This window comes from Mesoplodon mirus (genome assembly GCF_964341445.2).
Source record: "Mesoplodon mirus genome assembly, chromosome: 7".
NCBI lineage: Eukaryota > Metazoa > Chordata > Mammalia > Artiodactyla > Ziphiidae > Mesoplodon > Mesoplodon mirus.
This window is the reverse complement of record NC_138983.1, coordinates 90992910-91238201: the sequence shown is the minus strand read 5'-3', so window position 1 is coordinate 91238201 and position 245292 is coordinate 90992910. Positions and strand designations below refer to the sequence as shown.

The following is a 245292-nucleotide window of genomic DNA, read 5'->3' as shown; positions in this document are numbered from 1 at the left end:
CACTGCCCAGGTGGACACACCCCTTTCCCGTGGTGTTTGAAGAGACCCTCATTTTTGCCTTCTCTCCAGCCATCTGTTCTCTCCCTGCCTTTCTTGTATGGCCAGAGACCACCAAACAAAACAGGAGGAAGAGCCAGAAGCCATGAATATCATTTATTTTTTATTTTTAAAAAGGCACAATAAAAGTATGTTGATATTTTAAAACCAAATGCATTCTTTATACTGATTAAAACTAGAAGGAAATGGGAAAAATGATTTGCATGATCTTCCACTGAAGGTACTTCTTACACAGTGAGAAGGGTGAGCATCACCTGACCTTAAAAATAATCTTGAAAATCCCAGCAGTTTTCCATAAAGAACATATTACTTATACTGTACCATATCCCCAAAATCCAAAACAGCAATCTCCAGCACCAGAAAAGATCACTTGGTCAGGCAGTAGTTAAGTAGCTGGCTCATGTTTGGAAGCCAAATTGTGTGGGAAAAAAAAATACTTTGGTTGAATACAAATATTTGAATTTGCATAAGTTAAATGTAATGCCTATGTGACTCCACTGTATTTGAGGTCTTTCAAAGGACGTGTTAATCTTTATCATATCAACATTGCAACCCACAATGGCAATGTCCTTTCTTCACTCCTTGAACTAGATGGTTCTTTAGGTGTCTCCTCAGCCACACACCCCTTTCTCTGAGAATGCACATTCCCCAACCAGGTTTACCCTACCTACTGCTGCTCTCTTGGCCACACCTGACTGGCTGATCAGTAGATAGTCTACCCAAGCCAGACCAATCAGGTTTCTCTTCTAACCCAAGCTGGGCCAATCAGCACCTGTGCCCTTGATATTTGGAAGTGGGACACGGAGTTACCACATGGGTCATTAATGGTCCGGAGCTGAAAGTCTTGATGCAGTTCCCAGCTGGGGTGGCCATTTCTCCCACTGTGTTTGGAGAAACAAAGCCAGTCTTAGAAAGAGATGGCCAGGATAGATAAGCAACAGGTAGAGACAAGAAACCAAGCCCCAGGGAATTCCCTGGCCGTCCACCCTGTGCTTTCACTGCCAAGGGCCCGGACTCAATCCCTGATCAGGGAGCTAGGATCCCATAAGCCACACCGTGTGGCAAAAAAAAAAAAAAAAAAAAAAAGAAGAAACCAAGATGACCCCCAGTGAGACAGTGCAGCAGACACTACAAGCCCCTTAGTCATTGCCTCCCTCTACTGTATAAGCAGCACGCGAAATGCCCTCATTTCCCAGCCTCCCTTGCAGCTAGACCTGGCTGTGTTGTTCAGTTCTGGCCAGTGACATGCAGGTGAAGGCCCTGGGCAGGGCTTCCCTTCTGGAATTAAAGGCAAGGCTTTGCTAGGAGAAAGTTTTTCTCTTTGTCCCTTTGCCTTGTCTCCTTTTCCTCTCCTGGAGCTCAGACTTGGAGCTGGAGCAGCCATGTTGGGGATCACCAGGTAACAAGCAAGAGACCAAAGCCCACCTCAAAGGACAGTGGAGTGGAGAGACATGAAAAGCCTGGGTGGGAGCCTAGTGGCATCACTGTGCTCTGCACTGTACCTGAACTGCCTACCTCTGTACATCCTGTTGTAAAAATAAATAAATCCTATCAGTTTAAGCCACTGTGGTCAGATGTACCTCTTTGTGCTGTGGAGCCAACCACTCAAAAGTTAGTGACTTAAAATGGCGACTATTAGTTCTCATGATTCCAGGCACCAATCTGGCCACTTGTACTGGTCTGGCTGGTTTGGCTGGGGCTAGTTTAGGGTGGCTTCATACATGCCTGCCTGGTCATTGCCAGGCAAGCTGGGTTAGGACAGTGGTTCTCAACTGGGGGCATTTTGCCACCCAGGGGGCATTTGGCAATGTCTGGACACACTTTGGTTGTTAAACTGGGGTGGGGGTGATACTATCATCTCGGGGTAGAGGCCAGGGATGCTGCTAAACATCCTGCAGTGCACAGAACAGCTGCCCACAACCAAGACTTATTTGATCCAATATGTCAATAGTACCGAGAATGAGAAACCCTGGTCTAGAAAGGCCTCATCTGGGACGTCTGATTCTGCCTGGTGTGGTCCCTCATCACCCAGCAGGCCAGACCAGGCCACGTGTGGTGGGTACAGGTTTCCAAGAGCAACAGGAGAGAGAAAGCCCCAAAGCACACTTTTCAAGTCTCCACCTGCCATGTGTTTGCCAACATCTCATCAGACAAAGCAAGCCACATGGCTAGAGTTCATTTGGGAGGGGCTCCAAATTTTTACCATCTACCCACATCCAGGTTTCTGTTATTTAAAGCTGAAGGCAGCGCGCACCCAGAGCGTTAACGGGCGGGGGCGGGGGTGTGGAGTTGGGAGGTCAACTGGGCCTCCTGGTAGCCTCCCTGAGTTCAACCAATCCAGTGAGGAGAAGCCGTGGGCGGGGCGAGCTCCGCTGCCAGAGAGGCGTGAAAAATTTCCCAAGGCAGAGCGAAAACCTTTCCTGAGCGACTGAGCATGCCCGCTGGTGAAAGGTCCAGCCCAGCTTTCACCACATCCCAGACTCCAGAGGGACTTTTCTGAAACCCAGAGAATTGACCATGTCCTCAAACAGCTTAAAAATCTTCCATGGCTCCCCCATGCCTCCTCAGGATAAAAAGATCACACTTCAGTGGGTTTTTTATGCTTCATCCTCAACCAATTTCTTCAGCCACGTCTCCCACTACTTTTGCAAGAACTCTTTTGCTCCACGGATGTTGAAAACTTGCAGCTTCTCATACATACCATGTTCTCTGTGCACACAGGTTCACCTACCTGCGATTCTCTGCCCAGGCCCTCTCTACCAGGATATTGCATCTGTGCTTTCTAGGTCTCTGAAGACAGTCATGCTTCATCCCTCTGGCATAGCTCTTGTTTTGTTTTTTTTTTTTTTTGCATCTTTGTTGGAGTGTAGTTGCTTTACAAAGGTGTGTCGGTTTCTGCATTGTGGCAGGGTGAATCAGTTATGCATGTGCATGTGTTCCCATGTCTCTTCCCTCTTGCGTCTCCCTCCCTCCCGCCCTCCCGGTCCCACCCCTCTAGGTGGTCGCGGGGCGCCGAGCTGATCTCCCTGTGCTGTGCGGCTGCTTCCCACTAGCTAGCTATTTTATGTTTGCTGGTGTATATGTGTCCATGGCATAGCTCTTCTTATTCTGTGTTGTGAATATACTCTATGTGCTCCATGTCTTATCTTCACTAGAATGTGAGCTACTTGAGGGCAGGGGTCTTGGCATATTTTATACCTGTATGGAACTCTAAGACCTACCAGGTTGCCTGGCACAGGATAGATACTCAATAATTGCTTATTGAATAAATGAATGGATTATGAGCTCCATGAAGGAAAAAAAAAAAAAAGCTGAAGGCATTCCAACTGATGCAGAAAGTTGCCCTGATTCCTGATGACTCTGGTTCCTGGTTTCTTTCCTTGGAAAGGCCCATTCCAGTGCCTGCCCTTGGGTTCCACTAGGACTTTTTGTATCACTCAAGATTCTCTGGTTGCAACCAACAGAAATCTCCTGTGGCTAACTTAAACAGAAAAGGAGTTTACTGAAAGGAAATGCGGAAGGTTAGAGAATCAAAGGGCAAGCAAAGCTGAGGAGTCTGGACAGGCAGGAGCCATCTTTTCTTCCCCGTAGATGTCCCCTTTTTTGCTTCAGCCGGTTTGAGTTTCTGTTATTTGCAACCAAAATGGCATTTACTAAGACGCTCTGCACAGCCCCAACTGGTAGCTCTGAGAAGCTACCAGCGACCTTTCTTTCCCCTGACGTTGTAACCAAGGGACAGCAAGGTACCTGCAGTTCCCCCCCAGAACTCCCAATCTTCTGATCCCCCAAGAAGCTAAGCCAAACAACTTCCTTCCACCCTTGCCAGTGGGGGCCCATTTGGATTCGTGACTTTGCAGATAAGGTGCCCTTCTCCAGCAACTTGGCAGAGCCAGCAGTGCCTGCTGTTGTGGAAACCGGGGTCATGAAGTGTCTACGGAAGAAAACAGCTTCCCCTGGATCCGTGTTGCAAAGTGTGTTCCTGGTAAGTGGAGTGGTTTCCAATTTTTTAGGGTCTTAGGAATGAAAGCAATACACTAACGATGAGAGGAAACCCAAAATCTGCTAATGCATTTATTTTTTTTTATTATTATTTTTTTTAAAGTTATGGCTGCATTGGGTCTTCGTTGCTGCGCCCAGGCTTTCTCTAGTTGTGGCGAGCAGGGGTTACTCTTTGTTGTGTTGTGCGGGCTTCTCATTCCATGGCCTTCTCTTGTTGCGGAGCACAGGCTCTAGGCATGGAGGCTTCAGTAGTTGTGGCTCGCAGGCTCAAGAACGCAGGCTCAGTAGTTGTGGGGCACGGGCTTAGTTGCTCCGCGGCATGTGGGATCTTCCTGGACCAGGGCTCGAGCCTGTGTCCCCTGCATTGGCAGGCGGATTCTTAACCACTGCACCACCAGGGAAGCCCCTCATTTACTCTTAATGCTTCCCCCTGTTGAGGACAAACAGGAGGAAAAAAGAAAGGGCAGGGCTTCCTTGGTGGCGCAGTGGTTGAGAGTCTGCCTGCCAGTGCAGGGGACACGGGTTCGTGCTCCGGTCCGGGAGGATCCCACATGCCACCGAGCGGCTGGGCCCGTGAGCCATGGCTGCTGAGCCTGTGCGTCCAGAGCCTGTGCTCCGCAGCGGTAGAGGCCGCAACAGTGAGAGACCCACGTACCGAAAAGAAAAGAAAAAAAAAAAAGGGCAATAGCAAGGTTCCAAATGAGCTGAGAATTGACCTTCTAAAAGGGCTCTCAATCTGGCCTCTGGTAGATGTCTGTCGGGGTTTCTGCCCAGCCTAGACCCTCCTCAGGAGAGAAGACGTTTAGGGCTTACAGTGGGCTGACTGGTGGCCCCAAAGATCTCAGGCTCTAATCCCTGGGACCTGAGAATGTTACCTAACAAGGTAAAGTTTTGCAGATATAAGGATTTTGAGTTGAGACTATCCTCGCCCTAAGTGCCATCTGTAAGTGTACTTATAAGTGAGAGACAGGAGGAGATTATATACAAAGAAGAGGCGGAGGCAGTGACCACAGAGGCAGGACTAGAGTGCTGCACCTACAAGTCAAGGGATGCCAGCAGCTTCTGTGGTTAGAGTCTTCTGAACTCCTTGGCTTTTCAGCTCCTAGGCTGTAAGATTTGAATCCGCAAATGCCCCAAGGAGAAAAGCTGCACCAAATGTCAAGCTTGCATCTGTGTTTCCCTTCTCTCCAGAACTTGGCCCACATGTCTTGGTGTCTCTCTAACATTCAGATGCCAGCGAACAGATGTTTTCTTACTTTATCCAGGTTTTCTAAAATTTCTTTAGACTTCGCCTGATCTTATGTTATTATTGAACTACCATCTCAATTACCCCTAGGAAGAAAATTTACAATTTTTAGAGAAAATGGAACCCTGGTACAGTGTTGGTAGGAATGTAAACTGGCACAGCCACTGTGGAAAACAGTATGGAGGGTTCTCAGAAAACTAAAAATAGAACTACCATATGACCTCAAAACTCAACTCCTGGGTATAAATCTGAAAAAAACAAAAACACGTGTTTTCAAAAACATGTATTTGAAAAGATACATGCACCCCAATGTTCAGAGCATCATTATTTACAATTACCCAGATATGGAAGCAACCTAAGTGTCATCAAGAGATGAATGGATAGGGGCTTCCCTGGTGGCGCAGTGGTTGACAGTCCACCTGCCGATGCAGGGGACACGGGTTTGTGCCCCGGTCCAGGAAGATCCCACATGCTGCGGTGAGGCTGGGCCCGTGAGCCATGGCCGTTGAGCCTGTGCATCTGGAGCCTGTGCTCTGCAACGGGGGAGGCCACAACAGTGAGAGGCCCGTGTACCGCAAAAAAAAAAAAAAAAATTTAAAAGAGATGAATGGATCAAGAAGATGTGGTACATATAACCAATGGAATACTACTCAGCCTTAAAAAAGAACGAAATTTTGCCATTTGCAGCAACATGGGTGGACTTGGAGGGCATTGTGGTAAGTGAAATAAGTGAAACAAAAACAAATACTGTAGGATATCACCTATATATGGAATGTAAAAAATACAACAAACTACCGAATATACCAAAAAAGAAGGAGAGTCACAGATATAGAGAACAAACTAATGGTTGCCAGCGCGGAGGGGGAGGAGGGTACAATACAGGGTGGGGAGGTGAGAGATGTAAACTTCTGGGTGTACGATAGGCTCAAGGATGTATTGTACCACACAGGGAATATAGCCAATATTTTGTAATAACTGTAAATGTAAAGTAACCTTGAAAAAGTATATAAAAATTTTTTTAAAAGAAATCATATTGAAAATTGGAAACAATTTAAATGTCCATCAACAGGAAAATGCACATATAAATTATTGTATTTCCCTAGATAGGAATCCTACATAGCGAGAAAAAAAAGAAAAAGAAAAAAGGGATGCCAGCAGCCACCAGAGCTGGAAGAGGCAAGGGATGGACTCCTCCCTAGAGCATCCAAGGGAGTTTGGTCCTTCTGAAAAACCTTGATTGCAGCCCAGCTGATGCTGATTTGGGGCTTCCAGCCCCCAGACCCATGAGAGAATACGTTTGTTGTTTTAGGCCACTAAGCTTGTGGGAATTCATCACTGTGTTTAGCAAACCAACACGGGGCTCAATCTTCAACTCATTAGAGACCAGCCCCCCACTTTGATCTGAACACTTCTGGACTCTTCCTATACGGTAGGAGTGCTGTGGGAATTGCACAAAGGACCTTAGTTGTTTTGTATGTGTGGAAACAATCAAGTAGAAAATTATTCACGTTGTTCAGAGAATAGCTCATGGATGTTTAGTACGTAAAATATGGAGCATGGATGCACCTCCGTCTAAAAGGAAGGCAGGGAGAATGTTAGCTGGGAATGGTAGCAATAGGCTGGAGCCCTGAAGACAAGGAAGCCCTAGGAAGACAAGGAAGTTATCTGTAAGAGTAAATTAAAACCAAAGCAGGAGGTCACTTTCACCTCAAAATTCCCGAAGGCACACTCGTCCTGCTTGTTCACTGGTTCAGACTTCTCAGAGCTCTCTATCTTTTCACTACAGAAAAAGCTAAAAAGGTAAAAACCAGAAGACCCTGGCCCTTCCTTTCCTCTCCGCCGTGTTTTTGTTCTTAGACTAAATATAAGAAAGGCAGAGACGGGAGAAAAATCAAAAGCCACCCACCTCACCTGTTCTTGGGCCCTAACTGGCCCCAGGGCTATGAAAGAGCAAAGAAAATTCCCCCCAGCACTCTCACCCCACCCAAAAGGAGGAATCTCAGCAGCCATATTGGTGCCATGTGACCTCCACCCTCTCAAGTCACAGCTGATAGGTATGTGTTCACCTGACCAGGAGAACCAATCAGAAGCTGGGCTGTGCTAGGCTCATCTCTCCCAGGTCCTGGGTTGGGCAATGTGGTATCAGGGATTAAGGGGCCACAGGTGAGTGAAGCAGGGGACGTACCTCAGCACAGAGAGAAGCTGATTGCTGAAAGAGGCCGACATGAGGATGAGACCTCAGACATAGCTGTGTCCTGATGACTTTCTGGTCTTTGGTCCTGATGCCTTGGAAAGCCCAGCTGTACTTCTGCCCCTGGGTTCCACAAGAAATGCTGTGTCCTCCCAATAAATTCCCCTTTTAAGGTCGGATCCTAAATGTAGTCCATGTCCTTGAAGGCGCGCCCTGCCTTTGCATCATATCAGGCAGTGCTGGGCCCACAGTGGATACTCCACCTGGCCTCAATTTTGATTTTCACTTTTCTCAGACCAGTTACAGTTCTGAAAAGGGGAGCCACAAGCAGATGATTGAGATAAAGATCGTGTTGGAGCACAACTGTGACTGCAGTGCAGAGCGCTGCCTGGTGTGTGTGTGCAGCTAAGTCAGCTGCTTCCACCCACAGGTAAGTATGGAGCTCCACAGATATGTGCCAGGGTACTGTTCTGGGTTCTGGGGACAAAGCATGAAGCCCCGCTCTCCATGGGAAGGGTCCTTGCTTGAACAGTGTTTCCCAAAGTGGGTCCCGTGGCCTTGGGTGACCATGACCATGGTCATTGTGGACTGGCTACTTGCACTGGATCTAATCAACTTGAAAGCCACCAGGGAGCCACGTGCACAGAGAAAGCTGCTCTGCAAGAGGAGACTCGTGAAGCAGAGGTTCACGGAGAAAACAGTCCTTCAGAGAAAGAGGCAGTTCTGGGCTCTCCTTAGCCTGGCCTCACTCACTGTCCTATAGGATGCCCCAGGCTACTTTCAATAAAGTCCTATCTTATGCTTAAACGAGTTGCAGTGGGTTTCCGTTGCTTGATGCCCAATGTTCTGAGACGCCTTGGCTCTGGATGAACACGTGTGAGATGGGAAATCTAAACTAAACCCACAACTGTGGAGCAAAACTGAAAATGGGACACAGCTTTATCCCTGGAAATGGATGGATCAATCAAACCACAGGCCATAAATGGGCAGTACACGGAGAGCCCTTCTGAGGATTACTGGTCTCATTTGTTGCCTTAAGGGCCCTGGCCAGGCCCATTTAGCTCCTAGGACAAATTTATTTAAGTGTGGAGGTACAAAAGGACAGCCCCTGTTCTGTATGCAAGCGCAGAGGGCGAGAGATGGGCTTTCAACTGGGGAGGACTTTGTTTTAATCCAAGCACTGCTGCTTCCTAGAAGGATGATCGTGAGCAAATAATTGGATCCCTCTGAGCCTTCCTCTCTACACCAGCAAAATGGAGTTTCCTAATTTTTTTTTTTTTTTTTTTTTTTGTGGTACGCAGGCCTCTCACTGTTGTGGTCTCTCCCGTTGTGGAGCACAGGCTCCAGATGCACAGGTCCAGCAGCCATGGCTCATGGGCCCAGCCGCTCCGTGGCATGTGGGAACCTCCTGGACCGGGGCACGAACCCGCGTCCCCTGCATCGGCAGGCGGACTCCCAACCACTGCGCCACCAGGGAAGCCTTGGAGTTTCCTACTTTTGAGCACCTGAGGAAACCACAGGCAAAGTGCCAAAGCTACACCTGACACAGAGTGGAGGCGGGGGTGTGGGAGGGAGTTGCCACGTGGTGGCTGTGACTAGACCACAGTCTCCTGATGGAGAACTTGAAGATTCAAGCACTTCTCCAAGTGTGAGCCTCACACTCATTTCTGAAAACGTGTTTTGGGAAAATTCACCAGGCGCCACCAATAGTTTGCAAGGGATCTTCATATAAAGCCATCTCAGGAAAACGGCAGCAGGGCCACGTAGGTAAGACCAGTTGAGGCAGCCCTGGGGTCAGCCTTGCACAAGGCTTGGTTCCTCAAGGCACGTGATGGCAACTCTCATGACGTCCGTTTTGTTTGTTTTCAGTCTAACGCCGAGTTGTCTGTGTACTCAGAACTAAGTGGCTGGTACTAGGAAGCACGGCCCTCAGGATTTTAGCCACCCTCTTCCTGGTGAGTCCCCAAGCACATTTCCCAGGATTTTAATGGGAAAACGTCCCTGATGAGCTCCATTTGGGAATCTCCAAGTTAAACAGTCTATTCATTCAACACATTTTTATTGAGCACCTACTATGGGTCACATGCTAGGGATAATCTGCAAACAAATGGATCAAGTCCCTGCTGACACAGAGGGCACATCTTGGGTGGAGGGGGGACATAAAATAAACCAATAAATAAAAATATGATGCAATGTCAGAAAATGAGAAGTGCTGTGAAGACAAATGGGGCAGGGTAAAGGACAGATGAGAAGGGACCACAGATCTGGGTGATCAGGAAAAGTCTCGAGGGAAATCACATTGCAGAAAAGTGACGAGTGAGCCACATGGACACCTGGGTGCAGAGAATTCCGGAAAATCTCTCAAATGTTTGTGCACATTATGAATCTCCAAACAGATGCTGTATGACGTCACATTTCCCAAACCCATTTGGCCACAAAACTCTTTTTCCCCACAGAGCATCTTCCAGGGTCAGCTTTCACAGAACACCCTGCAGGGAATGGTGATGGAGCCAAATCTAATATTCTGCAGGGGGAGAAACGGGCCCAGAGCAGACAAGGATTGCCCATAGTCCTACAGCTCATTGATGAAGTCGTCCATCAGCTTTCTCGCTAGGTGGCGTTCAGATCGCAGATCACCAGTAAGGGCAAGCCACTAAGATGGCCCAGCAGCGCCTGGCAGTGGTGGTGGTGGGCAGCGGGGTAGAACCAAGTTCATGGGTGCAGGATGAGCCAGGCACAGGCGCCTGGAACCTCCAGCTCAGACCCCCCTGTGTCCACTCCCCGACAGGGAAGCGTGTGCCTCTGATGGGAAGCCTGCACCCCCTCATGACAGCCTCATGGCAGAGGGGTGGATGCTTTCCAAAGTTCCTGCCACCTGTGTGGGTGGTGGTTCGCAAGGCACCGTCAGACCATTCAGAAGCACCTTTCATGCTGAGCCGACAGGAGAAAGCCATTCCCCGGTTTCTTTGTAGCAATGCAGCTGGCCTAGGAAGCGATGTCCCAGAGTGCCTGAAGATGGGATGGTACGTGGCAGCGAGCCACAGCACATCAGGCTCAGATCCTCCAATAACTGAAGGAGAGTAGTGGTCAGGAAACCTGCTCTCCTTGGACATTGCGAAGCAAGCTGACCCAGAGAGGGAGGGAAAGATAGGGAAATACGAGCACACAATACACAGATGCAAATTTCTCCAGAAAAGCCACTAGAGAGAACATGTATACACGTGCACCAGACACCTTTAAAACGTAGCCCTGGCAACAGGAGTTTCCTTGGGACCAACCCGCCTGACTGCCATGTGTCTCATCAGACCCCTGGAACTCTGCACTTTCCAGGAAGGCAGTTAGGTGGATGAAATGCTGATACAAGCCAACCAGCTCCCAGATGCAACATGTGACAAAACGTTCTCAGCTTGCAGTGACACTGTTAAGGATTCAAGCCAACGCCAGAACTGAATGTTCTCACCTCAGATCAGTGGTTCTCAACCAGGATTGGGTTTGCCCCCCAGTGGACATTTGGCAAAGTCACAGTGGCTGGAGGGGGAGCTGCTGCTGGCATCTAGGAGAGCAGGGATTCTGCTAAACACCCACCAATGCATAGGACAGTCCCCACAACAAAGAACTGTTCTACCCCACAGTCAATGGGGCCGAGTTTGAAAAACGCTGCCCTGAACAAAGGAAAATCCATTCTCTTGGGCAGTGAGGATTCCCAGCAGAGAGCCTGGCCACCCGGTGTCAGTTCCATAAGAAAGAAGCAGGAAACAATCATCCTTGGAGACCAGTCTGAGTGTGGTACTTACCATTTTCCTTTAAAGAAACAGTCTTTTACAAAGACTGTTTTCCTATCCCTCCCCAGTCCAGAACTATAAATCAAATTCTCCATGGCATGATATAAACAGACTTCTCTTCCCTTTCTCCTTTTCTCTATCTCCAGTCCCAACTCTGTGCATTAAAACCTGGAATTTAATTGTAATATAAAAACTGTGGGAAAGAAAAGAGTCAGTAGTAGTTAGAAACTCAAATTGATTTGGAGAAATTTTAGATTATTTAAAAGCATACTTGGAACTAATGGAGGGTGAATAACCACAACAAAACCAACTAGAATACAATTTGGGAAGCAAAAGTTATGGCAAAAAGCCTTCTGGGCTATAGGTCTTCCTTATCAGAAAAAAGAACCAATGTCAAACAATACAGCATGCATCTCAGAGATCACCTAGGCTCAATACTGTATAAAATTGGAGAGGTGCATGGGAACTTTAAATGCAAGAAAATGTCCTTAGTGTTTATCATCAAGATGACTTATTTCAGAAAGCATCTTTGATGATATGTCCAGTCAAGAAAAATCATCAGCATCTACTTTAACAAAACACAAAAGAGAGAAAAATCATATAATAATGGGATAGCAAGCTTTTTCCTTCACTTTTTGGGTAAAACTTGACAAGCTGTGAATATATGTGTTGGAAAGAGAAATTGTGTGAATACTTGATATAAACAAGTGAATAAATATACCTGCCTGGGCTTCCCTGGTGGCACAGTAATTAAGAATTCGCCTGCCAATGCAGGGGGCATGGGTTCGAGCCCTGGTCTGGGAAGATCTCACATGCCGCGGAGCAACTAAGCCCATGTGCGACAACTACCGAGCCTGTGCTCTAGAGTCCGTGAGCCACAACTACTGAGCCCGCGTGCCACAACTACTGAAGCCCATGTGCCTAGAGCCCGTGCTTCGCAACAAGAGAAGCCACTGCAATGAGAAGCCCGCGCACCGCAACGCATAGTAGCCCCCGCTCGCAGCAACTAGAGAAAGCCAGTGTGCAGCAAAAAAGACCCAACGCAGCCAAAAATAAAAATAAATGTACCTGCCTTATCTAAATGCTGCCTCTTTCAAAGCTGAACAACAACCACAAAAAAGATAAAAGCTGCATTTTTTTTTGTTTCTGACAAATTAGTTGTCTGTTTTGAAAATCAGATTCAAAGTATGAGCCCACGAATTGACTTTTTGATTAGGAAAGGAAACACCATTCTAGCAGTTGCCAATGATAAATTCATTTTAGCACCAAGTGGATTCTTTCAAATCAGCACAAAAGCATGAGAGAGAAAGATTCAGGAATACACATCTCACAGGAGATGCTGTGAGCAGAAGAGAGCAATAATTTGAAAGGTAATGCTAAGTTTATTGAAAATATCCACTCAATGAATTAAAATGGCAAAGAGGAATTGGGACCAAAAATATCTAACTGCTATTTACGATAAAAGTTGATTTTGATGTTTATTTCCCGAGTCTAAAAAAAAAAATTTAAGACCTAAGATTTTTCCATTGACCTGAAAGCAGTAAAAATTGTCCATTAACCTTCCCTCAGGCCAATAATAGAAAGGTCTCAAGGGGTAGAATAGGAGCCAGAAATAAGATTGAAGGGGAAACAGTAAGGAGATGCACATCAAATGACTAAATTCTAAGGGTAGGTTAAAAACAGACGATCTCATTGTCCTACGTCATGGAAAGCCGAATTCTCAGATGTGTACATTTTTATATGTACTTCCTTTCACTGAAACATATAAGTAAGAGGAATATGCTTTTATCTCTATGGATTTCTTCAAGTCAGGGTTTCTCAGCTTTGGCACTAATGATATTTGGTGCCGGAGAGCATTTATGTGAGGGGGGCCGTCCTGTGCACTGTAGGATGTTTAGCAGCATCCCTGGCCTCTACCTACTGGATACCAGTAGCTCCTCCCTGGTGTGACAATCAAGCATGTCTGTAGACATTGTCAAAAGTCCCCTGGGAGGCAAAATATCCCTAACTGAGAGGTACAGCTTTAAGTCTACTGGGGGAAAATGCAGTATGGAGAAGTAGACTAAAAACAGTATCAGCAGGGTGGCAATTTTCATGTTTCTGAAAGGAAGGTGTTGGTAACTGCATTCAGTCACAGGACTGGAAGAATCCAATGACTAAACCATACTGTTCTATGTAATGAAAATGCTACAAAAGGGAGAGTTTTGAACAGGAATGGTGCTCGAGCTCATTTTGTCCAACTTCCTTGTACAGCGAAGGAAAACTGACAGGCAGAGTTGTTTGTCTAAAGACCACACCAATGCAATACAAACATAGGTGGTTACCACTAAATCCTGCGTAGTTTCCACCTGGAAAAACAAAAACACGGGAGCCAACCTGCATGAACCCCTGAGGTGGCATAGTACGAGCCTCAAACCACATAATGAGTTCAGTGGATTAAAACACATCTACACTGTTTAAATCAAAGACTCCTAATGATATTTTTTAAAACTCACTGGTCACTTTGGCAGTTGCTTCTTTGAATAATGACACATAGGAGGAAAGAACCAATCTCTTATTCTGCCTTCCCTGAACCAACTGTATTTTATGATAAACAAATAAACAAATGGTTGATGAAGGATTCTAGCTAATAATTACCAAAGGAATAACAATCAGAAAAAAATCACAACTCTGTGACCCCACAAGAAATACGGATCCAGGGAATGATCCTCAAAGGATGCTAAACCTATTAGGTAAAAAGTTGATGGATGAGCTCCAGTGCCCATTTACAAATGAATGGATAAAACAAGGTATATACACACAAGGAAATATTATTCAGCCTTAAAAAGGAAGGAAATTCTGACACATGCTACAACATGGATGAACCTTGAGGATATTATGCTAAGTGAAAGAAACCAGTCACTAAAAAGACAAATACCGTATGACTCCACTTATATGAGGTCCCTAGCGTAGCCAGATTCATAGAAGTAGAAAATAGATGGGTGGTTGCCAGGGGCTGCAGTAAGGGGAAAATGGAGAGTAGTTGTTTAAGGGGTACACAGTTTCGGTTTTACATGATGAAAAGTTTTTGGAGGTTGGTTAAGCAACAATGTGAATATCCTTAACATCAGTGAACTGTATATTTTTAAATGGTTAAGATGGTAACTGTTATGTTATGTATATTTTACCATAATGAATAATTAAAAATGTTAATTATTGGGGGAAAAAAAGCCATTGGGGACTTTGTAGTGGATGGCTCAGTCTGTTAGCATTGGACCTACCATTCAATCTCAATATCGTTAAAAACAGGATGACCAGACATTATGTGCTCACTGTGTGATGCAGGATGGATCACACAGTACCGCCTATGAAGGCGCCTGGACAACAAAAAGACTTTGATCTCCTCAGTCCTCTAGATCTAACTATTAGTTTACAGGAAACATGGGGAAAAGAAGAACAAGTTAACTGAAACCAAGAGGAAGTGATCAGCCAAATCCAGGATGTGAATATTCTACAGGACACAAGACCCAGTTTCTCCAACAAATCAGTGGCTGGGGGATAAAAAATGTCAGGGGCGGGGAGTTGCTGTTACAGAATTAAAGACATTTCAGAGACATAACAACCAAGTGTAATGTGTGGACATTGTCTGGATCCTGATTCTAACAAACCAACAGTAAAAAAGATATTTCTGAGAGAATCAAGGAAATGTGAGCATGGACTGAATATTAGATGATATTCAGGAATGATTATAAGTATTTTTAGCTGTGATAATGTCAAGGCGGGGATAATGTAAAGGAAAAAAAAGTCCTTTCAGTTAGGATGTCTTTATGGGTGAAATGACACAACTTGCTTTAAATTAACCTAGAAAAAAACTCAAAAAGGAAGAAAAAAGAATGAAAGAACACTGGGAAAATGTTGAAGCTGGATGATGAATACATGGAGTTAATCGCAGGCTTCTCTAGTTTTGTGTGTGTTTCCAAAATCCCATAATAAAAAACAATTTTTATGTAGGCAATCTCAAAGGAACATACAGACACACAACACAAACAGAGTGAGCTACAACCAAAGCGTAAGCAAATGAGGAAGCCATTTGCGTTTAATAAGTGCAGGAAACGGGAGATTAAGCCTTGGGCCTTGCAAAGTGAGCTAACCAAGTCTAAGATGCCTGTATTAAGCTGGCACCCTCAAAGATGCTCCACACCCTGGCAAGAGGAGGGCTTAAAATTTTTTTTTTCTGGTCTTTCAGAAAGCGGAGCCTATGAAAACCTGAAGTTTTCAATGTGGCTCTGGAGGGGAAAACTAATAATGGCCACAATACTGATGATGATGATGATCACCCTGAAGGTTTGTAACCACGTGGGTCTGGGGCTCAAGTTTACACTCCATGTATTCAGTGGGAAAACTCCAAGTTGAGGAAATAAATGTCAGTGTTCAGAGGTTATTAGCATCCCTGGCATCCAGCTGAAACAAACAAAAAAGACTTCCGAGAGAAAAGCAGCCAGGAATCAGACCCCTCAGGATTCCCACAGATTAAGTTCAATCAAGAATGAGATCACAGTCAAATTACTAAACATCCAAGCAATAAGTCAGTATGAGCCAGAGTAAACAGACACAACAAACAAGACATTGAGACCCCCCCCGCCACTCCCACCCAAAGACTTCAGATGTTGGAATTATCAGATAACAGATTCTAAAATCACTATGTATTCAATATTTTTTTTAAAGAAGGCTTTTAAAATGAGCAAGGAATGAGACTATCAAAATGGCCAGGCATTTGTCCTCAGGAGTTTGTGGGAGCACAGGAGAGCTATTTGACCCCTGTACATTTGGCTCTTCCATTCTGGTGGGGAAAACAGATTTCTTTACAGAATCAAATTATGCTGGCAATAAAAATTCAAGTGCTTCCAGGAGCCAGAGAGGAAATATGAGCAGTGCATTGGGCAGGCAGAACATAGGCTGTATCTAAAGAGGGAGCCTCTTCTCAACCCCAGCAGATTGTTGATCTATATACAAGAAGAGAGTCCAGGTATTGCCAGATATTCCCATTTTCCCAAAAAAAGGCATAAATCCAGATGTCAATGAGCTGTACATGTTGGCTACTGTGGTAGACAACTGGTTTTTGTCACCTAATAACAATTCACCTCTCTTCTAAAATATTATGGTGTTATCATCCCCCTTTGAGGACAACACCTTTCTCCTAGTCTCAGTCCAGTTTCTCAGAGATGGTGTTGATTCCACTTCTGGCTTCAGGGATGGGCACGTTGGCTCAAGCTCAGCCAATCAGAGCAGTCTCCTGGGCCACAATAATTGGCTCAGCAATGGGCTTGTGACCCACCCAGAGAAAATGAGAAGCAGTGAGGCCATTGGGGGAAGCTTAGGAAAAAGACTCTTATCCTTCCCTATGGAATTCAAAGCTGAGAAGATGTAAGGGCTGGAGCTTCGGCCGCCTTTTTGTGACCATTATACAGAGATTCTGTCTAAGGTTGGATCCACGTGGTTCAAAGATACCCTGAGAGCTGGAGAGAGGCCAAGGCCTCATGAAATCATCTGAGCCTGAACCCAGAGGTTCCCTCTAGAATTTTCATTTTTGGTAACCAGTGAATTTGCATTCATGCTAAAGACAATTTGAATAGGTTTCTCTGTCACTCCACAGAAAGAGACCTCTCCATTCAGCAACTAATTAAAAGTCTTTTAACACGCTGGGAAAGCTAGACAAACATATCTGAGGGCTGACCATGGACCTTCAGTCTGCGGTCTCAGCACCTGGCCACCCCTCTCCTTCTGTACTCCTGTCCCTAGCTTCTCTGATGACTAGTCTTCTAGCCTCCATTCCCACTGCTCCTGCCCTGGACCATCCTCTTCTCTCCCTGCTCTGCCTCCGGAAATCCTACTCATCCTTCAGAACTCAAGTCAAATGGGTCCTTTTTTCTTAGAGCTTTCCTGACAACCCCACCCTAAGCCCTACCCGAGGCAGAAGAAGATACCTCTCCCTCCATCCCCAGGCCCCTCTGACCCCCCCGATGAACACTCAGCCCTTCTGCTGAGGATCCTAATTACGCAGCCACGTTCCTGTCTCGCCTGCTTCTTGACCGTGATCCAAATTCAGACGCAGATTAGAAGGGATGATATTTGAGGCTTAAGTTTCAAAAAACAATCAGTTCTTAGGAGAAGTCAGAAAACATGGTGAAAGATGAGGATTTGGGTCAGGGACTTGAAAGAAAAGAACAGTTGTTCCGGGGAAAAGAGAGGGTCTATGTGGAGTGCAGTGAGGAAGGAGGAAACACTGGACATATTTAGAACAAACGAAATGATTCAGAGGAAACCCGAGAAGAAATGTCTAGAGGGCATGAGATTGATCTGACTGGGAAGGAATACAAAAAATGTGTGACGGGAATGACCCAAAACAACAACGACAAAATGCCCAAAATAGGTGCACTGTTCACATGAGAAAAGAATGCAGAGAGCAGCAAGACGCTGAGCAACCTCCAGAAAACAAGAGAGAAGGTGACAAAGGATGAGGTTATTTCAAACCAGATAAACTGGGAGGCTTTCTATGGATTGAAAGGGGTTTTTCAAAAGCTAGGGCTCATGTTGGCTTGCCCCTGATGGAAACTCAGGGCACCGAGGCCTTCTGGAATTTTCTGTTCAACAGACAGACACAGGGAGGGTCCCAGGAGGCCAGGCAGTGGCTAGATGTACCAAAAGAGCTACCATGGGTCAAAGGTCAAAACAAGCAAGGTCTCAGTTTATGAGCCACCCCAGGCAAGCACTGTCTCACTTTTTACTTCTAAGGACCATGGGACCTTGTCCACAGTTCCCATGCCTCCTACCGTGGGACCAGTTTTTTCTTCATGTGATAAAATACCTAAGCCGGACAGTATCCAATCACAGCGGCCTTTAACCTTTGTTGGGGACATACCTGGTTGAGGTTCTGAGCCCTCTTCCCAGAAAAATGCACACAGCCTCAGACACAACAAAGTTTCCTTCCCATTTAAGCAGCTTATACCCGCCCTGGGGCCCATCTCTTGAACAATATTTCCTAAACTCATTCACTTAATCAAAAAAACATTTATTGAGTGCCAGCTCCCTGGTACCTGCCAGGCACTTCTGCCAGGTACTGCTCCGGGCACCAAGGATACAGGGATCCTCGCCTCATGGAGTGGACCTTCCAGTTTGTATCTGAGCCCTCAAATGATCAGAATGTCTGGCGAAGCGGCCCGGGAATTCAGTGATTCTGACATGGGGCTAGAATTAGGACCTGTCGTCCCAAAGAGCCCCAGCTCAAACACCCCTTCTGTAAGGAGAGAGGGGAGGAGTGTATTGAAAGCATGTGCTGTAACTGGGAAGCTCATAGCCTGCTGAGGGAGTGTAGAGGGTACCTGCACTTTGGAAAAATGTTTGGCAGAATCTCATAAAGCGGGACGTATGTGGGACCCAGAAATTCTACTCCTAGATATATACCCAAGAGATATGTGCACATGTGCAGACCAAAAGGCATACACAACGGCCCCCAATTATCCCTGGTGTTCACACCTCTGTGTCCCCTCCCCTTGAGAGTAGGCAGAACTGTACCTTATTTCTAATCAGTAGATGCTGCAAAGGTGATGGGCATGTCATTTCTGTGATTATGTTACAGAAGATTGTAACTTCCATCTTGCCTGGAGACTCTCTCTATGGACTCTCACTGGCTTTGATGAAGCAAGCCACCTTATGGAGAGGCCCACATGGCAAGAAACAGTGCAGGATCTCTGGCTAACAGCCAGCAAGGAGGTGAGGCCCTCAGACTAACTAACAACCCTCAGGAAACTGTATCCTGCCAACCACCACATGAACTGGAAAGAGGATCCTTCCCCAGCTGAGCCTCAGATGAGACCCCAGCCCTGGCCACCTCCCTCATTGCAGCCTGGGAGAGGCCCTGAGCAGAGAACCCAGCTAAGCAGTGCCCGGATTCCTGACCCACACAAACTGTGACATAAGTGTGTGTTTTTTGGATCCGTTAAGTTTGCCATAATTTGTTCTGCAGGAATAGATAACGGAGTGTAAAGCAATGCAGCAGTGAGAATGAATGAACCACAGCTACATCAGACAACGTGGTCGAACCTCACATAGTTGAGTGAAAGAAACCAGGCAGCAAATGGAATCTGTAAGATTCCATTTCCATGAAGTTCAAAAACAAGCAGAACTAATCTATGATTGGAAGTGAGACAAGCGGGAGGGGCTAACCAGAAGTGAGCACAGGGAGTCTTCTCGGAGGGGCGGGGGCGGGTGGTAATGTTCTGCTTCTTGTTCTGGGTTCTGGTTAGGGTGGGTGCATACACTTTGTGAAAATTCTTCAAGCGTACACTTATCAGTTGTGCTCTTTTCGAGATGTAGATTATGTTTTGAAAACAAAAGTTTACAAAAATGACAATATGCTGGAGTCAAACAGCCAGGGTTCGAATCTTGGACCTATCACTTACAAGATTTGTAACTGGGCAAGTTACTTGACTTTTCTGAGCCCGCCTCTGTAAAATGGGTTGGGCTAAGAATTAAATAAAACAGTGCATGGCATAGCAGCTGGTACCTAACAAGCCTCAATAAATATTAGCTAGTTTGGTTCACCTCATTCATAATGGTTCATTGTTAATCTCAAAAAAAGAAGTAGTGGAGGTTGATTTGCCTGGATGCCTGCAAGTCGAATTTATGGAGTTGTCCTGCAGGTGCCACCCCACAGAGACCAGCTGGATTCTCAGAATCCCTCTAGCAGCGATCAGGGGAGCTCAGCCTGCCTCTGACACCCACACCCAGAAAGGTCCCTGGGCAACAAGCAAGATGATATGCGAGTGTTCTGAGGTCAAGTTTGCTCTGGGTTGGGACTGAGACGATGCAAATCAAAGCTCTCCCCAGGATGGCTGTGATCGGGTTGAGATGGTGCTGTCCTCCCACATCATCAAGAAAGCAACAAAAACAAGCAAAGAGACAGACAGCAACGCGGACATTCACAGAAGGAGTCTGTGGTACCGGGCACAGTTTACTACTTCACACATATTAACCCATGTGGTCTTTACAGTCAATGCTGTTATTACCTCCATTTTACAGGTGAGAGAAGTGAGGTACAGACAGAATAAAACAAACAAACAAACGAAACCAGGCCGATCAGAGGTGGGATCAGCACCCTTCATCTGCAGCTTTCAAACAGAACATACAGACTGACCTCCCTGGCAAAGCTTTTTTTTCTGTGTTGTTGTTTTTTTTTAGAGAGTAGTTTTTTGGTTTTGTTTTAATTTTTTAAAATTAATTAATTTATTTATTTTTGGCTGTGTTGGGTCTTCGTTTCTGTGCGAGGGCTTTCTCCAGTTGTGGCAAGCGGGGGTCACTCTTCATCACGGTGCAGAGGCCTCTCACTATCGCGGCCTCTCTTGTTGCAGAGCACAAGCTCCAGACGCGCAGGCTCAGTAGTTGTGGCTCACGGGCCTAGTTGCTCCGCGGAATGTGGGATCCTCCCAGACAAGGGCTCGAACCCACGTCCCCTGCATTGGCAGGCAAATTCTCAACCACTGCGCCACCAGGGAAGCTCCCTGGCAAAGCTCTGATTTGCAAGAGATGAATGTCCCAACCAGCCTTGTCTCTATCTGAGAAAACACCTGGGTGATTTCTCATTTTCTGACAGGGGAAGGGGGTGAGCACGGCTGCAGAAGGTCTCAGTGACCAGCTGTGATTTTGTGGTTTGAATTTATTTTTGTGAACCTGTGTGTGTGTGTGTGTATAAAAACCTGCATTTCCTTAGCCCATAGCGTCAGGTTATGAATGGACTGTGGAGCCTCCAATGGCCCTTTGCTCTCCCATCTGACACCTACTCAACAGCTTAGCTACTTCCTGATCTTCGAGCGCTCTCTCTCTTTTACACTCCCTTTCTCCTGTTCCAGCTCTTTCCCTGGCTCTCTCTTACCCCTTAAAGGCTGGGCAAGCTCCCTACCTCTTCCAGGCAGGAGGCCAGCATTCATTGCTTGTTGGAATGCAGGGGACAACAAGCAGATCTGGGAAGGGGGCACAGTGGATGGGCTCTCCCAGTCAAGGACAGCCCAGGGAAGGTAACTGCGGCCCAATGAGATTTTATGGGGCAGAGGTCCTGCAGGAAAGAAGCCCAGTGGGTGGCAGGAGAGGTCCCTGGCAAGCCCCAGCTACCCCCTCTTGGCCTCAGCTCCCTCCCCCTCTTGCTGCAGGCACTGCCAAAACTTCAGGACAGCCAGAAGCCCAGATTGTTCAGGGCGGAGGAAAAGCAGGTGGTGAGCATGGGTGTCTCGTGGCTGTGACACTTGTCATCTGTGGTCCCCGGGGAAAATACCTTCCCATCACAGTCATCTAGATTCAAATCCTTTTCTGGCTGTGTCACCTTGGTCACATACCTCCATGTCTCTTGAGCCCTATTTTCCTGTTCAAGTGGGAGTGATGTGATAGAAATAATACCCGTCACGACATTTTTGAGCATTTCTCTGCAGAGCTCCCTGTTCCAGGTGTTTCACACACACCTACTGCCCCAGGTTATGGTGAGGATTAAATGAGATGATCCACAGGAAGGACTGGGACAGTGCCCTGCGGGTGGAAAGCCCGGAGTTAACATCACTCGCTCCAGTATTAGGAGGACAGCTGGGAATGACAAAGCTGGGACATGGACCCAGGCCTTTCAGACACCAGCATCCTGATGTTGATTGAGATACAGTACAGCCTTGGTAGCCACCCAGAGCTCAATAAGATTGATTGATTACAGGCATCACCAAGGAGCCCATATAAGCTAGAAACCTCTTTTTTTTTTTTTGGCCATGCCGTGTGGCTTGCGGGATCTTAATTTCCCCACCAGGGATTGAACCCGGGCCATGGCAGTGAAAGCACCAAGTCCTAACCAGTGGACCGCCAGGGAATTCCCCAGGTGCAGTATTTTGATCACCCTATCATTGCAAAGTACAACTCTCACTCAGCCCAGGACATGCTATGATAAAGCCATGAGTTATTGGGGTATTTTAGTTTCTGTTTTTGAAATTTAAGTGGATGACATGGAACTGGGTTTTTAGACTTTCACACACCCTTTGAGATGACTGTGGCATCCTGTGGGGAGCGGCAGGATCCAATCAAGATTTGGCAATTTCTGCTCCAGTGAGCCTGAATGTCAGCTTTGTTCTGCGTTTAGTATTTCCTCATCGAGAGATGGACTAATGGCAACATATGCTCTCCCAAGCCTATCAGGGGGCCATGAGCGGCTCCGGCTCCAGGCTGGCCTGAATGGGCTCCATAGGGTCTGGCTGGCAGTGAGCAGGGTTGCTGTTCTGTGCTCATGTTGATGACATTGAAGACAAGCATGGAGATGGGGGTGGGGCTGGCGAGGGCCAAGGCTACAGAAGCCTAGGTCCTGGGGTAAGGACAGTTCAACTCAGCAGCTCAAGAGCAGGAGGCAAGGCTGTGGGCAGGTGGCAAGGGCTGCCCCTGTTCATTCACTCATTCGTTCATTCAGGCACTGTTCTAGGTACTGGTGATACAGCAGTGAACAAAAGAGAAAAAAATCCCTGCCCTCATGGAGCTTAAGTTGGGGGCAGGGGGGAGTTGGGAGTGGGGAGACTGACAACAAATAAGAGAAGAAAACTAAATAAATAGCATGTTAGAGGAGTGGTAAGATGAAGGGAAGAGCAATAGAGGGAGGTGTTTGTTTTGTTATTCATGTTTTTGGGTGTGTGTGTTTTGTTTTGTTTTGTTTTTTTGGGTGGCATCATGGGGCTTGCAGGATCGACCAGGGATCGAACCGGGCAGTGAAAGCACTGAGTCCTAAACACTGGATCGCCAGGGAATTCCAAGACCCTTTTAAATAGGGTGATACTTGAGTAAAAATCTAAAGGAGCTGAAGGAGATCCCTGGGGGAAGTGCCTGGTAGGGAGAAGAAACAGTAACTGCAAAGGCCCTGAGGCAGAAATGTGCCTGGAGAGTTGAGCCTGACCCTCTCTGTTCCTCTGAAGTTACCACTCAGGGCCCCGGCCTCTGTGGTCACTCCTCATACATTCCTAAGGTCTTTCTGGTCGAATGGCAGAACCTTCCAGGCTGACTGAGGGTCTGGAAGAGATTTCTAGGGAAAAGTTCTGGGAGGGCTCTGCCATTCAACTGCAGGGTTGAATAAGTCCTGAGGTTTTGCCAAGCTTTTAACAAATGCACAAGGAATTTGCAAGAATGCAACAAATTCATTCCTGGACCATGCTCCAGAGCTGCTTAATCAGAATCTCTGAGGTCTGTGCCAGGGAATGTGCATTTCCAAGAGCCTCTAGGCATGTGGGAGCATCTTTACCATATATTCCATCCCATATCGATTTCCATGATTTTTCTCTCTTATATCTTCTTCTAATTGACTAGAGTGGAGTCTGCCATCTTTCATCTTTCTCAGATGAATATTTTGAGTTTGTCTTGGGGCACCTTGTCAGTCATTTCCTGCCAGGGAAATGAGGCATTCTGTAGGTAGTCAGCGGGGCTGTTCTGCTCCCAGACAGAAGGGGCTGATCTGAAAAGAGGTGACATGGGGTGAGGGGAGATAGTTGGCATTTGCATGTCTTCTCCACACGCTCCATCCCCCCAGCCCCGTGCCCATGGGGGGTGCGGGGGGATTTCTTAAGGATCTGATCCAGGTCAACACTGGGGCCACCGTCTGACCTTGTAGGGACTCAGGTGATGTTTGTAGAAGTAAAGAACACATGAATGAATAAACGCGAGTTTTGACAGGGAAGGACAGGAACAGTAAGGCTGTGGGCTTGTAAATACCCCTTCCCTAGCACGTGGGAGAATCTTCCATTCTTTCAGAAGCGTTCCCTCCACCGCACCCATCTCCCATCTCCACCCCCATCCCCAGAAGTGATGGTCCCCCAGCTTACTCTGTTTTCTCCTCCACAACAGAGAGAACTAGAGATTCGGGTGGGACGGGGGGGACCAACCTCCAGGCTTCTCGTGGTTCAGCTCCATTACCCTCCCACGCCTGACCACCCCCTCCTCAACGCACCGAGCCTAGAGCTAAGGTCAGTAGGAAGGATTCTCGAGTCTGCTCCTTCCCCGCTGTAAGACTTGGAGCTACTTCTGTGAACACTGAGCCTGTTTCCCCATCCTGGAAACGGGGCTGGGGACCTCTAGGGGGCAGGTCGGGGAGGGCTCGCAGCGCTGCAGCGGGCTGTAATTGGCCGGGTGCTGCCAGCGCACCTCCCCCTCATCCTCGGGCGCCGCGCACGCCACGCCCCTCCCCAGCTCGGCCGTCAGAATGGCGTTGCCGTGGCGACGTTCGTACAAAGGACGGGCGTGCGCACGGGCTGCGGGCTGTCCCCTGGAGACTCCGCGGGAGGGCGGCAGGGCGGAGGTCAGGGCTTCTTGGCAGAGGACGAGGCGTGGGCTTCTTCCTCAGGCCAGGTGAGAGCGGCGCGCGAGGAGGCGGCGGGAGGAAACCTGGGCCGGAGGAGGCCAGCCCTGCGAGGTCAAGGGTGTTGGGATAGGCAGGGGACCCGGCGCCAGCCGAGTCCGAACTCTCTGATCCAGGCTCGGGTCTCCAGGAGCACCCCAGAAAAGGTGCCCCAACACCAGCCGTTCCTTCCTAAGTGCAGCCCCTACCTCGCCCCCCAAGGGAGGCGGCACGGGAGCTTTAAGCCTCTCCTGGGCACCAGCTCTTGGATGTCCTGTGGGTATAGCTGGGATTAAGAGAGGAACCCCTGTTTCCCCTGATTTATGGACAACACCCACCCAATGGTCAGACACACACACACACACACACCCGCCCCTTACCTGAACTCCCCTTCTTTAAGGAACTTTGAGGCCACTGTAAACCTCAAAAGAAAGTTTGCTCCTATAGCCCAATTCTGAGCCATCCAAAGTGGTCGGGGGAACGCAGATGACTGAAGCCCTTTTGCTCTTTCCTGTGGCTGGTGCTCCATGGCACTGAGTAAGAACGAATTCACAGAGCTCCACACATTCAAATTACTTTGACAGTGTTTTCACGCAAGGAAGTGATGCACAGGGCAAAATGAAGGTGGAGAAATATTGTCCAATCCAAAAGCTAAAGAGATAGAATTTAGGTTTTCCAAGGAGTCATCTAAGCTAGATACTGACAGGAAAAATGAAAGGTAGTTACTATCAAAGCTTCCTAGCCAGCTGGCTGTACTGACTTGCTTTGAGGTGCCCTTTGTATTTTCATTCACTCAGCAAGTGTTTCCCAAGCACCTACTATGTGTCAGGTTCTGCCCCCCCGCCGCCCCCTACCCTGGAGAAGGGGTAATGCACAGAACTGGCAGGAACTGCAAAGGGTCTGACATTTGACCCTGTTTGAAAGTTAGTAAGTTAGCCTGCCCAGCTTATAGTTCCTGGCAGAAGACAAGAGACTCCTGGGCCAGAAACAAAGAACTTGATGACTCACAGCACAGCCGACATAACAGGCAGCAGAGCTGCATATGCACATTGGTTCCTGTTGCCCTGAAAGTCCCTCGGGGTGGTGCAGAGCAGCCAGTGTGGATGCTGTGCGCACAGTGGGTCTGTGTCCCAGGTAAGGAACTCCAAACTCAGGAAACTGCAATCTTTGAAAGGGGCTGCTAGCAAACCTGCCCAACTTTTGCCCCAGAAGGAGCCGTTATCTTTATTAGAAACATTACCTCTATCCTCCCAGGCTGTTTGCCATACAAGCAGCCTCGGAAAGTGAGTGCAGGACAAAATCTTTCAATGCCTTTGCTCTGAAGATGGGTACAAACACAACATACCCATGAAGAATTGCTTCTGAACAAAATGAACACAGTTCTGGTTTTCCAGGAACATATATGTTAGTGAAAGAGAAACCAACAGCAAGCATAACTAAAGAAAGGAACAAGAACATGTCAGAGAATGATAAGTACAAGGAAGGAAACACAGCAGGGGAAAACTAGCAGGGGAATAACATGACTGAGGGTGCCTTTAGCCAGAGTGGTCAGGTGGTTGCCCCGAGGGGGGACGTCTGAGCAGAGAGAAGACCCCAGCCTTGGGGACGTCTGGGTGAGAGCTAAAAAACAAATATGTGCATAATCCAAGTTTAAGTTTTAGATTAGTGGCTTTTCCTGTGGTTTTCCTGCAGAAGAGACATTTCTTGGACGTTTCCATTTTAGCTTAATTAGACTTGAATGTGTTGCGTGCTAACATGGTCCTCTGCAATTGAAGATTAATAACTGAAGGCAGCAGAGCATGGTTCTTTGGGAAGAGGAAATGTCTTTTCCCCTGTATACATGACAGCGAACTTAATCAAATGTATTTCTCATTATCTGAAAGCATCAATATTTGTGGGACATCCACAGGCCTCAAAGTTTACAAATATAAACTATGCTGCTTATTTTTATTTCTCTTACCCCCAGGTAGGGTCTCGTCTTCCTTTCAGAGCATAGAATGCTGGTTTCAAGGACTTTCTTTTATTACATGTGCCAAGTGTCAGCAGACAGTGCAATTCCCCCACCCCTACTCTGCCCCACCAGCAGCAATGGAGGTTTGTACACTGGTTACATGCAAAGGCTCAGAGTTGTCACACACTTACTACTGTGTGACCTTAACTTCTCTGAGTCTCAGTTTCCTCATTTGTAAAGCGGGACAGTACTGACACCTGCCTCGCAGGGTGGTTCTGAGGGTGAAAAGAGGCCATGTGTGTAAAAGGATAGCCCAGTGCCTGGCACTTAGTAGGGATTCAGTGATGTAATGATGATGGAGATGTTGATGGAAAGCAGAGCCAGACCGGAGACCCTCTACGGTCAGACCTAGAGATTTTTGTTTTTATCCACAGTTTAACAACTTCACACTTCAGTGACCTTTCAGTTGAAAAGAGACTTTGGGGACTTTCCTGGTGGCTCAGCAGTTAAGAATCTGCCTGCCAATGCAGGGGACACGGGTTCGAGCCCTGGTCCAGGAAGATCCCACATGCCTCGGAGCAACTAAGCCAGTGCACCACAACTACTGAGCCTGCACTCTAGAGCCTGCGAGCCACAACTAGGGCCCGTGTGCCGCAACTACTGAGCCCACGTGCTTCAACTACTGAAGCCTGCACACCTAGAGCCCATGGTCCACAGCAGGAGAAGCCACCGCAGTGAGAAGCCTGCGCACCGTGAGGAAGAGTAGCCTCCGCTCGCCGCAACTAGAGAAAGCCCGCATGCAGCAACGAAGACCCAACAGAGCCAAAAAAAAAAAAGGAAATAAAGAAAAGAGGCTATCTTTGACATGGCACTGAGATGGATCAGAATTCCAATATCATGTGAATTATCATCAACATCTTGGAACCAGCTGAAGTCACTGAAATTTTTATGTTTTAAAAAACATGTATATATGGGCTTCCCTGGTGGCACAGTGGTTGAGAGTCTGCCTGCCGATGCAGGGGACACGGGTTCGTGCCCCGGTCTTGGAGGATCCCACATGCTGCGGAGCGGCTGGGCCCGTGAGCCATGGCCTCTGAGCCTGTGCGTCCGGAGCCTGTGCTCCGCAACGGGAGAGGCCACAACAGTGAGAGGCCCGCGTAACGCAAAAAAAAAAAAAAAATTTAAAATAAATAAATAAATAAATAAATAAATAAATAAATAAATAATAAAAACCATGTATAGGGCTTCCCTGGTGGCGCAGTGGTTGAGAATCTGCCTGCTAATACAGGGCACATGGGTTCGAGCCCTGGTCTGGGAAGATCCCACGTGCCGCGGAGCAACTAGGCCCGCGAGCCACAATTACTGAGCTTGTGCTCCACAACAAGAGAGGCCGCGATAGTGAGAGGCCCGCGCACCGCGATGAAGAGTGGCCCCCGCTTGCCACAACTAGGGAAAGCCCTCGCGCAGAAACGAAGACCCAACACAGCCAAAAATTAATAAATAAATTTTAAAACCATGTATAGGATTTACTTTGAAATGCATTAAAATATAAAATGTATAGATGGGTAGATATGTGATAAAGCAAATAGAGCAAAATGTTGATTGTAGAATCTGGGTGGTGGTTCTATAGAAGTTCACCATCCACTTCTTTCAACTTTTCTGTGTGTTTGACATTTTCCTAATAAAATGCCAGGAAAAGATACGTACAGAGTCTTGACCGTACAGCCAAGCTATAATCTTGATATTTTGTCTTTGGAAATCATTTTTTTTCAACCTAAATATATGAAGGAATGCGGTGACTTAGAAAGTATCTTCTAATGCCCATTTCCTTGATGACTGACTCTTCCACACTTTAAGAAGCTCTGTAGAAGTTGGGGTTTCTTGAGTCAAAGTTCAGAAGCCCAAGATTAATAACAGTCACAATCACAGTAGGACAATTGGGTGTTTAGTGTAGCAATCACCATTCTAGATGCTTCACATTTAATCCTCACAAAACTTTTTGGGATACAGAGTATTATTAGCCCCATTTTACAGATGAGGAAACAGAGGCATAGAGAGAGAATAAGTAAATCACCCAGAGTCACAGAGCTAGTAAGTGGTGGGTTAGTAACACTGAGTATTTGATTCTGTCAGATAACTAACCCCAAACTAAGCTTAATGGGAGGTGGAGAGCGGTTATCAGTGGAATTCAGATTTGGTTTTTTTTTGCTATTGCTTGTTTGTGCTCTGAATTACATAAAGGATGTCCTCTTGTGATCAGAAGCAAGCTCATCTATGCCGGCTATCACTGTTAAAAGGACAGTCTTAAAAATGTGTGGAATTATCATTGTGATCATTGTTAAATCCAGCTATCCACTCCTACATCTGCTGACTTCTCCTGTGGACATTATGGTGTATTCCATTCATTCTAAATATGACATTGAATAATTAGAGGACTGTATTTTTCTAACAAAATTGTTTTCTGAAAACGTTTTATAGGGAAAGCAGAGAATATGAAAGCCTATCTAAAGAGTGCAGAAGGCTATTTTGTCCTGAATAAAAGCACTACGATTGGAAGGCATGAAAATTCAGACCTTGTTTTAGAGGTAAGACCTCTTCCTAGCCAGTCCCCGACCCTCCCTACCCCTCACACCACCAAAAGTCCTTACTGTTCTGTGGACTCCAGTCTCTTGTAAAGCACAGCCTCTGGCTAACAGTCCCAGCCTTCCTCGGTGTGCCACCAATAACCAATCCCGGCATGTGCTGGGTCTCCCTGGCACATGTGGTAAGAATGAGCACAGTGCAAAGTGCGATGGGCCCTGTGTCCTTTGCTGACTGTGTGTGCAGTGTCCCACCCTGATGGCGCGGTTTGGAAGGTGGGCGTAGAGCTGATGCTTGACCTTCACCTGCTCCGCGTCTGGCAGCCACGGCCACCTGAAGGGCCCAGCTTGAGCAATGGCCTCTCGCCCTTTCCAGAGCTTCTGGAGACTCTGGGCCCCTCAGAGGCCTCCCCCGCCCCCGTACCTCCAAGTAGTAAATCAGGGTAAGCCCTGGGCGTGGCCTCAGCGCTCTCTCACTTCATTTCATTCCATTCTCTGAATTAGCTGTGGCTTGGTCCACAGTCCCAGCTCATTGACAGCCAAGGAAGTTGGAAGAAATTGTAAGTAAGGAATTATAAAAACAGTGGCTTTGAGCCTTTTAACATTTTGAAAGGGATTAAAATATTGAAGCAGAAAGAGAAATGCAATGGAATCCCTTTAGGACTGTGAAAGGCAGACCACTGTCAGACTTCACTCAACAGAGTTTTTTAAACTTTATTTTGAAATAATTATAGATGCACAAATGGTAGAGAGAATGGCACGAAGCATGTGTGGAGTCCTGTGCCATTTTACCACGTGTGGATTTGGGTGTGGCCCTCAGGATATAGGAGTATTCCATCATCAGAGATGTCCCTTGTGATGCTCCTTTTATAGTCACAATTCCTCCTCCCACCATCGTCCCCACGCTCCGAAAAGCACTAATCTGTTCTCCGTCTCTATAATTTTCATCATTTATCTATGACCTTTGCAATTGATTTTTTTTTTTTTTTAGTCATTGTAATGCCCTTGACATCCATTTAGGTTATTAGCTTGTTGTTTTTTTTGTTTTGTTTTTTTTTTATAAAGGACTGTTATTATTTCCAGTTTTTATTTTTTTAAACCCACATTTGTTTATTTATTTATTTTTGGCTATGTTGGTTCTTCACTTCTGTGCGAGGGCTTTCTCTAGTTGTGGCAAGCGGGGGGTCACTCTTCATCGCGGTGCGCGGGCCTCTCACTATCGCGGCCTCTTTTGTTGCTGGAGCACAGGCTCCAGATGCGCAGGCTCAGTAGCTGTGGCTCACAGGCCCAGTTGTTCCGCGGCATGTGGGATCTTCCCAGACCAGGGCTCGAACCCGTGTCCCCTGCATTAGCAGGCAGATTCTCAACCACTGCGCCACCAGGGAAGCCCTTAGCTTGTTCTTTTATTGCTGAGTAATAGTCCACGGTATGGACGTATCACCTATGTTTAACCATTCACTTTTTGAAGGACATTTTGTTTCCATTTGGGGCTATTAGAAATAAATGTACTATAAACATTTGTGTACAGGTTTTTGTGTGAACATAAGTTTTTATTTCTCTGTGATAAATGCTCAGGAGTATGATTGCATGGATTAACATATGTGTCTATATAGATTCGGTTTGTAAAGAAACTGCCAGACTTATCCAGCATGGCTGTACCATTTTTCATTTCCACCAGCAATGTATGAGACACATCCTCACCAGCAATTAGCATAAACACTGTTTTTCATTTTAGCTGTTTTAGTAAGTGTGTAGTGGTATCTCATCATAGTCTTAACTTGCATTTCCCAAATCGATAGTGATGTTAAATGTCTTTTCATGTACGTGTTTGCCTTCTGCATATCCTCTTCAGTGAAATATCTCTTCATATCTTTTAAGTGTCTCTAATCGAATTGTTAATTTTTTTACCATTGAGTTTTGAGAATTCTTTATGTATTTTAGATATGAGTCCCTTGTCAGATAGATGGTTTGCAAATATTTTCTCCCATCCGTAGCTTGTCTTTTCATTCTCTTAGCAGAGTATTTCACAGAGCAAAAGCTTTAACTTTTGATGAAGTCCAGGTAGTTATTTTTTCTTTTATACATCATGCTTTTAGTGTCATGTCTAAGAACATGCCACAAGGTCCCTGACCCTGAGGATTTTCTCTTATGTTTTCTTCTAAGTGTTTTATAGTTTTATGTTTAAATCTATGAACCATTTTGGGTTCACTGTCGTTAATGATGTGAGATTTAGGTCAAAGTTCATTTTTCTTCCATGTGGATATTTAGTTGTTCCAGAACCATTTGTTGAAAAGACTATCCTTTCTCCATTGAATTGCTTTTGCAAGTTTGTCAAAAATAATCTGGCCATACTTTCTATGGGGGCTACTTCTTAGTTCCCTATTATGTTTCATGGATCTATTTGTCATAATGGATCTACCATTATGAGATAGCCTTGATTACTGTCGCTATGTAAGTCTTAAATCAGGTAGAGTGATTCCTCCCACTTTTCTTTAAAAAAAATTTTTAACCTATTCTAGTTCCTTTGCCTTTCCATTTACATTTTAGTGTAAGCCTGTCTGTATATACAAAATATCATGCTGTAATTTTGATTGGAATTGTGTTTAATCCTATATAACAATGTGAGAATAATTGATATACTCCTACATTGTCTTCCAATTCATGATCATGGTATATTTCTCCATTTATTCAGTGTCTCTCATGAGTGTTTTGTAGTTTTCAGCATACGAGTCCTGAACATGTTTTGTTAGATTTACACTTAAGTATATCTCTCTTTTTATTTTTTGAGTGATTGTAAATGGTATTATATTTTTAATTTTGGTGTCCACATGTTCATTGACAGTATATAGAAATACAGTTGATTTTTGTATGCTTCTTGGTATCTTGGAACCTTAACTGCACTTTCTTATATAAGGGCTTTTGTAGATTTCTTGGGATTTTATACATAAACAATCATGTCATCTGCAAATAAGAACAATTTTATTTCTCCTTTCAGAAAAGGAGATGTGAATGCCTTGAATCTTCTTTTCCTTGCTTTATTTCCCTGGTTAAGACTTCCAGGACTCTGCTGAACAAGAGCAGTGTATAAATCCTTATATTCACTTGTTCCTGACCTTAGGGGAAAAAAGTCAGTCTTTAACCGTTAAGTACGAGGTTAGCTGTAGGGTATTTATACATGTTCTTACCAAGTGAGAAATTTCCCCCTTTATTCCTAGTTTTCTGAGAATGTTTATTGTAAACGCAACAGATTTAAAGATAACTCCATGAACGTCCCCGTGAGATTCTCCTCCATGATATGGTCTCCCTTCAAGGACACAGAACATCTGTGCAGTGTGCAAAGTGGGAGGAAAAAGAAGAAGAAGAAGAACTGTAGTTTCTTCTTTATGCTAACAAGGCATAGATTTGGGGTAGTTTTATTTCCTGTCTGGCTAAAGTAGAGACAGAGATCTCTGTTTTGAACCGGCCTATGATATTAGAAAACTGTAGTAATTTTTAAAAGCACAGGCTTTGGAGATAGACAGAGCTGGGTTTGAATCTCATTAGGCTACTTTGTGGCTGAGTGACTTCAACCAAATTACTTAATCACTCTGAGCTCCTTTTCCCTGTCTGTAAACCTCTTACCTCACAGGTTTATTCTGAGGATTAAGTGAGAAATGCATATAAAGAGCCTGGCATGTGGTGCTCACTGAATGTCACAATGATCATTATTATGGTCTCCTAAAACAGAGACTGAGAAGAATCCTCAGAGGTGCAGAGGGTTGAGATGAGGATCCACTGACATTAATAAGCCATTTGGAAAAGGGAACTAATGAGGACAGTTATTAACTAGACAGAAATTGAGTTGCATTCATTGTATATAAATAATTGACTGCTTACTGCTCCTCGGACTTAGCTTAAGAAATACGTCACTAGGCTTCCCTGGTGGCGAAGTGGTTGAGAGTCTGCCTGCCGATGCAAGGGACACGGGTTCGTGCCCGGTCCGGGAATATCCCACATGCCGCGGAGCGGCTGGGCCCGTGAGCCATGGCCGCTGAGCCAGCGTGTCCGGAGCCTGAGCTCTGCAATTGGAGAGGCCACAACAGTGAGAGGCCCGCGTACCGAAAAAAAAAAAAAAAAAAAAAAATTCAGGGATTTATATTACTAAAAAGTCATCATTGCATTTACCCAGAGGTTACATCTAGCAAATAAAAAAGGTTGTTTATTTGCTTGGATCAATCCTAAAGAATAGGCAGTCATGCTTCTAAAGATTTCTACTCATCAGCAAGGCTGACATGTTGTTTTGACTATTGGTATCATAGTATTTCGACATCATTTACTATTTCCGATAATGGAAGGTAGTTACATGCTTCTTGTTTTTAAAAATTGGGAGAAAGGAAAATATAAGGAAGAAAATAAAAGTCACTTGTAATCATTTGGCTCAGGGAAAAATCAATATTGATATTTGCAGGGTTTTACCTTCCAGACTTTTTTCTATATCCTGTAAGGAGTTTGGTTCCCTAAGGCAATAGGAAGCCTGTTTATAGCCAGGCTAGTGAGAAGTGTTTATAGTCAACAGTGATAACTGTTGCTATCACTCATTCATTGCACAGTATTTACCCAGAGCCTCAGCACCGAGCCAAGTCTAGGGGTACAGTGATGGCAGAACTGGACATGGTCCCTGCCATCAGGAAGCTGCCAGGAGAGAGAGAAATAAGTCAAATGATCCCACAAAGGTGTGACTAATTCCATTCCAACATTGGGGCTGTAAAGGAAAGGAATATGGAAGACAAGGAGGACTTAACTAGACAAAAGGAGAAGGGAATGGCATGTGCAAGGGCCCTGGGGTGGAAGAGCATATTGTGAACCCAAGGGACTGAGAGAAAACCAGGGCGTCCAGAAGTCAGAGTGGGAAGGAGGAGGGCTAAGGGACAAGTCGGCCTCCTTCATGTCACCGTAAGGGTTTTGATCTTTATCTGAAAAGCAGTGGGAAGAAGGCTTGAAGGATTGTAAACAAGGGGGAGACCTGCCAGTGAACATCCCAGCTGCTGTGTGCAGGCGAGCCATCAGGAGCTCTATTCACAATCTCCCCTCTCCCATTTTACATGGCTCAAAAGCCTCAGCCTTGCTCATTTCACAGCTAAACCTTGCAAGTTATAATTTATATGATTTGATGTGCCTTGTAAACTGTAATCTTTAGAGTTGGATGTGGCTGTTATTTAAACTCTGCTGAGAAAGGGACTCAGTTCTTCCAGAATGAAGAAACACCAAAGCCAGTGGTTGTTGGATTTTCCGTATGTTTAAGAGTGGTTGTTCAACATGAACTCCTAGGCATTCTGACCCAGTGGGTTTGGGGTAAGGCCCAGGAATCTTCACATTTATATGCTCCCCAGGTTCAGGTGGGGGGAATGGAGTCCCCTGGAGTTGGCTCCAGGACCACACTTTGAGAACCCCACCATCAGTGCTCCCTCCCTCTCCGTTCTTGATCAGCAGAACTCCTGCTTGTGTGTGTGTGTGTGCGTGTGTATTCTTTCAATAAACTTTGTTTTGAGGAAAAGAGAAGCGAAGGGTAAACAATGAAGGGCTGACTGACCCTCCCCCTCCCCAGGGACTCCCTCAGTCCCACCCTGGGGAAGTCCCAGGATCCCTAGAAGACTGAGCTCTAGGACAGCCCAAGTCAGCACAGGGCTGCAGCTACGAGGGTGGAGATGGAAGAGAAAAAGAAAGAACAGACATGACAGGGGGATGAAATGCTGGTGTCCACACCTCACCCTCGGTGGTCAGTGTCCTGCCAGGCATCTCCTTTCTCATGGGTTTAGCCATCTCTCCAGCCTGTGTCAGCCCTTCTCGCGTGGGATCTGAGGGTCGTGAAGCCAGACTGATCTCATACACACACCCCAGATCCCATCCAGCTGGATGACTCTCGTCCCTTTTCCTGGCCCCTTCCAGTTCTGGGCTGCCTCTCAGAAAAGAACCAGAGCCTACACCATAGTCTTGTTTATTATTATTAAACAAGGCTGCTGGGATTCTCCTATTATTTGCATCAACATCCCGGAAGCAGCCAGGCAGTTTGGGGCCTGGAGATGAACCAGGGGTTGGAAATACACACCTGCGAATCGAGGGGGTGGCACAGTGGCCCCAGCCCATGGACAGAGTGCGGAGGAAACGGACATCTGAGGGGAGAGGAGCCCGGCGTGGAGACCTGGAAGCAGTCAGAGAGGTGAGGGAGCCAGAGAGCTGTTGCCAGGCTGAGGGTATTCATCACAGAGACAGCTTGCTTTGTGCCAGGTACTGTTCTGGGCACTTTCGAGTGTATTAACTCATTTCATCCTTAGGAGGTTAGTGTTGTTTGCCCCACTTTACAGATGAGGGCGTTGAGGCACAGATAGGCTGAGTATCCTGCCTGAGGTCACAGAGGGAGGCTGGGGCACTGGGCACCACGCTCGGGCAGTCTGATTTCAGGACCAGCCTCTCCTGAGGCCTTGCCGGTCCACAGGGCTCTCCTGTGGAGACTGGGGAGGAAGGATCCAGCTGACGGGGAAGCAGAGAAGCTTCTTCTTTCCTTCCAATCCCAGACCCGTCGTCTCACCAGCGCCTGGCCGTTTCCTCATATCCTTATTCTTTTGAAAACCCCATTTTTTTTTTTTACTATTTCTGCACTACATCCCTTTCTGGGGGCAGTGGGGGGATGGGGCTGGGGGATGGGATAGCCTAGAACCAAAAAGTTAAAAGAAATAGATAAAACACACACACACACACACACACAAACACACACACACAAGTTAATTTCAAAAATGTTATCCCACTCCTTTGAACATGTCACCAAGCAGTACCTTTTGTCAATCCTACGAAGCCCAGCTTATCAAACTCATTTTTGCTGCTCAGGGAGCAACCAAAGAGAAGCAAAGAACCGTGCCCCAGGCTGCACAGCTGGAAGGTAGCAGAGGTGGGACTTGAACTCAAGGCTTTCTAACTCCAGAGCCCATCCTCTTGCTCATAATAGAGAACATTTCCCATTTGCCCTATGTTCTCTTGTAAGTGCTTTAGTATGTATTATATCATTTATACGTCACCAGTAGCTTATAAGAGTGTCCTTTTGTTACCTTACAGATGAGGAAGCTGAGGTATCACTTGCCCAAGGTCACCCTGCTAGGAAGTAGGAGAGCTGGACTCGAGCCCAGTCTAATAACCACCACGTTGCCCTGCTCCCCCAACCCCTGAACCACCAGGCCACGTGCCTCTCTCTGACAACTGTGTCACATGTCACAGAGAGGCCGAGAGCCCGAGGAGGCCCCCGAGGGCAATGGCAGTGGGTTGAGGACCCAGCGGGAGAGGAACCTCTTGAAGCCATTTGACAATAAAGGAAAGGAAGGGGGAAGAGGCGGTGTTTCCAGGCCGAGGGGGTGGTGAGCATGTTCACAGGTTAGACGGAAGTTACACTGTCAAGGTGAGGATGCAGAAGAGGAGATGGTTGAGGAGAGGGACCAGACCAGGGTGGGATGAAGGCAGGACCACCCAGAGGCCCTTGGCAGCTAGGAGAAGCCTTGAAGGTCCCATCTAGGAGCTTCTCCATGCCTGGGAAGTCCAGGTCCTGGCAGGGAGCTGAAGGCACATTCACAGGGGTGTGGAGTGATGGAGGGGAGTTTCCTGAAGGGACTCCATAGGGAGTGGGCAGGGCTCAGAGAAACCACAAAGGATAGTGCAGGGCCCAGAGCTAGTATGAGTGAGGACTGTTCCCACCCCCAGAGCTGTGGGGTGAGGGGCAGGGGCATTTCCTGGGACCCGGAGACCCCGAGGGCTGGGTAGAGTCCTCTGAGGGAAGCTGTGTGGCCCCAGAGAATGGAAGCCAGGGGAGTAAGTACCCCAAGCTCTCTCCTCCCTGCTCTGATCTCTAACCCCCCATTGGCCAAACCCAACAAGAAACCAGAGACAAGGAGCCCATCAGCCCATGGATGTAGCTGCACAGGTGGGCCTGCTGGGCAGAGGGCGCCGTGTAAAGGGATGGAGGAGGGTCGGGAGAAGCAGACGGAGAATGCCGGCAGGTGCAGGAGGTGAAGACCTAGGAGGCTGTTGTCAAAGTAGAATGAAAAGCCTGAGAGCAGGGACCTGCTGGCTGGGGGGCCCAAAGGGCACTGGGCCAGCCTCAGGACAGAAGTGTGAGGGTGGCAGGAGGGTTTGGGGGCCGGGATGGACTTGAAGGAGCTGGTGAGCTTGAGCAGGGCCCAGGCTGGGTGAGCATAGGGCATTACCCATAGGGAGCAAACAGGGAGCAAAGGCTACGTGACTCAAGGAGAGGACGAGACAGAGGATAAGGAAGGCCGGGAGTGGGAGGTTATGGTCTGAGATGGGGCTTCCCAGTGCCAGGTGATGCAAGGTTGAAACCTAGCTCCAAAGGACGGTTCCAGGTACACGTCGAACCTCAGCGACAGTGTCAGTGAACCTCAGGGCAATGTCATAACTAAGTCAGCTTCCCGAGGAGGCTTCCTTAAAGCACAGGGGTCATCAGAGCAGATGGTCATTGTTAATAGAAGTTTAAACGTCTCAATATTTTATGGACTCACTATATACTTTTTAAAGACATTTTCAATGCAGGAGCCTTAAAAAATGCACTTGTTTTGTATATTAGGTCCTGCCTGTCTCCTCTCTCATTATTAAATCACTCTCTACTCTGAAAATCACAGGGTACAAATCAAAGGTACAAGTTTTGGAATTAGACTTGGGTTCAAACCCTGACATTGCCCTGGGCCAGCATCCTCATGTTCAGTGAGTCCCTTCATCTTAGCCATTTTTTAAATCGTGGTAAAATACCTATAAAGTTTACCGTCTTAACCACTTTTAAGTGTACAGATCAGTAGTTGTAAGTTATTCACATTGTTGTGCAACCAGCCTCAGAATTTTTCATCTTGCAAAACTGAAACTGTACCCATTAAAGAACAATTCCCCGTTTCCCCTTCCCCAGCTCCTGGCAACCCCCGTTCTATTTTGTTTCTATGAGCTTGACTACTTTATGTACCTCACACAGTGGAATCATACTAAATTTGCTTTTTTGTGACACTTATTTCACATCATGTCCTCACGGTTCATCCATGTTGTCGCATGTGTCAGAATTTCCTTCCTCCTACACTGAATAATATTCCACTGTATGGATGGACCACATTTTGCTTATCCAATCATCAGTCAGTGGGCACTTGGGTGGCTTCCACCTTTTGGCAATTGTGAATAATGCTACTATAAACATGAGTGTACAAATAACTCTTTAAGTTCCTGCTTTCAATTCTTTGGGGTATATACCCAGAAGTGGACTTGCTGGATCATATGATAATTTTATTCTAAATTGTTTGAGAAGCCGCTCTACTGTTTTCCATATCAGCTGCACCATTTTACATTCTCAGCAGTGCATAAGTGTTCCCCTACTCTACATCCTTGCCAACACTTGTTATTTTCTGTTGCTGTTTGTTTGTTTTTGATAGTAGCCATCCTAATGGGTATGAGGTGGTATCTCACTGTGGTTTTGATTTGCATTTCCCTAATGACTAGTAATGTTGAGCATCTTTTTATATGCTTGTTGGACATTTATATATCTTCTTTGGAGAAATGTCTATTCCAGCTCTTTGCCCATATTTGATCAGGTTATTTGGGGGTTCTTTTTTGTTGTTGTTGTTGAGTTATAGTTCTCTATATATTCTTCATATTAACCCTTTTTCAGATTTGTGTTTTGCAACTATTTTCTCCCATTCTCTAGATGGCCTTTCACCCTGTTTATTGTGTCCTTTGATTCACTGAAGTTTTAATTTTTGATATAGTTGAATTTATCTATTTTTACTTTTGCTGCCTATGCTTTTGGTATCATATCCAATAATGCATTGCCAAATCCAATGTCATAAAGCTTTCCTCCTGTGCTTTCCTCTAAAAGTTTTATAGTTTTAGACTCTGTTTAAGTCTTTGATCCACTTTGAGTTAATTTTTATACATGGTGTAAGGTAAGAGTTCAACTTAATTCTTTTGCAGTCTTTCCCAGCATCATTTGTTGAAAATACTGTTCTTTCCCCATTGAATAATCTTGGCACCCTTGTCAAAAATCATTGGACCATATATGCAAAGTTTTATTTCTGTGCTCTCTATTCTATTCTATTGGCCTATGTGCCTGACCTTATGTCAGTATCACACTGTTTTGATTACTGTACCTTTGTATGCAGTAAGTTTTGAAATCAGGAAGTGTGAGACCTCCAACTTTGCTTTTCTTTCTCAAGAGTATTTTGGCTATTTGGGGTCCACTGAGATTCCATATGAATTTTAGGATGAATTTTTCTATTTCTGCAAAAACTGCTGTTGGGATTTTGAATCTGTAGATCCTGCTGTGTAGTAATGACATCTTAACAATATTAAGTCTTCCAACCCACGAATACAGGGTGTCTTTCCATTTATTTGTGTCTTTAATTTCTTTCAGCAGCACTTGGTAGTTTTCAGTGTACACATCTTTTACCACCTTGGTTAAATTTATCCCAAAATATGTTATTCATTTTGATGCTATTGTAAATGAAATTATTTTCTTAACTTCCTTTTCAGGTTGTTCATTGTGAGCATATAGAAACACAACTGATGTTTGTGTGTTGATTTTGTGTCCTACGATTTTGCTAGTGAATGTAATTTTTTAGTTCTAAGAGGGTTGTGGTTTTTCATGGACTCTAGGATTTTGTACATGTATGATCATGTTGCCTGTGAACAGAGATAATTTTACTTCTTCCTTTCGAATTTGGATGCCTTTATTTCTTTTTCTTGCCTAATTTCTCTGGCTAGGACTTCCAGTACTTTGTTGAATAGAAGTGGCAAAAGCAGGTATCCTTATCTTATTCTTGAAATTAGAGGAAAAGCTTTCCGTCTTTCACCTTTGAGTATGATGCTACCTGTGGGCCTTTCATATTTGACCTTTATTATGTTGAGGTAATTTCCCTCTATTCCCTGTTTGTTGAGTGCTTTTATCATGAAAGAGTGTTGCATTTTGTCAAATGCTTTTTGTACATCAATCGAGATGATCATTTTTTTCCTTCTTTCTGTTAATGTGATGTATTACGTGGATTAATTTTCATATGTTGAACCATCAAGTCTGCATTCCAAGAATAAATCCCACTTGGTCATAGTGTATGATCCTTTTAATGTACTGTTGAATTCGGTTTCCTCCTATTTTGTTGAGGATTGTGGTATCAGTGTTCATAAGAGATACTGGTCTGTAGTTTTCTTGTAGTGTCTTTGTCTGGGTTTGGTATCAAGGTAATGCTGTCCTCTCACTTCACCTTTTGAGTCTCAGCTTCTTCATCTCTAAGATGGAGATAATAATAGAGTCCCTGTTTAGGGCTGTCATGCAGATTAAATGATAAAAATGCACACAAAATGCTTCAGCAGGGCCCAGTTCACAGGAAGCCCTCAAAATATGTTAGAGGATGATAAGGATAATAATAAAAATAATAATAAATAAATAACAGTTCATCTCATAGTTGGACAGCTCAGTAGGCTGGGGCTTAGAGAGTCAGTCTGTATTAGCAGCAGGGCGTCTGTCCAGTAGCAGCATTTAGCAATTTTCCAAGTAAAGGGAGCGAGTGATATTATAGGGCCAAACTAGGAAGCTGTCTCCTGGCCTAACATGTGGTAGAGGCTCACCCAAATTTGTGGAGTCATTTAAAACTTCCTGCTTGCTTTGATTTCTTAATAATGGCTTGACAGTTTTTGAGGAACTGAAAGCAGTGAAGCCTGGCAAGAGACAAACAAAATGTAACACACAGAATTTCTCTCATTCATGGGTTATCAAAGGTTCAAAGGACACAAAGATCAATGGCAATGGTGATGAAGATGATGTGGGTGACATTTTCCAAAGAACTAATGTGTTTTCATTTTTTTAAATACTTTATTTTTTGAACAGTTTTAGGTTTACAGGAAATTGAGCAGAGAATACAGAGAGTTCCCATATATCCACCCCTCCAATACACACAGTTTCCCCTATTATTAACATCATGCATTAGTGCGGTACATTTGTTACAACTGATGAACCAATATTGATATGCTATTATTAACTAAGTCCATAGTTTACATTAGGGTTCACTCTTTGCGTTGTACGTTCTTTCCTTTTGACAAATGTATAGTGACAAGTATCCACCATTACAGTATCATAAAAAATATTTTCACTGCCCTGAAATCCCCTGTGCCCCTCCTCTTCATTCTGAGCTCCAGAGCCCCTGTGCCCCTGGCAAGCACTGATCTTTTACTCTCCTTATAGTTTTACTTTTTCCAGAATTTAATACAGTTGGAATCATACGGTATGTAACCTTTTCAGACTAGGTTCTTTCACTAAGCAATATGTATTTAAGATTCCTCCATGTCTTTTTTGTTATTTGATAACTCAGTTATTTTTATCACTAGTATTTCATTGTATGGATGTACCACAATTTGTCCATCCATTTACCTTTTAAAGGACATCTTGGTTGCTTCCAGTTTTTGGCAGTTATGAATAAAGATGCTGTAAGCATGTATCCAAAATAAATGAGTCTTCATGGATATAGAGAACAGACTGTGGTTGCCAAGTGGGAGGGGGTTGAGGGAGAGATGGAGTGGGGGGTTAAGGTTAGCAGATGTGAGCTGTTACATCCAGGATGGAGAAACAACAAGGTCCTACTGTAGAGCACAGGGAACTATATTCAATATCCTGTGATAAACCATAATGGAAAAGAATATTTTAAAAAGAATGTATATATATGTATAACTGAATCACTTTGCTGTACAGCAGAAATTAATACAACATTGTAAATCGACTACATTTCAATAAAATAAATAAATAAACAATATAAATGAGTCTTAAAAATCAACAATAAGAAACCAAACAACCCAACTTAAAAATGGGCAAAAGAGCTCAACAGACACCTCACCAAAGAAAATCTACAGATGTCAAATAAGCATATGAAAAGATGTTAAACATCATATATCATTAAGGAATTTCAAATAAACATGAAATATCTCTTCATTTATTTAGACTACTTTGATTTCTTTCATCAACATTTTGTAGTTTTCTTCATATACCTCTTCATATAGCTAAGTATTTTGTTAGATTTATTCCTAAGTACTTCATTTTTTTTTTTTTGGTGCTAATGTAAATGGTGTTGTGTTTTTAATTTCATATTCCACTTGTTCATTGTTGGTATATAGGAAAGCAATTGACTTTTGTATATTAATCATGGATTCTGCAACCTGGGTACAATTGCTCATTAGTTCCAGGAGGGCTTTCTGTCGGTTCTTTGGGATTTTCTGCATAGACAATCATGCCATCTGCAAAATGGGCAAAAGATCTGAACAAACACCTCACCAAAGAAGATTTCTTTTTCCTTCCCAATCTATCTTTTATTCTCTTTTCTTGCCTTGTTGCATTAGCTAGGAGATACAGTACAATGTTGAAAATGCGTGGTGAAAGGGGACATCTTCACCTTATTCCTGATCTTAATTGGAAAGTTTCTAGTTTCTCACCATTAAATATGACGTTAGCTTTAGGGTTTTTATAGATGTACTTTATCAGGTTGAGGAAGTTCCCCTCCATCCTTAATTTGCCAAGAGTTGTTGTGGTGGTTTGGTGGTTTGTTAGTTTATCATGGATGGTGTTTAATTTTGTCAAATGCTCTTTTTGCATCTACTGTTATGATAATGCGATTTCTCTTCTCTACGCTGTTGATGTGATGGATTACATTAATTGATTTCCAAATGTTGAACCAGCCTTGCATACCTGGAATAAATCCCACTTGACTGTGGTGTAGAACTCTTTTTATACATCACTGGATTCAATTTGCTAATATTTTGTTGAGGATTTTGCATCTATGTTCATGAGCAGTATTGGTCTGAAATTTTCCTGTTTTGCAATATCTTTATCTGGTTTTGCTATTAGAATAAGCTTGGCCTCACAGAATGAGCTGGGAAGTGTTCTCTCTTCTTCTATTTTCTGGAAGAGATTATTGAGAACTGGTATCATTCTTTCCTTAATGTTTGATAGAATTGACCAGTGAACCCATCCAGGCCTGGTGCTTTCCATTTTGGAAGGTTATTCATTATTGATTCAAATTCTTTACTAGATATGAGTCTATTCAGAGTATTTATTTCTCCTTGTGTGAGTTTCAGTAGATTGTGTCTTTCAAGGAAATGGTCCACTTCATTAAGTTATAAAATCTGTGGGCATAGAATTATTCATAATAGTCCTTTATTATCCCTTCAGTGTCCATGAGATCAGTAGTGATGCCATCGCTTTCATTTCTGATTTGAGTAATTTGTATCTTCTCTCTTTTTTTCTTGGTTATCCTGCTAGAGGTTTGTCAATTTTATTGATCTTTACAAAAAAAAAAAAACCAAACAGCTCTTTATTTTGCTGACTTTTCTCTATTGTTTTCCTGCTTTTTATTTCATTCATTGCTTCTTGTCTTGTGCTTGTGGTAGGCTTATATTGCTCTTCTTTCTCTAGTTTCATAAGGTGGAAGCTTAGATCTTTTCAAATGTATGCCTTCAATGCCATAAACTTCCCTCCAAGCACTGCTTTCACTGCATCTTGCAAATTTTCATAGGTTGTATTTTCATTTTCATTTAGCTCAAGATGAATTTTTATTTCCCATGAGACTCCCTCCTTTACCCATCTGTTATTTAGAGGTGTGTTGTTTAATCTGAAAATATTTGGGTATTTTCCAGCTGTCTTTCTGGTATTGGTTTCTAGCCTAATTCCATTGTGTTCTGAAAACGTACTTTGCATAATTTCTATTCTTTTACATTTGTTGAGGTATATTTCGTGGCCTGGAATGTGGTCTGCTTGGTGAATGTTCAATGGGAGCTTGAGAAGGATGTGTGTTTTGTTGCTGTGGGATGAAGCTGTGTGGTTGCCAGTTAGATCCAGATGATGGTAGTTCTATTCAGTTCAACTTCATTCTCACTAATTTTCTGGCTGGTGGGTCTGCCCGTCACTGACAGAGGGCTGTTGAGGTCTCCAGCTACCATGATGGATTCATCTGCTTCTCCTTGCAGTCCTATCAGTTTTTGCCTTCCATACTTTTATGCTCTATTGTTGGGTACATACAATGAAGGACTGTTATGTCTGCTTGGAGAATCGACCCCTTTATCACTATGTATCGCCTCTCTTTATCCCTGATAACTTTCCTTCCTCTGAAGTTGGCTCTGCTTGAAATTAATAGAGCTACTCCTGCTTTCTTCTTGTGTTTCAGTATTTTAAGTGCCAAAGTGTTTGGTAGGAATTTGAAAAGTGGGTAAAGGCACAGTCATTTGAATCAGGCAAACCTGGGAACAAGCCAAGCGAGTCAAAGTGGCTGACTGTGGGCACACTTAATCGTTCTATGCCTCAGTTTCCTCATCTAAGAAATGAGTAACTATCGGACCTACTGTACAGCACAGGGAACTATATTCAATATCTTGCAGTAACCTGTGATAGAAAAGAACCTGAAAAAGAATAGATATTATATATATGTATAACTGAATCGCTTTGCTGTACACCTGAAACTAACACAACATTGTAAATCAACTAGACTTCAATAAAAAATTAAATTTTTTTTTAAATGAGGAAGTATCCCTTTGAATTATTGTGAAGATGAAACGGGATAATGCAGTAAAGCACTTAGCAAATTTCCTGGCATTTGTGTAATTACACATAATGTGTCATTAATATATTCTACTAATATATGCAGTTATATTATTATCTATTCATATACTATAAGCTATTATTACTATAAGCTATTGGTTATAATTATATTGTGGGACATTAGTATAGATTTCTAAGTCCAAGTACTCTCTATGAAAGTTGGATGAGGCACTCTGAGAAGAGTGACTTAGAAAATATTTGCAAAGTCTCAGGCTGGAGTGGATGGCTCATAGGCAGTGTCCTGAGAAGACAGAGGACTTCGCACGTGCCCTGCAGCCCATAGTCCAGGGCGCCGGGGCCAGGGGGGATGTGATATTTCTTCCTTGGTGCCGAGTTTTGCTCATTCTTCTTATTAAAGTGGTTACACAGGAGGTTTCTGACGCCACTGACAAATCACTGTCTGGGGTCTCTCTCTTTTGAGGGAAATGTGGTCACACCAGGGCCCCTATTGAAAAATAGATCATCTTTGGTTAGATAAATTCTGATTAGCTTTTAAGAAGCAACAGTAATAATTAAGCACATGGGAAAAACCTTCATTGTACACCAAGGCTTTTAAAAGGTAGTTATAAAACTATGTTTTGTGGTGTGAGCTCAATTGTGTTTAAACTTTTTAAAAAGATTGTAAGCATAGAGAAAAGACTGGAAGGATGTGAACCACCGTGTTCTCGGTGCCTGCCTCTGGGGGACGGGAGTCTAAGTGATTTTAATGTCTTCTTTGTGTTTTTCTCTAGTTCTCATTTTCTGCATTATTACAAAAAACATGTTATTTTAAAAATGAATAGAACAAACAACAATTATTACAAAACCTCCCCTGAACTTTAACACTTGCAGTAAATGGACAGTTGTCACTTGCCAACTGACCTTTCTGGTTTGTGTTGGGCCATTTCTGCTGTCTTGCCACTCGGGACAACCAAAAGGATACTTGCATGGGATCAGAGAACTATCAAGTGGCCAATTCCTGGCCAATTCCCCCCGAGTTCCCTCTTGCCTCTGTGTTGCCTGACGCCCTACCCCAAAACTGGGCATCTAGTCTCGGTCTACTGTCAGGCTCTGGTGACCCTCCACTCACTAGCTGTGTGGCCTTAGGCAAGTCACTTAACCTCTCTGACCCTCAGCATCCTCCTCTTAAAATGAGGATTGCAGTGACCGTCCAGCCAGATGAAGTGGTTAGCACATTGGGGCCCCCAGTGTCAGTGGCACTAGTTATTCCTTGTTATTCCTGATATTCCTGGCTCTGACTGTCCCCCTTCTGCATTTCAGTCTGCAGACGTCGACAACCATCACGCACTCATTGAATATAATGAGGCCGAAAGCAGCTTTGTTCTCCACGACTTCAATTCCTGCAACGGCACGTTCGTCAATGAGTGCCACATTCAGAACGTGGCTGTGAAGCTCCTACCCGGAGACATCCTGAGGTTTGGGTCCAGAGGGCTGACCTACGAACTGGTCATCGAAAACCCAGCCTCGGTGAGTCCAGGCCCCTGCGGGGGTGGGGTGGGGTGGGGTGGGGTGCAGAGGTGCCGTGTTGTGTCACCTTCCGTGCAGCCTAGGGCTCGGGTACGGCCACAGGTGGAGTTCGTCTGGAGCGCGTCACTCTTCCTTTCGCGATTCTGCGAAGTTCAGCCCCATCGCGTGGGTGCCCGGGGAGAGCGAGTCCTCGCGCCCTCTTCTGGGCATTTCGTGGAATTACATGCAAGAGTTGCCTAGGGACCAGCCCAGAGCGAGAGCATTTTCCTGAAAAGTGAAGCTTGGCGAGGGGAGGTGGAAAGCAGGTGTGTGCTTTTGAAGATGCAGAGATGGATGCTTCCTTTTTAGGCAGATCAGTGCTCTGCAACTTCCTAGCTTTGCGACCTCGGCCAGGCTTCTCTGCGTGCCTGGGTCTGGGTCTTCTCAGCGGTGCAGGGCGTTGAGAGAGTATCTATGTATAAAAAGTCAAAGTCTCTGGCCGGAGTAGACACTCAAGGCCTGCCAGCTGTTATCACACCGGATCAGAAATGTTCCCGGGATCAGGACCTAAAGTATGGCCCCAGGTTAAGCGGAACGTAACCCAAAATTCGCTCAGTCACCAGAAGTATCTGGTTCAGTAGGGAGGCAGGATGGGGGCTGGTTAGCAACACAGTCCTGGGTCAGAACCCCAGCTCTGCCACTGGCCTACTCGGTGCGCTCTTGCACAAACCATTGGACCCCTCGGAACCTCGGTTTCCTCATCTACAAAATGGGGCCAACGACAGCAATGACCTTGCAGGCTTATCTCGAGGGCTAAATGAGATGGTTCTAATTGTAAAACTCCCAGAATAATGCCCATTCGTGGTGAGCACACAATTAATACCTGTCGTGTGTGTCCCAGAGAGACGGCGTGTTAACCTCACTCCCCAGCACCAAGAACCCTGCATGGACTGAGACCTCCGAGGCTTAAAGTCCTTTCTGGGACGAGGCTGGGTATAAATAAATAAAGTTTAGAGAATCTAGACAGAATCCTGGGGTGTGGGTCCACTAGGCAGCCTTAAATACTCACTCAGAGAAGATGAGCACCGTCCCTCAGGCTGCAGGGCTCGTGACACCGCATCCACCACGTTTGGCTTTGAAAACCTGGGACAGTTTTCTCCTGCTGCTTCTCAGCCCCCTTTTCCTCCTTGGACCAACATTAAAGTGTGCTCACTTGTGGGATGCACTGGGATCCACTGGCCGCCCTGAGGAGGGGCTCCTGACATAGAAGGTGTTGACCTGATCAGGGGTTCTCAACATGGGTTCTAAGGATCCCCCTCGTCAGAAGCACGTGGGGAGCAGACCCACAGTGCAGATCTGGGCTTCACCCCAGGCCTGAGGACTCATACTTAGGATTCCCAGATGAAATACAGGACACGCAGTTAAATCTGAATTTCAGAGAAGCAACAAATCATTGTTATGTACAGGTGTGGCCCAACTATTGCAAGGAACCACTTATGCTAAAATAATTATTTGGTGTTTATCTGAACTTCAGATTTAACGGACACCCTACAGTTTATTATATATTGATTTATTCATTTCTTTATTTATGCGAAATCTGGCAACCATACACATCCTCCCTGGGAGTAGGGCCTGGGAATATGCATTCTCACAAGCTCCCTGATGATTCTGATGCACCGCCAATAGGAGGGAAACCGAAATTTAGAATCCTTTGTATGGAACACTTACAGAATTTTTTAGGGATCAAAGAAAAGGGGATTTCACACTCCCAAGCCTGAAAATCCAAGTTCATGAAGTTTGATTCAATGTGCCCCAACATGTCTGATTCCAAGAATTTTTCAGGAATGTTCAGTAAAATTACAGGTTCTCAGGCCCCCTCCCTGGGAAATTCTGACTCTGTGGCTTGCCCGTGGGGAGAAGAAGAGGGGGAGCAGCAAACAATATCTGCATTTTTTTCTTCTTTTTTCCTACAAAGATATTTATTGAAATATTATTTATAGGGGCATAAAATTTGAAACCTAAATTTCCATCCAAAGGGGGCATTGTTTAATATATTATATTGTTTAATATATTATAAGGAGTTTAATATACTATAAGGAGTTCGTTTATATATGGAATACTCTTCTGCCTTTGTAAAATACAGCTTTCTTGAGATATAATTGACATGCCATAAACGTCACATGTTTAAAGTCTGTAAGTGGATGGGCTTTGACATATGGGTACACCTGTGAAACCATAGCCACAATCAAGACAGTGAACAGCTCCTTCATCCTCCAAAGTTTCCTCCGGATCACAGCATGTGTTTGTTTGCTTGCTTGCTCTTAACAGCTTCACTGAAGTACAATTTACATAACAGAAACTTCACCCATTTGAAGTGTCCAATTCAATCAATTTGAATATATTGATGGAGTTGTGCAGCCATCACCACAACCTGCTCTCAGAACATTTTCCTCCATTTCTATCACCCCAAACCTCGGAGAAACCTTGGAGGTATTTCATTTTGGGGTTTGTTTTTAACTTTTAATTTTCAAAATTATGGTAAAATACACATAAAATTTACCATCTTAACCATGTTTAAGTGCACAGTTCACAGTGGCATTAAATCTATTCACACTGTTGTGCAGCCATCACCCCCATCCATCTTCAGAACTTTGTTCATCTTCCCAAACTGAAACTCTATGCCCATCACATCAAACCCCCTGCTTCCTTCCTCCCCTCCCACCATGCTTTCTGTGTCTGTGAATTGGACTATTCTAGGTTCCTCATATAAATGGAATCTTACATTGTTTGTCCTTTTGTGACCATCTTATTTCACTTAGTATGATATCCTCATGGTTCATTCCAGTTGAATATTTCATTGTATGGATTCACCACATTTTGTTTACCTGTTCATCCATCCATGGCCACTTGGGTTGCTTCCACCTTTTGGCCATTTTGAGTAAGTTTGTTATGAACACGGGTGTACAGCTATGGAATGGGGACTTTATTTTACAAGGTGCTTCTTATATAATTGTGGGGAAAAGTGATGACGACCTCTAACCTTGAGTAGATAAGACGGAAGAAGATGCTTTGTAAGAAGAGAAACGAGGAGAGCAGCAGGAGGAATCACTGACGTGAACAGCACTGTGCTAAGCAATGCACCTGCTCTCCCTTATTTCACGCTCACAGCAACCTATGAGATGGGTTCTCCCATGATCCCCATTTGACAGACAAGGAATCCGAAACTCAGAGAGGTTAAGTAATTTCCCCAGGACCACACAGCTTGTCAGTGCAAATTAAACACTATCCCCACTTGTGGAAAAAGGAGGGGAGAAAACCATTTAGTCTGATGCTAGCTGGAGCAGTAGCCTTGACTGGTTTTCACACCGAGGAAAGCATACTCTCACGGTCACTGGAATATGCACGGATTTTTTCAATTCTTATTCCTACACGCACTTGCACCTTGCTTCATTCCTCGGTTGACTACAGGCAGCTGCACAAGTGTTCCCCCGGCCTGTGCCCAGGGCACTTTGCAGGACTCTCCACAGCCCCATCTTCTCAAAAGTGCTCTCTGCCGGGGCGTCCCCAGCTTGAGAAGCTTCCATCCATGATGCTCATATTCATGGAGGGGTCCTTTGCAGCGTCCGTGTGAGGGCAGCCTGTGGACTGCCTGACACCTTCCTACAACTTCCACTTCCTGATGACCCCAACCTGCTGGCTATTTAAAAGAAGAGAAAGGAAGAGGGGAAAAGGGAGAGGTATTGAAAAGCATCTCTCATCAAATATTTTGAAGCACAGTTTTTCTAAAAAATTCGTGGCCCTCTTGCTTCCGGCCTATTCTTGTTTCCAATTGATTTTGGGGTCCCTGGTGAGGGCGCTGTGTTTCCTCCTTGGATGGAGTTTCCACGGAGGACTGCCCTGATATCATACAGATTAAGTATGATGAGAACTGTTCTTCTCCCGACAAAGAGTTCCCAAATGAAAGCATTTAGTTCAGGTGTTGTGGTGACCCTAACCAATAGAGGAGGGTGTGACAGCATTTTACTGGGGGAGGGGGGTGAGGTGCGGGGCGCTTAGGAATCCAGATGTGTGTGCAGATGTCACAGTGGTTAGAGCACATGCCCTGAGGTCAGGCTGACTCCAGCGCCGTCCCAGCCCTGCTCTTGACCGGCTTTTATACTGGACGTGCACAAATCATCTACCTCTCAGGGCCTCGGTCCCCACTCCTGTAACAATAGTTCCTACCACCTTGAGTGACTGTGGTATTAAGTGGGCAAAGTGCGTAAATTGCTTAGTCCAGCGTCTGGCACCTAATAAGCACATGATAACCCTCAGCTTTAGAGTCAAGCAAACCAGCATGGAGCAGCCAAGATGCCTCCTTTGTAAATGTCCTTTTGGACAGGGAAGCCTGCCAAGACCTGCCCCCGCTTGCAGATAACTATATTTGCAGATAAATTACCCATAGAATAACATACAAGATGGAAAACTATAAAGAAAAACTCTTGTTTGACAAAGTGCATTGGCAGCCAGGTTGTGTCCAGGACCATCCTTTTTTTTTTTTTTTTTTTTTTTTTGCGGTCGCGTGCCTCTCACTGTTGTGGCCTCTCCCGTTGCAGAGCACAGGCTCCGGACGTGCAGGCTCAGCGGCCATGGCTCACTGGCCCAGCCGCTCCGCGGCATGTGGGCTCTTCCCGGACCGGGGCACAAACCCGTGTCCCCTGCATCGGCAGGTGGACTCTCAACCACTGCGCCACCAGGGAAGCCCCCAGGACCATACTTTGTAAATTATAGCTCTCTCATCAAAGTATTACCTAGGGCTGCCATATTGCACAACTCCAGGTTCACCATTCACAACGTAGTCCATGTGGATGGCGCCCACTGAAGCTGTGCAGGACATAACCCGCAGGGCCATCTGCAATGCCCTGAAGAAACCGTTGATTAATCCCATAGAGTCTTGGCACCAGGCGTGGGAAATTGAAGTCCCAGAGTCAGGTGTGCCGCCGTGTTGTGGGTTTTGTTTGTTGTTGCCTTTACTCATGCTTTCTGAACTCTGGGAAAGGAGGTGTGGAAACAAGCTGTGCTAGTCACAGTGGCGCCGTTCTTACAAGGCAGCTGAGTAAGGAAACCCACGTCACCCGTATGTATCCATCATGTCTTTCTCTATTCTGAAATACGGCAAAACGGATGGAAATGGCCAGAATGAAAAAGGAAGCCAGGCGCCACAAATGACGTGCCGAGTTGTTCCATGAGGGGGTTGACAACTCCTTGTCGGCAGCCCCCATCCCCATGACTGCCTGTGTCTGGCCTTCCCTGTAGCCTGCTCTGCCCTGTTCCCAGTCCAGCCAGACTCTCCCCCGTGGCTCCTGGATACTGTCTTCTGTCCCTGCAATGTCATGACGTCCTGTCTTGCGAGAAGAGCGCCCTCTGTCGGCCAATATTCCTTGCTGCTTTAATGGGGAAGCTCTGCAGAACACAATCGAGAAAGCAAGGCCTTTGGAGTTGGATGGACCCAAGTTGAAATGCCAGCTGCAACTGACTTTACCTTTCTGAGCTTCAATTTCCAATTTCTGCCAAGGAGCTACTCATTAATCCCAGGTCCCCTTTCCCCCTTCAGTTGTTTTTTATAGAGGTCCCTGGGACCACCCCTATCATGGCATAAACTGAGGCTCAGAGAGTTTCAGTGACTTCCCCAAGGTTAGGCATCAGTCATATAGATCCAGAGACAGGATTAAAAGCCAGCTCTCCTGAGTCCCTTGGAGGCTTTTCCTAATAGCACGAAGCATCGTGGGGCCGTGAGAGCCCAGGCAGGTCCTTCACTGCCCAGCGGTTAAGGAAGGTCTTGCAATTCCCAGTCCAACCTGCAGTTTCACACGCTGACAGGGGATGATTCATTATGTGGGTAAAAACGAAAGCCACTGATAATAGAAGAAAATGCATTTTCAGTTATCTGGCTTCCTTGCTTGTTTGGCTCCACTAACTTATTTTTTGGCTTCACCAATGCAGGATCTTAGTTCCTTAACCGGGGATCAAACCTGCACCCCCTGCTTTGGAAGCGTGGAGTCTTAACCACTGGAGGGCCAGGGAAGTCCCTGGCCCCACTAACTTTTTTTCTTTAATTATTTTATTTATTTAATTTATTTATTTTTGGCTGCGTTGGGTCTTCGTTGATGCGCGCGGGCTTTCTTTAGTTGCGGCGAGCGGGGGCTAACCTTCGTTGCAGTGCGCGGGTTTCTCATTGCGGAGGCCTCTCTTGTTGCGGAGCATGGGCTCTAGGTGCATGCGCTTCAGTAGTTGTGGCATGCGGGCTCAGTTGTTGTGGCTCGCGGGCTCTAGAGCACAGGCTCAGTAGTTGTGGCCCATGGGCTTAGTTGCTCCGCGGCATGTGGGATCTTCCTGGACCAGGGCTCGAATCCCTGTCCCCTGCATTGGCAGGTGGATTCTTAACCACTGTGCGCCCAGGGAAGTCCACCCACTAACTGTTTACCAGGGATATTGCTGCCGTTCCTGGACAAATTCAGTTGCCCCCTTTCTTCTTCTTTTTTGACGATGGTGATCACACCTGATGGCTAATGTTTTATGCTCATTTATTATGGACCAGGAAGTGTTCCCAGCATTTCACGTGCACTATCTCACGCACTTCTCACAGACTAAGAAATGGCTGTTAGTATCCCTGTGTCTTACAGACAAGGCACAGAAATGACACACTCGTCAGGGTCCCAGAGAAGGAGCAGAGCCGGGAGCCGGACCAGAGTCTGTGTGACGCCGGATCCCAAGATCTTAACCCGAGGTCGGCACGTTATGGCCCAGGGCCAATTGCGGGCCATCCCCTGTCTTTGTAAAGTTTCCTGGGAACACAGCCATCCCATTCATTTCAGTATTGCCTGTGTTGTCGGCTACAAGGGCAGAGTAAGCTGGGCAGATCCTATGGCCCACAGGGCTGGAAATGCTTACTGTCTGGCTCTACAGAAAACGTTGACCAGCCTCTGCTTGGAACACTATGCAGTACTGCCTCTTTCATTTGACTTGGTTTCTAAAAGAAGAACTTAAAATAGAGGGGGGAGCTGGGGAGAAAGAACTCACTCAGATTGAGCCTTACTGTGTGCCAGGAAATGTGCTGGTTAATTGCTTAAGTTTACTGAGGAATAAGAAGAAACAGACAAGCTGGAAAACTAAACTTTGAACAGTCTTTTCAATACCTCTTTAAAAAAGAGCTGGAAATATGTGGTTCTAAATATACATACACATATATATGCATTTGCAAATATAGTAATAATATAATTACATTGACATGGATCTGATAAATATACTAGACATTAACATATTATATATACAACGGATGCATATTACAAATTTTGCCTGTTTCTTCAACTGGAAAGTTTTCTTTTAAAACTGTGGACTGTTGGGAATTCCCTGGTGGTCCAGTGGTTAGGACTCAGTGCTCTCACTGCTGAGGGCGTGGGTTCAATTCCTGGTCAGGTAACTAAGATCCCACAAGTGCACGGCGAGGCCAAAAAACGAAATAAATGAAACTATGGAATGTCTTCCCTGAGTCACTTTTGAAGCAGAAATTTGGGGTTTGTAGTCTGAAGCCTGCTGTAGCTAGAGAACTATTTATCTATCAGAGTTTCTCTAAGCAGCGTTTTACTACTTGTCTTATGATTGGTTCCTTGGTCTTAAATCATTCTTCTCTGGAGATGCTGCTTTACTTTTATAAGTTGAAAGGTAAATTTGGTGCATGATGACAGTCTGGTGGGTTTTATTTGAGCATGTCATAACCTTTAAAACAACTTTCACTCTGAGTACATAGTGATGCTTATGCTAAAGTCTCAATAAGCATACTGTCCAGGAAATTTGATTGTTTGCAAGTGTCAGAAAACCAACTAAAACTAGCCTAGGCAAAAAAAAAAAAAAAAAGCTCATGGAACTGAAAAGGCCAAAAGCTGCAGCTTAGGCCCAGCTGGATCCAGGCGCCCAAATCATGGTCAGGAATCTGACTCTTTCTTCCCTGTTAGCTTCCCAATCTCAGACAGACTCTTGCCTCACCTGTAGGAAAGTGGCCAGCAGCAGCCCCAGCACCCTACAAAGTAGCAGTTCCAGGGAAAGAGCCAGCATCTTCATTGGCAGTGGCTTGGATCACGTGGCTTCCTCTGAACCAATCCCTGAGGCCAGGGGCAAGGAATGCTCTGATTGGCCAGACCTGGGTTATGGTCTCACCCCTGGGGTGGAAGGGTCAGAGTTCTATGGACTCAGGATTGTCAGGGAAAGGGTGTCTTCCCTGCAAAAAAATTAAAGTGCCCATCCAGAAGATGGAAGAAATGGATGCGGCGGAGACAAAAACAAAGAAGATGTCCATGACATTAGGAAGCATTCCTATTGCCTAAGTGGAGCCTTCCGAACGGGATTTGCCACTAGGGATGTGGGGGGAGGGAAATGACGAATAATCCACTTTTCCATTGGAAAATTCCCAGGCCAGTCTCCAAGGAAGCAGAGTTGCTCATTTCTCTCCTGTGGTGAACAGGTGTGATGAGAAGCTCAGAGTCGGGGCCTTAGTTGTCCATCCCCAAGAAGGGTGGCGTTTCCACGTTCCTGGGACCTCTGAATAGGGCCCGTTGTTGAGGAGGATGTGGCTTTACTGTACCGGGAGTTGAGAAGCCGGCAACTGAGTGAATGACCTGAGAGCATGGGGCCCTTCAGAACAAAGCCTCTTTCTGGTCAAGCTTTGTCATCTACCTGACCTCGTAGGATTTCCTCTACCTTGTGCTTTTACAGGTCCCGTGGGGACCTACTGATGTGATGAGAAATCCTGAGGCTGGGTGTTTTATATCAAAGGCGATTTCCCAAGATCAGTGAAGTGGAGGGCACGGGGCAGCAGACAGCCTCAGACTAGGCCTCCGCAGCAAAAACTCACACACAAGGACCCCTGACGCTGTGTTGTCACCAGATGTCTACAGGCAATGCAGATGACATCGGGGGAGGTGGAGACGGGAGCGTGGGCTGAACCCTTAGCATCCTGCTGAGACAGAACCCGGACCCGGCCAGGAACCTGGCCGCTTCCTGCTTCCTCTGGCAGACCACACCCTTTGTTACCAAACCAGAACCACGTTGCTCCTTCTCTGAACTTAGTTGATGATCATTCATTCATTCATTCATTCATTCCATCTCTCAATCTGGCAAGACCGAATTGAAGCAGGCCAAGTCTAGGGGTAGCAAAAGCTATTTGCAAAAATCCGGCTGTTTTCTCATTAGATTCTATTTCACATTTTATGGACTGACCAGGAAGCTGATTAGAACTTGAAAGGAAAGGAAAAACCGTAAGGTTGAAGATTTACAAGAAAATGGGAAAATTAGATGGGCCAGATCTCCTTTAACACAGCTGGGAAAAACCCAAACGAATGGCTTTTCTGAACAGCTCAAAGGGACTTAATTCTTTTAAGTTCCAAAACCTAAAAATAATGTATAACTTGGCGGTTCTGTGTTCTAAATGTATAATCCTGATTTGTCACACTGAAACCCCGTACATAATTTACCCTTTTCTTGGGGACATAGAATTATTACCCGTCTCTGAGTTACGGTGACACCCCGGGAGCTGTTGAGATAAAGGCCATTTGTCCTGGCACCAAGAAGCCCCCTCTCCTGGCTTCTGAGATCTACTGGCCATGTTTTCTAGTCTCCATTCTGTCTTTCCAGGTCCATGGCTCCTCCATGCTGGGGTCAGTGTGCTTCCTCGCCACCATCACCCCTACCCCCCAGGCCCTTCCAGACTGTGGGAATTAAGCTCCACATCTATGTATGTTAAATTCTTCTGTAAGGAAGACGATCCCTTCTCCCTCCTTTATGTATTTACTCACTAATGTATCTAGGTCAGTATGGACTCATGCATACTGATTTTACAGTTTGAGTTTATAATCCAATACTCATTAAGTATTTCTTCGCTCAAATTCTTCCAGCCTTGGCCACTGGGAGCTCTTTCAGATTGCTTACTGTGTCCTTGAGCATCTCCCCACCTTTTAATTTTGGGCACTTCCTTACTCTCTGCTGTTACAAGATGCGCCAGGCTTAGCATGTATTTTCCCCATCCCAGCCCCAGAATCAAAGTGCTTTTTATTTACACTCCGTTTGCCAACCGTTCAGCTCAGTCAGCGAACACCTACCATAGCAGGCACTCTGCTGGGTGCCAGCACAGCCAGCAATTGGCTGGTAAATATTTAATGACCTGCTCTCTGGAAAAAGTAAAGTACATGGATGCATAGCATAAGGTTTACTGATATAAAGAATGTGTAGCACAGTCTATCCATGTAACAAGAAATACAGTACCCTTTCTTGTAAATTCTATATAGCCAGCTAAGTCTCACAGAATGCTTTCATTGACTTTAGCCGAACTCTTGTATCCATAGCCAATTTCTCATTGCAGTTGACGAATGAGAGAGTTCCCAACCTGAGCACTCGTGGGTATTTTTGGATATTTTGGATTTACGAATAATACAAGTGAAAAAAGAAAGACGTTAGAACTCCACATGTTCATCAGTGACATGAGTGAGTTTGTTGCTGCATCAGATAATAATTTTCAAATACTGGAAGAACGTTTCCCCAATTTTTTGCTCTATTCATAACATAATGGCTAAGACACAACATGCTTTTGTATAAGCTGCATTGTTAACATTTTCTCCATTACTGTCTTAAGTCTAGGCAATCAACAAAACAAACAAACAAACAAAATCAAGCTCTACATGAACCACCATTATTAAACCTATTTATAAAAGTTTTTAAAAATCAAGCCCTCATTTATAACATTTCCTGATTTCTATGTTGTAATACGCCCTCCACGGTCAATTTCAAACTCCCAATCACACATCCCTGAATACAGAGAAGGAAAGAGAGGTGTGGTAACACATTACTATGTAGCATTTCCAACAGAAACATATAGTAGAGTGAAATAAACTCAAGAGCATAGGTAATAATAAAATAGAGTAAAATAATTAAGAAGAGGTGAGTTTTAAGTTTGTATCACCTTTTTTTCTGATATAATTTAATGGTAAATTTATGAAGTTAATTCTTATTAATGGCTGTGTTCATCAAGCAGTTGGCAAAATTCCTGGACATTTAACAATCAGTTCTCGTGGGCGGGTACCAGCTGGCCCCAGCACTCCTCTGGTACAGCAGTGAACATACCACAGGTCTTCCCGGATGGAGGCTGGGGTCCTCTGAGCTGCTTCCAGGGCGTGGCATGTACCAGATGAATAACACTTCCATAAGACAGTTGTCAGTGTTCCTAGAAAATCCCATTTCTAAGTAGCCCATGTGATGTCTTGTGGTTTTTCACACCATCTAATGTTCATTTCCTTTTTTTAACTCGGAAAATATCCTATCATTCACTAACCAATCGTCTAAGATCCGTTTGTGAGTATGGAAGGCAGGTAATAAATCATGACTTCGAGTAACCTAGAAGTCCTAAGAGCACAGGTATTGGAGTCCAATAGTGTCACCACTTCCTGGGTGTGAGACGTTGGGCAAGTCATTTAACCTCTCTGAGCTTCAGTTTCTTAATCCACACAATGAGGGGTAAAATGCCTCCTGCAAGATTATTCTGGAGATCAGATGAGATGACATGCATTAAGTGCCCAGCACAGTCTGTGGCACATCTGTGGCTTCTCTACACAGTGGCTCATAGTCGCTGTATTGTCCACAATTACTTACAAATGGCAGAGCACATAACAAGCTCTCCAAGGGCAAGGTCTAAGTTTCCACCTTCTCTGCAGGCTCCAGGGCTTCCTGGCAGAATTCATGTGTACTGTAGGCACTCGATGTGCAAACTACTTCGAATTTTTTTTAGGGTCTCCCGTTCAACTTATACTCTTTTCAAGGTTAGAAGCAGATATTGGGGAGATAACACAAAGAACAAGTAGATAATTTGAAAAAAAATAGATAGTGATTTCTTGAGTAAATCATTGACCTGTGTTTATTAAAGCTAATATAAATTCAGCCGTGGATGTGGTCATGGTTAATCCAGGTGGTTGACAACCTGCTTTTTTTTTTTTTTTTGGTACACGGGCCACTCACTGTTGTGGCCTCTCCCGTTGCGGAGCACAGGCTCCAGACGCGCAAGTTCAGTGGCCATGTCTCACGGGCCTAGCCGCTCTGTGGCATGTGGGATCTTCCTGGACCGGGGCACGAACCCGTGTTCCCTACATCGGCAGGCGGACTCTCAACCACTGCACCACCAGGGAAGCCCCAACCTGCTATTTTAAAGGTAGTATGGAAAAGAAATCAGGACTATCACATATGCTACCTCAAAAACAAAACAAAAAACCCAACCATGGCAACATACCATATGGTCAGAGAACAGACACAAAGAAAGAGAAAAGGCATTAGTGTGTATTTTTAAACTAAAGTTTCTAAAAACCGACTTGAAGACTTCCCTGGTGACACAGTGGATAAGAATCCACCTGCCAGTGCAGGGGACACAGGTTCGAGCCCTGGTCCGGGAAGATCCCACATGTTGCAGAGTAACAGCCCGTGCACCACAACTACTGAGCCTGCGCTCTAGAGCCCACGAGCCACAACTACTGAGCCCATGTGCCCCAGCTACTGCAGCCCATGTGCCTAGAGCCCACACTCAGAAACAAGAGAAGCCACCGCAAGGAGAAGCCCATGCACCACAACGAGGAGTAGCCCCTGCTCGCCGCAACTAAAGAAAGCCTGCACATAGCAACGAAAACCCAACACCGCCAAAAATAAATAAAATTAAATCTAAAATAAAAAAATAATAAAAACAGACTTGTTGATAACTGACATTGACCCCATGCTTCCTGTACAGCCCAGAGCTGGCTTTTAAATGTGAGTCTTTTTCTTATGTTTGCTTTTCTCCCTGCCTGTTTCATTGTAGTTACCATCAGCAATTTCTGAGAAAACCTTGACCTTCCCTGTGATAGAGCAAGCCGGCAAACTAGAGAAAACCCACTTTAACCATCCAACTAAAGCTACCCTCAACCAGCACGCTTCAGAGAAAAAAAAACCACTTTATTTTTTAATTTTTAAACCCGAAGAGCTTGGAGTCTGCTGCATTTACACATCTTTGGCTCCTTCCCCATAGGGGCCCTATCGTTCGGGCTCTGTGTGCTGCAAGCGACAGAAACCAGCTCTAGCCGGCCTCAGGGATGGAGCACTTCAGGGTAGCACCCCAGCCAAGGCTCAAAACCAGCTTCCTTATTTTCCCCACCATGTTCACAGCAGCATAGTTACAATAGCCAAGAGGTAGAAACCATCCAAATGTCCGTGACGCTTAATGGATAAACAAAATACACTCTAAACTGTATGATGGAATATTGTTTAGCCTTAAAAATGAAGGAAATTCTGACATGGATGATCCTTGAGGACATTATGCTAAGTGAAATACGCCAGTCACAAAAAGACAGGTACCATGTGATTTCACTTATTTGAGGTACTTGGTACTTAGAGTAGTCCAATTCATAGAGACAGAATGTTGATCACCACGGGCTGGGTGGCGGAGGGAATGGGGAGTTGTTGTCTAATGGTTAATACAGTTTACGTTTTGCAAGACGAAAAAGTTCTGGAGATCCATCTCACAGAAATGTGAAAATACTTAACACCACTGAACTATTTACTTTAAAATGGCTAAGATGATAAATTTTATGTTGCAGGTTATTTACCACAATCTGAAAAATAAATAAACAGCTTCCCTCTCTCCATGTCTGGGCTCCACTCCCTCATGCTGGCTGCATTCTGAAGTCCCACCAGGTCACTCCAGATCCTGGTGTCCAGCCAAGTCTTCTTGGGTCTCCTTGGCTCTGATTGGATCACTTGCCCCACCACTGAACCAATCAGTATGTCCAGGGAGTGTGATTGGTTGATTGCTTAGCCGCACCCACAGCAATGGGCCGACAGATTGGGAGGGAGATTCCTGGAATGTCCAGAAGAGCCAGGTGGGTTGCGGCCTGTCCACTACGGCAGTGAACCACTTGAGGCATGAGATATGACCACTCCTTTTAGCACCCTGGCAGTTAGTGGGCAGTGAGGCACATCTACCTGAGCATCCCAGCACAAAAGGGAATTCCTCCACACTACCCGTGGTCTCTCGATTTGTTTTCTCTCAGGCGGGGGTAAAACATATTCAAATTTCCCCCTTCCCACCTTCAGCCCTTTCATTCGATAAATCTTTATTAAATCGATGAGGAAAGGTTGTAGGAATGATTGAGGCAAGACAGCCCCAGAGGAGAGGACGGGAAGGGATCGGATGGATGGAGAAGTGAGTGCAAGGCAGGAGCAGGACACCTCAGCTTCTGAAAGGAGAGAAAGGAAGAAAGCTTAGGTGGAGACCGAGGTGCCCACAGTGGAGAGAAATTCGGATCTTCATATAAGGTAACAGAGTTCTGGAACACTGCCAAGTCCGTTCCTGAAACAGGTTTCAACGGGGCCAGTGTCATCATAAATGCTGGGCCAGGTGTCACCAGGCAATTGGAGTTTGATTTTCCCGAACAGTGTTCTCCCTGACTCCAAAAAAGTCTTCAGGGGAATTCACCGGATTCTTGACTTGGCTGGGAAAGACTGTAGCTAAAAGACTGGTTTGGGAACCTGAGTGAGTGGAGAACCTTCCTCTTGAATACAATCCAGGTGAAGCTATAGGAAGTTCTGTCTGCCAGTGCTCCTATTTCGGAAGCATTCTGTCCTGTTTCTCATTACGTGTCTGCAGTCTGCAGAAAGAGAAACGTGACCGCCACAGGCGGCAAACCTTTGAACTTAGCTTCTTCCTTGAAAAGTGTGTTTTTTTCTGCCAAGAGACTGGGGGCGGGGCAGAGAAGGGAGAGAGAGACAGAGAGGGAAAGAGCTTTCCAGAACTCCAGTCCCACCACCCTCTCCACCACCACCTGAGCTTGGGGAAGTCCTTAACCTCTCCAAGCCTCATTTGTAAGCTAGGAATAAGGAGAGCTCCTCCCCTTCAGGGCTATCGCGAGAAATCGGTGAGTAATTACAGTAAATGGTAGCATTCACGATGTCACGGTTTAACCACTAGGCTCGGGGAGGGATGGCCACAACAGCATTAACCAAGACAAAGCCAGGTGTCAGCACCTCTCAGCATTTGCTTCTCCCGGTATAGATGGATTTTGATGTGCTCTCTAATGAAAGTAGCTACAGACATCTTCCGCTGGATCAGATGAAAAGAGGTTCCCTTGATAGATATTTATGGAGCGTCTGGCAAGAATCAGATGTGGCAGATGTTGAGGATCACAGGTTAATGAGCCAGTTGGGGTGCGAGCCAGTTGGGGTGCCTGCCACCCCAGAGCTCTCGGCTTCGGGGAACAGGTGGAATGGGAGTGCCAGGGAGACACACAGTGTGGACGTGTGTGTCCTGGAGAGCTGGGCTTGAATCTCGGAGATGTGTTCATTCATTCTTTCAACCAGTATTTAAGGACCTACTGTGTATGTGCCAAGGGTTTATTCTAGGAGCTGAGGATACGGTGCTGAGCAAGGTAGACAAAAAGCTGTCAGCCTCTCAGAGCTCAGAGGTGGCGTTGTACCAGCTCAGACGCTCACTGCCAAATCTGTGATCCTGGGAAAGTCACTAGGTCTTGCTCAGCCTCGGGCTCGTCACAGAGCATCGGGGTATTAAATGAGGTAATGCATGTGAATCTCTTGACTGGGTGCCTGGCACGAAGGCTGCACCCAATAAATGGTGGTGCGATAGTGTGCAAGGTGACCTATGGTGGGGACCAACATCCCAAATTTGGGGAGTCTGGGAGGGCTTCCTGGGAGAAGTGACTTATACGCCGAAATCTAGGGCAGCAATTATGTCGCCGGGACAGAAAGGTGAAGACCACCCCAGCTGCTCATAACCTCCCCTGACCCTCTTGTCTGCCCCTGCAGGTCTCCTTCCCATGGGTGAGGGGCCCAGCACCTTGGCCAAGGCCACAGCCACCTTGGGCCACCCAGCAACTGAACCAGTCACCCTCACCAACACAGACCCCCTTCTACCCGGGCATCTGGACAGCGCCAGTGCAGAGGAGCTGGTCGCAGGGGTCCCCCGAGCCCCCCATGGTCCCACCAGCCTCCCACAGGCAGCCCATGAGTGCCAGCAAGAAGATGTTCTCCTTCGAGGTGGACAGAGCCGCCCACAGCGTTCCCATCATCAGGCAAGGTACTCATGGGCGCTTCTTTGGTGGCTTAGGGGAGGGGCTTTTGCTAGGAGGATGGGTCTCAGTTTCTGCTTTCCCCTTTTTTTAAAAATTTTTATTGAGGTGCAGTTGATTTACAGTGTTGTGTTAGTTTCAGGTATGCAGCACACTGAATCTGTTCAACATATACATGTATCCACTCTTTTTTAGATTCTTTTCCCATATAGACCATTACAGAGTATTGAGGAGAGTTCCCTGTGCTATCCAGTAGGTCGTCCTTAGTTATCTCCTTTATGTATAGTATTGTGTATGTCAATCCCTCTCTTCCAATTTATCCCTCCCCCCTCTTATTCCCGGTAACCATAAGTTTATTTTCTACATCTGTAACTCTATCTCTGTTTTGTAGATAAGTTCATTTGTACCTTTTTTTAGATTCCACATATAAGCAATATGGTATGATATTTGTCTTTCTCTGGCTTTTGCTTATGTTCTCTGGTTCTGAAGTAGAACATAATCAAATGTGAAAAAATTGGGATAAGCAGAAAGTTAGAAAACAGTAAAAGATAAGCTGTCACCCTTATCACCAGAATTCTCCCTGTTGACTTTTTGGTACAAACTCCTCCAAGACTGTGCTCTGCCCATCTGCACACATCAGTACCTCTGTGGTGAGTGTGTGTGTGTGTGTGTGTGTGTGTTTGTACATATATATGAATATATATGAATGTGTATCAGAATCTAAATTTATATACTTCGACTCAGATGTACAGACATATTGGTAACTGAAATCCCTCTTGCCTTAAGAGGTTTTTAAATATCTTATTACCATTTTACAGGTAAGAGGAGACTGAGGCTTATGGAGAAAATTACTTCTCCGGAGGTTATGTATTCAATCTAATCTAATCTAACGCTTTTCAGTCAAATTTAAGGCTGGTTATCTCAGTGACTGTCACTCACAGCCTGGTCACTTTGGGAACACACAGCCATCAGGGTTTCCTTCTCCCCCCTCCCCCCGAGAAGGCCTCATGGCATTTGGGGAGGAGACTTCCTGTCTGTCACCATCCTCTCGACTTGCCAGCCTTACTGGCAGAGTAGCTGGCTCGACTTAGTCCCTGGCATGATTCGCAGGTTTCTTCTGTGGCCACTGGTGTGAAGGTCCCATTCTCTGTTTTCTGCGTCCCAGCCCCAGACCCCTCTGAGTCCCCAGGTCTCTCGATGCCTCCACACCCTTCCCTGGTCTCACTCAGGACCACTCACCTAGTCACTTCCCTCAGCCATTCAAATAGTAGTTATTATTCTGAAATATACAGACTAAGGGGCAAATGAAAGGTATCTCTGCAGTTTACATAATCATCATCATCATCTAAGGAATGCTCATGTACCTACGACCCAAGTTAAGAAATTACTCAGCCATTTCCCCCCAGCATTTTAATGTGAAAACTTTCAAACATACAGCAAAGCAAAAAGAATTTTACAGAGACAGCTCTCCTCCTAATTCTACCGCTAACACTTTGCTGTACTCTTTATTACATTTCTGTCTACCCATCCTTCTTGTCCTGCATTAATCCATCTTATTTTTTGGATGCATTTCAAAATAAATAGCACACATCTGTAGTCCTCCCCCTAAATGCTTTAGCACATATACCATTAACTAGAATTCAACATTTTTGTCTCCTTCATGTAAAATGAACACACAATGTGTATTAGTTATCATGATTGCATAACAAATTCTCCCCAAACGTAGCAGCCTAAAGCAAAAATCAAACATGTGTTATCATCTATACGGTTTCTGTGGGTCAGGAATTTGGCAGCAGCTTAGCAGGACAGCTGTGGCTCAGGGTCCCTCGTAAGGCTGCAGTCATCTGAAGGCTTGACCTGGGCCGCAGGATCCACTTCCAAGATGGCGTGCTCACATGGCTGTCAGCAGGAGGCCCCGGCTCCTCACCACATGGGCCTCCCCAGAGAGTGGCTCGAGCATTCCCATGACACGGCAGCTGCTCCTCCTGAGCAAGTGATCCTGGAGGACAAGATGGAAGTGGCAACATCTCTTGTGACTAAGCCTCAGAAGTCATGCTCTGTCATTGCTGCAATATCCTGCTGGTTACACAGGGCGTCACCATCCAGTGTGGGAGAAGACTACACATGGGCCTGAAGACCAGGAGGTGGGGATTATCAGCAGTCATCTTGGAGGCCGGCTACCACAGCCTGCCCTCGGGTCCTCAATGATTCACACTCCTCCTCCTCTCTCCCGAGGCCCCCCAGAATCTCACCCCAGTAACAGCATCGGCTCAAATTCCAGAATCTCGTCTAAATCAAGTCCAGGTACAGATGGGGCTCATGGGTGTAGTACCTTACATTCAGCTCATCAAGTACTACTTCCAGAAATCTGAAGACCTCTGAACAAAGGGTCTGTCCCTCATACACCCAGCATATATTGGTGGGACAGACATAGCATAACTGCTACATACACTCCTCTTGTTCCAAAAGAAGAAAAACAGGAAACACACAGGAGTCCCTGGCCCAAAGCAGTTCTGAAGTCCAGCTGGGAAAATATCGGCAGTTCCTTGATTGGGCTTCAGTCCAACTCTTGTCCAGAAATGACTTTCCAGGGCTCTTGGGTCTGCCCGCTGGTCCCTGAGTTCCGCCTTCTGAGTCGTCCTCCCTTTCCTATGAAAGGTGTCCCATGGATGTGGCTGCATAGTTTTATAGCCTGCTTCCTGCCTGTAGAAGCTTGGTTGTCCAGACGCTTCTTTGACTTTTGTGGGTCTCTGTCAGTCTGAGTTGGCAGTGCTTCTTATTGGGGTTCATCCTATTAGGCAAAAACCACGCCCACAGACTTTTTTGGACCCAAGCCCTTCCACCATGGACTTCTGCAAAGACTGACAAAGGACAGAAGCTTCTTAGAAGCCCAGTTTTTTGACCGAAGGGTTCTTCTGGACGCTGCCCTGGATCTGTATTCTTAACAAAGGATTTTACAACCACACCCTCAGCTTCTTCTCTAGACTGTGTTTTCTTGAGAGTGCCCTTGATTTGATCTTTGCCCAGAACCTGTTTCTTACATTTCATTTGCCACCTGGAGAGGCAGGGAATTTTCAAGCCCAGAGCATTGCCCTGGTTTAACAGCCCTTCCTTTAACTGTCTCTCCCCCTCACATTTCACTATAAGTAGCAAGAAGTAACCAGGCAGCACCTTCCAAGACTCTGTCTGGGACTCTCTCTAGCTAGACCATTCAGCCTCATCACAAACATTTTCTACCTTCCTCATGACCACAGGCAAAGTGTTAGGAACCCTTCTGCCACCACCTGACAAGGATCCCTTAACCCCAGTAACATTTTCCTCACTTTCCTGGAACCTTCCCTCACTGCCTCCTCAAAGGCCATCGGGCTTCTACTAAGACTATTCAGGCTTTCTCAAAGACTCTTGGCCAAAGTCCTCCAGCTTCTGGCCACTGTTCCATCCCAAACCACTCCACATTGTAGGGTTTTTGTTAAATTTTCCACCACTCCTGGTGCCCAAACCTGTATTTGCTACTTATTGTTGCATAACAAATTACTGCAGGATGTAATGGCCTAAAACAACAGTAAACATTTATTATCTCCTAGTTTCTCTGAGTCAGGAAGTTGGGAATGGCTTAGCTGGGGGATTCTTGCTCAGGATTTTTCATGAAGTTGCAGTAATGGTGTTGGCTGGGGCTGTGGTCCTCTGGAGGCTTGTCTGGGGCTGGAGGACCCACCTCTAGAATGGTTCACTCACATGGCTTTTGGTAAGAGGCCTCAGTTCTTCACTAAGTGCACCTCTCCATACGTTGCTTGAGCATCCTCAAGCTGCCAGCTCCTCCAGACAAGTGGTCCTAGAGAGTGAGGAAGAAGCTGCAATGCCTTTTATGATCTAACCTCAGGAATCAAACTGTGTCATTTCTGCAATATCCTTGGTTACATAGAGAAGCTTTGTTACGGACTGAATTGCATTCCCCCAAAATGCATATGCTGAGGCCTCAATCCCAATATCGCAGAATGTGACCATATTTGGAGATAGTGTATTGAAATAGATGAGTAAGTTAAAATGAGATGATTGGGTGGGCCCTAATCCAAGGGCTGGTGTCCTTGTAAGAAGAGAGAGAGAGACGCCAGGGATGCACGTGCACAGAGAAAAGGGCATGTGAGGACACAGCAGGAAGGTGGCCGTCTGCAAGCCAAGGAGAGAGGCCTAACCCTGCCCACACCTTGATCTTGGACTTCCAGCCTCCAGAACTGTGAGAAAATGAATTTCTTTTGTTAAGACCTCCTGTGGTGTTTTGTTATGGCAGCCCAAGCTAACTAACATAAAGTCCATCCAGTATTGCAGAGGATGATGCAGGGGTCTGAATACCAAGAGACAAGAAGCAGTGGGGCCATCTTGGAGACTGCCTACCACACCCTGAAAGGTGTAGATCTTGAATGTGCTCACTGAGTTTTGCCAGTCGTGCACACCTATGTAACCCAAATTCCTATCAAGATATAGAACATTACCATCACCCCAGAAAGTTCCCTCATGTCCCTCCCCAGTCAATTCCCAGCCCCAGGCCCCAGAGGCACCCACTCTTCTGAATTCTTTTCCCGCCATGGATTAGATATTCCTGTTCTAGAATCTCAAGTACACAGAACCATGTAGTACATGTTCCTTTGTGGAAGGCTTTTTTCACTCAGCATAGTATTTCTGAGATTCATTCATTTTGTTGTATGCATCATGTTCTGTCTTATGAACATATATACAGGGTTTTTGGGGTTTTTTTTTTAATGCGTCCTTTGGACACATGGCACATGGGCTGTTTCTTTTCTTTTTTTCACTCCGCCATTTAAATTTTTCCACTGTAATCACCGGTTTCTCCAGTGCCATGTTGAACTTGGGGCTTCTCTAAAGGACTTGCATTCCCCCTGGAGAAATGAAGGATGAGTCGTATGGCTTAGAGTCCCTCACATCTACCTGGGCTCTATCTCCTCAGCCTCTCAGCCAGGTCTCATGTTTCCAAACGTTTGCCCTCGTTCCCCTGACACTCTCGCCATCCTCAGAAAAGGACTTTCATCTTCCCGTGTCATGGGGAGTTCCTTTGTGTCTGGGCCTCTCTACTCCACGCTTTAGAGAAAACTCTGTGCTCCAGTCCTCCATGCTGTCTCTTGACAGAAAACACCTCTTTTTAAGGGTTCCGAGAAAGCTCTTTCCTCTCTTAGCAAAGCTGGGCTCTTCCAATTAAATTGGTTTACTCTTAGACTGTCACCTTGCTTTAGACTTGAAAAATTCAATTTGAAAACCCAAAGCCAAGGATTTATTTACTGCAGATCAGGTCAGGGTTTCTCAATCTTGGCACAGTGACATGTGGGTCGCATAACTCCTTGTTGAAGGATCTGTCCTGTCCACTGTAGAGTGTTTAGCAGCATCCCTGACCCCTACCCACCAGAGATACCAGTAGCAACACCACCACCACCCCCCTAACTGTGGTTCTCAAAAATGTGTCCAGACGTTGTCAAAAATGAAAACGTCATTTTGCCTGGGGGAAAACTCACCCTGTTCTAGTTAATACTCATCCTTCCTGTACCACAAGGCAATAAAACGTCAGCTCCAAGGCCAAATCTTAATGGCAAGAGCTCATGGGAGGTGGGGAAGAATTACTGAGAAAAGAAAATATGTGGAGTGACTTATTAAAATAGCATCTTGATTCATATATATATATATATTTTTTTCCCAATAATGGGATCATATGAACCTAACATAGGTAACCTTTTTTTTTCTTTTTTTGGCCGTGCCGCTCAGCTTGCAGGATCTTTGTTCCCCAGCCAGGGATGGAACCTGTGCCCCCTGCAGTGGAAGCACAGAATCCTAACCACTGGACTGCCAAGGAATTCCCTACCTGATTTTTAAAATTCAGTAATATATCATAAACATCTTCCCACTTCAATACATTGACTGCATAGTGGTTAAAAGCATAGGCTCTGAATCCAACAAACTTAGGTTCATCCCTTGACTCTACCACTTACCAGCTGTGTGTCCTTGAGCAGGTGACTTGACGTCTCTGTGCCTCATATCTCTCACGTATAAAATGGAGATGGGAATAATAATGCCTATCTCACTGGGTTGTTATGAAGACGAAATCGTATCCTGCGTGTAAGTGCTGAGCACAGCGCCAGGTGCATAGCGAACATTCAGTTAATATTAAAATATTTAATATTTTAATATTTAAATTTTAATATTTTAATAATTTTAATATTTAAATTTTAAATATTAAAATTTAAAAATTAAGTTATTACCTAACCATGATTGTTATTTAACTTTTATTTACAACTTACAATGTCTGAAAGACACAGTTAAGGTGCACACATACTGACCCTGCTGCAGAATGGTGATTATTGGAGCGCACCAGGACAGCTGGGGGTTGTTAAAATCTTAAAGTAACTTCCCTGCCCTTTGGCCAACAGCTCATGCCCGAAAATTCTTAAAGTGCCTGCGTCCCCATATCCGCCTTCCCACCGCCCCAGCCCTCCCGACCCTCCCTGGGGCTTCTCCCCACTGGGACCTCCGAAGGATCCGGCAGCTAGAGTTAAGCCGGTTTGGTCATACATGGCCCTTAGGTTCTTTCTGATAAATAACAGTAGCCGGTAAAGAAGTTTGGGGCAGGTGAGGGGTAACTGCTCCAGCACCTCCCTGCCTGGGTGTAAGGAAAGCGAGTCTCAGAGCAAATTCTAGCCCCACAAAGACTTTCGGTAAACACACCTTCCCTAATAAAGGGACCCCATCGATCAGCCTGTTCTGTAAGTTTTATGAAGTCCCCCCTCCGGCCATCATCTTGCGGGGAAGCGTCCCTCAAGACAGCCACGACAGGGTTGCAGAGGCAGCCGGAGTCACCCCTAGAGATGGCATCAGATGCCAGAACTCTAAGCTGAGCCTGGACAGGGGCCCAGTTAGGGTCAGACCCCGAGGCCCTCCCTGGGGACACAGGCCAGGCAGTACCTTCCTCCAGTGGGAGCCGATTTCTTGAGGAATCTGAAAACAGATCAAGTCTTCCTCCTGAAAATTCAGTTTCCAAATTGAGATACACAATCAGTGTAAAATAAACCCCAGATTTCAAAGGCTTCATGCCTCGCAGAAAAAGAATATAAAATATCTCCATATTTTTTGTCGATCACGTGTTGAAATGATGCTTTTTAATGTATTGGGTTAAATAAAATTGATCATTAAAAGTTCCTCTCTTCTTTTTACCTTTTTAACGTGACTACTAGAAAATTGAAAATTGCATTCTGTAGCTCCCTTAGTTCTCTATCAGGCACTGCTGCTATAGTCAGTTAGGACTTAGCTGCTCAGGATCCAAGAGAGTCAGATGGGGGCAGTGAGCTTCAAATAAAAGTTTTCTAATCATGGACCTAGTTGGGGAGGTGGAGGGAGAGAAAATGGGCAGCTGCTGAAGTTCCAGGCCCTTCTGTTCCTCGTGCCCCAGGAAACACTGTGGCCAGGGCTGCTCATTCAACACGCAAGGCTGTGCATTCTCTGGGCACCACAGGCCATCAGCTATGTCCACTAGAGGTTCTGGGGTCCACAAAGAGGTTTGAGACCTGGCTGGGGGGCAGGAATCTTTGACTCTAAAATGCATAAATAAAAAATACAGAAGCAAAATGAATAAATGATGAATGTCCACAAACATGACAGTGTGTGCTTCATTCATCATTAATGTTAATACTCATTAAAGTTTCATCACCACTGAAAACAATTTGTTCAGTTTCTCACTTCACAAGAAGATAAGAATGTGCAGTGACTGTCCAGAAACCATAGTCACTTGGAAATTTAAAATATGCTGCTTGGGCCCAAGTGATCTCACACGTAGAATTATAGAAATCTTTACAAACGTTTCTACACCAATAAAAAGAAATGTATTCAGTGTTGATGTGAGTGAATTGCGAGATGTCTGATGTGATACAGAGTGGGGTCCCCAAACACAATGCCATAATCCCTGAAAGTCATATAAAAAGGCCTTGTAATACTGGGGTAAATAAGAAAAAATATAGGAAAGCTTAAATGTCTATCAAGTGGATCCTAGTTAAACACGTTTGGCACACTTGGACAATGGACCACAATGCTACCCTGGAAAAGAACCAAGTACAGCTACAAATACTGACATGGGGAGATGTTTTTGATATTGTTAGCTGAAAAGTAAGCTGGATAAGAATCTCTGTCATGTAAATGCATTTTTGTTTTTTGACAAGATATGACTGCAATAAAAAATATAGCTAATGTTTAGCGCTAAATGCGCTACATGAGGGGTCAGCAAACTTTTCCTGTAAAGAGCCAGATAGTAAATACTTTAGGACTTGTGGGTCACATGGTCTCTGCTGCAACTACTCAGCTCTGCCTTTGTAGCTGGAAAGCAGCCATAAATAATATGTAAATGAATCACTGTGGCTGTGTTGCAATAAAACTTTATTTACAAACATAGGCAGAAGGCCAGATTTGGCCGCAGGGCCATAGTTTGCCAACCTCTGCTCTATATCATTATTCTATTTAATCTCCAGATAGCCCTTTATAACAGAGACTATCAGGGATCCTGAATTATGTATGTGGAAACGAAGGCTTAGAAAGAGCAAATGACTTGCCCAAGGTCATCAGCTCTTATGCAGCATAGAAAAAAGTCTGGAAAGAGGCACACCACAGTGCATCAGTGCAGTTAACGCTGGGGAAGAGAAATGAGGCAGCTCTTACCCTTTCCAGTCCTCCTGTAATGCTTTCAGTGCATAAGTCTCATGAATGTGAAGGTTAATCTGAAAATATTCTTTAAGACTTTGGGGAAACTCACAGTCTCCTCTGCATTCTCTGTTGATCTTGTGTGTTAGTGTGGACCAACGCGGCGGAACTGTCGGAACAATCAGTGGCCGAGGAAATTCCTGGGGCAGAGCCCTACAGAGAAATTTTTGTGGACCAGGACCTGGCCCAGCACGATAAGGTGAGGGGTCTTGGGGAAGCACAGAGCTACAGCAGCAAGAGGGACCATGGAGAGATTGCCACTGCCTCTTGTTCTCTGTGTCTCAAGGACTGTCCCTTTTTCCTACTTCCAAGAAACCACCTCTTCCTCCCAAGACATTCAGCCAGGTTTGGCCACTGCTCATTTTATCCCAAATAACATCTACAACTACAAGGTACTGAGCACCTACTGTGTGCTGGGCCATGTCCTGTGCACTTGACATTTATTAGCTCGTTAATCTTCACCAACTTCAAAATAGATTTTATCAGCCTCACTTTGCAGATGAGGAAACTGAAGCTCAGAGAGGTTCAGTGATGTGTTCACGGCTGCCCAGTGCAAGGAGCAGTGTTAGGATTCAAAGCGAGGTCTGGTTAGCTTCTCAGCGGGTACTTCTAACTCCCACACAGTAATCACTTGGTCAACCTTCAGTGATGGAACAGTGATGCAAAAACACGTTCCTAGCAGGAGGAATTGAGCCCTGAAGTCAGGGAGGCCTGGGCCAAGAGACTCGTTAAAGAACCAGAGAGGTTTAAAGCAGGGATGCAAGCAGAACAGGTGGATTCAAGCCATCCTGGGAAGGGCCCAGGTCAATTTCTCCCCACTTAGACACGACTCGAAAGTTACTCTAAAAGAAGCAGTCTATAATATCTCGCTTTCCTTCAGGGCCAGGGCCTGCTCCTGCAGCAATTCTCAGAGTTTGTGAGGAGGAGACCTACCTGGGGTTCTTGTCAGACACGGAAATCCAAACCTTCAGGAGGCAGGGGGTTCCAACCCAGGCATCCTGGGACCAGACTCTGAAAAATGTTGCAGAAAGGCGAGAAGCCACGCTCAGATTCTGTATTTATCGCTGTGTAACAAGCCATCCCAAAACTTAGCGGCTTCAAACAGCAATTCATTATTCCCCAGAATCTATGGGTTGACCTGGAAGGTTCCTTTGCTCGCGTCCCCTGGCCTCACTCATGCGGCCTCAGTCAGCCGCTGGCTTGGCCAGTTTGGTGGTCGGTCTCCATTGGCCTCCTTCCCACATCTAGGGCCTCAGCCAGGATGCCTGGACTGGTGCGCCCCTTTGTGCATGTGGTTTTTCATCACAGCACGGTGGTCTCGGGGTTCCCAGGGGGCCAGAGCAGAAGCTGCACAGCCTGTAAGAACTTGCCTGGAGATCATGCAGCATCACTTCCACTCCATTCCGTTGGTTAAAGCAAGTCATGGGGCCAGCCCAGACTAGAGGGTGGGGAAATAGACTGGATGGCAAAACTGCAAAGTATTTGTTGCCATTTTTCAACCTGCCTCAATTTTAACTTGGAAATATAGTGCAACCACTATAATTTTTTCTATTTTTAGAAAATTTTTATAAGCCATTTATCATTTTTTCTATTTATAATAGAAAGAATTCTTTCTCTTTATAAGCCATTTCTACCCTAACTTGCCAGGACTCCTTCAAGTGACAATAAACAAATTAGCTTGAGGGGGAGCATCGATTAGCTCAACTTATTGGAAAATTTAAAGGACCACTAGCTTCAGGTATGGCTAGATCCAGGAGCTTGAATAATGTCATCAGAACACCTCCTCACTACCAACCTCTCCCCTCTGTTTCCCTCAGAGTCTGGCTTTCTACATGACGCTGGCTTTGTGTGTCAGAAAAGACAAACTCAGGCAAACAAGCCTACATATTTAAAGTTTATGATCCAAAAGAAGGCAAGATGCTCTCCCTCTGTAATCGATGTGTGAAATCTCTGATTGACCAGCTTGGGCCACATGCACATGGGGAGGTGGGACAGGAAGGAGCAGGGCACATGACTGACAATCCTACCCAGACCCCATGGAAGGAGGAACGCTCCCTCCAGAAGGGCAAGGGGACCCTCACCAGGAAAGCAGAACCCACAGCTGTCCACTGCCCTCTGCAAACTTCTTATATTCCAGCACTGGCACGGGGCCTGGCACTTAGTTGCTGCCCGATGAATGTTTGTTGCATGAGAAATGAATAAGCACCTGGCTGATCATAACAGGGTGAAACAGGGGAAACTGCCCAGGAGTAGGGAATATGTCTGATGCTCTCTCTTGAAGTTTTGCCACCAACTTTCACAAGGACCCAAAGGAAGGCCCCTGGCAGCAGCTGGCAATGTCAGACAGGCTTTCTCATGAGCGAGACCCTGTCCTTCCCCAGGTCACGGAGCTAGCAGGTCGTGAGGCTGACTGGACGGCTCTCCTGGGAATGAGCTGGCCCAGAAATTGCCCATTTACCTCCTCCCGTGACTGCTTTGGAAAAGGCCTCTGGGGAATTTTTTCTTCTTCTTCTTCTTCAGTTTTTCTGACATTTTATTGATAACGTCTGGTGAGAAGTTTGGGGGAATTTTTTTTTCCTTTTTTGGAAAACCTAACCAATTCTTTGGCTGCAGAGCTTTATCACTGGAGAGATGGAGGACAGGGTTAATTATACCTGTGGGTACAGTCTACCAGCAATTTTGTTTTTCCAGCCGAAAGTTGACATGAGCCCATGCAAATAAATCAGTATTCCTGTCTCATTTACTTTCCAGATTGAGTTACCTGGAAAAAATTCATACATGAATAGCCAAAAGAGGCAGGAAATATTAGAAGAGAGGAAAGGGAAAACAAATAGTTAAGAATGTTTTAACTTAAAACAAATAACCCTCATTATAGGCAGAATGTGGTCAAACAGAATGTTGTTTTCCTAACTACCTTTCCTAGGTCCCCAGTGTGCTAGGCTATATATTATAAATGAAAACACTCTAAGTAAACTTTCTAGCAACAAAAGTTCCCAAGTGGGATGGTTGTTCTTAATATGAAAGTCTAATTCTCGGGGAAAGGAAAGTTTCCGTACCTGTGAGGTATAGACATCCATTACAGGAGTCTATATACAGTTACCTCATTTTAACCCAATTCTTGTCTCTATGAGATTTTCGAAGTGACAGAGATAGCCTTGAAAGTCTGCTTTTTCCCTCCCTGCCTGCCCTCACCTTCCCAAAGAATGATACCATATTTTTCCTGTCTTTCTTTAAATGGGCTCAGCCTTACACCCAGACCCACACCTAGTAAATTTCCCATCTGGCCTCCACCCAGGATGAAATAATTCTGCTGCTGGGAAAAGAAGTCAGCCGTCTCTCCGATTTTGAACTTGAATCTAAATACAAAGACACCGTGATAGCAAGCCTGCAGAACCAAGTGGCCAACCTGAGCCAGAAGCTGTTGGAAACAGCTGCCTCCAGGCAGAAGGAGAGGGTGATCCCGCCCAAGTTTCAGGTTCTGCATGAAGAGGACGATGCCCAACAGAGAGAGATCCAGAGCTTGAAAAACCAGGTAGGGCTCAGAGACAAGTGGGTCGGGGCCTTGGGGTCACAACACAGGGTGACAGCTCTCAGGTAGAGCCTGGGGGGAGCCACCCGGGTAGTTAGAAATGGGCAGTGAGCACAGCATGGTGAGGAGTACAGTTCCAGGGAGTGCAGGGTTGGCAAGTTTCTAGCCTTGTAAGAACAATATTAGATTTGATTAAGTGCCTACCATGTTCAGGCCCCGGTGCAGGTGCTTTGGGTGCATTAGCTTATTTATTTATTTATTTATTTATTTATTTATTTATTTTATTTATTTATTTATGGCTGCATTGGGTCTTCGTTGCTGTGCACGGGCTTTCTCTAGTTGCAGTGAGCAGGGTCTACTCTTCACTGTGGTGCATGGGCTTCTCATTTCAGTGGCTTCTCTTGCTGCAGAGCATGGGCTCTAGGCACGTGGGCTTCAGTAGTTGCAGCATGAGGACTTCAGTAGCTGTGGCTCACGGACTCTAGAGTGTAGGCTCAGTAGTTGTGGCCCACGGGCATAGTTTCTCCACAGCATGTGGGATCTTCCTGGACCAGGGCTCGAGCTCCTGTCCCCTGCATTGGCAGGGGGATTCTTAACCACTGCACCATGAGGGAAGTCCCCTCATTAGCTATTTAAACCTCAGTCTTCTGACACATGCCATTCTACAGATGAGGAGACTGAGGCACGCTCAGCGATGCCCAGGAGCTTGTTACAGCTTGCACAGCAAGTGAGAGACAGTGATGTGATTTGGGCTCAGCTCTGCCACCTTGTACACCTCATGCTTTCACACCCACTTTGCATTTCCACCCAACTCCTGTCGCTTCAGTGACCACTTCTCACACCCACCCGGACCCAGCCAGAAAGAGCTGGAGATGGGGAGAAGGAACCCCACAGTGTTCCAAACACTGAGGCCTTTATCAAACCCTGAAGGCAGCTGCTGGTTCATTTATAGGGAATTTCACCAAAAATTCTCCACCCAGAATGTCTGGATTTACCAGTCAACTTCCTTCCTCCTGAAACTAAATCCAAAAGAAAAAAAAAAATTTTCTTAAGTTTTAAAGAACTACTTTAAAATTGGCCACTGATCTGGTACATAAATTATATCTCAACAACGTTGATAAAAAAGCAATTGGAAATTGATGAATTTTGGCCTCAGTGCATAATTCTGCTTAAAACCGTAGTCAGATTTGGTTCAACATGACGGAGTAGAAGGACATGCTGTCACTCCCTCTTTCGAGAACACTGGAATCACAACTAACTGCTGAACAATCATCGACAGGAAGACACTGGAACTCACCAAAAAAGATACCCCACGTGCAAAGACAAAGGAGAAGGCGCAAAGAGACAGTAGGAGGGGCGCAATCCCAATGAAATCAAATCCCATCACTGCTGTGTGGGTGACTCACAAACTGGAGAACACTTATACCACAGAAGTCCACCCACTGGAGTGAAGGTTCTGAGCCCCACGTCGGGCTTCCCAACCTGGGGGTCCGGCAATGGGAGGAGGAATTCCTAGAGACTTAGACTTTGAAGGCTAGTGGGATTTGATTGCAGGACTTTGGCAGGACTGGGGGAAAGAGCGATTCCACTCTTGGAGGGCACACACAAAGTAGTGTGTGCATTGGGACCCAGGGGAAGGAGCAGTGACCCCATAGGAGACTGAACCAGACCTACCTGCTAGTGTTGGTGGGTCTCCTGCAGAGGCAGGGGGCAGCTGTGGCTCACCAAGGGACAAGGACACTGGCAGCAGAAGTTCTGGGAAGTATTCCTTGGCATGAGCCCTCCCAGACTATGCCATTATCCCCACCAAAGAGCCCGGGTAGGCTCCAGTGTTGGGTCACTTCAGGCCAAACAACTAACAGGGAGGGAACCCAGACCCACCCATCAGCAGACAAGCAGATTAAAGTTTTACTGAGCTCTGCCTACCAATGCCACAGCCAGCTCTACCCACCACCAGTCCCTCCTATCAGGAAACTTCCACAAGCCTCTTAGATAGCCTCATCCACCAGAGGGCAGACAGCAGCAACAAGAAGAACTACAATCCTGCAGCTTGTGGAACAAAAACAATATTCACAGAAAGACAGAAAAGATGAAAAGGCAGAGGGCTATGTAACAGATGAAAGAACAAGGTAAAACCCCAGAAAACAACTAAATGAAATGGAGATAGGCAACCTTCCAGAAAAAGAATTCAGAATAATGATAGTGAAGATGATGCTGGACCTCAGAAAAAGAATGGAGGCAAAGATCGAGAAGATGCAAGAAATGTTTAACAAAGATCTAGAAGAATTCAAGAACAAACAAACAGAGATGAACAATACAATAACTGAAAAAAAAAAACCACACTAGAAGGAATCAATAGAATAACTGAGGCAAAAGAACGGATAAGTGACCTGGAAGACAGAATGGTGGAATTCACTGCTGCGGAACAGAATAAAGAAAAAAGAATGAAAAGAAATGAAGACAGCTTAAGAGACCTCTGGGACAACATTAAACACAACAACGTTCACATTGTACGGGTCCCAGAAGGAGAAGAGAGAGAGAAAGGACCCGAGAAGATATTGAAGAGATTATAGTCAAAAACTTCCCTAACATCGGAAAGGAAATAGCCACCCAAGTCCAGGAAGCACAGAGAGTCCCATACAGGAGAAACCCAAGGAGAAACACACCGAGACACATAGTAATCAACTTGGCAAAAATTAAAGAAAAATTATTGACAGCAGCAAGGGAAAAATGACAAATAACATACAAGGGAACTCCCAGAAGGTTAACAGCTGATTTCTCAGCAGAAACTCTACCAACCAGAAGGGAGTGGCATGATATACTTAAAGTGATGAAAGGGAAGAACGTACAACCAAGATTACTCTACCCAGCAAGGATCTCATTGAGATTCGATGGACAAATCAAAAGCTTGACAGACAAGCAAAAGCTAAGAGAATTGAGCACCACCAAACCAGCTCTATAACAAATGTTAAAGGAACTTCTCTAAGTGGGAAACACAAGAGAAGAAAAGGACCTACAAAAACAAACCCAAAACAATTAAGAAAATGGTCATAGAAACATACATATCGATAATTACCTTAAACGTGAATGGATCAAATGCTCTAACCAAAAGACACAGGGTTGCTGAAAGGATACAAAAACAAGACCCATCTATATGCTGTCTCCAGGCGACCCACTTCAGACCTAGGGACACATACAGACTGAAAGTGAGGGGATGGAAAAAGATATTCCATGCAAATGGAAATCAAAGGAAAGCTGGAGTAGCAATACTCATATCAGGTAAAATACACTTTAAAATAAAGAATGTTACAAGAGACAAGGAAGGACACTACGTAATGATCAAGGGATCAATCCAAGAGGAAGATATAACAATTATAAATATATATGCACCCAACATAGGAACACCTCAATACAAAAGGCAATCGCTAACAGCTCTAAAAGAGGAAATCAACAGTAACACAATAATAGTGGGGGACTTTAACACCTCACTTACACCAATGGACAGATCATCCAAAGAGAAAATTAATAAGGAAACACAAGCTTTAAATGACACAATAGACCAGATAGATTTAATTGATATTTGTAGGACATTCCATCCTAAAACAGCAGATTACACTTTCTTCTCAAGTGCGCATGGAACATTTTCCAGGATAGATCACGTTTTGGGTCACAAATCAAGCCTCAGGAAATTTAAGAAAATTAAAATCATATCAAGCATCTTTTCTGACCACAACGCTATGAGATTAGAAATGAATTACAGGGAAAAACCTGTAAAAAACACAAACACATAGAGGCTAAACAGTACGTTACTAAATAACCAAGAGATCACTGAAGAAATCAAAGAGGAAATCAAAAAATACCTTGAGACAAATGACAATGAAAACATGACGATCCAAAACCTATGGGATGCAGCAAAAGCATCCCATAGTTCTAAGAGGGAAGTTCATAGCTATACAAGCCTACCTCAAGAAACAAGAAAAATCTCAAATAAACAATCTAACGTTACACCTAAAGGAACTAGAGAAAGAAGAACAAACAAAACCCAAAGTTAGCAGAAGGAAAGAAATCATAAAGATCAGAGCAGAAATAAATGAAATAGAAACAAAGAAACCAATAGCAAAGATCAATAAAACTAAAAGCTGGTTCTTTGAGAAGTTAAACAAAATTGATAAACCATTAGCCAGACTCATCAAGAAAAAGAGGGAGAGGACTCAAATCAATAAAATTAGAAAGGAAAAAGAAGTTACAACAGACACCGCAGAAATACAAAGCATCCTAAGAGACAACTACAAGCAACTCTATGCCAATAAAATGGACAACCTGGAAGACATGAACAAATTCTTAGAAAGTTATAACCTTTCAAGTCTGAACCAGGAAGAAATAGAAAATATGAACAGACCAATCACAAGTAATGAAATTGAAACTGTGATTAAAAATCTTCCAATAAACAGAAGTCCAGGACCAGAAGGCTTCACAGGTGAATGCTATCAAACATTTAGAGACGAGCTAACACCCATCTTTCTCAAACTCTTCCAAAAAATTGCAGAGGAAGGAACACTCCCAAACTCATTCTCTGAGGCCACCATCACCCTGATACCAAAACCAGACAAAGATACTACAAAAAAAGAAAATTACAGACCAATATCACTGATGAATATAGATGCAAAAATCCTCAACAAAATACTAGCAAACAGAATCCAACAACACATTAAAAGGATCATACACCATGATCAAGTGGGATTTATCCCAAAGAGGCAAGGATTCTTCAATATATGCAAATCAATCAATGTGATACACCATATTAACAAATTGAAAAAGAAAAACCATATGATCATCTCAATGGATGCAGAAAAAGCTTTTGACAAAATTCAACTCTGATTTATGATATAAACTCTCCAGAAAGTGGGCATAGAGGGAACCTACTTCACCATAGTAAAGGCCATATATGACAAAGGCACAGCAAACATCATTCTCAATGGTGAAAAACTGAAAGCATTTCCTCTAAGATCAGGAACAAGACAAGGATGTCCACTCTCACTACTATTCTTCAACATAGTTTTGGAAGTCCTAGCCACAGCAATCAGTGAAGAAAAAGCAATAAAAGGTATCCAAATTGAAAAAGAAGAAGTAAAACTGTCACTGTTTGCAGATGACAGGATACTCTACAGAGAGAATCCTAAAGATGCCACCAGAAATCTACTAGAGCTAATCAATGAACTTGGTAAAGTTGCAGGACACAAAATGAATGCACAGAAATCTCTTGCATTCCTATACACTAATGATGAAAAATCTGAAAGAGAAATTAAGGAAACACTCTCATGTACCACTGCAACCAAAAAATACAATACCTAGGAATAAACCTACCTAGGGAGACAAAGACCTGTATGCAGAAAACTGTAAGACACTGATGAAAGCAATTAAAGATGATAGCAACAGATGGAGAGATATACCATGTTCTTGGATTGGAAGCATCAATATTGTGAAAATGACTCTACTACCCAAAGCAATCTACAGATTCAATGCAATCCCTATCAAATTACCAATGGCATTTTTTAGAGAACTAGAATAGAAAAGCTTAAAATTTGTGTGGAGACACAAAAGACCCCGAATAGCCAAAGCAGTCTTGAGGGAAAAAAACGGAGCTGGAGGAATCAGACTCCCTAACTTCAGCCTATACTACAAAGCCACAGTAATCAAGACAATGTGGTACTGGCACAAAAACAGAAATATAGGTCAATGGAACAGAATAGAAAGCCCAGAGATAAACCCACACACCTATGGTCAACTAATCTATGACAAAGGAGTCAAGGATATACAGTGGAGAAAAGACAGTCTCTTCAATAAGTGGTGCTGGGAAAACTGGACAGCTACATGTAAAAGAATGAAATTAGAACACTCCCTAACGCCATACACAAAAATAAACTCAAAACGGATTAGAGACCTAAATGTAAGACCAGACACTCTAAAATTCTTAGAGGAAAACATAGGAAGAACACTCTTTGACATAAATCACAGCAAGATATTTTTTGATCCACTTCCTAGAGTAATGGAGATAAATACAAAAATAAACAAATGGGACCTAATGAAACTTCAAAGCTTTTGCACAGCAAAGGAAACCATAAACAGGATGAAAAGACAACCCTCAGACTGGGGGAAAATATTTGCAAAGGAAGCAACTGACAAATGATTAATATCCAAAATATATAAAGAGCTCATGCAGCTCAATATTAAAAAAACAAACAACCCAATCCAAAAATGTGCAGAAGACCTAAATAGACGTTTCTCCAAAGAAGATATACCGCTGGCCAAGAAGCACATGAAAAGCTGCTCAACATCATTAATTATTAGAGAAATGCAAATCAAAACTGCAATGAGGTATCACCTCACACCAGTTAGAATGGGCATCATCAGAAAATCTACAAACAACAAATGCTGGAGAAGGTGTGGAGAAAAGGGGACCGTCTTGCACTGTTGGTGGGAATGTAAATTGATACAGCCACGATGGAGAACAGTATGGAGGTTCCTTACAAAACGAAAAATAGAATTACCATAGGACCCAGCAATCCCACTACTGGGCATATACCCAGAGAAAACCATAATTCAAAAAGCCACATGCACCCCAGTGTTCATTGCAGTACTATTTACAATAGCCAGATCATGGAAGCAACCTAAATGCCCATCAACAGACGAATGGTTAAAGAGGAAATGGTACATATGTACAATGGAATATTACTCAGCCATGAAAAGGAACAAAATTGGGTCATTTGTAGAGACGTGGATGCATCTAGAGACTGCCATACAGAGTGAAGTAAGTCAGAAAGAGAAGAACAAATATCCTATATTAACGCATATATGTGGAACCTAGAAAAATGGTAAAGATGAACCAGTTTGCAGAGCAGAAATGGAGACACACATGTAGAGAACAAACGTATGGACACCAAGGGGAGAAAGCGGCAGGGGGTGGTGGTGGTGGTATGATGAATTGAGAGATTGGGATTTACATGTATACACTGATGTGTATAAAATGGGTGACTAATAAGAAAAATATAAATAAATAAACATTTTAAAAAAGGAGAGAGGAAAAAAAAAACCATAGTCAATGCTTGGGGGCCTTTGTTCTCTTGTTCTCTGTTTACTGTCTTTCCCTCTGTAACCGATTCTAGGTACACAGTTTCAATCCTAGAAATGGTGCTCTAGAAAGGACACAGATTGTGTATGGTGAACCTAGGAGATTCTAGCAGGAAACTGTAAGCTCCATGAAGGCAAAGGTTGGGCCCAGTAACCTTCTAGAACTCTGTTAGGACCGTGTCTGTTTGTCTGTTCTTTATTCATCCATCCACCCATCCGTCCATTAATCCAAAGAAATATTTTGGGGGGCCTATCCCGTGCCATGCCCTCTTCCAGGCTCTGAGAATTCAGCAGAGAACAAGACAGACATGATCCTTCCCCCTGTTATGCTCTAGTGAGGGAGACAGAAAAAACAAGTCAACAAATACATGCTCTAATATTTAAATGAACTAATGACTCTCCTTCAAACCTGGTTTTGAAAAAACAATGAAAGTAACAGGTCCTGTAGGAATTATTAGTGCAAACAGCTACCTTGACAGGTAGCTGACACATTAATGAGCATCTTTTTCTTGAACTGAACCCAATTTTGCTGAAATATTCCTTTCAGTTATTCTCCCATTTCAGAGGTTTCCTGAGAAAATGACATGTCTTTTTCAGGTACATGGATGAGGCTGAATTATTCCCACATACCTTTTTTATTTTTGGCCATACCACGCGGCTTGCAGGATCTTAGTTCCCTGACCAGGGATCAAACCCAGGCCTCCAGCAGTGGAAGCACAGAGTCCTAACCACTGGACTGCCAGGGAATTCCCCACATACCATTTTTTAAATAATTGAAATATATTTGACATAGAATATTATATAATTTCCACATATCTTTGAATATCAGCCGGTCCCAATTTGAGTATTATTTAAAGTGGCTGCCGATATCTTGGGGAAAAAATGTTTTTTTACAAAGAAATTATCTAGAAATAATTACACTGATGCATCATGCTCTTGCCTCCCCTACCACTGGAGCTTCACTTATAACTGAAGAAGAATATTTTATAGCAAGGCATATATGAACCAGAGGCTCCATCGGTTTGAACTCAAATCGAGTTTCAACCACTGACATTTTAGTTTCTTAACTATTCTACTGCCTGCAGAGCATTCCACCAGAAGTGTAAGCCACATGGCAGGTTGATTTATGGTTCTGATTACTTTATGTGTTTTCCCTGGTCCCCGAAGGTGTGTGCATAATGATTTGCTCTCAGAGATCTTCGATCTGCTACAGTATCACTAGAAAATTCTTACCTCCATGTGCTCTTATACGCCTGTGCTAATTAGAAACCAAATTATCATCCTGAAAGAATCACTCCTCCTAGCACTCTTAACTTTCTTATGATTCAGTGCCCATTTTATTACACAGCTTAACAGACATTAAACATCTTGGAATTTATGCCATTACAAACAATATGGATATTTACTTTGATAGTAAAAGTATCAAAGAGGTTTGAAGACTCTTTGGAGTTTTCCAGCAATCCAAAATCCTAAAACTCTGACACTCAGATTGAAATATTTTCAATCTGTCAAAACCACTGGAGTCTTAGAGGGGAACGTATGTTTTCCCTTCTGGAAGTTTGTCTCTGTGTGTTCTATCTCTGGTATCATGCAAATAAAAGCATTAAGCTGAGAAGAGCTTACAAACACTTTCAGTGTTCCAAGGACCTTTTATGGAAAAGTTGTATTTACCCCCAACAGAGAAAAGTAAGATGTGAAAGAATTTTTTCACTCAAAGTTTCCAAAGCACAAACATGCAAAAGTATAGCCTTGGGGAGAGTGGGGGTCAGAGTGGCCTGTGTCCCCGCAACTTCTAGCATAGACCCCCCCCAATAATGTCTCAGGTGCCCCAGGGAAAAAGTAAGTGTAACTGCCCCAAATGTCCTAGACTCTGAACCATGATGGTGTATGAAACGAGTCAGAAAACTTGTGAGACCTTGACGGTTCTGTTAATTCTACCAGAGTAATAATGACAAGATTTCCAAGGATACAAACCAAGACCAAAGGCTGTGAGCGCCATCTGGTGGCCATATCAGCACGCCCGAACTCCATTACCTGGGCATGCCCACCACCTCCCCCCAATCTTTTTTTTTTTTTTTTTTTTAGCGTGATGCCCGCAACCTGGTCTGATTGTAAACAGGGAATTTCCTGTATTTCTTCTTTTGGAGGGATTATTTTTATTTAAGACACTGAGTCTCTATTTACTCTTATAACAGTTATTTTTAATTTAATGCACGTTTTTAAGTTTAAAAAGGGAGCTGCTTCTACGAAAAACGCTAAGAAATTATAGTGGGACTAGCCAAGAGACATGGGAAAAATAGTGAAAGTGGTATATGAATGACTGAAGTTTAGGAACTCTCTTCGGGTGGGGTTGCCAGATAAAGTAAGGACACCCAGTTAAATTTGAATTTTAGAATTTCGTTGTAGTGTGTGTCCCAAATATTGCATGGGACACATTTGCACTGAAATATTATTCATTATCTGAAATCCTATTTTAAGTGAACATCCTTTTTTCCTCCCCTAAATCTGGCAACCTTACCTTAGGAGAACAAAGAAATTGCACCCAGGACTTCCCTGGTGGCACAGGGGTTAGGGATCCGCCTGCCAGTGCAGGGGACACGGGATCGAGCCCTGGTCCGGGAAGATCCCACCTGCCGTGGAGCATGTAAGCCTGTGCGCCACAACTACTGAGCGCTCGTGCCACAACTACTGAAGCCCGTGTGCTTAGAGCCCAGGCTCCGCAACAAGAGAAGGTGCCGCAATAAGCCTATGCACCGCAACAAAGACCCAACGCAGCCAAAAATAAATTAATAAATAAGTAAAATTTATTTTTAAAAAAGGAAAAGAAATTGCATCCTTCTCCTTGTCACTTCCATTTTGATCTATCAAAACAAGCTAGTGGGGCTTCCCTGGTGGTGCAGTGGTTGACAGTCCGCCTGCCGATGCAGGGGACACAGGTTCGTGCCCCGGTCTGGGAAGATCCCACATGCTGCGGAGCGGCTGGGCCCGTGGGCCATGGCCACTGAGCCTGCACTTCCGGAGCCTGTGCTCCACAACGGGAGAGGCCACAACAGTGAGAAGCCCGCGTACAGCAAAAAAAAAAAAACAAAAAACAAAACAAGCTAGCTCTTGTCCTGTCTACGGATTGCTTGACATTTATGCCCCAATAAACGTGTCCCTGTGGGAGTACTGAGGCCTGACATCTGAAAAATCACAGGGCAAAGGCCCACAGTGCACCTTGAGGTGGGAATGTCCGGGCCACTCAGAACAAGCAGTCTGGCCACATCAGACCGAGAGGGAGGGGGTTCTGGGCCCAGCTCTCTTTCCCGGCCTCTCGGGTACCTGCTCTGTGGAGGCCGAGGCCTGGCAGCTACTTTCGGGCCCTTACCAACGTTGCATTTGATGGAGAGCCTTCCGCACCCCACGTGTAGACCTAGACCCCTGGAGGGGGGCCCGCCCTTGAGGGGGCTCTGAGCCATGGACTTAGAGGGTGCTCACAGCAGCCATAGATAGAGCCGGCCTGTGGTGCTCCCACCCACGATTCCTGTATTTCCTTTATTTTTTTATTATTTTTTTTTTTTGCGGTACGCGGGCCTCTCACTGTTGTGGCCTCTCCCATTGCGGAGCACAGGCTCCAGATGCGCAGGCTCGGCAGCCATGGCCCACAGACCCAGCCGCACCGCGGCATGTGGGATCTTCCCGGACTGGGTCACGAACCCGCGTCCCCTGCATCGGCAGGCGGACTGTCACCCACCTCGTCACCAGGGAAGCCCCTGTATTTCCTCTTAATAACAACCACACTGGCGTTTAAGTGAGCCTGGCAAGGCTTACAAATGCACACATAAAGATTACCAACTACCTTCCCCAGAGACGGACGAGGGAAGTTGAAGCTAAAACACACCGTGAGGGCTTCCCTGGTGGCGCAGTGGTCGAGAGTCCACCTGCCGATGCAGGGGACACGGGTTCGTGCCCCGGTCCGGAAAGATACCACATGCCGCGGAGTGGCTGGGCCCCTGAGCCATGGTCGCTGAGCCTGCGCGACCGGAGCCTGTGCTCTGCAATGGGAGAGGCCACAACTGTGAGAGGCCCGCATACAGCAAAAAAAAACCAAAATAAACCCAAAACAAAAGAAAGAAAACACCCCGTGGGTAGTCAGAGGAGAGGACCGTCATAGCTCATCCCCCTGTGCCGTGTGCCAGGCATGATCTGAGCACCTGTACACATGTTAACTTATTAAAATACTTCTAACAATCCTATCAGGTTGGGACTACCATCACCCCGCGTGCAGACTGAACAAAAGGAAACAGAATATGGTGTCCTCCTTGTGCTCACAAAGCCCGTTAACTGGCAGAGACAGGACTTGAAGGCCACAGTCCGGCTCCCGAGTCCATGCCATGCTTTACAGCCTCCAACTTCTCACGCTCATTCCTAGAGCCACCTGGGAAGGAGGAACCAGGCAACTAAAGACTGGGTTTGAATCAGACTCCACGTCTGACCAGCCACGTGATCCCGAGCAGGGGGCCTCGCCTCTCTGAGTCTCAACCTGGCTCCCTTGCAAAATGGGCACATTAATGGGAACGTCAGCCTTCAGCAACGCTGTGACGAGTATCAGTGTAGCATGTGTGAACGGGCTCTGTAAACTCTGGAGTGTTCTGTGAGGTATAAACTACCCTCTATTCTCATTAGAGGGAATTCATTTCATAACCTGCTCCCGGCTCTTGAACTTTGCTGTGCATCCAGTCAGTGCTGGATGATCTGGAACCAACAGCTGGTCTATTTATGGATGAAAACCCACAGGTCATAGGAAGACAGCAGCACCGGAGCCCCTGGGTGGCCACAAAGATAAGGTTCGTGTCTTGAGGACCGATGACATGGTGGTCACTGAAGGAACAGGCCCCTCCTGCCCCTTCCACTAGTGACAACGGAAAACCTTGGTTTCCCCAACACCCCGATCCAAGATCAGCCCGACTCTTTGCCCAATGTTGGAGAAGTACCGGCGTGTCCTGCAGGCCTGGCTGGCCCCCTCTGACTGTGTGTTGCCTCCTTCCACAGATCAGTGCCCTACAGCAAGGCTACAACCAGGTGCTGAGCCAGACCCTGGAAATCACCTCCCTGAAGCACGAGGCCGAGAACTTAAGGAGGGACGCCGCAATCACGTCAGGTGAGGCCCTTCTGCATTCAGGCCCCAGAGCTTCTGCCCTCCCGCTGCAGACATCACCAGTCAACCAGCGCACCTGTGCCCGTGACACGGGTGCAGCCTCAGGGATCACCCGTGTCGGTGCATTAGAGTTCTCCCTCAGTGGAGGTTTCTTGCCACCCAGTTCCGAGGGCAGGGCCTGGTAAATATTTGAGAGAATGGTATCTCTTGGCTACAAGGTCTCCTGAGCACTGGCCCCACCAGGGAGAACACAGGTCGCCTTGTGGCTTGGGTGGTTCCACAAAGCAGCCTGAGTGCAAACTAGAGCATGGACAAAATGGGGTCACTCCTTTAAGGCACCCATAGTCTCACCCATTTCAGCCAAGTGCACTTGGGCCCAAAGGAAACCATTTTCTAATTTGATCAGAGGTGGTTCCCTGATAAAGGGCTTGGGTTGGGAGAGGGGCAGCCAACGCACAGCTGTGACTGAGCTTTGATTCCCTGGATTCCTTCATTGCTTCCACATGTTTCTTGAGCTCCTTCTAGGTGTCAGGCCCCGTTCCAGGCTCCGGGGAGGGAGAGCCAAGCAAGACAGTCAGATTCCTGTACTCACAGATTTGGGAGGGGGTGACAGACAATAAAAGTAAACGGATGAATAAACAAGCCCACTTCAGAGAGCAGTGGTGCTGTGGAGAAAATAAACTGTGTGTCGTGGTGGCCAGCGCTTCAAGGGGGGAGGCCAAGGGGGACCAGCTTAGTGGGTGTGCAACCATGGAACTCAGGTGGGACTTGAACCCGTGGGCTGGGACTCGAACCCAGTCAGAACCCACTATCTTTTAATCGAGATCACGCATCTGGTCTCGGGACTTACTAAAGCTCAGGTTCTTTATGTCTCATCGCAGAAAGAATTCAGTGAGAGACAAAGTAAGAAGTGGATTTCTTTAGAGAGAAACACACTCCACAGACAGAGTGTGGGCCATCTCAGAAGGCTAGAGGCCCCCAAATATGGGGCGGTTAGTTTTTATGGGCTGGGTAATTTTATAGGCTAATGAGTGGGAGGATTGGGACAACTCTAATATTTTGGGGAAGAGGCGGGGATTTCCAGGAATTGGGCCAACACCCACTTTTTTTTTTTTTTTTTTTCTGTACGCGGGCCTCTCGCTGTTGTGGTCTCTCCCGTTGCGGAGCACAGGCTCTGGACACGCAGGCTCAGTGGCCATGGCTCACGGGCCCATCCGCTCCACGGCATGTGGGATCTTCCCGGACCGGGGCACGAACCCATGTCCCCTGCATCGGCAGGCGGACTCTCAACCACCGCGCCACCAGGGAAGCCCCACCACCCACTTTTTGACCTTTATGCTCAGCCTCGGAACAGTCCTGGTGCTGGTGCGTGTGTCATTTTGCTCATGTATTACAATGAGCCTGTAATGGGGCTCCAGTTCCCCTGGAAGTCGAATCTTACGCCCCGTTGGACCTAGCCGATTCTAACCAGTTTATGCTGTATCCTCCACGGCTATGTCCTTCTTTTAGAGAGGACCTGTTTCAGGTGGGCAAGGACAAGCCAAGGGCAAGCGAGGCTGCGTGGAGTGAACAGAGGATTGTGGGGCTGGGCAGGGTCGGGGGGTCTGGGTTTTTATTCCAAGGGTGTTGGGAATCCAGTGGAGTTTTTTAAGCCGAAACTGACATGCCTAGAGACCTGAAGAGGATGGGACCACTCACAGACGAGGGGAGGGAGAGAAGCAGGTGACAGGGAGGAGGCAGTGAGCCTCGGAGGGGCACATCACTCTGAAGGCAGCCAGCGCGTAGCAGGAAACATGCCCACAGCTGTAGAAGCCAGGCACAGCATTGAGTCGCACGTGAATCCCCATCTCTGTATGAATCTGTGCTTTTCTTCTGCCTCACTCTGCAACTTAATCACACCCAGCCCCACCCCCTGCTGCCCCCAGGTCTCTGCTTATTCTCCTCCCTCACTTGGGATGTCCTCAGATATTTTCTGAGCACCTCCCCCAGGCTAGGTGCTGTTCTGGGCACCAGGAATGGAAGGATGAACTCGCTGGTCCTCACCTTCCTCCCGTATGTCGGCCAGTGAAACCTCATCCAAGCATCAAGCCTGTCTCAGATCCCACCTTCTCCGATCAGGGAGTCGGACAGACCTGGGTTGGGATAATGCTTGAGATGGGCTGGACCCACTCAAAGTGTGGCAAGCCCCAGAGGGATTTCCAAGTAACTGAACTGTGTCCTGGAGGCAAAGCTCATTTTTAAAATGAAATTCTGGAGCATTTTGTGCTTTATTTCATAGACATTCTTGATTGAAACCTACCACTAAAACTGGGCCTGATGTTCTTTTAAGAAAAGAACCGTAGGAGATAACCCAATACCACTGCATTTATGCACCCTTCTTCCCACTTTTATTCAAAATGATACTACAATGCAAGAGGGAAGAGATATGGGGAGATATGTATATGCATAACTGATTCACTTGGTTATAAAGCAGAAACTAACACACCATTGTAAAGCAATTATACTCCAATAAAGATGTTTTAAAAAAATGATACTACAGTAATGGAGTAGTTATCTATTGCTGCATAACAAGTTACCCCAAAATGTAATGGATAAAACCCCAACCAATATTTATTATCTCCCCCAGTTTCTGTAGTTCAGGAATTTGAGGGGGGGGTGACTTAGTTCTCATGAGTTGCAGTCAAGATGTCGGCTGGGGCATCAGTCATGTCATCTAAAGCCTCGGGGGGAGGGCCTCCCTGGTGGCGCAGTGGTTGAGAGTCCGCCTGCCGATGCAGGGGATACGGGTTCGTGCCCCGGTCTGGGAGGATCCCATATGCCGCGGAGCGGCTGGGCCCGTGAGCCATGGCCGCTGGGCCTGCGCGTCCGGAGCCTGTGCTCCGCAACGGGAGAGGCCACAACAGTGAGAGGCCCGCATACCGCAAAAAAAAAGAAAAAAAAAAAAAAATTAAAGCCTCGGGGGGAGCCGGAGGATCCCCCTTCAAAATGGCTGCTCATGTGGCTATTGGCTGGAGGCCTTAGTCCCTCAGCACACATGCTTCTCTCTAGGGCTGTTTGAGTGTCGTCACGACACAGCAGTTGGCTTCCCCCAGAGTGAATGATTGGAGAGAGAGCAAAGAGGAGGCCACAGTGTGTTTTATGACCCAGCCTGAGAGGAAACAGTCCGTCATTTCCAGAGTATCATATTGGTTACCCATGGCAGCCCTATTCAGGGTGGGAGGGGCTACACAAGGCATGAATTCTAGGTGGTAGGGATCATTGGGCCCATTTTGGAAGCTGGCTGCCGAGAAAAATCATAGGCGCCATGGAACAAACATAATTTAGCCACTTTGTGTTCTTGGGACATACCGCATCATTTGACCCTTACAATAACTCTGTGTGGGACAGACAGTGGGAGGTGAAATAGCTTGTCCAAGACCACCAAGCTAATAAGTGGTAGAGAGGGGTCCAAACTCAGAGGACTGAGAAACCAACCACCCACCCCATCAATAGTGTCCAGCAGTTCCCTCTGCCACACGCCCGTCTCCTGGCCTCTGGAGAAGAATTCCTGGACCTTCCCTGTGCTGGGCCTTTGTTCCCCAGGCCCATGGTGTGGCCTCTCCTCCCGGCTTTGCCTGGCCTGTGCCCACAAGGGGCCCCCAAAGGCTTCTCCTCTCGCTGGTGCTGACTGCCCCTTATTCTCACTGAAGCCTCAAACCCTGTTCCGTGGACTTTGCTCTCATTCCCTTTCCTGCTCTGGGACCCTTGCAAAAAGCCCCCCAGTTCTAGGCGGGCACCGGTGGTGGCCCGGGTTTTGAACGTCTTGTCCGAACGTTGGCTGAGAGCCATGGTGTTGCCAAGAATCCTTCTTGCCTCTTTGACCTCCATGAGTCTTTTGTTTTGGTTTGGTTTGGTTCTTTTACAGAGATGGTGTCATCTTTGCAAAGAGACGTGTTAGTAAAGGATGGTCAAGTTCAACAACTACAACAGGAGGTGAATCAACTGAAAAGTGAGAACAAAGAAAAGGATCACCAGCTCGAAGCCCTCAGCTCCAGAGTGAGTGTCGGGTCATCAGCAAATTGTAGCTGCGAAAAGCAGACACAGTGGAGTCACATGACACACGGTGGTGAGATGAGGCCAGTGCCCAAGGACACAGGGAGGGTAGCTGCTGGGCAGGTGGCCAACTTCTCTGAAGCCTTTCAAAGGATAGCGTGTATGTGGCTCAGAAGAAGCATAATAGATTTTCAAATCCAGCAAACATTTTCTAACCCCTATTATAAATGAGTTTGTTTAATCCCAGCAACAAACCCACCTATGAGCATATACTGCCAGTACAAAGTTTAACATTAAACAGAATACGATCTCCCTGTGAGCAAGGATGACCACACGGCTGCATCGTGGTCCCAGCACCGCTGGTTCTCATAACTGTCTTCAAAGCAGAACGTCTGAAGATCCAGATGCAAACACGCAGACGCTCATTTCTTCCTTAGACTTTAGTGTGTGGAATGTCTCTATGGAAGATGAACGTGGTAGGCAAGCAAAGAGCTTTTTACATGTAACTTTGACTATTTGCAAATCTTGCCTTCAATGCTAACTTTAGAATCCTGACTCTATAGGATAAGATTTCTCAGTATTTGCATGATGTGCCTGTTTCTGTGAGTCAAGGTAAAACCTCAAAGCTTTCATCTCAGGTGGCAAGTCAGAGATTCCCAGAGGCTACCCGATAGCTAGGTCTGCATGGGGGTGGGGTCAGAACAGATCTTGAGGTTCCAAGGAAAAGGCACAATAAGTAACACCTGGTACGTAGTACCATATCCAGTTTGGAGCTGGTGAAAGGCACTGCACGAGCTTTGGGATCAGACAGACCAGGGTCCCATCCCAGAGCTTTCTTTTATTGTAACTTATTTGGCCTCCATTTCCCCAACTGTGAAATGGGGATGACAAAATCGTTTTCTGAGAAGTGGGAGGCTGGTTTTCGTTGTGCTCTTCTGCCTCTGCCCCGGGTCAGCTGCCTGGCCAAGCCCTCTGCATTCGTTTCTCCCAAGCAGGGTGACTTCCCAGGCATGTGCTATAGCTGTTTAATGTGGTGTGTGTGTGTGTGTGTGTGTGTGTGTGTGTGTGTGTGTGTGTGTGTGTGTTGGGGACGGGAAGGGGATGCAGAGCTGGTGCTAAGTACAAGGAATCTGCAAAGACAGCACCTGCTTGGCTCTTCTACCTCCTGAAGTGCATTTGGATGATTTATGTCCCCGTTTCCCCTTCCTCGTTGACCTTGGAATGAGGTCCCTTCTCCTCTAGACTGTGCTGGCCAATAGCACAAGGGCTCGTCATCACCAAGGGTACTGCTCTTGTGAACATTTGAGATGCCTTTTTTTTAATGACATACATCATGTGTGTTAATTTTAGAAAAATAAGTAGATGACATTGAGAAGAAAAAATAAAAAGAGAGGAGAGGAAATGCTACCTTCAGAAATAAGTGTTAATATTTTCATGTATGTTCTTCCAGTCTTATTTCTATATATTGCCTAGAAATCAATCAATCAATCATTTTATAGTTAATTTATACTATGCACATTTTTAAAATTTTTAAATGCTTACTATTTTCCCGTGCTAATAAATCAACGCTCTTATCATTCGTCTTAAAAGCTACATACTTTCTCCTGGATGTACCCAGTGTTATAAAGTGGTCTGCTGTTATAAACAACACTTGGGTTGTTTCCTCTTTTTTTTTTTTCTTCCACTGTTACTGACAATTCTGTGAAGAGCATCCTTGAAACTACAGATTTACTTATTTCTCCAGTCATTGTCCTTAAGGTACATTCCTAAAGTGGGAATTGCTGGGTCAAAAGAAGGCACATCCATCCTTATGCCCTTAATGCCTGTTGCCAAGCCGCCCTCGGGCAAGACAGCTCCGTTTACCCCTCCACACCAGTCGGGGCAGTTGTTTCTTTGAGATGCAACCTGCACAATAGCCCTAAGATGGACCTGAGCTCACTGGCTCAGCCCCCTCCGCCCTCACTGGTCACAGCGTGAAAACATCCCAATTCCTGCACCCTAAGTCCCCAGACTCTACAAAGCTGGATTTCCCCTGCAGTGAAGTTTGCTGGCTTTTGAAGAGGAACTTAGATGCTCTATTCCTCAGAACTCAGGAGAGGGGTGAACTGGGAACGACTGCAGGATCCCATGCTCCCATCACACAAATGGTCTCGCCTCTCAGAATTCAGAGGTGTGATTGGGTTATACAACAGGAAACACTCCTGGGCATGAACACAGGTACTTGGGACCCCCAGCCAAGCCCCCGTGGCCTTGTCCTTTTTCTCCACAGTGCTCAGTGCTGAAAGAAGAGTTACAGAAGGAAGATGCCCAGAAGGAGAAGTGGGAAGCCCAAGAGAAAGAGTTAAAACTCTGCAAAACCGTGCGTTGAACCTCCTGACCCCTAGGTGTCCACTGAAAGCCTAGATTGTGGCCTTGAGGGTTTTGGAGGGGTTCCTTGGCCCATTAGCTAGCACAAGCTCTGGGGCTTTCTGGGTGTTTGTCTGTTAATGTAGTCTCCTAATTCTTTGATTTGCTGGCCTCAAAGAGATGGGTGAAAAGACCATGGAAAACACACTCTCCCCAGATTTTCTGGGCAGTTGGCTCAAGGCCCCTCATCAGGTTTCCCCTGGGGAAAGGGACGGGAGGTGGCCACCGTATGCTGCTAGAAATTCACCGTGGTCCCTACCCCTGGACTTGTGATGCCCAGACTTTCATGATCCACTGTCACAAGTTTTATCACAGCCCTGAGCACTGTTATTAACACAACTCTTCTTGAAGTATTTTTACTTAAATACATTCAATTTTACAACAATTCATAAAAACAAAATAAAAAGCAAATGTATCACTGGCCTTGTATGGAAGGTGAACATAAAAATGAATACAATGAAAAGATGACCACTCAATGTAAATGTTCACCCCCTGTACCGGCCCGAACCCTCGTGCACATCACCAGGCATACGTTTTCCATCCGTTGGGAAGGACGGTGCCTGGGACGGGAGCAGGAGACATGTGTTCTTCTCTCTGTCAGGAGCACACTTCTCTGCCTCAAATGAGAAAAAAGAAAAATGTCATTGTTCTTTTCTTCCAAACTGTGCCCATTGTGTCTTCCAAACAGCCCTTATTTAGATTGAACTCAAAAATGTGCCCCAAGGAAAGAGACTCTAATGAGTGGATAGGTATCTTGTACTGTTTAATCCAGGATCCATGCTGATCTTCAAAAGAAACTCAAATTTTCCCTCACCCAGCCCTTTCATTGCATCCGTTGAAAGAAAGTCTACTTTGCCTCAAATACGTGGAATTGTCCCCCAAGGGAAGGAGTTAAGCGAATCCCAGACTAGGTTTCTGCCTTAATGAACCGGATGAAATGAGTTGTGAAGTTGACTTCCCTGTTGTTGGAACTCTTTCAGCAAATCCATGACATGGAAAAAGAAATGAGGAAGCTCAGGGTGGAGCTGAAAAGGAGCAGTACCGAGCAGAGCCTGATCTCTATGACGCTGTGGGAAAAGAGCAAGGTATGGCAGGGACAGGTCGGCCTGGGAACCACTCTGGGGCCAGCACTCCACCTGCATCATCTCTGTTCATCCTCACAATGACCCCATGCGGTCTATACTGGTATTAACCCCACTTTACAGTCGGGAAAACTGGGGCTCACAGAGGTGAAGGAAGTTATCCAAGTTCACTTGCATAAAGTAGTTGTGGCAGAACTTGAATCCAGGTCTGCCTGACTCCAAAGCTCCTGTGTGTAACCACAACCCTAGACTGCCTTCAGATCTTAATTGTGAAATTATCTAAGAAAGAATTGATCCATTAAATCAAGTTTGCCAATGATGTTGATCCAACTTAAATTCTCATATTGATTTTTTTTTGTCTTTTTGTTCCATCATTGAGAATGTTTTTAAAAATCTCAACATGTTTGTCATTTGTGTGTTTCTTCTTTTAATATGAACGATTTTTGCTTTATATATTTTGAGGCTGTGTTACTAGGTGCATATAAATTTAGAATCCTAATACTTCCTGTAGAGCAAAACTTTAGATCATCATGAAATATCCCTTTTCATCTCTAGTAGTGTTTCTCCCTTAATGTCTCCTTTGTCATTTAGCTTCACCACTGGCTTTCTGTTGGTTAGAGTTTTCATACCATATCTTTTTCATATGTTCTCTGTCAATTTTTGTCTTAAGGTTTAGACATATGCCTTCAGATAGCGTATCATTTTTACAAAATCCAGTTTGACAATCTTTGACTTTTAGTCCATTTATATTATGTAATTACTCGTGTACTGGGATTTAAATCTACCTTCTTGCTCAATACCAGATGTACCATCTGTGGTATGTTCCTTTTTCTCTCCTTTCTTGCCTCCTTCTGAGTGGATGGTTTTCTCTTATTCCACTTTCCCCCTCTATTAGCTTGGAAATATTTCACTTTTTTACTATTCTCTTAGTAATAGTAAGACAATAGCATTCATCCTTGACTCACCAAAATCACACATTAATTAAGTTTTTCACTCTTCTACTATTCTCTTAGTAGTCATCCTGAAGACTACAATATGCATTCTTTTTTTTTTTTTTTTTTTTTGCGGTACGCGGGCCTCTCACTGTTGTGGCCTCTCCCGTAGTGGAGCACAGGCTCCGGATGCACAGGCTCAGCGGCCATGGCTCACGGGCCCAGCCGCTCCGTGGCATGTGGGATCCTTCCGGACCGGAACACGAACCCATGTCCCCTGCATCGGCAGGCGGACTCTCAACCACTGCACCACCAGGGAAGCCCTGCATTCTTAACTTACCAAGAGGCAATAGTAGTTGATAATGATGCCCTTCTCCTTGACAGTGCAATGAGTTTCAAACACCTTAACTTCACTTACCCCCTCCAGATTTATAAGCCATTGCTGTAATTTTCTAAACTTCTCTTGATACTTAAAACCCCACAAGACATTATTAGTGTTTTTCTATAGTCAGTATCATATCCACACATTACCCTTACTGTTGCTTGTCTTTTCTGCATCTCTGATCACCCACCTGGGTTCATTTTTCTTGTGTCTGAAGAATACCCTTTAATGTTTTCCCTCATTGTGGCTCTGCTGATGACAAATTCTCAAATGTGCCTGTGTGTCTGTCTGGAGATGTATATTTAACCTTCACTCTTAAAACACATTTGACTGCGTATTGAATTCTACAATGGCAATTCTTTTCTTTCAGCACATTAGATACAGCATTAGATATGTCACTATTGTCTTGTGGCTCCTATTATTTCTATTTAGAAGTCATCTGTAAGCCTAACTGTTGTACCTTTGCATAATCTGTCTTTTTCTCCGGTTGCTTTTAAGATTGTCTTTTCCCTTGATTTCCAGCAGTTTTATTATGGTTTATCTAGGTGTGGATTCAGTTTTATTTACCTCGTTGAGTTCGTAGGGGCTTCTTGAATCCCTGGCTTGGTGTTTTGCCTTAGTTCAGGTGCTTGGGCTCTGTACCACACAGGCAGTGGGGAGCTACTAAGGCTTCTGAACAAGTGACTGATGCAATGACATTCGTGGACAGTAATCAGGGTGAAAATGGTAGTTACAATTTCTCACGTACTAGGAGTTACCTTGAACATTTCATCTCTTCATCTTCACAACAGCGCTGTGATCTAGAAATCATCCTCTCCATTTTACAGATGAGAAAGTCAAGGCTACTAGTTACTAGTAAAGTAACTAGCCCAATGGCACAGTCGGTTTTGTCTGACTCCAGGTTCGTCTGACTTCAGTGACCCTGGCGTAGCAAACAGCCACATGCTACTGTTTACACTGAAATTAATGAAAATTAACTAAAATTTTTAGTTCAGTTCCTCCATCACACCATCCCCATTTCGAGTGCTCGATCCCCAGATGTGCCTGGTGGCTGCCATATTAGACAACACAGCCTCGCTCAGAGTACCTGTATCATTGCAGAAAGTTCTGTTGGACAGAGCTGCCTTACAGCTGGGTAACTCTCACAGTACCGTTAAGATTGCACTGGAAGAATCTAAACTCGAGGCGAGGAGGCCACTTGTCACAGTCCAGCTTGCATGTGAGAGGGGTTGGAGGACAGGCGTGAGACCCCCGAGTGTGAGAGAGGGAGCAGGGCGGCTGTTGAAGGTGACTCTGAGGCTTGGGGACGGGAACGGGGGCTGTTCATGCAGAGCACAGATAAGGGCAGAGTCCAAGGCTGGACTTGGCTTTTGCAGCATATGAAAAAGGCTGCTGACATAAAAGTCAGAGCATGTTTAGACCTGGGAGAAAACTAAGGCCCAGAGAGCTTAGATGACTTTTCCAAGGTAACGGAGCTGGGTAGAGGCTCTTCCACTGGACCACACTACTCAGAAGAAAGCTCTTAAGGGCTTTTCTGGGTCTTTTATTACATCCCTGTGATCCCCCTCTTCAGATCCCTAAAAACACAGCCTGTGAATTTGTTTCAGCACAAAAACTTTCCATTTATTTACGAGAGTTTGCCTCATTTCCTGTTAGTGCCAGGGCCCAGGGCTCAGCAGGTGCATCCAAGAACTGAGCAGCTGCGAGGCCTACACTGGCCAGCCAAGGGTAGCGTGGAGCACGCCCAAGCTTACCGTGTGTTGACTGTTACCCAAGCAAGGGGGGAAAAGTAGGCAAGCTTCTCCACTTTAAAGGCCTTCCTTGGCAGGCTGCAATTCTTAATAGACATTGCTTTGGCAAGCCTCCAGAGCGGTTACCACCAGTGAGTGTGCTCAAAGTGGTAACGACAAACAGTTATGATAATAAACCCAATCATAACATTTCCAAGTACCCATCACGAGTTATTAGAACGAGACTGTACGGCGGACATTCCCGTCCACCTTTCATAGGTTACAACAGTACTTAACACACTCACAGAGCCCTTAAGCACTATTCCAAACATCGAATCCCCACAATAACTCTATGCAGTGATACTAGTATCATCATCCCCATTGGACGGATGAGGACACTGAGTCACGGAGCAGTGAAGTAACTTTCCGAGTGTCGTACGGCTGGTTAGGGACCGAGCTGGGATGGGAGTGTGCGGTAGAACATACTTGAGGCCCGGGTGCAGAGCTCGGCCCTTTCCCATAGGGGGCAACTCCCTGTGAGTTTGCCTCCACCCTGTGCATGCCTGTGACCCCTGCTGCTGGGCTGCAGCTGTCCCTACCCCTCAGGGACTCCCCCACTGCCATTAGCCCCCCTAGAAGAGTTTCCCCAGAGGGCATGATGATCACATTAGCAGCAAGCCCTCGGTTTCATCATCCTTTCAGGTTGAAGAGAAGCTTCGGCAGGATTCCAGAAGGAAATTGCTTCAGCTGAAAGAAATGAGGAACAGAGCAAACCTCATTAAAGCCAATTTGGAAAGGGCAGTAGGTCAGGTAGGCGTGCTGCAGAGCCCCTTCACGGGCCCGTGCTCTCCACGGAATCCCGCACCCAAGCGGCCGGCAGGGATGAATGAGGAGGAAGACGGCCTGCCTTAGTTCACCCACTTATTTTCTATACGAAGAAGTGTCTAGAAAGAACTAGAGCTGAGATTCTATCTAGATCTAGAGTCTGAGCTTTTAACCACGATGCTCTACTACTTCGCTATTAGTTACTAAGCTAAGCATCATTTTTCTGTGTTTTGAAGAAAGTTTCGTGAACCTTTGTCCCGCCCCCAAAGGTAGTGGAAATGACTCCTGCGTTAGTCCTGTCCCCCATCAGCTGCAGTTCCCCTTCCCCTCATTTCAGATGAAGATCAACAGTTCTCGGGAAACTCAGCAGTATTTGCTGCAAGAAGAGTTACAGCAGCATCTGGCAGAGAAGGAGAAGCTGACCGAGGAAAGACCGCAGCAAGAGGAGAAGCTGAAAGCCAGAGTCAAGCGGCTAATGGCAGAGGAATCGGTAAGGTGGTCCCCGTCCTTCTCTTTACTACTGGAAACTGATGAAATGGGCTTTCCTATGAGAAACAGAGGGCATGTACTTAGATGGAGGAATCTCAGCAACTCCTTGTTGGGAACTAAATTAATTAAAGAGGGTGAATGATGTAGGAGGAATTAACATGAAGCTTGAATCCTAAAACTCAGAGATCAACTTGAAGATCAACTTGAAGAGGCAAGGTTATTGAAATGTCTAGAAATGGTACTTTGTTTATATACCGCAGCTGATTTTATTGATACAAATCCCAGTCGTTACTGCGGCTCCTGGTTTGTGTCTAAGTGTGTGCAAGACCAACCAATAGTATTTCAGTCTTTCTCTTCATGCATATCAGGGGAAACACATGGCCAAAACTGCTACTTACTTTTCCAGAAACCAGCCAATTAGAGGATACTTTACAGTGGCACCTCTCAACTCAAAGGTGTCCACGGATCATATGGGGATGTTGTTGAAATGCAGATTCTGACTCAGCAGGTCTCGGGTGGGGGGAGCCTGGGATTCTGCATTTCTGAACAGCTCCCAGCTGGTACCGATAGCACAGCTCTGCAGACTACATTTTCAGCCACAAAGTCTGAGAAGAAGGTTTTCCCCAAGTTGGCCGATAAGAACCACCTGGGGCTTCCCTGGTGGCGCAGTGCGTTGAGAGTCTGCCTGCCGATGCAGGGGACACCGGTTCATGCCTCGGTCCGGGAGGATCCCACATGCCGCGGAGCAGCTGGGCCCGTGAGCCATGGCCACTGAGCCTGCGTGTCCGGAGCCTGTGCTCCGCAACCGGAGAGGCCACAAGAGTGAGAGGCCCACGTAACGCAGAAAAAAAATAAATAAATAAAAGCCCCTCCAGGGACTTCCCTGGTGTTCCAGTTATTAAGACTCTGTGCTTCCGCTGCAGGGGGCGCGGTTTCGATCCCCGGTCAGGGAACTAAGATCCCGCATGCCGCATGGTGCAGGCAAAAAAAAAAAGCCCCTCCAGGAGCAAATTTGATGTGATTGTTCAGAGATGAGACCAGAATGACAACAAGTGGAAACCCAAGCTTAGAAGAACATTAGAAGAAAAAAAGAAATAAAACATGGGGAGGGAACATAGGGGGGATCTCTTATTTATAATGATGCTAAGTAGGTAGGAAAGTTGGAAATCTTCCTAGATGTGACTTTGTATTCGAAATGAAATTTTTAAATTCCTTCGCTGCTGAAGCCCTGTAATGATATTTTCCAAGGTACTAAGTAAGTGACAGGGTTTCTGCTAATCCATGATTTGTTCATGTTTCTTCAAATACAAGAGAGTGAGATTGTGATCACTGATAAAGCTGCTGTCCTCACCATTCTGGCCACAGGAGCAGTCCTTCAGTGATCTAGGAGCCAAGTGCAAAGGGTCCCGACATGAGGAAGTCATTCAGTGTCAGAAAAAGGCCTTATCTGAGCTTCGTGCGCGAATTAAAGAACTTGAGAAGGCCAGCTTGTCAAGTAAGTTTCCTCCTGCTTAGTCATCCCTCTGTGCTGAGAACCATGGGCCCCAGACTTGAGGGTTCACTTTAGGGACTAACCAATTTGCCAGGACCACCATCTTCTATCCCCATCATTTCATAACTAAAAAAACATAGTTATAAAAAAAAGATGGGCAGGAAAAAAAATAGATGTGTAGGCATGAGCTCAGAGTCAAGAGCAGGCCTTGATATTAAATAAACAGGATTTCATGAAAAACTCAGAACCTTGTCCTTCTTTTTCTTATTTCACTGTGGCCCAGTGGAAACTTTTCATACACGCATGATGTGCAAGGACCAACCTTGGGGAACTTCCCAGGATAAATACCCTGTTTAGAGGGAATAGGGCTTTCAAGAAACCAAGCTTGCTGCTGGGTGGAGCCCTGGGCTAGGACACAGAAGCCTGGGTTCAAGTCCATCCTCACACCTGTGGCCGAAGGTTCCCCCTCAGTGCCCCCGCCCTGGGAGGCTGCAGCCTCATATGAGCTGTGTGGCCTTGGACAAGTCATTTCACCTCTCTGGGCCTCGATGCCTCACCTGCCAAGGGAGGATGGTGAGCTAATTAGTACTGGCCTGTGGTAAGTGTCCAGTAAATAGCAGCTGTGACTTTTACATGCAGTAACTTCTTCCTGAGCCTTTCTTTTGAGTGTAAATTATTTCTTTTATAGATCACAAGGACCACATGGATGAATCATTTCTAGACTTAAAGACCCTCGGGATGGAAAAAAATGTTCGGAAAATATTGGATGCAAAACCTGACTTGCCAACTTTTTCAAGAGTAGAGATCCGAACGGTAACCAAAGAAACTTTGTCTCTGCATTGACTGACACGTGGGGAGGGTGGGCATGAGGACAGACACAAGCCGTGTGCCCTGGCACCACTGTATACATCATTGGTTCGAGGCCAGGTCCTCCCTGATGGGCTAACACCTGTATGGACTGGTTGGTGCCTGGCCGTACCAGTGATCCAATGTTTGAATAGAAAGGCGGCTTCCCATCGTGTACAGCATGATATAACATTGCACTGATGCTGGCCCGGACAATCTCTGGGCCCTCCTTTTCACATCACATGTTATATTCTGCAGAAAAGATTCAACAAGCTAATGTACAACATTATGTCATGAGCTTGCCTAACATTTGCTTTTTGCTATAAACTGAAAAACATGAACACATAAAGGGCAGCAGAAGGGAGCCATGATGATTAAGAAGACACAAGTTCTAGAATCAGAGACCTGTGTCCTAATCCCAGCTCTGCAAGCTCTGTGACCTTGGGCAGCCTCCTAACCTTTCTGGGACTTCAATTTCCCAGCTGTAAAATGATGATGGAAAAATTAAAGGAGATCATTATGTAAAGTGCTTATCCCAGTGCCTAGCTCATAGCGAGCACTTTAATAGATGATAGTTATTATTGTCAAACAGTATTTAAAGAGTATTATCCAAGAAAACCTTCCTTTCTTAGGGAGCATAGTTTGTGTTTTCCAGGATTTTCAGAAGTAATTTGATTGTTAGGTTGAAGGTGCCCTGTATCCTAAATGGATGTTTGATCGGGTGTTTGATTGACACATGACAGTGGACAGCTCTGATCAGCGTGGCTTGCTGCGGCAGCTGGTCTAAACCAGCTTTGGGAAAACATAATAAAGCCATCCTCTCTGTACCAGCATTTTCTCCTACAATTTTTCTAGACATTTGCTCACACTTCTAGAGATGTGAGTCTTCAGAAATGTGTTGGTTTTCCTGATAAAATCGAACCTTCCTTCTCTGAGGCTGGGAGTGGAGGGACCGTCTCAAGGTGGGGAGCTCAGCTGGATCTCATGTCCTGATGGTCCTGCTTCCAAGATTGACCTTCCCCTTGGCAACAAGCCCTCATCCCACCACTGACACCACAGAGCAGGAAACCTCCTAACTCTCAATCCTCCAAGGTTGGCAGTAATTAAACGAAAGAGCAGGAGGAAGAATAGCTGACATCTGTGAACTGCTTACTGTGTGCCAGGCGTTGAGCTCAGCCGGCTCCATGCCTTATGTCATTGAACCATCGTAGCAGCCTTGTGTCATAGTTACTATTATTGTCCCCATTTAACAGATAAGAAAAAGTAAGGCTTCAGGAGGTCAAGTACCTCACCCAAGGTCACAGAATAATGATTGAAGACACACCAGGGGTGTGTCCCTGGTGGTGTGTCTGCTAGCCTGCAGAGACCGGGTGGGGACTGCGTGCTTGGATCCTGTAGCCCAGGCTCTTCCTTAGTGACCCTCCCCTCAGGAAAAGAGGGGGCGTCTGGAGAGGTACAGAGGATGCAGCTCAGGGTAGCTGAAGACACTGAGCAGCATCTCAGGTTCTTTTTGCAGCAGATCTGCCTGGTTTATTGTCATCTTCAGATACCCTCTTTTATTCTCATCTCCATAGATACATAGACAAATATGTCCACTCTTGTCTATCACAGTCACTTGGGGGCCTTTATATTTTTGTAGTTGTTTTTTTTAAAATCTCAGAGGTTTTCAGGGTAGTGCCAACAAATGCTAGGGCTAAGAGATGCTCATGGCAAGCATTAAAAGCCAATTTATTTTTTAAGGAGTCTTATTATGGTTATTTGTGGTCGTTCAGATCACGTCCCCTATTCAGTCTGGTGGCCTTTCCATGCAGTCAGTTGGGCTTCCAACAGCCAGCTGGCTGGTTGGGGTCTTAGGGAGATGCAGCTGCAAACACTATCTGCATTGTCTCTGGAAAGGGTCTGAAGTGATGCTCACCCACCAGGTTCCAGAACTAGGAGAAGGTTGGGCCAAATTTTGTGAGGGTATGGTTTCTGCTGCACAGAAATGAGATTCCTTTAATAAAAAGGAGGGAGGCTATTTTCCACTTAACCTTCATTCGTTCATTCAACAAACATGCCCACTATGCACCACTCGGTGCCAGGTGCCATGCTGGGCACAAGGAGGGAGATAGTGAGCAAAAGCCGCATGGTCCCCATTTTTCTGGAGCTTGTCTTCTCAACATCAGCGGTACTGATTTTTTGAGCCAGGTAACTCTTTGTTTGGGAGACTGCCCTATGCATCGTGGGGTGTTTAGCAGCATCCTTGTCCTCTACCCACTAGACGCCAGCAGCAATTATGACAACCACAAATGTGCCCAGGCATTGCTAAATGTCCTGGAGGGGGTAGGGTGGACAGAGTCACCCCCGGTTGAGAACCACTGGCCTAAAGGGAAGACAGACGAGACGGTGGCCAAAGAGCGGCACAAGTGATGCATCATTTCAAAGGCAGTCGTGCTCTGAAGGGGTAGGAACACAGTCATAAAGAAAGCAGTTCACAGAGTCAGAATGGATTTAAAACCAACTCTCTTGGCGTGGACATATATACACACACACGCTACCAAAGGTAAAATAGATAGCTCGTGGGAAGCAGCTGCATCGCACAGGGAGAGCAGGTCGGTGCTGTGTGTCTACCTAGAGGGGTGGGATAGGGAGGGTGGGAGGGAGACGCAAGAGGCAGGGGATATGGGGATATATGGATACGTATAGCTGATTCACTTTTTGATACAGCAGAAACGAACATACACCATTGTATAGCAATTATACTCCAATAAAGATGATATAAAAAATCAACTCTCTCAAATTATTTTTTCCAGTTCTTGCATTATTCTTTGGGTTATTCTTCTGGATGTAGAAAATCATAATGGAATGCCAAGAGAGTTTTTCTTCTTTTTTTTTATTTCAGCCTCAAAATGGCCTTTCCAGCCCAGGGTCCATCATGGTCTCTGAGAAGTTAAGGAAAACGGATGTGGCTGAGGCTTTAGATCTTAGTGAAAAGCTGGTAGGTATACCCAGCATCAGTCCCCTCCTGTCCAAACCTGCGTGCCCTGCAGGTAGTTTAAACATCAACGCCACATACATTTTAGTTGTTACAGTAGCTCCACGAGACCCATCTCCTATCCCAGCATGGGCTGGAAATTGCAGAGCCCAATTCCTTGCAAGACTGGGTAGTAAGAATGAATGTTTATGTCTGTTGTCATTCCCCCTCCACCCCTCCCCCCAATTCTCAAAAAGGCATAGTGTAAATGGATGCGGGGGAAAATGAAAGTCGTACTAAAAACCCCAAATGCACTCATTTGCAAAGCATGTGTTTCTTCTCTGCAACTGCAGAAAATGAATGAAACAGAATTAGACGTTTGCCTCCTCAAAGGGGCCACCAGCGGTCTTGGGCCAGGCCTCTTACCTGCGAAATGCTTTCTCGTAGTACATGGACATGAGCAAAACCCTCGGGACTATGCTGAACATCAAAGATATGTCAGGTCACGTGTCCATGAAACACCTCTCCCCAAAAGAGAGGGAGAGAGTCCACCAGCTTCGACAAAGAGACCTCTACCTGGTGTTTGATAAGATCACCCTACTCAAGAACCAGCTGCAGAGAAAAGAGGAGCTTTTGAGACGATACGAGAAGGACATTGAACAGCTCAAATATGGCCCATGTCTCCGGCAAAAGGCCCAGGCCTCCATTCTCCAGGCTAAACCTCGGTGCAGCTGCAGACCCGTAGGGACCAGAACAAGAAGACAGAGGCCTGGGTGTGGAGGGGGGCAGGCGGGATGGTGACTCAGGGCCTGATGGACCCAAGTCTCTGGGCAAGAAAGCAGCAGTTAAAGTACCCTACTGTTAAGGAATAAGGTGCACCTTTTATAAATGTGTCTGATGTTTCACCATGTGTGTGCTTTTCATAATTCCATCCTATTTTCAGTGGTATCCGTTCCCCCACCCTCTCTGGGAAATTGGGAGGGGCTGGTAGCATAACCGTTGCCCCCTTCATGCTGCACGTCCACAGCCAATGGGCTATTTATTCTGCCCTCTAGTCCCCACATCTTCCCCCCACTTGTAAGGAAACCGCGAAGCCAGGCATATATGGAAGTGTTCTGAGGATCTCCCAGGTCGGGAGCATTGGTGGTGAGTGAGAAAGCTGAGGAGAAAAGAGACTTTGTCTCTCCTGTGTGCTCAGGCAGAGCAAAGTGTCGGTTCAGATGTACCAGTCACAGGTGTCAAAGCTGAAGGACGACATCTGCAAAGAGGCCGAAGAAAAGGCGCTGCTGAAGGAGGCCCTGGCGCACATGGAAGAGCGGCTGCACCAGGAGAAGAGGGTCACCAGGGCGATCAGGCAGCAGAAGGTGAGAGGTCCCTGCTCGGAGCAGAGCCTCTGAGGCTGCCCCTCAGCTCCCTTTAGAAACAGCCAACTGAGGTCCCAGTGGGATCCAGGCAGCACAGAATGCATTCGCTCATTGCAAAGGAAGGTGGCAGAATAGCTTTAGCATTAGGCAGACTTAGGTTTAGACTCTTGTTCTGCCATTTACTGTGTGACTTCAGGGAGCTTTTTTTTTTTTAACATCTTTATTGGAGTATAATTGCTTTACAGTGTTGTGTTCATTTCTGCTGTGTAACAAAGTGAATCAGCTATATGCATATGTATATCCTCAGATCCCTCCCTCTTGCGTCTCCCTCCCACCCTCCTTATCCCACCCCTCTAGGTGGTCGCAAAGCAATGAGCTGATCTCCCTGTGCTATGCAGCTGCTTCCCACTAGCTTTCTATTTTACATTTGGTAGTGTATATATGTCCATGCCACTCTCTCACTTCATCACAGCTTACCCTTCCCCCTCCCCATTTCCTCAAGTCCATTCTCTACATCTGTGTCTTTATTCCGGGCTGCCCCTAGGTTCATCAGAACCTTCTTTTTTTTTTTTTTTTTTTAGATTCCATATATATGTGTTAGCTTAACCTCTCTGAGACTCAGTCTAGCTTGCCTCTATTTTTTTTAACTTTCTTTTTTTTTAATTTAATTTTTATTTTATATTGGAGTATAGTTGATTTACAGAGTTGTGTTAGTTTCAGGTGTATAGCAAAGTGATTCAGTTATACATACACATATATCTATTCTTTTTCAGATTCTTTTCCCATATAAGTTATTACAGAATATTGAGTAGAGTTCCCTGTGCTATACAGTAGGTCCTTGTTGATTATATATTTTATATATAATAGTGTGTATATGTTAATCCCAAACTCTTAATTTATCCCTCCCCACCACATTTCCACTTTGGTAACCATAAGTTTGTTTTCAAAGTCTGTGAGTCTCTTTCTGTTTTGTAACTAAGCTCATTTGTATCATTTTTTTTAGATTCCACATATAAGTGATATAATATGATATTTGTCTTTGTCTGACTTACTTCACATAGTATGATAGTCTCTAGGTCCATCCATGTTGCTGCAAATGGCATTACTTCATTCTTTTTTATGGCTGAGTAGTATTCCACTGTATATTTGTACCACATCTTCTTTATCCACTCCTCCATCGACATTTACGCTGCTTCCATGTCCTGGCTGTTGTGAACAGTGCTTTCTGAGACTCATAGTCTAGCTCGTCTGTATTTTTTTAACTTTTGATAATTCGTGTATTTTATCTTGTTTTTTCTATCCAGATAACTATTTTTTCTACCAGTTTTATTGAGACATAATTGACACACAGCACTGTACTGAGCTTAAGGGTGTCCAGCATCATGATCTGACTTCCCTGCCTCCTGCAATGATGACCACAATCAGTTGAGTGAACAGCCCGAGTGTTTTTAAAGGCGGCGCTTCTGATTTTCATTGTTCTGCCAGGTGCCAGGGATACACCGAGGAATAAGCTCTCTGAGAATAAAGATTTGGGTTTGCTATTCTGAGTAGCCAGAATAGTACTCCAGTCTTTCTGACTTGGGGCTGTGTATTTGTACACGCATGCTTGCGTGTATGTGTGTACATGTGAGTATGTGCTGTGTGTTTGCATGTGTGTGTATTTGCATGTGTGTGTTTGTTGCCTGCATGAGCTCTAAGGAGGCCAAGGTCATAGAAGGGTGCCCTTCTCCTCAACCAGGAGGTGATGGTCAGATAGTTCCTTGCAGAAGCCTGCCCTCCATCCTGAGAACCTTCTAGGCAATAGGTTTCCAGACAGCAGGCTCTCTGGCTTAGAGCCCCAGAAATGAAAAGTGGCTGTCCTGCTCTGAGGGAGCCTGGATGCGGTGTTTCCAGTGCTCACTGCTGTGAATTAAACATCACAGGCCTTAGTCTGCATGTGTCATCGAGCTGCCTCAGGCAGAGGACAGTTTCCTTTCACACCAAGCAATGCCAGGGAGAGCTGGGCCAGTGACAGAGTTGTGACTTTCCCTTTGATGTGCCCTCTGGAGAGCTCACCCCTCCCCGAAATGCCGCCCCCGCCCCCAGGGCTTGGCAGACTAGGTCCCAAAGCAGAGACACCAGACCACAGAATGGGACAGAGAAGGGCCCAAAAAAAGCCATTGTCATGTACTGAAAACCTGAGGATTTACATAATCAGGCTTCACATGCATTATTCATGGGCTGCCTCATTCATACACAGTGCAAGGGACAGGCCAGCCTGTTTGTCAGGAAGAAAACAATAATACATCTTAAAGTTTTGCTGGATCCTAAAGGGCACTTGTATATATCTGTCTTGGCATCCGTTCCTTCCAGGGAGTATATCTTCGTTGTCTTTAAGCAGAAATGAACAGAAAGTAGAATTCCTCTTTTCTAAGTTTTACACTTAGTATTTTCACAAGGAGCCTTAGTTTTTTAGCCTCCTGTATGAAACTTTTAAACTCTTCACCCGTTCACAGAGGTGGCAGTGTTGAAGCACTGAGATGAAATTACACATCTTTAGCCTCAGAATTGCCCACCCCCCCAAAAAAAATGGAGCTTGTAGTTTTAATTTTTGACCATCTCTTCACCAAGCAGACCTTTCAAGAATCAAAAGTCCTATTTCCACACTAATATCTCTGGCTGTGAAAATGAGACTTGGTATAAGATGCTGGGCCTTCACAGCGAACTGGGTCTGTGGCTCTGTCCATGTGGCAGAGGGACGGGAACCGCTGCCCAGGCCGTGCTCACTCGAATCCACTTCCCACATCACTCAAGAAGCCGGCAGTGTCTCTCAGAGTTCAGAGGCCAGATTTGGAGTCAAACAAATAGGGGTCAAGCCCCACCGCTGCCCCGAATGACCCTGAGTAAGTGGCTTGACCTCTGTATCCCAGGTTCCTCAACAAAAGCAACCAAAACTGTTAGCAAGGGGCCTACTCCGTGGGGGAGTGGGAGGGTTAAATGGCAAAATGCCTGCAGTGCCTGGCACATCACAAGCCCCGTTTCTAAGGGGGAAGACTAGGCAGCTCATGGATGGGTGGGGATTCCTCTGTTTCTTTCAGGGAGCTTCCTGCCAGCTGACGCCTTCCCCGGTCCTCCCAAAGCCGCCAGCTCTTATGGGACACGCTCTTCTCTTTGGTGAATACGACTAGGCCACGGCCAAGAAAGGACCCAGATACCTTTTGTGAAAGGGCTAAGGCTGGGATTTTCAAGAGGAAATTTTTAAATGCACAGAAGTTGCCACTTGGGAAGCACGCAAGCCCTTTCTTAGGGCTTGAAGTGTAAGAAAGGCTGAAGGGCACCGGCTGCTTCTGGCAGGAGAAGCCGCTCAGCTCTCCTGCCAATCAAATCTCCAGCCAATCAAGTCCTGACTAGGACGCGTGACCACCGCTTTGCCTTGTGGTCTCAGCCAGGAAAAGCCCCTAACCTTCCCTCTGCTTAATTAGCTCAGATCCCTCTTCTTTAAGATGAGAATAAAAATGGCACCTAGCTCGTAGCCTTCCCAATGGGAGCTTGTATACAAAAGCCTTAGCACATAGGACCACAAAGCATTCACCCTCTCCTACCATCCTCATTATCCTCACTATTCTCTTTAACTCACTATCTTCCAAGATTTCCTTGGGCCCAGGTATTCTCAAGATTCTGGCTTCCTCCGTGCCACTTGTGTGTTTTGTTTGTTTGTTTGTTTTTGCGGTACGCAGGCCTCTCACTGTTGTGGCCTCTCCCGTTGTGGAGCACAGGCTCCAGACGCGCAGGCTCAGCGGCCATGGCTCACGGGCCCAGCCGCTCCGCGGCATGTGGGATCCTCCTTGACCGGGACACGAACCCATGTGCCCTGCGTCGGCAGGCGGACTCTCAACCTCTGCGCCACCAGGGAAGCCCCACAATTGGTAGATGTTGTGTAGGAGGAGCGTAGGATGGGAGGGGCTTGGGGTGGTACTCTTCCGCCCACAATGATGAAGTAGAACCATGTGGCCAGGCCTATGCAGCATACGGATAGAAGAAGGCTAAAGAAAAAGACCCTCCCGCACCCCCTTCATCACATCCCAGTGTGTTCAGTAAAGTTCAGGAAAAGCAGGTGCACAGGGGCCAGGCTCTGCCCTTCAGTGCCCAGTTGCCCACTGACGGAACTTAATCCAGGAAGGAATTTTGCAGCAATGTTCAAACTGGGGTTCCCTGGAGCCTTTGGGTGCCATGGAAAGGTGTGACTCTCAAAGCACACACACCTTTCTCCCGCCAGAGAAGCTCTCCATTATCTTATACCCCAAGTTCCTCATGGGATTTTGCTTGGATATACGGTTCTGCCAAAAAAAGGCGGGGGATGGGGTGGGAGAGAAGAAGGCTGTTGGTTTAAAACTAACCCCTGCTTTATAATATCTGGGAATTTGGATAGTGATTGTCTCAACTGAGTTTGTGATAAATACTGAGTGGCTGCAAGCTCGAGGCCTTCTCCACGGAAAATGCCTGGAGGGCAACTGTCAGTTCAATACGGGCCCATCAGCCTTCACAGACAGTCCTCTGAGGGTAGAGTTAGCATCCTTCTGGGAGAATGGAAGAGTCTTGTAAGCACCTATGCCCTGTCCCAAAAGACAGCCTTATTTCCTCCCTGAGTTTTGTGACTACCCGGTAGGGTTGCCAGATTTAGGGGAAAACAAACAAACCAAAAACACGATGCCCAGTTAAATTTTAATTTCAGATAAACAACAAAAGCTATTCAGTATAAATGTCCTAACTATTACACGGGGCATATTCACACTCACAAATTTGTTGGCTTCATTTTGAAATTCAGATTTAACTGGGCATCCTGTATTTTATCTGGCAACCCCTCCAACATTTACTGAGCACCAACTAGACACCAAGCAGGGAGGTTCTGAAGCAGGTGTCGCAAGATGGCAGCCCACAGATATATTCCATTTGGCTCATGGGATTTTTTTTTAAGTTACATTTCAAAATAGGGCAGTTTCCTGGAATACTCTGGATTTCCAGCTTCTCTGGGAAACTTGGAAGATGTGGCGACCCTAGGCCCACAGACCCACAAGCCACCATCACAAGCCTCCATCTTCCAGGCCCCTTAGAAAGGCCCTGGGCTCGTGTGTTTGCTGCTGTCCACCACCACCCCAGCTCACTTCACCCACTTCTTTTACTTTCCTGGCCGCTGTAGGAATCAGGTTGGCGACCCCAGTGGATGCTCAGGGCTCTAGGAGAACGTCTCCTTCCTGACACCACTGCACATTCACCTGCGGAGTGTCAGTCTGCAAGGGAGACCCCAGTTCCCTCTCACTTTTGTGCCTCCAGTGCCTAGGGGATGCTCTTTCTTTGATGAGCTGCCCCTGAGGTGCAGGGTCTTGAGCAGATCAGGGTCAGCAATAGTAATCAAACCCCAGGGGAGCAGCAAGCTCCAGGTTTTCAGTGATGCTGGCTTCCCAACAGGCCCCTGTAGTCCCTGCCAGGGAGGTTAGCCACTGGGGCTTTCAACATTTCCACTGGGTGGAAAGCCACTGGACATCTACAGCCTCTTCCACTGATCTAGGAGGCTCTGCTTCCAGCTAAAGCAGATCTGTCCTCCAAGAAGAATACAGTATCCTTCATAGCCTTCTTGGTTGACCACCTCCTTCTCTGCTGGAATCTGGAACAGAGATTCCCTAAAAGGTGCAGCAGGACAGTGTAGCGTTACCCCAAAGCCACACCCCCTTCTGCAGACCTCTATCCTCACCTCCTCACCTAGGAAGGCTCAACATTCCATCCAAATGGGTAGCATCTGAAAGTTGAGAAAAATCCATTTTTCTCTGATGCAAAAGGCAAAGAAGAACATAAGCTAAATTTTGTCAATATTCTTTCTGTGTTAAAGAGACGAATGTTTGGAGAGCTGATGAAGAACTCAAAGATGCAGAACTCACATTTCCAGGTGAGCCAGAAGAGAGAAGAGAGAAAACCCTAGAACGTCAGCAGGAAGCCCAGTGGACAGTTATCCCACATCTATTATGTATTGAGCATTTGGCATGTGCCGGGCACAGAGCCAAACACTCGACGTGCAGTATCTCTTTTAAGCTTCACAACAACCCTATGGGGTGGGTGTTGTTATTATACCCAATTTACAGATGAGGTGTCTGAGGCTCAGAGACTTTCTTTGTCCAGAGCCTCACAGCTCAGTAGGAGAGCTGGGAATCAGTGCAGATCTGACACCCAGGTGAGTGCTAGCTTTTCCTCCTTTAGGTTAGAAACCTCCAGGTAATAAACCTGATACATTTCCAGTGGTATTTCTCTTAAATTTCAAGGAAGCATCCTCTAGAATTCTCTTCAAAGTTGAGAATTAAGACTATGAAATCTTGAACATGTTGAAACATTGACATTGACAAATCAGCCCTGGAACTGGAATTAAGCCAGTCCACGTTCCCACTTTGCAGACAGTAGAGGCGAGCTCTCAGGAAGCTAGAAAGCCAAACACATTTTGGTTGAATATGAAATAGGAGACATTCAAGTTTGATAAAAGGCCACAGTCATGCTGAGGCAACCAAATTATCATGGGAAGAAACGAAGATATTCTAGGTGAGGGATATATTTGAAAAATAGAAGCTTCTCAACCAGCATCCTTGTGCAAAGACCAGAAGGTGGTTACTCCCCAGAGCAGGATGTTAAGAGGATAGAGAGCATCCTGAGGGCCCCACTTGATCTGAGACGTTTGCCACCCTGCAAAGTAGAAACGACTGGAAGTTTGTTACTTATTCACTCACATATATGACTGAGCTGGGAGGAGGCAGAAACTGCCCTACATCTAGGTTTTGTCTGAGGACCACCTGCGGATGTGAAATGGCAGAGGAGATATTGGGATGGGCCCCGGATGTTGTGGGAACATTGTGCTTCTCTGAGATGTGAGACCCCCTGGAACTTCACGCTGCCTCTGGCTTTAACAGAAGCGGGGCAGATGGTGCTTCGGCTAAGAGCAAAGAGCCAACTTCCCATTCTCCCTGCCCTCCAGCCTGAGCTTAGAAGTTTGGTGTCTAAGATCTCCTCAGTACAGAAAGGTTTCCTCCAGGTTCCTTGCCAAGTGTAACTTGGGCGACTCCTTCCCCAAGAGTGGGCCTTGGGCTTCCCTGGTGGCGCAGTGTTTGAGAGTCCGCCTGCCGATGCAGGGGACACGGGTTCATGCCCCGGTCTGGGAAGATCCCACATGCCGCGGAGTGGCTGGGCCGGTGAGCCATGGCCGCTGAGCCTGCACGTCCGGAGCCTGTGCTCCGCAACGGGAGTGGCCACAACACTGAGAGGCCCGTGTACCGCCAAAAAAAAAAAGGGGGTGGAGGGGGCTTTTTTAAGGATATAGGGGTGAGTGCCTCATAAAAACTGGGAGCTGAAAGAGAGCCTGGCCTCGAAATAGAACTGGTAAGCCATCAGATCTCAGGCATCATCTCTTTTACACACACACAAGCATGCGCACACGCACACATAGGCCGTATCTCCTCTCTGTGTCTCTGTGTGGCTCCCCTGATCTCTGCTCTCTCCAGTCATGTGACAGGAAGGAATGACCTCATGGTCCCCCAGTTCAAAGGACCAGCCCAGGAAGCAAGTAGCATCTTAGAACCCATAACCCAAATCCTGGGAGTGACCATCTTAAAAGCCCAGCCCGTGCCAAGTGCCCGATCAGCTATGACCAGGGACAGAGTCACACACATGGCTGCCTGGATCCAGGAGTAGTGCTCAGAAAAGGGTTAGACAGACCCCCTAGAGTATGCTGCATTTTACCCTCCTAAGACATCAGAGACATAAGGCATTCAGTTCAGTAACAGCTTTTCGAGAGAAAGTCCATCCCAATGAAATTGCCTATCATCAGAAACTCCTGGTTCAAAAAAAGATGCAAATGTCAGAAGAAAACGTTATCTGTGTATCTGGAAGAGTGTACACCAAAATGTGAATAAGGTTACCTGTGGGTAGTGTGATAATGGTGGATCATTTTACCTTCGTTTTGCTCACGTCTATGTGTATATATAAATATTTTTTACAACAAAGATTTTATTTTCAGTAAAAAAAAAAATGCCATTTGAGAAATATTTGGGGATCTCCCTACAATTATAGAGTTTGGGCATTTGTTGCTCTTGCTTGTTGTAGGTTGGAGCCAGAAAAGGCACCCCAAAGATGGACCAAGGAAGGGAGATGCTGAAGAGAGAAATGTCCAGCAAATCCAGCCAGAGCCTTCTGTTTTCTAAACCTGGTGGAAGGAACTAGAAACATCGTCCCGCTGGGCCTCGCGTGATCCTCCGTGAGTCAGTGTAACTCTTCTGCGTCCAACTACTAAGATGCTTTTTTAGGACATTAAAGGTTGCTACCCTAGTGTGTTGCTTCCTAGACTGGTATTTTGCACAATACTGTATTTTGGAGTGTGTGAGGAGAGGGGTTCTTTTCACAGATATTATGAATGTAAACATACGCAGGCATATGAAGAATAAGTTTGAAATTCAGACTCCTAGGCCTGGTAGATGCAATTATGTGTTTGGGTAGTGACAAACCCAAATGTCACACCTCCAAGGAGCTCTGAGAAGCCCGCAGTGGAGAAAACCCAGGGCGTGTACTGGGGCCACAGGACAGAATGGTAACCTCAGGGCTGTTGGGGCCATGGTATAGTGCATTTATATCTGAATTGATTATAATAAATGTGAACAGCAGCCAGTTTTATCGCTTCCATAACAGTGAGTCATGTTTATATGGCGCTCTGCGGTGTTCAAAACACTTCTCGTCTAATCCTCTCTCAAGCCCTGGGAGGTAAATAGCATTATGTTCCCCATTTTACAAATGAGGAAGCTGAGGCCCAGAGAGGTTAAATGGCCCGTCTAAAGTCACACAGCTAGTAAATTGAAGAATTGGGGCTGGAACCCAGGTTTCTAACTCCATCTCACGCTGCCCATTCTGCCGCACCAAGACAGCCCAGTAGGTCAAGTCCCAGGCCATCAGGACAGACCAAGTACCCAGTCATCAAAGAACACACACTGCCCAGGTGGACACACCCCTTTCCTGTGGTGTTTGAAGAGACCCTCATTTTTGCCTTCTCTCCAGCCATCTGTTCTCTCCCTGCCTTTCTTGTACGGCCAGAGACCACCAAACAAAACAGGAGGAAGAGCCAGAAGCCATGAATATCATTTAGTTTTTATTTTTAAAAAGCCACAATAAAAGTATTTTGATATTTTAAAACCAAATGCATTCTTTATACTGATTAAAACTAGAAGGAAATGGGAAAAATGATTGGCATGATCTTCCACTAAAGGTACTTCTTACACAGTGAGAAGGGGGAGCATCACCTGACCTTAAAAATAATCTTGAAAATCCCAGCAGTTTTCCATAAAGAACATATTACTTATACTGTACCATATCCCCAAAATCCAAAACAGCAATCTCCAGCACCAGAAAAGATCACTTGGTCAGGCAGTAGTTAAGTAGCTGGCTCATGTTTGGAAGCCAAATTGTGTGGGAAAAAAATACTTTGGTTGAATACAAATATTTGAATTTGCATAAGTTAAATGTAATGCCTATGTGGCTCCACTGTATTTGAGGTCTTTCAAAGGACGTGTTAATCTTTATCATATCAACATTGCAACCCACAATGGCAATGTCCTTTCTTCACTCCTTGAACTAGATGGTTCTTTAGGTGTCTCCTCAGCCACACACCCCTTTCTCTGAGAATGCACATTCCCCAACCAGGTTTACCCTACCTACTGCTGCTCTCTTGGCCACACCTGACTGGCTGATCAGTAGATAGTCTACCCAAGCCAGACCAATCAGGTTTCTCTTCTAACCCAAGCTGGGCCAATCAGCACCTGTGCCCTTGATATTTGGAAGTGGGACATGGAGTTACCACACAGGTCATTAATGGCCCGGAGCTGAAAGTCTTGATGCAGTTCCCAGCTGGGGTGGCCATTTCTCCCACTGTGTTTGGAGAAACAAAGCCAGTCTTAGAAAGAGATGGCCAGGATAGATAAGAAACAGGTAGAGACAAGAAACCAAGACCCAGGGAATTCCCTGGCAGTCCACCCTGCGCTTTCACTGCCAAGAGCCCGGACTCAATCCCTGGTCAGGGAGCTAGGATCCCATAAGCCACACCGTGTGGCAAAAAAAAAAAAAAAAGAAGAAGAAACCAAGACGACCCCCAGTGAGACAGTGCAGCAGACACTACAAGCCCCTTAGTCATTGCCTCCCTCTACTGTATAAGCAGCACGCGAAATGCCCTCATTTCCCAGCCTCCCTTGCAGCTAGACCTGGCTGTGTTGTTCAGTTCTGGCCAGTGACATGCAGGTGAAGGCCCTGGGCAGGGCTTCCCTTCTGGAATTAAAGGCAAGGCTTTGCTAGGAGAAAGTTTTTCTCTTTGTCCCTTTGCCTTGTCTCCTTTTCCTCTCCTGGAGCTCGGACTTGGAGCTGGAGCAGCCATGTTGGGGATCACCAGGTAACAAGCAAGAGACCAAAGCCCACCTCAAAGGACAGTGGAGTGGAAAGACATGAAAAGCCTGGGTGGGAGCCTAGTGGCATCACTGTGCTCTGCACTGTACCTGAACTGCCTACCTCTGTACATCCTGTTGTAGAAATAAATCAATCCTATCAGTTTCAGCCACTGTAGTCAGATGTACCTGTTTGTGCTGTGGAGCCAAGCACTCAAAAGTTAGTGACTTAAAATGGCGACTATTAGTTCTCATGATTCCAGGCGTCAAGCTGGCCACTTGTACTGGTCTGGTTGGTTTGGCTGGGGCTAGTTTAGGGTGGCTTCGTACATGCCTGCCTGGTCATTGCCAGGCAAGCTGGGTTAGGACAGTGGTTCTCAACTGGGGGCATTTTGCCTCCCAGGGGGCATTTGGCAATGTCTGGACACACTTTGGTTGTTAAACTGGGGTGGGGGTGATACTATCATCTCGGGGTAGAGGCCAGGGATGCTGCTAAACATCCTGCAGTGCACAGAACAGCTGCCCACAACCAAGACTTATTTGATCCAATATGTCAATAGTACCGAGAATGAGAAACCCTGGTCTAGAAAGGCCTCAGCTGGGACGTCGGATTCTGCCTGGTGTGGTCCCTCATCACCCAGCAGGCCAGACCAGGCCACGTGTGGTGGGTACAGGTTTCCAAGAGCAACAGGAGAGAGAAAGCCCTAAAGCACACTTTTCAAGTCTCCACTTGCCATGTGTTTGCCAACATCTCATCAGACAAAGCAAGCCACATGGCTAGAGTTCATTTGGGAGGGGCTCCAAATTTTTACCACCTACCCACATCCAGGTTTCTGTTATTTAAAGCTGAAGGCAGCGCGCACCCAGAGCGTTAACGGGCGGGGGCGGGGGTGTGGAGTTGGGAGGTCAACTGGGCCTCCTGGTAGCCTCCCTGAGTTCAACCAATCCAGTGAGGAGAAGCCGTGGGCGGGGCGAGCTCCGCTGCCAGAGCGGCGTGAAAAATTTCCCAAGGCAGAGCAAAAACCTTTCCTGAGCGACTGAGCATGCCCGGTGGTGAAAGGTCCAGCCCAGCTTTCACCACATCCCAGACTCCAGAGGGACTTTTCTGAAACCCAGAGAATTGACCATGTCCTCAAACAGCTTAAAAGTCTTCCATGGCTCCCCCATGCCTCCTCAGGAGAAAAAGATCACACTTCAGTGGGTTTTTTATGCTTCATCCTCAACCAATTTCTTCAGCCATGTCTCCCACTACTTTTGCAAGAACTCTTTTGCTCCACGGATGTTGCAAACTTGCAGCTTCTCATACACACCATGTTCTCTGTGCACACAGGTTCACCTACCTGCGATTCTCTGCCCAGGCCCTCTCTACCAGGATAATTGCATCTGTGCTTTCTAGGTCTATGAAGACAGTCATGCTTCATCCCTCTGGCATAGCTCTTGTTTTTTTTTTTTTTTTGCATCTTTGTTGGAGTGTAGTTGCTTTACAATGGTGTGTCGGTTTCTGCTTTGTGGCAGGGTGAATCAGTTATGCATGTGCATGTGTTCCCATGTCTCTTCCCTCTTGCGTCTCCCTCCCTCCCGCCGTCCCTGTCCCACCCCTCTAGGTGGTCGCGGGGCGCCGAGCTGATCTCCCTGTGCTGTGCGGCTGCTTCCCACTAGCTATCTATTTTATGTTTGCTGGTGTATATGTGTCCATGGCATAGCTCTTCTTATTCTGTGTTGTGAATATACTCTATGTGCTCCATGTCTTATATTCACTAGAATGTGAGCTACTTGAGGGCAGGGGTCTTGGCATATTTTACACCTGTATGGAACTCTAAGACCTAGCAGGGTGCCTGGCACAGGGTAGACACTCAATAATTGCTTATTGAATAAATGAATGGATTATGAGCTCCATGAAGGAAAAAAAAAAAAAAAAAAAAAGCTGAAGGCTTTCCAACTGATGCAGAAAGTTGCCCTGATTCCTGATGACTTTCTGGTTCTTGGTTTCTTTCCTTGGAAAGGCCCATTCTAATGCCTGCCCTTGGGTTCCACTAGGACTTTTTGTATCACTCAAGATTCTCTGGTTGCAACCAACAGAAATCTCCTGTGGCTAACTTAAACAGAAAAGGAGTTTACTGAAAGGAAATGCGGAAGGTTAGAGAATCAACGGGCAAGCAAAGCTGAGGAGTCTGGACAGGCAGGAGCCATCTTTTCTTCCCCGTAGATGTCCCCTTTTTTGCTTCAGCCGGTTTGAGTTTCTGTTATTTGCAACCAAAATGGCATTTACTAAGACACTCTGCACAGCCCCAACTGGTAGCTCTGAGAAGCTACCAGCGACCTTTCTTTCCCCTGACATTGTACCAAGGGACAGCAAGGTACCTGCAGTCCCCCCACCAGAACTCCCAATCTTCTGATCCCCCAAGAAGCTAAGCCAAACAACTTCCTTCCACCCTTGCCAATGGGGGCCCATTTGGATTCGTGACTTTGCAGATAAGGTGCCCTTCTCCAGCAACTTGGCAGAGCCAGCAGTGCCTGCTGTTGTGGAAACCGGGGTCATGAAGTGTCTACGGAAGAAAACAGCTTTCCCCGGATCCGTGTTGCAAAGTGTGTTCCTGGTAAGTGGAGTGGTTTCCAATTTTTTAGCGTCTTAGGAATGAAAGCAATACACTAACGATGAGAGGAAACCCAAAATCTGCTAATGCATTTATTTTATTATTATTATTATTTTTTTTTTAATTTATGGCTGCATTGGGTCTTCGTTGCTGCGCCCGGGCTTTCTCTAGTTGTGTCGAGCAGGGGCTACTGTTTGTTGCATTGCGCGGGCTTCTCATTCCATGGCCTTCTCTTGTTGCGGAGCACAGGCTCTAGGCATGGAGGCTTCAGTAGTTGTGGCTCGCAGGCTCAAGAACGCAGGCTCAGTAGTTGTGGCGCACGGGCTTAGTTGCTCCGCGGCATGTGGGATCTTCCTGGACCAGGGCTCGAGCCTGTGTCCCCTGCATTGGCAGGCGGATTCTTAACCACTGCACCACCAGGGAAGCCCCTCATTTACTCTTAATGCTTCCCCCTGTTGAGGACAAACAGGAGGAAAAAAGAAAGGGCAGGGCTTCCTTGGTGGCGCAGTGGTTGAGAGTCCGCCTGCCAGTGCAGGGGACACGGGTTCGTGCTCCAGTCCGGGAGGATCTCACATGCCACCGAGCGGCTGGGCCCGTGAACCATGGCTGCTGAGCCTGTGCGTCCAGAGCCTGTGCTCCGCAGCGGTAGAGGCCGCAACAGTGAGAGACCCACGTACCGAAAAGAAAAGAAAAAAAAAAAAGGGCAATAGCAAGGTTCCAAATGAGCTGAGAAATGACCTTCTAAAAGGGCTCTCAATCTGGCCTCTGGTAGATGTCTGTCGGGGTTTCTGCCCAGCCTAGACCTTCCTCAGGAGAGAAGACGTTTAGGGCTTACAGTGGGCTGACTGGTGGCCCCAAAGATCTCAGGCTCTAATCCCTGGGACCTGAGAATGTTACCTTACAAGGTAAAGTTTTGCAGATATAAGGATTTTGAGTTGAGACTATCCTCGCCCTAAGTGCCATCTGTAAGTGTACTTATAAGTGAGAGACAGGAGGAGATTATATACAAAGAAGAGGCGGAGGCAGTGACCACAGAGGCAGGACTAGAGTGCTGCACCTACAAGTCAAGGGATGCCAGCAGCTTCTGTGGTTAGAGTCTTTTGAACTCCTTGACTTTTCAGCTCCTAGGCTGTAAGATTTGAATCCGCAAATGCCCCAAGGAGAAAAGCTGCACCCAATGTCAAGCTTGCGTCTGTGTTTCCCTTCTCTCCAGAACTTGGCCCACATGTCTTGGTGTCTCTCTAACATTCAGATGCCAGCGAACAGATGTTTTCTTACTTTATCCAGGTTTTCTAAAATTTCTTTAGACTTCACCTGATCTTATGTTATTATTGAACTACCATCTCAATTACACCTAGGAAGAAAATTTACAATTTTTAGAGAAAATGGAACCCTGGTACAGTGTTGGTAGGAATGTAAACTGGCACAGCCACTGTGGAAAACAGTATGGAGGGTTCTCAGAAAACTAAAAATAGAACTACCATATGACCTCGAAACTCAACTCCTGGGTATAAATCCGAAAAAAACAAAAACACGTGTTTTCAAAAACATGTATTTGAAAAGACACATGCACCCCAGTGTTCAGAGCGTCATTATTTACAATTACCCAGATATGGAAGCAACCTAAGTGTCATCAAGAGATGAATGGATAGGGGCTTCCCTGGTGGCGCAGTGGTTGACAGTCCGCCTGCCGATGCAGGGGACATGGGTTCGTGCCCCGGTCCGCGAAGATCCCACATGCCACGGAGCGGCTAGGCCCGTGAGCCATGGCCGCTAAGCCTGCACGTCCGGAGCCTGTGCTCCACAGCGGGAGAGGCCACAACACTGAGAGGCCCACGTACCACAAAAAAAAAAAACTGAGTGACAACTTAAATGATATATGAAATATTTTGCTGACTTACAAGAACATGCAGAATTAAATACGACCCAGGTGAAATGTTAATTTTATTTTAATGTGTATGTTGCGGTGGAGTCTTCAAGGTGCCAGAAAACAAGCATTCACCCATCCTGTTTGGAACTGCAGCACACAGACACCTTCAGTTACCAGTTCTGTTCATTCTACAGAATCATCTTGAGAAAACATACTGTTTTTTATGGACCTGGTATATATCTTAATTAGTTTGAAGAATTTCCCAAATACCTGTTAATATGTAGTTCTCCAATTCCAATCTTGTCACGTCCTGTACCAGTGACACAGCACATAGGAGTTTTATTTCTCTTTCTTTCTCTGGGTTGTTCACAACCTAATGAAAGAACAATGGAATGGCATCAAAGAGATCAGGGTTCTTGACTCAGATTTACCATAAAATAATAGTGTCCTCTTGGGAAAATTATAGTTATTCTAGGCCCCTTTCCTTTTCTTTCCTTTGACAGAGCTGCACTGGATGACCCCAAGGAACACTGCACTCTTTGCAGTCGTAGCTTCGATGTTACTGGTTTTTCTGAAACAAATGAGGACAATGACACGTGAAACTGTGCAGCATCTGTGTAACTATGTGTTCTTAGCGTTGCCTCCATTTTACAGATGATAAGATGGCTGAGCACAGAAGTAGATGTCTTGACCAGAGGTTCCAGAGTAGACGGAACTGAACCTCAAGTTTCCTTCTTTCCTGAAGCTCACTTAGCCAAAACATAGGCTTCTGAATATTAAGCTGTAAAGCATATTATCAGTGTGCTTTAAAAGAAGCGGTTCTTCTAGGATTTCCAATTAATAGCAGGAGGTTTTGAAATTCTTCAAAGATCATCTAATTTTGTGAGATTTACAGCTCTATTTTCCTGTCAAGCAAGTTGTATTAGTGCCAGATAATCACGTGAGCTTCCGGATGCTTCTCTGAACCTCTTGAAGTTTTCTTCTTGCTATCTGAAATTCATGCCAGATAAACCTTTTTCTAGAGCGTATGTACAGACTTGTGTGTTTTTATACAGAAAAGCGATGCAGTGAGTGAGGACGGGGGTTAAGCCCTCATTCTCAGAGTGGTGTTGAGCTCCTGGTGAAATATAATCATCATTTCCTCAGAATCGAAAAGCAGTTATCTCTAGTTTTTAATCCCATTAACTATTTATACATTTATGTATGATACATGTATTTATTGTACCTACTAGGTGTGTTCTCTTTGGGAAGTACAAAGCTCTTTGAGACATAGGTTGTTCATTTTTTTGTTTTCCCACAAATACTGTGACCTTTTGAGCAGGAAGGTCTATATTTTACTAACATCTAGAACCAGCAGTTAACACGGTGTCTAAGATGTAGTCAATAAATATGAAATACATAAATGAACAGATTTTTAAGGAAGGGCCAGGACATGAACAAATAGAACTTTTTCATTTTCAGTCACAAAGCAACCAGAGACATAAAACTGATACAGACAACAAGTGCTGTGGTCATTCAAAGAAGGCGTAGAATAGATACAACAAGGATCTCCTCTATGGCACAGGGAACTCTACTCAATATTTTGTAATAACTTATAAGGGAAAAGAATGTGAAAAAGGAATCACTGTGCTGTACACCTGAAAGTAACACAACATTGTAAATCAACTATACTTAAATTAAAAAACAAACAAACAGACAACAACAACAAAAACCCAAAGAGGTCTTAGAAGTTTTTATGAGATTCCATAAGAGAAGCCAAATGAGGACGGGAGAGACGGCTTTTGAATCAATTCGGAGGAGAAGTTACAGAGAAACTTGCCTTTGACCTGAACTTGAGTTTCCATTAAAATTGCATCGCAGAGATATTACAGATGAAGGTAATCACATAAACTTACTACACTGAGACTTGCAGAGGTTATGAGTGTTGTTCAAGATCCCAAAGCAAACGCATTGTGGAATCAGAATTTTAAGTGAGGCCTAATGAACTAAAAACAAACAAACAAAAAAACAAACCCTTTCTGTGATACCATGTTGCCTTTGAAGTCGTTCTATTGGTGGGTTGGTAGAAACTGGTTCCAGTGTTTCTTGCAGGAATGACTAGTTCTGTCCCCACCGCGGCCCCCCACCCCCGAGTTGATCCTCAAAGTTTCCTTTAGAATGGACTTGCTAAAATGCAGACCTGCAAGTATTCATGACGCCTGTGTACAATCATTTCTCCTACCATTGCCTACTTCACTTCTGGATTATATGAACAATTCACTGTCTTCATTTATGCTTTTCCCTCCTCCAAGAATTCCTTTCTCCCTATGGGGTACCTGGGCAACCCACTTCATTTTTCAAACCTCAGTTTACATATTATGTCTTTTGTGCAGTCTTCTTTTGAGTGTTGTGATCACACGCTCCTTTTTGCTACCCTTGCACTTCTTCATTCCTGGTTGTTGCACTCGCTACACTGTATTGTGATTGTATTTTTTACATATATCTGTGTTCTCCTGGGCAACATTCCTTGGGGCCAGGGACTACCTTTTTTCATCTATTGATGTTGCCTTAGCGTGTTACTTGTTGCGAAGTAGTTAGTTATAAAAATAAGATTTGATTAAATTGAAAATTGTTATGCACATATTAGTTATTATCATTTACAGATATAACAGGAAAAAATATTAATGTTGGTGCTGAAAGTTCACTTCTAGTAAATGGTGGTGGTACATGACTTCACTTATATTATTTTCCCCACTATTTTATATCTTTCTACCTAATATCTCTTCTTTATTTCCATCTCTTTCTTTATTACTAAACCAAGAAAAACAGGGATGAGGGTAGGGCTAGGCCATACTTGGCTGGAATAGTAAAGAAATTGTGTGGGGTTTTGGTGAGAAAATCCTGAAGCATACAGGTCTGCATCTTCCCTTTTTTTTTTTTTTTTTTTTTTTTTTTTTTTGCGGTACGCGGGCCTCTCACTGTTGTGGCCTCTTCCGTTGTGGAGCACAAGCTCCGGACGTGCAGGCTCAGCGGCCATGGCTCACGGGCCTAGCCGCTACCCGGCATGTGGGACCTTCCTGGACCAGGGCACGAACCCGTGTCCCCTGCATCGGCAGGTGGACTTTCAACCACTGCGCCACCAGGGAAGCCCCTGTTTGAAGTTTTTTGATAAATAAGATTTGATAACACCGTTTTATAGAAACTTAGTTTGGACATTTCTGAACCTCTTTTCTTGTTTCCTTATGGAAGAAAGCTGCTTGTTTAGGGTTAATACTAATTCAATGGGGGTAAGATTTACACAGGACCAACCCTAGCATTCATAGTGTGTGGCACAGGAAACAACTTTGAATGGCCATTTCAAGGAACAATATACTTAAGTGTGTACAATGAATAAAATGGATGAACTACACAAATTTATGAGTTGAAAACCATAGAATCATAGAATTTTCTCACTGTAAAGGCTCTTCCTTTTCCAACTGCTTAACTTCAACCTCTGTTAAAGCACTTCAGTAACAGGGAGTTCTTGAGTTTAAAATGCAGTCGGTCCATTTTAGAGTTGAAAGGTTCTACTTGTCAAAATATTCATCCTTTTATCAACCTAAACCTGTCTACTTGGTCTAAAATCTTCAGTGTGGGACAGTCTAAACCCTTTTTCATAGGACAACTCCTAAAATAGTTTAGAGCGACCACCTACTTCTCTCCTGGTCTTGCTTCATGTCATCTATTCCCAGTTCCTTCAATTACTTCTTCTATAACAATATTTTAGATTGCAGACACTTTACTGAATTCATCACTTTCTTCAGTATAATAGCTCATTTGCTGAATGTGATATTTTGATCCTAAAGGGATTTGTTTACTGTTTTCTGAAAAGAATTAAAACATAAAATGTCCAATCAACCAATAATTCTTCACCTAACATGATTCATATACACCAATTGATAAGGAAAAGTTAAAAATTCAAATTACTTCATTCTTAAAGAGTGATCATAGTATGTCCTTATTTATAATGTGCAGGAAATATGAATTTTCTTTCTGTGCATCTGTAACAGTGCCCTCTTGCAGGGTACAGAGGATACTCCATTGATGCTGCCTAATGATGTGTATGTGATATCCTGATATTTACTAAGAAGTTAGACATTCAAGAGGATTTTTTGTTCCCAACAGACATACATATATGAATTTTTATTCTCTATGTTTTGTGTGTTTCTAACTTTTATTATTCATCTATTGGCACTTAAGTGCATTCACCAAACTGCATCATAAACATCAAAGCAGATTACTTCACTTTACCTTTTATGAGATTATTATACTTATCAACCAATATCTGAGCCCTTAATATGGGCAAATCATCCTAGCCTGTTAAGCACAGAGGTACAGAGCATGGAGTTGAAAGGGCACACACCAAGATTTGAACAAATTACTTAATCTCTCTGAGTCTTCATTTTTGTATGTGAAAAATGAGAATAATTACAATGATTGAACTCATAAGGTGGATCGTAGAAAACATCTAGGTGCTACATGTAAAGAGCTTGTTTGACTACCTGACAAAAATATCCATTCTTTATTAACATGATGGTGATGATGATGATGATGAAGCTACCAGCAGGTGTCCTTCTTAGGTCGGTAAGAATGGTGAATAAGCCACAAGATCATGTCTGTGAACATTTGCACTCTAAGGCTACACTGCCTTTGCCTTCCCAACTCCGGCTCCACGCCTCATCTGTTTAAACATCTCCCAAGATAGCTCAGGTCTTCTCCTCTATGAAGCTATTCTGAACTACTCCTCTAGAATGAACTTAAAATACATTGCTTGCACTTCTATTAATTTATATCAAGTACAAACTTCTGCAGTGGAATTGATTACACTTGATTGCAATTTTTGGCTCTATATCAACTTGCAACTCTTTTGAGGAAAGAAACTGGGTCTTATTCCTAGAAACGGAAACAGTGACAAGCAAATAAGTCATAAATGTCTAAATCGGCACATTGAAGTTATTTTTTCTAGAATGTTAGGGAAAACACTTAAGGGAAAGTCAGATTCATTGTTGTTCCCACAGTCCTAAGAATGGACTTTCTCATAACTTGTATAATTCTATATGTAGCAAGTGAAGATTAATCAATGGCAGGTTTTCCTTCATTTATATTTATATAATCTTAAACTAATTGAAGAAAAGCCATCTCATCCTTCTGAGTTAAGTTACAAACATTAAGCATTTTAATATTTAAATAAGAGTGAGACTAGCTTTCTTCACAATTCTGTGTTCTCATATTTTAAAAGGATGTCAAAATTTAAACTTTTTTGTCTATCATCTTCTTCCAGATTCACTTAAAGTGTGGTTCTTAACATAATCCCAAGTTCTGAAACTAATTGAAGGTTAAACATCTAGTGATTTCAACCTCTTTTGGTCAGCCTCAACATTTCCTTCAAAAATAATTCCCATTGACCACAATATCTATACTTTCAGTCTATTTTTCCCTATAAAAACAAGAAAAAGTTCACGGTGACAGTTCCAGATTCATCCATGAGGGGGCAAACATGTCTCATACACACAATGAAGGGAAAACTAGTTACACTGGGGAAAAAATGGACATGGTGTCAATAGCAAGATTTGGCCCATATTAGAAAGAAAACAGTGATCCATATCTGTTTGAAGATAAGATGTTTGTTTAATTGTTACATTTTACTCCTATTTTCAATGCCAGAGGAAGAACACCTGAAGGATGGTATTCGGTGTAATAGTCAAACAAATGTCTCTTTAGAGAAAAGAAAAGCACTTGAAAACATTGCAAGTTCTGTTAAACTTATTTCTAGTCTAACAACTTTAAAATTAAAAGTAGTCTTGTAAAATGCATTTCTGAAAGACTTTATCAAAAATGCATACCACCCCTCAGATAATGTCACTGAATTAAGGATCAAGAAATGAGAGACAGGAATTCAGCTGAAAGAAACATGGAGAATTCCTGTGTAACAGAGTGAAATGTGGAGGTTCTATCTGTGTTTGCCCTTACCATACCATTATCAGTCAAGATTTTCAGTTTTGTGTTCCAACCTGCAGTTAAAATCAAGTGTAGCGCTCAAGGCGTAATTCCTCAGTTCTCTGCTTACCCTGATTAGAGCCCATGGTCTGTCATTAGAAGCACTCTTTTGCAGAGACACTGTGAAGTCCCTTGGCCCTCACTCTTAGTCATATTGGCAGTGCAAAATGCCAGCCCTAGTGAAATAGAACTTATGCCAATTCAGCGTCTGGGCCAAACAACTAAACATGGCTGGAGAAAAAAATGAGCAGCCTTTCTAATTTGCCTCATTTAAATTCATAATCATTTTACCCCATGTGAACTCTTAGTACTTACTAGAAAACTGATTGCTGAATCAATTCTCTTCTGTCCTAGAGAACAATTTCATAACTCCTCTTTCTTTACGTCTATAACATGTCTTCCTCTAAATTCTCAGCTGCTTCCTAATTCACTGAGAATACAGGAGGGATCAAAATAGAATATCCGTGAATTCCAAACACCAAGTCTACCATCCTACCTGGATCTATCTGAAACCACGTGTGCTGCCTTCCTTCTTCCTTTGGCAGAAGAAATGTTTGTCCTCTGTTCTAAGGCCGAACCCTCTACTCTGCACTGGATACCTCCCTTCTGGCCGAATCAGGGATTTCTCTTCTACTGTGTCTCCTCTTCCCTGTATCTTCCATTATTTGCTCTCTACCAGATGCTTTCATTAGCATGCAAAGGTCTAATACCTCTCCTCTTAAAGGGAAAAAGTCTTTCTCTCTTCCCATGTCCAATTCTAACCATTGCCCCATTGCTCTGCTCCTCTTTAGAGCAAAACGACTCAAACAACACAGCTCTACTTAACGTTTCATTTCCTTATCTCCCACTTACCTAGTTTTGTCCTCTCCACTACACAGAAACTACTCTTCTTAAGGTTATTAGTGTTATCTATTATATGTTGCCAAGTCCTAGATTAAGTGATCAGTTCTCATCTTAATCTACCAGTAGGATTAATAATAACTCCCTCTTCCTTCTAACACCTACCACTTGGCTCATGAGACAGTTCGTCTTATCTCCCTGCTCACTTCTTATATCCTTTGCCGAATCCTCTAGAGGATGGAGTGTCTCCTGGCTCAGTCCTTCAACATCATGTATTCTCTGCCTATGCCTACTTATAAAGTGATTTCATCTGTAAATCTAGAGACTTTAAATACCATGATGATTTACCAATTTTCATCTACAGCCATGATAATCTCTTGCTGCTGAAATTCAGACTAGTATATCCAGTTGTCTACTTCACATGTCCACACATGCCATCACAAACTTAGTATGTCCAAAAACAAATTCTTAATCCTCTAAAGTTCTCTCTTGACCATCGCCTAAAAGACCCTAAGTGATTTTTCGCTAACCTAGCTTTCTAACCTTATCTTCTAACAATTTCCCCTTTGATCATTTCACTACAAACCAACTAACCTCCTAGTCTTTGGAACACATAAAGTATAAGCCCACCCACCTGCATACACCAAGCCTCTCTTTCAGTGTATTCATACGGTTTGCTCCCATACTTTTTTCAAATCTCTACTCAAATGTTCCCTGACCACCCTATATACTTGCCCTAAACCTTGCATCATTACGCTGCTCCTTCATGGTCCTTCCACTAACTAACATGCTATATTTATGTATTTATGGTGGTCTCCTTCCACTGGAACATAAGATCCATAAAGACGAGATTTATTTGTTCACTCCTAGAGCCTACTGCTCTAGTGCCTAGAACAGCGGCACATATTAGACACTCCATCAATATCTGCTGAATGGATGAACATCCACTTGCCTGATGACCAAACACAGTTCATTGAAACTTACTTTTTAATCAAATTTCAATTTCCTCTTCTTATAAGCTTAAATTTGACTTGAAAAGTTGAATATTCATTTTTATTAAAAAATGAATAATTATAGAGACATAATTCTTTATAAATACTATTTAATAATCTATTCATTACAATGCAAAAGTTTTATTCAAAGTATACCTTTCTCCAGAAAGGATTTTTTGGTTTTCTTAGATTCTTTAAAAACTTAAGGTTAAAAAATTTAAAGAGCAATGCCTAAGTACATTGTTTTATTTCATGACTTCTACATGATTTATTTATTTATTTATTTATTTATTTATTATTTTTTTTTTTTTGCGGTACGCGGGCCTCTCACTGTTGTGGCCTCTCCCGTTGCGGAGCACAGGCTCCGGACGCACAGGCCCAGCGGCCATGGCTCACGGGCCTTGCCGCTCTGCGGCATGTGGGATCCTCCCAGACTGGGGCACGAACCCGTGTCCCCTGCATTGGCAGGCGGACTCCCAACCACTGCGCCACCAGGGAAGCCCGATGATTTATTTTTAAAAGGGTTTATTTGAGAATTACTTACACCACACTATTGAATGTATCATATGCCATTTACCAAGCATCTCACTTAAGTACACATACATTTCTCAATTAAATCTAGCCTTCCAATTATAGAATACTACCTGTATTATATAGGTCTGGTATTATATGTGAACTCCTTGCCAGTAAAAACAAGGTGAATTCTTAGCGATGTCTAAAGAAACAGTTACTGTTCTGTTTGTAGTCATTTCCCTTCTTCCATTTTCCTATTTCTGTTACAGATATTCAATATGAAATATCAATCTTCATATGAATGATCATTTTCTTGTACTCTTGTATCCGTGCTTTCATATTAATGCAGGAAATTTTTAGTCCAGCTATAATTACTTGAACGCAATTCTATTTCTATTACTATAGCTTTGCCATCCCTAGACTACATTTGTGCATATTTTACATGATATAATTTCTGGCCTCATTGAAAGGGTAGATGATTATCATAAAATTTTAAGATTTCTGTAGAGTATGATTAATCAACCTAAGCTGAGCAGCTACCACACACACACACACACACACACACACACAAAGGTACTATTATTATAGAAATTCTCCTCCTACCCTTTCTCATAAGTCAAAATTATGTAAAACAATATTGATTGTCATGCGGTGAGTGCCCAATTCTTTCCTAGTAAACTAAATTCCCAGCTTTAGGCAGATCCCTATGTAGTGAAGAGGGCAGGAGACCTGGCAGTCAGTGGATGACAGATGCCTGGGCCAAATCACCCTGACAACTCCTCTCCATAATAAATCTGAGAAGCTAATCTCTGCTAAATTGTTAATGGCTGCTAATCAGATACTGGATACATGGTTACCCCTCTTGATAGTATATTTGCATTTAAATGAGTCCTTTCTGGAAGGACTCCTTAAACCAAAGGAGTGGTCCTAATGCTGACAGCTTCAGGCACCCAGGGCCTCTGGCTCAGGTTTTCATATTGTCCTTTGCGGAGACGCATGATATCATGAGGCCATTTGATCTGTAATTCCAGAATATCAGAAAGGAATTACTGCAGACCTCAAAGTCATGATCCGAAGATTGTTTTTTAAAAAAGGGTTCTTCAATGAAAAGTCATAGATTAAAAAACTGATCTATTTCACCTCACCCTAGCCACTATTCATTAAATTAAATTATCTGGCATACTGGTGTATGTCAAGTTCCAAGCAGATAGATTCAAACCATACATGTTGACGTAAGACATTTCTCATTTCATTTCTTTTCTTTCTCTTTCCCCTATGTCTCTCGCCATGGTATAGCATCTGAAGCAGTTAATTCCTGCCATTTAATATCTTTAATTTTTGTTTTATCCCAAGCACCATCAACATTGATTGTCTTCTATGAGTAAAAAGCACCTGGCAAGAGTACTTTCATGGATGAAGGAGCCTGAATTATCATGAGAAACTATCTATACCTCCAGTGAGTCTGGCTTCACAGAGTGAAAACTATACAAGGAAGGACAATCCAATATGTTATGTAACTGTCCCAAATCGCCACACTTAATCCCCACTGTCTCAAACAAATTGAAAGAAAAGATTAAACATCTACTTTCACTCTTAAGGACAAGCCTATGTAATAGCCATTGTTCTCCTTATTTCAAAAATGAGACAAAGTCAGGCTGTGAATGGAAGGATCCAATCCCCAGTCTGTTCAACTACAAAACCCCTGACCTTCAGGGTCATCCTTGTCTTCTTCTCATCCTCTGTCAACCTTATATGGACCTTTACCTCCAACACTGATACCTAGCAAATCCTTCCACTACATTATAAATTATTAACCATAAGGTTTAGCATGTTCTCTCTTCCAAGGTATTTAGAACTTTAAAGGAGAAAGAAGCCTGCCCAAGTGGACAAAGCTAACACCTATCAAGCATGAGCTCCCAACATTTGCACCAGACAATTTCATATCATCTCCTTATAAACTGACAATAATCTTTGTGAGGTTGAGATCCTAACCTTCTTTTTACTGTGGATCCCTTTGACAATATGGAGTAGCCCATTTAAATAGTCTTAAAATAACACTTTTAAATTCATAAAATATAATACATAGAATCTCAAAAGAAACTAGTTACTATGTTTTAAATGCAGTCATTAGAATATTTTAAAAAGCAAATTTGTGATATAGAAACGAATGGGTATTTAAACTCATTAAATAGCAAGCTATAACAGAGACTCTACTAACTACTATACTTAAAAATAGTGATGTTGGGGTGATGGGTTAACAATTCTGATACATGTGTACTGAAATTGAACAATTAAATAAATAGATGGTGGATGGTGGTAGCCACATTTCTTAATATTTAAGTATGAATTTACAGATAAACGAGGAGAAAGCTAAACTAATCTCAGCATTAATGTATTATAGTTGCAGACATCAGTATACACTCAGCTCAATACAGATATAGATAGTTATATATAGAAATGTTTACTGATATGTGTATATACATGGGTTACTATACATATCTATTTCTTTGTTCTCTCCGTTAAGAGAGCCTAATCAAATAATACCCCATTAGCAACAGCACATCTAGAGCCCAGCTCTTGGTTTCTGTTACTACTCTCCAATAGAAGGAATCAGGGCTCCTCAGAGAAATGACTGATTCTAGGACTGGGGCAGGAAATACACAAAATGAGCCTGGAGCACCTTGTGGTACCAGAAACTCAGGAAGTGTTAAACACACACACACACATGCATGCTAAACACATATACACACAGATACACAGACACACACAAACTCACACACCCCAAAGGGAGTATGTCAAAGGAGCACAGGCGCCAAAAGCAAAAGCCCCCAATGGCCAAAGCTGGAACAGTTCAAACAACAAAATAAAGTAGTATTGGATTATAACCCAAAGGATAAAATAGATATCCACGAGTCTATACTGATATAAATAAATATCAATAATTGAATAAATTAATATTTGGGGGGAAATAGACAACTCTGTGTGGAAGAATTCCAAATACTTTATGTACGTACTCTGTCCTCAAGGAGGTGGATCATAACTCTCCACTCTTTGGGTTTGTGCTTCACATAGTGACTTCCTTCCAACAAGTGTAGTGTGGAAGGGGTGGAGGAGTGACTTTCCAGTGGAGAAATCTGAGACACGACCTCAGCCAGGTTATCAAGGTCAACATCAACAGTCAAATCACGTGGATAGCATGGACCCTTGATAAGATGTTATAAAAAAGGCACTTTATCTGGTTGTCCTCCCAATAAACCATAATCCCAGCCTTACCATGAGAAAAGCATTGGACAGTTTACATTAGTGAGGTATGCTACAAAACACTTGATCACTGCTCCTCAAAACCGTCAAGGTTGGGGCTTCCCTGGTGGCGCAGTGGTTGAGAGCCCACCTGCCAATGCAGGGGACACGGGTTCGAGCACTGGCCTGGGAAGATCCCACATGCCAGGGAGCAACTAAACCCGTGAGCCACAACTACTGAGCCCATGTGCTGCAACTACGGAGGCCCAGGCGCCTACAGCCCGTGCTCCACAACGAGAGAGGCCACTTCAATCAGAGGCCGGCGCACTGCAACAAAGAGTAACCCCCGCTCTCTGCAACTAGAGAAAGCCCGCGTGCAGCAACGAACACCCAACACAGCCATAAATAAATAAATAAATAAATAAATAAATAAAAAGTGTCAAGGTTATCAAAAACAAGAAAAGCCTGAGAAACTACCACAGCCCAGAGGAGCCTAAGAGGGCTTGATAACTAAATGTAATGTGGTGTCCTGGATGGAAGCCTGAAATGGAATTAAGGACACTAGGCAAAAGCCAAGGAAATCTGAATAAAGTACAGACTCTGGTTAATATTATTTTATTAATATTGGCTCATTAATTGTAAAAAAGGTACCACACTAGTGTACGGTGTCAATAATAGAGCAAATTGGGAATGAGATATATAAGAACTCTGTATTATCCCCTTAATTTTTCTGTATATCTAAAACCATTCTAAAATAGATATAGTCTATTAGATAAAACAAAAAAGGTAATGATTTGATTGTGACATCAGAGTAGTGATACTTTGAGATATCTATAAAACTGCCTTAGGAAATTGTCTGTGATATCTGCTGGGGATATAGGCACAGGTACTCCTAATATTATTGTGGTTTGTTGTCTGCATTTAGATTTAAAGGACATGCTAAATACTAAATTGCAGTTAGAGGTTAGTGAAATTAAAGATGTAATATTCCCATCCAGATTCCACATACACTTTGATACATATTAAGAATCTCCTGCTCTTTGGTGAGGTCTAATTTTATGAAAGTGAAACACAGAGAGATGAATTAGGTTGTTCCAGCTTTTAAAAAGCCCGCATTCTAGGGTCAAGAATTCTTACTGAGCCTTGTTGAAACTATTTGCTACACTACCTCCTAATTTTGGAACTGCTAAACAGAGAGTTGGGAAGGCTTCCTAGAGTAAAAGTACTGCCTTGGCCTTGTGCAATTATACTGTTTAGGTTGCTGGACAAATCCAAGGATAAAACTGGCCTGGACCTAGTGATGGGCAATTCCAAAAGCAAGCTGAATGTGAGAAGTTCACTCACAGAGAACCCTAGTGTCAAAGAGCCTCTCTACTTGGGAATGGCTCAACACTGGGAAAATAAACCCTGGTTCAGCTGTAAAGAGAGCACATCCTTGGCCTTTTTTCCCCCTTAAATCCGGAAACTGATGATCTGGTCAGCTTAGGAGAGGGAGGGAGGGAAGGAGGGAGGGAGGAAGATGAGAGAGAGAGAGAAACCTGTTAATAGCTGGTGCCAATTTAAAGAGAGAAGGAAAGGGCTTATTATATACGTATATGCTAATATGATTCTTAAAGCCAATTCTGATCAATCCTTCGGGAAAGAAAGAGATGCAGCCATCTGTTAATGTGGCTTCAGCTTCTTTGTTTTCAAATGTTACAGCTGTCACCAGACCAGCCATTCCACTTGGGGCGAGGCCAGGGGGTTAGAGGGGGAACATCTGTCCACTAAGGACACCACTAAACAGCAACAAAATCTTGGGGCGACCCCTCTCTCTTTCCTCGAGTGCTTTCGCTAGCCGGTCCTACTTCCCCACTCCTTTGGGAGTTTCCTGTTCCATTACGTAAGCAAGAGGGCGAGAGGTCCCAGCTTTCCTAATTGTGAGTGGTTTGGCTGGGTGTGTACGTGCGAGTAACTGTGTGTGTGGGGGGGGGGAGTGGAGCTCGGCTACAAGGGGCTTAGAAAAACTAGTCGCCAATTTAAAATATTTTCGGAGTGTTTGAATGATATCTTAAGAGCTAATCCCACTCTGAAATTCAGCGAAATGAACAATACAGATAAGGAAGATGAAGAGGGTGGAAAACCCACACAGCGGAATGGAGCCGTCCATGCCGTGGGAGTGACAGGGGAGCGCTCAGAGGAAAGACGCTCTGCAGGGAAAGTCACTCTGGCTCTTCTCTCTCGGTCCACCAGCCGGCGACGCTTCTTCTGTAAAAGCATTCCTAGAAAATAACCCTACAACCGGGAAGGGTAGCGATCGTTGAGCGCAGTTTCCAGGAGCCGGTGCCGGGAGAGGCCCCTCTCCCCCCGCGGCTGGCGCGGAATGTGGCGATCCGGCCAGGGGCGGGGGATGACTTCCGGCGGCCGGAGCTCAGCGCCGGGAGCAGGTGCTGCAGCTGGCAGGTGGGGTGGGGGCCGGCCGAGGTGACCACACACAGACCCGGCGCGGCGGCACTGCGGCCCCGGGGCAGCCGGCGCCGGGGACATGCGCTGATTCGATCCCTCCGGAGAAGGTAAGCAGCCCGGCTATTATTAGCCTCGGCCACACTGCGCGGTGCTTTCTGCTTGGTTAGTAATGGGGTTTGTAATACAGAGGGAAGAAGGGGAATATCCCTGCCGCCTTCTGCAATGGGAAAAGGAGCAACAACTGAAATTGAAATGTTAATCAGCCAAGTGCTTGAGATTATTGGAGGAGCGGTGTTACTGGGCAAACAAAGAAGGCGGTCAGCCTCTGTAATCTTAAGATAATCAACCATTGCTGTGCTACACTCGCTTAGATATTGAAGAGGATTCCGAATGTAAAATAATTTGAGTTGCACTTTTACGTTGCTACCTTCAACCTTCGCTTGGTTAATTTGTGGTTTGCGAGCAGCAGGTTCTTGTCAGCAGCCTGGAGAAGTAATCGGAAATCTTCCTTCTCCTTTTGCGTTCCTCAGCCTCCTCCCTTTCCAGTTATCAGAATGGGTCTGCACATTTCAACGTCAAACATCCACTTCAATACTGAACCTTTAGAAAGAATCTCAAATTAGAGGAGAAATTTACCTCCTGGAGTTCAGCTTGGGTTGAGCAGCACTTGTCCCCACTTCTCCCTTCATTTACCATCTTCTCTTGTCAATCATTTCATTGATTTCCCCCCACCCCCACCCCCGCCGGGGATGCTGTGCTCATTAACAAACCAGCTCTTGTCAGCTCCTGTCCACCACCTGTGTTCCGTGACTGATTTTTCAAGGACCCAGAAAGGGCATTGCCTTATACCACGTTTGGACTGTTATCTGTGTCCTTCCCCAAAATGCATGGCATGAAAAATCCTTTAAGCCCAGTACCAATATGGTTTCCGATAACTCCCTTCATTGTAGTCACTGCAGCTACCAGATGGGTTTCAAGGACAGCAGAATCTATTGGGGTGTGAGAAAGAGGGCTCTACTTACATATTTTGTGCATAAGAATAGGTGGAAGTAGAAATGCAAATGTCAGTCTATCCCGTTTTTCTTGAAGGTTTTTTAGTCCAGCTAGGTTGTGAGACAGCTAGCTGGGTAGGGTATGGGGCAAGTCCTCCTGCAAAAGCAAGCAGTGTGTTTGTCCTAGGATTCCCCCAATAACCTCAAAAGAGTTTCCAGAGAGACTTTTCCCCCAGGCAGTCAGAAAGCCAGGGGAGGTGGCCAAGGTAAACCTCAGGTTATTTGGGCATCCTCAAGTTAGTCTCCCCTTTTAGGGGTTCTGACCTAGGATTTCCCCACAAACGCTTTGCTCCTGAGCTCAAGTGCCCATTCTTGTTGCTCACCTAGGGATGTACAATTGAATGATACTCTGTGAAATGGTGAAGATTGCTATGGTGGGGATTGCAAATGTGCCACTTCACCAACCGAGAACAGTTGTAATAAGCCAGACTGTGTGGTGTCTGTGTGCCAATATTCCATTTAAAAAGAGGCTTGTTATCTTTAAATCTGAAATTAAAGAGACGGTTTGACTCAAAAGGCCATGGATTTTATTTTAACAAATTAAAATAGGAGATCAATAAAAAAGAGGGCCAGGGTTTATAGCTAACCTTCTTAGGTTTTTTGTTTTTGTTTTTTTTTTTTTTTTCGGTATGCGGGCCTCTCCCTGTTGTGTCCTCTCCCGTTGCGGAGCACAGGCTCCGGACGCGCAGGCTCAGCGGCCATGGCTCACGGGCCCAGTCGCTCCGCGGCATGTGGGATTTCCCCGGACTGGGGCACGAACCCGTGTCCCCTGCATCGGCAGACGGACTCTCAACCACTACGCCACCAGGGAAGCCCCTTACCTTCTTTTTTAAATATTGCTTTAGAACAAGATACTGGTTCTGAAGAATCATGTTACTTCTATTATATATCGTTATTGTTTTTCTGATTACAAATTCTCTATTTATAAATAAACTTTGGAAAGACTTGAGTTGGTTTCTTTGTCTCTATCTTCAGTATATGAGGCAGAAGGAGTGGAGGCAGGTGGGCAAATCCCACTCCAAATGGCCCACTCAGAGAACTGTTCCCCGGACCATGCAAAGCTCTGGATCGAAATTGTTTTGGCTGGTTGTTATTATTACCTTTAAATTTGGTTTGGGTTTGAAAGATTAAATTTTCAATATTCTAAAATTTTGACTCAGGCACACCAAGTAGAAGAGAGAACAAAGAACAAGAATAGCAAAACTATTTTCCACCTTTCTTACCTAATTGTAAAATATTTAATTATATGAATAATTATTCTGAATAATAAGTGAAAAACATATTAAAATAATAATTCATTTTTAAGAAAGTAGCCCAAGGTTTATGAAATACAGGTTAGTGCAATTGATCTTAAGTACAGTAAAAATTTCTGTAATTTTAAAAGGTGTTTTTTTGTTGAGTATTAGTACATGAAAATACGCTAATGATGGTTAGAAATTGAAATGTCTGTTACTTGGTTTCTGAAGAAACTGAATTCTTTGGCAAGAAATGGGTCAGGATTAGGGGACTGGAGCCGCCAAAGCCGGCATCATACCTGCCAGTGATTTTATAGGTGAGATGAATGCATTAAGTTATGGATTAGGGTTGGAGAAGCCTTCTGGGGAAAAAAGAAAACAAGACAGAAAATAGAATTTGTTATTTTAGTGCAACTAAGATAATTAAATTTAAGTTATTTCTGAGTTTGGACTTTGTTATATTTCAACAATTTCTGAGGAAAGTTTCTAAATTCAAAGCCCTAGGTAGAAATAGTTGTATGATTTCCTATCCGAAACTGATTTATGACTCTATTTCCTTTGTTAAAAACGTTTCCCAGAGAAAGGCAAAATTAATTGCCCGGTGTTAAGGAGGAGGAGTAATACCAAATAGAAGGATGTACGCTATTAGTTGCTAAATGAACTGTGGGAACTTTTTTGTAGATTTGACAAGATAGAATTGAAATCAATCTGTTGCTTTCCAATCACGTAAAAAAAAAACATTTAGTCTGGTGGGTGGTCAGTGTTATCAGTAATTTAAGACTTGAGTACCGATTTAGGATTCAAAGTTGCTTCTCCTTACAAAAGGCATTTTCTGGTGCTGCATTACTGCCATTAGCTACAATTGAAATAGACTTATCCTGAGATTTTGAAAAACAGAAAAAGAAATAGTAGGATTAATAAGGCTTTGCCTCCACTGAGAATGGGTAGAAAAAGTGCTATTTTGAAAGTTATCAATGGCCTCTTAATTGCCAGATTTCTGTGCTGTTTCAACCTGCTCTTTATGTCTTTATTTTTAAGTTCTCTTCTAAGTTCTTCTTTAAAAATTTTACTGCTTAGTGTTTTATTCACTAAAATAGCATTTTTAATTGAAGTAGAGTTGATGTGTAATATTATATAAGTTACAGGTGTAAAATATAGTGACTCACAATGTTTAAAGGTTATACTCCATTTATAGTTATTCTAAAATATTGGCTATATTTTCTGTGCTATGCAATCTATCCTTATAGCTCATTTTATAATAATAGTTTGTACCTCCTAATCTCCTATCCCTATATTGTTCTTTTTTTTAAATTAAATACTTGTGTTCAAAAGTATTGTTAATAAGTAATATATAAAGAGATATCTCTTTATCTAGTTTCTCACTAATCCCCTTAAATTACCTCATGACCAGCCTAAAACAAGTGCTGTTTTTTTTTTTTGTTTTTTTTTGTTTTTTTTTTTTTTGCGGTACGCGGGCCTCTCACCGCTGTGGCCTCTCCCGCCGCGCAGCACAGGCTCCGGACGCGCAGGCTCAGTGGCCATGGCCCACGGGCCCAGCCGCTCCGAGAGGCACGTGGGATTTTCCCAGACCGGGGCACGAACCCGCGTCCCCTGCATCGGCAGGCGGACTCCCAACCACTGCGCCACCAGGGAAGCCCCGACAAGTGCTGTTTATTTCTAGTTTGTGCCTCATGATATCACGACTATATGTCTTCATTTGTTCCTTTCACTCACCCTGCTACACGTTGAAACCTTGCTCACAGCATACACTGCCTCTTCCATGAACCCTTCCCCATACCCACCTTCCTTCTCATTTCAGATGTGTTTCTCCCTTGTCTAAATTCCTATGGCACTTCCTATTTTGGTCTATCCTTTAGTTTGAACATGATTTGCTGTTGTAAAATAACCCTAGAGAGCAGAGTCTTTGACTAACGACTTTTTATTACCTGCAACTCATAATACAGTGCCTAGCTATGTATATGCAAAGTAGATGTTCAGCAGTTTGATGTTAGTGAAGAAATTAGCTATTATTTTCCAGGGGTGTATATCCACCTACTCTGATATCCAAGTTAGGCTCTAAATAATGTGTGCAAGTACATTTTAGTTTAAAATCCCTATATAATAATATAGTGAAAGTACATTCAAACAGTTATATTCAACAAAAGTTATTGTGAGCTTACATGCCCTTAAGTGGATATTGGCTCATCCGTATCAAAAAGCATAGTAAGCATTACAAAAGAAAACTTCAAAGAAGACATTGTACCAGCTTTCAGTATGCTTTCATTCTACTGAAAACAAGTAAGCAGGGGAAGATATCTTGCATAAGTAAGTACTAGTCTTAAAGCGCTCTGCTAGGTACTTTCATCTATGGTGTATAATTTCATCCTGCTACTATATGCTAATTTTACGCTGAGACTCAGATCTTACCTAAATGGCAGAGATTCTTTCCACATTCACATGCTGTTCTTTGAAGTGTTAACGAGTGAAGGAAAACTATAAAACATAATCAGAGTAGTTTAAAATGGTTTTGTGATCAGGCTTTCCAGTGCTTTTTAAACTTTTGGGTCTTAACATCCCCTTTAATAATTCAATAAAGGCTATGCATCCACTCCCCAAGTACATACACAACACACACACACAGAATTTTGCCTGTAATTGCAGGTGTTTGCGGACCTAATAAAGCCCTCCTTTGCAAATGCTTTAAGGACATCTACGCTGGGCTCAGTTTTTCTTTTTGCTTGTTCTATGCTTAACATTTATTTTTGTACCTATTAAAATTAAACAAATTATTATCTGTTATAATTGAGGTATAAACCTAAGCAGCTTCGTACTTTACAACTTTTCTTTTTGCATTTTTGTATTCTGTCCTCTCTCACACAAACACACACATTTATATAAATGAGATCAAATAATACTTTTCTGTGAAGAGAATGCTTAGAATTTATTCTTAACGATTTTTCTATATATCACACGTCAGTGTTAGCTATAGTCATCATGTTGTACATTATGTCCATAGTATGTATTTATCTTACAATTGGAAGCTTGTACCTTTGACCGTCTTCCTCCAACTTCCCCTCCCCTGACCCTCTGTCTCCTGTAACCACAGGTCTGATCTCTTTTTCTATGATTGTTTTCTTTTTTTTTAGGTTCCACACATAAGTGAGATCATATAGTGTTTGCCTTTCTTTCTCTGACTTATTTAACTTAGCATAAAGCCTTCAAGGTCCATTTCTGTTGTCTCAAATGGTAGCATTTCTTTGTTTTCTTACAGATGAATAATATTTCAGTGTGTGTGTGTGTGTGTGTGTATACCTATAATATGTATATACCTATAAATATATAAAACAACCTCTTTACCCATTTGTCCATCAATGGGCACTTAGATTGTTTCCATGTCTTGGCTATTATAAATAATGCTGCTATGAACATGGGGGTGCAGATATCTTTTTTGAGTTAGTGTTTTCATTTTCTTTGGATATATTCCTAGAAGTGGAGTTGCTAGATATATGTAGTTCTAGTGTTAATTTTTGAGGCTCCTCCATACTGTTTTCCATACTGGCTTTACCAATCTACAATCCCACCAACAGCACAAGGGTTCCCTTTTCTCCACATCCTCACGAGCATTTGTTATCTCTTGACATTTTTGAGGATGACCGTTCTAACAGGTGTGAAGTAATATCTCAATGTGGTTTTAATGTGCATTTCCCTAATGACTAGTGGTATTGAGCATCTTTTCATGTACCTGTTGGCTTTTCGTGTGTCTTCTTTGGAGGAATGTCTATTCGGGTCCTTTGCTCATTTTTTTAATTGGGTAATTTTTTTTTTTTTGCTATTGATTTGTATGAATTTTTAATTTATTTTGGATATTAACCATTATCAGATATATGGTTTACAAATACGTTTTTCCCATTCTATAGGTTGTCTTTTCAATCAGTTTGTTGATTTGTTTTTGTTTTTGCTTGCTGTGCAGAAGCTTTTTAGTTTGATGTAGTTCCATTTGTTTATTTTTTATTTTGTCGTTTGTGTTTTCAGTGTCATATCCAAAAAGTCATTACCAAACCCATGTAATGAGCTTTATTCCTATGTTTTCTTCTGGCAGTTGCATAGTTTCAGGTCTTACATTTGAGTCTTTAATCCAATTCAAGTTAGTTTTGTGAGTGGTATAAGATATTGGTCCAATTTCATTCTTTTACATGTGAATATCCAATTATCCCAGGGTTCCCTCGTATGTAACTTCTCTCTTTTCTCTTGCTGGTCTTAAAATTCTTTCTTTGTTTTTGACTTTTGGTGATTTAATTGCAATGTGTCTCAGAGTAGCCCTATTTGAGTTCAACCTGTTTGGGCTTGTTTGGGCTTCATGGATATGGATGTCCATTTCTCATCCTAGGTTTGGGAAGGTTTCATCCATTATTGCTTTAAATATACTTTTTTTCCCTTTCTCTCTCTCTTTTCTTTTTCTGGAATTCCCATAACATGAACATTGTTTACTTTGTTGTGTCCCATAATTTCCATAGGCTTTCTTCACTCTTTTTATTCTTTTCCTTTTTGTTCCTTTCACTGGGTAATTTCTAAAGTTCTATCCTCCAGTTTGCTGATTCTTTCTTCTGCATGGTCGAATCTACCTTTGAAACTTTCTATTGAATTCTTCAGTTCAGTTATTGTATTTTTAAAATCTAGTGCTCCTGTTTTTTTGATGTTGCTATTTCCTTGTCAAACTTCTTGTCTTGTTCATGCATTGTTTTCCTAATTTCACTTAGCTGTCTGTGCTTTCTTGTAGTTCACTAAACTTCCTTAGGAGGATTATTCTGAATTCTTTGCCAGTTCATAGATATTCTTTTTTTTTTTTTTTTTTTTTTTTGCGGTGTGTGGGCCTCTCACTGTTGTGGCCTCTCCCGTTGCGGAGCACAGGCTCCGGACGTGCAGGCTCAGCGGCCATGGCTCACGGGTCCAGCCCGCTCTGTGGCATGTGGGATCCTCCCGTACCGGGGCACGAACCCACGTCCCCTGCGTCGGCAAGCAGACTCTCAACCACTGCGCCACCAGGGAAGCCCAGATCTTTATTTTTTTAAGGTCAGTTATTGGAGTTTTATTAGTTTCCTTTGGTGGTGTCATATTTGCCTAATTTTTGTGATCCTTGATTCCTTACTTTGGTATCTGCATATCTGAGTAATTGGGCTCTTCCTCCAGACTTTACTGGGTATTATATTCAGTAGTAGTAGTAGATGGGGCTATGAAGTAGTTTCCTGGCAGAGAATCAGAGCTTGTATAGGACCTGGCTCTGGACAGGACCCAGAGCCTGTATAGTTCATTGTTTGGGAACCCAAATCAGGCCAGAGTGTGCACTTAATTCCCTGGTCAGGTGAGGGCACTGGTTTTGCCCTGCAGATGGGGGAGGCCACAGGCTGTGCTGTCTGTTCAAGTGCCACTGTATCTAGGGCTGTTTAATGGGCTGTACAGCTTCCCATGTTCTCTGGCTAGGTTCCCCAGTTGGACATGCTGAAGGCTGTATTCAGTGATGTGTAGGGCTATGAATTAGATTTCCTGCCTGGGTGCAGCAGGAGAAGCAGCTGTAAAGCCAGTAAAGCTCTTTGTTGTCTTAACTCAAGCTGATCCACACTCCACGTTCTGTGGCTGAACAAGGCCACTGGCTTTGCTTTGCAGACTATCAGCTCTGCCTACCCTTCTCTAGGCTTGAGCACTGCTGGGCCGCACAGTTTCTAGGAGTTGTCACCAATCCTTCTAGTCAGATGGGCCAGGAAGACACTCTCCACAGCAGATGGGATGGGGCTAGTCCCAGTTCCTTTGCCTGGGTGGGATGAGGAGGGGCCGCTCCAGGCTACTCTTAATTTCTCAAACAGGCTCCCCAGTTGGGAGGAGCTGGGAGCTCCTCTCAGCCTTGGATATGAATTAATCTCCGTGCCTGTGCATGGTACCGGATCCCTCCACACCTGATACTGGCTCTGCTTTGTACCAGAGCCAGTGATGAGCTCTGGCTGCCTGCCTCTTGGCTGGAGCACGACTGGGCCAAATAGCTTCCAGGATTTATTGCCAGCCCTTTTGGTCAGATGGCCAGAAGACACTGTCCACAGTGGGTGGGCTGTGACTCTGCTCTTTCCCTGGCTATGGGCAAACCAGGTTCAAGGGCCAGATGCGTATCAGGTGGATCTGTACCCTGAGTTCCCTGGTTGTAGTGCCCCGCCAACCTGGCTCTGTAGATAAGCAAAGATGCCCGTTGTGATCCCCACTTGGGCACTGCAGGTATGAATTCCATCGGTCACAATCCACGTGCTGGCTGCTGCATGCCCCTTCCCCCTTCATCACAGCCCGACTTGTAGTGGTCAAGCCCTGCAGACTCCCCTGCAGCCCCAGTGGAGCAGGTTAGAGCAGCGGCTCCCACAAAGCAGCCCCGATGCTAGTGGTGGAGCTTGCCGTCCCCCAGTTCTCTTCTCCTACTGGAGGAACCAGAGGTTCACGGGAGGCCTCACCCATGGTGCTCCACTGGCCTGGGGGAGGGGCAGCGTGGTCCACGTGTAGCTCCTTCTCTCACCCTTCGAATGCAGTCTGTCTTGGTCTCTGTGGTGCACGGGGGTGCTTCAGCCTCACCTCCACGTTCTAGGATTCTCTCAACTAGTGTCCTGTTTCCAAATAATTGTTAGTTGTTCCTCCTGGGTGGGGGACGCGGAGCCAGGAATGACCTTGGTGATGTCACCCCACTCTGGGCTTACCTTGACAATATGTGTGTTCTTTATAGCCCAGACATTTCTGGTACTTGAAATGAGGTTCTCCTTTTATTGTTCTCCCTGCTTTAGGACCTAAAATGGGAGCTCTTCCTTAGCACTGGCACAAAGGCTGCTGAGATGACTAGGAAGCAAGTGCCAAGGAGGATAGTGAATCAAAGAACCTTGATTCATGGAAAAGGAATCCCAGAAGGAGCTCTAAACGTTACACATTCCAAAGGATTTATTCAGGGTTTTCCAATCAAAATCATTTTTACAAAAAAGAAACAGTTCTCAGACTTAGAGTAGTATACTGCCAAGTACGTGGAAGAACATTGCCAGCAGTTGAGTGGTGTGGTCTGCTTTGAAATATATTCAGTTTTCTTAGGATGGACATATGTCTACTTCAAAGTTACTATTTCTTTCTAGTAATGCTGTCTACAGTAATATATTTGCTTTTGCCAAGTTCAGAAAACAATGACATCCCTCCCAGGTTCTAAAACAATTACCAGCATAAAAATACATTAAAATTTTTCGCTGATACTTAAGGAAACCAGTACTAGCTAGCATTCCTACTGATGCTAGCATTCAAAGAGAGGCGTGACAAAACCATTAATCTGGAAGAAACTGGGTTGGAAAGATGGAGAGAAAGAACTCAAGAGGACTACTTAAGCTGTTGCTTTCTTTACATGTCCCCAGATATGATAATAACCATATAAGCTCCTAAAATAAGTGCAATTTTATGCAAACTTCATAGTATGCCTAGTAGGAGGTAAATTTTTACTTTATTTTATAGTATATTTTTATTTTTTATTTTGGTAAAATGTCCCATAATGTAAAATTTACCATTTTAACCATTTTTAAGTGTATCATTTATTGGTATTAAGTACATTCACAATGTTGAGCAACCATTATCATTATCCATTTTAAGACCTTTCTTATTATCCCCAACAGAAACTGTACTCACTAAACAATAACCCCTTATTTCTCCCCTCCCCTTAGCCTCTGGTTAACTCTGTTCTGTTTTCTGGGTTTATAATTTGCCTATTCTAACTACCTCATATAAGTGGAATCATACAATAGTTGTCCTTTTGTGTCTGGCTTCTTTCACTTAACATAGTGTTTTCAAAGTGTATCCATGTTATAGCATGTAGCAGCATTTCATTCCTTTTTAAAGCCATACAATGTATAATGATTTTTAGTTGCAAAACACTTTTAGTACATTGTGTTTCTATTATATTAATGATATCTAGCATATATCACTACCATATTACCTTTAGTAGATGCCCAGTAATGTGTACTATGAGTGAGCCATAATTTCATTCAGTCAAAACCCATTGATAAACATTTATTAAGTTCCAAACAGTTTTATGATTTCAAGAAATGTGGTAATGGACATAGAGGTTCATGTCTTTATGTGCTGGAGCTTTTACTTTTGACGGAAGAATTCTTGGAGTGGCATGGAATGGTATTGTTAGGTCAGAGATTATGCAGAAACATTTATCATTTGAATACATACATTTACTATAAAAACCATCAACTTCTTCAACAGATAATATTCCTGTAATTTATGTAACCATTTATGACCATCTTAAAAATGAATGCAAGTAATATAAGGGAATCCACTTCATGTGATTTGAGCAAGGAAACATTCTCACTTTTTTCATTTCTAGTTCATGGAAGAAAATTCCTATACACAAGTATTGAAATATTTCAAGTCTCTGGATCACACATTTCATCATTTCAAAAATATTGCGGAGTACATCACGGATGTCAGTCAAGTCTTGTAACAACAGTGTAGAAAACTAGTAACATTTATAGCTAGTTTTTTTTTAAGCTTCAGCAATGGATCATTTCTATCCAGCCTAATCTGAAATTTTAATTAGATTAATTTTTAAAATAAAAAAGATTAATTTTTAATCTAAAACTATTTTTAGTTCATATTTATGTACCTGCATTATGGTAAATCTTTTATCTTGTTGTTTTTTTTTCTTAGTTTCTCTTTAGAGTATCTTTTAAAATTTATTTTTAAACAGAATAATTAAAGCCCAAAGATGAGAATGTCTCATTTAAGCTAAACTAAAGAATGTTGGAATAGCTGAAGTAGGAACACAATTGGCACAACTTTTCACTACCCTCCATAGAAGAAGACTGTTTTGATTTGCATGGTCCAAGAAAGGAGACACAGATAACTTGCTGGGGATTGCATCCTGCTTTACTTAAATTAGACATTAACAGGCTAAAAGGGCAAGGATGAAGCAACATGTTTATAACATAGTTTTGCAAAGCTACTTAAAGGTGAAGGGTTGCAAGAACACAGACAGACACACCCTCGACATTTCACAACAATATTTTAAGGTAGGCCTTTTCTTTGGTTGATAGGGATGGAGGGGCCTATTAATAAACATTTCTCCTATTTACTTTTGTCTTTATTGCTGTCTCATCAAACCCTCATTAAAAAACAGACATAAAACAAATAAGCATTCTGACTTTTGCCGAATAAGCACCAACAAGCTCACATCTTAAACAATGGACTGCAATGGCTGTGAGACTGAGGATGCTTGGTCATTGCAACAGTGGCAGCAACACGACCTGCTTTGTTCCCTCTGTTGTGCACTGCGGAGTCTGAGCATAGAGAGAAGCCAGTGATACCTTTAGGCCATTCCTTACACTCCTCTCCATGCTCTTTCACACTCAGGTTCTCTGGTCATCTCAGTGTAGTGAAGAACCACCAGGATGCTAATACCCTCTATCCATTCACACAACTTAATGCTTCTGACACTTGCAGAAATAATGTCGAATCTGAATTGGTGGTACCCAATAGAGTCACTAAGAATAATCCGTCAGACTCACCAAATCCAAATTCAGATTTAAAGGCCATCAAATTTTAAAGATAACGAAGATTTTAAGATTTCAATATTTATTATATATGGTCATATGTAAACATTTAGAAATGTAAAATTATATGTTTAGCTTTTTAATTATAAGCTATGTTCACTGGAGAATTAATGCATTTTTAAAAGAATTCATTCTGAAAAGATTACATTAGCACTTTTTTTAAACCACTACCCTCAAAAATAAATTGTGACAAATCATTGTTCACCCAAGTTTATCTATCTCTCATCTCAAGGAAGTGAGTTGTTCTTGGGGAAATTGCTTTCATCTAATTTGTGCTTTTCTGCAGTGGATCAAGCTGAAATGAAATGGGGCTGACATTCTTAACTATTATTACCTGCCCACATTTACCAGAATTACCTAATGATCAGTACCGAAGAGTTTTATAATAAATAAATATGTATGTACTGAGAGTCTCCACTGATAAAAGTTAGTTGAGACATGGCTGGTGATCCCGTAGAAGAGATATCTAGCTTATATTTCTTACATCATCTCCCTAGGAGAAAGCACTCCAGGATTGCAAAGCAAGGCATGAGACAGTAGCATTTGGTGTATTCTATAAACGTTTAGATTTCTCGGGAGCTCATTGGTATTATATATTGTGGTGAGCACTCAAATGTAAACTGTGACTTTAAAATAGTGAACTATCAAGACCATAAAAATTCCTGCAACTTAAATGGTCAGTTTGGTATTTGGCTTTATTATAGGCATTTGCAAGATATTTATTAAACAAGGAAATGAACCAATACCAGTTAATTTTGAAAACTGCCTTCCTAATACAAAAGAATTGCTATTCTGCACAAGTTCCTTGTGACTATTTTTGTAGGTGTGGTGGGAATGAATTATGGATGACACTACCCTTTCTCCTGTTTCTTGTCTGAGGTTTTGGTAAGGTGCAAATTAGAGGTGATGGACCTTAAAGTTTGAGCAGTTCAAGACACTCAACCAGTAAGTCAGAAAGAGAAAGACAAATACCATATGCTAACACATATATATGGAATCTAAGAAAAAAAAAATGTCATGAAGAACTTAGGGGTAAGACGGGAATAAAGACACAGACCTACCAGAGAATGGCCTTGAGGATATGGAGAGGGAGAAGGGTAAGCTGTGACAAAGTGAGAGAGTGGCATGGACATATATACCAAACGTAAAATAGAAGCTAGTGGGAAGCAGCCGCATAGCACAGGGAGATCAGCTCAGTGCTTTGTGACCACCTAGAGGTGTCGGAAAAGGAGGGTGGGAGGGAGGGAGATGCAAGAGGGAAGAGATATGGGAACATATGTATAACTGATTCATTTTGTTATAAACCAGAAACTAACACACCATTGTAAAGCAATTGTATTCCAACAAAGATGGAAAAAAAAACAAAACAGTGAGTAGAATTCAAATAAGTACTAGTAGATGTAAAAATAATAAAAAATAAATTTTGGCAATAAAATAAATAAATAAATAAACACACTCAACCAAGCACAGTCCATTTTCCCAGGACAAGAAAACATATGACATTACTCTTCTTTTTTCAACCACAGTGGATTTGAACTTTTAGAAAATTGAAAATGCAAGATACAGATTTTATTGTTTTTAAGTAATTTATTTATTTATTTATTTCTGGTGGTGTTGGTTCTTCGTTGCTGTGCATGGGCTTTGTCTAGTTGTGGGGAGCTGGGGCTACTCTTCACTGCGGCGCGGGCTTCACATTGCGGTGGCTTCTCTTGTTGCAGAGCACGGGCTCTAGGGCACACCGGCTGCAGTAGTTGCGACGCACGGTCTCAGTAGTTGTGGCTTGCGGGCTCTAGAGCACAGGGTCGGTAGTTGTGGCGCATGGGCTTAGTTGCTTTGCGGCATGTGGGATCTTCCCAGACCAGGGTTCGAACCCATGTCTCCTGCATTGGCAGGTAGATTCTTAACCACTGCGCCACCAGGGAAGCCCAAGATACAGATTTTCATAAGAAAATATTAGTCAACAGTTCTCTTATCTCTATGTCTTTTTCTATCTCATTGATTGTGAAGAATACACTCATAGAGAAAGCAAAATCTACATCAGTTGAAAATTTTTTCCACCTGCATGCATGTTATAGTGGATGTGTAACATCTTCACAGGGTTTGTGAAATCACTATTTCACCACAAAAATTAAATATGACCCTAAAATGATCTGACACTAATTAGTCCATTGAATAAGGGGAGGAGGATTGGCATCTTGGTCATTGTTTAGAAGAAAAAAAAATCATTAACCTGTTAGGCAAAATACTTGTCTTTAAAATATCCCTTAATAAATATAATAGAAAATGAAATAAAATGGCAGTACAGTGTTATGCAAGGAAAGCAATTGGGTTGATCTCAAAGTGAGTATAAAAATCAATGTTTTTTGTTTAGTTTGTTAATAATTTTATTCTTAGAGCTCTCAGGCAGCTAGCTTTTGGTCATTTTTAAGATCAATCGAAAAGTCTAAACATTATTTTTAAGGTATGCAGCTCACAAGGCCCTCCTCCCCTCCTTTCTCTCTTGCTTTTAATCTTTTAGTTTATTTTGGGGAGTTTTGGCTACCATTTATGTTCTAATCATGTTTTTCAGGAAGTGAATTTGAACTTTGAACCTCACCTAGTTTGAATCCTACCTCTATTGTTTTCTATCTCTATGACTTAGGGTAAGTTACTTAACCACTGTGAATTGTTTCTGGATATTTAAAACAGGAAAATCACAGGGTTGTTGCGAAGATTAAAGAAGATAACATAAAAGGGAACTTATTGCAGTGTTTGAGACATAGTAAGGGTTAGTAAGCATTTCCAGTTTTTATCTTTCTAATTCTCGTGAGCAGTTTACAATGAGATCTCATTACCACAGATTTTCCCTAAAATTATGAACCTTTTCCCACCCCTCTCCATTTTAAAGCAAACCTTGAAATGACTGAACCTCATAGGAAGGTGTCTCAATGCAGGTAATCCCAGTAGCAGGAGAGGTTGAAGCTACCACAATGCAAAGTTGTCAGGCTCTGATCTGGCAGTAGCTGTGGGAATTAGTCTTAGCTTCTATTTTTAACTCTGCCAGGAGTTGATTGGATGACCTGGGAGAACTCACGTGGCATCTTATTTTCTTTCTGAATTTCTTTCTGCATCTTATTTTCTTTCTGAATTGTACCATTTGTCTAATCACTCTTTTCACTGACTCATTATCAGAAATGATATCAAGGTTGTTGAATAAGGGTGTTGATTTCAGAAGTAATGTTATAGAAAATGGGAATTGTTCCCTTTCTTCAAAGCAATAGTTGACAATTTTATTTTATTTTTTTCTGATACAGTATTGAAGTTCCTGGGAGAGGGCAACTTTAATTTATAAAGAGTTGTTAACATTCACTTCCTCTAACAAAAGCCTTTAAAGGTAATACTACTAATTATCTGCCTTGTACCCCAGTCTTTTTTTTTAAATATGTAACTGTTGAAGTTTTTTAATGTTAATCAGTATCATTAAGTTGTCCAGAAAGGAAAATTAATCTGTTACTCCATTGTACGTCATATACAAAGGAATCTTCTTGGTATATGATATCTTTCTATTTGACTGAATCTCAATGAATTTAGAGAGTACATGTAAGAATTTTAATATTCAGAGTCTTATTCATAACCGTGCACTACTGAGTAGATTCAATCACTAGCGACAACTTTAAACTGAAATCAGAAATAGAGCCTCAGTTAACGTGAAAACTTTAGTACCAGGAACACCTGCCTATGGAAACTGCACTGTTAGCACACGGATGAGCTTTAGGATGAGAACAGTTTTGGGGCCTCCCTGGTGGCGCAGTGGTTGAGAGTCCGCCTGCCGATGCAGGGGACGCGGGTTCGTGCCCCAGTCCGGGAGGATCCCACATGCCGCGGAGCGGCTGGGCCCGTGAGCCATGGCCGCTGGGCCTGCGCGTCCAGAGCCTGTGCTCCGCAACGGGAGAGGCCACAACAGTGAGAGGCCCGCATAATGCAAAAAAAAAAAAAAAAACAATTTTGTTGGGCTTGAAAAGCACATAATTTTACATTTTTTTCTTATTTGGCTTTTTATCATTATGTGGACCATTTAGGTCTAAGGAAACAAGTACAAAAACTGCCTAAAGCCTTCCATTTAATATGTAAGCCATAGTTGTCCACAAGAGAGAATTTTGTGGTGATCAACAACTCTAGCCAAATCGGCAATAATTTATTTCAGTTGGTAGAGTCTAATCATGTGTACCTAACTATGTTCTTTTAAGTAAAAAGTGTAAAACATTTTTAGTAGTAAGTTTGTCCTGAATTTCCAAGTCAATATTTTTAATCCCTGTTTGAATACTGAATTCATTAGGTATTCACCAAAGGCTTGAGGCATAGATTTTGGGCATAGTCTGCTTCTAAGAAGAGATGTAGCAAACAGTCTAAATTCCTGTTTGAAATATACATGTGCATACACATATATTATACAAAAATTTATAGACAGACATTTCCCGAATTACAATGGTTCGACTTAGCGATTTTTCAACTTTACCATGGTGTGAAAGTGATACTCGTTTAGTAGAAACTATAGTTTGAATTTTTTCATTTTTTCAAAGTCTACTTTGAATTTAGAGTAGAAACTATACTTTTCCCAGACTACTGATATGCAGCATGATGTTCTCTTGTGATGCTGGGCAGCAGCAGCAAGCCACTCCTCCCACTCAGCGACTCGATCACAACTGACACACTTACAACCGTTCTGGTTTTCACCTTCAGTACAGTATTCAATAAAACAAATGAGATATTCAACAGATTATTATAAAATAGGCTTTGTGTCAGATGATTTTGCCCAACTTTAGGCTAATGTGAGTGTTCTGAGCACATTTAAGGTAGACTAGGCTAAACTATGACGGTTGGTAGATTGGGTGTACTATAAGCATTTACAATTTATGATATTTTCAATTGATGATGGGTTTATCAGGACGCAATGCCATAGTAAGTTCAGGAAGATGTGTGTTTTATGTGTATTATATAGATTAATTATATTATCCAATTATGTGTATAAATATATATATGCATATATGTGCATGTATATATGTCTGCTTTCATGAACATTTGCCTTCTATTTCACATATTTGATTATATTTTTTATTTTTTTATTTGGTTATATTTAAAATAAAGAGACAAGTTCTTGGAGAAGCATTTGAAGAATCTTTGTTTCCAGAGTCAAGTTTTGCAAAGAAAACTTATTTTTTCACTAGCTGTTTATTTTTCAATAGTTAAAAAAAGATTTTAAAATTTCAAAGTGATTCTTTAATATATGAATACGAATATGTATTTACTTCAGGTGCTATATATGTTATTTATACATATGTGTATTTATATATATTTAAATGTTTTTAAACCTGATCTTACTGGGTTATGTCTACTATCCAATTATGTGAGAATAGTGATATTGTGGCCTTTCAGCTTGGAACATGCTTCTGTTTCATTTGATTATATTTTATCCATTAAGTGCTCTGGCCTTCCATTAGCTCTTTTGCTTTGAGGAATACATTTTATAGTGCATTAGAAATATTCTTCTATTTTTCATGCCATAATTTTCCAGTGTCTCGCAAAATCGTAATTTGGAATGTTCTGACTTGAATAGTGTTTCAGAATAGAGACTTGTCCCTTTTGGAATCATCAGATCTGTTGGTTAGGTACAGTATTTCTTATTTTTTCTGTTGGGGAAAGGGAGGAAGGAAACTGCACTATGGAATGTTCCAGTTTTTTTTTTTTTTTTTTTTTTTTCTTACGCTTATACCAAAAAAATGCACTCTTCTAGTAAAACTAGAAACATGAGAGTGGCAGTTACATAGTTCCAAATTAGGACAACCTAATATACTGTAATTTTTTCAAGTAAGAGAATAACCCAGGTAGTATACTATTAACTAGATTTTTAAAAATAGCCATTTGTTGATTAATAATTCTATTCTTTTTCCATTCTTAGTTTCATAACATTTTTACACAAAGGTTTATATTAACAAATGCCATCAGTTGTATTGTTGGTTTCCTCCTGCTTTCTGATTAGTTCTATAATTTAAAAATGCTTAAAGTCCAGACTTCTCAACTAGAAAACATAAGCACAGTAAAAGCAGTGTTTTTAAAATTAATTCTGGAATATATTTCTCTTGATGGTAAAGACATATGAGATTACAGATGTGTATGTTTGGATGCTTTATAAATAAAAGTAATATGATTAATAATAATAATCATGTATTAATTTATACTACCAGAAATTCCCTCTAAATACTTTCTAGGACACAAACATTTATGACATTTCTATATTGTTCTCATTTTATTATTTTAATGAAATATTATACAGGTAGTATTTCATAAAAACATTGCATCAATTGTAATACAAGTTTAGGAATTTTAATTTGTATGTAAATATACTAACTTCCGTTGAAATTGCTATAGCTTAGGGTCAAAATTAATTTGAAGGTTATTACTGTTATTATTCTGGTTTTTATTAGCTGCTGTCTCAAATTAATTATAAAGACAAAAATATCCCTGGCTTCGAGTTTCTGCACTATTAATGATATACCGAGATGTCTCTTGGGTATCAGTAAATGATATATTTTAGAGCATAACTTACTAAACGACTTGCCAGTTGGCAGACTTTGACAATAAAATATATTTGATAGTCTACCTTTGCAAATTCATTGTACCACACAGATGTGATCTTGGTAATTGACATATGACTATTAAGCTTCAATCATTCTCCATAATATTCCTATTACCAATTATTAACAGAATAAAGGGGAGATAACAATTCTATAGTATTTATTCAGATTTTTATTTAAAGTCAAGTATAATCTATATTTCTATAGTGCTTTTTTAATCTAACACCTCACTTAAGTAGAAGGAAGTGTTCTAGAGGTTTGTTATTAGCTTTTAAATGAAGTAATCTTTAACTATCTTTTATTTAAAAATACTAAAAAAAAGTTTCATGGTCTTTAATTAAATATAAATATTGGAATTGTCTATGAAACTTTTGAAATGGTCAATCACATTAAAAACATAGGGATATCCTTTAAAGCAGGGGTCCCCAACCCCCTGGCTGTGTTAGGAACTGGGCCGCACAGCAGGAGGTGGGCGGCGGGCGAGCGAGCGAAGTTTCATCTGCTGCTCCCCATGGCTCGCCATCGCTCCCATTACAGCCTGAACCAACTATCCTCCCCCGCCCACCCTGTTGGTGGAAAAATTGTCTTCCACGAAACCGGTCCCTAGCTCCAAAACAGTTGGGGATCACTGCTTTAAAGCGTATGAATTTCTAATATATTTATTTAGGTTATATATGCTGAACTTTTTTTTACATAATAGCTCATAGGTAACCTTCACTATTAAGTATTTTATGATGCTTAGAATCGGAAACAATACAGAAACTAACAAATTAAAATTGTTTTTTGTAAAATGTCAAGTGAGAAGAGAAGAATGTTAAATAATAAATATAGCATATTCACAACTTGGTTTTGAATATCACACACATAGAGCAAAAAGACCCAAAGAAAATTTAAAAATTATTTATCAATGGTTAACTCAAGAAATAAGAGAGTCAGGGTGACCTTTACTTCCTCCCGTTCTCATTCTGTATTTCCAAATTCATTGCAATATATATGTATTACTTTTAGAACCGTTTAAGAAGAAATGTCCCAGTTTGGATAATTTTTTTTTAACATCTAAACATTGCCGAGTATTGTTAAAATGTTCAGTTTTTATGTAGCTTTCTGGAAGATCTAGCTGGCCATAAAAAACTGAATATATTAGCGGAGGGGGAGTTTTCCCTCATCTTGAAATAATAATGATAAATAATATTTTTAAAGCATTAAATAATTTTCAAAGCACTTTTATGTACATTTTCTCCTCAGACCATCCTAACTCTCTAGAGTTGGTAGCAAAAGGATTAGACTCATTTTGCCCAGGGTGGGGGTTGGAGGGTGGGAATTGAAATTCATGAAGTTTAGCAAATTGCCCATTTAAGCCGTACACAGTTATTAAGTGGCAGGGCCAGAATTCTAACCTGTTTCATGCCATGGCCAATCTAGTGCTTTCCTCTATGCTCTAGGAACTGGACATATTTAAGACGTAAGCACAAAAATGGAAATAGGTCTGAATCTTGCTCTAGTTGCAAATTTGCCTATAGACCTCACTGGAGCCTGAACCAGGAAAATCTATATGAATTTCTTTCTTCAACCCAAAGAAATGGCCATGTTAAATAATTCCTAGGTTTAATTTAAAAAAATCTATACTGTCTGTTTTTTCACCATATTCCAGTTTGTGTATCTTGTGTCTATCAACTTCTCCAAAGAACCATGCTTCCTACCTAAAGGATTGCATTGCTTAATAAACAAACATTGACAATTCTGATGCTAACCTGAATTAAATAATATACCAATCATTTATGAGATCCGCCTTAGTATTTTTACACTCCTGAAATATCATCTCTATAACCTGCTTTTTAAAATAGTCTGACACCTACCAAGTACTCTTTCACTTCCTACAAGAAATCAAGAAAAAGAAAGCATTTGTGTTTTTAATTTTAGTGAAGGGTTCTTGATTTAAGACTTAGTCATTTAGTGTCATTTGAATTTCAAGTGTGCCTCAAGTACTTGAGGTTCTCTCTGTATGACTTCTCCAGAGTTTCCACATATATATCATCATTAATTTCATCTTTCACTTGGGATTAGCACAAGAAAGTTTTATTTACTACTATTTCTTAGTTTTCTTCATTTCAAATATTCAGTGCCTTGTCAAAAATAATATTATAGTCTTATACTGTTCATTGATAACAGATAATAACAAGAAATTGTGATTCTGGTTTTCAGTTAAAAAAACAAAACGAGAAACTAAAGAAATAATTACTATAACAATGTTTTTCTCCATTTAGCTAATCAGATATTCACATCAGTGAGTGTTAGATTTTGAGACTATGAATCCCAATACTAAATGTTATATATTCAGAGAAGTGAAAAATAATAATTATTATGCTTCCTCTGTGCTAAATACTATTTTAAAACCAGTTGGAATCCCCCCTCACAACAATCCTAAGAGGTAGGTACTGTTTGCACCTATTTTACAGCCAGACAAACTGAGGCACAGAATGATTAAATTATTCATGGTCACACAGCTAGTAAGGCACAGATACAGTATTTAAAATCAAGTCTGTTTTTGTGAGAGTCCACATTCCCAAGCCCTGTAATGAAAGCGTGTGATCCCTACTATTTGCTATATACCCATTTCCTTGCTTTGTGGAAAGAAAGGGAGTGAGGGAAGAGGAGGGAAAGGGAGGGAGGGAAAGAGGAAAAGCAGGCGGAATGGAGGGAGGCAGGAGAATTGTCAAAATTCTGCCAGCGTGTTGATACTGTGTGTTATTTCTTATAATAAGGTTGAAATTAAGGACTTGTAGAGATTTACATAGAATAAATAATTTTAAATTTCCTTAAGGGAAGTCTCTGGTAATATTATCAGATGGTGACAGCAAGTGAATTTCTGTTTAATTCTATTCCTAATTAAAATGCTACAGCAGGCTCGTATTTGGAACAAACACAGTTCTGGTAATTCTCATAGTAATAATTCTACATTTTCTTAAATTTGTTATCATTTTTTTCACCCTCAACACTCTCAGCTTATTTAATTTTAGTACCTACTCTTTTTCAAAAGTCCATACATTTTAGTTAGGCTTAAATGATAGGAAAATTGAAGAAAGTTTAGAGCTTGTAACAGAAGGAAACCACCCCCTTCCCACCCCGAGCCCAGCTCTGTCCATTTCTATCAGAGCTACTCCACCAGGAATGGAGGAATTATTCTAATTGGTCAGATTTAGGACACATTCTATTACATAGGGTGACTGTATTTGTTTAGAGGTACACAGCAACAGTTGCACATTTCTTCTTGTCCGTTGCCTGGTCCTGTGATAGCAGGTAAGTGGAGTGAAGATCCTCAAAGCCTAGACCTCAGTCTCTTGTTTCTGTTCCATTCCGTTCCACCAGGGTGAGCTTAATCCAGCAGAAGAGTGAGCTCTTCTGTGTTTCGCCGGATGGTTCCATGCAGATGAGTCAAGTTCCATTTTGAGCCTGGAAAATCTTGCATGCTCTCTCATCAACTTCTTCCTTTTCTGAGTGTGTACTCAGAAAATGGTAACATGCCCCCAGTAAGCCTTTACCACAGCTCTGACTCAGGGTTATTAGGAAGTAATTCCAAATCTCAGACATGTTCTGTATTTTAATCAACAGATAATTTGTACTTATAGTTAACATTTTCTCTGGATTATTCACGTGTTCTTATGCAGTTGGAACCTATTTCTGTCTTCATGTGCTTAAACCTAGGATGAGTATGGATTTTAATCAAGATAATTTAGAAATTTTATTAAGTGTTTCTTATGTGGCAGGCACTGTTCTAGGTACTGGTGATAGAGTGTTAAACAGAGCGGTTACAATCCACACTCTAAGCAAGGGTACTTAACATGAAAATTCCAATAGGAAAGATGTACAGAAATCATACGCAAAAAACAAGAGTCAGTTTAATATGCATGGTTGGCATCTTGGGGATAGAAGAAATCTAACACAAGGAGTTTTACAAGACTGATGATATTATAGTCACTTCACTTGAACTTTGTTTTATTTAAAACAAGCAACTTTTTTTCAAACCAAGTAAAAAAATGGACAGTAATTGTGCGACTTTATAGCTCCTTATTTAGTAAAGAGAGGGTGCTTTGACTTGTGATATGAGGCAATTTCAGTATTTTGATAAACTAACCTTCAGCATTTTAGAAATTAAGCTTTTTCATTGATGGAAATTCTAATATTTGCCCATCAGTTTTTATTTCATGCCTCCGAAATTAGATTAAATTTTCCAATTTTAAGTGGAAAACTGGCATATTATCTGTTGACACTACAGTTCCAAGTTTTATCCTAAGAAAAGGTGGGTGAGAGGAATCCCCAGCTCAAAATCCTATCCAATTTTGAATTCTGAAAGTCTTTTTTTTGATTGATTAGTAGATGTTGGTATCACATTATTTGCAATGACAGAGGACATTGTCAAGTTGTTATTAGCATTCATTGCAGCACCGGCTTCTGAGAATGTAGTAGTTTTTTTGTTTTTTGTGGTTTTTTTGCGGTACGCGAGCCTCTCACTGTTGTGGCCCCTCCCGTTGCGGAGCACAGGCTCCGGACGCGCAGGCTCAGCGGCCATGGCTCACGGGCCCAGCCACTCGGCGGCACGTGGGATCCTCCTGTACCGGGGCACGAACCCGCGTCCCCTGCATCGACAGGCGGACTCTCAACCACTGTGCCACCAGGGAAGCCCTGTAGTAGTTTCTTTTAAACCACGTTTTCTCCTCTTGATCCATGACTCCAACTCTAAAAATATCTTGACTCATTCCTACATCATACATTCAAGAAATAATTACTGATCGCATATACTATTCCACATACCAGGCTGGTCACTAGGGAGTCAAAATGACTAAGGCACAGGCTTGGCTGTCAAGGAGACCCCAATGTAGTGAACCTTTGCTTCTTTCTCTTCAAGTGGCATTGATCCTGTGTAATCAGAAGTAATAGGGAATTAAGTAGCATTCATATTGTAATTCAATGTAGATTGAGCCAGATGATTTTCCCAAATCAGGGTTAATCAGAGATAGGGCAAGAGTGTTCTTAGGGATTTTTCCTTGATGAGCATTGTTAACTATCCTTGAGATGCAATAATAGAAGTCAGTGAGTAATTTATCAATGTGGTTTCCTGTGGGAACCAAGATGAAGGACGTTTTCTCCTTTAGTGATTGACTTTCTACAGAGATAGCAAAGGCGCTTCAACTTTCCCAGACAAGCAATCACCAGTAAACAGCAGTGATGGTAGATGTGGGTTATTTACTACCATGGGGTTGAGAATATTAGTGAGCTGCATTTTGACCACTTGCCAAACATTTTGACATCTTGGAACAGAAAGTGTTATTTAAATATAAAAAGCATTTTCTGATGAATTGCTGTTAGTCATCCCTATGAGGAAATGACCTAGTAAGTAATAGATCGGGAATAAGATTGATTTCTGCTAAAGAGTGCTTAAAGTAGCTACATGTTTCAATTTGTGGGGTTTTTTCAACCATTTGTGAGTTACCACAGTAAAAACCCCCTATAAAAAGCTCTCTGAATTTACTTTCCAGCATTCTTTCCTGGGCTTTCTCTCTCTTTCCCCCTCTCCCTCTCTCTCAGATCAGAAGGAGAGCAAGGGGTCTAAAGCTTTAGTGAGAATCAGAAGGCTTGTCAAAACAATGATTTCCGGAGCCTCAGCTGGGAATTTGCATTTCTAACAAGTTTCTAGGAGAAACTTCTGCTGCTGTTACATATTTGATGAACCACTGCTCAAGTAAACGGAATGGGAATTTAGGAAGTAGAAAGATGGAGAGCTATGAAAAGCTGAAGTCAGCTTCTGATCTTCTTCACCAAGCTGCCCACGCTATTGGGAAGATAATCACTACTGCCCCAGGGAAGCGTATTGAAAGTCACACCAATTAGAATGGGCATCATCAGAAAATCTACAAGCAACAAATGCTGGAGAGGGTGTGGAGAAAAGGGAATCCTCTTGCACTGTTGGTGGGAATGTAAATTGATACAACCACTATGGAGAACAGTATGGAGGTTCCTTAAAAAACTAAAAATAGAACTACCATATGACCCAGCAATCCCACTACTGCTGGCACATACCCAGAGAAAACCATAATTCAAAAAGACACACGCACCCCAATGTTCACTGCAGCACTATTTACAATAGCCAGGTCATGGAAGCAACCTAAATGCCCACTGACAGACGAATGGATAAAAAAGACATAGTACATATATAAAATGGAATGAACTTGGGTCATTTGTAGAGATGTGGATGGACCTAGAGACTGTCATACAGAGTGAAGTAAGTCAGAAAGAGAAAAACAAATATCGTAAATTAACACATATATGTAGAATCTAGAAAAATGGTACAGATGAACCGGTTTGCAAGGCAGAAATAGAGACATAGATGTAGAGAAAAAACGTATGGACACCACGGGGGGAAAGCGGGGCAAGGGTGGTGGTGGTGGGATGAATTGGGAGATTGGGATTGACATGTATACACTAATATGTAGAAAATAGATAACTAATAAGAACTTGCTGTATAAATAAATAAATTTAATTTAATTAAAAAAATAATAATTGGCCTTCCTCTGAGTAAGTGATTGGCCGAGGGCATCATGTAGAATACTCTTGACTGTCCTACTCTTAAGCCCAGGTTTGCCGTGAATGAGCCATTTAATCTCTCTTTACCCCAGTCTTTCTCAGATTCAAAATAGTAATGGTAATTTCCCTTCCCTCTTGTTAAAAAACAAGACAAAACAAAAACTATGCAAATCCTGATGGTGCTTTTCCTTTGTGGAAAATTCTTTGGATTTATCCATCTATTACTCTGATGTAGTAAAGAAGAAATTTAGCAAAATTTCTCTCTGTCCATAAAGATTTTAGACTTTTAAGCTTAACTCTTTAGCAAAAACTACCAAATGCCTATTCTCCACTGCCTCGGGCTAGACATTTCCTTGATTCTGTCTAAGAGGTGGGGAGCCACACGGGAACAAGTACTTAAAGAGACTCTAAAAAGCCCTATCTTTTCTGCACCCCCTTCGCCACCACCGGCTCTCCAGTTTATCCACTGCTCTTCTCACTCTTGCCACACCAGGAACACCAGCCTCTTAGTTTGTACTTTCAACACTCAACGTTCTCCCATCCAAAGGCCCTTGCATTTACGATTTCATCTTCTGGAAATGTTCTAGAAAAGTAATCCATACACATATAAATAGAATATGATACTAGAGGTTATGATAATAGATAGGATATGACTACCTTCAAGTCTCTGGTCAGATGTCACCACATCAGTGAGACCTTGATCATCCTATAAAAAACAGCTGTTGTGCATCCCCATGCAGGTGCACACATTAACCTACACATGCTCCATTCCATCTCTGATATAGTTTTCTCCATATGTTTGTTCCCGTCTGCCAAACAATATATCAATATTTTGGTATTGGTTTATTTTCGGTCTCTTCCCTAGGTAGAATGCAAATTCTGTGCAGGTAGAGTCATGATTTTTTTCACTGCAGAACCTACAACAATCATTGGCACATAAGAGTCACTCAGTAAATATTTCTAGAGTGAAAAAAAGAAAGGTGATATATCCTGACCTTAGATTATCCACTGCCAATTTTGGTATCTTTTGCATTACTTGCTCAAATGATCTTATACTCCAGTCATACGTACCTATTGGCAGTTGTTTAGGACCACCATTGCTCTGTATGCCCTCGTGTCTTTTTTAAAATTTTATTTTATTTTTTAACATCTTTATTGGAGTATAATTGCTTTACAATGGTGTGTTAGTTTCTGCTTTATAACAAAGTGAATCAGCCATACATATACATATATCCCCATATCTCTTCCCTCTTGCGTCTCCCTCCCACCCTCCTTATCCCACCCCTCTAGGTGGTCACAGGACATATATACACTCACTACCAAATGTGAAATAGATAGCTAGTGGGAAGCAGCCGCATAGCACAGGGAGATCAGCTCTGTGGTTTGTGCCCTCTTGCTTTTTAAATCTTGCTGTAGCCTCTGCCTAGGCTGTTCATTTCTGAAACTTTTTTGTTGTCTTTCACACTTCTACATTTCCTTCAAAACACAAATCAGGTGTCCTGTTCTTCAAAAATATTTCATGATAAACTTGTTCTTTCTCTGTGTCCTCCTTCCCACCCTGGCACCCTGTCCTGGCACTTATGTACTCATTATGTTATACTATTCTGTCCAGTTGAAACTCCTTCCAGCTTTACCAGAGACCACTTGAAAGCAGGGACTGCTTCTGACATCAAAAGCACAATGCGCCAATGCCTGGCATATGACAGCTACTCATAAATGATCAATAAATGAACAACAATCCACCTTATTCTTTTTCTTATCATAAGAAGCTACTCTTCCTTGCTTTAAACTTCTAAAATTGCCCCGAGGGATATGATAGTAATGAGTGTTCCTGAAAATCAAGAGAATGGGCACTTATGATAAGTAGCTTGAAGGTCAGCCAAGTGAAAAGTGGAATAGCTCTCAAACAAGGAAGAGGAGTGAGGCATTCAAGCTCCTTTAGGAGTAGCAAGTAGCAGTGATGCTGGTGTTCACACTGCCATGGAGAAAACCACTGCCATGTGAAGCTCCTAACACGAGTAAATATGTAGTATCTCTGAGGTGTGTGATAGTATGTGAGAGTAGATCATGACAGAACTCTTCAGCAACCTTGTTTCTGGATTTTACCTCATCCAGCATCACTTGGTGTATGCTGAGGTAATGCTCAAATTTTACTAGGTAATTAGTCTAGGAATTATTCCTCTAGGGTAGAAAGATGCGACCTTACTCCAGTCGTGTTGCTATAACAAAACACCACCAACTGGTAGATGATAACAACAGCAACTATTGCTCACAGTCCTGGAGGCTGGGAAGTCCAAGACTAGCGTGTTTGCCTTCTGGTGAGGACCTTCTTCCTGGTTCATAAGCTGACACCACCTCCCTGTGTCCTCACATGGTAGGAAGGGCAGGGGATCTCTCTGGAGCCTCTTATAAGGCATTAATTTCATTCATGATGGTTCCACTGTTACGACTCAAGCACTTCCCAAAGGTCCACCTACTAATACTATCACATTGGGCATTAGGGTTTCAACATAGGAATTTCAACATAGGAATTCAATGTACAAAACATTCAGACCATAGCAGATACTTGGGAGTCGAAGCTTGTTCTAAACTTTATAGCTGGGAAGACTCTGTGAAGCTAGTATGTGTGGCTGAGTCATGCACGTTTGAAGATGATAAAAGACCCATCCCAGCAGAAAAACCCTACACACAACTGAGAAACCACTGGGCATTGTGAATGAGTGTATGCCTTGGCAGAAAGATGTTCCAGCTGTTCCTCCTCACATCTGTGAGTGAATTATGCATGATATTGCAAGAGGACTTTTTAAATATGAGCAATTTGGAGCAAAAATGACAGAAAAGAGAAGTACAAAGAAACAAGGTGAGTGAGTATTGAAAGGCAGAAGTGGTATATCGGTAGGCCTGGAAATCAACTGTCAGTAATTTAAATTGATTAAATGTAGCATAGAAAATGTACAAGAAAAGGTTGAGGGGATCAAATTAACAGGCAAAAGAAACAATTTTCTCAACAGTAACATTTTTGCTGTATCAAAGTGAAAGCAATCCGTAAGAGATTGAGAAAATGAGTATATTTTCTCATTCCTTTGTCATGTGACAAAGGAATAAAATAATTCCTTTGTCACATGACTAGATCTAAGGTGAAAATTAGAACTTTATCTCAATATAAGGAGGCAGTCATTCTTAGGAAATAACATTTAAATTGAACAAGTAAAAGGAGATCAGAGGCATGAACCAAGAGATAAGAACTTGTCTCACTTATTCGTAAACTATGGGGCCCAACTGTCGAACAATAATCAGTATGGAGGCTGCAGAGAACAAAGTTTTATTTGGGGTCTTGATAATTGCAATCCTGGAGACACAGATTCAGGTAAAACCCAGAGATGCTCTGTGGAAGAGAAAGAGTCAGGGACTTATAAAGATAAAAGGTACAAGGTTGTTAAAGCTGTCTGTCAGGGATTATGACTGACTGTGACGCAGGAACGGAAATATTTGTCCTTAAGGGATTCTCTGTCACAAGTTATTTTAGGGTAAGAGTCCGGTAAGTATCTTGAGTTTCTGGAACGTGGACAGATGCTCTGGATGCCTGTGTCAAAGCAATAGGTAGTCAAAGTTCAGATTCCATCTCGGCTGAGATGTGCCTAAGTCACACTTCCTCAGTGGCTTCCTCAGAGGCTCCATGTGAGAGAGCTCTCCCTACCAGTAATGACTCCATTTCTATTTTCCTTTCACACAACTTACCTTCACTCCTCAGATGTGTTGGGAACTGATAAGCATATTCTCACCGTAGTACTTGTTGTCGCTCACTTGCATTAAAGTGGACCATAGCCAACATGAATAACTGATTATTGAGTTTTGTTGTATTTTTCTCAAATTCAGAGTTATTTATTTTAAAGCATCAGTAAGCAAACTATGGCCTAAAGGTGAAATCTCTTCTTGAGCTAAGAATGGTTATTACATTTTGAAAAGGTTGTAAGAAAAGAACAAGAAAAAAGGAAAAAAAGAAAGAAGATGTGTTACAGACCTATGTAGCTCATAAAGACAAAAATATTTATTACCTGGAGGGCTTAAATTTAAGGGGATATTGATGTTCACATTCATTATATATATATATATATATGAATATAATAAATATATTATGAATAACAACTGAATATAATAAATGTATATAATGAATGCGAAGGTTTATATATACACAGTTAAGTATAAGAGAACAATTTTGTCTTACACAGTGTAGGATTTCACGCCCTAAAGGGTGGATTTCTCGATAAGAGAAAGAGAAGATATATATTTACCAGTTCATAGTTTATTGAGGACAAGAAGGAAGAGGATTGAGGCAAGTTCACTTCATTTTTGCAATGACAACATTACAGAGGAAAATGAAGTAAAAAATGTGAAACAGAAGCCTGATTGTGGAAGATGCATGAAGGGAATGAACAAGGCAATGAAAGGGGATAAACTACTTTGAGAGCTCTGATGCCAGGAGGAAAGTGGCAAGTAGTCATGTATGTCCCTGCAGGTATTTGTAGGTTGTCTTCCACTCTGAGATTTCTCTGCTGCTGCCCCTCCCCTAAACAAGTGTCAGAGAGGATTGGAGCTCTGTCTTCACAGTGCTTGCAGACTTTTCAAGAGAAACATTGTACAGATAGACCCACAGACATACTGAAATAGATATCCGCAGCTCTGTTGCATGTGTAGTATTTAGCTTCTTCAGTCTGTGTGTGAAACATTTCTAACCTGTTTCCCCTACTCCAGTGCCCACAGGGCCACCAGTTTTCAACCTGTTTTCTCTGTCCTGTTAAACACACCTCTTTTTCTAGCAGCTGAATAGGAAGGAGGACCCCCGTTTCAGTTGTTGTCTTCCTCGAAACTGTTCATTCTAAACGAATTCTCACATTTCCCTTCAGAATCTATCTACCATCTCCCTCTATGTCCAAACTCCTCCTGATAGACAAATTTATTGAGCGCTTAAATGTATACCAATTACCGTTTGTCAGTGGCATTTAACCCTCACAAATATTATCCACATTACACAGTTAAATACTGAGACTTAGAGAAAGTTAGAAACTTGCCAAAAGTTGCAGACTTAACAAGTGACATGTCTAGGATTCAGGCACAAAAGATTTGAGCCCAGAGGCCATGCTCTTAACCATGAAGTTAAACCCTGTAGGAAGAAGTTAACACCTGTTCAAGGGAAATGGAGGGTCCATGCTAGCTCCCTTATTTATACCAGCCTCCAGAGGGGAAAGTTTAACAGAAAAGTGCTCCTATTTAATTTTTCTATTTCTTTAACCACTGAATTAAACAATAACACATCCTCCTTAAATGTAATCTCTCTTTGATTCAAGCTTTCTGATTATTTCAGAAACTTCAGTGAATAGTTTATATCTTCATAATTGTTTTCTTTAATTTCAGAACTTTGTGAGAAGGATAATGCTATTTTCTTTTAAGTGATTAGATAATTTTGTAATTTTCTATGCTAAAAAGTATACTTACAGTATATATAAAATTCGATGTATTTAACGTGTACTTTTGTTAAAGCATTGTAAAATAACAACTGAATTGTACTCAAATAAATACATCGTTTTCCTCAACATTGACTTAATGTGCACTATAGTTCATATTTTTTTCTGATTAGTTCAGAATTATCAAATTAGAGAATTATCATTTTGAGACTGGTTTTTACTAACTCTAACTTCCATGTTCTTAATGAATAAACTAAGCTTTATTTATCCTTAATATTTTCTGACCTCTTCACTTCAATTGAAATCTGGATTGTTTCAAATGATTCCCTTACCATCTCCACCACAAATTTACCTCTCTCTTTCTCTAGTATAAGAAGAGCCAGACTGCTTCTTACATTTATGCCACTTTCTGATTATTATTCTATGATCTCTGCATTCCCCTAATTTTAACTTACTGTTAGGAAGTAAAGTTGGCCCTCTCTCTATGCAAACCACTCCTGTATCCTCCAGAACCAGTGCCCACTTCTACTTTCCTGAACGAGGTCAACTACAGTTCACCAAGCTTACCATTTTTTAATTTTAATTAATTAATTAAAATACATTAATTTTATTGAAGTATAGTTGATTTACAGTGTGTTAGTTTTAGGTGTACAGCAAAGTGATTCAGTTATACATATACATATATCTATTCTTTTTCAGATTCTTTGCTCATATAGGCTCTCATAGACCAAGCTTACCAATTTTATAGTTTCATTGCCTGTCTGCATCTATGCCATGACCTCATTTCTCATTCACGTCTCAAAATTAAACTTTCAGAACTCTACTGCAACAACGATCAGTGGTCTAATGAACTTGTATAAGATGACCAGAAGTTGAAGTATTGTAAGCATTAGTAATATAAAAGTCCAACTACTGTCTGTTCTGCAAATGAATATATGTTTAATATAAAGTTTCACCATGGTAGTGTGAGTCTTTCCAAAATTTATTACATTCCTATTATATGCCAAGCACTGACTTACTCTTTGATTTCATTTTTCCCCCAATTTTGTTTTCCAAACACAGAATGACAACTTGGTGAAAAAAACCCTGCGGCATATACCAGATACCAAGATGTGCATCCTCTGCCCATCCTCATTTCTGTATTCCCACTCATCCTATCGTAATTAGATTCTGCCACTTTTCTCCTGAGCCCTATAATAGTCTCATGTCTACTCACTTCCCATCTCTTCCCCGTCTTTTAATCTCAAATGCAGTTCATACATACAGAACGTCACCTGAATGATGTTCATAACTGATGGCTGCTTGCTTTCTTAAGAATGCTTAAAAGATGCAGTGTTGGAAGAGAAAGCTGTCACCACCTGCTGACTTGTGCCCAAAGTCTCCGAGGCTGAAACTTCTGCTTTCATAAATGGGGAGGCCCAGCACAGAAGTGAAATGAAGAAGTGCCATAAAAGAGCTTATGAGCCTTTTAAAGACTTCCCAGGAGATATACACACACACATACATGTACACAAGATGTTCAGTGTGACTTCAGAGAAATTCTCAGAGACCTCATATGTCTCGAACACTGGGTAAGACCTCTGCTTCCAGACATTCTAAAATTTACTCTTGAATAATGCAACCCAGAGAGCGGTGTACTTGGACCAAATTACTTATATCCCTTATAGTATTATTTCTGGCAAATTACCCCATCCGCTTTTGGCTTGCATAACAGACAATGGCAAGAATTTCTTTTCTATCTATTGGTAGAGGTCCTCTTCCATGACATCCTTTATACAAAGACTATATAAATGCACATAATGTCTTACATATTATTTCATAGGTTTAAGAGATACTTGGTGTCCAATGTAGAATAACATGGACTATGGGCTAACAATGTTCTATAAAGAATAAAGTAGTTCTTTGTAAACTAGACTGTTTATATATTTCATACACCCTCTGTTTCCCAGTTATTCTCTCTTATCACTTAATAAGTTCTTTTGATGTCTTTTCTATATCATTTGTACTAAAGTGAAACAAAGCGAGATGTTTTTGATTGCTCCATACCTGGACAAAAGTGTTAGAATGGAAGCCTAGAGGCTGCTATGGTGGTAGCAGTCATAATGAAAATGAGAGAACCCCTAAATGGATGTGGTTTTCCTGCTTCAATTACCTGGAGATTGTTTTCCAGTGCTGACACCAGGATGTTCTGACTTTTGCTTTAGTGAAACGAATTAGTGTTTCCTCTACAGTTTTAATTTTAATTTTGTTTCTCTAAAATTGCTATGTAATTTCATTGACCATTGAGTTAATACAAAGTGAACTCCTTGGCCTGGCCCTCCAGGCACTCCAACTGTTCTAACCTATCCCTGCTGCTCCATCACCTCCCCTTCTCCTACACATGGGCCTGTGCTGCCATCAAACTGCACAAACCTCTCTTCTCTCAAGTGCTGGGGAGTTTTCTAATCTCTGTCACTTTTCATTCTGCTGATTATGTCAGGAATTGGATTTTCTTAGATGTGATGCATATTAAATCTACTTTACATGTATAACATGTTTATATAGTTAATAAATTTGACAAAAAATTATTAAGTGATACCTAATGATGACTACATTACAAAACCATATATATATATGCCTTTTCATATATATTCATGTCTTTCAACACTAACCTCACCCTCTACATTCTCATAATACTTAAAATATGCTTGCCTTATGTTTTCCAGGCCATTGCATATGGTGCTCTCTTTGCCTGGAGTTCTCTCCTTCCTCCGTTCTTCTACTTGCCACCACTTCCCCATGTAATGACCCGATTTGGAGAAGACTTGTTTCTGCCCCTCTTATGGGTTCCCTTAGTACCCTATTCTAAGTTCTATTAATTCAGACTGCATTGTAACTCCCTGTTCATTGTCTTCATCATTGTGTCCCCAATGCGTATACAGCACCTAAGGTTTGGAAAGTACTCAAATAAATGAAAGTTGGTGACATTGAAATACATGTATAACTGGTTTAGAAGAGTTAAATGATCATTGTTATTGAAAGTCATAAAGACACTTACGCCTTTGACCCAGTAATCCAGGAGTCAAAAATTCACATGCTTTCAGGGTCAAGCAAGTAATCTAAATGTGCCATGTTGGCCTGGGGGGGAAGGCAATAGGAATACAGGTTACTGTACTTGCCTCACCTAAACACATTCAGATTTACACTTTTATAAATACTGTCGATACAAGCCAAACAACCATCACCCCTGTCTCATTCAAAGAAACAATTCTGTAGAGGAAAAAAATATTCATAATAATGTTATTTGTGAATCTATCTGTAATAAGGAAAAAATGAAGACAAATGGCTAGTAATAGGAATCTGATTAAATTAAATATAGATTGTATCCATTAAATATCATATATTCTTTAACATTAAAATAATCCCCCAATTGTAATATATGAAAAATGCTTTCGTTATTGGAAATAGTGAAGGAATAACACAAAACCCTGTGTTTGCTGTAATTGCAACCATGTAAAAATGTACATCCTTGTTTAAAAAAAAGGATTAATCAAAATGAAGATAACTACGTTAGGGTGCTCAAAATAGAAATGATTTTTGTAAAGTGCAGCATTTAATAATGCCGTCATTTTTCCAATCCCAGTCTCTGGAGAAAACTTTGGCAATATCTCTTGGAGACTTAGAAGATGATACCTAGCAAGCAGAACCAGGTTACTTTGGGTAAAAGCTGAAGAATATGAATTGTGGGCTGAGCTACAAATAACATTGTCATAGCAACCTCCAAAGATTTCATAGAAAAGGCATGACTTGGATTTCTCTTTTTTTTTTTTTTAAGGAAAATGACTAACAAGATCCCTTTTGAAACAGTTCTGATACAGTGAGGGATAAGATACAATAAGTTTGATAAAGAGTTTTGTTGAGAACTTGGGATAAACTGGCATAACCTTGAGATCAGAAGTGAGACTCCCTAGTGTAGCCTTAGCACATTATTTTGTGTGTGTGTATTGATTAGTTTTCAGTGCCGTAACACGTATGTGATGCCAATCTGCCTTCCATGCAGATAATATTTATTTAATAATAAAATATTAAGAACAATATAATAATTCTATAATGATAATAATGGTTATTATAAGTAAAAAAGTTCAATTCTCCTTGTTAAGAGACATTTAATATATTTCTCTGATTCTTTATAATGAAGGCTTGATTATCTGTTCTCAGGGTTCTTCTGTGATACTATATATAACCTCCTGGAAACAGGACTGTGGAAATACTGATAGTATCAACGGAAATCATTGTAACTTCTTCCTTGGAAAGGGCGTATTCCATCAGTCTCATTGCCTCATTTGTTAAGCTGAATCGCCATCCTCAGTGAGAGATCATTTCAGTGTCCAAACTTCCTGCAAGGATTTATGTATTAAGCCCATTCTGTTTGAGTTGAGACCAGGAGTGTCCCTTAGGTTATTTTATGAACCCAGGTTTCCTGTAGTTTGCAAAAGCTGGCCCAGCCCACTGGCAGAAAATCTGCTTCTGATAGCATAGTCCTGTGGTAACAACTTTGGTATCTTGCACAGATAAGCAGCCTTGATATAGGTCCATGTGGTTAAGGAGGAAGACATTGTCAGTAATTACTTTTACGGGGGATATTCTAGTTAGCAATTTTTTTCCAGTTCGAGGTAAACATGTAAGTCTGGGCTTATCATAAATAGCAATATATCCAAAGTATCATTCTCAGACTACACACACATTTTTGACTCTAGCTTTCTGTGTAACGTTAGAGAAACAAACAAACAAAAAAGCATAGTCAGATCACCTGTTACCTCAAAGTAAGGAGCTGTGTGGCAGCATCAGGAGGCATAATGAGTGAAGCCAGAATTCACAAGCAGCGGGCGGAGTGGGAAACCCCTGCGGTTCAGGCCTGACCATTGAAACTGGCACCTGATTGCCCTTAAAAGTACTACCTGTTCGCTCAGTTCTTGAAACAATCAAACATGTACCGTAAATATCATGGTTCTGCTAACACCTTTTGTATGTTTTCTGAAGCCACTGGTAGAACTAACCTTTTTAACCATCTGCTGAGAACAGAAGTCACGTTATAAGTCAAGTGGAACTTTGAGTTCGATTTCCATTTCTAAACATTTGACCACAAAATTAAACCTCAGATTCTTAAAGAAGAATTCTGTCTTCTGGGTAAGTGGGATCTGTCCACTCGTTCATTCAACAGTTACTGAGCTGCTGCTTCATGTAGAATGTACAAGTGGGTTAAAAGATGTTTGAGGAGATTACTGTCTCGTTAGCCATCCAACTAATCCTCACTCATGCTGAAGTTTTGAATCAGAAAAAAAAAGAGTTGAACCAATATTTGTTAAATTTTGCACACAAATAGCCCTAGGGAGCACAGAAGGGAAGAGTTTTTCCATTGAAAAAATGTATGACTTTTCTGAATAAATTAATATGTATCTTAATCATGTATGTTTCAAATGAGGAAAAGATTAATTTAATAGAATCATTCTGTAAAACCACTACTGCTTTGAATCCTATGAAAACTTGTTGCTAATTTGAGGCTTTCAAATTTAAAGTCATAAGATAAGTTGAGCAATCAATAACCTTGAAATTTAGGAAAGTGACTGACATGGACTAGCCAGAACGTTTTTTGCAGTAATTTGATATCTAAATCTGCCCTAATCACTCTTAAAAATCAGCTAGACAGTAAAAAGTTCTCTACCTTCAAACCTCTTGATGAAGTTTTGCAGATTAATCTGAATGGGTTTAAAATTTGATGAAAGGATGGAGAGCATCTAAATTTAGTTTTTCTGGATAGCCACCGTGCAAAAGAATGAGATTAGACCACTATCTTATACCATACATAGATATCAACTCAAAATGGATTAGAGACTCCAATGTAAGATCTGAAACAATAAAACTCCTAGAAGAAAACATAGGCAGTATTCGCTTTGACTTTGGTTTTAGCAATATCTTTCTGCCTGTGCCTCGTCAGGCAAGGAGACAAAAGCATAACTAAACAAATGGGACTATTATCAAACTAAAAAGCTTCTGTACAACAAAGGAAACATCAACAAAATGAAAACCTACCAAATGGGAGAAGATATTTGCAAATCATGTATCTAATATCCAAAATAGATAAAGAATTCATGCAACTCAACAACAAAAAAGCTAACAATCCAATTAAAAAATGAGCAGAGAAACTGAATAGATATTTTTCCAAAGAAGGTATATAGATGGGCAACAAGCATGTAAAAAATGTTCAACATCACTACTTATCAGGGAAATGTAAATCAAAACCACAGGGAGATATCACTTCACACCCATTAGAATGGCTATTATCAAAAAGACAAGAAATAAGTGCTGGAGAGGAAGTGAAGACAAGGGAACCCTTGTGCACTTTTGGTGGGAATGTAAATTAGTGCAGCCACTATGGTAAATCACATGGAGATTCCTCAAAAAATTAAGAATAGAACTATCATGTGATGTAGCTATTCCGCTTGTGGGTGTTTATCCAAGGAATACAAAAACACTAATCTGAAAAGATATATGCACCCCTGTGTTCATCACAGCATTATTTAGAATAGACAAGATATGGAGACAACCTAAGTGTCCACTGATGGATGAATGGATAAAGAAGATACACACACACTTACAATGGAATAATAGCCATAAAAAGATGAAATCTTGGCACTTGGGACAACATGGATGGACCATGTGGGTATTACGTTAAGTGAAATAAACCAGATGGAGAAAGACCAATACCATATGATTTAACTCATATGTGGCATATAAAAATAAGCAAAACAAAATGAATGAAGAAACCAAACTGAAACAAGTAGATACAGAGAACAGAGTAGTGGTTAGCAGAGGAGAAGGGGGTGGAGGGAGGGCAAGATGGGTAAAGGGGGTCAACAATATGATGACAGTTGACAACCTTTTGGTGGTGAGCACACTGTAGTTTATATAAATGTCAAAATATAATATTATACACATGAACCTTATGTGTTATAAACCCATGAAAATATAAATAAATAAAAATTTAATAAATAAATTTACTTTCATTAACTTATGAAACAGCAACATACTTTGCCCAATTTACTTAGCTTCAGAATTTTCATTTGTATAGTTTGAACCAGAAGAAGTACCTTTATTGGTTTATTTTTTTTTCTAAAATTCTAAGACTAAATTGTTATTACAATGTCTTCAAAAAATTATTAATAGAATGCTTTCATAATTATCTCACGTAAATATTTAGGTAAATAGCTATGTAATAGCTGAATTTTCTCAAACTGTTAAAATATTGTTTCTAAAGGTATATTTCAGGTTAAGAAGGATTAAGCTGCAGAGATATAACGTTTAATGATATTTCTCAAGTGATAAGAACTTACTATCAGAAGCAGGTAATATATTAGTACCCTCATTATGAAGTTCAGATTCTCCAGCAGAAAATGCTCAGGGCATATGTGAGTGATGATAATTTTTTTTCTATGCCTATATTCCTATAGCATTTCTTATCATGATGTCATTGTGTAACTGCATTTAAAGTGGGCTCTTAGGGACTTCCCTGGTGGCGCAGTGGTTAAGAATCCGCCTGTCAATGCAGGGGACACAGGTTCGAGCCCTGGTCCAGGAGGATCCCACATGCCGTGGAGCAACTAAGCCCGTGCGCCACAACTACTGATGCCCACGTGCCTAGAGCCCGTGCTCTGCAACAACAGAGGCACCGCAATGAGAAGCCCGCGCACCACAACGAAGAGTAGCCCCCACTCCCCGCAACTAGAGAAAGTCCACGTGCAGCAAGCAACGAAGATCCAACACAGCCAAAAATAAATAAATTTTAAAAAAAGATGATTCTTTAATAAATCAATCAATCAATAAATAAAGTGTGCTCTTAAGCATTTGCCAATTAAAGAAACTCAACATAAAGACCCAAAGACCCCATCTGAGTTTGCTAAGTGATGCAGTGTTAATAAAACTGTGGCTCATTGGAATCTAGTGTGTTACAGGATTTTTTGCACACTTAGCTCTTCAACTGATTTGGTTTGGATTCTAGTCAAATTACTTGGTACCTTGGTTAAGTGGGCTTGTGAAAAATACTGATGTATACAACCAGTTCCTATGGAGCTAATAGCTATGTGTTTGCTAAGTATTTTGTGAGAAGAAAAGATCAGAGAGCAAAGAAAGCTGGATTTCCTTAAAAGCACTGAACTAACTGTAACATGTATGTAAAGACTGGGTAATTACTGGGCAGAAAGAGGCCTGCCAGTAAAAGCCAACTATATGCAGCTCCCTTCTTTTGCTGAAAATCTGTCCTAGTTTCATGTTAAATTATATATTAAAAGAATACTACATTTTTCTATAATGATGTTTTTATAATATAGAGGGTATGTTTCTGACCAAAGACTCTACATCCACAATATATGATAAAAGCAAAGGTATAATGATAAAATATCATACTCAACTCATTTAAGTAGTAAAGTATATTCTAAACCTCATAATGGACAAATATAGCCACTGTGAGGTGGTTCTATAAGTCTCTAATATATTTTAAAAAGGTATATATCATATTCAAACGAATTTCTACTATATCTTAAATTATAACTATATAAAATGAACACATTAACTTTAATGACCACTTATTTACACTAATACAAGTCTGTTCCCCAACAAGAAAGATGTACATATGTATATGGGTGTTTGTATGAGTTAGGTAACTGGCATCTTTTAAAAAAACTGTTCAAGAAAGTTTGAAGTAATGAATTTTCATGTAGCATGAGGAGGTAATCAAAATCATTCTCCCATATTTCCTTAATTCTAAGGTACCATATGTTGTATATGTCCTTAAGTTAGGGAAACTTTTTTTGGAAATAAAAAGCAAGTACACCAAATGTGCACATTAGAAGGAAAATTCTGGTTTTATAAATTTTATAATGAAAAAAGAAAATGGAATACATATTTTTATTTACCTTAGAATTAAATTTGAATTTAAGCTTAATTTCTACAGTAACCTTTAGAAATTTTTATTATGCAGTCTTTCTTGATGATAATTTGTAATTTGCTATGATTGATTTAGAATTTCCAAATTTCCATCCATTTTTAGAGTTCAAAATTTTGGCTAAAACCATCAATTATTTGAAATCCTCTCTCAATCTAGACTGTGCCTGAGGCCAGTACCTGAGCTGATCCTCTAGAGAGCTTCATGGAGAGTATAATAAGGGGAGCCCTTGTTGAGTAATTTATACTTGATTAACATCCTCACGAATTGCTCCCAACTTTATTCATGATTCTGAACACTTGAGATAATTGAAATACCAAAAGAATGAGTATAAAGCTATTAGGACGAGTGGATACTTGAGCCTGCTCAGAGTCTCTTTGAGGCAGAGACTCATTTTGTGCATAAGTGTAAAGAAATATATTTTTGGAAAAATAATTCTAGTTCCAGTTAGAAGATGGTGAACTCAGAGATTTCATTTATCACTGCTCAAAGTGTTTAGAGCCATTGAAAACATTTCCCCCTAGACATTGACATGATGGACTTATTTTAATCAGCAATTACAAAAGTTGACCAAGTGCCAGGCATCAGTGAGTAGATTATTGGGCAAAAATCCGTTTTTTCCCCTTGTACACAACCTGGATGCATCCTGTCCAAGGACAGACTTAAACAGGCAAGGGAAAATTGATTGAAAACTATTGCAGTTGGAGAGAGAGATTGGACTAAACTCTGCTGAAACAAAAGGTGGGACAGTTTATCAATTCTGGAGTGAGCTAGTGGACCGGTACTGGAGGACATTAGGAGGAGACTGGTTAATGTGATTAGGCCATCTGTGTTTGCTAATCAGCACTTATTGAAGTTAGACTCTTGCCCTCCCACAGAGAATGCGGTGCTATCTTTCTTGATGATTACATTTCGAAAAATGGCTCCCATGTCCGTGAGAAAGACATTCCTGGGTTGTAAATCTGGCAAGATTACTAGAAGAAGATTTACGTGTCAAAGGGGTGAAAAAAGAATTTGCATGTTTTTTAGAGTAAATGTTCTAAATAAGGGGAGGTCAAGGGCCTATAAGTCAGGAAGAAACCTGTCTAAAGTTTTATTAAGCTGAAAGGAATGTTAAGGCTGTCTTGGTCAATCTAAACCTTGAACACAGGTACAGATGTTTACCAACTCTAGAGAAAAGCCTACAAGTACGACCAGCTCCTTTACCTTTAATTTCCCATCCTCCCTAATCTGATTTAGGTATTTCACTTGTGTTGTCACAGGCTTACCAATATCACAGAATTTATCGGGTCAAATTGCAATTTTTTGTCTGTTTACTACTCTTGACACTAGACTGTAAGGTACCTGAGAACAGGGATCCTGTTTACATTTGTAACCATAGGACCTACTGTAATTCCCCTTACCTCAATTAATGCCTGCTAAAATAAACTGAATTCTATAAAATTAACAGAAAAGTAACTGAGATAGGAAATAAGAATGTGGGAATTACAAAAAAATTAAGAGCCTTTAGTTTAGTAAAATGAAGATGGTAAGGGAATGTGATCAGAAGCCATATATTCCTAGAAGGTATGAAATTTTCTAGTAAATCCTAGAAAACTAGAAGTTGGCCACACCCAGTGGAGATAGGAAAGAGGGCTCACATTTAATGTACACTATATGGTAGACACTATGTTAGCATATCAAATTGAATCGTTTATCTGTGAAGAAAGCACTGCAAACCCTATTTTATAAGTAAGAAAACTGATTCCTGGAGTGGCCATATACCACCTACAGAACAGTGAACCAAGATTGAAACACTCACCTTTATGGCCCCAAGTCATAAAGCTATTAAACGTGGCTGCCTTAAACATAAATTATAATAGTTTAAGTTTAGGAGAGAAAAATGATCAATACTTTTAACTTTGCATATGAGATGATATCCCTAAGAAGGGATCACCCTCAAAATATAAATAGAATCAATAAGTATCAGATGTAGCTTTAAATACTAGAGACAAGCAAGGGTGTAAAGAAAACGGGTGATGTTTGGGGGTACCTTCCAAAACTTTTGAAGGTGGTGTCACCACAAGGAGACTCTGTCTCTTGGTGGCACCATCAGCTCTGCTTCTGGATTGGATGGATATTGAGATGACGTTAGAAGTGCTCTTCTCTTAGAGTTAGGACATTCTCTGATTCTTTAGTAATGAAATACCTTTGATTCTTTGCTTTATCACCAAAAAAGATGGTTTAAAGGAACAACCTTTTTGTTTTTCCAGATACACACTGGGAATGCTATTTACCAACTCTCACTACATGCTAGAGATATGATGGTAGTCCCCTTATATATCCCAGTATACTGTACAGAAAATATTAAGGCTACTGGCATCAGTCCCGTATGGTTAAATAAGCTATTTAAAGGAGGATATTCCTGAACTGGAGAGGGATGTCTGGGACAAGAGCAAGCAGGATGGAGAGGATTTAATCAACAATTTAGTTTTATCTGGAAGCCTGATAAAATTCAAATACCCATGTCTCGCTTACATGGGACTTATTTTTCAACATAATATGGCTTGACAATTTTTCTTAAGAATTTGGGATGAGAAGGAAAAATAATAATTTAATCTAGTCAATAAAAGGAATATTGATGTTCCTCTTATTTCTTTGAAATCCTTTGCTAAATTTCTTGACGTCCCCTGACTGACTTTTACCCTTTTCTAGAAAAAAAGCATAACAGGAGGAAGTAAGAGCTAGTGCTTTTTAGTGTACTCTTGGCATTCTTCCACCTCTTCTGGAAAACATCATTCTATCACTTATATTCCTGTACAACTGTAAGTTGAAATGAAGAACCCTCTTACCCAGCCTCTTACACAAAAGTATCACGATATTCTTTAAAAGACCCTATCCAAACACACATTTTAAATAATTATTAGTTCACCATCATGACCCAACAAGACTGCAAGGTTGCTTAGCAACAGAATCAGGCACTCTTAACAGGAACATGCATGGGAACAATGGTGAAAAGTGATGGAGATCTTACAAAGGCAAATTCTTTGAATTAAATCTTTGTGAAACGACATCATAGGGAAAATGAGTTTTTTAACCTAAGAATTGTTTCCTGAGATTGATACATTATTTCATAGCTAAACATCAACCACTTTCCATAGGATAGATAGAACAATGGAACTTTTAGTCTTTACATAATTTAGGGCACTTACAAAACATTATTTATCAGTGTTAGCTTGAAAATGAATAATATTTCTGTGTCGTCCCATTATCTTTAAAACTGTATAGATATATAAAGAAAGGAAGTTACTTACAAAAATAAATACTGCAAATGTATTTGATTAACGATGTTCTATTTTTATGTCATACATAAGTAGACTATAAAAATTGTATTCTTTTAAATTTGAACAAGATATAAGTGTATATATATATATATATATGTATACATACATACACACAAACATGCATTATCTATCTAATTCCCATTTCCAGTGGAAAAAAAAAGAAAAGAAAAGAAAAGAAAAAGCCTGCAAAGCATTGTCTCTTTGGGACTCCTAGATTGACTAATTTTTGGCTGAATGGGCTGATTTTATACAACAATACCTGTAAAGGCACTAACTTCCTTCTATTAGTAAATGGAAGAAAATCCAGTACATTTGGGCTCTGTTGATGCAATATGTAAACACCCAGCAAGTTCAAAGAGTAAGCTCAACATCCTGGCAGAAGACCTCAACTTTGACCCTAGTCCCATCTCTGGCTTGGACAATTCACTTAACCACCATAGACCTCATATTCCTCATCTCTAAAAGGAGGCCTCCAAGATTATTTTCAGCTCTAAAATTCCTAAAGTTCATGTCCATCAACTCTAAGTAGCATCATTCTTTTTTCTCACAGAAGAATTGTTTGTTTGACTGCATTGGTTATTTGACTACTGTCTTTATGTAAATACTAGAAGTAGCGGGCTTGTTCGCCAATACATTCAAGTATCAGGCAGAAAATTTTCAGTACTGGGTTTTTGTTTGTTTCTTTCTTTCTTCATGGCTGCTTGCATGTTGCAGAGGTGATTTTTAGTTTCTGGAAGTTAAAAACATGCAGGTGTAGATATAATATGCTGCAGGCATTTATATCACCAGCCATAATGTTTTAAAACAACTGGCTTTTTTGCATAGTCTTTAGAAGAGGGTTAGATGAGCACTTCTGTTTTCCTTTCCTTGAGAAGTTTTATAACAACACCGAAAGGTCATCTTTAAAATGTCAGACGATATTAACAACAAAATCTTGGAAGACAGCCAGTCCACCAAGGAAACAAACCCAAAGGACTCTTTACAGATGCAAATCTTAAATAAGCAACAGAACCTGAGAGTGGGGTGAGGGCAGGGGAGAGAAATACTTTGTAGCAAAGAAATACATTCAAGAGATGCCTCATGGCCTTGAACTGTTGGAAAGGAGTAGCAGTAAACAAACCTGGCCCCCAGCAATTGCTAAAGGGCACATTCATTAGGAAGTTGGAAGCAAGAAGTCTAAGATCATGAGTCAGAGAAGCAGAATCATGAGCCACACCCACACTGGGTTCTATATGCTATTGTTAAAACCAAGAGAAGTTGATGTAAATATTTTAATTGCAAGGAATTTGAAAAAGTGGTTTTTAATCTCACTAGTTGATGCCAGGCCAGGTTTTTGATTATACAACTGAGGATGTAGCTCTATAGTCCTGACAGCTGAGTAGTAGAGAAGATGCAGTTTTCTTCCCACAAAAATACCACTTCTACTAACAATTCTAAAGGGAGAGAAAGCCTTTAACAGAGAACACATTAAGGGAGAGTCACAGTTATTTAAAACCAGAAACTTAAATATTGATGGAAGAAGCAAGTAGGTTTAGGAAGAGAGCAAGCTACAGAAATTGATAAAAGCTTTGCACTTTTAGTTGAAATTTTTAAAATTATAAACAAAAATGGAGAATTCTCTGCAATTTGTATTTTATCCAGTATTCAACTAAGTGGCCTATTAGTTTAGTAGGATGAAAAGTATCTTGCTGGCAAATGTGGAAACTAATACTGAAACAAAAATAGAAGGCAGAGACATATTTTTGTAGCAGAGGATTTCACCAGCTTTGTCAAGGTTGACACAAGAATCATATTATAGTTATACTTAATATAAACGTTAGATTATGTAATACATAAATGTATATTCAGTAGAAATAGTCAATAAATTGTACATAATGTACTACAGTAGTAAATGTTAGGTTCTTTTCAATGAATACTTTATAGTGTTTTTGCGATCTTTATAAAGAGCCTAGTTTTTAAATAAATACTATTTCAAATTTGGGGAATGAGAAGTTTAAAATAAGATGAACCAGATTTCTACAATCCATTTTCTGATGCTCAAAGTGGGCAGACTACAAAATGGAGCATGGCTGAGGCCATGTGGTAATCTGTGTGTTCCTTGCACTGTTTGAATTATATTATACATCCGTAATATGCAGGGGCACAAATCACTCATAGGTTCTGCTTTTTAGGCAAACTTTTACACATGAATAACAACTAATTAGAATAGACCTTAGCAAAACCGTGATGTTTGCTTGTTTCATCAAGCTCCACTTTCTGAGTTTCCCCTGTGAGTCTATTTATTGCTCTGTCTTCTCTATTCCCTGATACCCTCTGCAGAACACTTATGCCCTCAAGTTCTCTTCCCTCTTGCACATCATCAAAACTTGCTTTTGGATCATTCAGGCTGAGGTAGAAATGACTACGATCTTAAAGCACAACCAGTATTTGAATTTTAATGGGAAAAAAAGATTTAAGCTAAAGGGATGAGATTCCGAGATAAAGGGATGAGAGTTGAGTGCCAACCATCAGTTAGTAGATGAGAAGACATTTTTAGGCATCAAAACTTTTCTGCGTCTCTAGTCATAATACTAATTCTGCAAGCTATATAGTTGGAGAGATGCAATCATACGAAAGGCTCAAGATATCAGAAAATAGAAACCAAAACTACTTCCTCTTAGTTCATGAATAGGGTGTAGGTTTACTAAAGAGGACATTAAAATTACTCCCTGTTTCCTGAACCCAATCCAACCAGCAAGGGAAAGGAGTTGAATAATGTGGCATTTGAGTTGGTTAATGGCAGGGAGGATTCAGAGTGGAATGACAGATGTAAAATGGATATGAGGATGTTATTTGTGTGTATGTGTCCGTTGTGTATGTGTATAGAAGCCACCTCTGTCATCTAGGAAAAGACATTTAAATCTTCCAGAGTTATAAATTCACTGAGAAGAAACGATAAACTTCAGCATCATTTTGTTGCTCAATTGGGTCCTATTTGAGGGATGAATCAATAACAATGATTTCCTTGAATGGTCTCTCAAGGCTATTGTTTTGTTTTGTTTTGTTTTTTTTGTGGTACGTGGGCCTCTCACTGTTGTGGCCTCTCCCGTTGCAGAGCACAGGCTCCGGACGCGCAGGCTCAGCGGCCATGGCTCATGGGCCCAGCCGCTCCGCGGCATGTGGGATCTTCCCGGACCGGGGCACGAACCCGTGTCCCCTGCATCGGCAGGCGGACTGTCAACCACTGTGCCACCAGGGAAGCCCAAGGCTATTGTTTTTTTATGGCCCTGGTATGCAAGGGGGTTGTTCTGAAAGGACACAAACAGGTAATTCTCTCTTTCAAGGATTTTGGTCGTAGTAGTTGAGCAAAAACTACAGTATGATAGAAAGCAGTTCGTTTTCTTTGTCTCATATACAGAGTTAAAATTAAAAAGTGAAAAGACCCTACGTTTTATCATTTTATATTCAACACTTATCTACATAAGTGTTAAAACAAATTGATCTTACTACCCATTATGATTATTAAGGTACCAAAAAAAATTCACTTTGAGGGCCTCCCTGGTGGCGCAGTGGTTGAGAGTCCGCCTGCCGATGCAGGGGATACGGGTTCGTGCCCCGGTCTGGGAGGATCCCATATGCCGCGGAGCGGCTGGGCCCGTGAGCCATGGCCGCTGAGCCTGCGCATCCGGAGCCTGTGCTCCGCAACGGGAGAGGCCACAACAGTGAGAGGCCCGCGTACCGCACAAAAAAAAAAAAAAAAAAAAAAAATTCACTTTGAAAACGATTCCTGAATATGGATACATTTTGTATTCAGAATCACATGGAAAAAGAAGCCTCTTAATTTACATGGGCCAGTGTCCCATAGTTATTGATCATTATTCATGGGAAATAAATTAATTTTCTAACATTCCATCATTTGCTATTTTTTTTAACAAAAGAGGGATTTTTATTGTTCAGCACAGGGAAATATAGCCATCATTTTATAATAATTAAATGTAGTATAATCTATAAAAATATTGAATCACTATGTTGTACACCTGAAACTAATATAATATCGTAAATCATTTATACATCAATAAAAAGAGGTATTTTAGTTTTCTTATCAGCTGTTCTGTTCTTTGTTAAGAAGTGAGGAAAAAAACACTTACTGATTCTAAGGAAGTCAGATCCTTGATTTGCCTGATGATTATGAATATGAAAAAAGTGTTCTCTACAGAACAGTAGCTCTTAATCAAAAAAAGGCCGGCTCTAACATATTCTACAAAGAAGAGTGTGCCAAGATATAGCAATCCTTTTTCATTCTTTTGAAGTTTAAACAAATAGTGTACTCCGCATGAATTTTATCTTTCAACTAAATCATTCTACTGTGGAATTTATGATGCTATACTACTAGTTTACGAAGCAAGTGTAGTAGGCTTCACATATCTCCATATCTTATATTGATGGCATTTAAATTCTAATACCAAACTGTTATTGTTTCATAAACTAGGAGAAAATTACGCTTATAACAAGCAGGAGAAGCTGGCAGAAACAACAGATTTTCCATTCTTTGCTTTCTATTGTTTGTAAGCCTAGTTACCCTAGTTGACCAGTTAATGACAACACATAATGAAATTTTCCTGACTGCTAATTAATTAGCTCTAATTTCACTAGTTTTGTTACTGCTAAGGCTTCCACTAATTCTATGTGTGAATGTCTTCTTACCCTACTCCTCCTACTTTCCTCTTTGAACTTCCTCATATGTAGAGAACCCATCTGATTGACTTAAGCATCAGAAGATACTTATAATCAGAGAAAAAGCAAAAAAGAATGACTATAATGCCAATTAGTATAACTATTAATTAGAAATTATGTCTTGAGGATTTTCAGACAGAAGAGGAGTAGAAATGATAATAGTTTAGTTTTAGGAGAGCTGTGGTACACAAATAGAACCCCAAATCACACCACAGAGAATTTTGCAGGAATTTAATATATCTGATATACACTCAATTTGTGCCCATGAATGGTGAGCATCTAGAAGTAAAGGAGAATCACATAGTTACATTTCTGGACAAATCAGGTTATCAGAATGATGTAATAATGGCAGTTTACCTCAATCACTTCTTAGGCTTTCTTATTTACTATGCTAAATGTTAAGTGAGATTTCTGAGTAAAAGCATTACAATGACTTCAGCATTGTGGGACATGAAACACAGTGAGAACTCAGAGCAAGGAAGGAAATAAGGCAGGTAAGAAGGAAAAAGAATTGAAAGAGCTGAAAGATGTATTACTTAGCTGTCAGGTGTTAGGAGAGTTTATTTGTGCTTTTTCTTAATCTTCATAACGCTCTTGTCAGAATGGTAGTAACATACCCATTTTTTTAGATGAGCGACCTTTAACTGTAGGTTGCACTTGATTGTCTGCCAGGTTTTCAAGTCTGTGATGGGGACAGTAATGTCAGAAATTTCAATCCCAGTCAAATCAAGACCTGGTAGAAACACCATTATGGAAGTGCATAGTTTTGACCCAAATTTGACCCCATTAAAATGTTGTTCTTTCTTCTCCAGGATGATAGTCTGTATTTCAAGAAGAATTCTAATTCTTGCCCCATAACAATTTCTCTGAGTTCTTTGTGCCAACTAAAGCCTTTGATTGATTTTCACATTAGCAAAGCCCTGGAATTATATGCAAAATGCTATGAATAGTTAGCAAATAGCAAAAGGATGCAGAGCCGTTATCAGATTCTCAAAACTCAATCAGATTATCTAAGAGTTTACATTAAATGAGGTAATGAATGCCCTTTCTGGATCCAAACATTATAATATTTTTAATCCTTACCGTGGTCCCTGAAATGTCTATTATCTCTAATTATCAGTAAGGGAACTGAGGCGTCGTAAAGTCTAAGTAAGTGAGAGGTCTGGAATTCAAATCCAGGTCAGTTTCAGTCTTGAACACCACTAATTCTATAGCCTACACTGCATTCTATACTCTCACTGTAGATAATCAATAAATGTTCATTTATTTCCTTTACCCCAGTTGGGGACAAAGAACATGGGTGTGTGAAAGAAAGTACAGGTTAGTTTTAATGTAAATGATATAATAATAATGCTGGTCAGCAGTTATGGAATATTCATATTGTGCTAGGAGTTGGGCATTAAGTACTTTACAGGCATTCTTTTATTTAAAATCTCATATATATAATACCTACCTTAGGAAGTAGGTAATATAAATGTGCCAAGGTGATTGAAATAACGTGGTCACGTACAGTCAGTGAAACTGGGAAGGAGTTTTCTGGGCTGATGGTTGAATTTTGGCCGAGACATTAAGGGGAGAAGGGATGAGCACTGGTGGGGAGACTGAAAACTTATTCATCATAGGGAGAAAGCACTGGTGGAAGGATTGTGCTGCTTGCTTAAGAACTGTTACCCTCATAACCCAAAAACTGAGGTTTTGCTGAAAGCTGAAGGCAGATTTCTTGCAGTGTGAAAAAGAACTTACTGATATCTCTTCATGTTTGAACATGACTGTTTTGCAGATTTGTTGAAATGACTCAAGTTCTCTTTCAGATCTGGACTAAATGTCTGTATCATAGCATTAGGGCCCATGAAGCAGCATTTGCAAGCCCATACTCACCTCCCCCCTTTTTAGTGTTTTGCACTCTGGAAAAGCAAACAACAGCAACAACAATATCTTATTTCCTTTTATCTATAGTTATTATTAATCTTGTCAAGAAACCCATTTGATATATTTATGCTAAACTATAAATGAGATTTTTCCAGTTTTATTGAGATTGAATTGATATATAATATTGTATCTGTCCAAGGTGTACAATGTGATGATTGATATATATATATATAGTGTGAAATGACTACCACAATAAGTTTAGTTAACCTTAATTCACATAATTACAAATTTTATTTTTGTGATGAGAACTTTCAAGATCTACTCTCTTAGCAACTTTCAAACATAAAATACGGTATTGTTAACTGTAGCGACCAAGCTGTACATGACATCACGATTACTCACTTATCTTATAACTAGAAGTTTTTATCTTTTGATCATCTTCACTCATTTTCCTCACCTCCAACCCCCAGCTCTGGCAACCATCATTCCATTCTTTCTATCATGAGTTCAGTATTTTAGATTTCACATATGAGATCCTAAAGTATTTCTCTTTCTCTGTCTGACATTTCATTTAGCATAATGCCCCCCAAATCCACCCATGTGGTCACAAATAGCCAGATTTCCTTCTTTATCACGGCTGAATAATAGTAGGTTGTATGCACCCCATTTTCTTCATCCATTCATCCACAAAAATCACTGAGGTTGTTTCCATGTCTTGGCTACTGTATTGGGTTGGCCACAAAGTTCATACAATTAATGAATACACTGTTCAGTAAAACTTGGTGAAAATGAAAAATGCGTCTTTCATTTTTACTTAAAGTAAATCTTTGACAAAGCCAGCTAGGCACCCCTTTGAGTAATGACTTATATCTCATTGAAATATTTTAAACATATGAACAGTAATAGCTTAAATGACAAATGTTACTAATATTGACACAATTGATCAAGGAGAATATGTTAGAATATGTTAAAATGCAGATGGACAGTGAAAGAACAAATATAACTTTTAACTAAATATTGTCTTGATATTTAGACCATTGGTTAAGAACATGATAACAGGTTTCATCCATTTCAAGAAAGCAGAATATTTGCAGATCACTTAACATTTACTAGGTATGTTCTCAGTCTGGAAGGATATATTTCATTTACATGTGTCATTTAATTTAACCACATCCCTCTGTAATAGATAGTGTTATCCCTATTTGCAGATAGGAAACAGGTTCAGAAAGATTAAGAATGTTACCTAATTCTAGTAAGTAGCCAAGCCTAAACTGATCTAATTCCAGGGCAAAGCTCTTTCTGACACATCAGTGTGGGTCTTTATCTCTTTGAGAATTGTTGAACATTAAAAGCCTTCTTCCAGGTAAATGCATAAAGAAACAACATGAGCAATGATATAACCATATAAGTCTCACTAAATAATTGGTGTGTTTGGCCTTGCTTTTGCTGATAGATCTTTTGCAAAATTGCTTTTCTCTGAGATAGTGGACTTTAAATATTTTCTTTGAAGACTTTCCTAAATTATACCTATCAGAAAGCTACTTTGCTTTAAGGCTAAAGAAAAATGAAAGCTTACTTAACTACACTTAGGTGCCAGGGTCATACTATGAACTCTACACCTGCCAGGATTCACGCTAAGATAGGGTGGCTCCACAAACTGTCCATAGTACTGTGATTTCTTTCTGATATTTTGAAGTAGAAATAATTTAATAACTATTCACAAAAGAGAAAAACACTGTTTCTTCGTCCTCAATATCATACTGCTGTAGGCTAATTCTTTTTCTCTTCTGTTGCCCCTTAGTATAGAGAGTGTGTTTTGGGGACCCTCCTTCACGATCTTCTCCATTCCAAGAGCATCTTACATAAATCCAGGACTTCTCAAGCAGCCAGTTTTGCCAGATGGTCTTAGGGTTGGTTGTACCCATATATGTATAATCCTGAACTTCTCAAGTAAGGTCCTTATAGAGCATAATGGCTAAGAGAATTGGTGCTGATACCAGACCTGAGTTCAAATCCTGCCTATGCCCCTAACTAGCTGTGTAACCTTGGAGAAGTAACTTAATCCTTAAAGGGATTAGATTTCTCACCCGGAAAATGGTATAATAAATGCATCTACCCCATATGGTTAGTGTGTAAATTAATGTAACTTGAGATGGTGCATGTTAAGCATTAGCACAGTGCCTGTCTCTTGTTAGTAATACCTGCTTTTATTATTAATTATTCTCTTTATATTCCCAGTTTCAGCTAGGTGCCTAACATATAATAGTTGTTCAGCAAATATTTACTGGATTGAACTAGCTCTGAAATTTAAGCATTGGGTCAACAGCAAAGTAGTCACCCCATCAATATTTCTCCCACAGAAAGGGAGAATAGATGGAAGCCAGCCATCATACTTTCTTTTCTTATTCTAAACTTCCCATCCAGGCCCAGCAATAAAATAATCTTCCTGAACCCCAAGAATTTCGAGAATTTTTCAACTCACACTATTTGAAAATAGTTGGGTTTCCCTAATCTAATATGTCCCAGGGCCTCAAGGTCACCAAGCTTATATTAATGAAGTCTAGTTAAGATAAATGATTACACTTAGTAAACCAACTGCTTAGGAGCTCATTGGGCTTTTTAAAATTTACTATCTGCACTTCATAGAGACACAAGTATTTTGCTTTTGTAGGACACTCAGCAGTCAAAGTAGTCTTTTAAAAAGCACAAATCAGATGCTATTATCGCACTGCTTCTGACCTCTAAAGGCTGTCTATTGTAAAGAGATTAAATTTTCAGCTACTTAGCCAGGCTCACAGGGACCATGGGCTCTGGTCACTTACTACATCTTTCCCTGACCTTCATGGGGTTCGAGGCACAGTTGTCTTTTTCAGTCCCTCAGATGCAACAAGCTCTACTTCTTGCTCTCCCGGCTTTAGATTGGCTAATCCTTCTACCCAGACCAATTTCCCTCTGATCATTAAGGTCTCCGTTCAAACGCCACCACTACTATCTTGACCAAAGAGACCTGCCTCCTCACTGCCTCTCCGTCCCATTGTCCAGTCGTATTTCTGTCTCTGTACAAAATTTATTTACATGTTTACTCTGTCTTCCTCCACCACTGGACATTTGCTTAAGAGCAAGGACTTTGTAATTTTTTGCTCACCACTGAATCTTCCAAGGCTTGCAGCAGACACTGGCACATAGCAGGTGTGTAGGAAATGTGTGTCTAATAAATGAATAAATATGTGAATGAAAAAAAACTGAAACACTAACACGAGAATATTCTCCTTTCAAAAGAATAATGAAAAATAATTTCATTCAATAAGAGTCCTTCTTAGTTACTGATACATGACTTAGTAGTTCCCAATCAATTTAAAATGTTCCATTATTTTCTGATACTTCACAAGTCATTAATTAAATGTTGCTCACATTTAAGGCCAATCTGTGAGACATTGTTAACTTGTCTACTCTAAAGTTCCAGCATTAACTCAGGCGGGGCTTCACCAAGTACTGATCCTGTGACCTTGGCCTCTCATTGCCTCAGTTTTCTCACTTGTAACATGGGTATAATAATAGGCTTATTTCATAGGCCTGTGAGGAAACCCTCATATATGTGTGTGTGTGTGTGTGTCTATATATATGGATTTAAACGGTGTCTTAGGATAGTGTCTGGCACGTGAGAAGCATCACAGAGTGTTGACTGCTGCTACTAGAACCGTTATTATGAGAACTACCTGTTGAGAATAATCCTTCATATACTGGTTTATTCCACTGGAGGTAAAGGAAACTAATAGAATGTTAGAAAGCAGATTAAACACAGAAAGCCAATAAAATATACCAAGACAGAAGATGAGAGTGTAAAAGCATAGAAGAAAAAAATGGTTTTTGTGTTTCTAATTCTTTTTCTTTTTTAAAGAAGGAAAGAGCCTAGAAATAGGACAAAAACTATTCATTGGCTATACTGACATGGGGATCGCTGGTGACCTTCATAAGTAAAATTTCAGGACAGTGGGCAGTGAGATTACGGTGAGAGAAGTCAGATGGATGGAAATTATAGAGTAAATGGGACGTGAGGAAATAGAAACAATATATGAAGATAACAATTTTGAAAAGTTCAGACATGAATTGGCTAAAGAAGATATGCAGGGATTAGGGGAGGAGGGAGGCTTTCATGTTACACGTATAGTTTTTAACATTTTAAGGTGGAGTTACTAGTCTAGAATGAGGTTGAACTTTGGCAAGAATCCTTCCTAAGGAGTAGATGGGCTGTAGAAGATGCAGGGCTGTGAAGTACTTGAGAAGATGAGGGAGAATGAAATGCTCTCTGTAGTGCACACGGCCTTTTAACTTTCACTCCTGTAGTAAAAGGGAATACAAAGGTCAACGCAAATGCTAATGAATTAATGGATTTGGCAGTGGACTATTTACTGACTTCTGTGTTCTTAATGAGCTATGAAGCACCTCACCGGCTCAGAGTGAAGGAAGTAGAGAGGATGGAGGTTAAGTAAAGCTTCTAAGAAAATAGTCCTTAAGGAGAATTAGAAAGAGCTTACTGTAAGTCAGAGCAATATTTCCAGTCTTGAAAATCCATTTGAAGCTGGTGATTATTAATTTATTGGAATACCAATTTGCCCTGCCACATGATTCTTCTCCAGCTACCTGGATATAAGTTACACAGAGGCAGAAGAGAGTGAGAGATAACAATGGAGGGAAAATACAATTCGTATATTTTTTTTACCTTTTTCCACTTCCCCGCTCCAACTCTGGGGAGCCTTCACGGACATGGCTGCCCTCCCAGCCTCCAGCAGCACTCTGTTATCAAAGCATTCAAAGAAATGGAACATAGGTTTCCAACTTATTAATTTAGCAAAATCAAAAATTATATATAATGTCTTCCGTTGGCAAAGATTTTTGCAATATAATTTGGTTCCATCTTTTGACAAGTAATTTGGCAATGTCTAGCAAGATAAAATGTTAATAGCTTTTTACACATTAATTCTAATTCTGGAAGCTTATGCCAATAAATAATTTATAATCCAGAAAATTATTATATAAAGATGCTCATTGTCATGTCATTTGTAATAACAAAAAATTGGAAACACCTTTAATTGTTAACAATAGGAAAACAGTTTAGGAAATATCCACTTAGTAGAAAGTTACACAGTTACTCTATTATAATTACAAGATGATGGAGCAAAATAGAATAATGCTTAATAAAGAAAGAATGAAGAAAGTTGATCTACAGTTGTGTCTTCCTTATGACAGTAATTATGTAAACATATAAATATTTATTAAAACTTAAAACCAAAATAAAGTTTTAAAAGCTCTGTACCAGTAATGGGGATTTTATGTTTGTTTCAAAATATTTTTTAACATAACTCTTATAATTTTGTTTTTTCTACTCCTTTTCTTAAGAATTTCTGATTATTACCTCATTTTTCATTCCATAGTTTCAAATAAAGTCAGCAATTTTATCATCAGAGAAGAATAGACTTATTTGACAGTTCATAATTCCGAGTTATTTGGTGTAAAAAGACCATATACACTTGTAGGTGCTTTCAAAATAATATTTCGAGAATTTTTTTTTTTTGCTTAGTCTTTCCTAGTATGGAGATTCAGCAAACTACCTAAAATTGCTAGCCATTCTTTTTTCATTTTTCTCATTTTATTCATTTATCTTGCCCTTCACAGAAATGATAACAAATGAGTCTGCAGTTGTATCTGCCAATTTCTTAAATCCTCTATTATCCACATTATGAAATCATACTTATATGAATGCTTCCAGTATTTTCAGAGCTCTTTAGTTATTATACTTGAGCATTCTGTATGAAGTATCTTATGTAAGTGTAAAATTTAGACTCAACTTCTGGAAGCTTTTGATTTCTTAGTTCAAAAGTGAGAGATCCTTAGTTCAGCCATATGATTAACAATTACTTGTATAGTAAGAAGCTCCTAAATTATTGTTTTATGGATACCTGGCAGTTTTCTTGCCATTTCTCAGAGGTTCTCTATTAAACACATTCTCTCTCTCTCTCTCTCTCTCTCACACACACACACACACACATTGTGATTAAAAGCACAGACTTTGGCATTATGAAGTCTAAGGTTCAATTTCCAGTTCTGTAGTTTCTGGGCCACTTCACTTTAGGCAAGTAACCTAATGTCTCTGAACCTTGTTATTTTCATCTGTAAAATGGAGATTACAATTATATCAGACAATCATCAGAACATCCGTAATGATTTTAGAGTTTCAGAGTCAGGTACAAGCAGGCACTCAGTAAATGGCTAGTGCTTTTATTACTTTATTATTATTTAGGTCTTGGTTTTCCTTGAGTCTGTGAGTCCCCATAATGAAATGTAATTTCCAGTAGATTGAGTAATACCTATTTTCACCAAAAATTTTAACTGAGTTCATTACTTTTTGTGCAACCCAGATTAGTTTTCTGCCTTTTTTTCTGTGCCGTCTGTAGGTGTTCAATAGATTTATTTAATAAATGTATGAATGCATGAACGCGTAGATGAATTTTTAAATGCTTCTTTTTGAGAAGGTAGAACAAATGTGACACCGTAAAACAGATAAGAAAATAGTCCATGGAAAAAATGACAAAGTCACATATGTGCCCAGGGCCAGCCTAAGGAGAACTGCTTTTTTTTTTTTTTTTTTTAAGGAAAAATGTGTTGAATAGCGTATTTTAATTATTTTTAAAAGTTAAGTACAGGGGGCTTCCCTGGTTGCGCAGTGATTGAGAGTCCGCCCGCCGATGCAGGGGAAACGGGTTCGTGCCCCGGTCCGGGAAGATCCCACATGCCGCAGAGCGGCTGGGCCCGTGAGCCATGGCCGCTGAGCCTGCGCGTCCGGAGCCTGTGCTCCGCAACGGGAGAGGCCGCAGCAGTGAGAGGCCCGTGTACCGCAAAAAAAAAAAAAAAGTTAAGTACAGGCAGGGACTTCCCTGGCGGTCCAGTGGTTAAGACTTCACCTTCCAATGCAGGGGGTGTGGGTTCAATCCCTAGTCGGGGAGCTATGGTCCCACATGCCTCACAGCCAAGAAACCAAAACATAAAACAGAAGCAGTATTGTAACAAATTCAATAAAGACTTTAAAAAGTGGTCCACATCCAAAAAAAAAAAAAGTTAAGTACAAAAATTTGCTGATGATTTACATATTTAGCACCAATAAAATAATGTGAGATTAGCTGTACTAAAACAGAATGTTGAGCTACATTCACATTAAGTGACATTATATAGTCTAAATTTATGGAAAACTTCTGAAATGGCTGATAAAAAGTAAGATGGTGAGTGACCTTTGAGCAGAAAAAGACAGAAAGAGAAATGGCCTTTTCTACATTCTATTGTGCCTCTAAGTAAAATGCTTGGTAATCTAGCTACAAAGCTATATGTCATTTGGCTTTAGGCACCTACTGTGATTTACCTTGTGAGGATCAGATTTTGCCATGGAGAGGATTTGTAAAAGTATCACACATTCCAGTACCATTGGCAACCACAGCTACCAAAAACTCCAATTTAAATTGATGAACCTAATGTCAGATGATAGTGTCATTTCCTTGTGGGTGTCTTGGGAAAAGATGGGTAGGAAATGTATAAAAGTGAATACTTTATTGACTGAAATAACAATTCATCACTTTGAAAACATAAAATACATTAAAGTTGTTATAGCATCATGCATTAATATTTCACTGTACTTTAGACATCGCCTACAATCAATGTTTTCTGCCCTTTGAAACAGAATCTTGCTTGTGGTATGCATTAACCATATAAAAGATTAAACACTGAAAAGAAATTCAGCCTTTAAGGACAATTTGCTTTGATTTATTCAGTGGGTTCTTCCAAAAAGTTAATACAAGAATTATTGCTTGTTGAACTGGAGTTACAAATTCTTTCAGAGTTACTTAGTATTTTCTGTAATATCAGTATCAAGGAAGGTAAAGCAAATTTACATATTCATTAGGAAATACAGGCACATAATCATAAAACAAGAAAACACAGCGTTTTTATAGACTTTATTTTTTAGAAGTGTTTTAATTTCACAGAAAACTTGAGAAGATAGTGTAAAGTGTTTCCATATACACTAGACCCATTTCCCTCTATGATGATCCACTTACATTAGTATGTTACATTGTTACAATCAGTTAACAAATATTGATACATTATCATTTACTATAGTCCATACATTAGTCCAGTTCCTTAGTTTTTACCTAATGTCCTTTTTCTATTCCAGGATTTCATCCAAAACATCACATTACATTTAGTTGCCATGTTTCCTTAGGCTCCTCTTGGGTTTGATAGCTTCTCAGATTTTCCTTGGATGACCTTGACAATTTTGAGTAGTTAGGGTTTTGTAGGATGCCCACTACTAGAATTTGTTTGATGCATTTTTCATGATAATATTGGGATTATGTGTTTTGGGGAGGAAGACCACAGAGTAGAAGGGTTATTTTGTCAGATCACATCAAGTGTACAAAGTATGAATATGCATTATGAATGCTGAGGTCGACTTGGATCACCAGGCTGAGGTAGTGTTTTTCAGGTTTCTCCATCGTAAGATGACTGTCTTCCCTTTTTCATACTGTACTTTTTTGGAAGGAAGTCAATATGCTCAGCCCACAACTAAGGAATAGGGAGTTATGCTTAAGATGGAGTACTACATAAACTATTTGGAATTCCTTTGCACGGGAGATTTATCCATTCTCCTGCATTTATGTATCCACTTATTTATTTATATCAGAAGAACTCATGGATTTTTATTTTATACTTTGGGTTATAATCTAATTCTACTTTAGTTACTTTATTCCTCAAATTGCTCTAGTCCTGACCCTTGTGAACTCTTTTCAGTTGGCTCTTGTGCCACTCTGAGGTATCCCCATCCTGTATTTTTTTTTGGAACTTCCTTACTTTCTGACACTATAAGATGGTCTTGTATATAAATCTTGTATATTTACTGCCCTAGTCCTAGAATCAGCTATTTCTTCAAAGATAACTAGGTCTTTTTAGTGGAGAACGGTATTAGACAGCAGGATCTGGGTGTGGGGTGTGCTAATTGCTGCTCGGATGTCATTGCTTCTAGATCTTCTCAGCTGACAGAGCAAAGAGATAATATGTGCGCACATTACCCATGTATACGCACATATCTATAAGTATCTCTCTACATAGCCATGTGTATTAAGGTAATATGAAGCAATATTAAGCTAAACATGAATGTATATTGATGTTTCCAACTTTAATCTGTTACCACATAGATCACCTTAGCCTCATCTCTTGCTTATCTTTAAATTTCAACTCCAGCAAAACACTTGGCTTTTAGAAGTATGAAAACCAAATTGTAGCAACTTTGGGAAGCCACATCATCTAGTAGAATAATTCTTAAAGGGCAAGGTGTATATCATCAAATTTTAATTTACAGTCAGCAGTACTTTTTAACATCAAAAGGCCTCCAGACCTCTGCTTCCAAGAAGATGAAGTAGCCCATTTCTCCCAGGTTCTCCCACTTAAAACTAAAACCCTGAACATAACAACAAACAAACATAGGAAGACGCTGAAAGGTGGAAATGAGAAGGCAGACTTAACTAGGGACTTTGGGACTTGAGGAATAACATGGTGATGAGTCCCCTGTATTTCCTGTTGCTTCCCATACATCCTGGAGAGGGTATTACAGGCACCCCCAATCAATAACCACCAACAGAACAACAGACAAAAAAGCTTCAGAAAAAAACACAAAACCCTGTTCCCCCTAGCCAAAGTATGAGGAAAGGGGTTGCTAAAGACAGAAGACCATTTGGGCAATAATATACACACTACTCGAGCCAAGTGCCAGTGGAATATACACACTACTCGAGCCAAGTGCCAGTGGAATATTGCACCCATTCCCTATGTCCTGTCGTTTCAGTTGGGCCAACGTAGGATTTGATCTTCCACACCACCCCACTCCTGCCCTCCAGAAGAGCCAGCGCTCTGATTCCCCACCAGGGTTGTTTCAGTGTGGTCCAGTGGTGAGCTGAGCCTCCACCCCTTTCCATTAGCAAACAGACTTTAAAAGGTGGTGCCTGGGCTTCCCTGGTGGCGCAGTGGTTGAGAATCTGCCTGCCAATGCAGAGGACACAGGTTCGAGCCCTGGTCTGGGAAGATCCCACATGCCGTGGAGCAGCTGGGCCCGTGAGCCACAGCTACTGAGCCTGCGCTTCGCAACAAGAGAGGCCGCAACAGTGAGAGGCCCGCACACCACGATGAACAGTGGCACCCGCTCGCCGCAACTAGAGAAAGCCCTTGCACAGAAAGGAAGACCCAACACAGCCAAATAAATAAATAAATTTACTTATTAAAAAAAAAAAAAAAAAAAGGTGGTGCCTGACAGGCTTGTTAACACTGGGCTGCCCTCACACAGTCGTGGGGTCCAATGGTGGGACTTAGCGTCCATCCCTCCCGGACATCAATAAGAATAGGATGTTACAGGTTGGAGGGAGTAGGCACCCCACTAACCCCCAACACATGGTGTCAGTGAGACCCACTGGGGTGCTGAATCCCCAGAACCACCCTGAGGCAACAAGACAGAACGAGACGGCACGAGCAGGGCGAGTCGTCAGTTCTCTTCCTCTTACCCTGGCGTCAGTGGGGCCAGCAGGGAGCTGACCCTCTACCCACACCCGGCATCAACAAGAAGGAATGGAGTGGGAGGAAGGAGAGCAAACACTTCACTTCTCCCCTCCCCTGTGTCAAGAAATGTACTGGGGAGATGAACTTCCACTCCTACTAAAAGGCAACACAATGATATTAATGTTCCCACTTTTGGGGGGAAGGTGTCAGAAGGGCCAGTAGGATAGCTGAACTTCTACTTGATCTGTCTGCAGTGAGACAATGTAAGTGCCCACTTTTGCTGGGGTATTGTCAGTAGGGCCCAATGGAAATCTGTACATAACCCCCCAGTCCTCATACTACGCCTCAAATAGGATGACTTCCTTCTAAAAAGTAATAATAAAATTAAATGGGTTACAGACTCATATAATAACTCAGAATGTTTAGAATACAATGGAAAAATACTCATGACACCAAGAACCAGGAAATCACAGAATAAATGAGAAAAGACAATAAACATACACCAACACTGAGATAAAACATCTATTGAAATGATCAGACAAGGATTTTAAATAAGCTGTCACATAAATGCTTCAATTAGCAATTATGTGTTCCTTGACAGAAATGGGAAAAATAGAAAATGTAAACAAAGAACTAGAAGCTATAACAATAAAAACAAATGAGAACAGTAGAACTGAAAAATACAACAATCAAACAACATTGCTCAAGAATAGTGTGGAGGGCTTCCCTGGTGGCGCTGTGGTTGAGAGTCTGCCTGCGGATGCAGGGGACACGGGTTCGTGCCCCGGTCCGGGAGGATCCCACATGCCACGGAGCGGCTGGGCTTGTGAGCCATGGCCGCTGAGCCTGCGTGTCCGGAGCCTGTGCTCCGCAATGGGAGAGGCCACAACAGTGAGAGGCCTGCGTACCGCAAAAAAAAAAAAAAAAAAAAAGAATAGAGTGTAGATTACAAAGCATAGAATCATGAACTTAGAAGAGATCAATACAATGTACCAAATGTACAGAGAAAAATAGACTGAGGGGTAAAGATGGGGGAAAGAACAGGATCTCAAGAACCTGTGAACAGTAACAAAAGCACTAACATTCATGTCATCAAAGTTCCAGAATGAAAAAAGAGAGCAAGTAGGACTGACAAAGTATTCAAAGAAATCATGGCTAAAAAGTTCCCAATTTTTTAGAAGACATAAACACAAATTCAAGAATCTGAACAAACCCAAAGAGGAAAAATGCAAAGATATCCTTGCCAAGACGTGTCATAACTAAACTTCTGAAAAGTAGAGACTAAAAAAATCTCGAAAGTGGACAGGAAGAAACGATGCATTGCTTATTGAGAAACACCAATTCCAATGACAGCATATTTCTTGTCTAAAACTCTGGAGTCAGAAGCATTGACATAACATTTTTCAAGTGCTAAAAGAAAAGAACTCTCAGCCACAAATTCACACGTTTTATATCCACTTTCTTGTTTGACTTACGTTAATGGAGTACTAACTCATCCTTCTATATCCGGGACTGCCATCACCCTTCTCCAAAAATCTAGTCACAGTATTTCCAGAGTGATCTTTCTGAAAATGAAACAAATGTTTCTTATAAAAATACCTGATTGTGTTATGAAACTTTTCTCTCTTCTAAGTTACCAGTTAAAATCCTTCAATGGATTCCCATCTTTCTTGGAGTAAAACCTCACATCCCAACTCTCTTTGTCCTTTTGGGCTGCTGTAAGATTATACTGCAGGTTGGGTGGCTCATAAACAGCAGGAATTTTTTTCTCACAGTTCTGGAGGCTGCAAGTTCAAGAATAGGGTGCCAGTATGGTCAGATGAGGGCCCTCTTCTGAGTCACAGACTTCTCATTGTAACCTCACATGGCAGAAGAGCTTAGGGAGCTCTGTGGGGTCTCTTTTATAAGAGCACTAATACCTTTATCATTTCCCAAAGGCCCCACCTACTACTACTATGACCTCCGGAAATTAAGATTTCAACGTATAAATTTGGAGGGGAACACAAAGACTAGACCATAGCACTTAGTATACATACATGGACCATTCATGGTCTGGCTTCTACCACCCTCTCCATTGTCTTCTTTTCTTACACTCCAGTGAGCATTTCTTTTTTTTTTTTTTTTTTTTTTTTTTGTGGTACGCGGGCCTCTCACTGCTGTGGCCTCTCCCGTTGTGGAGCACAGGCTCCGGACGTGCAGGCTCAGTGGCCATGGCTCACGGGCCCAGCTGCTCCGCGGCATGTGGGATCTTCCTGGACCGGGGCACGAACCTGTGTCCCCAGCATCGGCAGGCGGACTCTCAACCACCGCGCCATCAGGGAAGCCCCAGTGACATTTCTTATACTGATTATGAATGGAACTCCTTTCTGGACTGATCCTTAACCATTCATTTTCTGGCAAACATGAATTTATCTTCTCTTTTCCTCAAAAATTCACCCTTCCTTCATGTTACATATCCATTTCAATTGCCTTCTACAGGAAGCCCTACTGATATCCCCCATATACTACTGTCCACAGCATGAATTAAGGTCTTACCGTGTCTTTCTATATCACTCTGTAATAATTTTTACGGTAACTATGGATTTTCTTACTTGAGTGTCACAATACATTGACTTCTAGGTGGCACGATAATGATTTTAGTAACAGTAACACTGGTGCCTAGTTTAACCCACGGCATACTTTAGGTGTTCAATAAATGTTTGTTGAATGAGTGAATGAATGAATGAATGGATGGTCAGTTTGAAATCTTAATCATGTTACTTTTCAAAAATCTGTTAAAAAGATACCCACAGTTTTCCAGAAGATTAGGGACTTAGGATCTTCAACTTGATTTAATAGAGGAAATTTTTACTCATACATCATGCTTAAATACCTCAAAGTAAAACCATTAACCCAGGAATTTAAGGTTACCCATTTGGACTTGCAAGCCAATAATTAATATCTCCTGCCCCGACTGTATTAGATGGTTTCAATGCTCCACTCATATCTCCCCAGCACTCATCATTCCAGTATATGCTGATAGACTCATGCTACCACCTGCAATTATCCACCTTAGGGCAGGCCAGAAATGTACAGGAGTTAATGTATCTGGGTGTAGCTTTCAACCAAGGACAGAGGGGACTGGAAGATAAGTACTTCAAGTTTCTCACCAATTCTTGGGATAACTCTGAGACATGTTCTATAGAGTTTCACAGAACTCCCCTGAAGTACTGGCAGCAGTTTCCTGCAGGAGTAATTTATTCAGTAATGCACCTCTGTTGGCTTCCTTCCATGCCTCCATTCTCAATTCCCACTCCACTTCTGAGTTTTCTGGAAGCACCTCCCAGATGAACAGTTTGCATTCAAATTATTGCCTCAGGTTCTGCTTCTAGGGGAATTCAATGTATAGCCTCCTAACAATCCAGTGCTCCTTACAGAGCCATCACTGGTACAAGTACCAAGGCATGGCACATTATGTATCACTCCTCCTAAACCCTAATATTTTTAAACAGATAGGAAAGAGCATGACCTTGAGGAGAAAAATCATTTATATGAGAATGGCCAATGGATAAAGGGAAGGAGAGACAGTGCCATTTGTTTTCCATTAATGATAGTGTGAAATTTATGGGCAGATGGTCTAACAGGTGTGACTATAATTTGAGGAGCCTGCTCCCTTGGTTACAGAAGACTGCTATTGTAATTATTATGGAAGCACAACCTCATGACTTTATTGCTTCACTTGATGTAGCCTTTTCCTTTACCCTTAAATCTTTCTACATCACTGAATTGCAGCCAATAGATTTATTTTCTCCCTATGGCTCCATCACAAAAAAAAGACACACATGTGCACACACACACAGAGTTTTGTGTACGCCAGTGCTAGAAAAGACAAGCTCATGGTGCATGTATGCAATGGGTATTGTACATTACAGGTCTCTGTGAAATAGTCTTCTGCAGGTTCCTATGTTTATTTTATGAATAATTAACTTTAGTAAAGTTAATTTCCTGAAGATCTTGATGAAGACTGAAGAAAGGAAGTAAATTTTAAAGAAAAAGACTTAGAAACTTGCCCTTTTTGCCCTTTCTTTGTGTCTTAATGAACAAAGGATAACTGGGACTTTTTTGAAGTCTTTGCTTGAGTTGAAGACACAAAATGCAACCTGTACTCTTATCATAATATGTTCAGTTTATGAGTACACAAACTTATAAACTGTGAATTTCCCTCAAGTTATTATACCATTTAGAAGATGTTTGCTGGGACGTTTACTTAAAACCAAACAATTGAGGTCTATATGTCCAAATAATTTCCTTCTCTCTTTCTGTCTCCATTTCAGTTTCCTGAGTTTCTGGGAAGGCCTGGTTTCCCCAAAGGAACGATTTCTGGTAGAAGTCTGAAGGTCTGACCCAAGAAAAATAATCCAGTATAGCCAATGAATTGAGGACAAGAAGTTTTCCAATCAGGTAGGAACATTTAATCTCATACATTGCAATCACCTTAAGTAAGGTGTGCTGATAGCTGGATATGATTTAACTTCTTGGAAAATGATGCATATATAACCTGCCCCACAAGGAAGCTGTTCTCAATTCCCTTAGTGGTTGTGGTGTTTATCAGAGAGTGCCTTGGGGGAAGATGAATACAATAACAGTATGATGCTTTTCTTTTCATTTTTAGCTCATTGTTGCCAAGTACCCTTGGTGACCTTGGTGCCTGTGGTTTAATCCCAGGAGGTTAGACATGTGGAACAGCACATTAACCCTTTGTAGTATTTTCTCCCAAGACAAATCATTTTTATAGGTTGTCTCCATGGTCTTCTAGTTGCTTATCAAACTTAAGCATCAAGTCTTCTAAGTGAGCAATAGCCCCTGTCAGTGTGAGGAAATCAGCTTGGTTCTTATTGGGGCACATCTTGGTCTTGGCACAAAGTGAGTTCACATAGGGAGTTAGAAGGAGGAGAATGGGGCATGCGAAAGGGGAGTTCTGTGTTCTCATTTACCTATGTATGTTGAAACTCCACTAACAGTTTTATTTTCATTAGCAATTTGTGATAAAAACTTAGGGTAGGGCTTCCCTGGTGGCGCAGTGGTTGAGAGTCTGCCTGCCGATGCAGGGGACACGGGTCCGTGCCCCCGTCTGGGAAGATCCCACATACCGCGGAGCGGCTGGGCCCATGAGCCATGGCCGCTGGGCCTGCGCGTCCAGAGCCTGTGCTCCGCAACGGGAGAGGCCACAACAGTGAGAGGCCCGCGTAGCGCAAAAAAACCAAAACTTACGGTAAAGGGAATAATGAGGCTGTCCCACTATATGACACAACAAAAGATAGTAGTGACATCAAAATCAGGGCCTGTCCATCTCATTTGCAGTTATATACTCAGTGTTTAGCATAGCATTTGATCCCTCATCAGTATTCAATAAGAAGATGTGTGTTGAATAACTTAAGGATGAATTAATGAATGAAAAAAGTTAATATGGTAGAAAATGTGTTTTATCCTTGTATTTTCGTGTGTTGACTTCTGTATTTCAAGACCCAGCACTGTAACTGACACATAGAATATAAGCAGTAAAATTTGCTGAAAGAATGAATGAGTCCCCACAATTCTAAGAAGAATTTTAAGACCAACACAGACCCCATATCTGCCAAGGTCTATGACAGAAATATCCATAGAAGAAAGCCTGATCTCAGCTAGTGGTAGAGCTGACAGAATTTATCTAGTTTTAATAATTTACAGCTCATCCCATTACATCTAGGCATAGTACCTACATGAGCCATACAATTAAATGTTGACTGAAAAAAAATGCACAACCTAAAAGTTGAGAATTATGTTTTATTTGGAGGACATACTGAGGACTTAAGTCAGGAGACAGCCTCTCAGATAGCTCTGAGGGACTGTTCTGAAGAGGTAAGGGAGGGCACAGGGTATTTAGGGGTTTTTGCAAAAAAAAAAAAAAAAACCCGGTAGTTGGAACATCAACATCTAGCTCCCCCAAGGTAGACTGCAGTGTGTTACCCTTCCCTCGGCCTACCCTGGGGCACCCTGAAGGGCCTACGGGTCTGAGTGTGGCCCAGCAAGCCCAAGGGAGCCGGCGGGTCCTCAGAGTTCTTGTCCTGAAACTGGCGCTGACGCGACGGGGCCACGAGTCTCTAGACACTTACTGCCGTTAAACGAATGCAGAACTGCGACTAAGGCCTCAGGGAACCTGCTTCACGCCTACCCTTCTGGATGCCAAATCAAGACCTTACGTTGAGGCTAGGGCCCCCGTTGAGATTCCCCTTAGCTCTAGAGCAGGGCAGGAAGAGCTGCCACCCAGGACCTGGAAGCACCCTCTTTCTTTCGAGAAAACTCTTTTTTTTCTCAGAGCCATGCCTGCAGGGACTAGAAACACGGCAACAACAGTGTTTTTCAGGTTTTTTCCAGCTGCAAGAATGGAACTTTCAAAATGGGAAAACCAGGCTTTTCGCTATAGACGCCATGTCTAGATTGACACGCAGCCTAAATACGTGTGTTTTCTAACAAGTAAAAGAGACACAAGCTACCCACTGTGCCCTAAACTGAATCAACTTTTTAAAGCAGGGTGTTCTGCGACTAGCGAACGGCCTCAATGAAGGAATGCCTTCGGTCGGCCGAGGGGCCTGTGTATCTTCCAGTATCCGGCAGTGTTACACGAAGAACTGTTCTTTAGTTGAAGTTGCAGTGCAAGCTGAATTTCCCCTTGAGGTATGGTGACCTCAGGTATGAGGGCCGGGGAAGAATTGCCTTCCTCCCCTTTGAAGTCCCAAACCACTACACCCAACATGTTTGTCTTTAGTTGAAAGTGGTATTTAAGGTGAGGATTTCAGCCATTTGGGAGATTTACTGAGTTCTCCTGGGTCTCTTCCATGTATACATATTATTAAATTTTGTTTGATTTTCTCCTGTTAATCTTAATCTGTCTCATGTCAATTTAATTCCTAGACTAACCAGAAAAATCTAGAAGGGTACAGGAAACTTTCTTCCTGCCCAACAGGCATTATAGTGCAGGGCACATTGCCTGCCTTTGAAAGCATCTGAACTTCTACACATTGAGAACCCTCTCCTTTCCATGCCCCTTTACCATAGGCATAAAGATTTCTGTGCACATCGAGGCTGAGAAGAACTCCTGAGTCCATCATTGTTTCTCCAGGCAGTCATGAAGACTGTCAGAGAGGAAGAACTTTTCCTCTGCCCTTCTGTAGGCAAATGGAGCAGGGGGTCCCCAAAGAAAAAGAATCAAATATAACTTTTTGACATAAGAGAAGCCATTTTAAGCCTAAATCATTTGTGATCTCAGCCTGGTCATGATGCTTGCTCTTGAACAGGTCTCAGTAATTAATGATCTTGTGAAATAAAATTGTCCCTTACCATCTGGTTCTATAAGAATGAAGTCACTAGCCACTGTAGTCTCTGACCTTGACAAAAAAGTAATCACTTGATCTAAAAGAGAACTGGAAATTTTTCTTTGAGCCAAATTTGAGGATTATAACCTGGGAAGAGCATCTCAGAAAACTCTGAAAACTGTTCTGCCCATTAGAAACCCAGGGAGGTGTATAAGTTTTTTTTGAGACAGAGGGCTGTACATCAAATGACATGTTATTGAACGTTTACATAATTCAGATCTAAGTGCCATCCTGCTGGTCATGTAACCCCTTACAAGGTCAAGAAGAAATGTTATCTCTTAAGGAGGGAGTTGTCTTGTTGATGTTAGGAGAATGTTGCTCTTTATGGTTGAGCAAGTGTCCCCGCCTATGGGGGAGGTTTGGTCAATGTATAATGCAGATGCACAATGCACAGTGTGGGGAGAGAGGAGACCAAAGGGCAGAGAAGAGTTTATGTTTAAATTTCTCTTGTCTTGCCATAAAATATAAATTTTGTTTCACAACCTTCAACACACCCTGAATGAAATTCAGGACAGAGATCAGGAATGAGGCAGTCTATGCTCTGGGAAAACCCAGCAGAACAGGCCTTCAGATAGTTAGATATTTTCAGAAGATTTTATGAGCCCAGTTTCTTTTATCTTCTCATATCTAGAAAAGCACTAAAATCATTCATGGAGACATCTGCTCCTTGTGACTAGCAGCCACCATTTCGTGACTAGCAGCAAATTTCTGCCAAAATGTGTCCCTGATTCCATGTGTCCCCCTTCACCAAAATCACATACATGCTGACCTTCCCCCTAACTCTTTTGAGCAGTTCCTCAGAGCTATCTGAGAGGCTGTTTCCTTGGCTATAGTCCTCATTTTGCCCCAAATAAAACTTAACTCACAACTCTCAGTTTGTGCTTTTTTTTTTCAGTTGACAGTTTAAAACTTTCCCAATTTGGCTGTTCAAGGAGCCACCGTTTTGGGAAAATCCCTCGTGTTCTCCTTACTTGCTGCAAGTAATAAAGCCTTCCTTCTCCTGCCCTTTGGCTTGGTTGTGTCTTTTGGCTCAACAAAAGAAGTGTTTCAGGTAACACTTTCAGCTGGTCTAAGAATTAAATTGACGTGAGACTGATTAACAGGAGAAAATAAAACAAAAGTTTAATAATATGTACATCTAGGAGTCATTTTTGGCCTAAGCCATTTTGCAACCTAAGCCTGGCCAGGATGCTTGCCGTTGAAAGGGTCTCAGTAATTAATGATCTTAAGGGAACAAAATAATGCAGAATCTAAGGACTGTTTTCAGGTAAAAGAAGTAACAATAACAAAGATAATTGTAAAGACTCCCAGTTCTCTTTCAATGGTAAAGATTAGCCTGATCAACTGGGAACATAAGGAATGATGATATTGACCTTTTCTGACCCTCATGACTTCAGTCCACTAAAGCTTGGACTCTGTGGACCACCCAAACCCCTTCATGAATATGCATATACCCTTAGCTTAAAAATTCCCCAATTTTGCTGTTCAGGAAGACACTGCTTTGGGAAAGACCCCCGGTGTTCTCTTTACTTGCTGCAAGTAACAAATCCTTTCTTCTCCCAATCTTTGTTTTTGTTGTGCCTTTCAGCTTGACACCCACCAAGAGGCAAACCCAGGTTTTTGGGTAACATTAGCTCTTTGGCTGGCAATGAAAATGACATAAGGCAGATTAACAAGAGAAAATTAAATTATTATGTGCACATGGGGAATTCACGTAAGTATGAAGAATTCCAAAGACAGCAAGACAAGGTGGCATATATATATTCTTGACTAAAGAGAAGTGAAACTGAGCAGGACCCTGTGGGGCTCCTGGGCACTAAAGTCTTTCTGTGTCCCCCATTTCTTGTTTGCAGGGACTAGGCTTCAGCCTCTACAACCTTCCCTGAATTCCAAAGGGTAGGGTCAGATAGTTGCTAATCAGGGAAGGGAGGGGCTGCAGAGACAAGGGAGGAACTGTCAAGAAACAATAGTGCAGCTTTGGGACAAGATCCTGGTTCTGCCTCAAGGGAAACATATACCAATAACTGAGCTCTTCTACAGAACTAAAACCCCCAACAAATGGAAGATGTTAACTACTTGATGAAGCATCCTTCATTCTAGAGAGAAGGTCACGGTTTGATAACCTTGAGAAGCATAGAAGCTCATCAGGAGACCACCTGAGGCCAGATTAAAGGATTGCAGGCCCTGAACACACCATAATCCTTATCAGCAACCCTGACCTTGAACCATTGCTATAAAACTCCTCACCAAGTCCCCCCAGGTTGGGACACACAGTTTTGAGGGCATTAGCCTGCTGTGTCCCCCTTTGCCTGGCAACACAATAAACCTATTCTTTTCTACTTCACCCAAACTCTGCCCCCGAATTCGATTCCATACCAGTGCACAGAGGCCAAATTTCGGCATCAGAAGGAGGTATGGGTCTGAAATTTCAAGGGGAAGTAAGGTAATTCACAGGAAGTTAAAAAGAGTTAATGTTTGGTAAACAAATGTTTGCTGATCCATCCAAAGACAATGAGCCACAGAGAGAATTTTTTTTTTGCGGTACGCGTGCCTCTCACTGTTGTGGCCTCTCCCCTTGCAGGGCACAGGCTCCGGACGCACAGGCCCAGCAGCCCTGGCTCATGGGCCCAGCCGCTCCGCGGCACGTGGGATCTTCCCAGACCGGGGCACAAACCCGTGTCCCCGGCATCGGCAGGCGGGCTCTCAACCACTGCGCCACCAGGGAAGCCCCACAGAGAGGATTTTGATCAAATGGGCTTTTCAATGTTCCTCCTGTTCTACCACACCTAATATTATACTACATTTATCTCTAGTGATAGCTTCTTCCTAGGACAGGCCTCCTGTCTTAAATTATTTTAGGCAGTAAGGGGGAAGTTTAAAGGCTCTTCCTGAGTCTTTTGGGCCTGATTGGTTTCTGCTCAAAATAATCCACATGCCATAGTGGCACATCTTGTGGTGGCCTGCACTTAGACCCATTGGCTCCCACGTGCAAATGAGAACCATGCAATGACTCAGGGAGAGCCCTGAGCACATTATTCAGATAGACACCAACATGATGCAATTCTTCTTCGGTGTGTTCAGTGAGAGAAAGCAATCCAAGAGGCACTGCCCTTTTACTTTGGGGGAGGTTGAAAGTCCCTTCTTGGAAAGGAAAAAGAAGTACTTTTAGAGCATTGAGAAAACCTAAAACCTGTGAGTCAGTTTTTTTAAGTGCAGAGTTAATTTTACCCAAACGTGTTTTCTTAAAAATTGCAACCAGTCCAGATCAGTCTCTTCGAGGGGTGTACCAGCTGTGATATTTGCTGACTTTACACTGTTCTGAAGTTGAGGACACCTTCCCTCTACTCAGTTAATGTTTATTTTTATTAACTTTCAAAACTGTTTTAAGTAGGAGATCTTTTACTGGAGCCTGAGGATTGATAATGTTAACCCCTGTGACACTGCTCTGTTACCTCACATCAACCAAAGAATTGTGCAGGAGCTGATCACATACCCTGTGATTCCCCTCTCTCACCTGGTATTTAAAAATGCTTTCATGAAACCCATCAGGAAAGGGGGTTCAGGTGTTTTGAGCACTAGCTGACCTGAACTCCCTGCCTGGCACCTTCAATAAACGCTGCACTTTCCGTCGCCATAACCTGGTGTCAGTAGATTTGCTTTACTGCACATGGGAGAGCAGACCCACGTTTTTTTCATCAGCATATTTATATATATTATTATATATTGTAGGCAATGGAGATATTTTACTTCTTTCCTATTGTGCTGTTTTATTTTTTAACTGAGTTAACCATGAAAGTCAATTTTTGTTGATAGAGGAGAAAAGGTACAAATTAATGAGCTATAGTTAAAAATTTAAAGCTTTTAAAATGCTTGTTATTTATAATGAGATTTATATAATAGAGAATTAGGAAATAATTCTGTATTTAAACGGTTAGATTGTGCTTGTGGAACATGAAATTGGTAGTCCACAGGACATATACTAAATTTTCACCCTTAGTGATACTGTATTTGTACTGTCCATGTCAAGCTAAAATGTTGTTTTTCAACAGTCTTTAGCAAACATATCTTAGTTTTATTATTCAGAGGGAATATAGGAGCTCAATTTGATATAGGGAACTTGAGCATTCCATCAACATGAATTTGAAGAATACACTAAGAATATCTTCTACATTACATTGGAGTAGTGAATTCCTGGTAATTATTTAGGGAATTCTTTTGAAAAATATAGTCACCAGGGGCCAATAATTGAATTCTATTGAAATATAGAGATAGATATTAGTAAGAATGGAAAATCATATTTTCATTTTATATTGCCCATATCTTCATTTTATTTGTAGGTTTTGAAAGTTTGCAAGAGAAAGATATCAGAATTTATACTTCATTCAGCAGAATCCCTTGGACCAAATGATCACACACTCAGAATACATAAGTGGAGACATTACTGACTGTGGCCCAGGAGACAAGGACAAGACCTAGAAAAGACACAGTAAATAATGGAGGGAAAGAAAGATTGGAATAGACAGGCATTTCTCTTAATGAAAAATGTTAACAGTAGAATCCTTGAGGGAGAATCTTTGAAAACATTGGATTTCTATAACAATAAAAAATTGAGTCCCAAAGTACAATGATGATACAATGATAACAATAATGAATAAATAGGATAAAGAAATTATATGTTAACTGGCATACATTCCAGGCGATAATCAGACTCCTGCAGAAACCCGGGCTTTCTGGCCTTTAATTCCCCTTGAGCAGAACTGCAGCGCCCCTGTCCCCAGCCTTCAGCCATCAACTCCAGGACTACAGAGGCAGAGTCCTGGCCCTCAAGTCAGGCTGCCTCACTGACTTGAATGCCCATGGAAAAGGGAACATTGATCCTGACCTGAGACACAGCCCTCAGATGTTTGTAAGCTGGAAAATCTGCATCAGACTTCCTCCTTGCATCTCTCTAGGATGAACTAGGGAAAACAAAACGTCCCAAAACCCTTTCCCACAGAAGAAGTCTGGGAAAAAACACATGACGATCTTGGCCTTGGTGCCAGGTGAGGCTGATATAACTAGAGCACACCTTCTCCTGGGTTTGGTACCAGAATCCAGGGCCCTGGTGGGAGGACCTGGGCTCTGCCCTGGGTTCCATGGACACAGACAAGCAAGTGTGATCTCAGCAACCTTCAAGGACCCAGATGTGAGAAAGAGGCAATGAAGATACGATGGCTGCTTCAGGGTGGCTTGGTGTCAGCCTAGAACAGCTGGACTTCATAAGGAATAACACACTGTGGAGGGAAATAATAAAGAATTTATAATAGGAACAGAAAATAGTTTTATTTGAGCCAAGCTGAGGGCTATAATCTGGGAGGCAGCCCCTCAAAAGGCTCTAAGGGACTTCTCCACTGAAGCATGGTAGTCTTATACTTTATCAGAACAAAGAACATACATCAGATATGACAGGGGTCTATTCCTTAAAGATTTCAAAAGAGACAGATTGAGGACATGTCTAGTGAGACAGTAGGATCCTGGCACGTGGGAAAGGAGCCTCGTCTTCGAGAGGGTGTGAACATGGGCATCGTAAGAAGGGAGTCACTTATCCTTCTTTTTGAATCAGGCATTTCTTTTCCTTAATGGTTAAAGCAGATGTGCTGTGTGCTTGACAGGCTCTTTCAGTTCACACAAAGTTTACACTGAACCATGTATAAGCCTAAATGACTTCCCCATACCTCATTACGTGAAAAATTTCTCCCTCAACACTATAATTTGGGGCTTGACTGATCTTGGCGATAAACCAGACACATAATACCCTCAGCTCTCTAGGCCTCTCCACCTGCAGATCCTGCTGTATCCTCCCCCCAGGGCACAGCACCACAAGAGGGTGTCAGGTGAGGGGTTTGGGACTCAGAGAACTGACTCCCGAAAGTGTTTCTGTTTTCCAAGATAAATAACAATACAGTTTGGATTCTAAAAATCATCCAAATAAGTGAAAAAAAAAAAAATGCTAGACCAACAGTGAATCACAGCGTTTTTCATAAGATAAATGAATGTTATATAATGAAAGAGTAAATAGAGCCCAGAGGCTTTACTATGTAAAATTAAAATGGAGTTCAGTAGTGTTTAAAACACATCCAAAGGTCACATTTATGAGCTGCAAGTCCAGCTGTATTCCACAAGAATTTAGGCAAATGCATGAAAGATGAGTTATGAGTAAAGCACTATCCCCAAACTGTGGGTGTGGGGAAACTCATCCTAGCACTTTGTGCAGAACTAATACATTGCAACCATATCTGGTTTCAAAACTGATATTTTCTGCAACTAAAAAGGCAGAAATAAGCTAAATAAGCTACCTATCCCCCCTTTGTCCTTCAGTTATTAATTAAGACTCCTATTTCTTCCTCTCATCTATTTTTTAAATTCCAATTTCAAATGCCAAAATATTCAGCTATTATATATGATATTGTTCTCTTAATTTAGTCTCTACACAGCCTGAAATTTCTTTTTAATTTCCCTATTATATAATTAGTTTTATATTCATCAATTATGTGATATTTCCAGCAGGTACTGAGCTTTTATGCTCCAAATGTATGCCCTTCCATACTTTAATGCACTTAAATATACTTTATACTTTTACATCAATTTAAAAGGTAATCTATTGAGTGCAAATTCTGTCTTCAGCATTTTGTTGTGGTCAGCAGTGGGGAGAGAAAATGTAGAAGAGGGAAAAGACATGGCTTATTGTTCTCAAAAGAAGTTACAGAGAAACCTCTGACTTCCTTATCAAAAGGAGGCCCATTTCTTTTTCAATGTCTTTTCTTTTTTTTTTTAAATTTATTATTTATTTATTTATTTATTTATGGCTGCATTGGGTTTTCGTTGCTGCGCGTGGGCTTTCTCTAGTTGGGGCAAGCAGGGGATTCTGTTCGTTGCGGTGTGAGGGCTTCTCATTTTGGTGGCTCCTCTTGTTGCGCAGCACGGGCTCTAGGCTCATGGGCTTCAGTAGTTGCAACATGCGGGCTCAGTAGTTGTGGCTCGCGGACTTAGTTGCTCCACGACATGTGGGATCTTCCTGGACCAGGGCTTGAACCCGTGTCCCCTGCACTGGCAGGCGGATTCTTAACCACTGTGCCACCAGGGAAGCCCTCAATGTCTTTTCTATTGACTTCAAATCTATCGGGCTTTAAAATTATTTGTGTGTGTATGTGCTCATATTCTGACTGTCTCTCACAGCAGATTGTGAGTTCTGTGAAAGTGAGGCAGGAGATAGATGGGCCGCAGGGTAAGCAGCAGGAGTTCATTCCCTCTGGACAGAAACTCCAAAATATCAATAACAGGGCAATCGAGAAAGGAGGCTGTGCCCTGCCCAGATAAGAGATAAAAGACTAGATGTTCCTCATTCTCATAGTCAAGGAGACCTTCCCAGCTACACATGTGTAGAAGGGTTCCTTGGAGGTCAAAAAGGGAGAGGGCACCACCCCATAGTAAGTGATGTCAACTACCCATAGGCCTCTTCGCTAGAATCCATCTTGGCTAAGAGATGCACATGAACACAGGAGGACCCTGAGGTATACCAAATATGGACTCAGAACCAGGCAAAGCAAGATGATTGGTCAAAGGAAACCTGGAAGAAATTCCCCATAAAAGTGATTCAAACTACCCTGCGAGCGCAGCTCTCTCTCTGAGCCCGCCCATGTGTCTATCCACATGTATTCTTTGTCCTCCTAATAAACACTTTACTTGTTTCACTACTTTCCATCTCTGTGGAAATTCATTTCTACACAGCAGACAGGCCAGGACCTTGTCACTGGCCACTAGTCCCTGGTGGTCTAGTGGCTAGGATTTAGTGCTTTCACTGCCCCGGCCTGACTTCAATCTCTGGCCAGGAACCAAAATCCTGCTTCAAGCAGCTGCAGGCTGAGGCCACCTGAGATGAAAACAGGGGCAATGTTTATCTTGTTTAAGGTCATGTCTTGTTAAAAAACAAAATTCAACTGAGTAAATTTGAAAATCTGATTGGCCTTATTTGATGCTTTATGAATTGGGCAGCATCTCATCTAGTAAATAGAAGAGCACTTTGAGAAGTTACACAGAGTGGAAGGTTTTTATAGAAAGGAGAGTGGGCAAGAAAGTCATTAGCAAAAGAAAAAAAGGTTATCTGGGACCAGTACTATCTTCTCTTTGTAGGGAAGGGAAGCCTTGAGTTTTATCTTGCAGATTGCCTCTTCTTCTTGGGTTGGGGGAGATGGAGAGGGCCCCTGTGATAGATTACCACATTGGTGCTGACCAGAAGATTCCAGATTTCAGAATTAAGATAACATTTCTGGTGAAGGTTGAAATTGCAAGTAGGTTAGGTATTAAATATATGCGTGGTATCGTGGGCTTCAGCACAAATGAAACCACTTTGTGTCAGTGGTTTTCCTCCTTAATAGTCCCTAATGCAGAACTAGCAGAAACACAACAAAGATTTGTGAAAAAGTAAATGAGTGCCTAACTCAGTTGGTCAACTGGTGTAAAGAATGTGGCATAAGAATAAAAAGATCTAGAGAGCAGATGAAAGAAGCTTTTGTTTATATTTTTAAAAGGAATGTCTTCTGTGTTTTCAAATTACTGCAAATCTAATCAGCAATGTTGATGTGACTATTAAAAATGATGCTTTTTGAAAGGTTAGAGAAAGGAAAAACAAGAAAAAAATAAGGATGTTTGGCATTCTGGATGTTGGCTAAATGGCAGTTTAATCACTAAGAACATGTTTTATTCTATTGTCATGATGTATATGTAATATATGTAAACATATATTTATATGTCATACATAATATATATTTCCTTTTAATCACCCCATTGGGGTACAATTTACATACAACTGATAGCACTCATGTTAAGTGTACAGCACAGTTAGATAAATTTTGACAAGTATATACAGTTGTGTAATCACTACCACAATCATGATACAGAAAATTTCCATTACCCAGAAAGTTTCCTTAGGCTCCTTTGTGGTCAATCCTCACCTTCCTACAAAAGTGATATGATGATTTGCTTTCAGTGACTATAGTTTTCCCATTCTCAAATTTACATAAATAGAATCTAACAGTGTGTATTTGGTTCCTGTTTTCTTTCACTCAGCATGTTTTGAGATTCATCCATGTTATGTATATTAATATTTCATTCCCCTTTATTGCTGATGTGAATTACTCATTCACTTGATGATGAACATTTGAGCTGTTTACAGTTTGCAGCCTTAACCTTTATGAAACCATCGGGATTTCCATTAGAATTCTTTAATTTCTTACCCAATTCAATGGTATGATTTGAAAGTTATCAGAAACCTGCACTTGTCAGAAAGTCTTTAGTATGAATCTTCCTGAAGATGAAGCATTTTTGCAAAAGCATCTATGAATGATAAAAAAGACTTAAAAAGACACAGTTAAAGAGCTGGTTAAAATGCAATTGACAAAAAAAAATTTGTTTACTTCTGTAACATACAAATTTGACATATTCAAATTTTAGAAATTTTATTTAATTTCATATAACATAAGAATATCTATATTAATGATATTTAGTATAATCTAAATATATAACCTAAGAAGGTTGGAGATACATTTATCTCTAATCAATTGACAGTGCCTCCCATAACATACCAAATAATCCTAATTAGTTTAATATCTCTCTTTGAGATGACTTAGGGGTCCTCTGAAACATCCCAAAGCTATCCAGAGGTCAAAATATCTTTAATTAGGATTCTATCCTTGAGAAGTTTATCCAAAATGTTAAAAAGTTTCAAGACACTTGGTCAAATAGGATTACAGATCACTGTGAAACAATGCTTATCCATTTAACCAAAGTTACAATGAAAGATTTTAAAAGCAAGTACAGAAAGTTATAACAGATTATTTAAAAGGTAAAGAAAATTTACCATCTGTAATCAAAAGCAAATCAATATTCCAAGAAAACTTTTTTCTCTTAACAGAGAGAGAAAAAAATTTTAAGTTTTTGTACCACTTTACTTTTAAGCTTAAAATTCATTTACTCAATTAAATTCATTCTAATCTTAGTGAGTCCTGACAACACATAGAATTTCTTTCTAAAGATTACTTTTTCCCCAGAAATCTACAACTTTCTATATTCATATTAACTTGCCCTTTATTTTATTTCCTATTTAGAAATAACCAGCTTTAAGACAAAATTACTTCCTTTTTCTTTAACAAAATTAATTCCTATTCTTCATACCTTCTTTTAATGAAAACACACATCCTATTACCCTGTATACTAAAATGTTCTCATTATTTCTAGTGGCTTTAATTACATATTTAATTAGAATTCTCAAGTCTTAAAAACCTAAATTCCTAGTGAAAATTAAGAAGTAAGCAATTATGAGCTGTTCTTTACATTAGCATTCTGTAGATTGGCAAATTTATAAATAAATGCTATTTATAATTTCTAAAAATATGTGCTTTCTTATGGAAAATGACTCAGTGTGACACCAAACATATTTATTAATAGTCTTAAATATCTTTACTTTCTCTGTAAAAGGAAGCCAATGTTTAGTAATTAATATTTCAGTATATTATTTTATTTGGAAAAGACCTCGATATTCAATGAATTCTCATCATTTAGCTTAATTTAGTTAAACTCTAAAATTTCAAGTTACTAAAACGTCCAGAAAAGCTATTTTTAAGTAGACATTCCTAAAACATAATTATTCCCAGAGTTCACCTAAAAACTCTTGTCTCATTTACCTCTATTTTATTCACTTGTTCTCAAAAATTATGTTTAGATTACCCAAGAAAACTTAATGAGACATTAGACCAAGTCAGCCATTATCCCAAATTTAATATTGAATATTTTTCAGATCACATGAATCTGAAATTCTTTCAAGTTAGTTTCTTTTATATTTCTGAGAATTTCTGTAAGTGCTTAATTTCCTTTAAGTCAATTAAATAGAGCTCATTTACAAACTAACTTTGATAATACCATCCAAAGGAAAAGAGATATATTTATAATGTACACATGGACATACATACATTCCAGACAAACAGAGATCTCACAGTTTTCCTGCCTGAGTTTAAAAAGGACTCTTCTCCCCTTTTTTCCCCCCTCAGTCTCAGGAATTGGCGATGGTATAGACAAGAGTGAGTGAGAGTACATTAGAGCCCAGGGTAGAACATTTACATTTCAAAGGCACAGGGGGAAAAATGTAAGTTCCTCCTAGTAAGATTTGTTTCCTTCTGGTCAGAATAGTGAAGAGATACTTTTAACAAGCCAGCTTTTTCATTCGCAAAAACAAGTTTTGGAATGTCAAAAAGTGCCCCATCTGGGTCATTATTCTCCAGAGCCTAAAGAATACCGTGACCACATGATTTTAGAAAAATATCACCTTCTCCTTTTCATGGGTACGAGCCCATGAAACTAAGAGCTAAGAATTTCCCGATTCTGCAAAATACACCGTAGGGAATATAAGATGAAACAGAGCTCTGATTACCCATTCTCAGTTGTTTATGGCTGGTAATCTTAAAATCTCAAACAAACAAACAAATGTAGTCTCTCAGGGTTTCAAACTCCTCAGCCCAAAAGGGAAAATCCCAACAAATGGTTAGCCACTGACAGACCCAAATGGCTAAGAGAATGAATACCCTGGTATTATCACACACAAGTTCCACTACTTACTAGAGAAATCTCAACCAGCAAAGCATGTGTCTTTTTCCCTTTACCACAGAAATCAAAAGTGCCATGGGCCAATGATGCCTGGTCAGTGGCAAGTGTTCAGGGCCATCTCTGAGACAAAGGTGCTCAAGCAGCTGCTGAGTAGTATCCATGAGCTGCCACTGGTCAGGGGCCAGTGTGCTATGGCTGAGATGCCCACTAGGGATGGTGGCCCCTTCATGGTTGCCCAAATTATTGCCAAACCAAACACAGATTCACTCACCCAATGCAGAGCAAAGCCAATCTACTGATACCAGTTGTGGTGAAGGAAAGTACAGTGTTTATTTGCAGGATGCGAAGCAAGGATAACAAGCAGCTAATGCTCAAAAGACCCAAACTCCCTGAAGACTTTTGGGCAAGTGTTTCTAAAGACAACATTAGGAGTGAGGGTCTCAGGGTGAATTATCAGTTCATGGACATTCTTTTGATTAGTTGGTGGAGAGGTGACAGGGTGATATTTTGGGAACCTTAATCATCAGCCTTCTTGTTCCAACCAGTCTGGGACCTACATGCTTGTGATCAGCATGTAGTCAAATCCTCCATCAGGTGGAGAGCCTTAGTGTCTACAAAAAACGCTCAAGTGTCGTGGTCCATACGTGGGTTGGAAAAGAATTTCCAGGCACAAGGCAGAATGTAAAGAAGATAGAATTTATTAGAGGAAAGTGTCTCTGCCAGAACAGCAGGCTGACTTCCTAGTAGTCTGGGGGAGTGGACGCCAAACATGTGCTATTGATCAGTTTTTATAGCCAGAAAACAAAGGAATGCTCCAAGGTGAAAATTTCGTTTACTAATTGGTCGAGGCACATATACTTTCCTTCTATAGGGTGGCAGTGGGACAGGGAAGATGCCTTTTCTTATTTGGGACAGGTCTCATGGCCCAGCTGGGCTCAGGAATTTCATAACCATCACAACATGGTGGGGAGGGCAATTAAGGGTCTGATAAGGGGTGTAACGCTGACACTTTTTCAGAGAGGGTTGTCCTTTGTCCTTGAAGCACCATTGTCCTTGGAGCACCACATCAAGGATATGTGTCAGACTGTTATCTATATCCCTTGAGGAGAAAGGGATATAGACAACACTGTTTTTCAATCTATTGTTACTTTTCTTGCTTGACTGCTTTTCCTTTGTTTCTGAATTTTGTCAGTTCTGTAATCATTAACTGCTCTCTGGAAATCAAGGGAGGCCTAGGAGACTAAAGCTTTGTTCTACAAACAAGAAGCAGGGAACACTGGGAGTCTGTCACTGGGAAGGCCCCACAGGATCCTACTCAGTTTCACAATCATGAATAAAGTTGTTTCTATGAATGTTCATGTACAAATTTTGTGTGGACATATTTTTCTAACTTAAATTCCTAGGGGGTGAAATTAGGGGGTTGTATTAATGCCGAACTATTTTCCAAAGTAGTACATCATTTCACATTTTCTTCAGGAATGTATGAGACTTCTGGTTGTTCTCCATCCTTACTAACATTTGATGCTATCAATCTTTTTAATTTTAGTCATTCTAGTAGATGTGAAGTTATTTGCATTGTGGTTTTAATTTTTCTTTGATGACTGATAATGCTGAACATTTTTAAATGTTGCTTATTTACCATTCCTGTATCTTCTTTGGTTAAGTGTCTTATTAAATTTTTTGCCCAATTTAAATTAAATTGTTTGTCTACTAAGTAGTGTTTTAGTAAAAGCTGGAGAAGAAGCAAGTTTGGCTGGATTACAGAAAACAAGGGGGAGAGTGGTAGGAATGAGGCCAAGAGAGACATGGGAGAAGGGGAGAACAGATCAAAAAGGACTTTGAGGCCTTGGTGAGAACTTTGGATTTATTGTAATTAAATTGAATTCACTGGATGATTTTGAGTATAGAGTGGCACAATCAGGCTTAAATTTTAAGGGACCACTTTGGCAGCTCTGTGAACAGGCCAGAGGAATGGGAGTAAACACAGGATAGACCAGGAGGTTATTGCAGCAGTCAGAAAGAGAGAAACTGGTTAGTTGCAGTTCTGAATGACCTTTCCCCTCACTCTTGTTCCTGACATTCCAAACTGCATAATTTCAGATGTGGAAGACTGAGAAATGTCCTGGATTTTCTCAACAGAATAGTGACTTACTCAAGGCCTTTATTGGAACACACTCTACTGAGGGTTGAGAGAAAGCTGACAATAGTGGCTTGCTTAGCTTAACTCAGTGGTTATGGTTGTTCGTTGTGGTTGCAGTATTATGGTTGTGTGACTCTTTGGTTAGTATTCACTTTCTCCATCTTGGAATATACGTTTGATGAGGATGGAAAAATTATCTCTGTTTTTAACTCACCACTGTAGCCTCAGTTTGAGCACAGTGCCTGCCAATTATCATTTAGTCAATGGGTTTTTTTGTAGGGGAGTGAATGTGTGTATGTGTGAGGGAGAGAGAGAAGAGGGGCAGAAACAGAGAGGGGAAGAGACAGACATAGGGACAGGGGAACAAGTGCATATTGCAAAAGAACAGGACAATATTTTCTGTGAGTAGAATGCTCAGAGCCTGTGTACTGTGTTCTTTTCTACTTTCTCAGGTTAGATTTATCACTTCATAAATTTTCTTTATCTTATCCAAAATGAATCTACATTTTTTTTTCTTATAAGTATAAAGAAAAAGATTTTTTGGGGGGGGAATTTTTAATGTCTCACTACAATTCAAGTGCCATACATGTCTCTTTCTATTATTTGTATATCTTGAAAATATACCAGCATTATTGTCTAACACAAAGGAGGCACTAAATAAAATTTTTTCTTTGAAACATTGGTACTATAAATTATAAGAGACGGGAGCCATGTTTTCACAGCTCTGTTTCTTGAGCACCCAGCCCAATGGTATTGTGGAGATGGAATAACAATCACCATGAGCACAGGTCAGTGCTGACAAAGGGACTTGCTTTCTCTCTAAACCATTTGACTTTGTTGGTGCCCAGGGCAGGATGCTCCAAAATATGCCTCAGTGGAATATTACTTTGAATTAAAGTTACTGAAGAAATGACTGATGCAAGAGAGACACACTGACCTTCCTATCTGTCTCCATGAAAGCAGGAAATTAGTATCTCATGTGAATGGTGCCCTCCCTGTACCAGGAGGTAGAAAGACATCATTAGCACCAGAGATAGGGAATGCAGGGTCAAGAAGGCTGTATAAACCTTGTTACTTCTTTAACTCAAGAAGGTTGGCAGGGACATTTCTTCCTCCTCAACAGCTGACAAGACAACCAGGAGGCTGGCTAAACCCTGCTTCCCACCACAAGACTGCTGCAGCTGAGAGATCCTAGGACACATGACAAAGGCCAGCAGAAGGTAAAATTTCTTCTCTCCTCAACTTCCCAGGCCTGTAAGGTCTGGTGGGAGGGAAAGTGCTTAAGAGTCTCCTTTTCTCTATCTCTAAATTTAGATTAGCAGAAGAAAATACTTATGGAGCAAGATCCTTGTGACATAGAAAATCTGGTTTTTGGAAACGAGTAATCTCGTCTCAGTTTTTCTTAATCCTTTCCTCCCAGAGACAGTCACTGTTTTTCTTTGTCTCTGTCTCCTGAGTCGTGTTTCATAAGAAGAAAGAACCATAGGGCAGAATACAGGCATAGGCCCTATAAGCCTGCTGTTTGAGACAGCCTCACAGACTGGTGAGTTACCAGTTCTCTCCAGTCCAGTGCCTATTAAGACAAACTTTGCTGTCAGTCCTCTATATAAAAACTGGATGAGATTTTTCCTTCTGTATTTTTCTGTGTCCTGAGAGTTTGACTTTTTGTCCAGTGAGAATATTCTCTCTGGTCTCCACCATCTGGATGGTGTATTTACTGGGGTGCATCTGGTAACCAGTTGAATTGACTGGGGTTCTGAGACACAAAGTCATAAACAGCACACTCTAGTCTTGCTGTGCCAGCTGCCAGAGGAGTTTGTCCTAAGGGGACCCAGTCCATAAGGGGCCTTTGTTGTTTCAACCTTCATTGCCTTGTTAGTGTTGGAAAAGTCCCATTCCAGCAGCATGTGCCTGATGTCACAGATTAGTAGGTTTGGGATCAGAGGTGCCTCAAATTCCCAGGAGAGACCAGGGACACAGTTTGCATTATACCACCCTTACTGCCTGTGCAATGAAGGCCTTTGCTTTCTTAGATTATCCTTGGAAATGAATTTTCACATTATAGGGGCTATATCATCCGTGCCCTCTCCATCTGAAAGTATGCTTATTTCATCCATGGTAAGGATTTATTCTAAGCCTGAAAAGTTACCTCTGGGTCGTTCCATAAAAAGGCTTACTGATTTGAGTCACTATTTGAAATTAATGAAAGGTCTTACTCCTCAATGGCCAGATGATGGATCCTTTAAGTTTGCTGTATTTAAAAGATTCCCTTCTTGAGAGCTCTCATCATAAACAGCTGTCATATTGGTATTTATGGAAGGATCAAATTGAAAGGAAAAATCATGTATAACAGCTAGCCTTAGGGAATCGTTATTAAGATGAAATAACAGAAATTAAAGATCCAACATGAATTCCCCTTTTTAAGAAAAATTTTAAAAATTGCCCCATCTCCTCAGCAATTCCTTAGGCCCTCCTACAAATAATTAGGAAAAGATCAGTTGGAAGCCAATATTCAAGAGCTAATAGAAACAATTATCTTTGTCTTCCAAATCTCTACAAAACCAGAAATGCAACTTAGGAACAAGTCAAGGCCCATTTATCTTCACCAACCCTGAAACCTATTCCTCTCAAATTCTTGTAGATATTATAAAAGTTGAGGATAATTGGAGCAAAATTGTCCTGTACTTAAGAAGAAAAAGTTTTTAAAATAATAATTACCCTGAAACTTATGATAATAGAAAAATACACTCCAAAACTCACAGAAGAAAATTTACACTTTTTTCTCTGTCCCTTAAAGTTATAAATCTTACCATGTCTTTGAAATGTAAACACAGCCACATTGCCTGAGACTGAGCCCAGATTATCTCAATTGTTAGAACCTGAAACTAAAATTTAAAGAAAAAAAAGGAAAGAGGTTTTTTTTTTAAACAAAAACCACCAGAAAAACCCTCTCTTGCTCAAACTCTAAATCACAGTCTCCTTAAAATTGTTTATCAAGAGCAAGTACACTTAAAGGGCAAGAAGACTTAAAAGTCTTCTCCATAAATAATAAAAGACTGTAGCTATCTGAGTGAGTAAACTTAATTTATTCCAACAAGCAATATAAAAATTCTCAAAAATATAACAAAAACGAATACAAATATTTTTCAAATTCACATGATCTAGGATAATTTTTGGTAAGTAAAATCTAGTTCAGGTTTAATGGTTTAATTAATACAGACATATCTTAAGAGTTATCAGCATTAAGTATAATAGCTTTATGCTATGTAGTTTTACTAAAAGTCAAATAAGCTCATGTTATCTCTTTTACAGAATTTCTCAGAAAAAAGTAATAATAATAATAATTTAAGATGATGGCTAACACTACTTTAACATCTTATGAAATTGTCATGAGTAATCTGAGTGATTGTTAAGAACAAATTAATTAAATAGACATAAGATAAGAATTCTTTTAGGTAAACTTTTTTTAGCAATAATTGTTTTTGCTATGTCAACTTAAATAGTTTTCTAAATGTCTTTGATAAATTGTACCCTTAGAGTTTTGCTAAGTTAAATTAAATGAATTGAATGTCTAGATCATTTCCAACTAAGACAAAATACTGAAATATTAATTGCTGAACGAGTCTAAGTTTACCTACTTTTGACCTCTTATTACACACTAAATATGTTTGGTTCTATTAGTAAACATGTCTTGTGCTTCATTAAAAGCTTGTACTATGAAGTAGAATATGTTTCTAGAAATTATGAAATGTATTTATAAGTTTGCCAAGCCACAAAATACTTACACAGTTCATAATTTTTAACTTTATCTTTACAAAAAAATTAAAGCTTCAAAGGATTAAGAATTGTAAATAATAGATGTGGTTAAAGCTACTAGGAATTATAAGGAAATTAGAATATATTTGGGGGTAAGAAAAAGTGTAAGGTATGGAGATGTTTTTGTTAATGTAAAAACTTTGTTAAGTGATTTTTGTCCTAAAGCTGATAACTTCTAAATGGGAAAGAGAACAAGGGACAAATCAAAATGGACAGAGAAAGTTGTAAGAGGTTTGTTAAAAAGGAATCTTTAGAAAGGAATTTTATGTGTAGTCAGATCTAAAATTGGAATGAATTTAATAAAGTGATTGAGTTTTAATATCCAAAGTAAGCTGGTAGAAAATTAAAATTTGCTTTTTCCTCTCTTTTTGCAAAATTTTCTTAATTATTGGTCTGCTCTTAATGAGAAATTGTAAACAAAGACTTTTTTTTACATTCAATGTAATCTGTCTAGCAAAACAAATATTGTACATTTTGTCTTTATGAGTCTTTGATAATTTTGAAGAAAAACTGAGTGCTTTCAATATTAAAAGAGCTAAGTCTTTTTACACTATTTAACTATCTGTATTTACATGTGAATCTTTGTGACTTTGATTAAATTGATAACTAAATATTAATTCACAGTGACATATGATCATATTTGACAAAGTGTTTTAAAACATTTTTATTTTTGAAAAAGTAGATTCTCCCCCAAGTCAAATTCTAAATGAAGTTTTATTGACCTGGAAATAACGTTCAGGTTTTCCAGAGGCCCCTTGGAACACCTTAAAAGATTTGTTTTATCTTATTAGAAAAGAGAGCTATGAAACTCATTAGGCTTATTTGGTATGTTACTTACATGGGAAGCATTGCTAAATAAATGATCATAAACTCTAGGTTATATCATAAGGGTGAATGTTATTAATATAAATGTTCTCGAAAGTATATGAAATTCCTAAAATTGGATATGTCCTAGTATAATGTTATCAGTCATAATTCTAGTTATTATCTTAAATGTTTTGTGTCACAGAGATAAATTTTCTTGTCAATTCCATTAGAATGAATCAAATTTTTAGTAATGGATATTTGTCTTTTATTACTTAGACAATGGTTTTACTCAGATGCTTTTACAAAAGCTTCCTGGAAATGTGTTTCATGTTCAGAGAAATTCATGGAAAAGGATCTAACAAGTATTCTAGAACACAAGTTTCTGATGAATTTCAAATCATTACACTGAACTGAGTAAGAATTTACAAAACCCTAATGGAGAAATTGATGGTTTCATAAAACTTCTAACAAAAGATCAAACAAAACAAGAATTAATTACATGGGACTAAGTAAACTGAAGAAGATGGTTATGATATTTTATGGTTTTAAAAATAAATTTATTTATTTTATTTATTTTTGGCTGCATTGGGTCTTTGTTGCTGTGTGTGGGCTTTCTCTAGTTGCAGCGAATGGCAGCTACTCTTTGTTGTGGTGCGTGGGCTTCTCATTGCAGTGGCTTCTCTTGTTGTAGAGCATGGGTTCTAGGTGCATGGGCTTCAGTAGTTGTGGCTCGTGGGCTTTAGTAGTTGTGGCTCAATGGCTCTAGAACGCAGGCTCAGTAGTTGTGGCATGTGGGCTTAGTTGCTCTGCGGCATGTGGGATCTTCCTGGACCAGGGCTTGAACCCATATCCCCTGCACTGGCAGGCAGATTCTTAAACACTGTGCCACCAGGAAAGCCCCATTTTATGATTTTTTTTTCGTGGTACGCGGGCCTCTCACTGTTGTGGCCTCTCCCGTTGCGGAGCACAGGCTCCGGACGCGCAGGCTCAGCGGCCATGGCTCACAGGCTCATATCAATCAGTGTGATACACCACATCAATGAATTCAGTAAAGTTACAGAATACAAAATTAATACACAGAAATCTCTTTTGTTCCTATACACTAAAAACAAAAGATCAGAAAGAGAAATTATGGAAGGAATCCCATTTACCATCACATCAAAAAGAAAAAATACCTATGAATAAATCTACCTAAGGAGACAAAAGACCTGTACTCTGAAAACTCTAAGACGCTGATGAAAGAAATCGAAAGTGACACAAACAGATGGAGAGATAGACCATGTGCTTGGATTGGAAGAATCAATACTGTCAAAATGACTATACTACTTAAGGCAATCTACAGATTCAATGCAATCCCTATTAAATTACCAGTGGAATTTTGTTTTTAAGATTTTTTTCATGTGGACCATTTTTAAAGTCTTTATTGAATTTGTTACAATATTGCTTCGGTTTTATGTTTTTGTTTTTTGTTTTTTTGTTTTTTTGTTTTTTGGTTGCATTGCATGTGGGATCCCAACTCCCTGACCAGGGATCGAACCTGCATCCTCCTCATTGGAAGGTGAAGTCCCAGCCACCGGACCACCAGGGAAGCCCCCACCAATGGCATTTTTCACAGAACTGGAACAGAAAAATTTAAAATTTGTATAGAAACACAAACCCCCAAATAGCCAAAGCATACTATGAAAGCAAAAATGGAGTTGGAGGAATCAGGCTCACTGTCTTCAGACTATATTACAAAGCTACAGTAATCAGTATGGTACTTGCACAAAAACAGAAATATAGATCAATGGAACAGAATAGAAAGCCCAGAAATAAACCCACACAACTATGGTCAATTAATCTATGACAAAGGAGGCAGGACTGTACAATGGAGAAAAGACAGTCTCTCCAATAAGTGGTACTGGGAAAACTGGACAGCTACATGTAAAAAAATGAAATTAGAACAATTTTCTAACACCACAGACAAAAATAAACTCAAAATGCATTAAAGACCTAAATGTAAGACTGGATATTATAAAACTCTTAGAGGAAAATCCAGGCAGAACACTCTTTCACAGCAGCAATATCTTTTTGGATCCACCTCCTAGAGGAAAGAAAACAAAAACTAAAATAAACAAATGGGACCTAATAAAACTTAAAAGCTTTTGCACAGCAAAGGAAACCATAAACAAAACAAAAAGACAACCTACAGAATGGGAGAAAATATTTGCAAATGATGAGACTGACAATGGAATAATCTCCAAAGTATACAAATAGCTCATGCAGCTCAATATCAAAAAAGCAAACAACCCAATCAAAAAATGGACAGAAGATCTAAACAGACATTTCTCCAAAGAAGACATACTGATGGGCAAAAAGCACATGAAAGTCTGCTCAACATCGCTAATTATTAGAGAAATGCAAATCAAAACTACAATGAGATATCACCTCACACCAGTCAGAGTAACCATCATCAAAACGTCTACAAACTGTAGACTGCAAAAATGTTGGAGAGGGTGTGGAGAAAAGGAGTCCTCCTACACTGTTGGTGGGAATGTAAATTGGTTCAACCACTATGGAGAATATTATGGGATTCCTTAAAAAACTAAAAATAGAACTACCATATGATCCAGCAATCCTACTCTTAGGCATGTATCTGGAGAAAATTATACTTCCAAAAGATACATGCACCCCAGTGTTCAGTGCAGCACTATTCACAATAACCAGGATATGAAAGCAATTTAAATGTCCATTGACAGATGAATGGATAAAGAAGATGTGGTACATATATACAATGGAATATTACTCAGCCATAAAAATGAATGAAATAATGCCATTTGCAGTAACATGAATTGACATAGAGATTATCATACTAAGTGAAGTCATTCAGAGAAAGACAAATATCATATGATATCACTTATCTGTGGAATCTGAAAAAATGATACAAATGAACTTAATTACAAAAGAGAAACAGACTCACAGACTTAAAAAACAAACTTATGGTTACTAAAGGGAAAAGGTATGGGGAGGGATAAATTAGGAGTTTGGATTCACATATACACACTACTATATATAAAATAGATAATCAACAAGACCCTACTGTATAGCAAAGGGAACTCTACTCAATATTCTGTAATAACCTATATGGCAAAAGAATCTGAAAAAGAATGGATATATGTATATGTATAACTGAATCATTTTGCTGTACACCTGAAACTAATTCAACATTGTAAATCAACTATACTTCAATATAAAATTAAAATTAAATTTAAAAAGATTAAAAAAAGAAGTGTCTTCCAATGCAAGGATCAGATCAAAGAACATGAATGGAATATTCCTACTGGGACGATTAGGAGGATAACACATCCTTGGTAGGTGCAGAGCCTATTCACTTACCCTCTGACTTTCCTTGTTCCCTTTCTCTACTACATCCAATTAAGCAGATAAAAACTTTGAGAAAGCTGCCTCTTCCTTCACCAGTGCCAAGCAGGACAAACTCAAAGAGCCATTTGTCTGTCTGTCTTCCTCTGATGTTGCTTCTTCATGTCTGAGCTATTGGGAGGAGAGAGAGGCAATAAATTCTCTTAATAAAAGCAAAAAATAAAAATAAAAAATAAGCCTATATGGTCAGTCACAATCCTTGCTATACTTATATAAATAAGACCAAGTTTATTGAATCTAGACTTATTTTGCAAACAAATTTGTCTTAATTTGGCTATCTTTGATAGAAATGAGGGTGATTTTAGAGAGAAAAATTATCTTTCGATAGAAACCAAAATACATATTGTGGATATTAGATTCTAGTGCTATTAATTTTCCTTGAAGTTTTGTTAATTACCTGAAAACTGGACTATATCCTGAATTTTTCTAGTTTCCTCCACTACCTGACTACAACTCTCCAAACTAGTGTTTCCAAATTTTCTCCCACCCTTTTGACTTGGAATAATTGAAACTAAAACTGCCTTTTTTTCTGAAGTCCTGCATACTGAAGGTAGATATCTTAATATAAACTTCAGAGAAATCTCCACAGCAGCTCATGTTTAGACAGTCTTCTTCGTTCCTGTTGCTATATGGACCACTCAGAAAGTTTACCTGAACATCTGATGGACATTCAAACTACAAAAGATGCTTTAACCCTGACATTTAGAGATCTTCTCAACTGTCTACCCTCAGAACTCAAAAACTGATATGAAATTTGCCTCAATTATTAACCATTGTTTTTTTGTCTCCATAGCAATGCCTCTTTAATTAAATACCTGATTGCTTGTACAGTAAGCTTAACTTCTACTTGGAAATACTGCTTTGGAAGAGAAAATTAAGGTAAAATGATCATATGGATGGACTCTAATCCAATATGACTTGTATCTTTATAAGGGGGGAATATTAGAACACAGACATGCACAGACTGAGGGGCAACCATGTGAGGACACAGCGAGAAGGTAGCCATCAAAGGAGAGAGACCTCAAAGAAACTAAACTTGATACTTTGATCTTGGACTTCTAGCCTCTAGATCTATGAGAAAATATATTTTTGTTGTTTAAGCCACCTAGTAGCCAGTGTGGTCTTTTGTTATGGCAGCCCTAGCAAACAAATACAATCACTATTAGGGAAAAAAAATCATGTGCTTTGTTATTCCAGTAGAATGATTTTAACACTGATTACTTCTTACCTTGAGATTATAAAAGACAGTGATAAACATTACTGTAGAGTATATATGAGTTGTGTCCTATGAAACAAAGGTAGTTAACAAACACCTCTCAGCTGTAGATGATGCCATGTGTTCATCTGATCAGCAAGAGGACATGAGTGGAAGGGAGAACCTTTTCTGCTTCAGACAAGCAACTTCCTGGGTTACCCTGAGTATGACAAAGAGGGCCATTGCTTGGGGACCAGGTCTCCAAGCAGTCACAACAGGCCTCAGGAACCCACAAGAAAATTGTGAAGGAAGAATATTACTAGCCAGGCCCATATGAATCTTTTCCTCCCATCACTGCTCTTTTGTGAAAAATTCTTCCAAATACACATTTTTGTCCCAAAATATCATGTTGGACGCTCGCTACTAGGAGCAAATTTTTCTAGCATCTCTGTTGGATGAATTTTCACACTTGCAAAATCGCTCAGAAAAGAGTTCATCCTCCCAACACCTCCCCTGCACCAGTGTCCCCCTAAACAGCATCTGACCACAATATGAAGGAACTTACCTCCCAGGTAAACAGGTGCTTGAATGTGATTTAATTATCTCTGCATCCTCTCCCTGGTCTCCCTGTGAAATCCAGTCACCTCTTTGCATTAAAGCATTTCTGTGAGAAGCCCTGTAAGGTGCTGGCTATTCTCAATTCTGTCCTGCTGGTTCCTCTGAAGTGCCTAGAAGCTGTCCTCTCCACACACAAACTGTTCTGACAAACTTCATTTGAATGATTTGGATTTTAATTCTCAGTTTGCTTCTGTTCCTAAGCCTTAAGGCTTTTTTCTTTTTTTTTTTTTTTTTAACCAATTCAGAAAAAAGCATCATTAAAAAAAAGACAAGGTTGGGCGTCCCTGGTGACGCAGTGGTTGAGAGTCCGCCTGCCGATGCAGGGGACACGGGTTCGTGCCCTGGTCCGGGAAGATCCCACATGCCGCGGAGCGGCTGGAGCCGTGAGCCATGACCGCTGAGCCTGCGTGTCCGAAGCCTGTGCTCTGCAACGGGAGAGGCCACAACAGTGAGAGGCCTGCGTACCGAAAAAAAAAAAAAAAAAAAAGACAAGGCTACTCGCAGATCTAACATGCTAAGCTTTAACTTAGTACGTTCTTAGGACTGATGTTTTCCAAGGAACAAACTTTCTTGTTTCCTGTGTACAAAAAGTGAGAAAAAATAAAAATAGTGGTATCTTCACAGTTGAGTTCTTAACATATTTTCTGATATATGTAAAAAGAGAAAAATTGGCAAAATGAGTACCAACATTTTTAAAAATAATAATTAAGCCTAAATCCCTGGATTTACCAATTTTATAAAATAAGAAAGTAACATTTTATAAAATACAATTTTATGAAATATGATTTTATAAAATTTGTTTAGCTAAGTAACAAATGATTTGCCCAAAAAACAGATTTAGCAGGTGGAGTCCAGGGGGCACATTCTACAAAATAAATTTATTGACACGGTAAAGGGTTACTAGCATAAAATTGTGGTGGGAATAAAAAGGGCAGTGACCTTCGTCCTGAAGTTTAGGAGTGACCCCTGAATTCAGAGATATCTGAGTTGAAGTGGTCACTGGAAACAAATGGTAGAGACAAATCACAGAGAGCAGACTGTATCAATTCCAGCTTCTGGACTCAGAGAAGGAAGGAAGAGCTTCAGATTTCACTGCAGAGAATGAGGCTGAGAAACTTTAAAATCAGATGCTTTTTCCCAGATCCAGGGGGCCAGCTAATGCACAAAAATGCTTAAAGCCACATAGGTATGTCACCTTTATTTCCTAGAGAAGATGTTAGCATTTTCTGAATCCTCATCTACCGTGCCTGGCACGCATTATTTTATAGCTTTCTGGAAGTTTCATCAGCACCACTGGTATATCTGTGGTACGATGTGTGTGTGGAGAGTACAGAATGCAGGTCCGGGCTGGGGGCAACGGACTCTTCTAGCTACCACAGTGAGTGGTGCCCCTGCAAACCTGAGTAAGGAAGACAACTTGCCTTTGGGTGGGTAGTGTTACAATCTGCATGTCTCGGGGCACAAATGTAAAGACCGACCCTGTTCTGGGAATGATTATGATTCTGACTGACCTCAAAGGGGTAATTATGAAACCCCTGGATCATCAGGATCTGGATGTTCCCTACTTTTTCCATGGTGTGATCATGACCGAAAGTGTGGCTGTAGATATCTGGGAACATTTCCAGAAATGTCCTCCTGTAGGAGTTAATTATAAAGTCAATGTGTATAAAAGAGAAAATAATATTGAAACCTATCAAGGGGAGTAGATCTTAAGGGTTAATATTGTAGATGGACTACTTTGGAAAAAATCTTTTTCCCTTGGAGTATTAAGAAGTCATCGCATAATTGCCATCTCTCCACATTTTGTTCTAGAGTGCCTGGTTTATTGATATCAGTGTGAGACCTGTTTTAAGTAAAAATCTATTTGTAAAAATCCGGATCTGTAATATGTTCTAAATATCATTATAGTGTCTTTTAACTATAGATTAAAAATCACTTCATTTTCAACAAAATATTTTGATGTAAACATCAAATGTTTTGAAAACAAAGGGGATCTGTTTTTGTTGTTTTCTCTTTTATCTAATTTTTGTATCCATTTTGTCTGGGCATATTAAATGGTAAAAATATTTATAAGATTTGCACTAGGTGAATCTTCTTAAAAAAAAATACTGAAGGCCACAGAGTCTGGGAATATTAATATCTTTTTAATAGATTGATCCCCCTTGATTTCTTATTCTGGAGTAAAGGTACAAGTTTTTCCATGAAAATTAGACACACAAATCATCTGACAGAATGTATGACAGATGGAAAATGATTGATGGGAATTTTGCTTTAATGCACATTGTTCGTTGTAATTTTGCCCAGCTTAATGAACTGTGAATTAATAATGAGGAGCAACACATTCAATGTATTATAGTAATAAAGTGCTTTTATGGACATTTTTCATGTTTCCAGACTTTCTTGGCCACCCTGAACAATTTTAACTCAAAGGATTAAAAAATAATCGCTTATTTAACTGTGTTAAAATAGTCAACTTTGAAAAGGATATTTTCCTGTATGAACTTTTTCCTAATTGATTCCATTTTGTTCTGATCAGTAAACTTACCTGAGTAAGCTGCACTATTTTAAAAAAAGTGATCTGATAGAGTATTAGATGACATATATGACCATAGTCCATTGTTTTCTGATTCAACGACATAAGAAAGTGAAAAATTAATAATTATCCATTTTTTAATTAGGAGAATAGAAAAACTAAATTTCTTGTAGAAATAAGCCCAAAGAGTCCTCGTGTCAGCCCTGCTCCTCTTAAAAGACCGTGGCGCTGTAATACCAATGGATAATCTGGGAGAGAACCAGCTGTCATTAAAATAGATTTTACCAAGGCAAGGACAATAGGTTGCTTATTAGCAATGAGAAATCAGTAGTCTTTTAGAAGTGTACCCTTTGGAAAATGTGAGCTATATAATAAATGAAAGCCTTTCATTATTCATTGTTATAAGCCAAATGTAGATTAAATGTACACTACCTTCAATTCAGATATTAAGATATCCTTCCCTCAGTAATTTTATGAGGTAACATGTATAATGTCAAGCATAGGCTAAGTCATATATTTTATAATCTTTCAAAACTTTTTAAAGCAATGTGTTAACCCTATAATGAATATAAAATGGATCCTAACTGCATGTCTTAGAAAATGTGCATTTCATAGAATTATTGAAGAATGAATCCTTAATAGCCCATCTTTTTAAGTATGTTAGCTGAACGTTATGATTGTGTAATATCATTTTAGGGCATTACCACATTTTAAGAAATAAAATAATATTCAGAAGCATACTTTTGCCAGAATGTAAAATTTAAAACCAGAAATTTGACTTGTGAAAAATCCTCACATGATTATTGGCCTGTTAAAAACTAAAGCAAACCCCACAAACCTGATGCAAGCTATTATGTGCAAAATAACGTGCTAGTTACACAGCCCTCTGGGAAGTGAATGTGAGTCCGGATGCTTCTTTCTTGGTTTATTTCATTCCTAGAGTACCTTTGTTGCAGGTTTTTCTTATGTTTCCAAAGGAAACAAGTAAGCCATCTCAAGTTTAAGTTCTGTCCTCAATAAAGGAAAAAATGTGCCAGATACCATTTGACTGGATGATAACTAAACTGGACAAATATTTTCTCTCACTGGAGACTGACAGTGTTTTAGCTGTGCTTACAATTTGTGATTCTCCTAAAAAGAGAGTACAAATGAAAACTTATGGTTACCAGGAGATGATAAGGGGGGAAGGATAAATTGGGAGATTGGGATTGACATATACACACTACTATATACAAAATAGGTAATAATAACCTACTGTATAGCACGGGGAACTCTACTCAATACTCTGTAATGGCCTCTGTGGGAAAAGAATCTTTAAAAAAAGTGGACATATGTACATGTATAACTGGCTCCCTTTGCTGTACACCTGAAACTAACACAAATTTGTAACTCAACTATACTCCAATAAAAATCTTTTAAAATAAAAAAATAGAGTACTACATGCATTTCTAAGAAATAAACATTATTTTCTTCATTCCTCTAAAATAAATAAAAATAAAATAATGTAATATGTGATCTTCAAGCTAATGAACACCTAAGAATGAAATTTGAAAATCTACATTTGGAATGTATAATTCTTTTGTTCAGAGGCAGTGACATTCCAAAAGAACAAAACTTCTCCAACATTTCCCCATTTAGAGTAATGCTGACAGTGAGTGTCTGGTGGATCTCAGAGGGGCACAACTGATAATATATTTATCATGCTGCCAGTTTGCTAAGTGGTTTCATATTCACTAAGAAAGACTTGTCAATGGATACTGAAGAATAGATGTGAGGTCTCTGTGTGTTGTCTCTGGGTGAGATCTCTGTGTGAAGTCTCTGTATGAGGTCCCTTTGGAAGGTATCTCTGGGAAATCTGTTAAATCTGTGCTAGGTTTCTGTCTGAGGGTCTGTGAAGCAACATGAGGTCCCTGTGTGAGGTCTCAGTATGTGATCTCTGAGAAAGGTGTTTGCGTGAGAAGTCTCTTGAGAGGTGTGTCCGTGAAGTCTTTGTGTATTGTCTCTGGGTCTCTCCATTTCTTTTTTTCTTTTGGTCTCTCAATTTCTTGTCTTACTGTACCTTATGGAAGACGGAGCAGCAAGAGAAGGGCAAAGGGACTTGCTTCTTTCTGTTTTCTTGCTGTTCCATCAGCATCACCTGTCTGTGGCACTCTCCCAGCAGGAGCCAGGGGGGTCCAAGTCCAGCTTCCCCATATTCCCAGAACTCACTTCTGGGTGCCCCTGAGAGGACCCAGCAGCAGCCAGGCTCAGGTCCCAGCCCTGTCAACTCTCTCCTCTGGGTACCGACCCCTCCCACAAGTCCTGGCTTCACTCTCACTGCTCTGCCCATTCTGGAGGCTGCCTTGGGAATCGGGGCCCAGAGGTAGGACCTGGCTCCAGGGAGAAACCAGGGGTGTGAGCAGTCCTGTGCTCACTCTGCCCCCTCCACCCCAGGTCACAGCATTTCCACGTGTTGAGGGGCCTGACAGGTATGGGGGATGGGGTCCATTTCTGTTGTCATCTGGATCAGGGGCATCAGCTGGAACCGAAATCTCCACAATGAGAAAGACACCACCTGGAGCTGTGTCCACCATGCGCCCTGCACATGGCAGAAAATACCAAATCACTCTAGAGAAATTCTTCCTCATCTCCCTGCTTTTCCATATGGACAGGGGTCAGGAGACAAGAAAAGCTGTGCCAGAAGCAGATCAGTGGAACACTCCTGGATTGCACCCTGCCCCATCCACTTTGCACAGGTCACCTCCACACCACCACGAATCCTGTCTGATTGCTTCTTCACCTGCCAGGCTCTGGGGTGATCAAGGACTGGGAGACAGGCAAGGCTTACTACACAATCACAAGCCAGTCCCCACCTCTCCCCTGGAGCAGTCCTTGGGCCATGTGTTTATGTGAAGGTCACCAGACTAGGAGTCACATCCCAAGTTCCCTAGTCCTGGCTTTTACACCTATTGTTAAGTTATCCTTTCTAAAAGTCAAGAGGTGATGATGTGTAAGCTTATTAAATATAGTATTAAGAGATTCACCTTCCCTGATTTGCTTTACTTCTATAAGTTTGACCTTCTGTTTTGACCTAAAGGTGGTTTCTCTAGGTCTGTGATCTTAGAGTTGGAATAGAGTAGAGACCCTGGCGTGGGGCCATGGTGAGCTACTGGACCCTTAACTTTTCCTCCCCTTTAGGCCTTTAGATGGTGGTTGTATGTCAGGGGGCTGTTCTTTCAGAACTGCAATTTATGGGAATCTGGTACCACTTTGCCTCCTTCCTTGGATCCAATGATTTTTCTACACCTACATCCCACCCTAAATTCACAGTGTTTGACCATCAGATAGTTACTACCCACAGTCACACCCCTATTCCATTCATCCAAAACTCCTTCTCTGGGGTTAACATAGAGTGGAAGGTAGGTGACCCATGAACGCAGCCATTCATTTATATGGGACTGGACTCAACACAGCCCTCAGCAGCCTCCCTGATACTCCCCCCACCTACACACACAGAGCTGGAAATGCCATCCTTGCTGCTGCTCTAAAGTGTAGGAAAAACAGAGGTGGGGGAGGGTGATGCTGTACATTTTATTATGGCTAAGCTAAAAGGGGTTCATAGGGCATACCTCAATCCCAACCTTCATCAGAGAGAGAAGGAACTCTTAAGAGCAGATGTTGTATATTCCCTACCAAGAGATCCAGGGGCAAGATTTCTCCTGTTTCTGAACTCAGAGCCCATACTCTATTCCCCCCAAACTTCCATCCACTTGGCTCTGACACTTCCTGGAGCCTGAATTGGAATGTCCGGCCCTATCGTGTAAACCTATCCACTACAGTTGCATAAAGTTCAAAGTAGCATAGAAGGAGGAGAAAGACTGGTTGAACCAGATCCTTGGGTGTGGGTTTCATAGGTTTTTCCCGTCTCATTGTTAGAGTAATTTTGGTCTGTGTAATGACAGTATCATAAGGTGCAATGAAGGGACACGAGACAAGGAGCAAGCTTGTGATGCTACTGTCCACCTCCCTCCATGCCCCTCCCTTCTAGAAGACAAAGTGCACGGCACAGACAGCAGCCATTACACTATGCTTTTATTAGGAAAAAAAAAAAATATATATATATATATATATACATGTATTGGGGAACATTAAATACCTTGGACGTGCTAAGGAGAAAATCATTTTCTCTACATGGACTGAATGTTTACTTGGAGACATGTCTTCCTACTAAAGGGAAGACTAAAGAAGGATTTTACTGTCGACCAGGCAAGACGCCTCCCCAAAGATGACAGTGCCTTGGACAGTGTTGATGGCGGGCTGGGGCACCTGGAATCCTTGGCCCATACTGGCAGGTACTAACTGGAAACAAACTCTTCTTGGGGGGCAAGGATAGGAGGCACCTTAGGCCCAGCTGCTCATCGTCGAACCTTACACTTTTCAAACTATGTTGGTGTCTGACTTCCCTTTCCCTGATAGAACAACTCTGGCCCTTGGAGGTGGCTTTATGACTGCAGGCTGTATAACCCATCATTCTCCGTTGCTCTGGGTAGGAGGTAAGCCTATGGCAGCAGAAACACCCACATACTGGGACTTGGAATTCCAGTTTGTGTTCATTTAACTTTGTGGCATGAAGTCCATGGTGAATTGCTCTTTTTTCTTCTGGGATCTGTCCAACAGCTGTCATGAGTGCCTGACCCTCAGCAGTCTCACTCTTCAAGATTGATCTGCTTTTGACTGATCCGTGACTCTGGGCAGTGGCTGATATGGGCTTGAATTTTTGCAGAGCATCTCGACCATTGACTTTTTTATTGGGGAAAATCCACTTTAAAAATAGCCTCATCCTTTTTCTGAAGAGGCTTTCTGGAGGGCTATGTTTCTTCTCTGGCATGAGCTGGAGACATCTGCTCCCAATAGAGTCTGTTATTCCCCTGACCTGGGCAGGGTGGCTCATACTTCCAGCTTGAGAGGTCCCTAATTCTTTAAACCTTTCTTCATGCTCGCCTGGTTTATGCCTCCTACAGTCCTCTCTTTTGTAAGTAGGGGCAATCATCTTGCTCTGGCTCTTCCATGAGTCTTGGAGTTTTGAAGTTTTGGGCTCCTGCTGCCCTAGGTTGCTCCTTTGGGCTTCCATAAGGCCACTTGGCTCCTGGGAAGCTAACCTGTCTCTGGTGGGGACTCTCTGGGGATGGCACTGAGGCACCTGAGAAGCCAAGTTGTCTGCAGCAAGGAACATGTGTTTGGGAAAGTCCTGAAGCTGGTTGTCTGACTGTACCTTTACTTTGGAGTTAAACTCACTGGCAACCCCCATGTTAAGGCATGGCTCACCTGGATGTTGGAAAACAGACATTCTAGGTAGTAGGAAACGTTTACTGGCCCCTGGCACCTCTAAACTCCTCATATGTACATTTGTGGTTTCGGATTTTGTCAACACTTTGGTTTCCAAGATAACACTAGACTGTGGTTGAAGAGCAGGAGACTCCTTGGCCTCCACAGCCTCCCTGGCCTCTTCACCTCTCAAAGATTGGGATCCTAAGTTCACCTCCATCACTGTTACCCTATGGCAGGGGTCTCCTGAGGCCTGACCACCACTCTCCTCCGTTGGCTCATTCCTGACCATTGCTGAACTTGGACCTGGCTCTAGGCTGTGCCTCTTGACCCATTCCACAGTCTCACTCTTCCAGGTTCTGCCCACAAGGCTGAGTGTGAGGGACTGAGAAGGTGGCCTGCCCTCCTGTCCAGTCAGAGAAGCCTTTGAGGGCCCATGGTAGTCAGCAGATGGAATCGCTCCCAGGGCACTCTGGATTTCCTTACACACAGTTGAGGGGACAAGGAGAGGCCTCTTCAGGGTAGGAACTGACTCTTCTGTTATCACCTTCTCTCCTGAATGAGCCTGAGGAGGTTTCTCCAGGAACTCAGCACACTTGACTGTTGAGTGGGACCCAGACACACAGGTGGCTGAAGGGGAAGAGGCAAACTGCAGAACGGTGGAGGGTTGGAGCTTTTTCCGCTTCAAGAGATTTATGGGCTTGAGGACCTTGAGGGGGAGGGTCCACCTGTGCTTTACCCAAAACCTTCTAATGTGTGCTTCCAGCACCTCTCGAGTGTCTGGATCAAGGAAGGAAGCCCTACAGGAGGTGTTCATGCAGGGTTCCCAACCCTTCAAGCAGTATCTTCCACAGGCTCCAGCAGGCACTGCTTTGCACGTCTCACTAGGAGGGTCTTGACATGAGAGCTGATGAAAGTTGCCCTTGCCAGGAAGCCTCCCCAGGCAGCTATAGGAGAGCAGATGGGGCCAGGATGGCTGGACAGGACAGGCAGGGGTGGGCACCTGCAGCCCAAGAACCCTCCTCTGCCCCCACACTGACTTCATAATGCTCCTGCTCTCCCTCACCCTAGGGCTTTAGCCACGCCCTCCCATGGCTCCCCCTCCCAGGGCTGGGGTCACATTATAGGCTCTGGGAGGAAGGACGACCCAGGAGAGAAGGGGAAAGATTCTTTACCTTTGCAGAAGTGAAACCAGGTTGTGAGTCCCCTCCAGTTCTTCCAGGCAATCTCTGCAAGCTGGAAATCAGGAGACTGGGTCATGGTCGTGAAGGCAGAGGCCTAAGAGTCTTTCAGGAGGCTGAGTGCAATGGCCCTTTAGGGAAATCTTTGGAGGATTAGACTCTGGAGCCCAAGTATCAGTGTCCAAGGCCACATGTCCCTGACAGTGATGGTAAGTCTCACTTGAAAAGGGTTTGTCCTTTGCAAAGTGCCTTCACGTTAATTAACCCCTGTAGCCCTTACAACTGCCGTGTAGGGGAGAAAGGTCAGTGGTCATCACACAGAGGAATCTGAGCAAAGTTAAACAACTTGTCCACAGTTGGACTTGGAGGTCCCACTTCCCAACCCAGGCACCAATGGTCCACCACAGTCCACACACCCCATTTCTAGGTCCTCATGGCTTCATTCTAAGCACAAATTTCTGGGAAGTATCTGGGCTCTGATCTCCTTCCAACGAGCCTTCCCAAGGCTCTGTTTCCTGAAGAATAAGCTCTGCCACTGGCATCCTCAGAGACCGTGAAGCTGGGCCCTCAGGATTAGGAGAGATGGAAGCTAACTCTCGGGGGCACGCAGGACTGAATGGCAAAGGCTTACCTTTCAAAGATCCACTTTTCTTCCTACTCCTGCTCCTCCCCTTCAGCTCTACTTGATGCGGAGAGAGAAGAAGAAATGAGGGGCTAACACCCAACTCTCACTGTCATCTATCTAGGCAAGCTGTGTTCATGAACAACATGACTTTCTACATTTAACTAAAACTCTGTGGGGTTTTTTCCCCTTTTACTTATTTTTAAAGTGGATAAAAATATTTTCAGTTTTTCTTCTTTGAAGAGTGCAAAGAAGGATTTTTATTTATTTATTTATTTTTTGCGGTACGCGGGCCTCTCACTGTTGTGGCCTCTCCCGTTGCGGAGCACAGGCTCCGGACGCACAGGCCCAGCGGCCATGGCTCATGGGCCCAGCCGCGCCGCGGCATGTGGGATCCTCCCGGACCGGGGCACGAACCCACGTCCCCTGCATTGGCAGGCGGACTCTCAACCACTGCACCACCAGGGTAGCCCAAGAAGGATTTTTTAAGTTTTAATCACCATAGATTTCTTCTGTCACTGTTCCTCTGATCAAGAAACACACACATTCTCAGACCTAAATGCCCACGTGAGCTTTGTCAGATAGGATTCTGCTTCCCAAGGCCAGACCTCCACTCCAGCCTCTTCTCTCAGGCTCTCAGGGGCTCAGCATTGCCCTTAGATCAGCCCCAACACAGAGGAAGGTCTCACTTGAGACACCCGCTGTGGGAAGGTGGCTGGTGAACCAGGGCTCAGGAGTCAGCCTTCCTGCAGAGATTGAACTCTTAGTAATCCAGTCCTTAACCATTAGTCACTGCATTGGGGACTTGCCCTGGAGCCCTCTACCATACCTGAACTCCTGGTCCACGATCTTAGACTAGAAATCCTCATGCCCACTCTAACCCCTCTCTGGCCTGGCTTTTCCCTAGAAGGATGATGTTCTCTACTTTTCTGAGAGCTCCCATCTCAGGAGTCTCTCTAGGTGGTTAAGAAAAGTGGAAATAAGAATAAGAAAAAAAGAGATAATCTCTGCTGGGATTAAGCCAAAGGTTTCTTACCTTCCTGATGTTTCTATGTTTCCTAGGTGGTGCTAAGAATGGATTACTCTGGAAGCAGGGGAGTAACATTAGGAAGAGCCCCAGTCCACACAGGAACCCAAGGATGATATCAATCACCCAGGAAGTTGGGCTGGATCTCAGCCAGATAGCAACCGTGTTTTTCAAAGAAAAGAGATTCTCCATCTTCTGAACTGCATTGCTGCCCTCAGGCAACAGAGCACTGGGAGTTCACTTGATGGCAGAACCCCAGGCCTGCATCACAGAGCTGTGGCCTTGTCACAAAGGGCTCCTGAGTGTGGGGGAGGGGCAATAAGAGAAAGAGGCTGAATCACTGCCCTTCCTTCCCATCCAGACCCACAGACACCTGCACCCTCCTGGGGCTTCCAGATCCCTCCTTCCAACTACTCTCATCCTGTCAGAGAGACCTTAGTCAATTTTCTGTTCATTCCATCTGGAACCTGGTTCCTTCATCCATTAGAGACCTTTACTTGAGGCCCACCAACTTGATAACTCTTGAACATCTTAAGCTGACCCTGGAAGACTGGCTGTTTCACAGACATTTTTACTCAGGATTTCCTTTGTCCTCAGCTCCAACTTTCCCATGTCATGTTTGTGTCTTGTGTAAACCCAGGGATAGAACTTGAATTTCTTTTACACTTATTTAGTTTTGTGAATTTTGAATAGTGTATGTTTTGCCTCATTTTCTATCAGAGGGAACTACACACAAAAATTAAAATAATTTATTTTTCAAAATTCATAAGTATGAAAGAATTATAAATAGTTATGTAATAGGGAAGAACAAATCTGACTCCACATCAGATCTTTTTTACTTTAATCTTTATGCTTTGTTGCCTGAGCTAACTCTGTCCATCCCTGTGACCCAGGCTGGCTCTGCACTTTTTGTAAAACAATGTTGCCTAGAGCCTGAAATATACAGGATAGCCTATTTCTAAGGCTCTGACTTTTAAGAGCCCATTCATGGAGATAAAAAGTTGCAGAACAGAGAAGAATAATTGTTTTGTTGGCGGTTTACAGGAACACGTGACCTGACCAGGATCTGACCCATCTGGCCAGCTGCTAGAGCAAAGGATCCAACACCAAGATATTTGCAACAATTAGCCATGCCCCTCCCTCACCTTGCCTTTAAAAAGGCTTTGCTGAAAGCCTTCAGGGAGTTTGGGGTTTTTCCTGGGCATGAGCCACGTGTCTTCTTGCATGGCACTGTGTAAACCTTTCTCTGCTCCAAACTCTGATGTTTCAGTATTTAGCCTCACTGTGCATCAGGCACACAGACTTGCATCTGGTAACAGTTAAACCTTCAAATGATATTTTTGTAAGTTTGTAGTGTTTATAATTCTGGAGTTAGTAAACCTTTAAACTGCACAAAAACTTTTGGGACACACTGCAAACACGCACACACACACGTACTCATTTTCCTTAACCAATCTAGTACTTTCAAATCCAATAATCCATAATTTTCTACTTAAAAAAAAATCGTTCATATGTTGTCTCAACCCAACTTCTTAGTTTGCAACGATAAGACAGTCCCCACTCTCCAGATAAATTTTGAATCCATTAGGGCTGCTATAACAATATACCATAGACTGGGTAGATTAAAGACAAGAGACATTTATTATCACAGTTCTGGAGGCTGGGAAGCCCAAGATCAAGTCACCAGTATGGCCACCTCGTAGTGAGAGCTCTCTTCTTGGTTCACAGCTGGAGCCTTCTCTCTGTATCCTCATATGATGGGAGGAGGCTAGAGATATCTCTGGAGTCTCTTTTATAAGGCACTAATCCCATTCATGAAAGCTCATAAGCACTTTTGCATGGCCCGGCCTCCTATCTTTAAGAGGTAGGATTTCAACATGTAAATTTTGAGAGAACATTAACATTCAGACATGTGCACGCATTCTATACCCGGAAGCTAGGAATGGGTTAGGGTGAGCCAAGGTCCTGACCCTAAAGGGCTGTAGGGTGAAGAGTAGGACTAGGGGTCAAACCCTTGGGGCTGAGCCAGGTCTTAAGCAGCCTCTTCAGCTATCCCTAGTGTGTTATGTATGTATTCTCTTTTCTGAGTGTGCCTTGCCTTTCCTGCCCCATCCTCCCAGGCCCCTGAAGCTTCAAGTCCAGCCTGAACCATATAGAAAGGGAGCTTTGAGTCTTACACAAAATTCCCTTATGACACCACTTCCTATCCCTTAGCAGTAACACAAGATTCACTGAAGGATTCACATGGTAAATATGTCTTAATGCCCCATGAGGGCTTTAAAATAATGTGTATTCTCTGCTTGTTGGTCATAATTTTATACAGTTTTAGTGGGAACGTGGGCATGTGAGTTTATTTGGCTATATTGCCATGAATGTGCACTTTCACAAACATATCTCCTACATCTACTATTGTTCCTACAGTCTTTTCCTCCCATGTGATATTCTCACCTTAATTCAACCTTTTATCAAAATTTAGACTTAGGTCTGTCACCATGTGGACATGCTTTGTAACAAAATAGCTTCAACCGAGGAGGTCAGTGGAAGGCCTGGACCAGCTATCTTGGTTCCATGATAGTAAGCAAAGGATCGCAAACTCCCATGTTAAGCTTAAGCAGAAAGCAAAGTTTAGTTAAGCATAGGTACACTCTCAGAGAGGGAGAGAGAGAAGGAGAGAGAAAGAGCAGGCTGTTTCTGAGAACAGGCTATTTCAGCGAAGTGAAGCAAGCCCAAAGCAAAGTATATCGAAGCAAAGGTACACTCTCGGGGTGGGGGGGGATGGGTGTACTGTTTCTGCAAATTGAAAGCAGCATTCCTATAAAGGCTTACGAGCGCTTTTAAGGAGCATTTTGCAGAGAGGTGGGGGTGAGTGACAAGGATCATTATTTGATTGACAGTCCTGAGCTATGGAACAAGTTTTCTGCTGCGCATGCTCTCATCCTTGAATCCCCAAGAAATGCCTACTGGGTGGGGGGAGGGGCAAAACCACATGTAGTTTATTGTAATTATGGTATGATGAGTTTGGATTTACTATAGGTTATACGCCTGTCTGGTCTGGGCATGCACAGCCTGGAGAAGTCCCCTTGTGTTACCGTGCCTCTCTTTATCAGGATAAGCTGCCCACCACCCGACCATAGTTTCTCCCGTTCTGGGTGGAGTCAAGGGAGAGTCCCCAGATGGCTGGGTGTGACTCAATTTCTTCTTCTTGTCTTTCTCACCACTGTCACCTCCTTGCTGCTAATGTCTGACTAACTACCTAACAGGTCTTCCTTGCATTCATATTTGCTCTCTAAATTTTCTCTATTACTTTATTTTCAATATGTTTTGTTTGATGGGGTTTTTTTTTGAAATTTAAAAATCTTATGATAACATTTACCTTGATTTATTTAATTATTGTTCTACTGTTATTGATTTCTGCCATCTTATTTTATGCTTTATTTTCTACATTTTCTTTATTGTTTCTTTTTTTCCCTTCTTTGGCATCTTCCATTTTACAGGTCAAGGGTACTTATGTTTGTTTGACATTTGGGAATTTTTAGTATTGTAATGGTTTTATATCTTGAATTATGTTAATTTTCTCCTCAATTTCTTACCCGTGGATGAAAAATGTTCCCTGCCATATCAGTAGACAAAGGATGTTGCAGTCATCAAGTCAGATGTCAAAGCAGGAACCCTCAACTGTGCACCTTGAGGGGATTCGGGATGGAGAAAAACAGGGTACTGGTTCTAGAGTTAAGGTGCATATCAAAGGAATGATTTCACGGAGCCCAGATTCTTTCATCTTCTCATACATAGAAAAGTGCTAAAGTCCTTAACTTGAGAGGTCTAGTTTTCTTTAATTAATAGTAATCTTTTGATGTTCTGACTACCTGGTTTTTGTTGACTCCTCCCTTAGGTCTTCTGAGCAGTTCCTCAGAGTGATCTGACAGGCTGTGTTCTGGGCTTAAGTCCTCAGAAAATCTGCCAAATAAAACATAATTCTCCTTTTGGGTTGTGCATATTTTTCAGTCAGCAGTCTTGGCAACCAATGAAGGGGCCCAGAGCAGACTTTTCTTCTTTGCCTGAACTCTATGAGGATCCAGAGTCCTGGCACCAGCAGAGGCTTCTTGGGCCTGTCCGCTTTCTCCGAGAGTCCAGACGAATTTGGGTGAGTATCTCCTGGTTCTTGGATCTCCAGTTTTGGTTGATGATCCTAAGTTTTATTCAGTGGTGTTAAACTCTTCTCTTGAGTAGTAGGTGATCCTTGAAACTTGGTTTCAAGAAGAAGTACCTGGGTCATCCTCAGTGAAAGACACTGGGAAGATTTTTACTCAGTTTAAACACTGAGAGTTTAACCTCGGTAGAAAAACACTGGGAAGACTTTTGCTCAAGTGGGTTAGCCTCACTTAAAAGACACTGGGAAGATCTTGCTCAGTTTAGACACTGCGTGGTTTATCCCCAGTTGGAAGACTGGAGAGACTTTGCTCAGGTGAAAGACACTGAATAAAAGTTGGACTGGGTAATTAGGTGGAAGACTAACCTGTCTTCCTTGAATTGGCTACTTTAATAGAGTTTGTCAAAATAAAAGTGATCTTCACAAACTGAACTCAGAATGGGGAACTTAGCTTTCAATACAAAAGGAAAAGGAACAACAACAGATTTCCAGCTTCCAACGGATATCCTGGCCAGGTTTATGTACATACAAAATTTACATTTACAAGTGCTTACTTTCTTGGGACTTAAAGAAAATCTTGCCCTAAAAATGACTAAGATAGGACTCTTTTATTGCATATGCAGTTAAGTTAGAAAAAGCTGGCTTGATAAAAACGTCTTTTCAGAATTCTGACTTCAAAAAAACAAAAGGCTTTCTAGGGGAAACTTGCATTTCTCTTCCTGTGTCTTTGAAATGTTAAGTGTTCTGATATTCTTCAGTGTGTGTGTGTGTGTGTGTGTGTGTTTTGAGAACTTGGTCACTACCATCCAAAAGTACTTATATGGTGTACATTTGCCAATTTCCTCACTTCCATTGTGAAAGGAGTTCCCTATTCCTAAGAAAATGGACCTATGTCCGACTGACACAGAAGATGGAGATGTATCCCAGTGCATTTATATATGTATATCTATTAAATTTATGTATATATATATATAATGCCTAATGGAAACATCTCAGATGTTCTATTTGGTATTTTTCTTTAATTTTACTTATAAAATTGTGACCATTTTTTAACTCAAAAGAGGAGAACTTTAAAAATTAATTAAGAAGACATCCTCAGTAGTCTAAGGTTCAGAGTGACTTGGCAGAGAAAATTGCTGAATGGTTAGATAATAGTGCTGGTGTGCTTGGCTATTGTAACACTTTCCATTTGAGTTTCTCTTCCTTGAAATTACAAGAACTATATGACTCAAGAGAAAGATTGATAATTAGGAATATTCTGCTTGCTTTATTTTTTTTTTATTATTTTGTTGTTGTTGTTGCGGTACGCGGGCCTCTCACTGCTGCAGCCTCTCCCGTTGCGGAGCACAGGCTCCGGACGCGCGGGCCCAGCGGCCATGGCCCACGGACCCCGCCGCTCCGCGGCATGTGGGATCCTCCCGGACCGGGGCACGAACCCGTGTCCCCTGCATCGGCAGGCGGACTCCCAACCACTGTGCCACCAGGGAAGCCCCTCTGCTTGCTTTTCATAGACCCTGTTGAAGAACATTTTCATTATTTGCAGGTCATAGGAAGGAACCTTCATGATCTAAGTTTTGAACAAGTAGTGTGGCAACACAAAGCTATGACTTAAAAAGGAAATTTGAAATGACCTATTTCTTTTGGCATCTCAATCCAGATATCTGTCAGTAAAATGCGTCACTTTTCAGTCAAATGGGTGGTCAGCAATATAATTTTTTATTGGGAAGCTGAAAGACACCATTGCCAAGCAGAGCACCTGCCGTGTTCACATCTATATTTGAGCATCTTTCGTTTTCCCAAGGGGTGCAAGGGAAGAGAAGGCAGGCCGAGAAATGCACTTGAATAAAGCTTTTCAAGATGGATAGAACAGAGAGCATTCCCAGAGGCGGGTCAAGTTCAACCCAAGAACAACTCTCTCAGTGCTTTCACAACTAGGTAAAATACAAGACCAGTAGTAACTCAGCTCTCAAATCAGTGCTGAAATCCAGCAGAAGGTTGTTAATATTGATACAGTTAACATACATCAAATAGGATTACTGAATTTTCTGAATCCAACTGAACTCCCAGGATTGTTTGGTTTCAAAGGCTGTTGGGCTCAAGATGCATTTGGTTTTAAATAATCCTTCCTAAAATGTTCAGCTTTCAGTCTGATATGATTGAAACCCAGCTTGAGTGTGTCTTATAATACACTGGACTGGAAAGACTATGGGCATTGAATTATTCAAAACATGGCAGGCGAAGGAGTGATATGTGGGGAGGATGTGATCATAGAAATGAGTGAGACTTGATATGTCTTGTTATCTCATTTGATTTACCTGTTAGAACTCTTCCAAATATTAGAGGAAAGAAATCAATATCAATTTTCACCTGTCACGTTCCACACTTCAGTGATGAATGAATGTCAAATTTGACCAGTTTTCTGTACCACCTGCTCTGAAATAATATTTCTGGGCCTTTATTAAAAATGTAAAATTTTCATTGAATTTCCAAATATGATTCTGCAGTGGCTAATTCAGCTTGTTTTATTAGTAAGCAAGTTCTGATGAGTAACACTAATTTAATAAGCCTGCATATGAGGTTAAAGTTTAAACTATTCCTGCCGAAGGTGATGAGATATGACTGTGATGTGGTGGTAGGGCACTCACCTTCCTGAACGAACCCTGCGAGCACACAGTTCTTGGGAGAAACCAGTACAAATCTGATATCATTGTGCATGTCTCCTGTAGCAGTGGAATGCACACACATACAGACATGATCATGGGTGAAAAAACACACATGCGCACCTTAGAGGCTTACATTAATTTCTGAATATAGTTCTCTGGAAAGAAAAAGCTTTACTGATGATTTGTATTTTTATAGTTTATTGTTTTATCCATACTAAAACACTTCATGAAATCACTTCCTGCTTTGTTGTCCATGGAATCCTTTCCATTTTGAGATGCTAAATATAAATCGAAATAATGATTATAGTCCTTGGCCATGAAAGACTAAGTTACAGAGGACCCGGTGACTGGAGGTCAGAGCTGCCACGGAATTATTCTCTGCTCCAGAGACCATCAGAATATCACTGTGTACCCACTTAAGGATAGAATGCTGCTATTGAGAAACGAGCTCTCTTTTATTTCTACTAAAAGGAGAGAACAGTAGGGGACCTTGGCTGCACCAGTGTATGAGACTTTCTCTGTTTTGGACAATAAGCCCAAAACAATACATGAAATAGCCTCACGCCTTTTGTCTTTTGTACTCAGCTCCTTCCTGTATTGCTCCTGATCAGTTACACTTAAATCAACAAGAGTTGCTTGAACATTTTGACAGTTATGTTCCCCATACCCTGAAGCATTTTTAAAGGGTTACTGAGATAAAGCTATTTCAAAAATACTCCCTCCAAATTTTTTCAGGGTGGCATCAATGAAAGTAACTTAGAGGAAAAAAACTTGAGTTCCTGGCCTACCACTCTAAGGCCAGGCAAGCATAAACCTTCATAGCAAAACCTAAGTTTGCTCCCAGTTGAGAATTTGGTTTCCACGGTCTTATATAAAAAGTATATGGAGACTTTAATTCCCTATAAGCCCTTTCCAAAGAGTGAATACAGTTCATCATTCGTAAGAGATGATGAAAGTTACAATTTTGTTGAATAGGTGGAATATATATTACATATAATATACATATTTATTTTTAATATATATATATATAATATATATAAAGTTACTATTCAGAGTCCTAAAACGTGGATTTTTCTTACTTACCAAGAATGAACAGTAACTTGATCTCTAAACAATAAAGCACCTGGTCATAACAGAATCATAACAAATATTTGATATCAGAATGAATTCACTGTTCAGGTGTAAAGAGGGAATAGCTTCAGTTTTCCTCTTTCGTGCACCCCATTATTGCATCCTGGACAGAGGGGATTTTCTTGATTTTAATCTAAAGGAGAAATGGTCACTTTTGTTGAGATGGAAATTGACCACCTCAGTAGGCAGAGGCACTGTTTTTATTTGGCTGAATTCATGTTTCTAGTGATAATTCAAGGTGTAATAGGGTTTTCTCAGCCACTCCAAAATCTGAAAATGATAAGCATCTCACCAGAGTTTCAGGATGGCCCATTACCTATTCTGTGGAAAGGATATTCAAAACACCATGCTTCATCAATGTCTTCTTTGACTTATTAATGAATGGACAACTACTGAGTTAAGACAGTGTCTTATCCTTGCTTCAAAAAAACAAAAACAAAAAACCCCCACAAACACAAAAAAACTGTTAACAATGAAAACTTATTATGCCAGGCCTTAGTATGGCCTGACTTGGAAATTTAGTTTCAGAGGCTTTTGTGAATATACCAAGGAAAGAGGACCTAGGTGTATCTTACTCCCACAGGCCGCCAATAAATATTTGCTTAAGGGACAAAAAATTAATATATAGTATAGGAGAGAACCTGACAGATGCTTAACATGATTGAGTGATAGCAATGCCCAAACTCATCTGTGATCAAACACTATGAAAGTATCCTCCTAAGGATAAACTTATTACAAATAAGAAGTGAAAATTCAATTATGCAGATACTTTCAGTGTCAGCTCTGATATGCAAAAAGCATGGAAGTTGTCACTGTATCTTGTCCTTACAAGATAATGCTGTACAAAATGAAAATCAGTGACTTTTCTCAGACGTGATTAATAAAACATGTAACTATGAAAGAATTTTCAAACGGTAATTATGTATGCGTATATATGTGTCTCTGAAAAATCTGTGTCAAAGAAAACTGAGGCTATCAGTATAAACTTCTTTAACTTCTATCTCTTCTTACCTTTATTTCCTCCCAAACTTACCAGTATCCATCCAGCTCAAAGGATACAAGTGATTTTTATATACTGTGCAAGGTGTTTTTTTCTTATTCATATGTCCATGTTTCCCCAATTCTCTAAATTATTGTCTACATCTTCAGGATCTCCTTTATTGGTTCCTTCATTTCAACATATAAAATAGAAGTCCTTCTCATTCTAAAAAATTCTTTTTTGCTAATTATTTTCTCTTTTCAT

At 42.1% G+C, this 245292-nt stretch overlaps 1 protein-coding gene and 1 long non-coding RNA gene across 2 annotated transcripts; both read left to right on the top strand.

Moving 5' to 3' along the window:
* Positions 1-29090: 29090 nt before the first annotated feature.
* LOC309808872 (forkhead-associated domain-containing protein 1-like) lies at positions 29091-113688 on the top strand (the record flags this gene model as incomplete). The annotated part of the gene is made up of 16 exons (XM_082629447.1): positions 29091-29183; positions 46078-46284; positions 62122-62392; positions 71219-71328; positions 74425-74661; positions 86818-86926; positions 90828-90958; positions 93225-93314; positions 94342-94446; positions 98190-98291; positions 100173-100296; positions 100982-101106; positions 104021-104116; positions 104540-104760; positions 105291-105456; positions 113572-113688. The coding sequence occupies 16 exons, from the start codon at positions 29091-29093 to the stop codon at positions 113686-113688; spliced, it is 2304 nt and encodes a 767-aa protein (XP_082485573.1).
* Positions 113689-134393: 20705 nt separating this feature from the next.
* LOC309807713 lies at positions 134394-203554 on the top strand. Its single transcript, XR_014294654.1, has 3 exons — positions 134394-134502; positions 198731-198857; positions 203397-203554. It is a non-coding gene; the product is annotated as an uncharacterized lncRNA (long non-coding RNA).
* The last annotated feature ends 41738 nt before the right edge of the window (positions 203555-245292 follow it).